Source organism: Phyllostomus discolor, chromosome 11, assembly GCF_004126475.2.
Source record: "Phyllostomus discolor isolate MPI-MPIP mPhyDis1 chromosome 11, mPhyDis1.pri.v3, whole genome shotgun sequence".
Lineage (NCBI taxonomy): Eukaryota > Metazoa > Chordata > Mammalia > Chiroptera > Phyllostomidae > Phyllostomus > Phyllostomus discolor.
Window position 1 is genome coordinate 71,379,840 of NC_040913.2, and position 288,358 is coordinate 71,668,197.

At 36.6% G+C, this 288,358-nt stretch overlaps 4 protein-coding genes and 2 pseudogenes across 5 annotated transcripts; 3 read left to right on the forward strand and 3 right to left on the reverse strand.

Moving 5' to 3' along the window:
• Nucleotides 1–16,390: 16,390 nt before the first annotated feature.
• On the reverse strand, nt 16,391–65,899 carry IDO2 (indoleamine 2,3-dioxygenase 2). 2 transcript variants are annotated; one of them, XM_036011577.1, is made up of 11 exons: nt 65,635–65,724; nt 54,321–54,411; nt 48,605–48,700; nt 41,175–41,294; nt 38,067–38,185; nt 35,187–35,201; nt 33,835–33,934; nt 32,193–32,310; nt 26,486–26,537; nt 18,758–18,906; nt 16,391–17,515 (listed from the first exon to the last, which is right to left on the reverse strand). In XM_036011577.1, the coding sequence occupies exons 3-11, from the start codon at nt 48,668–48,670 to the stop codon at nt 17,160–17,162; spliced, it is 1,095 nt and encodes a 364-aa protein (XP_035867470.1). In that variant the 5' UTR covers nt 48,671–48,700; nt 54,321–54,411; nt 65,635–65,724; the 3' UTR covers nt 16,391–17,159. The 2 variants fall into 2 exon arrangements, with proteins under 2 accessions (XP_035867470.1, XP_028382547.1); XM_028526746.2 differs by lacking the exon at nt 54,321–54,411 and having other exon boundaries at nt 65,635–65,899.
• LOC114508788 lies at nt 31,142–31,812 on the forward strand (annotated as a pseudogene).
• Nucleotides 39,236–41,121, reverse strand: LOC118497444 (annotated as a pseudogene).
• A 13,900-nt stretch (nt 65,900–79,799) lies between the features above and the next one.
• Nucleotides 79,800–96,219, reverse strand: IDO1 (indoleamine 2,3-dioxygenase 1). The gene is made up of 10 exons (XM_028526319.2): nt 96,064–96,219; nt 92,496–92,591; nt 92,258–92,377; nt 89,205–89,323; nt 88,109–88,123; nt 86,365–86,464; nt 85,694–85,811; nt 84,570–84,621; nt 83,959–84,107; nt 79,800–82,928 (listed from the first exon to the last, which is right to left on the reverse strand). Exons 1-10 carry the CDS (start codon nt 96,136–96,138, stop codon nt 82,573–82,575), a joined length of 1,200 nt encoding a protein of 399 aa, XP_028382120.2. The 5' UTR covers nt 96,139–96,219; the 3' UTR covers nt 79,800–82,572.
• A 10,583-nt stretch (nt 96,220–106,802) lies between these two features.
• ADAM2 (ADAM metallopeptidase domain 2) lies at nt 106,803–214,838 on the forward strand. Its single transcript, XM_036011101.1, has 18 exons — nt 106,803–106,822; nt 127,523–127,601; nt 134,643–134,719; nt 135,116–135,281; nt 141,724–141,780; nt 149,264–149,335; nt 150,067–150,233; nt 151,235–151,316; nt 158,937–159,073; nt 166,073–166,253; nt 167,969–168,067; nt 168,176–168,371; nt 183,087–183,192; nt 190,762–190,945; nt 203,977–204,051; nt 204,268–204,400; nt 209,765–209,924; nt 214,805–214,838. Exons 1-18 carry the CDS (start codon nt 106,803–106,805, stop codon nt 214,836–214,838), a joined length of 2,025 nt encoding a protein of 674 aa, XP_035866994.1.
• Nucleotides 214,839–220,480: 5,642 nt separating this feature from the next.
• Nucleotides 220,481–233,722, forward strand: LOC114508923 (disintegrin and metalloproteinase domain-containing protein 18-like). Its single transcript, XM_028527012.2, has 6 exons — nt 220,481–220,574; nt 221,116–221,192; nt 228,146–228,201; nt 230,517–230,595; nt 230,976–231,052; nt 233,518–233,722. The coding sequence occupies exons 1-6, from the start codon at nt 220,520–220,522 to the stop codon at nt 233,720–233,722; spliced, it is 549 nt and encodes a 182-aa protein (XP_028382813.1). The 5' UTR covers nt 220,481–220,519.
• The last annotated feature ends 54,636 nt before the right edge of the window (nt 233,723–288,358 follow it).

The following is a 288,358-nucleotide window of genomic DNA, read 5'->3' on the forward strand; positions in this document are numbered from 1 at the left end:
AGATATTATACTATAATTATATAAGATGTCACTATGGAGGGAAACAGGCTGAAGATTATGTGGAACTTCTCATCACTATCTTTGCAACTTTTTATGAGTCTATAAGCATATAAAAACAGTTTTGAAATAACTGATAATGTATAGTAGCCTTCCTGCAGTTTCATAAATTGTTAATATCTTATCAATAAATCACTATTTTACTTAATATTACCATGTCTTGCTGTTATCCAAATTATCCTGATATGCAATATTTATGTAAATGATTCATCTCATACTTAGAAGAGTAAGAAAAAAGCTTCTCAAAAATATGCATCAGAAAAAGGGATCAAAACTAGAATTATCTTCTCCTTCTTTGCTTATGTCTAAGTCAAGTTATGTTAAATTTACTTGGGTTCTCCTTTTTGTTGAACACAGTTACATATTTCACACACACCCTCATCCCCACCTCCACCCCTGCCTTAATCTGTTGGGACAACCAGAGCCATCCTTATATTTGGTGAAGAAAGCGCTACATTTTTACATCATTTATTAGACTTTTACAGTTGGTTGCAGGGGGCAGAGAGTCACCTAGTTAGGTAAGTGCCAGGAGCACAGTTGAGGAATATTAATTTCTTTCATGTACAGTGGTTTGGGAAATGAGTTTTATGTGGATATTCTAAATCACGATCTGCAGGCTGTATTTTTTGAGTCAAGGTGTTGATTCATGGACTTTCTTTGAAGTCTTAGCCTGTTCCTCCTTCAGTATGAGTCAACTATTCAATAGGTGTTTCTCTCTGCCTTTCCCACTTTCATCTGCTTGACTCTGGGTCCCAGGAAGACTGGGCGACATAGGACAAAACGTGGCCTATGAGGTAGCCTGGGCTGCAGACCGGGCAGACTTCCTTAGAAGGGAATGTGAGCAGAGCAGGAAATGATCGGTATCACTGAGTGTGGCTCTGCTCAGAAAATGCTGGGAAAGCCTCAGACCCTACTGACCTGTGGTAGCACTGCTTGAAATCTCATCTGCATTCCTTTGTAGTGAGCGTGTCACTGGTCTCCAAATGCAGAGCGCTAATATGGACATGCTCCTGCCATTCAGCTGTTTCCTTCTCAAGAACTACCTGGTAATCTGAACGGGAATGCAATCTCAGTTGTGTAAACTGTCAGTAGAGTTTTTGTGTGTTTTCAGATCAAGTGAGAATAGCAAAGAAGACGGAGAGGGGGGTGAGACAGGACACAGCCAGTGTGGTGGTCTTGAGTGGGCTGTGGTAGCTGGCAGATCCAAGTGTGACTAAAACTTAATTATACAGTGAAAGCCGAGCCAGGGGCATGGCCAGTGTGAGAAATCTGCTTAGCACTCGGGAGAATGTAACACCTTGTCTGGAAAGGTTTGAGTGTGAAACTCTGTCAATAACTTTGAGGTCACACTTGGCAGTGTTAAACTGGGCAGCCAGGAACAGATTCCGGGGCAGGTGAACAGTGAACAGTGAGGACAAACAGCTGTAGACAGCGGTTCATTGTGTCTAGTGTTGTTGCTGTTGTTGTTGTTGTTTTAGTTTAATATAACGTGCCAGCTTAGGTAACTGGGAAGTCCACGAGCAGACCTGGCTTCTGTTACAGTGGCTTGGAACACGTCTTCTAAGCTCGCTCTCTCTTTCTCTCTTCCCTCCACCCTCTCTCTACCATTCTTTCCCTCGCCCTTCCTCCCTGCCTGCTTTCCCCTCGTGTGGGTTTTGTACTCAGACAGGCTCATTCTCTCTCAGCCCCAAACCTACATTTACATGAACTTCTCTCTGTACCCAGATTGTCAAAGTTAGAGAAGAGCCTGATTGGCCCCATTTATGGCCCAGGTAATAGCGTACTCAGTTCAAATGTGATCAAGTCACCTACCCACTTCTGTGGACAACAGAATTGGAACGGCCCCACTGGTAACACGTGAAATGGAAAAAAAGTCGTTCTCACCTTGATCCTAAAGTACTAATGAGAGTGGAAGGCTGTTCTTGCAGGTGAGGTAGAGCCAGGCAAGTGGGAAGTTAGGAGGCGGGTACAAAGGCAACAAGAATGTTTGAGAGGATTGCAGAACAGGAAAACGGAGGAGGGCCCTGCAGACAAAACAATTTACTTCAGTATTTTTTTCAGGAAAGACATGTATGGGAGGAGGCCACCCACGGGATGATTCTGATGTTGATACAACCTTAGGTCCAAGGAGGAAAACTAGGAGGTCTGAATTCCCCTGTGACCACACTGGGGTGTCTCTGGACACAACATTAACCCTAGGGGCTGCCAGCGTGGCAGAAAAGAGCTTCCAGCTCAGGAGGAAGTGAAAACCTGATTGTGATAGGACAGCCTGTATATCTTTCTGAGTATTGTCGGAATGAAGCTGAAAAGCTGGGTGTAGGCTGAGCTCGCAGCTACCCTTAAAACCAGGAGCAGGCCAGGAATGTCGTCCACGGAGCACATCCTTTTAAAGTGCTGCTGTGCGTGAAGTCACAGATGTTTTGAGGCATTTTACCTGGTAGCAACACCAAATGTTAATGCATCATTTCATGCCTGAGTCTCACAGTGTCTAAGTACCAAACAAGGCACAGAGTGAGCTCTGGTGTTCTGTAAGGTAGTGGCACCTGTGCTGCATTCTGGGGAGACTGACAGCTAGCTCAAGGACCTGTGTTGAGACGACATACAGGGTGGGGCAACAGTAGGTTTACAGTTGTTCGTGTGGAAAACAATAAGACAATAATACCTTATAATACAAGGATGAACTCTGTGTTTTATGGACTCACTAATCTACTTTTGCCCCGCCCTGTATACATAAAAGTCGGTCTAGAAACGAATGCTGTGAGGATCTGGTATCTGAAGTGTGTCCTTGGTTTGGAAGCATAAAAGCAAGTCTTCGTTGTTTTTACTGTTTTTATCCTTTTCTACAATCTTAATTATTCTACACATGTAAAAGCACATTAGGCTGACAATGTTTCAGCCCCTTAGCTGTAAGCAACCCACGCCAGAGAGCTCTTTGACAGTGTTGCTGACAATTTCAGTCTAGGGTCGCCTGTGTGTGGGACTGTCAAGACTTCCCTGCCTCTTCCAACAGAACCATCTTCGTGTGTAGCTCTGTGATATCATTAGGGGTTCGGAGATGAGCTCTACAGAAGCACCAAACCAAATCCTCTTCTACTTTCTCAGCCCAGGCCCTGCTAAGCTGGAGAGGAGACTTCAAAGCCACACCCATACAACTCCTTCACATTGCTGCAATAAAGGGCGATTCATGGTATCAGGGTCTCTGGGTGACTCCCAGAGCTAAGGGCAGGTTGCAAATGCACTTTATATTACTTCTTCTTTCATCCTGAGGAGCCCTGGAGGTGACCCCAAGGATGGGAATAGGGGAGGAGGTACTATATAATTGTGATTTCTACTGAGAACAAAAAGGGGCACCTGCTTTTCCAGTCTCTCTACACTCTGCGAGGGAGGGGACTTCTTGAATTGCTGCTGCCATTGCCCCTGGCTTTTAAATTAAAGACTTCTGAAGTCAATGGAACTGTTTATGAAGTATGAATTAAAGATTAGAGTTAAGTAGCCTGACTCACTGGTGATTGAAGGGTGATTCACTGCAGAGGAAATCTCTGCCCAAAGCCATTAACATAGATCTGCCAATTAGGGCCATTGCTGTGGGATCCTGTGTGTCTGGGTCTCCTGCCGGAGTGGCACAGAAGCTCAGAGACGAACACTGGGACAGGAGGGAACACTAGATACTGAGACTAAAGTACTCAATTCTCTGGTAAATGACCGAGGAGGAACTAAGACAGACTGGCTTTCAACAAACTCCTCCCTTTCCCCACCAGACAACATGCATGCAGGGTTTTGTTTTGTTTTTACTTTATTGATTCTTACAGAGAGAGACAGAGACAGAGAGAGCGACGGACACTGGCTCACTGTTCCACCCATTTGTGCACTCCCTGGTTGACCCTGGTATGTGTCCTGAGCAGGGATCAAACGCACAGCCATGGTGCATGAGGACGATGCCCCACCCAACGGAGCTGCTCAGCCAGGGCATGCGTGCAGCGTTTGAAATCATCTCTCCATTGACATTTGGCAACTGCATTGTGAAATAACAATACAGAGGCCATTGCATCAGGAGCCAAACAACCCGGGTTTGCATTTTAGTTTCACCACTTACAGTGCTCTTGAGCTTGGGCGAGTCACCTAACTCCTTTGTGTAGCATTTTCTTTACTAAACAAATGGGGTAAAAATTTGCTATCAACAATACATGGAATAATGTTTGTGGAAGCCTTTCATAAGTTATACACATCATCGTTATTGCTGTGATGCTTACAGCTGTGCTTGGTACCAACTTAAACAATATTGCACTAGTATGTTGAGGAAGGACTCACGGAGTACCTTGTCCTAGGCTGCAGATTCTAGAGAGACTAGGAGACTCCTGTTCCCTGATAAGGAGTTTTCTCCCCTGTAACACAAATTCAGACTGTGCTCGCATCCATCTCAGATGGGCTCTCTTCACACGCCCTCTGAGCTTGTTTATTCCTTTATTCAAAGAAGGTTTACTGAGCACTACCTATGTGTGGCATAGGGAATACAGAGGTGACTTCATGAAACACATAGTTAAGGGTAGGAAGCATTTATAGAACAGATAATTACAACTGCACCATGAGACAAATCCAGCCATGGCGGCAAGACCAAGCTGTTAGGCAGTGTACTGTTGGCAGTGGTGGAGGGGGCGGGCACAGTGGCATAGGAAGGGCCTTCTGGAATGGACACCTAAATGGACTCTTTAGGAATGTGTAGGAAAAAGACAGAAGGGGAAGGTGCTAAGGTAATTCCAGGCTTTCTGGCTATGTTGAAATGAAATAGATTGGCTTACTTAACTATCATAAATTACGAAGAGATAAGATAACATGATTTAAAACAGCAATGATTACCCAGTGTTCTGTGCTACTGTGTGGGAAGAGCAGATGGCCATGGTAATGTGATGACTTGTTCACTGGGACTGTAGTAGTTGTGGGCTGGGTGTTTCAGGTAAGAGAGGAGGTGGGTTTCTCTGGGAAATTTCATTGTTAAAATGTGATTAGTTGGTTTATTCACTATCACTTTTTTTGTCATAAACATTGCCTGTGCTTAATGCAAGCAGGCAGAGTCCAACCTAAATGGTAATGAGCCAGCTAGAAGTTAGAATAATTCCCGATTGATACTACAGATAGAACTAATTCCCTGTGCACTCAGCACAGAACCAGCTCCGGCACACCCATTCGAGAGTCACTGAATGCTAGAAAAGAGGGAGACCTCAGAGAGCATCCAGTCCAGCGCGCTGACGTCACCGCCGAAGACAAGGAGGCTCAGTGAGACGAGGCAGTGTGCCTAGGACGGGCAGGCAGAGGGGACTCATACAATCACTTAGCGGCACAGAGTGCATTTATTTGCAGAAGTACCCTGATATGCATTAAATATTTTCCAGCTCTACCTATTCCTACTAACTTTTGAAAGAGTATTTTGTCCATTCATTTCAGCATCACTTAAGAAACATACCACACTAGTTTCAATTCAAGTCCCAGAGCCAGTGTCCCCTCTGATAAGATCATGGTTAGTCAGCAGCTGATATGGGGTTTTGCCATTTTGAGGAAACTGTCCATCAACTTTCCTGTCTCTTTTGGCCCAAGCTGTCTGGAATTTTTGCTTATGTCCTTTGTTTGACAATAGCATTTCTTTGTTCCTGAAACTTGAATTTGTTTTCTATTTCTGTTGAAACTGAATGGTGCAAGAGACTGATCAAAAGAAATAGTCCCTTTAAAACACATGCAAATACTTTTCCACCTGTTTTGGGGGAAAGCAATGGATTATGTGGGTCATCGAAACAACTTGGGTGTTTTATGCTTCATATTCAGATGCTTATAAAGAACTCAAGATATCCCTCTTTGAAAAGCAAAATTCTCTTTCATTAACTGTGAGATTGATTCCAGGCAGTGGTTGGCAGTGCCCGTAATAACATGAGTAAGAAGGAAACACAATACACTGATGGTTCTCAAACTTTAGCTTATGACGCCATCACCTGGGAACTTGTTAGAAAAGCAAACTCTCAGGGCAAACCCTAAACCTACTGTGTTTCATCAGGTCATAGGCAATTCTGATGCAGGGCTAAAGTTTCAGAGATAGACTGCTGTAAATGTATGGAATCCAATTCATTTAAAGAATTTACTCCTCACTACGACAACAGGCAGAATGTCTTCTAATTTGAGAGCAGGGGTTTTTACCAAGCCAGGACCTGCCCCCTATGAGCATAGCTGCAAGTTGAAGGTCACATGGCCACCTCTAGCGCAGGCAGACCACCTAGGGTGAGGTGTGGGCTGCCCGTGTGCTGAGACTCCATGCTCTGCTCTACCAGTCGCTGCCTCTGCTCCTTCTACTCCCCTCTCCCTCCCTGGACACTTTGCTAGACTGTTTGATAACTACGCTCAAAGCTTTCACGAGGTTACAGTCCCAAGTCCTTAGGTGGAGTTAGTACTCCCATCCTTTATCAACCTCGTACACAAATGGAGGGCACTTTAGATTCCTTTCTGAGAAAAAGTTTTGAGAAACATATGGGGCACTGAGGAAATCAGACTTTTAAGAAAGGTGTCATATAAATGGGTTGTATTGCCTGCCTCAATATGCATTCAGCCCCTTCTCGTTTGGTAGAACCCCCTTTTTTTACTAAGTAAATGACTATTCTATTAAAGGACTACATTTGCCTGTCTCCACTATAACTAGGAAGGCTATGGGAGTAAGATATAGTCAATAGAAAGCAAAAGATACATAGGGGACTTCCTGAAAGTCCCCTCAAGAAGGAGAAAATTCTCCTTTCCCCTCTTTCCTCCCATGAGCTGAAAGGCAGCCCTGAAGGCTGGAGCCCCAGCAGCTGACTTAAACCATGAGGTGAAAGAACTCTCCAGAGGATACCAGGGCAGAGGGAGAGAGAAACTTGATTTATTAATGACCTTATGGAGCAACCATTTCATCCCTAAGAGAGAGGAAAACTTCTATCCTTAGGATTTTTCCTCATTAAAGAAACTAGAACCTTGTTCTGATAGAAGAGAGGTCACCGAGTGGGAGCTGGCAGCACAGAAAGGGGGAGTTAGTGGTGTGGAGGCTAAACCTCAGATTTTGCATGGCTTACCCAGTCCTGTCAGGCTGTAGCACGTCACACTCCTTCTCCTAGAAAAGTAGCACCCACTGCCGGTCTGCACAGGAGTCTTCAGCTCTACAAATCCCACTCCTGATTTGTTTCAAAATCTATAGTACCTCCCCTTTTCTCAAAGAATGTTGTAAGGTGTCAAAACAACATTAACGTGACTTTAATTTAACTTTATAACAAGATAGTTTATATCATTTAGAATTTAGGGGTGGGACTGGAGAAGTTCTTGTATGGTTAACATGACAATAAGCAAACAATATCAGAAAAATATTTTCCAATAAGGAAAAGTATGCTGTACCATAGAAATTTCTCAGCTTTTCCAAAGGCCTTCTTATGGGGTTCTTAGACCATAAACTTTCTCTCCCAGAGGAGGCCCAAGAGAACAGGAATGAGGGGGACTCTGCCATGGCTGTTCCTTGGATTTAAAGGAAGCAAGCTTTCCCTCCACACTGCACACCAGTGTGTCTAATGGTCCCTGACAGTTAATTAATAATAATAGCTGCAAACCATTACATAATGTTTGCCATAAGTAGACACTTGCCTAAATGCTTTATGTATGTTAACTTGTACGATGATCATTCCCTACAATGTAAGTTTTCTGATTAGCCTCAAATTGACACACATAGATGTCACAACTATGTTGAATGGAGGAACTGAACTTTGTACCCAGGCAAGTGACTAAAAGGGAAAGTGTCATGAATAGGAGATATATGTGGTTTTCATACTCCAATCGAAATCTCTGTTTGCTATGTGGCTAAAGGAGATTGAATAATGTATAGTTTAGATTTGTGTTTTCATTAGTTTCACATTAGAATTTTAAATTCTCTGTCTTTATTAATCATTGGAAATTAATGGACTAGGGGGAGAATAAGTAAGGACTATTTAAGTTTGTTTTTTTTTATGCTGGTTTTGTATTTTAAAATAGGGGTGAAGTTGCTGACCATGGGCAGATTAGCTAGATGTCACACTTCCTGTGCGATCTTGTGCCTCAGGCCACCCATGCTTTTTCCCCCAGGGACTGAAAATAACTTCAGTGACTGTCACAAGAGGCCATTTTGAAGTGAACTGTCTGTTTGCATCGCAACCTACGTCCGCACACTCTCACGACAGGTGTTCCGCAGGAGTCACGCACGGCTGAGTACAATGGAGGGGGCGAGTGAGAGGGGGCAACGAGGCAGGACATTTCATCAGCGAGGACACTTGTCTCCTCTGGTAGACAAAATCCCAACTAACCTCTTTCTGAGCCCAGGGCAAATTTTTGGCTTTTCCTGTTTGTGGTATTTATGTGACCTTTCTTTGCAGTGCTGAGTCCTGTTACTCATCTTTTCACCATTTGGCAACAGTTAGGATTCTCTGAGAACCCTGGTCACTGAAGTAGGATGAAGAATTCCTCTACAACTCTTAAAAACATACATATTAGTATTTTGCTTTTTAATAAGAAATATAAAAAGAGGGGTACAAATCACATACCATTCTACCCCCTAGAATATCCCTGATAAAATTTACAAGTAAATGAAATGAGACTTGCTTTTGGACAAAGAGAAATCTGTTTCACGCCAATTGTTTTGGCGTGGTGCTGTCAGGAGGTGGAGCTCTTGGTGTTAATCTTTCAAGATTGTTCCCAGTCCCACTGTGCAGAAAGATTTTTTTTTTTTTAATAGGAAAATATTTGGGTCTGTGAGGTTGGTGGGAATCCACACCTTGCTTTAAATTCAGTGGATTATATTGCAGGTTGCTATTGCCCTCTGGTGGTAACCGGCCAGACTTACAAGCAAAGTTGATACTTGTCTACTTTAAGACTGGAGATAGGTGATCCCCACTGCTGACGTTCACCAGGGCCTAAGGTAAAGCACAAATGAACATCAACCAGCTATTTATACACTTATCTGAAAGTTATAAATCAAGCTGGAAAGTATTAAATAAAAGGTGTTCTACCAACTTACCTAGAAAAAGATACTTTCATTAGTACCCAAGAGTCCATATTTAAGTTGAAGTTTTCAGACTCCTTAGAATTCCATGCAGACACAAAGAAAGTTTCAGATCTAACCTTGCTTTTCCCAGCCTGCTCTGAAGCACACTTCCAGGGAACGCTCCATCATTCCTGTGGACGCCCCAGCCACCGGGCTAAACTTCATGCACGTACCTGCAAAGAACCCCTCCTCCATACATCCTCACTGCGGACCCAGGCGAATCCATACCACTGGCACGGTGACAAGTAAACTCAGGAGAGAGTACCCTGCAGGTTCTAGCAGCAGTGCTGAGACCATCTGGGCAAGGTGTTCTGGAGTTCGGGTACCCAGAGTGTGGTGTAGAAAGTGGTGGTGGAGGTGGCAGTGGTGTGAATTAAGAGAGGGCAAACAGGGTGGACGCACCGGTGCGCCTAAGTCTGTCCTGCAAGTCTGCGACCCGAGAAACCCTCCATCGGGATGTCACAAGTTCCATTTTCTGATCTTGCACCAAGCGAGTAAAGGAAAAGTACAAAATGTATATGGCAGCCCCCAAGTAGGGGCTGAAATGAACGCTCTCATTAGTGTCAAATGTGGTGTAGATTACCCATCTTCCACAGTCCCTGCCAGGAATTTCCCCTGATGGCTGATGTTTGCAACTGTGATTTGTGGTTTTCAATAACGGATGTGACTCCAGCGTGCAATTTAAGTCACAACGTTTGTAGTCCTAAATATTAACAGTCTGTCTGTGACTTTAAGGATTAGCATTGTGCTTCGTAATGAGATAGCACGAGTTTGATTTTTTCGCATGGTATTTTGATCATGTTTTCTCAACTCATTCCTAACTGCCACGGTAAAGTAGGTAGCTGTTTTGTTTAAATAATAACACTTATGTATCAAAAAGGTAAGTAATGTTGACTGGAATATGATTTCAAGTAGATGGATATTGTTCACATTTTAATAAATGAATAGCACCTGTGAATCATTATTATTACATCGTCGTTGCTGCTGCTGTTATTTTGTCTGGTATGGCTGTGTCCCTGATTGGCTTTCTAAAAAGTTAGTCATTTTAAAGGCCAGTCCCCTGGGCCCAGCACTCCCTGCTCAGTGAGGAGGGAAATGGCCTGGTGAGGGTCAGGGTGGGGTTTACAGGCTCCCAACGTAGGGCTCAGGTCAAATCTCTGATTGAAAACTCTAGGAGGGCAAAAAAAAAAACTGTTTATGAACAATTGAAGGCAGATATATAATTGAGTTTGGTCTGAAATCTATAAAAGCTGCCACCAAACCATGTGGGCCAAAAGATTTGTGAGTTTACAAAGAAAATTACTTTGCAAAAGAAAAAATCATTTGTTTTTGATGACGCTTACATTCAAGAACTCAGTTTTTCAGTATCACTGGAAGCAGATGTTAAACTGCAAAAATTAACTAGAGATTGCACTTCAGAAAGCAATGATATCCGACTTCTTTATTAAGTTTACTGTTAAGTGAACAAAGAAAGAGAAGAACATGTCTTCCATTAGCCAAGCAAACAGGACATCTGCGCCCAAGAAAATGCGAGACAAAACTTGGTGGGTGAAATTTGCTGTTGGGGAAGGAATAATTGTCTTGCAGGTACCAAAACTGTTATACCCCACATCTTAAATTGGATTGCAACATACGGATTTTGTTTCTCTGTTTATCTTTATTTTAACCCTGCGTAGGCTGCATTCCAACAACAAAAAAGAAGTTCAGACTAACAGCAAGGGAAGGAGAACTCGGAGCCTCACTAGTCCTGACTCGACCCTCTGGAAAGTGAGACATCTTTGTGTCCAGGTTTGAGGGCGTCCAACCTCCCGCTGGTAACCCCCAAATCACGATGGGGCCTGTGAGCCCACAGAGTGAGCATGACAGGAGGTAGCCATGGCATCTCACTGGTGTTTCTGTTATGGATTTTTGTTTGTTTGCTTTTAAAATCATCCCTGAGTCTTTAATAAAGGTTCCCCAAATTATCAAGTTAATCCTAGCTGGACTGGATGTGACCACAAGGTGAACGGAAATCAGCGCTCCCTTGTTACAAGCAGTGGTAGGTGCTGGGGGCGGCCAAAGTGAAGGTCAGTCTTGTGTACCGGGTTTTAGAATTCAAGACCCGGTCCTCCCTCTCCAGGGGAAGATTTGCCTTATATTCTCTACCTGAGAGAAGTGAGCTGTTGTTTTTATTAAGAGAGACAATGGTTTCATCCCATATGGATTGCTTGGTATAGAGCTCTTTCTAATGTTTTTATTTTTCACTTACAGTTTATGTTCAATATGATTTTGTGTCAGTTTCAGGTGTACAGCATAGTGGTTAGACAATGATATCCTTCACAACATGTCGCCCCCATACTTCCATACTTCTGTGGCACCAGACGTAGTCATTGCACTGTCTTTGACTATGTTCCCTTCGCTACCATTTACATCCCCATGACTCTTTCATAACAACTAATGGGTACTTCTTAAGCTTTTCACCTTTTCCCCCAGTTCCCCAACCCCTCTTCCTCTGGCAACTGTCAGTCTGGTCTGTTTCTCTTTTGTTTCCTTGATTATATTGTTCGTTAGATTTCACATACGAGTTATAAACTAAGTCAAGTTTTTGTTTATGGTATTCTCACTTCTCTCTGGTGGCTTCTAGACACAACACTACTGCCTCCTGTTCGGGCACCTTATAAACAATAGCTCTGCTCTGCACCATTACGGCCTCCTCTCCATCTTTGCAAAGGAGGATTCTTCTTCTCTAACAGAGAGTGTGTGTCAGACACCATAGCTCACCCTAATTCAGGCCCTTCTCAAGGAGGCCTGTGATAGCTGATTTTATACGTCACCTTGGCTGGACCACGATGCCCAGATATTTGGTCAAACAATATTCTGAATGTTTCTGTGAGGGTATTTTGTAGGAGACCGGTCTGCATGGCATGGGCCCAGCTCCCACTCAGAGATTCACAGGGCCCACGCCTACGAATAGGTGCTCCCATGGGGAATCAGGCCTGCAATGTACCTAGGCCGCTTTGAGTCTTGCTTTTTGCTAAAAACTCCCTCATCCTGACTTGAGGACATTTACTGCAAAGTTAACTTTCTAAAATCCATGCTAAACCTTCCAAGGATGAGTGTAACCAGTTCAACCACTTTTGCCTTTTCATTTGCAAATATCCCTCTTCTGTGATGTGATTAGCAGTATTGGCTCCTTTGTTTTCTGTAAAAGGTAACCACCTAAATTGAACCTGTGCATAGTAACTGAGGATCATCATGTAATGGGTGGAGAAACTCAAAAATGCCTGTCATGGCGGAGGCCACTGCTTTTGCTCCCCTTGAGAGAAAAGCCATACCATCCCCTTTCCTCCACCAGACTCGGTAGTCCGTGTGAATGTCTCATTTCATCCATAATGACACGGACACTGCATGCTGGTGTCGGCATCAGTATTTTCTTTTTGTTTGTTTGTTTATTTCTTTTGTTTTGGTGTTGTTTTTTCAGAGAAGATGAACATTTAAGTTAGTGGACTTTGAGTGAGGGGATTGTTTTCCATAATGTGAGTGGGGTTTGTCCAATCAGTTAGAGTTGACAGAACAAAGACTGAATTCCCCCAGGGCAGGAAGGCATTCCGCCAACAGTTGGCCTTTAGTCTTGAACTACAACATTGCTTCATCCCTGACTCTCCAGCCAGCTGGTCTACTTTCCAGATTTTGGAATTGCCAGTCTCCATAATCACAGGAGCCAATTCCTTAAAATAAATATCTCCCCCCTCTCTCTCCACCCACCCCTGAACACACACACACGCCCTATTACTGGTTCCATTTCTCTGGAGAATCCAAAATAATACAAGTCTCTGGTTAACAAACCTCAAATACTTATAAGGCATTGACAAGGAATGTTAAGCTCAGCATAAAGTTGGTGAAACTTGAACATTTAAGTGGTACATGCCCCATCTATTTGTAGGACTGGCCCTCTACAATAACTGAAGGTGCAACCTTCCTAAGCTCGGAAGAAAGCACAGGTTTTCCTCCACTTCCACTTGGTCCAGCAGTAAGGCTGAGTATTGTGAAGGCAACTATTTTCTGAAGGCAAGAATTTGCAGACCTTCTTACTGTTTCACTCAGTCTGAGTATTGGTTTATTCTACAATTATTATGAAACTACTATGTGTTAAATACTATAATTGGTTCTGATTATATCCAGATACATTTCAAATACAGTGTCCAGCACAAATAATGCCCCGTTTTTTACTGCAAAATCATAAGCATGTAATTATGTAACATAACAGTATCACACTCAAGTTCACCATATGACATTCATTGTAGGTGAAATGTTTAAATTAAAGCTATAAATTATTACACCCATATTATTACCCTACCAACCACACTCAAGCAGGCATTACTTCTGCTGGCCCCTGTACAATCGCGTGACAGCATCTCTCTTGGTTCTGATCCGTATGAACAGAGATGACAAATCCTAGAGCATGGTGAACCTGTCCTGGAGTCTGACTCCAGGCTGATTTGGCCACCTCTTTGTTCTCCGTCGTAATTTTGCATCTTACACCGATAGACACACACACACTCCTCCACACCTGCCCCAAGAAAATGGTGTCTGCTGTAATTCTTGGTTCCGTGTCTGTTGGGTTTCCTCCCCATTCCCCTCGAAACTTACAGAGTGTGAGAGAGCAAGCTTCATGCTCTTCTTACTGTTTCCTTTGTCTACAGTTGTTTCTTATCCAGATCAAGGGGGTAGCCTGGGAACATACAACATCGTCATAGTAATACCATTTACTCAAAGCCTGCTAGCTAGCAAATATATATTAGCTTTACTTCTCACAAAAACACTGCAAGGTTGCCACTACCCCCTCATTTATACATGTGATTACTGTGAAGCAGAGGTGTGAAGCAAGGTGAATGGCTCATGTTGTAAGTGACAGCAGAGTGAGAATTCCAACCTGCATCTGTCTAGTGTCTATGCTTGCTCTTTTGAAGTTCCTTCAAACTTGCAGTAATATCCTCACGTAGTAATACTAATACAATTATGTCTACCATAAGGAAGTCATTTTTTTTTACTGATGGGGATACCTGTTATCCCTAGAAATCTTGAGAAAAATGTGTTCTCTTCTGTACTGGTATCTCTACTTACAACACTGTACCATAAAACCAAAAAATGGAACTCCCTGTCCCAAGAAATCAAACCTTGCCAAGAGAATTAAAATTTAGTTCATTAGGATATAAAACAGTTGTTCATGTTTATATCATCCTTGTGTAATGACAACAAACAAACTATACATATCCAAAAGCTTTGAAAGACAAAACATTTCACGTGTCTCTTTCCACCCCATTAATTCTATCTGGTTTTCCACTTACTCAGCCTTTATAAAAAGTCTGCTCTGAGCCAGGCTCTGTGGTTTCTTTGAGTGGACTTGCATTCATTGAAGGTGTACCGTTAAGATGACTCTTTCTGATCCTGTCCTCAGAGGGACAAATCGGAGCCTGGTTTGGTACTAATCTAGAGTTAAAACCGAAAGTGACCGTCATCCTTTCTTAAGTTCTCAGTCAAAGGTCTGATCATTATTACTCCCCACATGTGCCTACAAAATTTTAAGAAAATTCCAGGTCCTAGCTTGCTTTGCTTGCTTGCTTGTTTTAAGGCCATGTTTTCTCTCTCTCTCTCCCAAGTACAGGGAGACAGGAAGACAACTAATTCTAGCATCCCTTCTGGTTTTCAGGAACTCCTAGACATGGTTCCTTTTAGTTCTAGGCTATATATATAAATATATATGCTAATAAAAGCATCATAACCACTGTTTTATTACTGACTCCAGACATTCTCGCCCCATGCAATATTACCATGTTCCTTCTTTTACAACTGAGTAAACTGTGGCTCTGAACAATTAGACAACTTGTCATTATAAAATGTGACAGAGCTGGAATACAAATCCAGATTTTTCAGCTCTTTAAGCTCACACTTTGTCATTTTCTACTTTCCAGAATCCCCAAAGGATAAATGATAAGTGGTTGTTTATTACTATGCAGACTCTGTGAGTCTGAGAAGCATGAGAAAGTGTCCTTTGTTTTATGCTCTGAGCTGCACCTCATGGCCAAATAAACATTTGTTGACTTTACCCTTCTTGCCAAGAACTACCCCTTCTATTACTTATATCTACCATAAGACCAGTCTGATTATCTTGATTTTGTGATGAATAGGAAGCTGAGGACTCATGATTTTCTGAAGTTGGTCAAAAGCCACATTGTTTTAAAAAATGAAGACATCAAAATTCAAACACAGTTCTTATTTTAAAGGCCTCATTATTTTTCCCTGAGAATGATATCGAGAAGGGACGATGTTTTGAATCATTGGCCAATAGGCTTCTATCTTACTCCCCAACATTGTGCACTTGGCCTAGCTCCTCGGACCATCGCATATACCCAACCCCGACAGTTAAGATGGTCTGGGTTTACTGATACCAAGCTAGGGCAGTTAGAAAAGCAAACCCAAGAGAAGCAAGCACATCCATGCTCATTTTCTGAGTTTCATAACAGACTTTAACACAAAACAGAGAGAACATATGGAGAGAAAGGCTTTTTGAGTTATGACAGGCTAGGTCTTTGAGCTGAGATCTTGACCTAAACAGAAGCAGAGAGGACATTGTCAGATCCATGGTTTTCCTTTGGCCCATCCAGACTAGAAAGTCTCACCTCTGTCACGGTCTACGTTCCCCATTTTGGCCAGACCAAGCCCTCAAAGGGTACAAGGAAATGCAAGCCCTCCTGGGACCCCTAGTAGACGACACTGGTTCATGACTTCTTACCAAGGGCCCTGAGAGTTGACACGAGTCCAGAAGTCCTGCCTCCACACACATCACGACACTACAGAGTGAGGACAGTTAAGTGAGTGCTGGGCAGACTCTCCGAGTCAATCCTGTCATCTCCCAGTACTCCCTGTGAGGGGGTGTGGGGCGTAGTCCAATGGTTTTCTAAGTGGCAGGATAGGACCTTGAAGGCTGAGAAATCTGAAGGTCGCTTACACAAGATAAGCCATACTGCAAGCTCCATTTGACCAGTATCTACAATATATGGAGAAGGGGACTGTTTGTTAGACACTAATTTGGGGAGAAGCTGCTCATGATCAGGCACCTCTTCGTGATGCTGCAATGCTAGATCAGTGCTGTGGAATTTAGATACTATCCCAGATATGCATGTGCGTGCATAGTGGGAAGCAAGCCTACGTTAGCGGAGTTTATCCTCAACAGAACAGATTCAAGTTTTCTAGCTCTGTACTGTCAGATGGAATGAGGCCTTGTAAACATGTGGAGTTACTGTTTATTCCCACTTCACCCATTTACTTCCAAAGGGTCAATTAATTCATTTTACAAATGCAAACCTTCAGTGAAAGGAGAAAGGATTGTTCTTCTAAAAATAAAAAAGGAAACTGAAGTAGAACTGAAAATGTATGAACCATGTGGAAGAGTCTCATCCGTTCCCATGTCATTAGCCAGTCATTTCCGTACTGGCGACTTCCGAGTCTTGTTGTTAGCCTCCCGTTTTCTCCACGTCTCCACTGGGGCATTCCAACTGCCTGCTGCCAGGTGACACTCACAGGGAGACAAGGGCTGCCCTGGGGCCACAAAAACCGCTGTTCAGGTTCCTAAGCCAGGGCTCAGTAGGAACTTAATACATTTTAAGTGAATGAATGCATGAATATTTAAGGTTTTTTTTTCAAGAAATCGTCAAGGTGATCTGTCCATGGGCAGTATTATTTGGTTTCTGAAATTTGGATTGGTTTTCCCTCACTTTGCAAACAGAACAGGGATCCTCTTGCTCCTCTGTGGGGTTCTTACTGAGGGAGTGTCCAAAGCTGTTTGTGATTAACCAGTGATCAGGTAGAGAAAGGAGAATTTCTGGCCATGAAAAATCTCTGTGAAGACCAAAGGAAGGAGAAGCCAATGTTCCAAGGACTGAGATCGATTTTGTGTTATTCCAGCAAAACACGAACCATCACCATTCTTCAGGCCCATCTGCCCTCCAGTGGGACATTGGCTGGTTTTGCACCACTGGAGAGGAGCCGTCTCTCACCCGCGTTGTGGGAGGATGGACTCTAGGGTCTTGTTCCTGACACTCTTCAGGAAGTTCAGGACGGCAGTTCCTCCTGTGCCCCTCTCTTCTAAGGCCTGAGGCGCCTCTGGGAGATGGCTTGGCTTCCTGCTCTTTGCTTTGGCTGCAGCTGTGACAAGGTATTTGGTCACCACGGTTATGTGGTAGCTGCGCAGCTCTGCCAGGGCCTCCACACACTGGTTATATGCAGTCAGAAGCTGGCCGTTTCCCGAGGACAGGACATGATGCCTCAGTGAAGGAGCTGCCTGCACCTCTTCTATGAAGGCCTTGTGAGAAGGAGGCATGTAGTCCCTCATTCTGAGCAGAAAGTCACCTGAAAGAAACAATCCAGAATGATGCCATAGCTCCACATGGGAAGATAAGAGAGCCTGTCTGCTTTTCCAAACATGAGTGCTGCGAAGACTGTTGCTGTCACTCTAACTATCCGATCTGCTTTGCTGGACCTTTTGCTCATAGACTTCAAAGACTCAAGTGCACACTCATGACTAGTGACAGGAGATGGGGAAGGGAGAAAGAAGCAAGCGCATCTCAGAAAACTGAGTTGGAACTAGATCGATCAGCCAGTGTATCAATGTTCATCATTTACAAAATGTGGGCCAAGTATCTTGCTAGTCACTATGAAAGAATAAATTATGAATGTAAAACATAAACCCTTAAACTAAGTAGCTAGATAGTTGGCTGAATTTTGTTTAAGTGCTTTGTTTTGGAGGGAGTGCTAAGGAAGAAGAAAGGAATAAAATTTATAAGAGCAAGAGGATAAAGAATGAGCAACTCTTTTAAGAGTGGCCTTTTGAAGTCAAGCTGTTTAAAAACCTAATTAAGAGATATTTATAGAAAGGGGAGATAGATAAATCATGTTTAGGAAAGCCACTATGTGATTAATGTTACGCATGGCCAGTCAAACACTGACGTCACCAAGTCAAACTCCACTAGAAGTTTTCTCAGTTCTAGAGAAGTGGCTTTTGTGGATGAGGCTGGACCCTAGGACACCAAGTTGTAGTGGGTTTTTTTCTAATTCATCTTGAAAACTATGTCCTATGCAGTGCTTTTGGCTGCTGTTAAACATTTGGCTCATGGCTGGCAGGCTTCTAAAATGGTTGGCCCTTCCCTCTTCTGGTCTAAATAGAATTGGCTTGGGGTTGTGCCATTTGTATGGGGAGGGGCTTTCGTGAAGGAGCCTAGATCCATTGTCAGCGATACCCACACTTATCAACAACACGTCACACCCTTCAAACTCCATAACTCTATCTCATTTTAGAGAAGGGAAGCCATTGCCTAAAGATCCAAACAAAATTGCAGTGAACGGCAGGAAATACAGCAATATTTTAAGAATTGGAAATGACACTCAGTATCCCGCGGAGATCTGATATTAATTGACAACACAACGTACAAGTATGGCAGGCACACAGTGTCCTGGTTAATTTGGAAAAGTAAGACTTCATGACACTTTAAGTTACACTTGGTTCTTATCATTTTGTAAAAGCACCTCTGTTCTTCTTCCTTGTTAAGGGAAAAAAAAGAAAGAGAAAAAGAAAAAGAAAAATATCTGACTCACCACTTTCCTTGCTATGGCGAACACCCAGGAACTCATCAAAGGCGTGAAGCACTGTGCTCTGAGCCGCGCTGCCTCCAGAGTACTTCAGGGGCTCTGAGGAGACCCCTTCGTATATCAACCCCACAGGCATTGCTGGGTTATCTTGCCATCTAAGCAAGAGTAAAAGTTAGAAGTGGGAGCTCGGAGTTAAGAGTGTATTTTCTGATATAGAAGCAGAGAGTGAGCAACAAAGAGAACACGATTTCAACAATAATCAAAGGCTGCATATCTTTGTAGGATGTGTACCTAATCATCATCTTCACCCAATTTCATAATGGGACATAGAATGCAACCCTTCCCCTACCTCGTTTAAAGGGCTTTTACAGACAAGTAAAGAACATGTAGAGAAGGATCCTCAGCATTGGTTTCACAGTGCATCCCTTTGGAAAGTCTGTTCATAAAGATGACGGACATCAGTACTGATTCACAGGAACAAATTGGGGACTCTGGAACAATCTTCTCTACCCCCGATAAAATAGTTTTGATGATAGAATAATTCCACAAGTAGAGATTTAAAGATACACACACACGTAACACATACAAACACATACATCTTTGCCCTTCCCTGAAATAGTTGTAACACTTGTCACATTAAACTATCATTTCTAAATGCTACCTGACTTCATGGGAATGCTTTTATCAAATGCTTTGTTGATAACAGGTATTGATAATAACGGTAGTGACAAAAAGAGCACAATACAACCCTACAGGGACCAGACGCTAAGTTCAGGGACATGTTAGAGGGCTGGAATAAAGGCTCTTCTTGGTCATGCTCAGAGTAAGTAGGTTTTTCTCTCCTCTCCTCTCTTTTCTTCTTTCCTTTCCTCTCTTCAGTCTTACTGATTCCATTTCTTCATCTTCTTCACTCTGGGACCACATTTCTTATCTCCCACTATTTTACTCATTTCCCTGTCTGATTTTATAGAGTCTTAAACAATCACAGAGTGTGCGTGGGTGGCTCCATTATGAGACAAAAGCAAAAGCACCAAGAACACATGTATTTGTACTTACAAATGCTTTACAGTTTATGAAGCAGCTTCACATTCATTTTCTCATGTGACCTCTTTTGAGTAGATCAAGGCAGGCATTTTTAAACCCATTTTACAGTTAAAGAAACAAAGATTTGAAGCAGTTAAGTTTCCCGGGCCATATTGCTTGGGAACAGGAGAACCAGAACTTAAATCGGAAGCTTGTAATTTTCTATTTTCATGTTCACAAAACCTGTACACGTGGATTTCTCCTTTTTCTAAGGAATAGAATCTTTTTCTCCTATTATCAGGAACAAATTACCATGTTGGTTGTTAACAGTTTAAATAACAGGCTTTAGTGATGTATTACCTTCTTCCCACAAATCTAAAATTGTATTCAAGAGATGGGAAACACCCAGTTTTTACAAAAGCCACAGAAACACCATTTGGCTTCCTGTTTTATGACCTTTTTCAAATAATTTCTCAGAAGCAGTAAATACTGCAAGAAGGTGTTTTTTATTTTTATTTTTTGGACGTGTGGCTGTTTTTGGTTAGCTATTTGATGGTTTTCTCTATGTGGATATCCAAGGGGCCTTTGCAGGTGAGATAATATCACTCGAGAAAGAAATGAGACACAGGAAGCAGCCAGGGGGACAAGTAGATCGAACAAAGGGAAGATTCTGGTGGTAAGATGTTGCTGCTAGGAAAGAGGGCTCTATTTTAAGCTGATATGGAATTTAATTGCATGTTTATTTGCGACTGTGAGCCTCAGCTTAGTTAACCTCTCTGAACCCCAACTTCCTCATTCAAGTAATGTAAGTGTCTACCTTATTGGATTGTTGTGAGAAGTAATGAAAATAACATTTGTTCAGTGCTTGGAACATATTATTAAGCATTCAATAAGTATCAGCTATTTTATGATATTATTCAGAATGATTTGGAATCCCTGTTTTCCCTTTCATTATTTTGTAACTTTATACAAACCCGTCTTAGTTCTCCTAATTTGTACTTACTCCCGAAAGCTGCTGCAAGAATTAAATGAGCTTCAGAGAGGTTTCGTGACTTGTCAGAGTTCAGAACACTTATCCAATAAAATTTCTAAACTACATTTTATGGGGAAGCAATATTGAAAACCTGACTGATACTGTGTGGTAATTGGACTGGATACCACACTTGTTCAGATTTTCTTTGTAATCCCATTGATGGTCTTACATAGTCATTTTGGTCTCCTTCACTAGTTTCTAGTTGGAACTAGTGGTTCATTACAACCACTTCTAAGTTTTGGACTCTCCCAGGGCTCAGTCCTGGAACCTCTCACTACTTGTACTTTCCAAGTGATCTTATCTAGCCTCACAGATTTAAAAACCTATTCTGACTGTTTACAAATGTGCTCCTACACCTGAACCACTCCCCTGCATTCCAGACTTATATATGACTATCTGCTAGACACCTCCATAGGAATGAACACATCCCAAACTGACCTCCTGATTTCCCCACCCTTTTGCCAAACTTGTTAGGAATGAACACGTCCCAAACTGACCTCCTGATTTCCCCACCTTTTTGCCAAATTTGTTCTGCCTCAACAGAAAAACTGGCAGTTACATCTTTTCAACAGATTGGGCCAAGAACCTTAGAATCCTCTTTGATTTTTGATTGACCTTTTTCTCTTCCATTCCATGTGCAATCCAATAGCAGATCCTTTCAACTTGACTGTCAGTCTATATCCAGAACCGGCCATTTCTCAAAGCCTCTACTGCTACCACCCTAGTTAAAGCTGCCGCCCTGAATTGCAGTAAAAGCTTCTTAAATTCTGTCCCAGCTTCCATTCTTGTTCTGAAATAATCTATTTTCTACTTAGAAGATAGAGTGATGATTTGAAACTTAAGACAGATCATGTCCCTCCTTTCAGTCTTGCCAGTGGTGTCCACCTCATTTAGAAAAGAAGCCAATAGGCCCCTGCATGATCCAGTCTTCCACTATCACGTGTGTCTTGCTCATTCCACCCAATATTTACTCGGTTCGTGCACTGCTGGCCCCTCAGCAGCTCCTCCTTCACGACATGCTGTCATGTCAGGGCCATCATAATTTCCTTTTGCTTGGGACAAGTATATAGGTGACTTACTCTTTACTTTCTTCAGGTATCTGCTTAAACATCCCTTAGACGTATGGCATTCCCAGATCATAATAAATAAAAACTTTGGCTACTACCCCACCACTCCATGATGCCCTGTATCCTACTTCACATTTCCTCATAGTGTTCATTGTTGTAACATGTCTTGTATGATACTTGCTCTTGTTATGTTTATTCCTTCATCTGCCTCCCCTTATTAAAACTTATGTAAGCTCCATAGAAATGAAGGTCATGGTTTGTTTTATTCCTTCATTTTCAACACCTAGAACTGTGCCTGGCATATGGTAAGCACTCATTAAATAGCTGATGAATGAGTGAATACAATTATAGTGTTCTATAATTATATATTACATATCTAGAATATGTATACCCAAGTGTACTTCTTAAAAAGACCTGGCCAGCTTAAAAGAGCCATCAAAAGCTTAAATGGCCAAGATATCGATCAGTCTCATTTTAGTGTTCCAACCTGAGGAAGACACACTGAAGCCACATAGAAGGTGACAGAAGAAATAACAGCATGAAAATCAAAAAAGTAAGAGAAAGGTACCTACTTTCAAAACCCATATATTCTCCTCCTATGATGACAATAGTCTGAGGAAGGAAAATTAAGTTTCTCTGAAGAACCCAAGGGTTGCTCAAAGATTGCTCCCATGAATTCTCAGGCCCAGACTGCTGTTTATGAAGGAAAGGAATTCTTTTTCTTTCAAATCTCTGTAGGCAAGACTATTTTTAGCCTTTCTTGTAGCATATTTCTAGCAAGCCCAATAAAAGCAGACATTTAAAAGGAAAGACAAAAAAAAAAGAAATGGGATGTCTTTTTTTTCCCCCACAGGGGATATTAACTTTCCTGAGAGATTTAATGTGAGTGGGAAATAAAGGGAATGTTTCATTAGCATATGAAATCTCTAAAGTCTCCTAAGTAAAAATGTTTTAAAAAGTAAACAAAAATAATAAATCAAACATAAGACAAATAAAGAACACAGGAGTAAATTTAGATTTTTCAGGACAACCCTATTGGGATTTGTCAACAATCCGGATGTTTTTGGTCATCCGCACTTATCAATACACTTAGGGTTTGGTACTGGTCACTTAGTTTAGCTACATGGGAAATATTTTGAGGGTAAGAAACAGAGGGGAGACATTTATGTAGATGACAGATAAAATGTGTCACTGACCTGGAACTTATTTTAATGAAAACAAAGTCACTTTCTGGTGCCCACTAATCGTGATAGGTAGAATTCCAAAAACATTGCCCCAAGCTCCCATTCTAATTCCCAGAACTGATGACATTATGAGATGTCATATCTGTCCATAATGATATATTATATAACAAGATAAAAGGACTTTGTGGATGTAATTAGGGCTACTAATCAGTTGACCTTAATATAGAGGGTCATTCTAGATTATCTAGGTGAGTTGAATCTAATCAATGACCTTAAAAGCAGAGACTTTTCTCTGACTCAGGGCAGAAGAGGAAGTCGGAGAGATGTGAAATACGAGCAGTATAGTAAGTGTCATTGCTGAGTCAGAGGAGCCCAGGTGACAAAATGCACAAAGCTTCTAGAAGCTGAGAGCATATCCTGACAGTCAGCATAGAGACAAACACCACAGTTTCAAAGCCACAAAGAATTAGATTGTACCAAAGACCTGAGTGAATTCTTTCCCAGACCTCCAGATAAGAGCTCAGCCCAGCAGATACCTTGACTTGGTCTTTTGACACCTTAAGCAGAGAATCAAGCTAGACTCACCCTGACTACTCACTTACAGAAGTGTGAGCTAATTAATGTGTGTAGTTTTAGGCTGCTAAGTTTGTGGTAACTTGTTGTGTTACAAGAAAAATCCAACACAAACTTAGAGAACAAAGTAAAGCACAAAGAGATTTTTCAGAATTAGATGCTTCCTAAATCCCAGCCTATTTTGAACTATTATCATATGAACTGTTAAAGGAACTTGTTTAAGAAAAAGAAGATCAACACTGAAATAGGGGATAGTCTGACAGTGACCAGAGGGGAGAGAAGAGGGAATTTCATGGGGGAATGGGTAGGGTTTACAGGAACAAATTCGGAGGACACATGGACAAAAACAAGGGGTGGGGGGTAATGGGGGAGCAGGGCGGAGGGTTGGGTGGACGGGCTGCAATGGGAGTAGGGGGGAGAAAACTGTACTTGAACAATGATTAAAATAAAAAAAAATTAAAAAAAAAGAAGATCAAAACTAGGACCAATAAAATGGCAATAAATACATATCTATCAACAATTGAATCTAAATAAACAAACCAAGCAAACAAGAACAGAGACAGAATCATTGATACAGAGAGCATTTTCATGGTTGCTAGATGGGAGGGGTGTGTGTGGGAATGGGTGAAGAGGTGAGGGGATTAAGAAGTACGAATAGGTAGTTACAGAATAGACATGGGGATGTAGAGTACAGTATAGGAAATGAAGCAGCCAAAGAACTTATACACACAGCCCAAAGACATGAAAAATGGTGTGGGAATTGCCTGAGGGAGTGGGGGTTGCTGGGTGGAGGGCGGTAAGGGGGAAAAATTGGGAGAACTGTAATAGCATAATCAATAAAATATAACTTGAGAAACATTCTTAAATGACCCTTTTTTCTTTTGTTGAATCCTACTGAAGCATATCTGCATGTTCTGCTTAATATTTGTTGCTAGAATCATTCCCATATTCAGATTTTGTCTTGACCCTGACTACATGAAAAACATACAGAGAGCAAGAAGAGCTCTATAGGACAATCTCTTTGGGGAGCATTTCAGGAGTGAAAGTCCAAATTGTGAAACACACTCCCAACTCTGTATCTGTCACCTTCCCTCCCCCCTGACCCCCCCCACCCCGTAAGCCAGGTACCTATTACCTTCAAGCTAATTCCATAGAAACCTTCCTGTCTTTTATGCTCTGCACCCTACTGTGAGGAATCCCCACCCAGGCCAGCTTCCCTTAGAGAGGGAGGTCACTTCCTCATACTCTACACCTAAGCAATCTACAGAAAATAATTAGTACATGTTGTCATTTTATTTTTGCACCAATGGATTATACCACTAAATCAATACATTTATTTATGTTGGTTGTTTGGCATGTTTCTTGTTGCATTCAGACACAGCTTTATATGCTTTCTATCAATAACACTCCAGTCATCTCCTAGTTGTACATATGGCACTCTGGATAGTATCGATTGCACATTTTTATCTCATCCATCCACTACCTGCACCTTTCACTTTTCACCATTAAAAAACAAACAGGCAAACTCAATTTCTTACAGTGAATAGGAAAATGATCTCATTAAAGCATGCCAATGTATGATGACTGTAATATAAAAAACACATCTAGGAGTAGAGTTCTGTTTTTGGAGAAATTACAGGTCATGTTGTTGTAGGAAAAACTCACTACTTTTTGCGACACAGTAAAGAATTACTACAGATCAGCAAGTCGATTAGCATGCAAGCAAAATTTATCAGTGATACAGTCTCATGGAAGAGCATGGGCCTAGCCACGGTGGGGTTGAAAAGGCATAGGCTCGGGTGGCAAAAAGCACCAGGTCCTTTGTTCTGAGAACTTATATAGACGGCAGGATGAAGTGAAGGAGTTACGTATTGATTGGTGGGTTACGGTGTCATCAGCTTCCTGTGGGGGATGTGACTACTCAAATGTAGGTATGAGTGGGGGTCTTTTTCCCCCCAAATTCTTATCTTGCTCCAGACCATATTTGGTCATCTTGTTGTAAAACAGATGTGTGACAGGAGGCAGTTAATTAAAATTGAGGCACTTACCCAGAGTTATTTATGGGCTCTTTCTGTAAGCATTAGGAACCCCCTTGTAAAATAGATCATGACCAGAGGCAGGCAATTAACCAAAGCTGTTTTATGGGCCTTTCCTTTGGGCACTGTGAACCCCTTCTTCATCCCCTTTCTAGACCTTGGGATGAACACACAGTTTCAAAGGCTCTCTCCAGATGGTGGAAACGGAACACACAGAATTTCAAGGACTGCCCTCCTCCTGGGTCAGCGTGGTGTTTCCCATGATGTTTGAACACCACAACATTGTGACACCAGGCTCAGGACGGCTGAGTCAGTGGGTGAGACATGCCTCCCTTCTCCTCCCGGCCTTGGTTTACTCCCTATCCTACCTAACAATGTGACAAGAGAGCACACAGGAATATGAGAAAATGGTTTGGGGTAGCTGTTTTAGGAATGTTGTAAGAAAGCTTTCAAGCTCCTGTCTATGCCTCTGTCTGTCTCGGTAACAAGGGAATATAAATGACCTTTGTGGGTGGCATATCTGTTTTTTTTCCTGTCTGTCATCTAGGTGGTGTTCTAAGAAAGGTAAATACAAATAACTCTAAAAGGATAACCTGAAGACAATTACTCTACACTTAAATATTCAACCTTTTAATGTCATTTGCCATGCAGATGGTAACCTTCCTGTTCTAGCCAAGAGTGGATCCAGGGGATTACTCTGCTAACAAGAGTTCCTTGGTGTGTTTCTTGCGCTAGGAAGCTTATGTCAGTTTCTACCCCCATAAATTTGGAAAACGTTACAGAGACCTCATGCAGGGAAACAGTTGAACTATACTTACCCAGAGAGAAAGATCCGGATGACTGCATAAAATATGTCTGGATCTACATAATCTGGAGGAACAATCAAAATTTGAACTTTACTACAGGCCAAAAAAGGCAATTGGTTACACGTGTATGGGCCCTGCTGTGCTCCTGGGGCTGCCTCTCTATCTGATCTGCTCGGAAACCTGGAATGAAGCAACAAGCCAGAGGTGGATGGAATGTAGTTGCCCTCGCTGGCGCTCGCAGAACTTTTAAACTATTCCAAATGCTGCCCTTTTCTATTTGCGGTACTTCCCCTTGCTGCACTTAACAACAAAAGACAGAGATCAAGGCCATCTTTTTTACAAAATAGTGATTTAAACAGATGATGTTCGAGAGACTATGGGAAGGGGAAATGAGAAGGTGGAGAGAAAGAATCACCTCTCACAAGGCTTTCCCCAGAGAGGAAACCAAAGCCGTCAGTGCTCAAGTGGAGTTCCGCGTGTCAACAAAGGACAGTGGAGTGGACAGTCTCTTACCCAGAGAGGGTCACACCAGGTCAAATACTGATCCATTTCGCTCCTTGTTTTGCTGCATTCATAAACTGTGCAGCTATGTTGGATCTAAGCTAATGCTTAGGGAAAACTGATTTCACTAGTTTCTGAAATGTATATAAGAAAGCAGGTTTTTCACAATTGTACTGAATTTGTTTTTACCAACTTTTGAAGGCTACTCCCTTCCTTCATATAATAGGGCCCCTCTGTGACCAAGCATATTTCTTTTATCCATTTTCCTTTCTGTCTCTTTGTTTCTAAGAGAAAAAAATAACGTATTTTTTATGATACCTAAATAATCACATCTCTACACCATCAGTTTTCCTTTTCTCTCGCCTCACCTACTCGCTCTCCATCTCTATCTCCATCTCCAGCCCTCGGACTCTGTCTTCTCTGAGGCCCCACGGCCTCAGCTGATGAATGTCTTCCTTGAGCCTCAGGGTGTCCCATTGCTCCCTAATGCTGTCACCTTCTCTCTGCTCTTCTGTGACAATGCTCTTCTGGGCTTTTTTCTGGGTGTTATTTCTGGGTCTTACCCATTTGGTGCTCTGTTCCCACAAAAATGCTAAGTATTATGTGCAGACTTTTCTGAAGCAGTAATGACTGGAAAGAATTCAAAATTTTACCCAATCTACCATATTTAATGAAGGAAAATCAAACAATCATTTCCATAGATGTAAAATGATTCCGATGTAAAAAATTTCAATATACATTTAAAAAATTCATTCCTGATACAGACAAATAAACAAAACATTTTAGCTAATTAGGATTTGGAGGGCTCATCCTTGAACTGATCGGAGGAATTCATAGAAAGTCTATAATACACATTATATTTAATGTTGAAATATTAAAAATAAGTCTTTTAAAACATGAAACAGAGCAAGGATCAGCACTTCCATTCAATACTGTGTTAGGAGTCCTAGCAAGAAGAATAAGAAACAGAAATTAAAAAAAAATAAAAGTTATAAGTAGCATAAATGAAGAAACGAAAGAACATTATTCTTAAGTTATATAATTTCTACATAGAAAACCCACATAACCTATACATCATTATTATTTATGTACACACAAATGTACAGTAATTATGCATACATAATTATTAGAATACTAAGAGTGCTTATCAAGGTTCTAAACTCAAGGTTAATATTCAAATATCAATTTTATCCTGTAAACAAGCAACAGTCAGTAGTTAAATCAAAGATATTGTATTCACTAAGAACAAAAATATAAAGTAACTATAAATAAAACTGAACCTATTTAAGTCTTTTGAAAGAAATTAAAGACAATTTTCAAAGTTGATGAAAAGTTTGTCCATTTCAAGAAAGTCAAGAAAATTCAGTATCTGTCTCTAAGAGAAGAAACGTACCTAAGGAAGATGCTTCTATCTGAGTAAACTTCAAGCTGGATGACAGAAGAATATGCGCTCGCGTGAAGACGCGGTGTGGGGCGGCTTGTCCAGGGACTTCCGTCAGTGCTAGGGTTTGTGCTAACCCTGCCTCTCCACCTGCCTTGACCATGAGACAGAAGGACTGGGTATAATATAAAAATCATGCATTTCTTTCCAAATTAATGTGTAGATGTCATGCAAATTGAGCAAAATTGCTAACAAAGATTTTGAAGTAAAATTTGACAAGCTGATTCTAATAGTTTATGAGAAAGGCAAAGGCTCAGGATAAGATAAAGAAGAACAAAGTGAGGGGGTTTTCTATACTTGGAAATGAGAAATACTATGAAGCTATAGTTCTTAAGACAAATGATATTGGTTAAGGAAAAATAAATAGGCAATGAAACAGAATAGAGGGCCTGGAAACAGGTCTAGTCATTTAAGAAAATCTGGTATAAGAATTAGCTAATACTGCACATAAGTGATTATTCACAGAAGGGAAATTGAATTTATTTCCTACGTTATACTACACACAAATAATAATATGTGAACTAAGGGCTGAGACATGAAAGACAAAACAGCAATTTCAAAGAAAATACAGGAAAACATATTTATGACCTATGATTTTAAAGTATCTCACACAAGACCTCCTATAAAACCAGACTTTTCTGAAAGAGATAACAGAAACTTTGACTATATTTAGATTAAAAATTTCTGCTTTCAAAAGTCATAATAAGGTGAGCCACAACAATTATACCACATATAACTAACAAAAATTATGCTCAAGAGTATACAAAAGCTCATAAAAATCCACAGGTAAAAGATAAAAAGACCAGCCCTGGCTGGTGTAGCTCAGTGGATTGAGCGCGGGCTGCAAACCAAAGTGTTGCAGGTTCGATTCCCAGTCAGGGTACATGCCTGGGTTGCAGGCCATGACCCCTAGCAACCACACATTGATGTTTCTCTCTCTCTCTCTTTCTCCCTCCCTTCCCTCTCTAAAAAAATACATAAATAAAATCTTAAAAAATACATAAAAAGACCATTAGAGAAATAAGGAAAGATGTGCATTTAACAAAAAAGGGACAAATGGTGAGTGCACACCACTCATAGAAAGAGAAAGACAGGTAACGCATGAAAATCAGGGACATGCAGGACATTATTACCATTGTGGAATAAGAGTTTCTACTGTCTTCCCCCCACGAATGCTGATTTAGATAGTCACCCGTGGACAAGAGAGCCTTTGTGCAAGTCCAAGACACCAGCAAAGAAGCTCCAGCACACCACTGGAGTAAAAACTGTCCAAGACTGAGTGCCCCGAAGAGGGTGAGAAGAACATTTCACTTTACCTACCTCACCTGTCCCACAAGGAGACACGTCTCAGGGTCAAAGGAGACCTCACTGGTCTGTGTGATTTGTCCCACAAGGAAAAGTGAGAGCATGTGAATGAGTGCCCGGCTTCCCCAGCTGCATGGAATGCTTCCAGAGACCCGCTTCTCTCTCACCCCATCCAGAACACTGCAGTGAGCCATGTGACTGAAAGCACTGGTGGGTAGAAAGTGGCTGTGAGAGTGTCAGGGCTCCTGGAGGACAGTAAAGGAATGCAGGTCCTACTGACCACCGCATGGGTTCCATCAAGACACCCACCCACAAGCTACTGGAGATGCCACACCTGCAGATCCCCCCAACTGGCCCATGGGCACCCCAAGTGTTCAGAGTGTTTCACCCACACACCCACTCTGTGGCTATTTCTTTGTGTACATAATGAGGACAGCAAGAATGAACAGAAGTTCACTACACTGAGGACAGTGTAGAGAAGGTAGAACAAGGTTGGAAGCGATGTGCTCTGTGGTTTCAAACTACCCTACAAATCCACAGAAATGAAAACAATATGATGTCAGCAGAAGGACAGACACACAGATCGACAGAACAGAAGTGAGAGCCCAGAAGTACACCTCCCCTCCACATCCACACTCATATGGATAACTGATGTATGGCCAAGAAGTCAAGGATGTACAATAGAGAAAAAACCATTTGTTTCTTCAATGAACGGTGCTGGAAAAACTGGACAGCCACAGGGGTCAAAAAATGAGACTAAACCACTATCTTACACCATACTAAAAAATTAATTGAAAATGCATTAAGGGTTTGAATGCAAGACCTGAAGCCATGAAATTTATAGAAAATAAAACAGGCCGTAAGCTCTCTGACAGGTCTTAGCAATATTTTAGCCAATCTGACTTCAAAAGCAAGGGAAACAAAAGCAACAATTTAACGAAGGAAATCAGCATCAAAACAAAAAGGCAACCTACTGAATGGGAGAAGATATCTGCAAATCATGTAGCTGCTAAGGAGTTAGTATTCAAATATATAAAAAGCTCATACAACGCAGCAACAACAAAAAATTATCCCACTTTAAAAAGGGCAGAAGATCTGAATAGGCATTTTTACAAAGACACACATGGCCAACAGGTATATGAAAAGAGGTTCAACATCACTAATGATTAGAGGAAGGCAAATGAAAACCATGAGATATCACCTCACACTGTGAGCATAGCCATTATCAAAAAGACAAGAAGTAACAAGTGTTAGAAAGATGTGCAGAAAGGGAACCCTGGTATTCTGCCGGTGGGGACGTAAATTGGTGCAGCCACTAGGGAAAACAGAATGGAGATCCCTCAAAAAATTAAGAATAGAACTACCATATGATCCAACTATTCCACTTATGCGTATTTATCTGAAGAATACAACGTGACTAATTTGAAAAGATCACTCTGTTCATTGCAGCATTATTTACAATAGCCAAGATACGGAAACTACCTAAGTGCCCCAAGGAGCCCCTCTGTGAGGGTGGCTCTGTTGCAGCCAGATTTCGGCACATGAGGGAGAAATTTGATGACATTGGAACAAGGAGGACTGTGAAAGGGGATCTGATTGTACATGAGCACCGGCTACCCCATGTGTTACTGCTACAGCTGGGAAGGACTTTCTTCAAACCACATGGTGGTGAATTTAACTCAGGAGAAGATGAAGGACTAAAATGTTCAAAGACAGAGATAAGATGGAGTCCCGCAAGACTGGGTCACAGATGTAGGCATTGGTGACTGGTGGGGACCAAGTTTTGAATCTCCAAGTATCCATATATTCCTGCATGTATTATAAAACTGAAAGAAAATAAGTTACTTTTAGTTCAACTTCAAAAGAAAGCCTTGTTTGCAGTCCCTGAAAGTGACAAGCTGGCAGCCACACCATTGTTTGAATTGTCTGACAATGTACCAAGATTGGGACCTATCATCTCGAGTCTCCCTCAGCTTTTGAGCAGCTCTCTATATAACTGAATTCCCGCACAGCGGAGAAGTAAAAGAAGCTATCTCTGTGGGCACAGCTGGGTACAGTGTAGAATAAACATGATAGAAACATTTGTTTTTGTCTTATCTCTTCCCCAACCACTAAGCTGTCATCTGCTTTCTATTGTTTGAGTAGTAAAGTTGATAGGAACTAAATAGCGGTGTAAACATGTGTGATAATGTTTAATTTGCTTTTGTGTCTATGCATACATTTTGTACATTAAAGAAAGTGGACTATTTTCTATTTATATTTTTTAATTTCTCATCAAACTTGAAAAATTCTTACAAAAAAAGGAACAGGACCACAAAAACATTTGTGCAAACTGACAGGTCATTCCCCAATAGTATGGCAGCAATCAGTTACCATAAAACGAAGCGAATACACCAGCACCATCTGAGATATTGGCCAGCCTCCAGGCCCTTTGCCCCCACAGATAGCCCTCAACCTGGGTAGCCCCCTCACCGTGCATTTGTCCTAAGGTTCTGGTGATATCCTGAATGGAGAGTCTCAGTTGCTCCAGGGCTTGGAGCAGGGAGTCCTGGCTGGCCTGCAGGATGGCATTCACTCCTTGAACAAGTGCCTGGGGAGAAGATTCATTAACGCAATTCATTAGCATTCAGTATGGTCCAATGAGGTGGAGTGAGTGGGGCATCAGCGGTATGGGAATCGGGGAAAGGGCACCCCTGTCACTGCTGGACAGTTTTGCAGGGCTCCCCTAAACTACATTTGCCATGAGGTCTGCCTGAAAGGAAAATCTCTCCAGGCATCTCCCAGATAGACCTTTGGTATGTTTTCTGGGTCTTTCCTCTGATTGCTACTTCTTATAACTCTCGGGGGCATAACTCTATCATTTTTCTCCTTCCTTCTGTATTTATCACACCTTATAATCCTATCTATGTCTGTATCTTGAATCAGGGCATCCTCATGTTTGAGCTTTGTCTTTCATAAAACCAGACAGATGCTGTAGAGCTCATAGAGCCCCCAGCTCCAGGGCCCCCTCCATCATGAAGCCTATTTAGCAGTCTCTGCCTTATCTAAGGGACTAATCACACCCACCAATGAGAAGTGACCATATAGTTCCACTTTTTTTTAAGATTTTATTTATTTATTTATTTTTAGAGAGGGAAGGCAGGGAGAAAGAGAGAGAGAGACATCAATGTGCCATTGCTGGGGGCCGTGGCCTGCAACCCAGGCATGTGCCCTGACGCTTTGGTTCGCAGCCCGTGCTCAATCCACTGAGCTATGCCAGCCAGGATATATATAGTTCCATTTTTGAGAGTGACAGAGGGTTCTAGAATTCTTATGCCACAACCAGTGTCCCTCCTTTGGACACAGTAAGGATTCAGAATAGGTTTATCAGGGAAGGTGGTGAAGAAAGACATGCATCTAACAATTACCTCTAGGCAAGGCATGGCTTCTCTGGCTCCAGCACCTGCTGCTCCGCTGTCTTTTGTCTTACTAAACCTGGCCTTTCTGAGACTGCCTGACCCCTGCAGGAGTTTACATTTGCCACCCCCCCCCCGGGGCTAGGTGAGCTCCCTGATGCTTCCTTTTCCTCTGAGCCTCTGCCAGGCAGCTCTCTCTGCCATGAATATGTCTGTCTGTGTGTTTTTCTGTCTGTCATTTTCTTTCTCTCTCTGCCTAATTCCTATATATCACTCAGGTTTTGCCTTTAGCTGTCCTTTCCCCGGGGCAAGCTTTGCCTGACACTTCAGTTCTGAGTTAGGTTTTAGATGTCTTTTCATGAAACACTGCATGAGTGTATAAAACCCATCAGTGGGTATATCAACCCATCTTTCTCCATTAGATCACAAGCTCCAGTGGGGGCCACGACAATGTCTGTCTTGTTCCCCCAGATATTGCGTTGTCTAGAACAGTGCTTGTTTGTTGAATGGACAAATGGTCAGTTACAAGTTTTACAGGAGTGGGGAGAAGGGAACAGCTCTGTGGGCTAGAACGCAAACCCCTTTCCTCAGGTATAAGCCAACAGGACAAGGCCTATGCTTATCTATATAATTCACAGAAGGGAAAGGGACTGAATGGGAAGTAAAACTCAGACTAATTTCTCATTTAAAAAAAAAAGGTGCTGTAGGTGAAAAGATACCTTAATCCCAGGTACTGCTGCTTTCTCCACCAAAACAGTCACCAGTATAAAACCACGCAGGCTTTCTCCCCCAGGAAATGAGAAAAGGATGTCCAAGTTCCTTGGGAAGGAGATGACCGTATGGTTAAAGAGGCTTGGACACCATGAGTACGCATGGCCCATAGGTCCCCTCAGAGTTAGACCAGTTCACCTGATCCAAGGACTCTCAAAGTCCAGCACAGCCCTACTGGTCCCAGACCATCCCCCTAGTGGAGCAGCTGAAGCGTGAGTGGGCAGGTATTTCTGATTTTTCACAGGACCAGCCTGTGGCCCACGACACCATTCCTGTCAGGAGCACAGACGCTTAGAGTCACAGGGACCATGGGTGGGCGACAGTTGGCTCCTTGCTCCTTTTATGCAGCTTGCCCAAGGACACAGAGCTGGTTAGTCACAGGACCAGGTGGGGAACAGTGCTCTTTCTAATCAGTATTCTTTGTTTTGTACAGAGTGAGAGCTAGAAGACTGTACAGAGGAATCACTTTTAAATGGTCTGTGATCATATGAATTCAAATATCCTGCATACACAGCCAGCCTACAAAGCTTAAAAACATTACTTTGTAAATCACTCTTGCTTCTAACATTTTAAACATGAGAAGAAAGGAAAAAATGAACATAAAATAAAACTAAGCCAAGAATGCCGTTGTTCCAGCAGTTATATTATTGTGGGAAAAGGTGCCTTCACCCTTTCGTCCCTCATTTCCTGAGCTACAGCTTTTACACTGAACCCCTTCCTCATGCTGAGATTTGGTAATGGGAGAGGCAATGCCAATTTATAGGGTAACTTTACTCTCTGGAGAAAGAGGAGCCTAAGGAGGTCAGGGCCAGACCTGCCTCAGGAGCTGGAGTCCATGTACCACATTATTTCAAAGGAATTCCTTTGTAGCGTGGCAGCATCTGCCTGCAGTGCAGCCTTTCACAGAGCCGGGGTGGGGAACAGTGCTCTTCCCCATTATTACAAGTTTGGTGAGATGAGAGATGTTTTGCAGATCATTAAAGAATTGATGAAGTTTGTAGTAGTTTTTTTGTTTTGTTTTGTTTTTGTGTTGCAATGTACTTCACCTGTTTTATTATGTATAGACTAGAATTATATAATAAAGAAAATTAATCCCCTAATCCCTACAAAGCAGAGGCAACCACTGTTTAATTTTGGATGGTTAATTCTGGCACCTCTCCTTCTAACCTTATTTTTGTATTCACTTGTATATAGCTTGCATACTGTCCATACAATTGGATACGCTTTCGTTCTGGGTTTGTTGCAATCGTGTAAAGTTAGCATGGATTCTCCAGTGCGTGAAAGGTTTCTGAGAACTCACCCGATGTCCAGGAGCCTAGTCAAATTTCAGTTATCGACAACCACAAATGAAAAAAAGAAAAGAAAAGAACAAATCAGTTTGTTAACTAGGGTCACATGTGCACAGGCGCACACTCACGTGCAGATGCACATACACTCACATTCATGTGCACACAGGCTGTGCCGAGACTACAGGCCACCGTGTGACAGAGAGTGAGCCAAGCCTCAGCCCATACGTCAGCCCCAGAGCATTTAACCAGCAGCATCATGATAAATCATGCTGCTCATTTTATATTTTTGCAACTACCACAAATCCATATTTTTGTTGTAGGTACTCTACTCCAACTCCCATTTTAACATCTACTTTAGATCAAGTTCAACCCTCTCACCAAGATTTTTTCTAATTTCAAAGCCTACACTGATGTAATTTCTTAGGAGTGCTGAAGGATCTATTGTCTCTGTCACTCTGCCATTTGTCATGAATTGCTTTGTTATTTAACCACTCCGGGTGTACTTCGCTTTCACTTCTCTATTTCACTTACCTCTGTGCCAGGCATATTAAGAGACTCCAAAAAATGATAGTCAAGAAGAAGAATAACTACTGAACCCCAGGACTGCATCTGCATCTCTGGGGCTAAACTAGCTCTGCGTTCTCACCCACTGAGAAACTAGCTTTTTGTTGCTGTGTTTTTTACTTTAACATCCTAGTCCGGTCATTTTCCCCTTCAGCCCTCCCCATCCTCTCCTTCTCTTTGAATTAGAGATTCAGTTTATTAAATATTCGATGTCTTGATCAGGATCATTTCTCTGCATCTATTTCTTTTGTTTTTTCTTTCTGTCCGAAGTCTGAGCCAGATTCAGCACCTTTCCATGGGAATATTAGTCACCAATTTTGTTATTAAAGCAGAATTTGTCAAACATCATAATCCATCATTACAGAACCCAAAATCCCAGGGCTCAGAAGTCCTTAGACAGATGAGATGGTCCAATCTCACTCCAAGGAGCACACGAATTAGTCTTAAAAGCTATGTTCTTTATGAAACACTTAATTCTTTAAAGAATATCCCCATCATCTGTGGCATTCCTCTATTTACCCACAATACTTATGCTAAAGAAGTTCTTCCTCACAAATAAGTTAAATGTCCCTTTAGCTATTTTAGTAAATAACAGAAGTGCTATCTCTTGCATCTATAACCTGAAACAAATTTGGTTGTGAACATGAAAAATGAAGTTCAAAGGGAAATTTAATACTTTGCCACTTCCTACTCTATTCTATTTATTGGATTTTCTTGTTTTTAAAAACTCATGCTATTTTTCCTTTAGACAGATGCCAATATCCCCAATCCAGCTGTCAAAGGAATTATGCCAGCTAGGTAGAGTGGATAGCATTATTAATCAAATGTTTAATCTGACACACCTAGAACTAATCTAATCTCAACTCATACATAATCATTCATTTCCAATCACTATATAATGATCACTTATGGAAGTTCCTGGTCCTAACTTGACTTGAATGGAGGGCATGTTAGGGGATGACTGAGGCCTGATTATACAGGAGCCTGATTATAAGGTCCAGTTGAGAAATTAAAATTTGATATGGCAGCAAACAAATAAAACTGGTCTGCACCAATGCATTCAGTGTGCGTTGAGAGGAAATTTCTGGGACCTGTGATTTTTGAATTTGTATTCACATTTGTTGGGAGCCGACCAACAGCTGACCTTTGACACAGTCGGGTCAGATGAGATGCATCTGCACAGCAGATGTGGCAACTGTGGCTGGATCTCCTTTCTGTCTCTTCCTGTATGCCTGTCCCCGCTAGCAATAGGTGGTGGTATTTTTAGATACCTGTGTGTTATAACAAAAAATCTGCATGATGCCTCTGATTCTGCGTGAAATGACTTGCTGACGGCAAAATAGAGACCCCTAGCCACCCTAGTGCTGCCTACTTCCCCCACCTGGGAAGTTAAGGACAAAATTAAACTATGGGCAGACCAACTGCCAGAACACTGGAGGAAGCTGTTGCTAGGAATGTTTCTTAGGGAGTCACCACCTGAAAGCTTAAGATTTATTAGAGCCACTACCCCTCCCATACCCTGGACAGGAGTATAAAGAAGGAAGGAGTTCTAGATGAAAATAATAATCTCAGTACATGGAAGTGAACACAAAACATGCCCCCCCAAGATGTATAAATCAAAAAATATAGGCAAAAAATCAGTTATCTAATTGAGATAAATTTAATTTTAATGGATAATAGTTGATTTCTATATACCTGTAAATCACCCCTTGCACCCTTTTAATTTAGACCAATTCCTAGAATTTTAATAGATACCTAGTTACTACTTGGCACCTGGAAGTTTGTGCCCATATAGTTTCGTTGGCTAACTGATTAATGACCCTCTTGGTCAGAATAACCTTTGTTTAATATGGTTGATCTGCGGGACTTCCTGTACTTTTCGGTTATTTCTTTGTTTAACATGATTGATCTGTAAAACTTTCTGTTTTTAGAAATTTTTTCTGTGGTAACCATTTCTGTTTTAACAATCACACTACGCATTGAATGTTGTAAAACCTCCCCTATGAAAATAAAGATTGATTTTTCTCAATGAGTTAGTCAGGCCCAGAGAGCCTGGCTGCCCTCCGGCACCCCACCCGGTGTCTCGCTTTAGTCTCTTGGCCTGAGCTGTGCATCCTTCGGGGACCCTGAGACCCCGCCGAGGCTGGATCCCAGCACACATTCATCTCTTCTTTGCGACCATAAAACAGACAATAAGTATGGACATCTTTATTCACAAAATAACTGAAAATAGCTGGGCCTTTCTGGCAGGGAGTATATGAGTCACAAGATTGTCTCTTACTCAGTTTCCATTTGTTCAAATCCGAAGCACTCTCTCCTTTTCTTACCTTTCAGGGTCCTTTGTGGTCCAGTTCGTCAACACCAAGTCTGTGTGGACCAGGATAGGAGGGAGTCCCAACTTCCTGGAGACTTCCACAAAGGGAAGGGCAAGATTCCTTGGCAGAACCTTTTAGATGTAAATCGTGACAATTAGCATATTCTAGAAAGAATGCAGCAGGGGAGGTAATTGTGGCTGTCTGTCATTCCAGCAATCCTGTGGTAGAGAAGCAATCTGGGGATAAACTGGGATTATCTGAGTATCTATCTGTATGCACACAGTTTACTCTCATGTTTTGTTCTGTTAACTGCCTAGTGGATACATTGCTTGTGAGTGCAATCTGAAATGTATGTGGAAAACTGTAAGGTTGGAACACACATATACATCTAGTATAGAATGGTACCCAGATATTAACTATACAAAGAAGGGCATTATGAAATGTTTAAGCATAAATTAGGGGCTGAAGTAATGAACAATAGGAAAAATCTATGTAAATCTATCTGCCTACCTACATACCTACCTACCTACCTATCTATATGCATAGATGTGTAGATATATGTGTATAAAACTAAGAGCATATATGTGTATGTGTATTTACATGTACACATGTATTTGTGTGTGTGTTTAGGTGTCAGTGAGAGAGAGAAGTGGGGAGGGGAGAAAAGCTCATCCTGTGTGCGCACTGACTCCATCAGGCACCTCATAAGTCAAACCCAATAACAACTTCAAATGAGTCACCTCAAGGCAGTCCCCATTCAACCTGAGTTATCTGAGAAACACTCTGAAGAGCCTTACCTGCCCATAAATCCAGGAAAGCAACTCAGATTCATGGAAGGATCTCTATTTGCAGACAAGGCTAGTCTAGATCCCAAAAAATACCCTTAGATTTCCTTTTTCCCACTTCCATTTTATTTACCCTTAAGATAGCAATATCTATTTAGAAGCCTTGCTTCTGCCTTTTTTATTTCTTACAATATTTTTAAATCGACTTGGGACAACTGTTTCTTAGGTAAAAACAATAAAGAGCTTTAAAGAGTTTTATTTTTAATGTGTTTTATTTCTTTATTTTTAGAGAGAGGGGAAAGGAGGGAGAAACAGAGGGAGAGAAACTTGCTGTGCATGTGCGAGAGAAACAGCGATCGGTTGCCTCTCTCAAACCCCCAGCTGGGGACCTGGCCGGCAGCCCAGCCAGGTGCCCTGACTGGGAATCGAACTGGGCCACAGGCTGTAGCTCAGTCCACTGAGCCACACCACCCAGGGCAAGAGCTGTAAAGAGCTTTAAAATTCAACCTTAAGTCAGCTTCCCTCAGGAGGCACGGTATGAGGAGGACAGTGCAGAAGAGAGGTGTCTACATAGATACAAAGAAAGTAAGATCGGATCCGAGGCCGAGGGCAGGGGCTCACTGGGCCTGGAAGCACAGGAACACACCTCGAAGAGGGTGGCGCCATCTTCTGCCACTTTTCCCTACCCTTCCCTGAGGTGGTGGTATGGCTTGGTATGGTTGGAAACCCGGCTGGATGTTCTACTGTGGGCCTAGATATCAAACTTTCCAACCCTAGAAACATGATTTTTTAAAATTATATATATTGACTTTTTAAAATTTTTATTAGCAGTTATTTTATGTTAAATTTACTTCTGGGCCATAGGTTTTGGTTTCTTCTATTTCTTCTGAGATACCTTTTTCTTCCATGCAGCCTCCTCTTCTGGTTTAGGAACAATCTGCTCTTTTTCAGTGAGGATCATCGCAATGTGGCAGGGAGAGCTCCTGTGTGGGTTACTCCACCCACAAGCTCTGCAAGTGCTGCACTGCCTCTTGGGAGCTTTGTTCACCTGCATGTGCTCAATGACCAGAGAATCTACATTTAAACCCTTAAGTTCAGCATTGCTGTCTGCAGTTTTAAGCAAGGGCAGCAAACATTCAGCAGTCTTTTTGGACCACTGACCCTGCATCTAGAGCCATACTTGTTTGGCCTGGGCATACCTCCCAACTCCACCATTGTAACACGGAATGGCACACACTGCTTCTGTGAAGTGACATCCTTCAGATACTTGGTGGCTTTCAGATCTGCATACCTTTGATGGCCTGGGCAGTTTCACAAGTGTTCTTAAAGTGAACATGAACATTTGAACCTCCACTTATATTACTTTCTGGGGTTTTCTGGGCCAAGTAGATAATGAACTATTTTCAGAGGTCACCTCAGACTGCTGCTTAGAGGAAGTGTTACACTGATACTTTTAAAGTCCAAATGAGTTCTGTACTTTCTGTTTTTTTCTCACAGGGAGTCTCAAGTAGTCACTTGAGAGATAAGAGGTGAAATCAACCAGGCAAACAAAACGGGCTCAGGCCACTCCCTTGACCGGAGTGCGCCAGAACAGGAGAAGCTCCCTGATTTCTGGGAAAAGTATATTTGTCTCACATCAAAGGCAGTCCTCTTTTATCCAACAGTTAGTGGAACTTGGGGACTTCACGTCTCAAGGTTCAGGCTGAAACTGTAAAATGTTATGCAAAGATTCAGAAGAGATGTAAAGGCATTATTAGGAAACAAATCGGTAATTGGTAGTGAGCAAGCAGTGGTGTTGTGAATGGCAATGCACGCCTCTGGAAGAAGGAGTTCACATTAGTGAAATTAGGAGGTTTAGGGTCTGGCCTTGGATTTCCCACAAACTTGCTATCTGACTTGGACTTCTTGTAGTCCTCAGCTGTCTGTAAAATGGGCACAGTTTAGCTCTGCTTACCTTATGGGACTATGAAAATTGACTGAGATAATACATGTACTAGGAGTATAAAATGCTGTAAAGTGTGAACTATTGTTAAGTTTTTTAGGAGATCTCAAAACTTGCTTTCAAATGCAACCCTTCAAACATTCTGGGAAGTGGGTATAAGAAAAAAATAGATTCGAAAAGTAATAAAGGATTACCAGTTCTAAAGAAAATTCACTTCCTAGTCAGGGAGAAAAAACTCTCATTTAAATGGGCCCTTTGCCCTTCTTTCAGCTGACACCCAAGAAAAGAAGAAAGGACCCATTTTCCAGGCAATCACCGTTTGCCTGGAAATCACCCGCATTTCCAGGCAAGCAGACAGACCTGCCTGATGACAAGATATCTGTTATGCTTTACCTGTTCAGGCTGTGTCTCTCCTTCCTGCCAGATGTACCCCATGGTAATAAAGCTCAGGACCACGTGGGCCAGGCGCTGTTCCCGATGACTCTTGAGGAACTCACAGTTCAGAAGGGGCATCTGTCCAAGAGAATCCCCAAAGATTGTCAGTTGGGCACTGTGACTAGAAGGAACAGTTCTGTTTCAGTGCAGGAACCAGGCTCACCCATGTCTCCCCTGATCCTAGGATGGTGCTGCAGGTATTCCAAGCTACATTGTTGTGGAAGCAGCTAACCACCCCACCCAAGCTCCCCAGTTATCCCCGTGGTTGTGCTGGACACTGGTCTCCATCACTGAGGTGACCACTTGGTTAGAGTGTTCCACAATACTCCACTCAAGATCACTTATTTCGTGGGAGTCCCCAGTGGCACCTTTTACCATCCCGTCCTTTCAGAGCACCTCTGCTTATTTGGCATCTTAGACCCTAACAACAGCCCTGTGCTGTGGGCAGCAATGTCTTCATGTAATTAATGAGTACAACTGTCACCCCACAGAGGGTTCTTTGAGGTGCTGCGGGAAAGAATTCAGGGACACACACACAGGAGAAGTTCAAGTGGCAGTGGCAGGATTTAGTAAAGTGAATGTATACTCTCAGAGGGAGAGGGAGCGGGGCAGGCTCCAGGAGTGACTCTCGGGAGATCTTCGTGTGAGTTTTCTTACGTTCTCTTGGGCTGGGGAAAGAGCGGGTTACTTTTGAACTACACAACCCCTGAAAAGAGTGGACTTATTTTTCAACTATTCAACCCTATTTTCTGATTTTCTTTGGGTGGTGTCCTGCCATTTTGGCTCTTACCCATTATTTTCCAGATTTACCCACAAAGTGGGTGGAAAACCACAATGCTGATTTATTATAATCAGGGTACAACTGAGGAGAAGAATTTGCTTCTGCTCCCAGTTCCCCCTCCCCAGGATGTCTTCGGTTCTCCCCAAGCCTGCTGACCTGGTGGAACGTTGTCATTTCCTCCTTGGGGTAATAGCAAACGACTGACCTGATGAGCCAGGTGCTTTGCCCCTGTTCACTCTCTCTTCCTTCATTAATATCTAACCAGCTGCCTACTCTCTAACAGAACAAGGGCCCATAGCATTAGGAGTTCGATGAAACCCTTAGAGGGAGGCAGCTGAACTGGACCAACTGGTTGTCCAGCCCTCGGTTAAACACTCCCAGTGACCCTGACTGGGTCTCTTCACCTCTCCACACCTGTTTCCTCCCTGCAAAATGTGTCATCTGGAAGTTTGCAGGTGGTGTCCTCATTAAAGGCAACACCCTGTACAGAAGTTAGTTATCACTGATAGCAATGCCCCTGCCAAACCACCAGTTTCTCAGTTTTGCCTGGGTCAGCCCTGCCTGTCTTCGCTGACACCAAACTCCCCTGAGCTCCTGCTTCCAGGCACAGAGCCCTCAGCTTGCCTCCTTCCTCCATCCCCTCTGCAGCCCTAGAAACAGCCTGATCTGGATCATCCCTGGTGTTCCTCTCTAGGTCAGAAACCCCTGCAGGAGTGGCTGTGGCCTTCTTGTGTTTCTCTTTAAGCTACAGGCACCATCAAGTGAGCCGGAACCCACCCCCTCCTCCTGCCCTGGCTCCTCCAGCCAGGCACAGGGCAGCTGACACTGAGCCTCTCGGAAGGAATCCTTCCTCCTCTATCCACTGTGGGGCAGCCTTTCTTAATCTGAATGCATGTTCCGTTCTCTTACAAACTGGCTCAGAAAAAATCTTCTACTTAATGTGCCCTAGGCCTGTGGGCCGGGGGCAGCAGGGAACTGCTGAGATGTTGCATTTAACAGAAACCAGCCCGAGAATTGTAACAGCAGTTATTAAGTACTTATTGTAAGACTCTTACTAAAGAGCGTCCAAGGCACAATGCTAAACACTTCCTGTGCAGGATGGTTTTTTGTCCTCCGCCAAACCCACAGGACAAAACTGGAAGTCAGAGAGGGCGAGGCGAGTGAGCAGGGTCACAGAGCCTGCGGGGGCTGAGGCAGGGGGCCGTTTCCATTGCGCTGACAGCTCTGCTCCCTCCTGTCAGTGCTGTCCGGTGGACACAGGGAGGCCACGGGTAAAATTTTAAATTTCCTGGAGGCCACATTTTAGAAAATAGTGAAAAGATCCATGCATACTGTCGCAAAGGGTAAAGTTTTCTTCTTTTTTTTGCTAAGTAAAATAAGCCACTCAGAGAATGACAAATACCATACGATTTCACGCATATGTGGAATCTAATGAACAAACCGAACTAACAGGGAAGATGGGGACAGACTCATAGGTGGAGAGCAGAATGACAGCTAGTGAAGGGTGGGGAAGAGGGATTAAACCAAAAGGAAAAAGGATTCATGGACAAGAACAATGGTGTGGTGATCGCTGGGGGAAGGGGGAAATAGGGGACTAAAAAGTAATGGAAGAAATATAATAAAGATTAAACAAAATACAAAAAAAATTAAAATAGTAAAAATAGTGAAATTTTATTAAAATATTTTTTACCTAGGTCAATGTATCTACAATATTATCAAGCCAACATCAATATAAAATACTGAGATGTTTTGTAGTCTCTTTTTATAGTAAGTCTTCAAAATTCAGTGAATATATTACATCTCAATTTGTTTTAGCCACATTTCAAGTGCTCAGTAGCCATAAGGAGCTATTGGTTACCTATAGTGCCATCTTAAAGTCAAGGAGTGAGGTCCAAGTTGAGGATGTTCCTCTTGGTTAGAGGTTTCTCTGAAACATATACTTATAAATTAGTTTCAGAAATGTTAGCCTGTATCCATGTTAACCTGTATCCATGATAAACAAATTTACCAACTAGAGTTCAGTGATTCAGCCTTACAGATTTAATTACTCATATAGATTCCAAGCACATCACTTACCATAGTGATTTACGTCAGCTCCTTTCCCGCCCCCCCCCCCCCCTCTTTCCTGAAGTTGTCCTGCATCTGTAACACAGTCAAATTCGTCATCGTCTACATTCTGTCCCAGGATCCCTCAACATTCTGTTTAATTGTTGCATACAATTTACTCTTTGTAATGTACAGTTTTGGAGTTTAAAAAATGCACAAGAGTCAGGCACTCACCAGCTGAGTACAATACAGAAGTTTTATCACCCACGAGTCCCATTAGTAGTATATATTTTATTAGTTATACATATTTTAGTAGTAGAATATATTTTGGTGGTATATATTTTATTGATTCTGTTTCTTGAAAGAACCCTGACTAACCCCACCTCCTTGTACAATCACATTGGAAGTTGGGATTTCAACATACGAATTTGGGATCTACACAAACATTTAGTCCATTATACTCAGTTTAACTCTTCCCCTGTTGAGGGGACATGTTGGTTACCTTCAGTTTGGGTGCGTATGATTGCAACTGTTACAAACATTTACGCACAAGCTTTTCCACCAACATACATTTTCAGTTTACTTGGGTAAACACTTAGGAATGTGCTTGCTGGGTCAGATGGTAAGTCTACCATTTAACTTTATAACAATCTGTCACCTGTGTTCCAAAGTAGCTGTATCATTTTGTATGCCCACCAGAAAAACGAACAAGAGTCTCTTTCGGCACAAATCCTTAACAGTTAGTTATTGATATGGCCAGATTTTTTAAAATGTTTTAGCCATTCAGATAGATGTTCAATTGTCTTTTAATACTATTATAAACAGTCTCGTGTTATTCTGCAAGTAATCTAGTTTTATTTTTATTGTTTCATGATTAAAATTTGCAAATTTTTCTTTGTGTTCTAGAAAATTGGAAATGTCACCCATCCCACTCCCCATTGTCTTTCTAATGGAATTAAATCGGATCTAAAAAATGGCATTTGTATGAGGTTGAAGATTTGCTTTGCCTCTCCCTGCACTACTCTGCTTCTGAGAGTTCTGTTTTCTGGGTTCGAATCATCGGTTTCCTTTTCTCACACATCCTTTCTGATAACTGGCATTTCTTTCACTTTTGCTTTATGCTTCATGAAAACTTTTTACAGAATGTCCTAAATTACCACTTTTTCTCCAGTGGATTTGGGCTTTTATTACTATTTCTGTTTGTTGTTTTTTTCTTGCTTTTCTAATAGTTCCTTTTATAGAATATTCTGTTATGTTTAAGAAGTAAATATAATTAATTAGACATCAATTATTTTTAATTAAGAATTTGCATTAATTAAGATGTTAAAATTTTTTTAAGAACTGTTTATATTTTGTTTTGTATTGGAGGTCATTGGCTGTAAATGTCTAGCCCCTTTACAGCTCTTTAACAATATCTCTCATCTTGGGACTGCACTTAGCAGGCATTCAGTAAGTCTTTTGAAGTGAATTTTTAATTATATACATTAGATATGTATTAGTGAAGGAGAATTTTGGAGAGTGGAAAACATTTTTTTGTATCTTTAAAATCACATGGCACTTCAGATTGTGAGACTGAGGCAGATGCCAAGAGACTAATGGGAAGTATAAATATGAACTGAACGCTACTATTATGTGACAGGAAATAGGAAAGCCTACTTCAAAAGTCATCTAGTCTTCACAACAATTCTATGAGACCAGAATTTCTCTGATTTTATGAATAAGGTAGCAGAATTATAGAGGTTATTCTCGTGTTATTCTGCAAGTAATCTAGTTTTATTTTTATTATTTCATGATTAAAATTTGCACAAGCAACTTGTTCAAAGTTATACAGCTACTACCTGAAAAAACCAGGACTCATACTCAGGTCTTCTAGAATCAGACTCTATATTCTTCCTATCATATCTTCTTAGTATTCATGCAGGTTTATATCAGTTCTCCTGGGACCAAAAAATTTCACTGTTCCTTACATACTCTCAGAAAACGTTTATCTTATCCGAGACTTCCAGCAAGGTGGAGGCAGAGGTGGATGCACCGTACCTCCACATACAACCAAGATTAGAACAACAACAATTTAGAGGTAGAATAACACCCAGAACTGACAGAGAATTTATCTGAATGGAAGTCGGACAGCCAAGAAGTTGAAGTAGACCCGTTCATCCAGACTGGTAGGAGGGGCGGAGAGGAGCAGCCGGGAGCGGGTCACGGCACGGAGAGAATGGGAAGAACTGGGTGCATAAGGCGACCGGGAGCACATAAAACACCTGGAGCACGAAAGATCAAAGCGGGTGGACCCTGAGTACGCAAGCGGTAACTGGCGGACCCAGTGAGGCGGCGATTGTGGACCAGGGCAGAGCATGCAACCAAGGATCCCAGAGAAGGGACTGAAGTTCCAGGAGATCGGAGCTACCACCATGGTTCCCTCCCACTCCCGCCTCCGCCCCCACATACAACATCACAATCTAGCAACTGGGGTGCCCAGCCCCAGTGAACACCTGAGGCTCCGCCCCTCACCGTAATGGGAACGACCAGACCAAAAAAAAAAAAGAGAGAGAGAGAGAGAGAGAGAGAGAGATGTCTCAAACAGAAGAACAGATCAATGCCCCAGTACTCATCATTTTAAGCGACCGAGAGATAGCCAATCTATCAGATGCACAGTTCAAAACACTGGTGATCAGGAAGCTCACAGAATTGGTTGATTTTGGGCACAAATTAGATAAAAAAAATGCAGGTTACCATAAAAGAGATGAAGGAAAATTCATGGAGAACCAATAGTGATGGAAAGGAAACTGGGACTCAAAACAATAGAGTGGACAAGAAGGAAGAAAAAAAAACAACCAAACAGGAAAGAATGGAGAAATAAGAATTCAAAAAATGAGGAGAAGCTTAGGAACCTCCAGGACATCTTTAAATGTTCCAACATCTGAATTATAGGGGTACCAGAAGGGGAAGAGGAAGAGCAACAGATTGAACACACATTTGAACAAATAATAAAGAACTTCCCCATTCTGGCAAAGGAAATAGACTTTCAGGAAATCCAGGAAGCTCAGAGAGCCCCAAAGAAGTTGGGCCCAAGAAGGAACACACCAAGGCACATCATAATTACATTAGCCAAGGTAAAAATGAAGGAGAGAATCCTAGAAGCAGCAAGAGATAAGGGGACAATAACCTACAAAGGAGTTCCCATAAGACTGTCAGCTGATTTCTCAAAAGAGACCTTACAGGCAAGAAGGGGCTGGAAAGAAGTATTCCAAGTCATGAAAGACAAGGACCTATATCCCAGATTACTCTATCCAGCAAAGCTTTCATGTAGAATAGAAGGGCAGATAAAGTGCTTCTCAGATAAGGTCAAGTTAAAAGAGTTCATCACCACCAAGCCCTTATTTTATGAAATGTTAAAGGGACTTATCTAAGAAAAGAAGATAAAAAAAAAGCATGTATAGTAAAAGGATAACAAACTCACAATTATTAACAACCACACCTAAAGCAAAACTGAAAGAAACTAAGCAAACAACTAGAACAGGAACAGAACCACAGAAATGGAGATCACATGGAGGGTTAGCAACAGGGGAGTGGGAGGAGCAGAGAGGGGAAAAATGTACAGAGAATAAGTAGCATAGATTGCAGATTGAAAGTAGATAGGGGGAGGGTAAGAATAGTATGGGAAATCTAGAAGCTAAAGAACTTATAAGTATGACACATGGGCATGACTAAGGGGGGGGATATGGGTGGAAGAGGGTGTACAGGGTGGATGGGAATGAAGAGGGAAATGGGACAACTGTAATAGCATAATGAATAAAATATATTTAAAAAAACATTTATCATCTTATCCCATATGTACCTTATTTTTGGACCATAAGACACATCTAGGTTTTAGAGGAAAATAAGAAAAAAATTTTAAGCAAAAAATGTGGTAAAATATTTTAAAACATAAATAACATAATATTTCACCAATGTAAATGTAAACAGAACTCAACAGCAGCATTAACAACCATTATTCCTCCCAAATTTGCGGGCAGGAGAAGTGCATCTTACAGTCCAAAAAATATGTTATTTACAGACTTATCAATTATTCCTGCAGAACCTGACAACCCTGACCTTATAAACACAGAAAGTCTCTTGACTCTACTGTTCTGTGAGGTTCCTACAGTACAATCGAGGCAAATTCACTCAGAGGCAGGGGAGCACTGACCACGTGACGTGAAGTGAGGATGCTGAGAATTTCTATGCTTGTCCTTTCTCAGAGATCTTACCCATCAGCTCGCCTGCAAGTTACAACCAAATTGTCTTTTTAAACAAGTTCTTGTTGAACACCTTGGAATATGTTCCAGGAATTATTTTGTGCAGGCTGTGGAAATGGTAAGGAAACACATGTCAAATCAGGAATAAGACACTTGACTCTTCAGGAAAGGTGAGACCATTTTGTCTATAAGCTCAATGAAAATGACCGCTGTCCTTCTGTCAGTAGACCCAGTTCCTCAATGCTGAGAAAGAACAGTGGCATGAGGATTTCAATAGAGTGGGGAAAAGGGGTCAAAGAGTAAAATATAAAAAAAATACATACCTTGTTCACGTGAGCTCGAAGCTGGTGACTCTCAATCAAGTGGGGAAGTTTGTTGGCAATTTCCATCCAAGGTCTATAATGATCTGGAAGCTTTTTCTGCATTCAAAACAGAAACATCTCTGTATTTTTAGGCCTCTCTGAGAAGCACTTCAGGGAGCAGCTGCTCTCAGGTTCCACTATATGCCACCGGCCCTGAGCTCAGCAATGTGGATGCAGAGATGAGTAAAATCTTTGTGTTCAAGGAACATAGGGCTTACAAAGGGAGAAAAAAAATGTATTGAGATGTATCTCAGAATAATGTGTTCAATTACTGATGTGTGTATAAGTTTAAGAACTTGGAAAGAGGAAAAAGTGGTTAATTTATCAACTGTTGCAGGGAATTAAAGGGAAATGTATGCAGAAATATGACAGCTGGGGCCAGCTATAGAATCTGAAAGGGACTTTTCCAGGTGGAAATTTGAAGATGGCAAGGCAGTAAAAACAGAGGAGACAGTCGATAAATAGAGATAATTGTGCTTCTTGGGATTATAAATGATTCCTTGTTACTAGAATATAAAGCTCAAGAGAAAGGGTGATGGAAGATGGGACTACAAAATGAGATCAAATGTGCTTTTTATAACATACATAAGAATTTTTTTATGTAAGATGATCCCATTATTTGATTTGAACTTTAGGAAGTCAATTTGATTTGTAGAATTTTAAGATATGTAGTCAGATCAGGAAGCCTTTGAAATACTGTTGAAGGACTAAACGTAAGCAGTGGCACTGGATTTGGAAAGGAGAAGACATGCATTCAGAAAATACTCTGAAAGTAAAACTGAAACGACATGATGATTAAATTTAGAGGCGGGGGTGCTAAAGGCAAGGTGGTTCCTCGCCCAACAGTGCCATATATGTGCCCATTCTGGGCCCATGTTATAGCTAAGTAGAACATAGGCTGGGTTTCAGCAACCCTGACTCAATCCTAGGAAATGACAAACTACGCCTACTGCTGTAAACAAACTTTTATTGGAACAAAAACACACTCATCTGTTTACGCGTCGTCTATGGCTACCTTTCATTACAGCAGTAGAAATGTGCAGTTGCAACAGAAACTGTACTGTGTCACAGCTTAAAGTATTTACTATTTGGCTCTTTACAAAAAAAGCTTGCCAACTCTGATCTACCCCATAGTCTGGGTCTCCTTTTTGTTTTTGTTGGTTTCATTTTTTCCTTTGAATCCTCACTCAAGGACATTTTTTCATTTCTTTGAAAGAGAGAGAGACATCACTTTGTTACCTTCTTGTGCACGCCCTGACCTGGGATCAAACCCACAACATGGATGTGTTCGCTGACCAAGAATCAAACCTGCCATCTTTTGCTCTACTGGGCGACGCTCCAACCATCTCAGCCACACCAGCCAGGGCTGGGCCTTCTTTTTGGGAATATAATATTCCCAAAAAGGGAACAACATTTGCACAACTAAATGTTGTTTCTCTGGGTTAAGAAGGAAAGGAGGTGAGGATGATTTCCATGTTTGTGAATTAGGTGACTGAACGAATTGATGGGAACACAAAGTGAAACAGAATTGCAAGTTAAAATCAAAGAGAGGGCTTAAAGATAGTGAATTTCCTTTTAGATAGATACAGCCTAAAATATCTGTGGAAAGTCAAAATATTCTTGTATGCTGGGGAGTTGGATATACAGTTTGAAGGAGAGAATTAATATTAGAAATATACAACTGGCAGACCCAACTATAGAAATGACACATTGCGGTAAAACCCACAAGAATAGAAAAGGTCATTGGGGGAAGTTGCCAAGTAAAAGGAGAAGAGGCCTCAGAGCAGCACTCTAGGAGATATTTACAAGGCAGACAGAGGAAATGAATCCAGCAATACAGATCAAAAAGACATTTATGGGAGGTCAGTGAAGGAAATTACCCTGCAGTTATGAGATTAGGGGATTTTACAGAACTAGGCAATTCAGAAAGTCAAATGCATCATTAGAAATTTAAAATAAGTTTGTCCCCTTTGGGAGGAAAATACCCCCAAACTAGGAAGTCTTTCAATATACATGGCATAGAAATTTAGGTCAGGGTCATGGAAGCTGGGTTTAAATTTTAATGTGCTAAGGAATAAGACAAGAAAGACCAAAAGTGTAAAGTACGTTTTTAGGGTAGCCATAGGCATTGGCAAAGGGGAAATTTGTGTTTGAGAGCTGTTGCCATTTAAGAATGAGAAACTTAAACCCTGGCTGGTGTGGCTCAGTGGTTGAGTTTGGACATGCAAATCAAAGGGTTATCAGTTCAATTCCCAGTCAGGGCACATGCCTGGGTTTCAGGGCAGGTCCCCAGTGGGGGGCGTGCAAGAGGCAACCACACATTTATGTTTCAGTCCCTCTCTTTCTCCCTCTCTTCCCCATCTCTCTAAAATAAATAAATACAGTCTTTAAAAAAAAAGAAACCTAAGCCATTTATACTCTGTGACTGTAAGAGGGAGTGATTGAAGAGAAGAGTTAAGACTGTTGGTAAGAAAGAAGACAGAGATAGTGAACTCTGAACTGACAACTTGTTTTTTTTTGTCTCAATTATATGATGCATATGTTTTATGAACAAAGTTGAATATAGTTACAGAAACAATAAAATATAGTCTTCATGAAGGAAAATCAAAGATGCAGAGTTATAATATTCAGGTCTTTTGAAGTGGGTTTTAAGAAAAGAAGTTGTAACTAAATCATCACCTGTGTGCTTGCCTCTTTGATGCCTAGATACGGAATCCTGTCCTGAGAATTGCATGAAGCAACTGATTTCTGCTTCCTGACTTGCATGGAAATTCTTAAATACTACATTTTGCCTCAGTCTAGGCAACACTGTAGTCCTCAGGTGGCAAACACAAGGCCCGCAGGCTGAATCTGGCCTTCCACCTTGCTTTATCCGGCCCAGCACCTTGTTTCTACCCAGCAGCAATGCTGAGCTCCTTGCCCCTAGTTAAGGAGTAGTTACATTTATACAGTCCTAAAATTACATTTGGCCCTTTGAAGGCAACTGTGAGGCTGTTGTGGCCCCCAGTGGAAATGAGTTTGACACCTGTGCTCTAATCGTTAATATTTACTTTTTCTTTCCCTTTGGACTGTGAGAGGAGTCTTTCCTTTCCTTCTTTTTTTTCATCTTCTCCCATCTTTAAAAAGCTCTAATTTTCGGACTTTTATATTATCCCCAAAACACAAGAAAATTGTGAGTTTTCAGAGCTTCTGACCTCTCCAGGTATGGTCCACAGTTCAACAATTGGGCACCGCTTGGGAACTTGGTAGCAATGCAAACTCTGGGACCCCTACCCCAGACCCACTCTGGAGGGGTCCCAGCAGTATGTGTTTTAGCAAACTTTGTAGGTGAGCTGATGTACTAAGGGCTTGAAAAGCACTGCTGTGGGGACCTCAAAAATGATCAGAAAGGGTTTAAAGATATTGTTACAGAACAGACCTGGGTGGGGAATGATATACTAGTATTGAATGGACCCACACTTGTGCTGCGGGGGTCCCCCACCCCATGCTAGGTTTGCCTTGTCTGCCACCAGGGAAAAATGTCTCTCAATGCCAGAGACTGGTGAAAAGGAAAGGGGTTATACGGACCTAAGAGTAATGACTTAATGTCTTCATTGAGATCCCAAAGTCCCTTAGAATATCCACAAATGCACAGTCCTTCCTTCCCCCTCTGCCCAACTGGGGTACCATGTCTCAGAAAAAGAAATAGAAGTCCGTAGTTCTTCTCTGCCCAAGCTGCATGGTCCCAAAAAGACCCCTCTGCCACACCATTTCTGACTCCTCCCACAATTGGCCACAGCTGCCAGCATCCCCATATTTTTCCAGCTTTACAGGGCTGCCGTAGTAAGTCCGGGCAGGTGTGGCCCTGTGCTGTGGAGTCAATCATCCCCAGGCTCTTATGCAGGCTCTATAACCAGGGGGAGTTGCCTCCCAGTTACAACATGGGTTGAAGTCACTCCCATCCCCCTGGCTCAAAGCCTGGCCACAGCTGTTTAACATATTTGTGAAATGAGTTAAAGGTTATAGATATGTAAAATGACCATTCTAGAGGTTATCAGCAAAACCGTTGCTATGCAAAACAGCTCTCAATGGCCCTGCACCTCGTGTCCCATTCCCCAGCTCAGACCTGTGGGGGTGAGGACATCATTCATATATATACATATTTTTTTGAAGATTTTATTTATTTCTTTTTAGAGAGGGAATGGAGGGAGAAAGAGAGAGAGAGAAACATCAATGTGTGGTTGCTGGGGGCCGTGGCCTGCAACCCATGCATGTGCCCTGACTGGGAATCGAAACTGCGATGCTTTGGTTCGCAGCCTGCGCTCAATCCACGGAGCTACACCAGCCAGGGCATATATATGTATTTTTTAATATTTCCCGGGCACCCTGAGTTCTGGACCCCATTACAAATTACTACTTTGGGTCCCCCTTGGTTGCATCCTGTTACAATATTTCACAATCCATTAAACATGCACTCTTTCTTTTGGCTTTTCATCTAGATACTTTAGAAAGTATTGAATTCTGCAAATTACTTTTTGATTGACAGACTTTTTTTTTAAAGTTACAGTGTGGGAGACAGTTTCAGCTGATGAGTTTTTCATTAAATAGCATATCTTTTAGTGTTGGTTACTGCATATATATCACATTTATTTTAAAACCTGTATACTATTGTAATATTCTGTTAATAATTATTAGCAATTGCTTATAATTTTTTCAAATCTGAAACAGTCTCCTTCATCTGTGTGTTTTTAGATGTTTTCTCATTATTAGGACAAATTTCAAAAAATAGATTTGCTACATTAAAGATCGTGCACATGAAAATGTTAAAATCTACTTCTTGATTTTCTTACTAAAAAAATCACATGAATTTATAATTGTATTTATAATGTGTTTTATGTATAAAGGAAGTGCCAGTTTATCTATGATTCTAGCAACATTGAACATTACCAAACATTTTTGTTTTGTCATTTTATAAGGTGTGATATGTGTTACATTATTTGCATGAAAATTCTGTAATTATTTTATTTATTTTTTTGATATTCATGATTCAGTCTTTGTAAAATTTAATCATTTTTAAAATAATTTTTTAAAAGATTTTATTTATTTATTTTTAGAGAGAGGGGAAGAGAGAAAGAAAGAGGGAGAGAAGCATCACTGTGTGGTTGCCTCTCACTCATCCACTACTGGGGACCTGGCCAGCAATCCCGGCATGTGCCCTGACTGGGAATCAAACCACCTACCCTTTGGTTCATAAGATGGTGCTCAATCCACTGAGCCACACCAGCCAGGGCAAATATAATCATTTCAATACTTAATAAACTTATGGTATCATTCTATTATTTAAATTTGCATTTCTATGATTATTGATAAACTTGAATGTGCTTTCATATGCTTTGGTCATTTTCATTTTGTGTGCATGTGTGTAAAACACCCAATTATAACAGGGCAGTCAAATGAACCAATGCTTTTCTTTATGCATCTGCATAAAGATATATGCAGATGCTTTTTAAATTATGCTTAGAAAGTTATTCCAATCCCAACATTATTTCTTTTAGAGTACTTCCAGTTTTATTGTTGATGTGTATATCTTTAATGGATCTACACTTGTGCTGTACATGTTATAAGTTAGGACAAATTATCTTATCATTTCCCTTTTGAAATAGAGGAAGTTAAAGCCCAGAGCAGTTGAATAACTTTCCAAGGTTAGAGATTTGATCAGTGGCCAGGTCAAAATTCTTCTGATGCAGAATTCTTCTGATTCAAATTTGAGGGTACTTTCAATTACCTCTCTGAAAAAACACATGGGGAATGGTGGGGATGTGGGGAGAGGGGTGGAAGGGTGGAGCAGGGGATAGGAAATTAAAGATACTTTACATGTTTTTCTTTCCCTTAATCCAATAATCAGGAGACCAAGAGTGGAATGGACAAGAATAATATAAAATATTTGGCTTTCCTTTAAAACTATTTTTTTTATTTTATGTTATTCTTTTCCTAGATTTTTACATCTGCCAAGATATAATTTTCAAAAAAAATTTTTTTAAATGACTAAAGCCAACATAAAACATGGGTCCAAAATAATGCACACTTTTTGCCCAGATTTTTGAGGGGAAAATAAGGATTCACATTACACATGGGTATAATGATTACTTAGCATAGGTATAATAACCCCATGTATAACACACACAAAAATGTTGGTGCACATTATACAGGGCAAAATACAGTAGTTCAATCATTAATGAGGAAATCAGCTGGATGGCACAGTTGTTTTGAAAGGACTTGATAAATTGAATGTTTGCAGAGTTAAAAAAACAATGTTGAAATCAAATTGTTAGGTTAAAGATTCACAGCAGCATGGATGGAACTGGAGAATCTTCATTTTTGGATTCTTTTTTCTTCTTGGTCTGATTGGAGAGCATTATGCTAAGCGAAATAGGTGGTGAAAGACAAATACCTTATTATATCACCTATAAGCAGAACCTAGTCAACAAAACAAACAAGTGAGCAAAATAAAATGAAAGACATGGAAATAAAGAACAAACTGACAGTGACCAGAGGGCAGGGGGGAGGAAGATAACAAGGGAAAGAAGCAGAAGGTTCAAGCCAAGGAACATGTATAGATGACCCATGGTCAAGGACAATAGGAGGGAGGACTGAATGTGGGAGGTTTGGGGTGGGTTAGGCAAGGAAGAGTAATGGGGGGGTAATGGGGACAACTGTAACTGAACAACAATAATAATTGTTTGTAAATAAACTCAGATTTGCAGAGTAAAAAAATGATATAATTTATTAGTGTCCTAGAGGGTCATACAATCATAAGTTTTAGAATTATATTTTCTACTCAACAGAAATCACTTTCAGCTCTTTCACATAGAAATCTACAAGTTAATTTGTAACTTCAGAGATTGGGCCATAACCAACTGTAAGCAGCATGTAAGATATATGCTTTAAATAACCAGAGAGTGAGACTATTAGTGCTCCAGGCTAGTATTGAATGAACACACAGTCATCCTTTTGCTTTATTTTGGATAATTTTTCTCAACAGACTTATAACCTAAAACAGAATAGACTTTTTACAATAAAGTATTTATATAAATAATAAACTCTTTGTCAAATCAATACAGGTTAACTAAAACTTCTGGTTAAAAAAAATAACACATATAAATGATGCATTTCAGAACTGAACACCTGAAGCCTACATAATTTTATTAACCAATGTCATTCCAATAAATTCAATAAAAATTTTTAAAAGCAGAAAATAGCACATAAAGGGTAAAAGTTTGAGTAAAAATAAACCAGACAAATATCAACAAAGGGAAGTTAGGTGACAATCTTAATATCATAAAAATTAGAAATTAAAGTCTCAGAGAGATTAGAATTTGAAGCAGATGGTTTTAAAAGAAATAAAAGACAAGTTTCAATAGAAAGAGGCCAATGTGACATTACAGCATATTAATGTGAGGAGAAAGAGATATTAGATGACTTTGGAGAGAAAGATAAGTAGCATGGGGGGCTTGTAGACTATAGTAAAACATTTGATTTTGTTCTAAAGAGCAATTGGAGAGGTTTTTTAAAATTATGTTTTATTGATTATGCTATTACAGTTGTCCTGATTTTTTCCCCTTTGCCCCCCCCCAACCCAGCCTCCACTCCCTCAGGCAATCTCGCCACCATTGTTCATGTCCACGGGTCATGCATGTAAGTTCTTTGGCTACTCCATTTCCTATACTGTACTTTACATGCCCATGGCTATTCCATTAACTACCTGTTTGTATTTCTTAACCCCCTCACCTCTTCACTCATTCTCCCACAACCCCCCTCCCGTCTCTTTAACTTTTAGCATTTTAGTTATGATGTGTCTTTGTGTGCTCCTCTTGCATCCATCTTGTTTGGGGCCCTCTGCACTCCCTGGACTTGCATGTCTACTTCCTTCACCAAATTAGGGAAGATTTCTTTCACAATTTTTTTCTTTTTTTTTTTAGAGCTTAACAACTTTCATTTTATGTTTATTGACATTAAGAGTCCATACAAAAGAGAATTTACCACTTAAACACATACAGTGACAGTAGTTTTTTTATATCATTTTGGACTTAGATATTCAATAAGTCAGGACTTCAATTAGAATTTAAACTATTTGCAAGGAGAAGAGCTAGGAGATCAAATAAAACAAAAGTTAAATTAAGTGAAAGGTTGACATAAACGGTTTGAGAAATCCAGGGGATGGACAGATGACATTAGATGGTTTCAGACAACAACCATATTTGAAAAAATTTGGCAGAGGTCAACATTCTAAAATGATAAAGTGAAACAATTCCAAAATAGTAAAATTTCTTCCTTTCTTTAGAGAAAGGTTTTTCTCCATTTTTTATCTCAAGCAAGACAGCTAACATTCTCCCAGATATTTCATCTTTAAGTTTACTTTGCATAACAAATAGATCAATCAATAATAAATCATGACATAATTACACCAAAAAAGAAACATGAAATCATCATGCCTTAAAATATAAACCATGACACCATTAAAGTCCTAGAAGAGAACATGATATTTCACGCAGAAACTTTTTTACTGACATGGCCCTAGAGCAAGGGACATAAAGGAAAGAATAAACAAATGGGACCTCATCAAAATAAAAAGCTTTTGCACAGCTAAAGAAAACAGTATCAAAATAAAAAGAGAACCAACAGTATGGGAAAACATATTTGCCAATGATACCTCAGACAAGGGTTTAATCTTCCAAAATATATAAAGAACTTACACGACTCCACTCTAAGAAGACAAGCAACCCAATTAAATAAATTTTTCAAATTGATTTCTGATTTCTTGTTCTTTCTCTTCTCCTGGCATCCCTATGAATTGCTTAAAGTTGTCCCACAGGGCTTACACTGTCCTCATTTTTGGATTCTTTTTTCTTCTTGTTGTTCTGATTGGATGTTTTTTGGTTCCTTATGTTCTAAATCATTGATTTGATTCTCAGCTTCATCCACTATACTGTTGTTTCCTTGTAAATTGTTCTTTATTTCAATTAGTGTATCCTTTGTTTCTGACTGGATCTTTTTCATGTGGCTAAGGTCCTCACTAAGTTCCTTGAGCATCCTTATAACCAGTGTCTTGAACTCTGCATCCAATAGACTGCTTATCTCCATTTCATTTAGTTCCTTTTCTGGAGTTTTGATCTGTTCTTTTATTTGGGCCATGTTCTATGTCTCCTTATTTTGGCAGCTTCTATGTATTAGGTAGAACTGTTTTGACTCCCTGTCTTGGTAGTGTGGCCTCATGTAGTTGGTGTCTTCTAGGGTCCAATGGCACAGCTTCTTCTCCTATTACCCAAGCTGGGTATTCAAGGTGCTCCCTTCATGTGTACTGAGTACACCCTCCTCTTGTAGTTGAAACTTGGTTTCTGTTGGCAGATCAATGGGAGGGATTTTCCCAGGCCAGTCAGCTTCAAGGATTGGCTGTGACCACTTAGCACCAGCCTCTGCCCTCCGTGGAGGATCAGCTCTGCAGGTATAGGGTGGTGATGCTCTGACGTGGTCTGTAGCTGCCCACTGGGTGTGCTGGCCCTGGGGTTTCCCAGGAATTGCAGGCCAAGTTCAGCCCTCACTTGTGTTTTGCCCGGGACACCCTGCCTGAGTTATAAAGCAATCTGAGATGGCCTCCTCATGTGCTGGGGTTGGAGATTTCCAGGCAAAGTCAAGCTGTGATTCTAGGTGGTTAGTTCTAGGCCTGGGGCTCAGTGAGGCCAACTGCTGCTTGTTTGAGAGGCTTTAGGAAGTTGTGAAGCAGGAGCCAAGACCGCCATTCATATGGAAAAGCAGCTTGAACGAGCCCATGATTTGGGTGGGACAGAGTCTCTGGGGGTCTCCAAGGTGGGGTCTAACAGTGTTAGCCAGTCTGATGGAGTCCCTGATAGGTCTTCTGCCAGCTCTGTGGTGGGAAGGCCCAGAAAAGGTACCATAGCTTCTGCTAGCCTTGATGCCATACACTTCAGCTTCTTTCTGCATACCACTGGTGCCCCTCAAGTCGCCACCCTGTCACTGGAGCACAGAGGAAGTAAATCTGCGTAGGTGAGTCGGTATGTGGGTTCTTGAAGAAGAACTGCTTAGGGCTCCAGAAGTTTCTTCCACTGACTTAATCTCCACTAGATTTTGCAGCCAGAAGTTGCAGGGACTTACCTTCTTGGCGCTGGAACCCTGGGCTGGGGGCCTGGTGTGGGACTGGGATTCCTTGTTCCTGAGATATCCCTTTTGAATTTTTAACCACCACACATGGATGTGGGACCAGCCAGTTCTGCATCTGTGCCCCTCCTACCAGTCTGGATGGATGTGGCTTATTTAATTCTATAGTTGTCAGACTTCCATTCGACTTGATTTCTGATGGTTTGGAGTGACAGTTGTTCTCTATTCTAGTTGTAGTTTTGTTGTGGTTGTGTGAAGAGGTGAGCCATGTCTGCCTATGCCACCATCCTGACAAGAAGTCACAACTGGAGAGTTTTAAAGAGCAAAGTGTCATGGTTTAATTTTTATTTTTGAAGAGTCACTGCTCTGCAGAGAGTATTTTACAGCTGGGCAAGCATGGAAATAAAGAGGCTAGGTGGGTGGGGGGCAATAATCCAGAGGAGAAACGATGCTGGGCTGAACTACGATGGAAGTAGAGAAAGGTGAACAGCTAGCATGTATATTTCAGAGAAAAGGCTGAATTCATTATCAAACGAATCATCTGTGAATAATGAAGATTATTGAGAGGTGCAGAATGAAAAAGTATAGTTAAGGTTAATACAAAGTCTAGGACAAAGTGAGCACAAACTAAATAGTAATTGCTACTTTTATATTATTATATATTACAAAGGGTCTATAACAGGAAATTAAAAACTCAATTCTTAATAAAATAGAAAAAAACAGTATAAATAAGTTTTGCTAGTGTATTTGAAAATCTGAATTGAATCCACATTTCAATTGTAAAATATCTTTTTGTGTGTGTGTCTAGAAATAGGAAACCTAAATAGACCAATGAGCATGGAGAAAATGGAAAATGCAATTAAAAACTTACCACCTAAAATTTCTCTGGCCTCAAGAATTATAATATATTATCTACCACAGAGAGTAGTTCACTTTCTCTGACCTCTCTCTCCACCTAGAAGGAGAGCTCAATCTTTTGTCATAATAAACACTGGACAAATGTTAAAGACTATAACTTTTCATTGGTACCAAATTAATTAGTCCACCTAGGATGCCCAATATTTTTGTTCTCATCTCGTACTCTTTGTCAACATTTCTTCAGTCTGGGAGTACAGAGCTCGCATTGGTCTTATTCACACCTGTGTCATAAGCACTACCTAAGTGCCCTTAGACACAGCAAGTAGTGAAAAATACTCACTACATTGAAATAATGAATAAAAAGCCAAAAACACTGAGAGAAGAGTAAACTGGGGGAGGGTAATTGGACTCTAGAGAAACAGAGCAAATGGTTGCAAGTTAGAATGAAAGGTGGGGAAGGGTTTTAAATAATTGTTCTGAGAATTAGTGATTACAAGTTATTTTTAGGACAAGATACAGAAATTTTGTGGTTTAAATTGAAACATTGAGGGTAGAACAAACACAAAGTTTTGCATATCTGTTTTATTTATAAAGAGAGTAAATTAAAATTCACCAAATATCTAATCCATGTAAATTTCAGTGTTTTATCATATAAATGGAATGTGATGCAACCATTAAAGTTATACTTAGACTGATTGATTTCAGGCAAAGTGTTTTATAGCTTGGATTTAAAAGTGCAGAATAGATTTGGATGTGCAATAAGGTTACGACTTCATAATTTTGTAAACACACACACACAGACATATACACTCTTACATGAATTATATATCTCCAAACATCAAAGGTATTTTGATTTTGAGGTGGAGCTATGAAAAATTAGTTTTATATTTTTAAACATTTCCAATTTTTACTTAATATAGTTCCATTAATGTAGTAATAAAATTGCCATGGTTAGAATATTTTTTCATAAGAATATTGTGGTGTATGATAAGCCACCACACCCACCATGTCAGCAGTCTTCAAACTTCTAAAGATTAATAATAACATAAATTATCAGTAAAGAGAAATGTGAAGCAAGATTTCATACAGTGGATTTTTAATTTATGGGACTCATTAACCTGAGTTTATAACCAGAGTGTAAGAATTATATGGGGCTTTTAGGTATTAGTAATATCTAACTTGTATTTATTTCTTACCTCCTTATCAAAAGCATGTCCATGAAGTTTTATTCTCACAAAAGAAAAATAAGGTTCAAAGAGATTAACTATCACTTGCTAATTTTAAAAGAGATCGGAGATCTAGCTGGAATTCAACCCGGAACTGGCAATGACTGTAATGGACTCTGGCTTTGCTCTTAATCAGAATCTGTCATGCTGACTATCTACTATTTCTCCACTAGAGTAATATATAAAATTGTCCTAAAGGAAAAATGCTCATAATTCCCAGAGAATAACTTCCCAAGGATTCAAAGACCTCAGATGAAAAAAAAATGAAGAAGCTAAAATCATATGAAAGAGTCTGTCAGTTGCAAGTTATCACTGCAACATTTTGTTTTTATATCAGAGCATAAATATACTGAATTCCTTTGTGCTCATGCACTCTCAAGAACGTCTTTGCCCCTCTTTTCTCTTCTGCATTCCACAGGCCACCGTCTCAGAAACACGCTTCTAGTTTATCCATTTCAATTTGTACAAGAGAGAAGGCTCTTTCCTTTCCCACTGAACTAAGACAAGGCTGGACTTGAGCTTACGTGGGCTAACTTACTTGCCCCTTTGCCTACACCATGTCTCATATTCTATCTTTCCTCTCACCTTAAAGCTATAATTTGCCAGCATAAGATATTAATTATCTTCAGCACATCAACATCATACTGGTGAACATGGGTTAACGTTATACGGCAAAACCAATCAATGACATTGGCGTGTGTCACATGCCTCCTTAATCACTGTACATCGACTCTGACTCTTCATCATCTTCCACCCTCTCATGCCTACAGGGTCAGGTTTGGGGAATCTCAGGGCAAAACAAAGTTTCTGTTTGCATTGCCCAGGTCCCTCTAACTCTTTACTTTTTACCTGGCTCCCTGGAATCAGTTGAGTGCTACACCTCCCCCATCCCCAAAATATGTCCACATGGAAACTAAATGTAACCTTATTTGTAAAATGGGCCTTTGCTGATGTAACTTAGGTCATGAGCACAAGAGATCACCTGCGTTAGTGTGTATCCAAAGACAAGTGTCCCTGTAAGAGAAGGCGTAGACAGGAGGGGGAAGGCATAGACACAGAGAAGACCATGTGAAGAGGAAGGCAGAGAGTGAAGTCATGCTACCACAGAGCCACGAGAAGATGGAAGAGGCAGGAAGGATCCTCTCCTACAGCCTTTGGAGAGAGAATGGGTCTGTGGACAGCCCCCTTTCAGACCTCTGATCTCTACACCTCTGAGAAAACAAATGTCTGCTGTTGCAGGCCACCCAAATTGTGGTAATTTCCTACAACAACTGGAGGAAACTAGTATAATTCCTGAGCCGCATTTTGACTAAGGGTAGCAGGTGTGCATTTTCCTACACCTTCATCCTTTCTTAGGATCTGTCAGCTCACCTCTCTCCACGTTGTCTCAAAATATCCCGAGTAAGGAGACTCTAAGTTGCTTCATTGTTTAAAAGTCTGGTTTCCAGAGAACTACCTTGGCTGTCCCTCCTCCCTCCTCTCCTCATGCCCGTCTGGCCATTTCCCCTTTGGTTCTACTCATCTTTCTTGGTTCTTAGTTTTTGGAACGGAAATCCCTACACCTCCAACATCCTTAACACTAGTTGATATGAAGTCTGATCTCTAGGTCTCTGTCTCTCCTATAGTACCCTCATTGCCTCAGATTCCCAATCAACGTGATGAGGCAGGCTCCAGATCCTAGCAGAGATAACAGTTTTTCAGGAAAATACCTGAGTTTTTTCTACCTATAACTTCTATCCAAAACTATAGCCTCCTGTGGCAATTATTTTGCTACTCTTCCTTCTAAGCAGCTGGAATCCACTGCTTCTGTTAAGCGTTTTGAATTTCTACAGGAGAGTATGTATGTATTTATTTTTCCTAAATGGTTGCTTGATGGCTGTAAGGAACAGAGTTTCCCACATGCCCGTGACTATTTGCACTAGTCCTTTCCTTCTGCTCCATGGCACGTTTAAAAGTCCCCCTTCACCTTGTTTTTGTGCTTGCACTACTTCCAAGACCCTTCTCAGTGTTTCTTATGACCATGGCTCCTTTCTTTCCACACCCAGCCTTTTAAGTGGAGCCCTCATTTCTCATCTGGACCTGCACCGTCCTCTAAGTATTCCATGCTTATCAAATCCTGAGCTGCTTAGGCTAGAGATTCATAATGAACAGTTCTGGGAGGGGCTGTAGCATCAATATTTTCTAAAGCTGCCCTGCCCCGAAACAATTGTGGGGTACAGTCCAGGAACCACTGCTCTAACCCACCCTGCACTTAACATTCTGCTAATAAGTTTTTCAGATGCCAGTTGCATTGTGTCATGTGTGCAAGCCCAGTTCCTAAGGCTAACTTTCAAGGTCTCAATTCTACTCCAATCTAATCTCCTGCCATAACCAACTTGGTTCCTCCTTTCCTGCAAAGTTAATTTCCTCACATTCTTCATGTCTAAAGAAAATGTACTCCTCCCCAGAATCCCACCCCCGCCACACACACACCCACTCACGATCTTCCAAAAGACTTTTGTGGCATATATACGGACATGAGCTTGAAACGTATACATCATCCACACTGAAACATTGGACCCTGGAAATGTCTGAGGTCTACTACAAACAGTGGAGTAGACTGAGTCATTCCTCTCTCCCCAAAGTCAGAAAGTTTGCTCATTCTGGTTTTTGGTTATTTTTCTGAGAGACATTGAAGTCAATATTTATAGTACACAACTAAGCTTGCTGAAAAAACATCTTGGGGCCAGCTGACATGAAGAACAGCCCTCCCATCACCAGCTTTAAACTAAAGGAAAGCAAAGCCCACTCATGCTCTTAGCAAAGTCAGTGACTGATACTTTCCCTTCTGACCAGCTGCATCCGTTCTGCTGCCTGACGATCAATGACAGAGCCTCTCCTGATGGGTGGAGTAACCAGGGATGGATTCCTACTGCTCCACCTTTTCCCAGAAAGGGAGGTATTTAAACTTCTCACACAAATGACAGAAAACTAAAACTGAAACAAATGACTACATTTTTTTTTAGAAATCTGGCATGCAATTACAGTAAAATAAACCCTTTTTTATGGCCTCAGGAGTGGGAATTTCTAGTAGATAATATCCACCTGAACCACAGAACGAACCTGCTCTGCCTCAGTACATCCCAACCTGATGTTGTTGTTGTTGTTGTTGTTTCTCTCTCTTTTTAATTTATAAGAAAAAGAAACAGCAAAGAGGGGAACTCAGTAACTGTGGCTCTCCACAATGTCTGCATACTGTATAATAATTTTGCTTCCGCTCAGGGTACATATGTAGTGCAATAAGAACTTCTTGGCTTATGGGCCTTTTCCTCCTTGTGAGCTGGTGATGATGGGAATATTCCTGAGTCAAATTACATGCACAGAATGGAGTTTTTAACAAGCAATGGACTGAGGGGGAGGAGAACTGGTTTCCTAGTCCTTACACTCCATTTATCAAAGTGCTTTCATGCTCCATAGCAATCCAGTGAGTGGGGTGGCACTAGATCTCCGCTGAGTAGGTGTGAAAATGGAGGGCCAGGCACTACTCGTGATTCACTGAAGGAGCCATGAGTCTGTGAGTGCAAGTGAGGATGACTGATGCGTGGTTTCACATGAAAGTCCCACATCATGGGGATCTCTTCAGTTCCTAATAAATGGAGACTCTGCGGTCATCATGACCCTAGCAGCACTGTCAGAGAACATAATCCAATACTAAGGGCTACAATCCTACTCTGTGCAACACACTGAAGTTATTACTTCTATTATTTTTAATGCTCAAATTACTTGCAGGTGTGTTACTTGGCTTCACAACTAATAGCTCTGCAAGAGAGTTTTTAGCTCTCTTAAAACCAGTGAATGGATCCTATCTCTCTTCATCTGTATTTTTCTAATAACACTCCGAAGTAAATAAGCATCAGAGTAGGTATTCAATAAAAGCTCATTGAATTCCAGACCATTCTCTAATCACAGTTAAATGACAATTTATGCTTATGGGAGGAAAAATTTTGATATAATATTATCGAAATGACAGTAACATTGGATCCTTAGATTTAAACTGAACGGTCTTGCCCCTTATTTATGATGCAGTATTTAAAAAAGAATGTCAAGAGTCCTGAGTACTTGTTCTGCTTTTGTCACTAATATGACATAGGAAAAGTCACTTCCTCTGGACTTTAGCTAGCCCAAAGGTAAAAGGGAGTAGTTGTGCATTCGGTGAATTTTTACGCTTACCACATTGTAGGCCTCAGACCACATTCAAACAGGAAACAGTGCTGACAAAAGTTAACTGATGAAAAATGACATGGTAGATTGAACCTCAAGTAGAATTAAGAAATAGGTACATTCTTTCTCAACAGTTTCTTCCACTTTTCTGTAAATATCTAGTTCCTCCTACCAGCCCCGAAAGCACCCGAGGTCCTTCATGATTTCTTTTCTGTCCCACTAACTCACCGAGATAAACTGATTTGCCTATATAACTGATCTCTAAGTTTTGTCCTTTTATATATAACTACTAGATTTTCTGATAAGTTTACTAAGCTGACAATCTATTACAAAAAGAAAACCCTGACATTAAACCACTCCGATTGGACTCTCCTCTGCAGTAGCTATTGCTTCTCTTTTGTTGATAAGTATGCATTGCATTATTTGTAGCATTGTTCCTACATCAACAACTTGCTTTTTGTGTTGCATTCTCTTTATCAGTACATCAAACAAACAAACAAACAAACCACCATCTCAGTAAACTTATTCTGACCTGATCAAAGGCTCCATGCTTACCAGAGGATTTGGAAGAAGAAACCCATAATCTTCAGAAATGTGAAATCTTCCTAAAGATAATGACAGTGTTGTCTTTAAATTCTGACTTTGATGTTCCATAATTTTGTTTTGAAGTATCTGCACTGGAGCTGCTACTGAAGACACCACTGCTCTCTGCTGCAGGTATGTGGCAGACCCAGGTGAAGGGACCTTCAGAATAGCGTTTTTGCATCTCAGTTGGTTGAGCCGTGTTGCAGCAGCAGGGGGAACCTTGGCCAAAGGCTGAATTCCAGACTGCCGTGAACTTTCTTTGACACCAGGCTGAGTAAACAACTGAAGACTGTTTATTAAATTGGTTATGGCTCATCGCAAATCCCCTCATAGGATTGACAATTGGGTCTTCATCCAAAAGGAAAAAACTATTTAAACCAGAAGTTGGTGACACATGGATAGATATTTCAGTGACTGGTGGTGAGCAGGGTAGGAAGGGGGACTCGATGCGTATTAGAACATCTGGAGTGTTTTATTTAAGTGAATTGCTTTCACTTACTTTAATTTACAATATTTTATAATTTTAAGAATCTTTGAGCACATTAAAGGAGGATATATGTGTTGTTAAGCTTCACAAGACAAGTAGTAGATACTAACAAACTTGAGAAGAGCTTGAACAGATTATTTGATTTAACCCTCGACTTTTATCAAACATCTTTTGAGAATCTGTCAATAAGATGAGTGATTTTACTTATGAAGTAGGTTCTTCCAGGTCACTTTTACAGGCTAGAAAACCAAGGCACACCCATGTGAAAACCCCTGTCCATTTTCATGCCACTAATTAATAACAGAGTGAGGACCAGAGTTGAGGTATCCTGATTTCCAAGCCACTGCTCTGTTCACTAAATCAGGCTGCTGGGTTGTCTGTCAGAGGACCCATCACGGTTTGAGTTCACTTGAATATGGAGTGGCAAACTCTAGGCCATGGATCTGCCCTGTGAGAATCCTGAACACTCCACCTTTTGTCCAATGGACCCTAAACCTAACTTGTCACAAGCTGGTAAACAAATTTATGTGGAAACTAATTTATCTACCCACTTCCTCTTGCTTCCCATTCTGTAAATTGAATATAAAAACTAAGAGGAGGAAGTGCTCTGATAATTCATTTGACAGTTCCCATGGAGGGTTGAGTTTTGCAGGTTGCATGTCAAATGTAGCCTAATTGGTTCATGGTTCATCGAAAACCCCCCTCACAGCCATCCTCAATCATCCACTTCCGTTCAGCCCAATATCCAACCAGTCTCCAAGTTCAGTTTCTTATGCCTACTAAATGCGATTTCTCAAACTTCATGTATTTAATCATCTTCTTTCCTGCAATATCGGATTGAAAGATGACTTAGTTTTGTTTATGCTAGTCATTATTTTTCACCTACTTTTCTGCACTCTCTCAAGAAATTACTTTAACATTGTAAAAGCATGGAATCATAAGTTATCAGAAGTGAAGGGAGCATGATAGAATAAATGACCTAGCTCAACACCCTCATTAAATATACGAAAAATTTGAGATTTATAAGAGTGAAATGATTTAGCAACTGCCACCCAGGGATTTCACATCAGAATTGAACTAGAATTTCAATTTGCAGCCTCTGAGCTCAGAACTTCCTCACTGTACGTCAGCCAGGCCGACTTACGTTAAGACTCTGTCACCTGTTAGCTACTTGACTTTTCAACAAGTGGGAAACAAAAGTGAGAATTTTAATACTAAACCTCTCTTTCTACTTCTGTAGGAAATAAAAGTGTTTATCCAAGATATTTTGTGGTGTTCTTTCCCCCCATTCTATAAATCCTTTTTTAATAACATGTTTTTCTGGTTTTCTCTCTTACCATTCTGACTTTATCTTTTCTGTTTCAGTTATACACCTATTTTTCTATTTCAGCCCCGAACATATAAATATATGCAGTATTGTTATAAGTGTTTCTCTGCCTCAATGGTCTTATGTGTTTTTGTCTGATCATAACCATCATTTCTGTGCCCAGGTCCCCAAGTCTTCATGTTCAGTCTTGATCGTCATTGTTCCCCAGATTTATGTCCATGGTACTTGTGGGTCAGTTGTATATCTCGGGTTCTGCCTTAAAACCTTTGAAGAACTCCTCAGTGTAAATTAAATAAAGTTCAAATTTCCTTGGCCTGGCACTTAAGGATGTCTATCACCTGGCCCCCAAGCACCTTTCTAGCTCTGCAAAATTCTACAATCACCTTGGACTTCCTTCATGTCAGATTTCAAGTTCTACCCAGTTTGATTGTTACTAATATATTTCTCTCATTTTGTCTGCTATTGTAAGCTCCTTGTAGAACCCACATCCACTGAGTTTTGTATCTCCCAGTATCTGGAGCTCAGTAAATGCTTGTTAAATGAATAATTGGTCACAGTCGCATTGTGAACCCTACATTTTTACAACTGGGGTCTTAATGCCAGATAGAGATTTGTGCTAGTCTCTGTGGTCCACTTTAAGCACAGCCCCTGCAACAAAGACCACAGCGGCCATACCCTCTATGAAGCTCTGCTTTGCATCCTATTTTCCAAGAGGAAGTAGGTGAAACATAATTCTGTCCATGAACTTCCTCTCAGTGGTAACACTTGGAGTTCCATAGTCTCGTGTTCTATCTTAGCTTTCCCATGAGTCACCCTAGTATCAGTATGTGACAAGGCTTCCGTTTCTCTTAAACTAGGTACTAGGGCTTTTTGGAAATGGACCAAGAAGTATTCAGAAAAGGATGAAATAAGATATCGCACCAGATATACATAGTTTCAGTTTCAAATTGATGAAGTCCAAAGTCTGAATATCAAAAACAATCAGCCCAAAGAGTACTGATCCCCTCCAGCTGTTAATTGCTTCTTTGTTCACAAATTCAATAGGGCTTTCTAGTCCTTTCCTTGATTAACTATTCAGGCATTTGGATTTTGGCCTACTTGTCCTTTTCAAAAAAACCCCCCAAAACCCACAAAACACTCTTCTCTTTTCAAGTTCTCCCATGACATGTATTCCTTCTTGTTATATTGTGCTTAAAAATAGTAAGAAAAAACTAATAGCTAATATTCACTGATTTTTCTTCTGTTCTAAATCCTATGATAAGCATCTCCTATGGAATGTCTCATTTAACTCCCACAGTAGCCCCACGAGTTAGGCACTATTACTATTCCCATAATTGATTTGAGGGAACTGCAGCTTGGAAAAGTTAAATAAAAGCCTAAAGTCGTACATTTGTGAGTGACAGAGTCAGGACCAGAGCACAGACAATTTAAGGTCATCACTCTTAACCACTCGAGGCATGCCTTTCTTTGGATGATCTCATCTATTCCAAGACATCAGCCATGGTTTCTAGGCTAATGACTCCCAACATTGTTTCTAGTTGAATCTACCCTGTCATCTTCATCTTATAATGCTTTATAAAGCAATTATAAATGCTCCATCTGAAATGTTTCAGCACATCAAACATATACTAGATACCTTGCACTGAAGCAGAGGCAAAGGCTTATGAAACCTCCAGCAACTATCTTAAGGTCTTGAACAGAGAGCACATAGTCTAAAGACAGATCAAAGCTGTTCTTGTCACTTATTTTCTCATAATGAGAACAAAGCTCATTTTCCTCATCTAGTCCATGCTTTGATAAATAGTATCTCTCAGAACTGGCAATATAATTTGAGGGCTCCAGTGAAGAACGAAAATAAGCACTCTTGCTAAAAATTACTAAGGATTTCAAGACACTGACACTAGAACATTAAGCCTAGTAGGGAGTCCTTCTGCATGCAAGACTCCACGTGACCGCACAGTTTGAATATCTGTGAAGCTGGCCCTAGCACCTCTGTTGCCATAGTTACCTGGTTAGAGACCTAGAAATCACCTCTCCATCACATCCAACAGAACACCAATCTTGCCAATCTTACTGCCTTAATATTTTTCATTTTCCTTTTTATTTCCAACCCAAGTACCATTATTTTCAATCCCTTGCCATTTAATATTGAAATATTATAATAATAAATCCCCAACTTATCTGTCTGACTCAAATCTAATCCCATAATATTTGCCAATTATTTTAGAAATGAATTACTTTTACAACCTTTAAATTTATTGCCCTGCCATTACTATTATTCCCCATTTTATTCCACCCCTGTTATTTCTTTTACTACTGCCAGAGTCATTTGAATATTTATTTATTTAGAGTGGGCAGTCCTTCATTTAAATATGATTCAAGTAGGCAAATATAATAAAGTTACTTCTGTGCTTAAAACCTTTCTCTTTTCTATGCGAGATGTCTGAAATTACTGCTTATATTTTATTTTAGGACTTTATTTTTTCACAAGTCACATATAGTCCGTTACCCATTTGAGTTTATTCTTGTCTATGGTGTAAGTTGGTAGTCTAGTTTCATTTTCTTTTTTGCATGTACCTGTCCAATTTTCCCAACACCTTTTATTGAAGAGATAGTTTTTACTCCCTTGTATGTTCATGCTTCCTTTATCAAATATCAATTGACCATAAAGGCAAAAATATATTCACCAATGACACATCTGATAAGGAGTTAATGTCCAAAATATATTTAAAAAGTTACACAACTCAATATCAGGAAGCCAAACAATCCAATTTAAAAAAATGGGCAAAGGTCCTGAATAGACACTTCTCCAAAGACAAGATATGAATGTCCAATAGACATATGACCATATGAAAAAATCCTCAATGTCACTAATCAGAGAGATGCAAATTAAAACTACAATAAGGCATCACCTCACACCTGTCAGAATGGCTACCATCAATAAATCAACTAATAACAAGTGCTGGCAAGGATGTGGAGAAAAAGGAACCCTCGTGCACTGCTAGTGGGAATGCAGACTGGTGCAGCCACTGTGGAAAACAGTATGGAGTTCCCTCAAAAAATTGAAAATGGAACTTCTGTATGACCCAGCAATTCCACCACTGGGAATATATAGTAAGGATACTAAAACACCAATCAGAAAGAATATATGAACCCCTATGTTCATGGCAATATTATTTACAATAGCTAAGATCTGGAAACAGCTCAAGTGTCCATCAGTAAATGAGTAGACAAAAAAAAGCTGTCATCCATTTATACAAGGGAATACTACACGGTTATTCAAAAGAAGGAATTCCTACCCTTTGGGACAGTATAGATAGAGCTGGAGATTATTATGCTAAGTGAAATAAGCCAGAGAAAGACAGACACCATACGATCTCACTTACATGTGGAATCTAGTGAACAAAATAAACTGATGAACAAAATAGGACCAGAGGCATGGATACATGGAACAGACAGACAGATCTCAGAGGAGAGGAGGTGGGTGGGGGGTGACTGGAAGGCATTTGCCAAAGAACATGCATACATATATGCATAGCTACGAACACAGACAATGAAGTGGTGAAGGTCAGGGTCGGAGGGGTGAAGGCTGGGTAATGAGGGGCAAAATGGGGGATATCTGTGATGGTGTCAACAATTAAAAAAACTTCCCTTTGTTTTCAGAATAATTTGAAACTATTTCAGTGCATGGCTCTTGAAACCAATTATGGTTTAATTTCACCTACCAATCAATGTTAGTTCTTTCATGCTTCAGTTGTACCAAACTATGTGTACTTCCTCAAATAGCGAATGTTTATGCTGCATTCTTACACATCTTTTTCTTTCTGGAATTCTCCAATGTTTTTTTTTTCACTTGCATATATACTAATCATCTCTTAAAACTTATCTCATGTATCACCTCACCTGACAAAGTCTGGTACTGCCACAACCCTTTCTAGTGCCGGCTTTTCCTCCCCTGTTCTGTCCGTGGGAAGCCCGTTACCCTTCTTCAGCCTTCTCACCGGGTTTAGGGGCTACAGCTCTTTGGTCCAGTGCTCCCTGTTTATATTCATATAATCCTTATTCCATTGTGTTCAAATAATTAATCCCCCCAGTTGTCCACTAGTGAGCTCCTTGAAGGTAGGATTGGTGCCATTAATGTTTTTAACTCTGTTATCTAAGGAGCTTTCTAAGGAGCATAGTATGTTTGCCTACTAGATGGTTACTGAACAGAAAGTAATTAGAGTAGAGATTCTGATGCTTATAGAGTTAAGTATAACCCCATTAATGAAACAGTACTCCAACTCAACACTGCATTTGTTCATTCTTTTAACAGCTGGCATCCAAATACATTGCTAAGTGCTATGATGTAAAAATTCAAAGGCTATGGATCTTACCTACAGGGAACTACACATTAGCAAGTGAAGTAAGACACAGACACACACAGAGCCATAGTTACTACAGAAGAGCTAAAGAAAAGTATAACTAAAAGAGAATAAAATAAATCTATGAGAACAGAGTAGAGAGAGAATCCCCTACAAGTTAACTCTGCTGTTGGGTGGGTTTGGACAAATGGATAGGTGGGAGGCGGGTGTATCGGCATGATCACTGGAGTTCTTCCTGCGATCCCTGAGGCTGGGACTGTCTCTGGAGAATTAGATGGTTCTGTATGTTCATTCTTCTAAAGACGCTCTCCTTAAAAAAAAAAAAAAAACAGGTTATTCTGGCATTGTCCTGTCCTCATCTACCCTGTTTCCAATGTTCTGAGAGTCACCACAAAGTAGGAAAATAGTTTCTGTTTTGACTTACTGGCAAGGTCCTAGATAGGAAGCAATGCCCTTTCCTGAAAAACACTTGTAAACTTCTAAAACATATAAATATGTAAAAATAGTTGTTACATCAAAATCACCATCTTTATAATCTAAAAGTAATATGGGTCATCCCACTTTTAAACACATGTTGCTATTTTGTTGTTTAAAATTTTTATTAGATTAACCTAGTTTATTAATTGATGTTTTATGGATTAATTTACAGATAATATATGTGATTGACTCATAGATTTGGAAGGCATTTAAAAATGATCTATTCATTTATCCCTGATCATTTTAGGTGTGCAAAAACAGACAGGAGAGATTAAGTGAATTACCTAAGGTCACATAACTCTTTTCTTCTTAACAGAGTTGATTTTTTGCAGCAGTTTTAGTTGCATTGCACAAGGTACAGTGTTCCCATAATCCTACCCCCACAGGCACGGCTTCAAGTGCCAGAGTGGTGCACTTGTTACAACTGATGAACCTATAATGACGGATCATTACACAAAGTCCATAATTTACATTGCAGTTCACTCATTGGTGGTGTTCCTACTAAGGGTTCTGAAAAGTAAGTAGTAACACGTATCCACCATTATAGTGTCACAGAGAATCGTTTAACTGCCCTTAAAATCCTCTGTGTCTTACCATTCCCTTTCCCATACCCCCTGGCAATCTGATCCTTTTACTGTATCCATCGTTTTGCCTTTTTCAGAATATCACACAGTTGGAGTCATGTAGTAAACAGCCTTTTCAGACTGACTTCTTTTACTTAGCAAAATGTGTCAGTGTCTCCATGTCTTTTCATGGCCAAATCACTCATTTCTTTTTAGTGTTGAATATTATTCCATTGTCAGGATGTGCTTACATTTAGTCATCCATCTACCGCAGGGCTTCTTGGTTGGTTCCCAGTTTTGACAATTATGAATAAAGTTGCAATAAACACCTGACACAGGTTTTTGTGTGGACATAAGTTTTATTTTCCTCTCAAATTATGTATTCCAGTGCTAAACAAATGCAATAACTCTTGTTAGCATGGATCAGGCGTATATTTATGTCCTCTTTTAAGTCATTAACTTTACTTTCTCCTATCAAGGTGTAAGATTTCTGTTTTTTCAGCTATCAGACTTAAATAGTCTTTTAGGGCCATTTTTGCCCCATCATAAAACCAAACTTTAGGCCCTGGCTGGTGTAGCTCAGTGGATTGAGCACAGGCTGGGAACCAAAGTGTCCCAGGTTCGATTCCCAGCCAGGGTACATTCCTGGGTTGCAGGCCATAACCCCCAGCAACCGCACATTGATGCTTCTCTCTCTCTCTCTCTCTCCCCGCCCTTCCCTCTCTAAAAATAAATAAATAAAACCTTTAAAAAAACAAAAACAAAAACAAACCAAACTTTAAAACCAACACCAGGGTACTTTTCTACCCAGATGCATTTACAGTACCTTGTAAAATTAGGTAATGTTTTAGAGACTTAGCTCTCACCAGCTGAACAAATATGCAGACACGTTTCTACTTCCCCCAGTACTCTTCCGATAACTTGTATTGATGTTGCCAGTAGATGAGCATTGCCTATAGACAAGGTAAAACCTTTTCCATCATTTGGATAAGAAGTAGGAATTACATTTCAATCACTACATGTAGAAACAACCCCTTTAGGCAGTTTGCACACGCCTCCTCTGAATGAAGTATGTTCACCACTGTCCTTTGGGCTGTCAGTCTGACTGATTTTAATCTGTGAACAAGTTAAAGGACATGTAATAGTTCACACTGGTAACACCAGCAGTGTTGACAGCTCACACTTTTTGGAAAAAAAATATAGTTAGCATGTCATAATCTGCAAATACCACTTCAGTTATGTATTTTTGACTGTGTCAGTGTTAAAAGGTGGCCTCCTAGTGAGTAATGCATAAAGCATGCAGCTCGTAGACAAAACCATGTCCAAGTCCACAGTGTACTTAGAGTTGCTATTTCTGGGTAACATGTTATCTAGGAATTCCACATAAAGTATAATGCTTTTCTATGTAGCATTTTCAATTGAGTTGCTAGCCCCAGGTTGGCAATCTTGATATTTACATTATATATAAGTAGGAGGTGAAATCCTAGGGTAATATACATCATGAAAATAAAGATACAACATTTTGTGATTATCTGGTGCATGAAGTTTTAAGCCTTGCTTTTGAAAAAGGCTTTCATTCTATTCTTTAAATATCTGTTCCTTTTCCTATTATGGTACATTTCTAACACTAGCTATGCATAATTGCTATCTTCAAAATAGTCCTAAAGCTCCAAAGTAGAAGGATGTTCTGATTGGCAATGTGTTTTCACCTCATGTTTGACATTCTGTACCATTCCAACTTTCTTATCTATTATTTTGCTGCAAATCCTAAACCAGGGTGAGTAGACTCAGCTCTGTAAATACCAGCAAATGATCTTTTACTGAGCAGATTTCTAACTTTCCAAACTCCATCCTTCTCTCCCATGCAAGTCATCATATTCTAGGCACCAGCTGAGTCCCCAGCAGGCTCAGCTCCCAGAGCTGCGGCTCTTCTGGCAAAGGCACAGCCACCAAAAGGGCTTCAGGGCATCTTCCAGGTCAGGGTTATGTCTCTGTGCCCCTGTTTTGAAAAGTTTGGGCTTGTTGCTGCACACAACAGTAATGGGGACAAATATAGGTCTTTTTACCACCCTACCTCTGCCAGGGTCCAGCCTCGGCAGGTCTCAGGGTCCCCGAAGGAGGAATGGCTCAGGCGAAATGAGACAGACACCAGATGAGATGCCGGAGGACAGCCAGGCTCTCTGGGCCTGACTGACTCACTGAGAAAAGTCAATCTTTATTTTTATAGGGGAGGTTTTACAACATTCAATACATAGTGTGATTATTGAAACAGAAACGATTACCACAGAAATAATTTCTAAAAACACAGAAGGTTTTACCAATCAATCATGTTAAACAAAGAAATAACTGAAAAGTACAGGAAGTCCCACAGATCAACCATATTAAACAAAGGTTGTTTTGACCAAGAGGGTCATTAATAAGATAGCCAATGAAGCTATACAAGCACAAACTTTCAGGTGCTGATTATGATTAAATATCTACTAAGTTTCTATAGATTGGTCTAAATCAAAGGGATACAAGGAGTGATTTAAAAATTAGTTATTGTTTATAGAAATTAGATTATCTAAATTAGATAAATGATTTTTTGCCTAGGTCTATTAACTACGTATCTGGGAGGGCTATATTATGTTTCCATATACTGAGATTATTATTATTTTTTTAATATAATTTTTTAAAGATTTTATTTATTTATTTTTAGAGAGGGAAGGGGGGAGAGAGAGAGAGAGAGAGAGAGAGAGAGAGAGAGCAACAGGGAAACATCAATGTACGGTTGCTGGGGGTTATGGCCTGCAAACCAGGCATGTACCCTGGCTGGGAATTGAACCCGGGACACTTTGGTTCCCAGCCCACGCTCAATCCACTGAGCTACGCCAGCCAGGGCTTAGATTATTATATGTTAATTAAAACTCCTTCCTCTTCTATTTACCTGGTCCCATCAATAACCGCTCCTGCCCAGGGCATGGGAAAGGCAGTGGTTCTAATAAATCTTGAGCTTTTGAATGGTGACTGGCAGCTAGCCTGCCCATACTTTAAATCTATTCTTAACTTTCCAGGTGGAGGGAGTGGGCAGCATTAGGGTTATTAGGGGCTTCTAGTTAGCGGTCAGCAAGTCATTTCACGCAGAATCAGAGGCACTGTGCAAGGTATTTTGTTATAAAGCACAAGTGTCCAAAAATCTGACCACCTGATGCTAATAGGGACAGGCATATAGGAAGAGATAGACAGGAGACCTGGCCACAGCCGCTTCTGCCGTGCCTATCCCGACTGTGTCAAGGGTCAGTTGTTGGATGGCCTCCACCCCACCTCCACTACTCTTTTATTACTACAACATAAGAAAAAGTCACACAGGAGTTGGGAATTTGGGAGCGAGCCCGTTCAATCAGATGTTCAACACTTTGATTGTTAAAGTCAAAAGGAGCAGGGTTCACTTGTTCACTTGTAAGGAAAGTCTTTCCTCAAAGGAAGGTTGTGCTGTGCTGTGGCTTCAAGGCAACGTAATAAAAAGCTAAGAAAATTCCTTGGCAAGTGGAATAAGGAAACTGAGACAGATAGCTGGGGCGGGGGGGGGGGGGGGGGGGGCAGAAACTGGCCAAACAATTTACAGCCAGATCCAGATGGTCACCAGGGTTGAAGTTCCCATGTCTGGCAGGGGGCAAAACTGGGAAAACAAGAGCCTCACCCACAGGGTAACCCCTCCTCCCCTGACCTCTCCTCGCTGGAGAGAACATCTGGACCTCAGCTGTGTTTTAGCTTCAGACTCAGAACAGTGGCAAAACCAGATGAGCAGCACCACAGCTGACTTCGGGACCTGCTGCATTGAATGATGACCCCCTGCCCTGGTACCAACCAACCAGTCAGTGGAAGCCACTATCCAGAGGTCATTTCTTTCCTATTGTTACCAAACAGCAAGTGGAGTCCTGCTGCCCACCACCAGCCACTAGGCAAAATTCTGGAGGCAAAAGCTCAGTGGTAAAGGAAATGAGTGTTTATTCAAAAGCTTCACAATTTTGGAATAAAAGCTTTCCACTAGCATTAGTCACTTGTCTATCAATCAAAGCTAAACTCTTCAACTCTAGTTATAGCTTTATCACTGAAGCCTATCTTTTAAGACTAAAATCTAACTCCTGAGTTCCCTTGCTAGTTTTTAATTATCTTCTTTCTATAGGATTAGTTTACAAACTAAAGCAACATAAGATACAAAGGCTACTTGGTTTTGGAAGAACGGCAGGTTTCTGCCTCACAGCTCCTCCCCTCTAGAACCTCCAAAGAAGAATAACCCTGCCACCCTCTGCCAGGCCAGCCCAGTCCTAGACTGCGCCGGGAGTTTCCCCTCCCATCCAAAATACCGTCATTTGGGAAAAGCGGGCAGCTGCAGCATAATCATCCAGGCGTCCTTGAGGAAGAGAGCCAGAGAGCCAGTGTGTGCCCTCCTTTTATTTTAAATCTTCTGGCCTATAATTCCCTGTGCTCAGGAGGCATTCAGCTTCTCAGCCAATCCTCTCCTAGACTGTTTACCAGGGCCTCGGGCAACCACCTCCTACAGCCCCTCCTTTCTCCTCCCCAGTGATCCCGTCAGACCTCTTGTATCGCTATGACATTTTCAGAGAGCCAAGGCAGTACCACTTAGGCTTTCCTGTTGCTTCTTCTGTGTTAAGCCCTTCCTTGTTTCACTGTCCCCGGCATTAACAAATGTACCCTCATAGTCGCTTGGACTCCTGTTGTGACATCTTTCCTGCATGAAGCCAAGAGCCCACACAACAGGCTTGCCCTAGGCAGACCTACTAAGGGCCAGGTCCCCTTTGCAGTAGCAGCCTGATGTATTTGTCCAGAGTCAGATTACTTGGACAAATAATCTCTTTTTTCTTTTCTTTTTTTTTTGCCATATAATAACTGTGTAGCTTTTGAAAGCTATTGAACTCCATCAGGTCTCAATATCCTTAAAATTAGCTAGTACTTATCTCATAGGCTCATTGACAAGACTAAGTGACTTGATATATATGACACTTTAAAAATAGTAAGAGGTACATAGCAAAACTAAATATATTAATTATCTTATTAATTTATAGATTCAAGAGTTGCTATATGATGATATTCTATGTATTAGATAATTCTCATGTTCATTTGCAGAATTCATATTGTTTATATTTAATTTTTGAATTGTATAAGGCTGGGTTGATAAGCAAAGTTATATTTTTTGCTTGTTATTTTAATGCTGGGAATTTGGGAGGGATTTTTTTTTCAGTTACATTGTAACAATTAATTAAATTTTAAAGGGAACCATCAAATATCACCTCCTGTAAGAAACATCCCTCAACTCTTCTAATTAGAATAAATCTCCTACTCTGTGCCTATATTATTAGTCTAACAATTAGAAAAGTAACAACCAATGGAAATATCACAAAATGTTTTGTCTGTTAGACTATAAACTCACTGGGAGTAGTGAATGCGTCCTATTAATTTTGAACTCCCAAGTGTCTCCGAGAGCACCTGTGTGAAAGCGAATGGAGCTTCTGTGTCGTTAATGACTTCCTCTTCTCCGTAAGTGTTGTCAAGTGAGGACTGGGCTCTCCCACTGGATCACAAGGAGAGCGTTCCAGGGACCCTCACGTGAGAGGCTGCGGTGTGGTAGGGTTTATTTGTGTGGAAATAGAAGCTGCCGCTGGGTTTCCACTGTCCCATCTCCCTCTGTCCCTCCATGGGAAAGGTTCAAGCTTGTCCTCAGTAGGGCCAACACAAAAGCCAGTGTCCAGTTTCTGCTTGGAGCCCGCAGGTAGCTCAGTCTGGATCCAGGTAGCTTAACTCGTTCCCAGCTGCTCCAGTAGCAGAGTTTGTATGGTTGTTGGCCATGTGGCTGCTAAGGCCACATAGCTATGGAGAGGGAATATGTGAGCACACTGGGTGGACACATTACCAGGTGGGGAGGAGAGAGAGAGAAAGAGAAAGGGAGAGAGCTTCTTTGTTCTCCTGGGATTATATTAGCTTGGGTTTTTGACAGACCAGGTGCCTTTTCAAAAGAACCAATCAACTTCTCTGACTTTTGTGGGCTTTGGAAGGGTTAACACCTCCTAGTTAGGCCTACAGGCCCTTATGGTTCAGCACCTCCTCCTGGCCCCCCAACAATCCAGTACTAGGTACTAGAGTGGGGTGGCGGGAACATTAATCCCCTTGGCAACGCAATGCTGTGATCTCCTGGGGAGTGAAACTGTAGCTTCCTGGCTAAGCAAACAGGCTTGTGCTCCCTAGTTTATTAAGTTCAATGTCTAGTTCCCTTGTGCTCCCCTTCTCTAGTTAAATACTGAAGGTAAAAGAAGTATTTCCTCAGAAACTGGGTGAATTTCCTCCTATGGTGGTTAAGAGCTCACTCTTTTGGTCCAGATACCTGAGTTTATACCTGGCTTTGCCTTTTACTTGCATTTTAAAAACATATTTCTTGACTTCTTTGCGTCTCAGTTTCCTTACCTGTAAAATGGGGAGGATAATACTACTTATTTCAGAGAGTTGCTTTGAAGATTAACGAGTTGATGTACAAAGACCAGTTGGAGCAGTAATTAGAAGAGTGAGCTCTAAATAGGCATTTGCTGTGTTGCCAGAAGTGTTGGGGAGGGAGTCTTGTCATTGTGTCCCAGATGCCAAGAAACTCAGAGAACCTCAAGTGCACATTTATGTGCCAAATTTTAAGCATTTCTGAACTTCGAACTTTTCCATTGTTTATTGTCACCTAAAACAATTGTGTGAAAATGAGTAAATTTCCATCTTTAACTGACCAACTCTAACTCTTGGCACCAGCTCTTAGACAAGGGTAAAAGAAGTTCAGGGTGATCCAGAGAAGTTCAGAAGTTCAGAACTGAGTATTGTATTTAATATATTAGAGTGAGGGAAAAAAGATATAGCTTATGTATAAGGAACTTCAATTATTTATTGTCTAAATTAATTATAGAAAATAGGAGATCAAGAGTACTTAATTTTCTGAACTCTTTGTATGAAAAAGATACATATTTTAAGCCAAATTCTCCTCACTTATAGAAAACAACAGGTAGAAGAATATACCATTACAAACTTCTGATTTTACTAGGACACAGACAGGGATGGAATTGTCATTAACTCTATTTAAACAGGATCCATGTTACTAAGAATTCATTACATCTAGCTAAAACCTTTCCTTACAATAGGATGTTAACTTTACCCTCTGGCAACCCTTCCCAGTTGACCACTCACTGTGATGAGCCCATGTGGGATGGGGAGAAGAAATAGTAGAATTTCTTTAGAAAGTTATCCAGTATTTTGTTGTACCTCTCCCATTCCAGAGACAACTTAAAGGGAAATCAGGAATCTTGTTTTCAAAAATCACAGTGATTTGTTTTTTTAATTTTCCATTATAGTTAACATTCAACATATTAGTGTCAGGTGTACAGCATAGTGGTAAGACATTTATGTAACTTACAAAATGTTCCCCCGATGAGTCTAGTACCTACCAGACACCATACATTAATATTACAATATTAGTGACTATATTCCCTATGCTGTACCTTACATCCCTGGGACTGTTTTGTAACTGACAATTTGTACCTCTTAATCCCTCCACCTTTTCCACCAGCCCCCCAACCATATGGCAACCCTCAGTTTATTTTCTGGATCTATGAGTGTGTTTGGAATCTCAGCCTCCATTATTTGGACAGATAGAAGAGAATCGACTCTGAGGAACAAATGTATACACTCTCTGTGGAGAACGCCAAGCTAAGACTTAGTCTGGCCATCACCTACCCAATAGCAGTGCAGTGTCAGTGCCAATGCCCCTGGCTCTCCCCTCCCACTACCCACCTCTCCGCCCCATGTCAGGTGGGTGTGTTGCTCTAAAGGAGAGGATATAATGTGGGGCCTTGCAGAGGAGACCAAAGATATTCTTCGTGTCAAAGTGATTCAATGCTAATTAGGTAAAACCATCTCTGAAGGAGAAACTCCTGATGTGTAGCCCTGTGAGGTGTAGCTGTGAAGCCAGAGTGACCAGTGTACCAGAAAGAACAGAAAAAACCTTGACCTAGAGCCAATAAATGGTCCTGAAAACTTATGTACATATATCCTAGTACTACTTTATATTTTCCAGTACTTTGGCACTGTATTTTATTCCGTCCTCACAGTTACCATGTGAATGAGACAGAGCAAGTATTTTCACACTCATTTTACAGAAATATGAAACATTTGCCTAAGGTCACAGACCGAGTAGGTGTCCAAAATAAACCCCAGTTCTTGGTCTCCTGACTTTCAGTTTAGTGCTTTTGAAAAGCATCAAACTCTACGACATGGTGATCTTTCTGGTGATCACTTAAAAATTACACTCATGTACATACACATATGTATTTGGTATACATGTACACATGCATGCATATTTTTGTTATAAACTTATATACACCTATTGCAGAAATATTGACTGGAGAATAAAGGAGAAAAATGTGTACCATGCACTAGTAATATGTGTGAATTTTGCTGTAAGCAGAGATTCTGCTTGATTTCCTTGGGTTAGTTTGGGTGTGTCTGAGAAATGATGCTAAAATTGTTTTTGAATGTTTCACTTTAGAAATATGTGACTACATTTCCTTCTTCAAATGTCCTTGGGTATATCCAACTCATCTCCTCAGAGCTAAGCCTTTTCTAAATTGAAAGTGCTTGCTAATCCTCTACCCATACAACCTTTGTGCCTTTTTTCTCTTCTCGTCTTTAATAGAATACCCATTTTCTGGCTGACCATTTGCTACCTCGTGAGATCCTATCAAGTCATCCATTTCCTCCCCAAATTCCCTTCCTTTCTAACCCACTTGCTCAAAGTGAAGTGAAAAAGATGGAAGTTGTCAAAAAAGCTCTCCTCCCATTTTAACCTAATCATGTGACCCTAAGTAAGCCACCTCACTCGTCTGAGCCTTTATAATGAGTTTGGTCATCTTTATAGTGAGTTTGACTCATATGATTCTTAAGTTCCTCTTCAGCCCTAAATTTCTTAGATTCCATTGGTAAATAAATTCATGCCAGAGAGTGAATGCCTGATAACTCTGACCTTCTAGGAAAAATTATACTTCAAATGTGACTTCATGGTAGCACGTATTGACTTATTCATAAACTCACTCAACCTTTTTTAATATTTACCTAATATATTTATTACATATGTATTAACAACTGGGCATGCATGGGTATGGTAAACGATAGTGTCCCCGGTATCATGAAGCTCATATTGTAATGAGAATATAGACAAATGAACAGGTAACTGTGAGAAAGTGTGATATTACTGAGTTGGAAGTCCAGGAATCTGTTCGCCCTGCATGAAGGGTAGCAGTGTGGAGTAGGTCTCATTTGGAGCAGTGTTTAATTATAGTTATGAATAAAGCAACTTTTAGGTATTTTCTTATATCATTTCAACTTTTATTGTTACATTCTGATTATATAGAATAGGTCATACCACCTCTAACATAATTGCTTTTTATTGTTTTCATGCAAGGAATTCACAGATCAGAAAAAACATTTTGAAATCTTTTATCATGCACTATTCAGAAATTGTTACATAATAATTTGTGAGTCTAATATAATGAGTAGCATATTAATTTGTGAGTCTAATATAATGAGCATACACACACACACACACACACACACATACACACACATATAATCTCTGTCCTGACAAAATGTACCCTTGCTTGGGTTACATTAATCTACCTTCAAAAGGGCCCCCTCAGTTGTACCTCTCACATTCTTTAGAAAATTCATGACATTGGTTCCTCCAGTTCCTTTAGTTTCCATTTCTGGTGTCTCTTTGGAAGGTGCAGTTTTTTTGGACTGCCTGCTTGCAGGATTCAGAATGTATGAAGTTACTATTTCCAAATGGTAGTTTCTCAGAGAGACCATAGCTTGCACACAATCATTATAAGCTTTGGTTAGGCTATCATCCTTTTCTGAAAGGACAAAGTCTCGCACTGAGGGGCCTGACTCTAAGGACTGAAGAAATTTCTGGTGAGCTGGTGGCATGTATGTTCGCATTTCCTGGAGGAATGCAGCGGCTGATGCTGAAAGAACAAGAGAAGGATAAGTTAGTAGAGAGACAGAAGATTCCGCAATCCATGAGGAAGGGCAGAGTGGGGTCAAAGTGGCTGCAAGATCACAGACCAGTAGTACAGCATAGGACAATGAGTTTTTAACCATCCTATTAGAAAGCTGTTATTCTTACTAGTAATGGCAATTATTGTAAATGTTTTTAAGTTTGAAAAACAGGTGAGCTAAACTCAGTTTTTCATAATAAAGATTTTTGTTTGTGCATCCTTTCTCACTGTCCTACTGTATTTGATCATCTGGAAGAATCAATGACGTAGGCAGGGTATATACATACATATATATATATGTACATATATATATGTACTTTGTACTGGACAGATTGTGACATCAAGACTAAGAGTGTTCTAAGGATCATTTAAAAATAAGTGAATGGACTAAGAAAAAACCATATTTTTCCTTAGCTCGAATAAATAGAAGTTTAGGGGAAAAGAGAATAGTAGAAAGAAGTCCTTCATTTAAGACCTTAAAAGGAGCGTAATGAATGTGGCTCATCTTCACCCTTCAGTCCAGGCATTGCCCATGGGTTGCCACAACAGCGTGGAAGGTGGGACAAGAGCAGTGTGGATCCTCTTGTCCTTGAAGTTTCCACCTCCCCAATTCTTACTCATAGTCCTGTCTCATTTGCAGGTGACATTTTCTTTCTAAATCTGATTGTACATTTTTAGAACATGGAATGTAGGTTTCACCACAGTCAATCAAGCTTTATAAATATATGTTTCAATGCCAAGATTGAGAGGATGATGAACTTGGGTTTGAGTTTTGCCTTCAGTGCTTTCTAGCTGGTTAACAGGCAACAGGTCACTTATCCTCTTTAGCTTTCTGCTTCTTCATCTGTGAAATGGGATGATGGCAATACAATCTCTACTATGCTGATTCTCCTAAAAGCACTACATAAGCTCAGATAAGATACAGATAAGAAGGTATTTTTTAGGTATTAAAAAACTATTGCATTAACATAGATGTTTATTATCATTTTCTACTCACGTTCGCCAGCACTCTGCTTAATGCCCAGCAGAACATCAAAGCACTGGAAGATGCTGCTTTGGGCTGCACTACCCCCAGCAAACATTTCTGGCTTGTCTGAGACTCCTTCGTACTGAAGACCATCTGGCAGTTGGGAGTTGCCTTTCCAGCTGGGTCAGGAGGAAAGAAAATCATTATTTGGATTAATTGCCAAATTTTCAGACATAAAATCTTGCAATAGAGGATGAATGGAAGGTGATAGGTGATGTGAGATACATTTCATTATTCTCCTTCCATATTCTCCTTTGCATTCATGTGCATGCATAAAAATAACACACAGCACGGTTCTGAACAAATTTGGTCTACGTATTCTATGGCTAGAGCTTACCTTTGCATTAGCAAAGATCATCCTCCCTCTTTAAAATGACTAGCTTTTCTGTCCATACACAAGCACGGGCCTCACCAAGTAATAACAGATATAATAGTCTATTCTTTTTCTACAACATGTATTTTACCTATTTAAAAAAAAAGTATTTTCTAAGCACAATGGATAGTGGGGACCATTAGTGGGAACTTGGTGGATTCCTTATGTTAATTGTGGAAGAGAAAAATTCAAACATAAGGCTACATACCCAGCCAAGTATATGCGAAGAACATTGAAAAACTGGTCTGGGTCCAAACGGCCTGTGAAAACATTGGATGTGTTTAGTTAGGGTGTGAAAGGAAATCAAGCTAATGTAAACAGCTGATAGCTGACTGCAGCAGAGGCTACAGGAAAGGCAACCGGTTTGTCTGCAGTCTGTGCAGAGAAAGCCCCTGAAGACAAGCTCACATTCACTTGCACGCTCCCTGGTGAGCCCTGCTCATCTCTTGTGCCTCCTGAACAGGTTCTACCATAGGACTGTCCAAGAGCCTGAACCCACCGGCCACCCTTGCTCGCGCATTAATTACACTGTCAACATTTCTTTAAGGTTACTTCCTGTGCTTTCTGACATAACAGATCATTTCCTTTCACGAAGAAAGAAAGAAATCTCAAAAAATGAACAAACAAACAAAAATCCAGAAACGAGAACCCCAGCAGTCCTATGGACTACATTCCTAGGTTCCCCAACACCCGCAAAGCTTGCTAATGTCTTTGATTTCAAGGTCAGTCTTCTCACCAAGCACCACTCAGCAGTAACTCAAATACCAGTGATATAAGCACATATTTGTTAAGGCCATCTAGTAGCGCAAATTTCTTCTTGCAAATCTTGCTTATGTAATTTTTTTTGGTTATTATTGTTAGCTGTCAATTTTGCAATACTTTTGAGTTCAATGGTTTTCTTTGTTATTTCTTAGTTAACTTGTGAAAAAGCAGAATTTGTATAGAGCTCCTATCAAGCAGAAGTTAAGTCCTTCAGAACTTAAACCAGCCTGTACCTTTGGCGAGATTCTCCACGGTTCTTAGTGAGAGGCAAGGATTTTTTTTTTTTTTTTAGTTAAATATATGCAGCTGGAAATTCTGGCTTCACTGTTTTCTACCTCTGTAATCTGAGGTCATTTATCTTATCTCTCTGAATTTAGATTCCCTTCTCTATAAAATGAACATGATAAAAGCTACCACCTAGAAAGCACAGATTTAGTAAGATAAAATAGAGTGAAAACACACCCACTAAGTAAGAGTGTTTTTGATTCCATTTTGTCAGCAACTCTATATCTCAGATAATCAGAAACATTTGTTTGAGGCCTACAATGTCCTATGACATGCAATACTTGCCACGAATTTTTTCAAACTCTTCCTTGGCATTGTGCAGACAAGAAATTATATGAAGGAGTGCCTTCTGCAAAGCATCTTGGTCCTGATGGTCCAGTGCTTTGAATATGGAGGGAATGTTCTAAAAAAAATAAAAGGAAGAAAGAAAAGAGACACACTTAAGATTTACTAAACAGTGGCACAGAATAAATCCTCCTAAATCTTAATCCCTAAATTAAATTTGGGATTTTTGCTTCTTTCTTGAGCTGAGTTTCTCCAATCATTTAACTAGTTTTCTTACGTATTCTTAAGCTTGGATTTGTCTTTCTTCATTTATCATTTAGAGATAAGTTTATAGAGTTTATATATATATTTCTCTTTCTACTTCTGATGGGCAAAGCCATTAGATTTATGTCATTATGTTCCAATGCCAGTTTGCACTGAAAATATTCCTCTTATTGAGGTTTCAAATTTGATTAAATAAATGGCTCCTCCATTTTATATTTTAAACAATACATACAAATAAATTCAGTACTTGTTTCTTCCAGATGATCCTTCACCTTCAATTAAATAATCAAAGGCTGTTTTTATTTAGCCAGGATAAAGTCACTTTATGCGTTACACAGTTCAGTTACTAGGTGATTGCTGTGCTTATATGAATTAAGATACACATTTTGTAAGGTAAACAGACATACGTTTATCGCTTTAGCAGCTTCTATTTCCACCAAGAGAGAAGTGAGAAAGAATGCTTTAGTGCAGTCCCCACCAGGAAATGAAAACAGGACGTCCATGTTCCTAAGAAAATGAATCAAGAAAGTCAAGAATACAGCAAGGATATTGGGATAGTTGTTGACTACTTCATAGTTTTTAAGCATTTTTACTTCTTCTATTTTATTTTCAAAATAATCTTGTGAGATAAATATTACAGGTTTTACTATCCCCATTATATAGAAACATTCACTTTAAATTCATTGCCTAAGATCATATAATTAATAAAAAATTAAGCTGGGCCCTAAAGATAAGTAAGTAGAAACTTAAAAAAAAAATAAGATTAAGCTGAGACTTGAAATGCCATTCTAGAACTAGAAATTCCAAGACCATTTCTGTTACTCCATTAATTTTTCACATGCATATATAGGAGCATACACACACACATATTCATACCTACATATATGCATAGCATTTACAGAGCTATCTGTGAGGTCTGATTTTACGAAGTGGTCTTTTTGCTTTTTGCAAACTGTATTCATATCCACATTTTTATCTGTGAATCTAATTCAGTTTCTCAGTGGTTAATCTGCTACAGAAAGGAATTGATGGGCAAATTCAAAATATGATTGTTGATTGGCAAATTCAAATAATTGATTAGACCCTATTTTCTTTCTTACTGAAGTTTTGCATTGTTGTGAATGGGTCTCAGTATCTGTATATTTGTGAGTTTCATAATAGTTAAGCTCATGGTCTCTGAAGCTGGACTACTTCTGTAACCTAATTCCTGTGTTAATTTGAGCTTGATATTCCTTCTGCTTCTGCCTCAGTGTTTCCACCTATGAAATGAGACTGATGATAGTCTCTCACTTAAAAACATTCCATAGCTTCCCATTTACTTTAAGATACTGTTTAAAGCCCTTATCATAGATGAAATTCCTATGTAATCTTTTTTAAAAAGTTTATTTCTTCACTCCTTTCCCATACTGTTACTTTTGTCATTCATTTATCAGCAATACTAGCCTTCCTTTAGTTCTGATAAGGCACCAAGCTTTTTGTCAGTGGCTTTATTTTCACTCTTGCTTTATCCTCCTCTATAAACACTCATTATTTCTCGTTCCTCTAACTAATTTCTGCTTATTCTTGAGAACTCTGCTTAAATAACTCATTACAATGGATTTCTCCTTCATCCCTTTCATTTGGCTAGAGTTTCCAGTACTTTATCTTCTTACCCCTTCTCGTAATCATATTGCAATTTACATAATTTTCATATACCTCCTTTCTTCCCCATTGGTCCAGCTTCATCAGGGCAGGCTGATACCTATGACATTCACCTTTATTTCCCTACCTCTTAGCCTCTGTTTGGTACATAAATCAAAAATAGCAAGGACTGAGTCAAAAAGAACAGCTGTATGTTTCTGGCCACTGAGGTCATTAAGTCATAGATACACAGAGGTATGTGCATTTTTTACTTATATCTATTAATTGTATTTTTATATAGGCAAGTATTACTTTCATATGTATCTATAGCGATAATATTAGACAGTCACACAACAGTCACAGATATAATTAAGGATACAGATTGTTTGCTCTTTAAACAATTATTTGAATTACTATTTTTGCCTGAATTCAATTGGCCTTTTAAAAAATGCATTTGATGCATATTGATAAGCCTATATTTACTTTGAATAACAAATAATCCTTAGGCTAAAATAAGAATCAAATACTTACTCATAACTCATGGGCCTTATGAAAGCAGCAATGAAGCAATGGACCAGTTGGAAGAGAGAAAGAAAACCAATGGAAAAAAATAAAATGGTTTCAAGTTATTGTTATTAGATTTAATGTCACTATTATTAAATGTAATACCTCCTATAAACTATTTTTATTAGACTTAATACTACTGTTAGAGGTAAGATGTAGTCAGATAAAAAATATACATGTTTTTTATATTTCTCAAGTAGTCATGGTAAGCCCTTAACTTAGGACTTCATAAGGGAAATAAAAAGTCAATATGCAGGGAACACATATGAATGGTCAGACTGGTTGGACACAACAAAAAACTCCTAGACTAAATCCTTTCATTTTGGGCCATCTCCATGTCTAGAATATTCTCCTGCAGTTTCACAGCCAGACCCAGAAGGTACCACAATTCTCTTATTTCTTCATTGTAGCAGATCCCATAACTAAATGGTTAGAAATGGCCTAAATTCTGAGCATGCTGCTCCAAAAACCCAGACATTGCCATCCCTCCTGCTGAAGATGATAACTCCTAAAGTCACTTGGATAGTTAAAAACCCATAGGTCTCAGAAACATGTTAATTGAAAATCCAGACATAAAACAATTCATATTCTATGACCTCATCACTATGAAATGAAATAACAGGAAAAACTAACTTTTGATGACAAATCAGAAAAACCTGGGGTTAGAGAATGGAATTGAACAGAAAGAGGCACAAAGAAATTTTCTCAGGTGATAGAAATATTCTGTGTCAGACTCATCAAACTGAACACTTAAGATTTATGCAATTCATTGTACATTAATTATATACTCCTGTCTCATATATGTAGAATACATTTGTGGTTATAGATACACCAAAGAAACCTCACCCCCAAAACACTGAAGAAAACTGTGTAGCTAAAAGTTAAACCAATGACTAACTCCCTTTTGATTTTAAATTTTTTTTTAATTTTAAAATAATTTTTTGTTGTCATTCAAATACAATTATCTCCATTTTCCCCCATACCTGCCCGACCCATCCCTGCTCCCTTTTGATTTAAAAAGCATGCACTTCTTTCATTTTTGTTATAATTACTGCTTACATACCCCTCAGGATCTATTTTCTTCCAGTTTGCCAAGACACAGTCTGCATAAAGCAAAATGGGAGGCAGCCCCAGCTTCTCAGAGAGTTCACAGTAAGGGATAGCAATATTGCTGGGCAGGACCTAATTAAAGCACAATATTTAGTATAAACGTTGAAGTATGTTACCTTATCTTCTGCTTCTTGGGTATCAAAACATTAGCTGTCATATAGAATGGCATTTGAAAACAAACATGTAATTTTCTCTTGTTCATTTCACAATTTTGTCCCAGTAATTGTTAAATGTTTGGGTTTTGGATTTGCATTGACATGTACATACTGCAATCATCGAGAAAAGCCAGATGTAGAAGGCAAGAAGAACAAAGGTTATATCCTTGACCATCTAGTGACCCCGCGAGTAAATTATGTTCATTCATTTATCCTTCCCATGAGCATTGGTCTGGCAACTCCTCTTTACAAGATACTCTTGATCCACCCACAAAGCAAAGATGAAATTAATTGCCTCAAAGAAGCTCAAAGGCATTTGTAATTAAGGCTTTTGGGAAAGATACATACTACAAGCATAAAAAAGATGGCTGCTTTTAGAACACAGTACTGACAGAAACTCTCTACTGAAAGATTTTTTTAGAAAACTTCACTATAGAGTGACATTAATGCTTGGTTTTGATGGCTTACCTTGTTGGCAGAAGGAATTATCCTCATTTTGTATTCCCATGCAAAATACATAAATTGGAGTGACACTTGGTTTATCTCAGCTCATTCACTCACCCTTCCTCAAAAGCCTGTTTAATGACTGAGTTTGAGAGTGGAACTACAGCTCCTCCCCCTTCCCCCCTCAACACTTCTTTTCCTGAGCTTGTTCCTCATAGAATTCTGTCCTGTTTTGGACCACATAATAACAGACTCCTATCCCCACGGGGACAATCCTGATGAGCAGGTACACTCAGCAGATCCATGTTTGCCACATCTTCAAGCCACATTCTCCTACTGCTCCATTACTCATAAAGCTGACATTTCATTTTCCAACTGCCTGACTTCAACTACCTATATTTAGTTTATAATGAGAGGGTCCCGTGTAATAATTACAGTCATGCTTATCATCAGCATCCTATGGTCGGAATATGCATATCTAACCACACAAAGGACAGGCATCTGTGGCCCATCTGGGGCAGTGGGTGGTGGGCCTTCAGTGATAGAGATGGTGTGACCACTCCACAGTTCAGTGAAAAGTCACGGGGCTCTAATCCAAGTGGCTTCAGATTAGCGTGACATACCTGGAGATGATGATTTAACTCAAATACCAAAAGTATTAGAATAGAATTATTGACTCTTAAAGTGCCATTTGGACATCTGCTTCCCTTTGCAGATCTGGTGCCACTGGGAATCGAAACATTTTGTTTGGCAAACGATTTCCCCATATTCCAAAAGGAAATGAACTGTGTCTCTCTCTGAATTAGAGAAAATGGTTAATTTCAAATGGTTTGGGACAAAGAAAGGAAGTGTTCTAACACATCCTAATCTATTATAGACACTTGTGCAGCTGCAAAGAAACTCAGTTGCTATTTTTTTACCCATTCTCGAGGAAAGTGTGCCTTATAGTGATGTAGCTTATTTTTATCTATTTATTTTCTCTTTTGTATGATTTCACTTACATTTTTTAAATCTTTATATATATTGTTTTCACTGCCAGCTTCTATAATTTTTTCGAAGTGATATGGCCATACAAAAACTGGATAAATTAGAAAATACATTCCTATGTTTTATTTTATAATTCTGATCTCCAGCCTGGTAAATTTATTATCTTTTGATTCTGCCATGCGCATTCTGGTCTCCCCATTTTTTTGCTAGTCTTCTCTCTCTTTATTTTCTGCTCCCCTCCCCTTTGGATAAGCTTTACCAATCTTCCAAGAACTAATTGAAATTTCACTTCTTTCTGGAAGTATTTCATGACCATATCAACTACTGGTTAGCTCCTCTGGACTGTCATACTTCTCTATCTAGAATATGCTGCCCTGTATTACTGATGCTGCATATGGGTGTTCTTTTTATACACAATACCTATGCATTTAGCAAGACTCAGATTCCAGCAACTCTAGTGAGACTGTGTGCTCAGCTAGGTTGTAAAACTAAAGCAGGTCTTAAACTTTTTGTGTTATCACAAAACTAGCTGCAGCAGTTCCATGATTTTAAGGAAGTGTAAGATGTTCCATGATTATGCAGAACAACTTTTTCCTCTTCTCTGCTTATCAGGGGATGGCTCATCACATAGGTGGACTATATCAGCTATTCTACCTTTAAATAGGAGGTGAAAAGAAAAAAACGAAGCTGGACTACCCATTACCTTTGTCAACAACGGGAAAACTCACTAAATGGAAGAAGGTGCTTCTGGAATCTATCATATTTCTTTGTGATTTAAAGGTTAGATATTACCGTCTGTGTAGGTTTCATGTGATTAGTGATGCTGATAAAATACAAGATAATATTATTTTAAATCTAAAGTTACTGTTGATGAGAGTAGAGTAAAACTAATATATAATATATTCTTCTATCTTGCCAGATGTAAGCTAGCATTTTAGCATTAACTAAGAATAGCTATATAATGTTTATATCTCCCCAAAGTCATAGTTTTCATATTCAAATATGTTGATAGTAGTATTATTTTATACTAGTAAAACACTTAAAACAAGTAAAGTATTTTTTAACACCAGATTGAATAAAGTTCTGAAACTCAATGAAAAATTATAAAGTGATTTCACATGATGAGTAGGATGATTATACAGTAACTAAAAAAATGCTTACAATATAATTTAAGTGAAAACACCAGGATGTGTATGTACTTGCACAGAATGGAACAACTGTGTTATGTTAGTGAAAGACTAAGCATTCAATAATGATCACAGTTGACATTGTAAAGTCAGTGAATGATTTTCTCTTTTTTTCCTATTTTCAAGCTTCACAAAATACAGTTACAATAATAGTTTCAGAATGTTTTTATGTTAAATGTAAACTGGATGTAAATCTATCGTGTAGCATAAGAAATATTCGAAAATCTCCAGACCTTACGGACATCTTCATCACCTTTGTACCACACATATGCCATGGTGATATACCCCAGGACCAGACGTGCGAGGCGCTGTTGCCTGTGTCCTGAGAGGCCATCAATGCTGATCATTGGTAACTGAGAATAAATGGAGAGGTTGGCTCACATCAATAGGAGCAACATTATAGCCTCAAAACCAAATTAAAATTGTTAAGAAGTTAAAATAGAAGAAGACCAATGTAATAGCTATTCAAACCTTCTCTACTTCTGCACGAAGTTCACCATTCTCAATCAGGTCAGGAATGTTTTTAGCAATGGAAATCCAGGGATCATATCGGAGAGGTAGTTCCTCCTTAAAAAAAAAAAGATTTTTTTTTACCAGTGGACGTTATTGTAAAATAGTTTTGTCTCCCACTGATAGCCTATCTGCAATGCAGCCCCAACACACACTTACCTGTCTAGCTCTATCAACACCTGTTGTCAATTGCCATCTGCACACTCAGGGCTAACACCTTCTCTGCATTCCTCCTCTTCTCTCGAGTACTCTCATCTGCCTCTTTTTCAAAGGTCACCTTCGAAGTTCCACTAACATTCCCCTAACTACTGCAGTTTACACCTGTGTCCCCAGTTATGAAGCCTACGTATTATATACCTTTTCCTGTTGTTAAGTAATGTATTTGTTAACTGCTATTTTTTTTCTTCTCAGATGGATTTTAAGTCTTTTTGAAGGAAAGAATAAAGAGATTTATTAAATGTCAGTAGTACACGAGGCACTCCACTCAATAATTTCCCATTTAATTATTGTAGTGACCAAAAAACGTTGATTGTTGTTTCTATGTCATAAATCTGGAAAGCAAGGCTTGGACAGTTTACTAACTTGTTTTGTATAAATAATTTATTATGATTCAAACATGTTTCCAACTTTCAACAACCCATGCTCTTTTTTACATCTTACTACTCAACGGTAAGGATTTCATCATGCTGTTAATTCTAGTTTCCTTACAACGCTGGGCACAGCACTGGACAAGCAAGAAATTCTGTATGTACACATGTTGATTTCTTGCTTTGGTTTCGCTATAGGTTTATTTTTGCCAATAAGATTAAATGAAATCCAAATAAAAGTATCTCCCTGGATGTTAGCATATTTATAACCTCATTTGAAGGGAATATATACAAGCAAAAGACCTAGAAAACACTCTAAAATAAGGTTCAGATACCTGGACAACTCCCCACCTGCCCTGATTCTATTCCTCCTTCATTAAGCTACTTCCAGACATGCCCTTGATGCCTGTGGGGATGGAGTGTAAGTCAAGCGATTAAGTGAAACCAACATGAGTGAACTTCATAATATAAGCACCTTATGAAACAAGAAGATAAATGTACTATAAAATTCAAACATTTTCAGGCGTTGCAGTTAATTGGCCAGTCTTAATCTGCTAGAGCAGACTTTTAGTAACAAAATATCTAGGTAATATATTTACTAGAGTGCCACCTTTTTTGTCTGCTCTGAGTTCTTCTCCCTCACCATACAAATACTGTGCTCTAGTGTTTTCAGTTTTCATATTTATCTTTTGTCATGTGTTTCATTGTGTAGCACACCAAATTATTGGTTGTTGTTATTTTCCCCCAAACAACAGAAATTCATTTTCTGTTAAGTATCATGATTAGTGTCCTTTTAGACAGAAATTTCAGCAAATGTAAAATTCAATCAATAGTATACTTCTGATTCAGGGGATGCCTAAATGGTACAATCTTAATTAACGAAGAATAGCAAGAGAACTAACTATTCAACCTCTGCTAGATTAGAAAATGCATTTTGTCCCTACATGGAATTAGAAGACATACTAATTTCCTCTGAAATAGGAAACAGATAGATGATAAGGAATGGGATGATTTTTTGAACTTATAATGTGCAGGAAAGACCTTCAGTGAAGACCATCACATATCCCTTAATTTGTCTGTGTGTGTATCACAGCACTGAATCTAACTTCCTAAGCATCTCAAGTAGCGGCACTGTTTTTCAAGTAGCTCCAGAAGAGGTTTTTTATTTCACCTTTTTTTTATTGTTGTCACTATTACAGATGTCCCCTATCTCCCGGTCCCCTTTGTCCACCTCCACCCAGCCTCCTGTCCCCACTCCCCTGGCTTTCACCACACTATTGTCTGTATTTGCCCTTGGAGTTTTGCTTTAACCCTTGGAATCTGTTTTAGAGGTCTCCATAGTTACTGTGATTGTTTCATTTTTTAAGAAAACTGACTCTTTGGCGGAAAAAACTAAATATGGGTTTTGCAATTTCTGAAGAAGTATTTATTTAAATTGTACCATTGATAAGTATATCCTTCAAACAAGCCAATCCTGGTAATTGTGCATGCTTGTATGAAGAGGGAGCAAATATAAAGTAAACTAGGTGCTTTTAACAACAAAATTAAATCCTATACTTCATATCCTTGAATTAACTTAATAATTTGAAAAATTGAATTGGGAGGAAGAATTTGCTATAGATGTGCCAGTATTACAAGATATTTACAGTATGTTCTTTCTCTTTCCCTTTTCTTCTTTTCTCTCTTTCAACCTCTCTTCCTTTCTTCTTTCTTTTTTCCTTCCTTCCTCCCTTCTTTTCATTCTTTCTTTCATCTTCACCTGATGATATATTCATTGAATTTAGAGAGGAAGAAAGAGCAAAAGAGAGACAGAGAGATGTTGATATGAGAGAGAAACACTAAATGTTGTTCCTAAGTACAGTCAGATTGGAATCTCTGACTAAAAATGTATTTGCTGCATTTAAAGGTACTTTCTATAGTGTGGAGTTTGGTTGTGACTCAAGTCACAACCAAATGGAGTTATATTGTTATAAACTATTGTTCCAACATGTAATTTGTTCCTGGAAACAATCTCCTGGAATTTCACTGTCTTGTTAATCCCCAGAGTAGGGATGGGGTGAGGAAGCATGCCCTGTGATCTTTCCTTCTTTGAAGAGAGGCAGCACAGTGTAAGTGTTTTAAGATCATGGATTATGGAGTCAGACTGATTAGGCTTCATATCCTATTTCTGTTGCTGCTGGCTTTGTGAGTTAGGAGAGTCACTTAAATGCTGCACAGCTTACATTTCTCATCAGAAAAAATGAGGTTAGTAACATACATACTTTTTAGGGCAATTGTCAAGATGGAAAAGTAAATATTTGTAATTTGCTCCAAAATGCTCTATAAATGCTAGATAATTACATTATTGATGATACTAAGATAGCTTTAATGGCATTCTTTAGAAGATAAATCAGGGAAATGAAGTTGTTAAGGCAAACAGTACCTGCATTTCACTTTGTAGAGAAAACTATGAAAAAAATTCAGACTCCCTTGAATATTATGCTTAGTAACCACAATCAATATTAATACAACACACTTGCTAAATACGCCATCTCAAAAACCTAACCAAAGTTCAGACATATACTTTGTATAGTTTAAGGTATACCGGGTCAAGAAAAGGAATTCCTTTGACTCACAGATCTGTTATTCCTGTTTTTCCCCCCTCAAAAATGCCCTCAGAAAACACAACTGTATTAAACCAAAATACTTGTATTGTCTCCTTATCTCATCACTGTCTATATCTGTGAAAATAGGTAGTACATCTCAGACTAAATGTCTAGGTAGAAAATTGTAAGCTTGTTAAGTGAGACCCATTTGTTAAAACTCTGCCTTCAGTTTGGCCCACTTCCCCCTTTGTTCAGTAGGAATTTCTAAACCACATTTCTTTTTTCAATAGAAATTAGCTTGTCCAGGTAAGTAAAAATGAGAACACATTTTAACCATAATTCAGTACCCTCTCTTACCAGTGGATTGGGCAGAGCAAAGCCCACATGTTCATCTACATGGTATTTTTTGCTGATTTCCTCCAAGCTTTTCATAGTGGATGCGTGATGTTCCGTTCTTGCAGCCCACTCCTCTGGCCCTCCTCTCTGAGCATCTATTTATTCTGAGGGTTGCCACAGCTGATGACCACAACTTATCACGTAAGCAGTAAGAATTACTTCCACTTTCTGAAGTGCAGTTTCATTTTTCAATTTCTTTATTTGTAATTTGATAAATAATAAAACCACTGTTCATCACAGAAAGAAACTAAAAGTTTGCATTTCATAGCAAGTCTTATCACTGGAAACATCATTTGTTTAGAGGGCAGGTCAGAAAAAACATAATTGGACTAACACATGATAATAGGTAACCAGAAAAGAAGGTTTTTATTTTATGGGAACTTTTAAAACTAGTTTAAAATGATAAATTTGACCAAGGCTGAAGTCCTAAACTATCATTTAGTTATTACTGCCATTGGCTTTCTTTTAACCTAGTGAGGTTCTTTGAACATATTAGTGTCTTGTTTTAGCAGCCAATAAATATAACCCATGATACACTGAACTCTTAGTCAATGACCCTGAAGTAGAAAAAAAAATTAACACATGAAAAATTTTAAAAGATAGTACCTTTTCACCTCCCCATTTTTCTTATACATTCTTTCCTCTATGTTTACAATGATAGAGATTTTCCTTCTCCATATTTCTAATAAGTAATTTTAATGAAGACTTTCCTACATCTGTACTATTTCTAATTTCTAGGGACTGATGAGGCCACGGTCCTTCACATTTAAGAACTTTTAATATGTTAAAAGTTGATCCCTGGCTGTTGTGTCTCAGTGGATTGAGCACTGACCTGCAAACCAAAGATTGCTGATTGGATTCCCTGGCAGGGCACATGCCTGGGTTGTAAGCCAGATTCCCAGTTGGGGGCATGCAAGAGTCAGCTGACTGATGTATCTCTCACACATCGATATTTCCCTTTCTCCTTCCCTTCCTATCTCTAAAAATAAATAAAGAAAATCTTTTTAAAAAGTTGAATGGAAGGATAAACTACCTTGAAAATGTTTTTTCAAAATGCAGATTAAGACTGAATTGGGTAAATGTTTTCATGGTATTTACAGGTCTATGGACACAGCACAAACAATAAAAATGGCCATATTGTTCCACTTGATGATCAAAACAGGAAGAGGAGTTATTATTCAGTACACTCAGAGACAATGCAGTTTAACTTCTTGGTACTTGAATTATATTTTAATAGTACTTGACTGGGACAACATTCAAGAATAGTTCTCACAATGTTCTTATTACATTATGGCTTTTATTGGAAAGAGGTAATCATACAAGAATATGTTCCTTTTATAATGAAGGTAAGAGAAAATGAAAGAAAAATTATACAGAAAAGGAACACTATGACTCAACTTCCATAAAATGAGTGATTCATGAGGATGATATTATTGAAACCATTTCCAATAAAAATGAACAAAAAATGTTGATTTACCACAGGTAATCAAAAATCAACAAAATGCTGAGAACTGGAAAATGTGTGCTTATTCCTCTGTTGTTGTTTTTTTTATTCCTTGTGCCTGAATCTTTTCATGGGTGAGTCAAATAGAAGCATGTAAATAGCTTTTATATAATTACCTTGAAAAAATGTCTGATGAGTGATTTTTTAAAATAAACATAGCTGAAAAAATTTTTCTTGATTCATCCAACTACTTACTAAATCTGTTCTACATTTGACTGAAGAGACAATAATACTTTTTCTACTTTTATCTCAACATTTTTAACTTCTTCACACTTCAAGATCTTTTGTATTTCTGAAATACATTTTCAACCGATGCTCATTCCTCATTCGCCTTAATCTTTATTCAGCAATAACCAAATCCAATCATACAAAATTGTACAACAGTACAGCAAGCTAAAACTCTGAATTAACACCATCTTTATGAACAATGAAACAGGAAAGAAAACATGCCTCAGCTTTCAAGAATCAAGAATGTGAGAGAAATTACAAAGAAAAGAGAAAGAAAAAATGGTATTCCCTATTTCTTTTATGAGTTGACATAAGTTCTGGACTCTACAGTGAGCTATGCACACACAGAACAAATCAAAAAAAGTATAGTAAACTCTTTAAGAACTGAACCACAATATAAATGACTGCCCAAATCCCTGATAAAACTTGGGTGGCATATGCACCCAGCAGATGTACAAGGCATAGAACAGCCTTTGAACTGACTTTGAAAGTACACAGTTGATGAGACAGAACTGGTGGTCAGAATCTAACCAGCATAACTGCATGCTAAAATAAACAAACAAACAAAAATAATCAGCATTCTTCAGAGGATTCTAGAGAATCTAGAGCTTCACATCATTGTATTATACCCCAAAGTTGCACGACACTCAAAATGCCAGGAAAATCTGACCAAAGTTTAAGGGAAAAGAAAATCAACAGATGCTAGTCTTGATAGGATGCATATGATAAATATCTGTGAGGTAAATGTAAACATCCTTTAAATAAATGAAAAGATGTACCATTTCAGTTGAGAAACTAAAAATGTGAATCAAATGCAAAATTACAATGTGTAATACAAAACAAATACACACTGTTTAAGAACTAATGGGTCAAAGAAAGAAACAAAAAGAGAGATATAAAGAAGTACCATGAGGCAAACAAAAAATGGAAATACAAGATACAGAAGTTTACGAGATGCAGTAAAAGTAGTTCTCAGAAGGAAGTTCATAGTGATAAATGTCTATACCAAGAAACAAGAGAAATCTCAAATAACTATACATCTTTAACAGCTAGAAAAAGAAGAACAAATGAAGCCCGAAGTTAGTAGAAGTAAGGAAATAACAAAAATCAGAGCAGAAATAAATGAAATAGAGAATAGAAAGATAATAGAGAAATCAGTGAAAGAGCTAGTTCTTTGAAAAGATAAATAAAATTGACAAACTTTATCTAGATTCACTAAAAACAGAAATGAATTAAAATTAATAAAAGCATAAATAAAAAAGAAGATGCTACAACTGATACCACTGACAAACTAAGAATCATAAGAGAGTACTATGAATAATTATACACCAATGAATTTGACAACCTAGAAGAAATGAAAGAAGCTTCAGCCTAGAAGTTGCACACCTAGAAAGTGTTTCATTTGGGGTTAAAATCCAATCCTGTCAATTTCTTAGTTAAAAATTTTGGTTGGAAGTAAAAGAAACAAGAAGAGGGGAGATATTTTCACAGAGGTATTTTGTGGAACCTGAGAGGAGAACCACAAGGAACTGGAACAGGAATCGGGTGGTACAAGGAACTAAAGCCACTTTTTCTTCCAACCTTCTGTGGTCATGTGGTCTCTTACATGTACTTCTTTCTATGTTGCACCCTTGTAGCTACATCACTTTCATTTAAGTGGTCAGCAGGGTCTGACTATCAGTTATGAATCTTAAATTTCAAATTTCTAGGAGAGAGGGATTTGATTGGCTAGCTGGAGTTAGGACCACAGAGGTACAAGACCTTTACTGTGGGTGAGTTCTAGATCTCACCCCTTCACATACTCAGGATCTTTATTCTATCGATTACTCCTTCTCACTCCTACATGTTCACTTCACCCTCTTTGCTGGTTTCATTATATCAGTGTTCAAATATGACCATATGTCTCCCAAGCCACAGAGACGTAATATACAGCACAAACAATATAACCAATAAAACTATAATTTTGTACAGTGACAGATGGTTACTAGACCTATTGTGGTAATCACATTGTAAGGTACATAATTATTGAATCACTATATTGCACATCTGAAGCTAACATGGTATTATTGTATGTCAACTATACTTTAATTAAAAATAAAATCACTCATCCAGGCTGGTGTAGCTCAGTGGATTCAGTGTGGACTGTTAACCAAAGGGTTGCCGGTTTGATTCCCAGTCAGGGCACATGCCTAGGTTGTGGGCCAGGTCCCCAGGACAGGGCTCATGATAGGCAACCACACATTGATATTTCTTTCTCTCTCTAAAAATGAATAAATAAAATCTTAAAAAAAAAAAAAAAAAAAGCCCAGGCAGTCCCACATTCACATGCAGATAAACCAGGCGAAACTGGGCAGCGAGACATACCTCGCAACCCAGGGTCCCAGGACAGGGAAATAAAGCCTCAAACCACTGATTGAAAACACCTTTGGGGGTTGAGATGCCAGGAGGAACCCCCAGCATCATAGGAGAATTTGTTGGAGAGACCCACAGGGTCCCAGGACATACACAAACTCACCCACCTGGGAATCAGCACCAGAAGGGCCCAGTTTGCTTGTGGGAAGCGGGGAAAGTGACTGAAATCCACCAGAGAGCAGAACAAGCACCATTGTTCCCTCTCAGACCCCTCTCCCACATACAGTGTCACAGCCCAGCAACTGGGTTGCCCCGCCCTGGAGAGCACATAAGGCTCTGCCCCTCACTACATAGCAGGTGTCTCAAGACAAAAAAAAAAAAAAAATGACCCAAATGAAAGAACAGATCAAGGCTTCAGGAAAAATACAACCAAGTGACAATGAGATAGCCAACTTATGAGATGCACAGTTCAAAACACTGGTAATCAGGATGTTCACCAAATTGGTTGAATATGGTCTCAAATCAGATGAAAAAATGAAGGCTATGCTAAGTGAAATAAAGGGAAATGCACAGGGAACCAATAGGGATGGGAATGAAACTGGGACTCAATTCAATGGAGTGGACCAGAAGGAAGAAAGAAATATTCAATCAGAAAAGAATGAAGAAACAACAATTTAAAAAAAATGAGGAGAGCTTAGGAACATCCAGGACATCTTTAAATGTTCCAACATTCGAATTATAGGGGTACCAGAAGGGGAAGAGGAAGAGCAACAAGTGGAAAAGTTATTTGAACAAATAATAAAGGAAAAACTTCCCCATTCTGGCTAAGGAAATAGACTTCCAGGAAGTCCAGGAAGCTCAGGGAGTCCCAAAGAAGTTGGACCCAAGGAGGAACTCACCAAGGCACATCATAATTACATTATCCCAGATTAAAGATAAGGAGAGAATCCTAGAAGCAGCAAGAGATAAGGAGACAGTTACCTACAAAGGAGTGCCCATCAGACTGTCAGCTGATTTCTCAAAAGGGACCTTGCAGGCAATAAGGGGCTGGAAAGAAGCATTCCAAGTCATGAAAGGCAAGGACCTACATCCAAGATTGCTCTATCCAGCAAAGTTTTCATTTAGAGTGGAAGGACAGATAAAGTGCTTCCCAGATAAGGTCAAGTTTAAGGAGTTCGTAATCACCAAGCCCTTGTATGAAATGTTAAAGGGACTTATCTAGGAAAAAGAAGATAAAAAACATGTACAGTAAAATGACAGCAAACTCACAATAATTAACAAACACACCTAAAACTAAAACAAACTAAGCAAACAACTAGAGCAAGAACAGAACCACAGAAATGGAGAACACAGGGAGGGTTATCAACAGGGCTATGGGGGGAGCAGAGAGGGGAAAAAGGTACAGAGAATAAGTAGCATAGGTGGTAGGTAGAAAATAGCCTGGGAGGGTAAGAAGAATATGGGAAGTGTAGAAGCCAAAGAACTTATAATTATGACACACAGACATGAACTAAAGGTGGGGGAGTGTGGGTAGGAGGGAGTGTACAGGGTGGAGGGGAGTGAAGGGGGGAATTGGGACAACTGTAATTGCACAATCAATAAAATATATTAACAAAATTGAAAAAAATCTCTCCCTCAAAAAATAAAATAAAATACTAGGAACATAAAACTGCCAAGACTGAATCATAAAGAAACAGAAAATCTAAAAAGATCAATTACTAATAAGGAGGTTGAATCAGTAATCATAAACTTTTCAACAAACAAAAGTCTAGGACTAGACAACGTCACTGGTGAATCTTGTTAATCAATTTCTGGCTCTTACGTAGTTCCTTTGTACGCTGCTTCCTCTTGTCTGGTCTTTCATCATCATATGGTTATTTTTTATAGTGTGTTTTGATTCTTCTTTATCTTTTCTATCTACTAGACATTTTTTGCTTTGTGGTTACCATGAGGCTTCCACAAGACGTCTTATATTGCTAATGATCTATTTTAACTCGATAATTTCAATTACATACAAAAGAATCTACCCCCACTTTATGTTTCTGAGGTCACAATTTATATATTTCTATTATGCATATATTAACAAACTATCTTTTCACCTTTATCCTAGAATTAACTGATTTATGAACCACCATTAGAGTAATTCAGTATTCTGAATGTGACTCTAAACTGGTCCTCACCAATGAATTTTTTTTTAGTGTCATATATTTTCCTGTTACTTACTAAAAACATGTTACTGAAACCAGCATGAACAGGTCTAGTGGTAATGAAGTCCTTCAGAGTTTGTTATTCTGTGAAAATTTCTATTGCTTCTTCATTTCTAAAGGACAGCTTTGCCAAGTATTAGTTAGCAGGGTTTGGGTTTTTGGGGGTTTTTTTTTGTTTGTTTTTTCCCCCTTTCATGCTTTGGAGACATTATCCAACTCTCCCCTGTCCTGCAAAGTTTCTGCTAAGAAAACTGCGGATAGCTTTATGGGGAGTCCCTTGGATGTGATGAGATTGTCTTCTCTTGCTGCTGTCAAATTCTCTTTGTCTTTGATTTTCAATGTTTTCATTTCAGTGTGTCTTGATGAAGTCCTCTTTGGGTAGAACATGTTTGGAGTTCTATGAGCTTCAGGAAGCTGGATGTCCATCTCTCACCCAAGATTTGGGAAGTTTTTCACCCATCACTTCTTTAAGTTTTCTGTACCTTTCTGCACTCTCTTCTCATTCTGGGACTCTTATAATGCGTTAGTTTTTAAATTAATGCTATTCTATTAATTCACGTAGGCTTCCTTTAACATTCCTTTCCCCCTGTCCTTTGACAGGATGATGTTGAATGACTTGTTTTTGAGTTCACAGATTTTTTTTTTTTTGCCTGCCTGGTAAAGTCTGTGATTGATACTCTCTATGGTTTGAAAATTTCATTTATGGTAACTTTCAGCTCCAGAATTTCAGTTTCATACTCTTTTATAATATCTATCTCACTGTTGGACTTTTTATTTATTCATATAATTTTTACTAGATTTCATGGGGTTCTACCTGTATTCTCCTATATTTCTCTGAGCTTTCTTAAAATCCTTGGACAATAGTGTGTGATTGCTGAGGGAAGGAAACTAACTGGCAAAGGAAAAATGTTCCTTGCCCATGCTCCCAGGAGCATTTTCAAAAGCCAGCTCTGGTAGGAGAAAGCCCAAACTTTAGCTGTACTGCCACCTCCTGGAAGTCAGAAGATTGTTTCTAATTTCCAACCTGTTGAATTTTAAGAACCAAAGTAAACTTACATTCTTAAACAAGAAAGGTGTCTGCTACTGCACATTCGAAATCAGATGCGCATATGAAAAATCAAGGAGATATCACCACAATAAAATAATAATTCTCTAGGTCTGAATTCAAAGACATGGAATATTGCATGGAATTATCTAACTGATAAAAAATTCAAAATAGCTATTATGAAGAAATTCAATAAGCTATAAGAATATTCAGAAAAGTAATTTATAAACTAAGAAAAATTAATGAAAAGATAGAGGTCTTTACCAAAGACATTGAAATTATAAAAAAAAAAACAAACAGAAATTCTGGAACTGAAGAATTCAAAGAATGTGATGAATAATGCAATAGAGAGTGTAGGTAACAAGGCAGACCAGATGGACATTAGGATTATGGAAATAACTTAGTAATAAGATGGTAGAGAACTTAAATTTTTAAAAAATGAAGAAACCTATAAGAGCTACTGGATTCAATTAAAAAGGCAAATATAAGAACAGTTGGTGTAAAAGAAAAAAAAAGAAAGGGAGAAGGTAGATAGTTTATTTAAAGAAATAATAACTGTACTTTCTTGAGGGTGGTTGCCTTAGAGGGTTCTGTAAAAGAGGACTACTTCAGGTATCTTAAAGGTGTCTTTACTTCGATGCACAAGAACAATGGAAAGGGCTTGCTTAAAACTTTTTCTCTACAGTTTTAGGTCTGAGCCTTGACTAACCACCCAGTTAGGAATTTATGATCAGATCACCCTGTGAATTTATTTTTGCTTAGATTTATTACAGCACCCCCTTTTCATCCCCAAAGTACACAACCCTCTGCTAAATGTAAAAAAATAAATAGTCATATTTAGGAAACTGTAACTCTATTAGGAAGATATATTAATCACTTGACTGTAAGGGTCAAAGATAGAAGAGTTCAAGAAAAAGTATTAAAATAACTATAGCTACTATAATTTGTTAACAAATTCACAACATAAGATGAATTGTGACATTAAAAGTATTCTAAAAAAGGAATAAAAGGGTGTGGAATTTTAGATATTCAAAGATAAGTTGTTATCAAAATAAAATGGACTGTCATATTTACAAAATATTTTATGTAAGCCTCATGGTAAACAAAAAGAAAAATCTACAGTATATTTAGAAAACATTAAAAAAGAGGAAACCAAGCATATAACCATAAAAAAATCAACTTACAAGTATAAGCAGAAACAGAGAATTAAAATCTCATTGGTGATATAAAACAGCCAGAGGAAAAAATTAAAATGCCAGTAGTAAGTCCTTACATATCAATAATCACTCTATTAGAATACATCATTTGTATATTGTATTGGGTGTTCGCTACCCCAAATCAAGTGTCCTTCCATCACCATTGGTCCCCCTTTACCTCTTCTGCCTCCCCTCATCCACTTTTTCCTCTGGTAATCACCATATGTTGTCTGCATCTATGAAGCTTTCTTTTTGCTTAATCCCTTCAGCTTTTTCAACCAGCCCCTCAGCCCCACTGATAGCTATCAGACTGTTCTCTGTATCTATGAGTCTGTTTCTATTTTGCTTATTAGTTTATTTTCATTAGACTCCACATATAAGTAAACTCATATGGTACATATTTTCTCTGACTGGCATATTTCACTTAGCATAATATTCTATACATCCATCCATGCTATTGCAAAAGGTAAGATTTTCTTTTTTATGGCCAAATAGTATTCCACTGTACAAATGTAACACTACTTTTTTACCAACTCATGTACTGGTAGGGACTTAGGCTGCTTCCAAATCTTTGCTACTATAAAAAATGCTGCAATGAACATAGGGGTGTATATATTCTTTCAATTTAGTGTTTTGTGTGGTTTCTTCGGATATATTCCCAAAAGTGAAATCACTGCCCCTATATCATTTTTTTAAAAACTTTTAATTGCTGTTCAAGTACAAGTTTTCTGCCTTTTACTCCCAGCCCACCCCCCTCAGCCTTCCCCACCTCCCTCCCATTTACATGCCCCCCATGAACTCTTCAAATTTTAAAGTTAATCAACATAAAAGACATCTCTAGGCACATCATCAAATACTGATAACCAAAAATTAAGAGAAGAAAGTCTTTTAAAGAATTAAAAACTATATTCTGGGGAACAACATTAAAAATAATGTTAGAAGTAATGGAACCCAGAAACCATTTTTCATTAAAAACAATGGAAAGAAAAGTCACTGGGATGAAAATTTTAAGATATTGAATAAATAAAATATAAAATAACAGTCAGTATAGAATTATTTATTCAATAGGAATACACTTTTTAAAATTAAGGCAAAATTATGAGGATTTTTATAAAAACAAAAAGCTGAAAAGAATTTACCTGTATAAAATAAAATTTAAAATTTATATTAAATTATTTAAATAAATACAATATTAAAATTACATATGTTTAAAAAATGAAAAGATATGGAAGAACTCTAAATGTATATTGCTAAGTGAAAGAAGCTTACCTAAAAAGGCTACTTACTATATGATTCCAACTATATGACATTCTGGAAAAGGAAAAATAATAATAAAATCAGTAAGAAAAAAATCAGTGGTTGCCAGAGGTTAAAAGGAGGAACAAAGCCATAAATGGTGGGGGCCTATCCTGTATACTGTAATATAGGTACCTGTCATTACACACCTATAAAATCCCATAGAATATACAACACTGAGTTAACCCCAGTGTAAACTATGGATTTGGTTGACAATAACATAGCAATGTAAGTTCATTGATGGTCATAAATGTATCCTACCAATGCCAAATGATGATGTGGGGGAAATTGGGGGGGGGGGGCGTATGTAGGTAGAAACTATATTTTTCACCTGATTTTTCCATTAAACTAGAATTGCTCTGTGTGTGTGTGTAAAATGTATGACAATAAGTTGAAAAAGCTAAATAAAATTATTTTATTGCCATGTTCTTACATTGTGCATGATATAATACATGGAATGCAATATGTTGAATATATAATATATAATCTTCAGTCACTAAAGAAAAGAAGAATATGTGATATATTTAAAATCAAAGAGGATCTAATGGATTATTAAAATGGCTTCCATTAAGAAGATCAAGAACTGAAAAAATACATGTAAGAAAAAATAGAAGACTACTAGCAAAATGAAAGAAGAAAACTTAATATCTTTGTAATTTACAGCAAACAACATGGACCTATTGCTTCAATTACAACCAGATATTGTCAAACTAGATTTTAAAAAACCTATATGCTATTTACAAGCACACACATTCACACATATTTTAAATATAAGGACATTCTTTTAAAATACAAGAATTAAAAAATATCCCATGCAAATTCTCATTATAAAAAAGCAAATCTGGCTATGGAATTGTGAGACAAAATAGACGATGACAGAGTATTACAACAGGTAAAGAGTGATATTCATAATGATAAACATCAATTCACTAAGAAAACAAACCATCCCTAAACATGAAACAGAACCACTCTGGGTTCTATTGCCCACCACCAAAAATACCCATGAATCCCAACGACAAAGTCTTAGGAAAAGGAAAGGAATTATTTACTCAAAAGTCATACAAGATTAAAACAATGGCAGAATTTTTTCATTAAATCCCACTCCCTTAAAAATAAAAGAAATGCATGCAAACACACACAATCCTGCCTCCCCTTGCCAAAGCAGGCCATTGAGAAGTACAGTCTCTCAGGAAAAGAAACAGAAGTCTGTAGCTTTAGCTAGGCAGATTTCCACTTGGCTTCTCCCAGTTGTCCATGCTGAGCTAGGCTCTTGCTCTTAATCCAAAACTGTATGGCCCCTCCTCTTGTGGGCCAAAGGGGGTCCTTCTGCATCCTTTCAAACCATGTGGCCAAGACCCCACACAGCTACTACATCCTGCTTTTCTGCTTATTTCTAAGCTGCATGTCAAGGACCCCCATATGGCTAAGAGAGCATGCCTTCCCAGTGCTTGGGTTTAAATCCCGGCACAGATCTTCTCCCACAACCCCATTTCCAACTCCTCCCACAAAGGGTTACACTTGCCAGTACTTTGGTTTCTTCTGCTTTTCTTGGCTGCCATTCTTAGTCGGGGGAAGCTTGGGCACATAACATAAGGGAACTGCCTTCCTGCTCTTATGCAGGTGTTACAGCCAGGGGACAGCCTCCCTACTGCATCATGGGTTAGAATCATGCCCATCTCCCTGGCTCTGAGCCTGGCAGGCACAGCCATTAGCATTACCAAAACACTGATCAACTTCTTTAGACATGCAAAGTAACTCTCAATAGCCCTGCTCTGCTGCTCCCTTCCCCCAGCCATGTTAGTGGGGGGTTGGGGACTTCTCAGCCTACACCCTGTCCTGAACCTTGTTCCATACCTATTACAAATGGGTATATACAAAATAAATATATATATATAAATACAAGAATCACAAGATGATAGAACACAAAAGAATAGTTGAAAAATGTACTCTCTTAATTGACAATATTAAAAGAACAAAGAAGCAAAAGAATTGGCAAAGATATAAAATATTTAAAATTGTATTATTTAATTTGATCTAATTGACATTTGTAGAATAATACAACTCATAACTGACACTAATCCACATTATTTTAAAGTTTATATGGAATCATATGTCTACAATGGATCATCTAATGAAAAATGAATTTTGTCTCAATGAATTGCAATGTCTGAAACTCATTTAAACTTTTATTATAACCACAATGGAATTAAATTTGGTATCAATGAGAAAAATGTAAGTAAAATACCCTCAAATGTATAGAATTTAAATAACATATGGGGCAAAGAAGAAATCATGATGAAAATTAGAAAATATTTTTAACTAAGTGTTCATTGAAGTAAAAAATTCAAAATATGATACAGTAAAAATAAATATAAATTTGGTGATAAATTAGATTAAATTTATAGTTTTAAGTTTATATATTATAAAGAAAAAATGTTTACAATGAATAAGAAAAAAGTTGCATTTTTAGAAGCTGGCAAGAAAAAGAAAAAATTATACCCAAATTAGAAAAAAACAAATGAACAGAAAAGCGAAAAAAAATTAATTAATAGACAGTATACATATAACAGAAAAAAATTTTAAATCCAAAACTTTGGTCTTTTAAAAGTAAATAAAAATAACTCCAAGGGAAACTGGTTGTGAATCTATAGAAAATTCACAAAATTATTAACACTGAGAATTTAAAAAAGGGCTATCCCGAGAGATGCCACAGAAAAAAGGGATGATAGAGAAGGGAGGGGTATTATGAACAACTTTGTCCAAGATATCTAACCAGTCAGAATAAATGTACAAATTTATCACAAATTAGATTTTCTCTAACAGAAGAAAAAGAATATCTGAATATTTTTTTAAAAATTAGATTCATGAGTAAAACAACCAACTCTCCCACAAAGAAAATTCTAAGTCAGTTGTTCCATTTCTACATTCTAAGAAACATTACAGGAAGAAAGTATTTACAAAATCACACTAACTCTTTTAAAGAAAAAGAAAGGGATAATATTTCCCAGTTTCTTTTATGAGGCCATCATGTCTCTGATACAAAAATTGACAATAAATTACAGTAAAAGAAAATTACAGACAAATATTTCTTATGAATATAGATACAAAAATCCTAAACAAAATGCTGGTAAGTCAATCCAGCCAACTATAAAAGGGATAACAAATCATGACCAAATAGAGTATATTCCAGGAATACAAGCTTGTTTCAATACTGGAAAACAACAATTTGAATTCACATTAGTGGAAAATGGAGAAACTTATATAATCACCTCAACTTATAAAATTCAATATCCATGGTAGATACATATCATAAAAATTCCAGCAAGTTGAGAAAAAAAGTAAATTTATAAATATAAATGTGTATCTACAAAAATCCATAGAATATAGTCCCTGGTATAGAAGATATTTGCAATTATTATATTCAACAAAGGAATCATATCTAGAATACATAACAAATTTTACATATAATAAGAAATAAGGCCACTCAGTTGGAAAATAGACCAAAGCCTCAAACAGGCATTTACAAAAAAACCTATATAAATGGCCAGTAAACATATAAAACTGTGCTAATTGTTAACTTAATAATCAACAAAGATGAAATGAAAATTAAAACCAAAATGCAGGACATCTACAGGTCCACCAAAATGATTTAAATTAGATAAAAAATTCTAGGCATTGATGTAAAGTATAATTTTTATCTTGTAAAACTGTGGAAGCTATCTACTAAAGCATACTCCATTAGTCAGCTTCACTCTAATATACCCAATGAAAATTCATATGTTCATCAAATGACATGCACAAGAAATAAAATAGCCAAATAAGGTTTTTAATAGCTTCAAATACAAATTTTAACAATAAAATGGAAAAACAGATGGTAGTATATTCATTCAATGGGTAATATTGCCAGTGAGAACAAAAAAAACTATTGCTACTTACAACATGTTTGGAAATTATAATCAGTATAATAAAAGAACTCAAACCTTAAAGAGTACATGTCAATTGGTTCCATTCATACAGAGTTCACAAACAGACAAAACTAATCTATGCTTTAAGAAGTAATGATTGTCAGAGGGCAGTCTGGGGCATTGGTGGCTCTACATTTTATTTGTTGATCTGGACCTAGGTACTAATTACACTTGTTTGTTTACTTGAATATTAGTTGAGCTGTGCGCCTGTGGTTTGTAGGAAAAAATATGTGTATATAACTTAAATTAGAAGTTCACGTAAGGTGTATATATGAATCTTCCTGTTTACAAGCTGTTTCTTCAACCCTGCCATTTGGAAGTGATTCTGTTCTTTGTTAGCCACAAAGCAGCGTGAAACTGAGTCGAAGCCTCCAACCGCATAGATTTATCGACCAGCGCAGCCCAAGCCCAGGTGCAACAGCTCACAAGGCCTACTGTCCCCACCCACCTTTGCTCCCAGAGCCACCTGCCTCTGCAGGGGTCTCCTCGCGCTTCCAACTGCCTTCTTAGCCAAGCTAACTGCCAATATTCTGGCTGGGGTCCAGGACGGCGAGCCATGCTGTGCTTTCCATTTCTGTTCATTGGGCTCATCGGGCTCCAGACGACCGGTAGGAAGCGCACTATTTATCCCACCCTTCTTCGTCCTGTTAGCAATGTGACCTCTGAGTTTCCCGCTGAGAGACTAGATACCTCTGGGAAACTGCTTTCTTGTGGGAGCGTTCTTGTCTGTAAACCGGAGCACACTCCCACATTGCCACCTTCCACCACCAATACCCACACTGGACACCAGGAGGCTTTCTCACTAGTCTTGGGACCATGTAAAAAAGGGGAGATACTATGCATGCTTTGAATGGATGCCTCAGGATTGATGTTTCATAGATTGCACTGCATTTTTACCCCTGGACAATGTAGGTGGAAGGTCAAAAGGACCTGAGTTTGTATGTACTGAGAGTGCTTGGTCTTGTTGCTTCAGGATTACTGCTAACCACACACAGGTCAATATTTCTAAAGCAATATACCTGTTTCTCTTTACAAAGTCTTGTAATTCCAGGAAGACTGTGGATTGAGGGTATTTGAAAAGATAGTAAAACTAAGCGGTGGCATATAAACTATTATGAATTTAGGTGAGGAAATAATGAAGGAAGACATGAGGTGATGGGTATGGCTCTAACAAAACATTTTGCATCTTACAGATTCTGAAGTACTACGTGTGCAAATTACAATTCCAGAGAAAGTACAGCCAGTATCAAGAGAAGGAGTTCAGTCAAATGTAATTAAACAGTTTTTCATAGTCTAAAAACCATGTGACTATTTTGCTCCTAAGAAGTAAACATGGCATTTTTCATCCATGCACCCTTGCTGAACTGTATAGTTAAACCCATTTTTTTCTTGAGTAAAAAAGCCATTTTGAAAATGGACTAAGATTAATAATGTTTCATAGACATATTGTGCAGTGATGCTTATTATCAAAGTCCTAGATCCCATCTTCTAAATTTGTTTCCCTATTGAGTGTTTGAATAATCACTGACTTGATCCATTTAGATATTTTCACTCATTCACCAGGCTGTATTTGGTGGAATTTGTTGTTAAGTAAGCTTCTGGCTTCCTTATGTGGGATAACAATCATTTTATTTAATGAAGTGTTATGTGATGATTTTTTCATCTTTATTGCAAGTACATTAGTCATTAAAACTATTCATTCTATCTTAGTTCATCTTGGTTGAGTGTCTTTTTCTTTATTTTTGTATTATCATTTTATTGTAATTTTTCTATTACCATTTACCCGCTTATACCCTCTTCCACTTCCAGCCACCCCCCTCCCCACCACAATCACCAATCACCACATGGTTCTCCATGTTCATTTTTTGCTTGCCTCCCTCCACCCCCTAATTCTCCAGTCTTTTCAATTGAATTAATTAGAAAGATTTGTGTCTGAATATTTGTATCTATTTAAATCTTAGAAAGATTAAATTATTTTGTGAATGACTTTATCCCCAGTGTTTAGAGCAGTGCTTAATACATAGTAAGGGATTAACATATTTTTTGAACCAATAAGGCTTCCTGACCCAACAAATGCTATAAACAATATGAAACAGAGCATGTATATAATTATTATAATTAATAAATAACAAAGGTCATAAAAGAGTATATTCAACTCAAAAAGACTAGGAGATTTTTAAAATAAAAATAACTGAATGGAGCTTCTAGTTGTATAAAATATAATATGAAAGTAAAAAACTCTAATATGAAAGTAGACCAGATCACTAAAGAGACAAAGTAGAGGCAACATATAAATGACTAAGAGGAAAATTAAGATAGAATTAGAGGTTCAAGTATATTGTAATTGGAATTCCTGAAAAAGAGAAATGTATGTCACAATCTAGTAGGGAATCAAAAATTGTTAAATAAAAATTAATTGACTAAATTTATCAGAAAATACACATATTTCAGATTGGATTTAACAATATATAAAACACCTAAATTACAAGGAAATACAGGTTTAACATAAAAATAAAAAATTATACAAAGCAAATTATAAGTAACAATAAGCTGGTGGAATGATATTTTTATACAGCTAAATAGTCTTTAAGTCTTCAACACAGAAAAAAGTATAAAAAGACTATTAATAGGGTTGGAAAAGTAGAGATAGTAATATATAGAAAGGAATTTTAAAAAATAAATAAGACAATAAATAAATGTGTCAACAAATTTGGAAACCTTGAGGAGATAAACAATTTGTAGAAAAATAAATTCATGGGAAAAGGGTAAACAGGAAATGACCAAGACTTAAAATATTTGAATTTGTGTATAAAAGTCTCTTTCTAATAGTATAACTAATAGTAAATTATAAGTAGAATTGAATTGAAGAAGGATGGCTAGTAATACCTTTTCTATTCAACATTATATTTGACATTATAACCTAGGAGTACAATAAGGAAAACAAAAGACTCAAATATGAACATAAGGAGAAATTTAGAATGATAAAGAGAGAAAACACATGCAAGCATATGTATTTACATACATAATAAATAATAGTTATTGGTAAATGACATTTTTATAAAGCATGCTTATTGTAAAAATACACATATACATATACACACATATGCACAATACACATGCTTTTGCTAAAAATATGAGTTACTTATCAATAAATATTATTTACAAAGTAAAGACTTTCTTAGGCTATCGTAAAATTTTGTTGACCCACTGATAAAAGTGGAGAGATAGATCATGTTGGCAGTAGAGAATACTCAGTATATTCTAAACTTAATTTTCACCAAATCTGTAGATTGACTACAGTTCCAATAAGGAATTTCATGGAGAATTGCAGGTTGATTTTAAAATTCTTATGTAATGCTAACAGGTCAAAAGTTGTTTACTTTGAAGAGTAAAGGGGTGACTTACATCAAAGTATATTTTAAAGTTTTAGCAATTAAAGTAATATGGTATTATTTAAGGGCAGAGAAATTAGTGGAACAGAATAGAGTGCCTCCAAAATACCCATACACATGAGAAACTTTTCAATGCAGTGTTAGCATTAAACTCATTGGATAATGGACTGGGTAAAAAATGGTGAAGGCACAGCTGGATGACACCATAGAATAATAATAATAAACTGTATACCATATTAATGTCACATTAACACCAAAAACATTTAAGATAATTTAGATGCATTCATTTGAGAGTAAAGTACTAAAAATTTAAAAGACAAAACAAAAGGTTATTTTTAGGACTTTATAATGGAAGGGCTTCAACCAGAGGGGGGGGGACAAATTTTTAAGTAAAACATTGAGGAATATCTAGATTTAAATATATAAATACATAGCTACCATTAACAAAGTGAGAAATGTTCCAGTCTCACAGAAGAAGTTTGAAATCCTTATAATACACAGAGTATTCAGACCATATCAATAACTCATACAAATCAATAAGAATGGGTAACAAAAAAATCAAATTTACAATTTGAGACATTTACAGGGAATTGCCAAATAAACACAATAGTGTAGGTAGTGTTCTACATCAGCAACAGCAAAAATTAAATCTATCAAAACAAAATGGGATTAGAACATATGAACAGAAGGCTAATATTTACTATGAATTAAATGTCTACATTTGCACAATGAGTTTAGAAATTTTATATTTCAAGGGAAATTGCATTACTACTTAACTTTTATTAAAAAAAATGTCCACTCATAGGTTTTGTTTGACATATACCTAGCAAACATGCATAACACAATATGTCCAAGATTATTGGAGCATTGCTTAAAATAGTGAAAAATAGAACTAAACACAATCAACAAGATAGATACATAAACTGTGCTGTATTCAGTTATACCACAATGAAAATAAATGATACAGCTAGATGTTTTAATAATGATGATGACAGCAAATGTTTGTATGTGTTGTGCTTACTATGTCTGAGGCAGGGTTTTAAGCACCAGGGGTAGTCCAGCAATGAAATATATAAATTGAAGAAGGATTACATTTATTTAAAGTTAAAATTTATGTAAAACAAAACTATTACGTAAATAAACATTGTAATTAGTATAAATATAAAAATATGTATAGGAAAATACACAGGAAATCTAGGATATTTGAAACACATAGCTAATGTGTAAGAAAGGGAAGTAACTAGGAGTATTTAAAATTATTTACAAATACTTGTAATGTTTTTATTTTTCAATATAGTAGCTGGTGACAAGGAATTTTATGTAGTTTTCTTTAATATTTATTTGCCCCAAAACATGGAATAATTTAAAATAACAGTTAATTGAGGATTATAAAGAAGTTCAAATGCCCTTTTAGAAAACATCCATAAAGTTGAAATATTGAAAACCTTCCTCCTGAAATCAAGATAGAAACCAAGATATACTCTATTACATTTTCTATTTATCATTGTTCTGGTCCAATGCAATAAGGAGAGAAAACAACAAAAATTTAAAAAGCCATGATAATTGGAAAGAAAGAAATAACACCATTATTATTTGTAGCTAAAATGATTGTAAACAAGATAAAATCAAAAATAATCTAGAGAAAATTAGAAATAATATAATATTTAGTAAATTATATGGAAACAAGATCAAAATATAAAAATTAATTGTATTTCTATTCTACAAAGCAAAAATATGAAGTGAAATTTTTAAAAAGTTACAGCTTACACTGCACAAAAATTCAAATCTAAATAAATCTCACAAAGATAAACAAAATCTCCTCATGGAAGACAGTCAAACAAGATGAGAAGAGGTAAAGACCTAAATAAGCTGAATGCACCCCATGCCCATGCACTGGAAGACCTACACTGTAAAGATGTAAAGGCTCTGAAAATAGGCGTATAAAGATTAAATTGTCCATTTGTTAGATATCATTCCCTAACCCTCATATTAACAAAATAGATCAATAAGTATTGCATCTATACTTGAAACAGACCATATAAAACCTATAAATATTATACATTATGCAGTGCTAATTCCTTGCTTTACTATATAAATTTTTATTGAGTAATTTAGTTATACTCTTCCAGGTTAAGCATAAATTTTATAATGGTGTCAATCTTTATTTAGATACAGCTACTGGATAAAAATAATCACTTTTTGAGATTTTATTTTATTGGGTTAATGTAAAAGTCAACAGATAAGAAATTACACAAATCATTTTATTCTACAACTTCTATTATGAAAGTGATTATTTGACTATCAAATTCCATTGAAATGCATCAGTATTAAATTATAAATTATTCTTTTTGTTGTATTAATGTGCATTAGAATGTAATTATTGTCAGTATAAAATGACGGTATTCCTTCCTAATATTTTTCTCATTTTTCTTTGCCTTTTTAATATACTCTCTGCTAGGTGTCTTACAACATTGTAATTGATGGGCAAACATACACTATGAACCTGATGCAAAAGTAGGTGATCTATATTACTTCATCATCTGTCTTTGTTCTACTTATAATTATCATTTATAATAATCTACAATGTCATTATTTTGCATTAAGTGTTTCTAGTTACTGGTTTTTCATTGTCTTTTATTTTATCCTTTAACAAACTGAGAAGTCTGTATAAATAAATCTTGAATCTATATACTAACTAACTGAATTCATAGTGTAAGCTCCCATCTTCCTCCTTCATGTAAAACCAGATTTCTTTTTTAGTTATCCATGTGTTTCATGGGGGATGAATTTGGGTAATTTTCTATTTTTACAAAACATAAATAGGACTTTTTTTAAGTTTCCATCCATTCAACCCTATTTAAAAGAACATAAATGATTTTCAGGTGGAAAGAATAATAATAATTTTTTTTAAAGTTTACATACCATGTCAGAATGTCTTAAGGATTCAGTATAATTGTAATTAATCAAAGTCAATTCCATGCCAGCTGACAGGTAGTTTGGGGAAAATAAGCACAGTGTGCTAAGGAATAAAGAAACATCAAAATTGTAATGGTCCTTTCTAAAATAAGAATAGACATACAAATGTAATGACAGGCAGAAGTCTGCAAGTGAGGTTACCAAATCAATACACAAATAAGGAATATATCTGCATGATTTCTAGAAATCATAGTTGCAGTCCTTTCCTACATTGCAAAGCTTGGGAAATGCTTTCTGAATGTAAGATGGATAATACTAGTTTGGAGGATAATATTGAAAACTGACTGAAAATTACTTCTTCCTGAAGAAAAAAAAATGCTGCATTTTATTTAGTTTATTATTTTAGTATTTTCTTTTTTAATTGAATTTATTGGGGTCACATTGGTCAGTAAGATTATATAGTTACATTTTAACACAAAATATATGGGAAAGAGCCAGATAGAATCCCACAGTCAGCAGTTATTTGGGAATGCCAAGTGATGGGCAGGAGAGTTAGCCAATGGCCAGGCCTAAGGCATCCTATGAATAACTGTCAGTATCACAGACACAATATGTATTGAATATTTAAAATATTTGTAAATATGTAAAGTATAATTGCCTAGAAATATAAGAAGACCTGAATTAAAATGCAATATAGCTGTTGATTTTTAAGCTCCTTTTTATATTCGGAAAAAAGGCATACAATATAAAATATAAGTAATGATGACGTAGTAATCATGAATCACATATTACACTCACTACAATTAAAGCTCTTCTTTATTTGCACACAAGCAATCAAAGCACATTTCAACAAAAAGCAATCACATACTAGAACACAGTTTTGAAGAAGACCCACATTCTCAATGTTGAGCACAATAGAATTAGAGCACAATTTCCAATGTTTAATCAAAAAGCACCAGCTCTTTAGAAATTAATTAGCAGTCACTGAATAATGCTTGGCTTTGAAAAATTCAAAACATTGATACCAAGTATCAATAAAGTAACTGCAAATAGACTATTAAATACAAGTTTTTAGAAATTACCAAACCTATAATCATAGTAAATACAAAGTTTTTTCTGTTTTCACTTTTTTATACGCAACAGATGAGAGTAAAAAGAGTAACACTGGGGTAAGGAGGAGCCAATAAAGTGTTGCCAGGTAGCCCCTGTGGTAGGGTCAGGAAGCCTTCAGTGACCATGATTACTGGTTTGCCTCAAGCCCTGGCAGTCCCCACTCAGGGTATTTTGGTAGCTAGTTAGTTTCAGGCTTAGCCAACAGTTGACACATGAACAGGGTGATACCATTATGCTCTCAACAGAGTATGAGGCTCGGGCTGTGTGCAGAACTAGCATCAATCTGTCCCTTGTCACAGCAATTTGGCAATCCCCTAGGGCCTGTAAACATGAAATTAGAACAACAGGGATCTATTTTATCACATTGCTCAACGGTGTTCTTGCCAAACTCAGGAATAGTTCTAGATTAGTGTATTGAGAGTAATACTCATTCCAATGAGTACTCTGATCATCTTGTAAGATGCTATAGTTTGTGATACGCTAGTCATGCTTTCTTTTGTTGTTATATCTCTAAAATTCTGTGATTTTTCAATTTGAGCATTAATATCCTCAATTCAATTCTGGAAACTTTCTGTCAATTTTTAAATTTAATATTCCTTTTCCCCTATCCTATTAGGAATACTAATAGAATTGGTATTTCTGGATAGAATTAGTATTAGTAATAGAATTAGTATTAGTATGTTTCTGAAATGCTGCAGAACACAGATTGGGGCTTCTTATTGATGTAAACTTGGGTGAATGATCCTTTTGTTCTTACAAGTAAGCAATTCCTGACTTACTTATTCTACCACGTGTGTTTCTAATATACTCTTTTACATTCCCCGTCATTCTTTTAAAAATGTCTGATCTTATTTATTTCTTATTTCATTTTTTACTGGACTCAGACTTAGAGGTAGAAGCTGTCAGAGAGGACAAGCTATGTCTCTCGGTCATCCATTCCTGGCATTTTTTCTTTGGTCTTCATTCTCTTGGCCAAAAGTTTTGCACATTCTGCAATCTCTTCCTTATTTTTCTTAGCCTATCATTTCTTTACAGCAATATGCTGACATTTGTACTGCAAAATGCATGGAGTAACAAAATGCTGAATCTTTGGTCCTTTGGTCCTAGATTTCTTACCTTCTTTGCTTAGGGGTTTTCTCACAATATATTGGTGGACCTCATCACCTTTGGAGAGACTGAAAAGTTTGTGGATTCTGTTAGCTCTTTTGGACCCTTGGTGATGAGTCATAGTAGTATCAGTGAGCCCAAAAATGTATTTCCCCTTTCTTTTTACAATGACCAAGTTGAGAACACTGAGATTGGTATCCACAATGCAACCCCTGAACAGATTTGTGCTTTCTTTCTCCAGTCATCCCCACTCTAATGACAGGAATGTCCCTTATTCAGGAGAAAGGAGATATGGCCATAGGTCAGGACACCCTGCTTCATGGGAAAGATTTGTTTGTTGTTTCCACCACTGATTTGAGCCCCATAACCCTTCCATTCTTCCCCCCAGAGTGTCAGCAGCAACTTCTGTGGCCATAGGCTTCTCATGAAAGGTATGAAGTTTGTGTTCGTTGTCACTTCAATGGCTGGTAACCAGTGGCTGGGAAAGAAATGTTCAGGTTCATTCTGAAGCAGCTGACCACCTCTCAGGTGCTACAAAAAAGTGGCTCTTATTATTCTTATTATTCTTGATTTGTTCTTTATTATGGGTAATTTTCTCAGATTTTAATTTACACTTTATGAAAATATGTCTGGTTTACTTTTAAGAATTTTTTCAATCACTACTTTTTATGTATCTCCTGTGTAAAGACACATATTTATGCTCTGAAAATCTTTTTTATGACTTCTGTCCTTTTTTTTTCTTTTGAATGTGAAATCTATTCTAAATTAGAGTTTCATTGTTACTTAATTATTGTTATTTCTCTCCATCAGACTTCTCCCCATTTTCAAGATTTTTGTACATGTTTTTAACTATTGTTGACAAACTCCTACTGGACGTTATCTTCCATGATCTTTCCTGACCTTACTTGGATTGTGGAAGCTTCTCTTTGAGGGTGGTTTTACGGATAATTTTGCTTGATCTCTGCTGGGTTAATTTGCTAAGTCCAGTTTGCTCATCCTCCCAAGGTTTCAGCAATGATGAGGGTTTAGGTAATTTATTCCCCATCTGCATGGGATGTAGCTGAGAGTTTTCATTTCTGAGTGTGATGTTTCTACTGTGGTCAGTACTGGGTGGGTAGCTACCTTTTACCTGTGGCCTGTGGACAGCAGGTATCCATTTTTCTCCTTCCTGGTCATGACTTATAGAGAATATTTCTAGCTCTATGCTCTTTCTTGAAAGGCTCACAACATGATCTCATACTAGGGACACTTGTTTCAAAAAATGTGTTCTATGTTGGGGACCAGAGGGATTGAAGCACCATGGGTGGCGCCATTCTGAAGGCACAATTCTGGTCCAGTTTCTGTCTCAGTTTGCTGTGTCACCTGATCACAACTCTGTTAGCAGTGGCACAGGTCTTTGTTTGATCTACTTCTTTGATCATTATCTTTGAAGCAAGAGTCAGTACATTTGTTGACAAAAGGCCAGATAGTAAATATTTTAGAATTGAAGAGTACTCCATCTTTTTCTGGTCTCTGAAATGTTGAATGTTTAGTAATGCTCATCTGTGAAACTAACTTCACCTGAAATTCTAGTTTAGAAACGTTTTTACTATTGATTTAATTTCTCTAAAGGTTTTATGATCATGTAGTTTTTCTTTTTGAGTCTACTTTTATACATTATATTTTCTAAGTATTCCTTCATTTCAATTTAACACTTCGAATTTTGGTTCATAGTATTGTCTTAGTTTTTCAAAAACTGCTATTTCTAATAATAGTTACTTCATCCCTGTTTTATTTTTCCTTTGCCAAATCACACCATAATTTTTTGAAATTAACAACTGTTCCATGAACTAGTTTTTGTTTTGTTGACCATCTATATTGAATGGTTTTTATATTATTTCTTGCTTTGTTAAATTTCTTGGTGTTATTTTGATCTTTGTTTTCAACTTCAAATGAATTCTAACTACTCATCAACCATTTTTATTTTCTAGTTACATAAAAAGCTAGTTTAATTTAAAGCTATTTTTCCCCTAAATACTATTTAGCTGTCCATCACATCTTCGGATACGTAGAATTTTCTCCAGTTTAACATTAGCAAGTATATTCTGGTTTATTTCTTAATTATATTTTATTGATTATGCTATTACAGTTGTCCCAATTTTTCCCCTTTATACCCTCCATCCTGCATGCCCCATTCCCTCAGGCAATCCCCACACCATTGTCCATGTCCATGGGTCATGCATATAAGTGCTTTGGCTGCTCTATTTCCTATACTGTGCTTTACATCCTCATGGCTATTCTGTAACTACCTATTCGTACTTCTTAATCTCCTCACCTCTTCACCCATTCCCCCACACCCTGCCCAATCTGAAAATCATCAAAATGATGTCTGTAACCATGATTCTGTCTCTGTTCTTCTTGTTTGCTTAGTTTGTTTTTTGTTGATAAATATGTATTTATTGCTTTTTTATTGTTCATGTTCCTTTTGTTTTAATCTTTTTCTTAAATAATTCTCTTTAATGTTTCATGTAATAATGGTTTGGTAATAATGAACTCCTTTATTTTTTTCTCGTCTGGGAAGCTCTTTATCTGCCCTTTGATTCTAAATGATACTTTTGCTGGGTGGAGCAATCTTGGCTATAGGTCCCTGCTGTTCATGACTTTGACTATTTCTTGCTAATCCCTGCTAGCTTGCAAAGTCTATTTTGAGAAATCAACTGACAGTCTTATGGGAACTCCCCTGTAGGTAACTGGTTTTCCCTTGCTGCTTTTAAGATTCTCTCTTTATCTTTGAACTTTGGCATTTTCATTATGATGTTTCTTGGAATGGGCCTCTTTGCATCCATCTTGTTTGGGCCTCTGTGCTTTCCTGGACTTGCATGTCTATTTCCTTCACCAAATTAGGGAAGTTTTCCTTCATTATTTTTCCAAATAGGTTTCTAATTTTTTGCTCTTTCTCTTCTCCTTCTGGTACCACTATGATGTTGGATCTCTTGAAGTTGTCCCAGAGGCTACTTATACTATCTTCATTTTTTTAATTCTGTTTTCTTCTTGTTATGATTTCTTCCTCTTCTTCTTCTTCTTCTTCTTCTTCTTCTTCTTCTTCTTCTTCTTCTTCTTCCTCCTCCTCCTCCTCCTCTTTCTCTTCCTCCATCTTTTCCTTCTTCTCTTTTTTGCTTCTTTATGTTCCAAATCATTGACTTGATTCTTGGCCTCACCCACTGTGCTATTTGTGTTCCCATAAACTATTATTTATTTTAATTAGTGAATCCTTTGTTTCTGACTGGATTTTTTTTTATGCTGTTGAGGTCCTCACTAAGTCCCTTGAGCATTGTTATCCAAGGGTGTCCAACCTTTTGGCATCTCTGGGACACACTGGAAGAAGAGTTGCCTTAGGACACATATTAAATATATTGCAACATGTGATCACAAAAAATATCATAATGTTTTAAGTAAACTTATGATTTTGTGTTGGTTCACATTCATAGCCATCTTGGGCCATTTGCAGCCCCAGAGCCAAAGGTTGGACACCATAACAGTGTTTTAAACTCTGCATCTGATAGATTGCTTATCTCCTTTTTGTTTAGTTCTTTTCCTGGAGTTTTGAGCTATTCTTTCATTTGGGCCATGTTACTTTGTCTTCTTATTTTGGCAGCCTCCCTGTGTTCGTTTCTATGTATTAGATAGAGCTGTTAGGACTCCCTGCCTTGGTGGAGTGGCCTAATGTAGTAAGTATTCTGTAGGATCTAGTGGCACAGCCTTTCCTACCATCCAACCTGGGTACTCGAGGTGCACCTTCCATGTGGGCTAAGTACACCCTTCTTTCGTAGTTGAGCTTTGATTGCTGTTGGCAAGTCAATGAGAGGGATTTACCCAGGCTTATCAGTTGCAAGGACTGGCTGTGATGACTGACCACCAACCTCCACCCTCCATGGAGGGTCAGTTGTGCAGAGTCCAGGTGGTGGTGCTCTGATATGGTCTGTAGCTGTCCACTGGGTGCACAGGCCCTGGGATTTCCTAGATGGTACAGGCCAAGGGCAGCCCGCACCTGTGTTCTGCCCAGGGCCACCCCTCCTGGGCTATAAAGCAATCTGAGATAGCTGTCACTTGTGCTGGGCTTGGAGATTCCCGGGTAAAGCTAAGCTATGAATCAAAGCTGGCTGCTGCTAGTGCTGGGTCTGGGGACACTTAGAAAGAAGTATGGAGACTGTGGACTCACTGAGACCTGCTGTTGTTTGTTTGAGAAGATTTAGGAAGTTGTAAAGCATGAGCCAAGACCAGCCATTCATATGGAAAAGTCTCTGTTAATGGCTTGCATAAGTTGGAGGATCTCCAGGGTGGGGCAAACAGTGTTACCCTGGTAGATGGATTCTCTATGTGGCACCCATCTGGCAGCTCTGTTGCTCTTCAGCAGGTGGGTTCAGAAAAGGGACAATTGCCTCTGCCCATCTTTCTGTCTGAGAGAAAGCTATTCTCCAGCTCTCACACTGATGCCAGACTCTCCAGTTCCTCACTATATGCCACTGGTGCCTTTCAAACTGCTACTCCACTGCTGGAGCTCAGATGGAGTGAGTCTGATTAATTTGTGTGTGGGGTTTTAAGAGGAGGTGTTTGGGACTCCAGAAGTTACTTTCATTGACTCAGCCCTGCTTGTTTTTGCAGCCAGAAGTTTTGGGAGCTTATCTTCTTGGTTCTGGAAACCTGGGCTCAGGGGCCTCTCGTAGGGCTGGGACTCCTCACTTCTAAGATATTCCTCCCAAATTTTTATCCACCATACATGGATGTGGGAGCAGCCCATTTCAGTCCCTCCTACCAGATTGAGTAGATGCTGTTTCTTTAATATCTTAGTTGTCAGGCTTCCATTCAACTCGATTTCTGATGGTTCTGAGTGATGGCTGTTCTATAATTTAGTCGTAATTTTTTTTAAAGATTCTATTTATTTATTTTTAGAGAGGGAAGAGAGGGAGGGGGAGAGAGAGAGAGAGAGAGAGAGAGAGAGAGAGAGAGAGAAAGATCAATGTGTGGTTGCTGGGGGTTATGGCCTGCAACCCAGGAATGTACCCTGGCTGGGAATCGAACCTGGGACATTTTGGTTCCCAGCCCACGCTTAATCCACTGAGCTACGCCAGCCAGGGATTTAGTCGTAATTTTGATGTGGTTGTGTGAGGATGCAAGCCGTGTTTACCTCTGTCACCCATCTTCACTGTAAGTCCTCCCATTTTCTACTTTTTATAACATTTCTTCTTTGGCCCATAAATTATTTCATTTCATCTTGGTGTCAATACATGTGGCAATTTCTAATTATTATCTCTAATAATTTTTATCACAGAATATTCTCGGATTTTAATCCCTTAAGAGTGTTGAGGCTTTTTTGAAATGTAATATATATTCACTTTTTATAAATGTTCTGTATATACTAAAAAATGGTATATATTCTGCAATTGTTCTTACAATGCTTTTTAAATCATAAAATTCTTCCATATCCACACTGATTTTTCTGTTTATTTTGTTCCTTTGTAATATATATGTGTTATGATCTTCTGTAATAATTTTCAAATTAACCAGTTTCCTTGTATTCTCTAAATTTTGAATTATACAGAGTAGGGCAAAAGTAGGTTTAAAGTTGTTTGTATGGGAAATAATACAATAATTAATAACTATACTTCAAGAATAAATTGCTAGTATTCACAACTGTAAATCTACTTTTGCCTATCCTGTATATTTTTGAGATTGTAAGCATTTTAAATAAAAATTTTAACATTATGTAGCGATTTTCTCATAATTAGTATCTTAAATTTTATATATTTTATAGGTATATAATTACATTGGCTTTCTTTGTTTAGTATTTGTTAACCATGTATTTACTACTTTCCCCTTTTAATTTTTATTTAGTCTAGAATTTTTAAATCAAGCTTTAAATTCTATTTTTAATACAGTTTAAGTTAACATGTTTACTTTGTAGTTACATATTTCATATTTTAAAATAAATTATTGTTTACATACAGTCATGAATTTAAGCTACATTTTTCTTCTAATGGTTTTTTATTGTTTTCACTTTCATATTTAGTGCTAGGATTCATTCAAAGTTGATGTTTGTGCATTTTGTGAGCATAGGAGTCAAGATTTCATTATTTTTTCTTATTAGCATTTAATGGATCCAGCACATGCTATTAAAAAAAAAAAAACACCTTTTCTTCACTGTACTGTAATGTAAACCTTGTCATAAATCAAATGGCTGTTTCTGAGGGGTGTCTTTCTATATTTTTTTTCTCTTCTTTTAGTTTACGGTTATTCTTGAGCCCTATTTATCAATACAAATACCACACAGAATTAATTACTACAACTCTCTAATACGTATTGATACCTTGTCTTGTTCTACATTTCTAAGATATTCTTACTTTTCTTCATCCTTTGATTTCCATATATTTTTCAAGTCAGTTTATTATTTCTCCTTTTGTACTTTTTATTTTATACTTATTTGCTTTCATTGTGTTTAATGAATCTATTATTTTATATTGCACCATTTTCTCTCTATTAAGTTTTTATACATCCTTTTACTCTTCTTTTTGTGGTTTCTGTAGATTAATATATTAATTCCTGAGTTATTGAATCTAATACACACTTTTGCTTTTACCAATTACCCTATATTATTAGAACATTTAAACTTTAATTCCACTTGTCTTTATCTACCTTTTCACTATTTTTTTTATGTGTCATAGTCCTGCATACATTTAAAACCCAAGGAGAGATTACTATTATTTTTAGTAAACTCAATATTCCTCTATATGTAACCATAAATTTACCCACTCTGGTGCTCTTCACTTCTTGCATTTCTGTTTTTATCTGTAGTTGACATCCCTGTATTAGGAATTCTTTGTATTTCTATCACACATCTGCTTCTTTTTTTAATTATGTTTGTTTGTATTCATTGTTAAATCTTTAATTAATCTTATTCTTAGAAATGCTTTTGCTGGAATAAATTTTAGGATGACTTTTAAAAGTGACTTTAGTTCTTTTAAATTATTATTTCATTGTCTTCCAGTTTTATTTCTATTGACATGGTGGCTTTCTGTCTTATTGCTGTTTCTTTGAAGGTAACATTTTTTCTTTATCCTTTGACACTGGTTTATTTTAATTTTCATCAGTCTTTTAAAAATATTTGGATGTAACTTTTCTTTCTTTTACTATGCTTGAATTACATAGAGCATGTTGATTCTGTATTATCAATTTTGAAAAAATATTTGCTTTTATTTTCAAAGATTTTAAATGTTTTTAACATCTTGGACATCTGCATCACTTCCAAAATTTGGCAAATGTTTTACAGGAAAGGGAGTTATGTATTTGATACATTTCAAATGTTCAATATTTTTATTTCAGCCTACATAAACCCCTAAATATCTGCTTGTGTCTAGGCCTCCAAATAATTAGTGACTTTCTCCTTGGGACAAACATGGACAAGCATTGATATTTGGGTTCTTCCTTTCTCTGCCAAAAAACAGTGCCTGCATATCACCAGCTAAATTTCTTTATAGGGCTTTCAGTTTAGAATTTATGTGTTCCCTGGAGTCCCACCTCACTGTGGGTCATTTTCTTTTTTGTCATGACAAGGGGACAAAAATTTTTGTTCTGATTGTCGGTGGCTTGGTTTTTAAAAGGACCAGTTGCTTCAACAAATCCAGACTGCCATGCCAGTCTCCATCTTTATATTATACTTGCTCGGGAAAATGAAAATGGGATACTTACACCTACCTTTCTCTTTATAGAGCGTTATAAGCATATTTTCCTTATATTTAAAAAGATTGTATTTACTTATTCAGAGAGAGGGGAAGAGAAGGAGAGAAACCTCAATGTGAGAGAGAAACGTTGATCTGTTGCTTCTCATATGGGCCTCAACCAAAGCCCGATCAGCAACCCAGGTACATGCTCTAATCAGGGATACCCATGACCTCTCATTTTGTAGGACAATATCCAACAAACTGAGCCACACTGGTCAGGTCTCTTCTCACATTTACAAATACTATATTTTAATGTGAGCTGGCCATCTAATCTATTGAATTTTTGTTTTATTAGTTCAATATTTATTGACCATTTGCTATTTCCTAAGTACTTGAGATACATTAGTAAACAAAGTGGATATGAATCTCTCAGTTTATATTGTTAGCAGATGACTAATAATGATATAATAAATAAATACAGGATCTGGCAAAATAATGCCTCTTTGTTATTAAAAATTCTTTTATTATGGCCTTGGCTGGTGTAGCTCAGTGGATTGAGCACAGGCCTGCAAACCAAAGCATCACCAGTTTGATTCCCAGTCAGGACATATGCCTGGGTTGCAGGCCACATCCCCAGTATGGGGTGTGCGAGAGGCAACCACACATTGATGTTTTAGTCCCTCTCTTTCTCCCTCTCTTCCCCATCTCTCTAAAATAAATAAATAAAATCTTTAAAAAAATTCTTTTATTAAAAAATCATAAGTATGTAATTCTGTAACATAACAATATCACACTCAAGCATACCATATGACATTTTAGATGAAATGTTCACATTAAAACTGTAAGTTATTACACCCATATCATTATCCTACCAACCACACTCAAGCAGGTGTTACTTTTCCTGGTCCCTGTAAATTAGGAAGAGTGTTAAAATGCTTGAGCAAATATATAGAAGAAAGTAAAAAATATCTTTGGAAATCCAATGCTTGTTGATAGAGAAAGTTACATTTTTTATAAATTTATCAAGATGAGCTTCACTGTGAAGTTGATATGTAAGAAAGACTGGAAGTATATGAGCCAATGAGCCATCCCAGGAAGAACATCCCAGGAAGGGGCAACATCTTGTGCAAATGCCCTGAGGCAATAGATTGCCTGTTATATTGAAAAAAAAAAAACAAAACAACAACAGAAAGATGGTACAACAGCAGAGTGAGTGAGGGGAGGACTGGAAACTCAGAACTTGAGTAAAGCAAGAACAAAATCAGAGACTAAATCTCTTTGTTTTCCCCTCACCTTCTCCCTCTGCTTATCTACCTATTTATAAGAAATATAACAAAATAAATATCTTTTCAAAATAAGCTTAGGAAACAAATTTTCCATTAAATACTTTTCATCTATTTTACAGAGCTTTTTTACCTCATAATTTTAGAGTTTATGGTTATAATGGCACAGGACATATGAAACCTTTTGAACAAGAGATTCAGGTATGGTTTTTATTGTCTGTTCTCCTTTGTTATGTAAGTTTCTGTGATCGCCTCACTTAGGGTCCACTTGTTGCTGGAATACAAGGGGTTAAAGTTATGTTTTGTTTTGGCATAAATTTAACCATTTCTTTTTGATGATGTGTCCTGAGTAAGCCTTATTACACAGACAATTATCCAAATCAAAAATGGTTGTGCTGTTTTTAAGCTATTATTTCATGTTGATGTACATGTACATACTTATATGGCCAAAGGGTTGACTATATTGAGACATACTTGAAATGAAAAAGCATGACTTAGGTTAGGAAAGCTAAATCTGGAAAGAAGAGGAGAATCCAAAGACTTTTCTGAAGTATTTTTAGGGACTAAGTAAAGAAACATGGAATTTTTATGTATATTTAAGTATACGAGGTCTGTCGGGAAACAGTCCAGCTATTGTTAATATAACAAGAACTATTTGCACAACATTGATGTAACCTGGCAGCCAAGGAGAGTAGACTGGAATGTGCATGTGTGAACAAAGATGACTTCACTGTACTACTCAGTGGGGGTGGTAGATGCCATTGAATGAGCATGTGTACAGTGTGGCCATTGTATTCAAAAGGACTGAGCGAGTAGAAAACAAATCTGCATCCAATTTTGTGTTAAGCTTAAACATTCCTCCATGGAAACTATTCCTATGATTCAGAAGGCTTTCAGGGATGATGCAATGAGTGCAGCACAAATAAAATTGTGATACAAATGCTTCAAAGGTGGTTGAGAATTTATTAAAAGTGATCCATGTTCTGGAAGGCCTGCAACAAGCAGAACACCTGAGAATGTTGAACGTGTATGGGCTGTAATCCACAAAGATTGGCGACTGACAGTGTGAGAACTAGAAGCTGATCTGGGGATTCCAAAAACTACTGTGTCTGAGATTTTGACATAGAATTGGGATTAAATGTGTCTTTGAAGAGACTGAGGCATCATTGTCCTGTGTACAATGTTTCTTGTATCTTGTGTCTTCTTCAATAAACGTTTCTATTTTTCATATTACATGGCTGAATACTTTCTGGACAGACCTTGTCATATATTGAATTTTCATATATTGGGAGAACTTGTAGCTTCATTTTCTAATGTCTGTAATTTATTGGAAAAAATAATAGAGGAGAGTTCATACAATTGCATGAGTTTCCCATGCCTGAAATACCATTTTCCTTTTTACCTTTGTCCTACCCTGCAAACTTCTATTGTTTTTTTTTCTGTTTGCATTATTGATTTCTATGTTGGGACTCTACCGGTACTTTGAAATTAAAGAATTTTTATAGAGACTAAGCTTTTAACAGAATAAATAATAGAGATGGTGAATAATTGCTTTAAATTTTCTGAATAGACTAGGCAAATATATGAGTTATCTATGGAGTAGTCTCTAGAGCTATATAAATAATACATAGTCAAACCATGTTATTGTTAGGGTGGTCAGTGACACAGACTATGAAATAATTCACAAAGAGAAGAAAAGGCAGACAGCAAAGTTTTATTCACTTTCCCAGGGGGAAAAGGGGCATGCTCTGGAGAGATACATCCAGCAGCAAAATGTAGGGGTATTGAACTTTTATTACATTATTGGGGTAGTTGTAGAGCAAGATGTTTCCGTTGGTTTGTTCAGACTACATCTTGCTCTGATGTTATCTTTGGGTGAAGGTTTGGGTTTTGCAGTCTAGCACGTCTGGTTTTGTAAGACGTGACCTCTGCACCTTCAGGGTGCTTCAGTAATTTTCTAGTCCTGAGGGTAGAGGCTCATAAAACAAAAGTCAGACAAGCTATCTCTGGCAAACAGGGCCAGTAAAAGGAGTTTTGTCTTATTATTTATGACATACATACACAAATGTGTGTGTGTGTGTGTGTATAAGAGGGAAGAGAATTAGAATCAGAGAGACAAAGAGATACATAAGCACAATATCCTATACCTGAATTTTATATAATTTTGCTATACCTAAAACCTAATTCTACTTCCTGTCTCTCAGGAGATAACCAGGAAAGACAAGTGTATAATTAAAATGACAAAGCAAAGAATGCTTTATTAGTAACCTGAATGAAATGAGTTGTTGAATATTGGCCTCAAATGTAATAGTGCAGTCATGTGCCAAATAACGATGTTCCAGTCAATGATGGACCACCTGTGCTATGGTGGTCCCGTAAGATTATAATGGAGAAAAAATCCTAATACCTAGTGATACTATAGCCATTGTGATGTTGTAGAGCAACACATTACTCACATATTTGTGGTGATGCTAGTGTAAATAGACCTACTGCACTGCCAGTTATACAAAAGTGTAGCATATACAATTATGCACAATACATAATACTGAAACCAGAAAAGTTGGTATTTGTGCTATCTGTCACCACTGGGACCAATAAGTAGAGACAGGGATTGAATCTTTATTGGTGCTTTACTCAGATGGCCAGAAATCTGAGGAAATGATGCACTATGTACCCTAAAAGATTGTCTTACATTCCATTTCAAGCCAATGTTTTTTATAAGAAAGAAAAAAAGTGTAGGTAAGAGGTTTGGAATTCAGGAAAAAGGTTAATTAGATAAAAGCTGCAATCTGTCAATTTCTCTAACATCCTTTCATCTGCTGACAGTCTTTAGCTGTTTATTCATTTTTCCTTAGGATAGATTGTCTTTTCGACCATTTCCAGAGAACTTAAGTGGTTGTTTACTCATAATTTTTACTTGTTTTGCTAGGGAGAAGATTTGTGGAGCTCCTCATTCTGTCACACCAGAAGTCAATTCTCCATATCTTCTTTATTAAAGAATAATTTTTCTTAATACATAATTCTGTGTGCCAGAGCTCTTTCTCCTTAGCATTTTATTCTTTCATTGTATCCTGGCTCTATGTCTACGTCTGTCTATACATATATCTGTATCTATCTATCACTCTATCTCTATCTATCTAGAGAGAGAGAGAGAGAAATATTATTGTTTGTATTATTATTTCTCTGAAAGTTATGTGCTACATTTCTTTGGTTTATTTAAAGATTTTTCTCTTTATTTTTGGTTTCCATCAGTTTGTTATGAGGCACTCAGTTTCTTATAGCTTGTGGAAGCGAAAACAAGAAAAAGCTATTTATTCAGAGTTGGCCATTGCCAGGGAGCCAGCCACTGTCACTTGCGTTTTGGCAGACACTGTTACTGGGAGCCAACAATTTCCCATGAGTCCACCTGTCTGTGTGCACTAGCCCACAATCAGGAGTTTGCAGTATAGAAAGAAAAACAGTAGTTCAGTATTATATTAGCTAATTTGGAAATGGGGAACTTATACTTCTAAAAACCCAACTCATAAGTTAGATGTTATCTTTAGCCAGCCAAAGGTCTGGACCATGTGCCCATTAGGTCCCTACTACTATCTTCTGCTGCTTTGGGGGCTACTTATTATCTGGGGGAAAGGCTAGGTCTCTGAGGAGTCTATCTATCTATTTATCATCTATCTATCTATCATCTATCTATCATCTATCTATCTATCTATCTATGTGAGAGGGAAGGGTATGATTTCTAGAGCTAGGATTTAAAACTAAATTTAATAAAATCATAAGGATCATTGATTTTAATACTCTAAAACAGTCAGAGGGTGAGAAAGCTTCATAGAGTAAGGAAAGAAAGAAAACTTCAGGTATGCCCCATTTGGAAGTGGGTAGGCTTGAAACTGAAAAAGGTACTGGAGCTTGCGCTGCTTGTCATCTGCCAAACCCAATAAGCAGAGACAGAAATTGAATCTTTATGGGCATATTCAGATGGCCAGTGATCTGAGAAGGCAGCAGGTTCACACCCTAAAAAAAAACGTTTTACATTCTCTTTCCAGGTCAAAGTTTTTATAACAGGGAATAAACAAGGTGTGGTGAGGTGTTTTGAAATGCAGGGAGAATTAGGTGAAAGAAACCACAGCATTCTCTTCCTGGGCGGTTAGCTGTTCCCAGGGGCAGGCAGTCATCTATCTCTCTCTGAACACAATGGCCTGGGTACCTCCACTTGTCCCCAGGTGGGAATCTTTAGCAGTGCCCCAGGAGGTCGGCTGTTTCTCCCAGGAGCCAGGATGTGCCTTATCTGTAGTTTCTGAAACAAAAGCTTTAACATATGCATTACTTACTAGGCTTATAACTATTTACCTTAAACTAAAATTTTCTAATTCTTGAGTCCCCTGTCAGGCTGAGAAAGCTATAGGTAGGCTAACAAGAAACAAAGCATCCTGTGTATTTGTTTAGGGGTATGTACTCAGCTTTCTCTGGTTGGTCTCAGGTTGGAAGCACAGACAAAATTTAAGTAAACTAAAAATTTTTAATTAAGTCTTATTTACTTCATATGTTATTGCTTAACTTCCTGTATTGTTACTAGAGACAGTAATATGGCTTCCTACAATGTCTGACTGTAACAAGCTGTCTTCCTGGGCTTACTATTGCCTGTAAGGGTGTTGATGATTTCCTGGGCAGGTTGCAGTGGATTTTGTGTCAGAATTCTATTTTTATATATGATCTAGCCATTGTCTATTTGTATATTCAGTGTCTCAACCTATAAATTGTTCTATCTCAATATATTTGGGGAAATTTTGGTCATTATTAAAAATATTTTTGTACCTCTTTTCTCTTTTTCTCCCTCTGGGAGTTCAATTAAACATGTTAGATAACAGTGTCCCACATATTGCAGCAGCTATGTTCAATTTTTAAAGGTTCTTTTCTCTTTCTTTTAAATTTGATGATTTCTATAAGTCTATATGTTATTTTGTTCTTTTACTTTTTTGCCTTCTCCAGTGTACAGTGAAACCTATTCAGTGTGTTACATTTTAAAATTATTTTTTTTCTAGAATTCAAGGTTTAGAATTTTATAAACTTTATTTCTCTGCTGAATTTCCTAATTGCTTTCTTATTATGCCAAAGTTTACCTTTTGTTTTAGATCACACTTTTATATTTGCTTTAAACCTTTTTTTTTTACTAAGGCAAAATCTTGAGTTATTTCAGAATCAGTTCTTTTTTTTTTTTTCGTTTTTCTCTGGACTATGAGCCTCATGCATATATTTAATATCTTAAAATCATACTGGCCATATTCAATGATACATTCTAGAGTAATGAACTTTAGGTTTCATTACTCTAGAATGTATCATTCTTATTCCACCAGACAATTAACTTTGCTGGAGCAACTTTCAAAACTCTACCTTTCTGTGTCCAGAAACAGCCAAAATGTCTTCTCAATTTTTCTAGCTTTTCTGGCCTTAGTTTCTGCTACACTACTTGCGATCTCTTTCACATATTCTCAGTTTAGATGTAAAATAAGAACTACATCTAAGGTCATAGACCACATTTTGGGACCTTGCTCTGTTCTTCCTTCTTTTCTTGGCTATTGTACCTCAATTTCTAGGAACCTGATAATGTAATCACTAAGATTGTTTTCTTGTTGTTGTTGTTGTTGTTTGTTTTTGTTAATTGATTTGAGAGAGACAGACAGAGAGACAGAAAGAGAAACATATATTTGTTGTTTCACTTACTTATGAATTCATTGGTTGATTCGTGTATGTGTCCTGATGGTGATTGAATCTGCAACCTTGGTGTATTGAAATGATAATATAACCAACTGAGCAGCCCAGCCTAAGCAAATGTTGGTTTTTTCTTTATTTTTGTACTTGAACAACAATTAAAATTTTATTTAATTTTATTTTAATTGTTGTTCAAGTACAGTTTTCTGACTTTTACTCCCATCCCATCACACCCCCCAGCCCTCCCCACCTCCCTCCCATTTCCACCCCCTCCCTAGTTTTTGCCCATGTGTCCTTTATATTTGTTCCTGCAAACCCTTCCCCTTTTCACCTGAAATTCCCTCCCATCTCCCCTGTGGTCACTATCAGCCTGTTCTCTATTTCAGTGTCTCTGGTTATATTTTGCTTGTTTCTTTGTTTTGTTGTTTAGGTTCCTGTTAAAAGGTGAGATCATATGGTATATGCCTTTTACTGTCTGGCTTATTTCACTTAGCATAATGCTTTCCAGTTCCATCCATGCTGTTGCAAAGGGTGGGAGCTCCTTCTTTCTTTCTCCTGCATAGAATTCCATTGTGTAAATGTACCATAGTTTTTTGATCCATTTATTTACTGATGGGTACCTAGGTTGCTTCCAGCACTTGGCTATTGTAAATTGTGCTGCTATGAATATTGGGGTGCATAGGTTCTTTTGGATTGGTGTTTCAGTGTTCTTAGGATATAATTTTAGCAGTGGAACTGCTGGGTCAAATGGCAGTTCCATTTTTAGTTTTCTGAGAAAATTCCATACTGTTTTCCACAGTGGTTGTAACGGTCTGCAATCCCACCAACAGTGCACTAGGGTTCCATTTTCACCACAACCTCTCCAATACTTGTTGTTTGTTGCTTTGTTTATGATGGCCATTCTGACGGGTGTGAAGTGGTATCTCATTGCGGTTTTTGCCTTAGAGCATTAGCTACCTTGTGCTGTACTGCCTTGGGAGTGCCCTCAGGTGAAAACTAATGCAAATCTCCATCAATACCATGTTTTTCTTTCTAGTGTTGATTGCTTTCTCTCATTTTTTCCTACCAGCTTTCATAGTTGGAGCTCAAAATTATTTTTCAGAGTTTATATTTCTTGCAATTGGTAGGAGGGTTAATCCAATGCAAGCTGTGATGCTGTTACACTCAAATAGTTTTAGAAATAAAAGTTTCTCTTTTTGAATTTGTTTGGTTTTGTTTTTGTAAAAGTAAGCCTGAAGAGTATGAAAGAAATTGCTTTTTTATGATGTTTTCCTTGATCCTAAAGACCCAGAATCACATATTTAATTTATAACAGGAAAATAATATGAAAATGTATTAATTCTTTGTGAACCCGGGGGGAAATTTATTGGATAATTGAGTCAAATGCTCATCTAATAATCCTATAAATTTGTTTTGGAAACAATGAGTATTTGAAGTATATGCACCAACTAGCATTTGTTTTAAATATTTGGGAATAGTACCTTTAACATGAGTTAGTCTAATAGAGATAAGTGTACTTTATCTTTTATTTTTCAGAATTTTTGCTACTACCAAGGGTATATTGAAGGTTATCCAGATTCCATGGTGATCCTCAGCACATGTACTGGACTCAGGTTGTGCTATATAATTTTATAACTACAAAGTGGAATATTATTTTAGAAATAATTTTTTAATTTATAAATTATATTTAGAAGTTCTAATGTGAGGCATGCCTTATTGTGGAAAACAATCTTTGGAAAAACATGGTATGGAAATTCTTGTAATGTCCTACCCTTATTCTGAATTAAGACTTTTGCTATGTTTGGAGGCCATGAAATATTGATACCTAGGCAAATCCCAATAGCACTACTATTTCATGCCACTCAGTAAGTTTATGGTGAGGAATTCTTTCCTAATTTACTGCCTAAGATTAAGATTGAAAATTATCTGCATACTATTAAACAAAAACCTGACTAAATGGCATATTATATATATTATATATATATTTAAATGTATTCTGAAATCTGTAGGGGCTTACTACAGTTTGAAAATGTAAGCTATGGAATTGAGCCCTTGGAGCCTTCCTTTGGTTTTGAGCATGTGATTTATCAAGTACAACATAAGAATGAAGGTGCTTCTTTATACGCTGAGGATATTAAGCCAAGAGAAATGCCCTATAAAATACAAAGTATAGAGGTAGGTGATGGAGCAAGTATATGATTATTACTATTCATCAATATAAATAATGTATTTTATATGACAAACAAAATATTTACATGAATGCACATGATGGATAGATAGATGTGCAAGATGTACCAGAAATTTTGTGGCTTTTATTGTAAGCCTTAAAACTTTTCATTCAAATTTCTAGGACTACAAGCTGGCATTTTTCACTGTTAGGGGCATATTTTCCCCCTGTTCCTAGACCATTATTGTCTTCTGATTAACTCCTTTCTCCATATCTGTTATATCAAAATTATGACATAATAAATACAAGTACCACCACATAAATATGGAAGATATTTCCTGAGGACGATCACCAGGGTCTTTTAAGGCAGCTGCCTTAGGCACAGCCATTATATTTCCCTCAAGATGCACAGTTAATTTTCTTATACAGGGACAGAGAAGCTACTTACGCTGGCAAAGAAGACTCCAAAATGTAGGGTTTTAGTGACCCCAGATTCATCAGAGTTTTCACATATGTCCCCATTCCATTTTCAGTATCTCATTTTTTCCCAATTAATACCCTCACTTGAACAGTAGACACTCTGTGTTGTTGAAAATTTAATATATATTGTATGATTCATCTACTCATAGAATGAGATTCTGGGTTTGGTTTTCAATCAGCTCTGATCTGCATCTACAGTAGTGGAGTTTTTATTTTTTAAAGGTATATATTTCTTGAGAGAATCAGAACCAACAGGATATATGTAAACATATGTGTATGTGAATATATGTATGTATGTATGTGTGTATATACACATATACCCACACTCATACACATGCATTAATATATATCTGTTTACAAGAATTGTGATCCAGTCAAGTTGATAGATAAAATTAACCATCTCACCAGGGCTACAAAATTTATTTCTATATTTCTGTCATAAGTTTCATGGTTTAATCTCTTTCATTTTGATATATGATTCAACTGAAGTTAATTTTTATATGGGGTGATTCAAGATTCTAAATTCGTTGTTCTTCACATGGATATCTAATGTTCCCAACACCACTTGTTAAAAAGACTATTTTTTGTTTCACTGAATTGTCATTGCCTTTTTTTCAAAGGTCAGTTGATCATAAATGTTAGTAACTATTTCCACAATTGCAATTACATCCTATTGATCTTTATGCTTACTCTTATGCCAGAACCATACTTTTTGGTTTTTTTTACTACTATACCTTTGAAGTAAGTTTTGAAATTAGTAAGTGTGCATTCTTCTTTTTTCAGCATTGTTCTAGCTATTCTTATTAATATGAGTATCCAAATTAATTTAAACATTTATGTCATTTTTTTTAATTATGTCAATTTCCTAAAAAAGCCATCTGATTGTGTTGATTCTGTAGATGTATTTGGGAAATGTTGCCAATTAACAATATTAACTCTTCCTATCTGTGGACATTGGATAGCTCTTTGGTTTTAGATTTTCTTTAATATTTTTCTGTATTGTTTTGCCTAGTTCAGTTTTCAAGTCATCCAGTAAACTTATTTTGTTAAAATTATTTCTACAAGTTTTATTATTTATTATTATATATTGCACACATAATTTTTATTTAAAACTTGCATTTCTCATTATTAGTGTTTGGAAATTATCAGCCTTTGTATACTGATTTTATGTTCTGCAGACTTTTTGAAATTGTTTATTAGTTTTTTATTGGACTCTGATTTTCTGTGTAGAAGGTCATGTCACTTTGAATAAAGACAGTTTATATTCTTCCTTTTCAATTAGGATAACTTGCCATTTTTTTTTTGTTGCCTAATTGTCCTGGTTAGCACCTCCAGTATACTTTTTGAAAAGGTGAGAAGAGATATCCCTGTCTTGCCCCAATCTTAGGAGGAAAGGGTTCAGTCTATTAAGTATAATGTTAATGGTGAAATAAAATTAAACCTCCCTAGAATTTTCAACTCACTTTACTCTCCAATAAAACTCTTCTTCTCATCCCAACTCACTTTTTTTTTTACTTTTCCTTATACACTTACATCTAGATATTGATATTCTGTTTTTAATATATTTTATTGATTATGCTATTATAGTTGTCCCATTTTTCCTCCCTTTATTCCCCTCTGCCCTGCATTACCCCTTCCACATGCATTATCCCCCTTAGTCCATGTCCATGGGTTGTGTTATATTCAGCAAACGCAAGGACAAATGTCGGAGACTTTTAGGATACTAAAGATGTCGCTTTATTGGCGAAGTTTAACCTGCGCAGGGGCGAACTTTTAAAGTGTCCGGAGACACAGTACCCATAGGGGCTGCAGATAAAAGAGTCGCGCCGAGCGCTCACAGCTAGGTTCTTATATAGGGGTTTTAGCGCAAGCAAGCAAGCAAGCGTTTTACAGAAGCTGATGTGGCAGTTAGCTATTTGCTTACAGAGACCGTGCGCGGGAACAGGGTAAAATTTAAATTTTTAAAACTAAACAAAGCATTGCTTATTTAGCAGCCCCAGGGGAGAATATTTGCATGACACAAGCCGTTTGCTTAACTATATCCTACACTCTGTCTCCCTTGTTAGTTCCTTTAAGCTACAATTCGGTTCCTGTTTACTAAGGTCACATTTAGTTCTTAATTTTCTTGTTCCCAACACATTGTACATGTAAGTCCTTTGGCTTCTCCATTTCCTATACTATTCTTAACCTCCCCCTATCTATTTTTTACCAACCATTTATACTTCTTATTCCCTATACCTTTTCCCCCATTACCCTCCTCCCCCTCGCCGCTGATAACCCTCCATGTTATCTCTATTTCTATGATTCTGTTCCTGTTCTAATTGTTTGTTTAATTCATTTTTGTTTTTGTTTTTTTAGGTTCAGTTGTTGATAGTTGTAAGTTTGTTGTCATTTTACTGTTCATATTTTTGATCATCTTTTTCTTAGATAGAACCCTTTAACATGTCGTATAATAAGGACTTGGTGATGATCAACTCCTTTAACTTGACGTTATCTGGGAAGTGCTTTATCTGCCCTTCCATTCTAAATGATAGCTTTGCTGGATAGAGTAATCTTGGATGTAGGTCCTTGCCTTTCATGACTTTGAATACTTCTTTCTTGCCTCTTCTTCTCTGAAAATTTTCTTTTGAGAAATAAGCTGATAGTCTTACAGCAACTCCTTTGTAGATAACTGTCTCCTTTTCTCTTGCTGCTCTTAAGATTCCTTACCTTTAATCTTGGGTAATGTAATTATGATGTGCCTTGGTGTGTGCTTCCTTGGGTCCAACTTCTTTGGGACTCTGAGCTTCCTGGACTTCCTGGAAGTCTATTTCCTTCGCCAGATTGCAGAAGTTCTCCATTATTTGTTCAAATAAATTTTCCATTTCTTGCTCTCCCTTTTCTCCTTCTAGCACCTTTATGATTTGGATGTTGGGAGATTTAAAGTTGTTCTGGAGGTTCCTAAGCCTCTCTTTGTTTTTTTTTTTTGTATTCGTGTTTCTTCATTTTGTGCTGGTTGAATATTTATTTCTTCCTTCCGGTCCAAATCACTGATTTGAGTCTTGGTTTCCTTCCCTTCACAGTTGGTTCCCTGTACATTTTCCTTTATTTCATTTTGCATAGCCTTCACTTTTTCCTCTATTTTGCAACCATACTCAACCATTTCTGTAAGTATCCTGAATATCAGTGTTTTCAACTCTGCATCTGATAGGTTGGCTCTCTTCATTGCTTAGTTCTATTTTTGGAACTTTGATCTGTTCTTTCATTAGTGATATATATATATATATATATATATATATATATATATATATATATATAGTTTTGTATCTGCACAGCTGTTATGTAGTAAGGGGCAGAGCCTTAGGTATTTGCCAGGGTGGGGCAACCCACATCACCGCATATGTGGGGAAGGGGTCCAAGAGGGAACAATGCTGCTTGCTCAACTCTCAGCTGGCTTTCAGTCACTTCCTCACTTCCTCTGTTACCCATAAGCAAACTGGTCCCTTCTGGTGCTGATTCCCTAGTGGGTGGGCTTGTGTAGGTTCTAGGACCCTGTGGGACTCTCACGTGACCTCTCCTGTGAGGCTGGGAGTTTCTCCCTCCACCTTAACCCTCATAGGTTTTTTCAATCACAGGTTTTGAGGTCCTGCTGCCCCGAGTTGGAACCCTGGATTGCAAGGTCTGTCTCACTCTCCAGTTGTTCCTCCCAGTTGTTCTGCACATGAATGTGGGACTGCCAGGTCCACCAGCCATCGCCTCGCCCACCCCTGTTTTCCAGCCTCTACCTTGCCATGGGTCCTCCCCACCCTGGTTGCCTGTTTCCACCCCTTCTACCAGTCTGGATGAATGTTTCTTCTTTAACTCCTTGCATGTTGGACTTCCATACAGTTTGTATTTCTGACAGTTCTGGTTGTCTTTTGTTTTTAAATTTGTTGTTGTCTTTCTTTTGATTGTGCAAAGAGGCAAAGTACATCCATCTATGCCTCCATCTTGGCTAGAAGTCCCCTCCAATTCTTTAATATTTATTAGACCAAAGCAAACTTTATGCAGTCAAAGTTATATTTATTTATATAATACATATCTAAGCATTTTATCTTCTTCTATAGCCATATTCTGTTACTCCATAAGATGGCTTTTGAGGTCGTGTGAAATATACCATCTGCTCATCTTCCAACAGCTTTCCTGCAATGCATCCTTGTCATAAATTTATTTGGCTAATATAAATAGTTTATTTTTTCCCATAAAAGTTTACTATTCATTAAATGAATGAATAAACAAGGACAAACAAGGATTACTTCAGTGAATGTTAGACAACTAACACATGTGGGTTAAAACAAAGAAATAACTTTGAACTCTTCATCCATTAATACATTGTTTATCTCAACTGATTTAACTGATTATGTTTATCCTCCTGTAGTGTTATTTCCTTATTTACGGACTTTAATGAAAGGATGGAGTCCTATAACTAAACTATCATGAAACATTTGGTGTTTAATTTTGAATAGAAATGATAAAAAATAACAGACCATAGAAGGATTTCATCCGTATTTTTTTAACAAAACCTTGAAATTTCCAAGGCTTGGGCCAAGAAACAGAATATTAAAGTGGGGAAGAACGAGTGATCAATCAGCCCTAAACTTGTTTAACTGACCTTTCTCAACTTTTTCTTTTAAATTCATATAACTGTCACTTTTCTGATCTCTACCTCTACTAAATCCCATATTTCTTATTCTCTCTTTAATGTTCCACTTACTATATTAAGGATGATGGTTTTAAGAAATCAATATAGTTATTTTTTAAGGATTGATTGATTGATCTATATGAGGTAGAAATAGAGGGAGAAAGAAGAGAGAGACACTAATGTGAAAGAGAAACATCCAATGGCTGCCTCTCATATGCACTCTGACTGGGAACTGACTCTGTAACCCAGGCATGTACCTTGACTGGGAATTGAACCGGTGGTCTTTTGCTTTGTGGCACAATGCCTAACCAACTGAGCTACACCAGTCAGGGTTAAAATGGTATAGTTTTAAACTTTAATGTAAAAAATAAAATAATGCAGACATTGAAGTAAACACAATGTTATAAAAGTTTCCTCAATTTCTTACATTTTATCCTCTTTTTCTGCTTCTAAATATTTATCCATTTTTTGTAGATAGTATGCTATTTTAGTAACACAATATTTTGAGTTATCTATACTACAGTCTTAAAGAGTTTGCAAAGTCTGTCTTACAAGTTTTCCCTAGTGCATTCCTCTTAGATAATCTTCATATAAAAATAACTATGAAAATAAACTAATATTGCCTTATAGTAAATACAATAATTCTTTCTTTATCCCAGTTTTTGGCAGAATTAAAGTCTCATAAATGATATACCAAAGTTTAAATCCCATCTGGGCTCATATTTTTGCCTAACCTAACCACTATAATTTAGGTGGATGACATCATGCCCAGAATTTATACTTTGAGATATCTATTGCACAGTTTAAGAAAGTCAGTCATTTTGATTCTCTGTTGCTCACCTTTTTCTGAGGTGATTTATACAAGGATAAACTTTATTCTTCAGATGAAATATCACCCCTCTAAACACAGAGATGGGTTCTTACACATTCAGGGTCATAGATAAAACCATACCATACATAAGATATAATCACAGCATTAAGCAAACAAAAATTCACACCTTTTGTAATGGGAATCAATGGAAAAGCTTTATTCAGAAAAGTGAATAATATAAATAGCTTAAACCCAATGAGAATATGGAGAATGGACGGTAAAGGAAAGTTGTTTTCTGAGTAAATTAAATGGTTGATCGGCTGTGAAAGAGGTGACAAAGGAAATACTCAGCAAATGATTCTTTGGTACCTAGTTTTGCTTATATTATCTGATTCTATTTTTATGTGTCAAATTGAATCTTTCACCATTGAATTAAGGAAGTAGTGATAAGCACTAAATATTTAAGTAATTCTTTAATTTTCATGTGGATTTTTTTCAGCCACTTACAGAGTTCTCTCAGTATATAGAAATGCATGTTGTAGTTGAAAAAAATTTGGTAAGTATATTCTGATTTATTTGCTTTATATTATTTGTACTAGTAATTATTTGTTTCTTCAAATAATCTCCTTTTCTGGGACTCCAATAATTTATATATTGCTTCTGCATAATGATATTTTACAAATCCCTTTTTTCCCTTTCTGGTCCTTAGACTCCATAACTTAAACTGTCTACTCCTCGAGTTTGCTGATTCTTTACCCTGCCTGTTCAAATCTGTTGTTGAATCTTTCTAGTGAATTTTCAATTCAATTATTGCATTTTATAGCTCCAGAATTTATTTAATTACTTTTTATTTCTGTATTTGTATAGATATTCTCATTTTGTTTATATGTAATTTTCCTGATTTCCCTTAGCGTTTTCCTTTAGCTCTTTGAGCATACTCTAGACATGCTTTAAAGACTGTCTGGTACCCTGCATTTCTGCAAGGGTGGTTTCTCCCTGTTTATCTTGTTCCTTTAGGACATGTTTGTTTATTTGTTTGTTCACCTTGTGTTGACTCAGTGTCTCTGTTTCTCCTGCAAAACTCACATCAACACCTACTATTACGTGATGGTATTTGGAGGGTGGGACTTTTGGGAATGGCTTAAGTCATTGAAGTGGAGCCGTTATCAAGGACATTAGAGACCTTACAAAAGAGATCCAGAAAGTTCCCTCACCCTTCTGCTATCTGAGGACACAAGAAGAAGCTAACAAGATGACCATTTATGAGCCAGGATGAGGGTTTTCAGCAGACATTAAATCTGCTAGAGCCTCTGTCTTAGACTTTACAGTTTCCTGAACTGAGAGATAAATGTTCATTGTTTAGCCTTTTATATTATTATAATATTTTTGCTATAACACCTCAAACAGAGGAATCTGGTGCTTTTTGTTGAAAATTCAGCATTTGAAAAAAAAATAAACACCTCTCGCAGTTTTTGCAGATTGGCCCTGCGCAGGGCAGTCCTTAATTGATGAGTTGGCCTTGCTCACAATTTAGGGGTCAGCTGAGGGGAAGCTTAGGATGTCCTCAGGTCTTTTCTAAGCATGTGTCCTGATGAGCTTTCTTAACTTCGCCATCTACAAGGCTGCTTTTGAATATCTTGATTTTCCAAAGAGTCTCACCCCAGGTTCTCCTCAGGGCTTTAAATGATCTGTTGTCTGTCTTCACCTGCAACCTTCTGCCCCAGACATCTGACTGTCTGTCATCCCCGTGAAGCTTTCACAAGTAATGGCTTTTCCTTTATGACACCTGAAATCTGACTTAAGTAAGTTAGATCCCAGCCCTTCATGCAACCTTTAGACAGGTTAGAACATTCAAAGTAAGACATGCTCTGCAATCCCTGATTTGATGGAAGAAACTGGGAATGGGTTGCAGTCTCCTCCAGAGTAAACCATGTGACACTGAAGAAGGAAGTAGGGTGAGGGGAAGTTCAAATATCACAAAGTTTCCTGCCATCTTGCTTGGAGTTGGCTGGTCCACAGGGTGTCTCACCTGTCATGTCTCATCTCTACTCCATGTGGCAGAAAGCAGCTCTGTACATGTTTTTACATGCTGGTGGTGTTAGGGCTCTCCAAACCACTGAGCGGTGAGTGAAAGTGAAGGCCTAGGATAGTACTGTAGATTACTACAGACCTTATAAATGCTGCACACTTAGGCTACACTAAATTTACAAAGCAATGCAAGGTTATGGCAAACCAAGAGAAAATGATCCAATCAAGGGACTCTATAAATATGAGATGTCCAAGGCTGCTGCTGCTGGCAGAACATGACACACCATTTTATAGCAAACTTTTTACAAGCAGAAAGAATATATCCTACAATAATGATAAAAATATATAATAAATACATAGACCAGTAACATATTTATTATCATTATCAAGTATTATGTACTACATATATAATTGTATTTGCTATACTTTTACACAACTGGCAGTACAGTAAGTTTACAGAAGCATCGTTACAAACATGTGAGTAGTGCATGGCTACAACATCACTAGGCAATTATAACCTAATGCAACTACCATCATATATGTGGTCTGTCATTGACCGAAACATTGATATGCAGTGCCTGCTAAATGAAAACAATATATTGATGTGTTAGCTAAGAGAAAGAAGCTTGTTTGTTCATTGTTTCACTTTATTTTTTAGTGTGGGGGAATGCTTATTTGCCGATGAAAAAGCCCAAGTACTAATGAAAAGTGATGATGTGGGCTTGAATTTTTAGTTGTGTCTTTGAATAGGTGACTTTTAATGTGTACAATTAAAATACAAATGTTAGACTGGACCACTGTTTTATACATAGTAGCAACAAGGAAAGCACAGTATATGATTGGATATCCAAGTTCAGTGTTTGATAAAGTGACACAAGTTTGTGGGCTTTCTCTTCTGTTTATTGATTTGTGAAAAGGCTATAACTTCTTACAACTTCAAGTTAAAACTGAAAGTACTATCTTCCTCATATTTCTTTTTAATTTTTCCATTTAATGAGTATAAAATTATACCACATTGGCATTTTCATTTCCTTAAATGATAATGAATTTATGCATAATTTAATGTTTATTGGCCACTGGTATTTGCTTTTCTCTGAATTGACAACTTACACCTTTTGCTCATTTTCTTAATGTTTTTTTTGCCTTCTTGTCAACTTTTAACAAATATTTAGATGTTAAAATATCCATACTTGGTTTATTACCTGCAATAAAATATCAAAGCATTACCTTTGGTAACTGATTTTATTGTATTTGTGGGGTTTATTGTATGTACAAAATTTTAATTTTCTTATGTTCAAATATACTTTCATATTTTTCAATAGTTTTTGAGTTCACAGCTTTAATTAGGAACATGTTCCTAACTCCTGTATTGTACATGTAGTCCTCTAGGTTTGTCTGCATTTAACTCTGACACACCTGGAGTGCACTTTTATATATGGCATAGGATAAACTCTAGCTTAGGGGGGGTGTCTATTTTTACTTTCTTTTAGATAAATAGCTTGTTGTGCCAGCACTACTGATTAGATATTAAAGTCTCAGATGTAATTGGATTCTCTATTTGATGTCCCATTAACCTATGTGTCTATTTATAAACTGGCTTCATACTGACTAGATTACAGTGGCTTTATGGTTTAATGATGTCTAGCAGACAAATCTCCACTCTGTTCTTACTCATACTTCTCTTGCACATTTTCTCCCAGGATCTTTTTCTTAGATATGAAAATTATTTTCTCAATCCTCCCACCCAAATTAGGACTCTAATTAACATGGTATTTTTTTTCAAATTATTTTATTGTTGTTCAATTACAGTTGTCTGCATTTTCCCTTCACCATAATCCCCATCCCAGCCAAACCCACCCTCCTCCCTTGCTTCCACCCTCCCCCTTGGTTTTGTCCATGTGTCCTTTATAGTAGTTCCTGATAACATGGCTTTTAAACAATACTAATTTAGGGTAATAAGCAAGTTTGTGATAAAAGTCTTCTTATCCAAGAAAAACATGTATGTGTGGTTTAGATTGATTCTACATCTTTCAATAAGACTACTCTAGTTTTTTTAAAACAAAGATTTATAGCTGTTGGGAGCCAAGCAACAGCTGACCCTTGACACAGTCGGGATGGATGAGACGCGTATGCACAGCAGAGGCGACTGTGGCTGGATCTCCTGCCTATCTCCTCCTGTATGCCTGTCCCTGCTAGCAATAGGTGGTGGCATTTTTAGATACCTGTGTGTTATAACAAAAAATCTGCATGATGCCTCTGATTCTGTGAGAAATGACTTGCTGACCACAGAACAGAGACCCCTAGCAACCCTAATGCTGCCTGCTTCCCTCACCTGGGAAGTTATGGACAAAATTAAACTATGGGCAGACCAACTGCCAGAACACTGGAGGAAGCTGTTGCTAGGAATGTTTCTTAAGGAGTCAGCACTTAAAAGCTTAAGATTTATTTGAGCCACTGCCCCTCCCATACCCTGGACAGGAGTGTAAAGAAGCAAGGAGTTCCAGTTGGAAATAATAATCTCAATACATGGAAACAAACACAAAACATGCCCCCCCCCCCAAGATGTATAAATCAAAAGACCTAGGCAGGAAACCAGTTACCTAACCTAGACAAATTTAACCTCAATGGACAATAGTTAATTTCTATATACCTATAAATCACAGCTTGCACCCTTTTAACTTAGACCAGTCCCTAGAATCTTAATAGCCATCTAGTTACTAACTGGCACCTGAAAGTTTGTGCCCATATAGCTTCATTGGCTAACTGATTAATGACCCTCTTGGTCAAAATAACCTTCGTTTAGTATGGTTGATCTGTGGGACCTCCTGTACTTTTCGGTTATTTCTTTGTTTAATACGATTGACCTGTAAACCTTCTATACTTTTTGAAGTTATTTCTGTAGTAACGGTTTCTGTTTTAATAATCACACTATGCATTGAATGTTGTATAACCTCCCCTGTGAAAATAAAGATTGATTTTTCTCAGTGAGTCAGTCAGGCCCAGAGAGCCTGGCTGTCCCCCGGCATCTCACCCGGTGTCTCACTTCATTCACTTGGCCGGAGCCGTGCATCCTTCAGGGACCCTGAGACCCTGCTGAGGCTGGACCGCGGCATATAGCCTTTCTTGTTTTATTTACTCCTAAGTACTTTAGACTTTTCAGTATTATAAATACATTTTTCATATTGATTGAGAAAAACATTAATTTTTGTAGATAGCTTCCATATCCAGCCACCTTACATTTGCTCTTAATAATGACAGTTTTACTAGGACCTCATGTGTGTTCTAGTATAAAATATAAGTTCAAAGATATAGTTCTATTTCTTCTTTCTAGTGTTTATAGCAGTTTTTAAAATTTTTTCTTGTGTTCTTGCATTCACTAAAACTTCCCTTACCACATTAAATAATGGAGGGAAGAGCTGTATACTTCCTGATTTTAATTTAAATGATTTTTTTCATTTTGAGTAATGTTTACTCAATGTTTCAGTTTGAGTAATGTTTCATGTTGAGTAATGTTGAGTTAATGTTTTTTAGTTGTTTATATTGCCATTATCATTGTGTTCAGTCTTTAAGTAATTTTACTCAATTTGTTTCTGAGTTGTTATTAGAAATTGCTGCTGAATTTTATCAAATGCTTTCTCAACACTTATTTTCATGACTATGCAAATTTTCTCTTTCAGTTTCTTGATATGGATAATGATAATGTTACATAGTTCACTGATGGTGAAATTTGTATACTGGAAAATAAATTTGCCTCATCATCACATTATTGTTTTGATACGTCACTGAAATTTATTGACTAATATTTAGAATGTTTGCATTTGTATTCATGAATATAGTTTGTTTTATAGTTTTATCAAATATATCAATTACTGTAGAAGAAACTTAAAAGATAATTAAAGAACTACCATTTAAATCTCATCAGGATACTCTGGTTTCTCTTCAGATCATATAAATCTTTTGCCTTTTAAAACTCACCAGGAACTTTGAGCTTATAGTTGCATTTTATCTCACTTCTCAATAGCAGATAATTACTCTGTATTCTAATCTAGTAATTTTCATTCATTGGTATAAATAAATATAACCTAGAAAATTTGGTTAAAAAAATAAACAGACACCAAGATCCTGCAACTTCAATAAATCCAAGTTTCTAAAATGTATTCTCCAGATAAGTCTGACACAAACAAAAATCCAAGAATCACTGTCCTAAACTGTTCAGAAAGCTCCCAATTCATTTTATAAGGACAAAACACTTTAATTCCATCTCATAAAGCTAAGACATTTATATATTTTTAATATATAAATCAGATTGTATCAATCTCCTGATTAAAGCTTTGAATAGCTTTCTCTCTCTCTTTTATTGAGGATGATTGACATACAACATTATTATATTAGTTTCATATGTACAACATAATGATTCAGTATTTGTATATATTGCAACATACTCGCCATAAGTCTACTTAACATTTGTCACCATCCATAATTAGAGAATTTTATTTTCCAGTGAAAACTTTTAAGATCTCCCTTCTTAGCAACTTGCAAGTATGCAAAACGGCATTGTTAACTATAGTTTCCATTATAGTTTATCACATCCTCGTGGCTTATTTCATAACTGAAAGTTTGTACCTTTGGATTCCCCTCACCTATTTTGCCAAACCCTCTCACCTAGCTCTGACAACAATTTATTCTCTGGGTCTATGAGTGTGACTTTCAAAAATTTCACATATAACTGAGATCAAACACTTTTCCAATGAAGGTGATTTACTCTCGAATCTCTCAGACTATCTGGTTATTTCACCCAGTACTGAAGGTTCAATGACTTCGCTCTTTCGTAGTTGACATTAGAATTTTGGTAGGAGTTGCATCAAATCTGTAGATTGCTTTGTATAGTATACACATTTTAACAATATTAATTCTTGAGCACTGAATATATTTGCATTCATTTGTGGGGTTTGTTTCAATTTTTTCTTTAATATCACGTAGTTTTAAGTGTACAGGTCCTTCTTCTCCATGGTTAAGTTTATTCCTAGGTATTTTTGATGTCATTGTAAATGGGGTTGTTTTCTGAATTTCTCTTTCCGGTAGTTTGCTATTAGTTCATAAAAATGAAATAGGTTTTTACATATTTATTGTTTATCTTGCAACTTTATCATCTTTGTTTATTAGTTCTAACAGTTTTTTTGTGGAGACTCCGAGTTTTCTACATAACATATGGCACCTTCAAACAGTGACAGTTTTACTTCTCCCTTTTCAGTTTGAATGCATATTTTTCTAGCATAATTTCTCTGGCTACGACTTTCAAATCTATGCTAAATGAAAGTGGTTAGACTGAGCATCCTTGTATTGCTCCTGATTGTAGGGGGAAACTCTAACTTCTCATCATTGATTATGATTATAATGTTGGTTGTAGGCCTGTTATATATGATTTTCATTGTGTTAAGGTATGTTCCTTATATATGTATTTCATTGAGAGTGTTTATTATGAGAAAATGTTGGAATTTTGTCAAATGATTTTTTATATATCAATTGAAATAATTCAATGATTTTTCCCTTCATTTCATAGTGTATCACATTAACTCATTTGTGAATGTTTAACCATTTTTGCATCCATGGAATACATCCCACTTGACCATGTTGCATGATCCTTTTAATGTGCTCTTGATTTCAGCATGCCAACATTCTGTTGAGGATTTTGTATCTATGTTCATCAGAGATGTTGGCCTGTAATTTTCTTTTTATGCTGTGTATTTGTCTGGTTTGGGGATCAGGGTAATGCTGACCTTGTAAAATGAGTTTGGAAGTGTTCCTCCTCTTCTGTTTTGGGGATTTTATCGTGTCTTTTTGTGCCTTTTCTCACATATAGCCCGTTTCTCACATTGAATATATATATTTTTATAATATTTAATATTAGACAACTAATAATGAGCAGTTTAAACACTACATTAAAATTTAAACATTCATTAAATATTAAGCAATATATGTTTAGATCTAAAATGTATGATCATCTTTTTCAGTATCATCATATGGGCTCTGATACAGCTATTGTCACTCAAAAAATTTTCCAGTTAATTAGTTTGACTAATGCTGTAAGTATTTGCTTTTTAGTACTTTTACATTTGCTTGTATACTTAAAAAATTCCAAGTTTCTATTATGACACTGCCTCAAATACATTTTATGTGAATAGGGAAAATTATGTAGCCATTTTAATTTTTAGTTTTCTGACTGTTCAATAGAAATAATAATAATTGTATAAACCAGCTATTTCCAACCTTTTTCATTTTATAACACACAAAGTAATCATTAAAGTTATGGTGGCACACCAAAAAAAAATCTATTTTTGCCAGTTCGACAAAAAAATGGTATACTCATAATTTTTATTTATTCACACCAGACAGCTGTTGTTGTGTTGGCTGTTGTCATTTTTTGTTGGACAATCTAAGGGAAAAGAAGTCAGTGCACCTGACTAAATAGTCAAATGTTGTATGTTTTAAAAATTCTTGCGGCACACCAATGGGCCTCTTACAGCACACCAGTGTGCCGTGGAGCACTGGTTAAAAATCACTGGTGTATACCAAAACAGGTTATTGTGAGGATCAAATTAAATAAAGCACTTGACATAGGACGTGCCTAAGTATGAGCTTGTCAGATGTTAATGATAACTTGTTCCGTAGTAGCATGTATTATAAGATTTAAAACAGACTTAAAGTTGAATTGTTTAACATTTGTAACCAGTATAGTGTTTATTTTCACACTTAATTTTGAAATCTACTTAGACCATGATATTTGAATTTATTTCATTTATGTGTTCTATTTTAGATTTTTACTTCATTTAATATTACAATAATTCTGTCTTCATTGGAACTTTGGATAGATGAAAATAAAATCCCAGTAACTGGAGATGCTAATCAATTACTACACAGATTTTTAAGATGGAAAAGATCTTATCTTGTTTTGCGTCCACATGATATGGCATTTTTACTTGTGTAAGCATGTATTAGCATTACTGAATCCTGTACAAAGAAAACATATCCATATTTGAACTAATTTCTGACAGTTGACAGGTCTTTAGGGAAAAATATTCTTGTGACATTTTCTTACCTACAGCATTATGTGAATATTATTTTTCACCATAGGGATTTTCTAGAATTATTTGAATCACTCTATTTATTTGTATTACAAATTTATTTCTTCAATCTTATTACTATATGATTTTTGCCTTACAGCATAATGTCCCTAACTATACAAGAAATATTAAAACTATCTGTTTGAAGAAATGGAACAGAATTCTATGAATATAGTAATTTGGGTTTCTTTTTATGCTTTATTTCCATAAAATAAAACAAAAATAATAAGGAAATAGAAACCCTATTATATATTTAAACATCTCCAACATACCACATTCACATTGTGCTGCTTTTAAAACTATGACTCCCTTTCTGTTTAATAAGCTTACTTTTTAAATCAATGTCCAGAGTCTATATATTATTATATTAAATAAAATAATATGCATAATTAAAAATAATAATCCTTTATGTCATTTTCTGCCCCACCTATATGCCATAACTTTTCATCACTCTGGCAAGTGAATTCTATCTAAGTGGAAATTTTAATCCATAAGGTGACTCTGCTTATTTGTCAACTGTATTGCCTCATTTTTTCTAATTTTAAGAAATTCGATTTAATTTTCTTATTTTGATTATTTAAAAAATATTTTAATTTTTAATGAATACTACAAAAAACAGAATCTTCATTTAAGAAATTCCATTTGGAAATACACTTTATAATCAATATTTATTTTAAAATCTATTTTAGTGCTTTCAAAAGAAGCAGACATATTGTCCCTTCCTATACTTTATTACCTTAATGTTAGATGAAAATATCTATGCATATATTATATAAATATAAAATACATATATTAAGCAAATTAAATGTTAACTGTGATTAGTTTTACAAAATTATATGATTATGATTTTTTAAACTTAAGTTACAGAGAAAAAGCAAATTATATTGGTGCAACCTTTCAAGGGAAGATGTGCGATAGACAATATGGAGGAAGTGTTGCCCTGGTTGGTATCATCTGCTTGGCTAACACATATAAGTAGAATGCTGTTTAGATCATATATAGTTAAATATTTTCTTTCTGAATTATTTCTAAGTATGTTGATATTTGCATAATGAATCTAATGATCTCTGTCTCTGTTGTCCACTGAGACAAATGTTTGAACTATAGCAAGTCTGTACTGAACTTAATACACATAAAACTTTTCCTGTTTTTCTTCTCAGGAGTTCAAAATACCCTTTTAGAAAGTTAATGTAGTGATCTATGTTAGTTTTATAAGATGGTCATGAATTTTCCTGTGCTTAACATTTATTTATTAATTCATTGCTTTTAATTTCAAGCTTAGATTTTGTATGTTTTCTTAATTATTGTAGGTAACATAATTATGACCCAGATTGAAATAAAACTTTCGAAACTATTTATCAATTACCTTAAAATGCTTTGTGGAGCACAGGTGAAAAATAACAGAATGGAATGTTCTCCCTATTTTTCTTAGAGAAAATCTTGGTGTATTTAAAATTGGTATTATTTATCATAGTAGAAAATCTTGGTATATTTAAACCTGATATGTTTTTGCCCCTCTTTCACAATGCTGTGGTTTTTCTGACACAGAGAGCTTGCCTTTTTTTATTTGTGTGTGTGTGTTTGTACAGTGTGTGTTGGAGTTTGAGGGAGGCAATGCATAGTACTCTTATTTCATTGAACAGGTAAAGCTAAGTGAAGACATAAAAAGATGACTCAATCAAATGAAGAGAACTTTAATATTCACATATCATAGTTTGGAAAATGTGGCTTATGATTATGTGCAAGCTATGACCTTGTCTCAAAAGCTGGCATTTGTCTGATTTACCCAGTCACAAGCAACACAGAAATATAAAAGTCTCATGTGAAGAAGGACCTTCATCCATTATCAAAAAGCAGAGCAGAACTCATTCTCTCTATAGGCAAGTTAGCTACCAAGTGGAAGGAAATACCATCATATACTGGAAAAGTGTGTGGTTCATGGGGAGGACAGTGTCTCTGTAGAGAGAGGAGCAGTCAGAGAAGAGCTCTCTAGTATTCATTTTTTTTTATTCCCCACATTTCTTTGGGATAATCATTGCCTGACCTTTTCACTGCAAAAATCAGCAGTGGCCAATACTCACTAGAATGAGATGTTGAAGCCAACAGTTGAAACTCTGCCTTCTGATGTTAAGGACCCACCGCCCTCCCTACTGTACGTACCCTAGTGGTGCCTCTGTTATTAAATCAGAGCATCATATTTCTAGTGTCTTTCTGGATTATTTTTTGTTGTTGTTGTTAAAAAAAGACTTGATTTTTAATTATTTATTTATTTTTCTCTTTTTGTTGTCTAGTACAGTTGTCTCCATTTTCACCCCACCACACTCCCCGCCCCACTTATCCCCATCTTTCTGGATTTTTTTATCATCATTTTTTTCTGTTCTTCTAACAATAACACATTGTCTTAATAACTAGTTTTATAACAAATCATCAAAAATGTTAGAATAAAGCCTACTGCTACTACTTCAGGCTAATTTAGGTATTCTGAGTTATCTGCATTTCCATTTTAATACCAGTTTGTCAATTTCAACAAAAACTGCTTGGATTTTGATTGATTTTGAAGTATATATTTAGTCAAATTTGAGGGACGTTGATATCTTTAACAATACTGAGCCCTCCTATCCATGAAATGGATAAACAAGTGTAGTATATTCACATAATGCAAGCAAAACCAAAAACCTACTATTATGCACTCAACATTGATAGATCTCAAAAACTGTATATTGAGAAAAATAAATCAGAAACAAAAGAATATTGACTTTATTATGCCATTTTAATGTGTAGGTAAAATACACCATTTTATTCAAAGTTAGGATAGAAGTCACAAATTACAGGGAGGTAATGCCTGGAAGGTTGCTGAAGAGAAGTTCTTGGGTAATAAAAATATGCTATGTTTTGCCCAGTGTAGTAGTTGCACAAATATGTATCATACACACTTCACAAATATGTGTATATATGTATGCACATACAATACTGTAAATACATTATATATATGAATGTGTGTATACATGTAAATATTCTATATATGTATATATATTAAACCACATCAAGGCATTTGAGATTTGTGCATTTTTTAAGTATATTTTATTGATTATGCTATTACAGTTTTCCCAATTTTTTCCCCTCTATCCCCCCTCCACCCTACATCCCCCAACCCTCCAGCATTACCCACCCCTTCGTTCATGTCCATGGGTTGTACATATAAGTTCTTTGAGTTCTCTGTTTCCTATACCATATTTTACCTCTCGCTGTCTATTTAATGCCTACCAACTATGCTTCTTCCCTGTACCTTTTCCTCCCTATTTCTCCCTTCCCCCTCCACTGAAAACCCTCCATGTGATGTCCATTTCTCTGATTCTGTTCCTGTTCCAGCTGTTTGCTTGGTTTTGGTTTTTGTTGTTTTTCTTCCTTTATTTTAGGTTCATTTGTTGATAGTTGTGTTTGTTGTCATTTTACTGTTCATATTTTTTATCTTCTTTTTCTTAAAGAAGTCCCTTTATAGTTCATATAATAAGGGCATGGTGATGATGAACTCCTTTAACTTGACCTTATCTGGGAAGCACTTTATCTGCCCTTCAATTCTAAGTGATAGCTTCGCTGGATAGAGTAATCTTGGATGTAGGTCCTTGCCTTTCATGACTTGGAATACTTCTTTCTAGCCCCTTCTTGCCTGCAAGGTTTCTTTTTAGAAATCAGCTGATAGCCTTATGGGTACTCCTTTTAGGTAACTCTCTCCTTTCCCCTTGCTTCTTTCAGGATTTTCTCTTTGTCTTTAATCTTGGATAACTTAATGATGATGTGCCTTGGTGTGTTCTTCTTTGGGTCCAACTTCTTTGGGATTCTCTGGGCTTCCTGGACTTCCTGGAAGTCTATTTCCTTCAGCAGATTGGGGAAGTTTTCCTTCATTATTCATTCAAATAAGTTTTCAATTTCTTGCTGTTGTTCTTCTCTTTCTGACACCCCTATAATTCAGATATTGGAATGTTTCAAGTTGTCCCAGAGGTTCCTAAGCCTCTCTTCATTGTTTTGAATTCTTGTTTCTTCATTCTGTGCTGGTTGAATGTTTATTTCTTCCTTTTGTTACGAATTGTTCACTTGAGTCCTGGTTTCCTTCCTGTCACTGTTGGCTCCCTGAATATTTTGCTTTATTTCATTTTGGGTATCTTTCATTTGTTCTTTCATTTTTCAACCAAGCTCAGTAAGTTCTGTGAACATTTTGATTACTGGGGCTTTAAATTCTCCATCAGATAGTTTGGCTATCTCCTCATCACTTAAGCTCTCTTTCTGAAGTTTTGCTCTGTTCTTTCAGTTGGGCCATATTTCTCTCTTTGGGGCACCTGTTAAGTTGTAAGTGGGTGGGGCCTTAGCTATTTACCCTCCTTGCTGCACTGCCTGTGGGGGAGGGGCCAGAGAGGGAACAATGCAGCTTCTCTGCTCATCTCTAGCCCACTTTCCGATGAACTCTCATGTAAGACCGGGGGCTTCTCCCTCTGAGGCAACTGCCATATCCACAGTCCACTCTGAGTCTCAGTTTCCCCTTACGCCAACCCCACCCACACAGTCTGCTGCCCCGCTGCAGGTTCTCCCTGTTGGCCACCTTACTAGTCTGGTTGGTCTGTTTGACTGTGTAATTCTGCAGTTGTTGGAGTTCTATGCAGTTTGATTTTCTGGCACTTCTGGCTGTTTACTGATTTTAAATTGGTTGTTCTCCTCCTTTGGTTGTGTGAGGAAGTGAAGGGTTTCTACCTATGCCTAGTTCCATCTTGACTGGAACTAGAATGGTGCATTTTATATAAAACACAATAATTTTAAAGGCATGAAAACATCACATATATAAAATGTTATTAATAATTTCAAAAGACAATAATCAAAACAAAAATATTTGTTTCAAATACTAAAAATAAAATTTATCAAATTGTTTTTTCCTCAAAAATTCTAAACAAATATGTAATGCCACAGAAATTTTATCCATAAGGAGCAAGAAAAAGAACTGAATATATTAGCAAAGGAATTTTGATGTATCAATGGTATAAAGTAGCCAAATGCTCTTCCTGTAAAATAGATACAAATTTTAAGTGATTCTTCAGTTGGAATGAAACAACATTTACTAACTGGAACTTATATATACCTAAGACTCACAAATCAAACACTTAAAGGTCTACTAGAAGGAATAATCATACTTAGATAACTATTTCTCAGACCAAAATTTAGCAAGTCGGAATGGTATTAACAAGCTTTATCTAAAAGGTGTACATAGAATTTTGATTTCTAATATTAGAGACTAGAAGAAGTTTTTACAAAGCAAACATGGCAGGCATATATATAGTAAGTCATCATATGCTGTACAATAAAGGACTTATCAATAATTATTTGCCTGCAATTTCTCAGTCTAGTGATTGGCACATAAGAAACCTTAGTAAAAGCCAGCTGCTATTATTATTTGACAAGTATTGCCCCAAGCAACTATTATTCATGAAAAGAAAGTTATTTGCTTAGTTATAAACTTTTATATAAAATATTTAAATATTCCAATGCTAAATATAATTTTAGCTTTTCTATTATTTTTCTTTTTTTGTTATTGTTCAACTACAGTTGTCCCCATTTCCCCACCACCACTTCCCCCCACTCCGCCCTTCCCTGACTTTAACCAGAGACATCAAAATAAAAAACAAATTGGCAGTAATCAGAGGGGAGGGAGGAGAGGGATAATGTGGGAAAATAGGGGAAGGGCCGTCAAGGAACATGTATAAAGGACACATGGACCAAACTTTTCTATCATTTTCAAAACAGGAGTAATCATAACAGTATCCTGTAAGAAATTCTCACACTCCAGTTTGTATCTTTTTCAAGTTTTTCATACTAGCCTGTTATGGCCTAAATTATATACTCCTAAAATTGATTCATACATTGAAGCCCTAACCCAATGTGACGGTATATTGGAGATCAGGCCTTTATGGAAGTGATTAAGATTCAAGTGGGTTGTAAGAGTGGGCCTCTGATCCGAGAGCACTGGAGTCCTTATGAAAGGAGGAAAAGACACCAGAGACAACTATCTCTGTGCATAAACAAAAGAAGGCCATGTGAGGACACTGTGACAAGGCAGCCTCCTACAAGCCAGGAGGAAAGACCTTACCAGAAAGCAAACCTTTTGACAACTTGATCTTGGACTTCTAGTCTCCAGAACTGTGAGAAAATCAATTTTTGTTATTTAAGCCATCCCAGTCTGTGGTATTTTGTAATGACAGCCCTAGCTGACTGATGGAAGGAAGCCTAATGTGAGATTGCCACAAAAAGAACATAAAGGAATGTAATCTCTAACACAAACTGCATCTTTTGACCATACCACATAAATGAAAGGAAAAACCAGAATAAATATGCTAGTATGAAGACAGGGAATAAAAGGGCAATTGCACATGGGAGTACAAGGGACTGCTTTTTTTTTTTTAAGATTTTACTTATTTGCCCTGGCTGGCGTAGCTCAGTGGATTGAGCGCGGGCTGGGAACCAAAGTGTCCCAGGTTCGATTCCCAGCCAGGGTACATTCCTGGGTTGCAGGCCATAACCCCCAGCAACCGCACATTGATGTTTCTCTCTCTTTCTCTCTCTATCTCCCTCCCTTCCCTCTCTAAAAATAAATAAATAAATAAATACATAAATAAAATCTTTAAAAAAAAGACAGAAGCAGTAAGATTTAAAAAAAAAAAGATTAAAAAAAAAAAGATTTTACTTATTTATTTTCAGAGAGGGAAGGGAGGGAGAAAGAGAGAGGGAGAGAAACATCAATGTGTGGTTGCTGGGGGCCATGGCCAGCAACCCAGGCATGTGCCCTGACTGGGAATCAAACCTGCAATGCTTTGGTTCCCAGCCCGTGCTCAATCCACTGAGCTATGCCAGCCAGGGCGGGACTGCTTTTATACAAATGAATAAAGTGAAACTTTTTGGATGCTGCTATTTTCATTTTACCAAGCTATGTAAGATAAGAGGGAACAGGAGTAATAGAGAAAGAGTAACAATTATAAAGTGGCCTTGAATCATTGCCCAGCCTTTTCTACAACATCCTGAAAACAAAAGTAACTATACTAGTAATATACCACCTTACTATTTGTTATATCACTATTTATAATATCCTATTACGTTACTGACATTTAGCAGAATCTTTCTTTTTATTTTCCACGGAATCAAACATTTTTCCTCCCCTCCCCCTTTCACTCTCCCTCATCTTCAACCTCCCCCTTTCTCCTCCTCTCCCTTTATTTCCTTTTCCTCCTCCTTCTTCATCTTATGTTTCTTTTCTTCTCTCTCCCTCTCTTTGAAAATGGATGGTACATTCAACTGTGGTAATTGGATAAAGTGACTGTTATCAATGCGTATGCAAAATGTAAGGACTATCTCAGGGCTATAATACAGATATTTAATTTGTCAGTCAGGCTTGAAGGAAAGGACAGAGTTATTCCATTAGGGTCACAGACAAACTGTAGAGACCTCCACTCAAGGATTCCGACAGTTCCTGACAATGACAGTAATAAACAACTTGCTCTTCTCTCACCCTCTCATCTCTGTTGGACCAAAGTAAAGCAGGGGGCAAAAGATACTTTTGACATAATCCACTGGTGTCATTCTGAGTTAGAGAGCAGGGTGGAAAATGATGGGGAGTTGAATTAAAGAAGCAAACAGAAGGTATCAAAATGCATTCCTAGAAATCTGTCTTGAAGTGTATTTATATAAGTGTTATTAGATACATTTGAAGAGCTAGCATGATTTGTGGATTTTTTTAAATGTATGTTTTAGTATGGTCAAAATTTGCTATAATGAGCATCATATGTTTATAAAGAAAAATGATAAAGGCATTTTGGCTTTGAAAATAAAGTTTAAATATCTGGAAAGTGGCATTCTCATTGTTGGTCATTATTACCATAATATAAATTAATTCTATATGTTAATTTATGGCTTTTAAAAAATGTATGAAACATTTATGTAAAATGTCATCTCTAACCAAATTATAAATGAGCATGATCTGTTAATAATTTGTTAATACAAACATGACTGTAATTATTATTAGGTATAATTATATTACTGGGGCAATTTTTATCCTGCTCTGATGTCACCAAATGAGCCCTATATTTACATTTTGGTAAAATTTCAAATTTCACTATTTCTATTTTTCTTATATTGATAATGGTGCCTATAACAAATTAGTCTAACATGGATGGCACTTCTTTTTTTTATCTTTTTAATTTAATTTATTTAGTTTTAGAAAGAGGGGAAGGAGGGAGAAAGGAGAGAAATATCAATGTGTGGTTGCTTCTCACTGGTCCCCCTACTGGGGAACTGGCCCACAACTCAGGCATGTGCCCTGACTGGGAATAGAACCAGGGAACCTCTGATTCCCAGGCTGACACTCAATCCATGAGCTGCCCCAGCCAGGGCTTGGATGGCACTTCTGTGGTTAATATATTAGAAGCCTCTATTCCATTTTGTCATGTGACTATTTCTAATAATTAACACTATTTTCCCAGTAAATGAATTATCTCCTAAAATGTGACTGTACATGTATGGTTTTTTCCAGCACCCTAAAATCATTAGTATGGAATCATTTTCAGTTATTATAGCTCAATTACTGAGCCTGAGTATGGGGATAGCTTATGATGACCTTGACAAATGCCAGTGCCCAGGAGCTGTCTGCATAATGAACCCAGAAGCAATGTAAGTTGCTTTAATTTTAAATGCTTCATACATAGAATTTATGCAAAAATAAATTTGGTGTCTTCAAAATCTAAGCTCTTAAAATAATTAAAAATGGTCAAATATAAGCTGTGACCTGTGATCCTCAGGTCAAAATACATAATCTAAGTGCTAAATATCTATCTCAATATTTCCTAATCTAATGTCACACTTGCTTTGTCATATGTGATCTACCCCTACATTTATCACTAAGTTTACTTGCATGATTTTAATAATTTAAGGCCTGAGAAGATAAGCAAAACACTGGTTTGTAATTACTACACTAGAATGATTTATTGATGTGGTTTTGTCTCCATGTTAATCTCTTCCATCCTACCCTGGCTGAGCCTGAGGTCTTGGCATCTATCGGTTTTATTAGATGCTGTTATTCAGTCTTTTCTTTGTCATTAGAGTAGGTGTTTTGCCATATCCTTATCATGCCTCAAAACCTAGTGCATTTGCTGTTTTCATTATTATTTTTAGAATACACTCTGAGATTTTATAAAATGAGGACCAAATAGTCAGGGATTACGAAATCCATTATCCAGTCAGTGACTGTAGTCAGCCTCTTATCTTCCCATTGGACAATTTTTGGAAGATGTCTTAGAAAATCAAGCCCAACTGTCTACAGCAGCAAACTTGATAACATCTCACTCTCTCCATTTCCTTGTCTTGCTTCCACAATCATTTCTGAAAACTACTTGCATTCAAATTTTTCTCTAAGGCTCTGATTTGGAAGGAACACATATCAAAATAGTTATCCCAAAAGTGGCATCAGTAATCTTTTATGAAATGGTTGTTGAATTCATTCAATGAGTGATCTGATGACAACAAGGATGTCATAGGCAGGAGATGCTGTACATGGAGGGTACTGTGGCAGGTGCAGGATGTGATGCAAGATGCCTTGTTCTTTGGCACTTACGATCATTAAAATACAATAAAACTAAAGATATTCTTGGTAGAGTAGGTTTCATGTGGAATCTCTGACAAATATCAAAGATTTGTATTGCAGACCCCCTAGAGATCTGTTTCAGCTCCTAGTGGGCTACTGGATGCTTGCAGAGTTGAGCATGCATCTGGAAAACACTAAGTTACAATGTTACTGATTGAATATTTGTTCATAATTTGCATATGTTTAGATCCACAACATTATAAGATCAAGTGGGCATATTAATTTATCTGATGACCCAAATACTATATCTGGGAACAAGCTAAGAAAAGATCCAGATAGTTCAAGTCAATAACACAAACAGAGATCCCAGATCCCCATGGCACCTACACCTATTGCACCAATATTTCTCAATCACTTCACACAAATGGCCAAATGGAGGTTCCCTAAAACTGGCTGCTAGAGGAAGAAAAGCTCTCTTGTTTCAAGAACAGTTCCTCTCAATACCTTAGTTGGAATAAAAGAAATGTACTGTTCCACAGTATTCTCCAATTAGATTAAGACCTAAATAGAGTGGGAAATGGTAAATGTCCCAGTGAGCATATTTGCAAACAATTCATTTCCATCTTGTATGAGAGACATGCCAGAGATCGGGACCTACATAGCCTGAGCCGTGGCAAATTATTTGGGTATCCGTTCAAGGATCTGGATGCTGCAAGATTGGATATTTAGAGACAAAGAACTATGGAAAGAGGAATGTGAATTACTTTAGAATGAGCACAAGTATGTAGATTTCTATATCCTAAGTTCACATTCCACCAAAAATGTATTTCCTTCACAGGTAGAATTCAATGCCCTGGTCAACATTTTGAAATCTGTAAATGTTAACCAGCTTCTTCCTTAAGCTATCCATAAAATGACCTTTAAAATGAAGGTAGTTACCCCCTTTACAAGATCAAACTTCAACCATTTTTTTGGAATTCAGCTTCCTGACCATCCAAGGACAATTTGATTAAGTATTCTGTAGACAAATTTGTGGTCACAGCAGAATGAAGCCATTATAGCCATCTCAATGAAACATACTTAGATGGACTTTTCCTCATTCTCTCCTTTTCTAATCTTGCTCTCTTAACTTTGCTTCCTAAGATCACATTCCCAAAGCCAATGCCTTTTCTTCTGGTTAATCTAAATAAAGACAAATGGCATCTTATGTAGCTCATTAATAATATTGAGCACTGATTATTCAATTTTTATTTATCTTTGATTATAGCTTTTTTTTACAATGATGATGATATGTTGCTTATGATACTAAATATAATAAGGATAAGTTATAATGGTGAAGAAATGATAGGAAGGATTAGAGTATCTCGAATGTTCTAAACTGCTTCCTAAATATTGCCATTATTCTTTGTTAAATTTTGAAAGTAGTTTATTTTCTGGGGATGCTCGAATTAGTCCCATTATCATTAGAACCCTCCAAAATGCAGTTTCCTCACTATTTTTTGGAGACATTATTAAATGTAAAATATTGACCTATATTATTTTTTCTAATTGTGCCTATTTATGTGACTATGAAATTTCTAGTTGTTTGTGGAAAATATACAGAAATTTTATTGATTATTTTATACTGAAGTTATAGTCTACAGCTTTGCTAACCTAACTTATTAGTTCTAGGACTTTAAAACTAGCTTTATTAGAATCTTATACATGTATAATTATATAATGTACATACAGTTTTACATTACCTTTTTTAATCTTTACATTTTTTCAATTTCTATTTTTGGCCTTCTACTGTGGCTAAGATCTCCAGTATAGTGTAAAAAGAAAGTGGAATGTGTGGGTGTCTTTGCTGTACTTCTGATCTAGGGACAAAATCTTTCCCCATCAAATGTTATAGGTAAATGTTTCTCAAGGAGGCTTTTAAAATCAGATTGAGGAAGTTCTTTTTTACTTCTTGTTTCCAAAGTTTTCATAATGAATAGGTTCTTCAAGTGTTGTGATGCTCATTTTTTTCTACTTATTCTGTCAATATGTTAAAAATACATTTTTTTTTATTTTCAATTATTTAAATAACTTTGTTTTCTGAGGATAAACCACACTTGGGCGTAATACATTATCCTTTTTTAAAAAGATTTTATTTATTTATTTTTAGAGAGAAGGGAAAGGAGGGATAAAAAAAAAGAGAGAGACACATCAACGTGCAAAGGAAAAATCCATCAGTTGCCTCTTGCATGCCCCCAACTGGGGCCCTGGTGCACAACCCAGGCATGTGCCCTGACCAAGAATTAAACCAGTGACCCTTTGCCTTGCAGGAGGATGGCCAACCCACTGAGCCACACCGGTCAGGGCACATTATGCTTTTTTTTTTTTGGTATTTATCTTATTTGTTCTTATATTTTTTCCTATCATTTGACTCCATCGCTCTTTAGATATTTTCTCTTGTGATTTCTGATATAGAAAATTTGTGTTTTCTCTTTTTTCTCAATTACTCTAATGAGTTTCATCAAATTAACTGAATTTTTAAAAGACCATATTTTAATTTTGTTCACTTTTTCCTATTGCTTGTCCACTTTGTTTTGTTGTTGTTGTTGTTGTTGTTGTTGATGATGCATAGTTGGAGGTCATCTTGTTTATTTCCCCTATATTTTTATATAAAAACACAACTAATTAATTTTAAACTTCCTTTTTGTGTAAGCCCTTTAAAGTTATATTTTTCCCTCTAACCACAGTTCCAATTACATACCACAATTTTTTATATTTTTTAGTTTGTTTTTCATTTATTTGAAATATTTGCAAACTTTAAAAAAGTTTCTTCTTTGACCAGTGGATTATTTTAGAAGTATGTTAGTTGGTTTTCAAATATTAATGAATAATCTCAGTATCTTTGTGTTATTGATTTTGGAATTGATGTCAGTGTGGTCAAAAATATACTTTTTAGCTATATAGCAGTTGAAATTTATTGAGACATTTAATAATTGTCTTTTATTTTTGCTTGGTTCTTTTCATGCTGTACAAATGTCTCAGTAAAAGTAAGGGTGTTGAGGTGCTGGTTTTGTTTTTAGTTGGTAATGGAGATGCTTCTAATAAAATCTTTGAAGTTATATTTGAAAACATTGGTTTTATTTACTTTATGGCTAATAGTGTTGCTTCTGAAAAATGCAAAATATTAAAAAACATATTTTGCTTGTAAATAAGAAAAAAGATATTCTATTTTATTCTTCTTCCACATTGTAATGAGAGCACTGTACTCTGTCATCAATACTTTGCAGTTTTGTGGTGAGGAAATTAATGTTTGAAATGTGATTTAAACAGTAATAACCTGATTGAGATCTATATTTACTAAGACACATTTTGCAGCTAGATTTTGCTGCAAGTCACAGAAAATCCAAAGTAATGATGGCTTAAACAAAAGAGTTTATTTTAATTTTGGAATATTCTATTAATTATGTGGCATTTCACAGTATAATTTTATATTGATTTCTGTGGAGGGGCTCCACCCACAGGGCCCTCCCCACCCCCATTCACCACAGATGAGAATAAGTCTACCAAGACATGATCTGCTTGGGGAGGAAAGGTGGCCGATCTCTCAAAAGAGAAGGTCAAAGACCCTTTTCCTCAATAAGCTTTTATTAGGGTCAGTTTGCACAAGAACACAGGTAAATCTCATTAATCATTGCCAGGCAGTAAGGATCAAACAATAAATAACATACAAAGAACTATGAGGGCTTATTCTGAGTCAGGGTCTGTTAGCTAAAGGAAAACAAACTCATTTCCTGCTTGGACCTTTATCAGAAAACTGAGAGCATTCTTAGTAAAGCGGGTTTCACAGGATTTTTGTATTCTTTCTTAGGCCTGATTGCCCCAGGGAACCCGCCCTTTCCTGCACAGGGCTGCACCACCCTCTCTCATTGTTTCAGAATTAAGTCAGACAGCGGAAGTAAGGCAGCCAAGAGATTAGGAGACTTCTCTCAGACAGAATTGAGGACTCAGGCTATATCAAAACAGAGGGGCAAGGTTCTACCACCCCCTTTTGCTATAGTCCCCCAAGTCCTTCCCTGGTGGCCCCCATGATCGTGCCTGTCTTAAGTTGTCCCTCCCTTGAGGAATCTTACCCGTCATTGGCTAACTGATCATGCACTGGGGGCCAGTCAGGGTGAAGTAAGAGGAGCAGAGGTGGCACCCCTACCAGGGAAATAAGCTTTGTCTCCTTAGTGGCTCACTCAGCCTTAGCCATGTGGGGGTTACAGCTTCTGAAACCAGGCAGGGCAGTTCCCAACAGATTCCTACATAGTGGCTTCCATTTCCAAGGTAATCTCATAGCTTCTGATGGGAGCTTTAATTACAATGAACCAAATTTAAATCAACAATAAAATAAAGCAGGACACGAAAGCATGTCAACATTACTTCCTAGAACTAAAATTTATGACATCATTTTAAGCCAATTATCTGATGTTTTTATCTGCCCAGTCTTAACTTCATAAAAAGCTAAAAAATGTAGGCATTTATACAGGAAGTTATGTACTGAACTGAAAATCAGAGGTTCTATTATCAAGAAAAAAATGAGAGAATGAGGAATGGGAATATCCAGAAAATCTGTGCAAAGATTCACATTGCAAATAAATTCTCCAGTTGGATATAATTATATTTTCTTTTTAATGAAAACATTAATTTCATTCCCAGAAAGTATGTCCCCTGTGAACCAGTTCACACATAACAAACATACCTTGCATTGCTGAGGGTCAGTAATAATTAAACTTCTGTTGCTCTTTCTACTTTGGTTTCTGGTGTTTAGATTGATAGAAATCATCTGAACTGTTGGTAATGTAATAATAAATTCATTCATTAAGGTTAATATAACTGAAGGGTATGTTTACCCAGGATGTGAAAGCAAAAAAAATATCAAAATTTGTAGTTTGTTCAAAACTCCCTAATTTATTTATAGTCCTCATGTGAGAAACATTTTCCTGTAATAATCTAAATGACTAAGGTTTGAGTCTATGGCTTTAAAATTCAATTAATTTCATATCTGCTATATGTTAATACTATTCAGAATAATAAAAATTATAGTTAAAGGGCAACCAAAGAATCTACAACAGTTTTAACCATGTACTCATTCATTTTTTAAGAAACTAATCATTGCCCTGGTTGGTGTGGCTCAGTTGGTTAGACATTGTCTTGCAAAACAAAGTATCACAAGTTTGATTCCTGGTTGGGCATGTGCCTGGATTGCAAGTTTTGTCCTCAGTTAGGGGTGTGTGCAAGAAACAACTGATCAATGTTTCTCTTTCCCATTGATGTTCCTCTTCCTCTTTTTCTCCTTCCTTTCCCCCTCTCTAGAATCAACAAAAGAAAAAAAATCATTGATCTCTTAGCTTTGTGATAGTGAACAAAACAATCAAAACGTTTTTTCTCCTAGAGCCAAAAAAAACTAGTATGAGAAGATAATCAATAAATAGTTAAATAAATAATATTCCAGTTTTTGATAAATATTTTCAAGAAAAAATCAATATCACTAAGTGAATAAAGGGGAGTAAAGGAATGTTATGCTAGACTTGTGTTTGGAAATGTTCTCTCTGTGCAAACACTGAGTAAAGATTGGATACTGATCTCAAGTTTAAGTGATTAGTTTGTGTTTGAAAGTCAGATATCTGAGTTGTCCGGTATTGGTGTTATTTAAAAGGTAGAACTGAAAAATATTACCTATGAGTAGTAGAGAAAAATGAAAAAGCCCAATCTTTTTTCTCAATACAAGGGTATGAAAATTTTTACCAGTCATGAAAAGAAGAGGAAGCTGAAAATGATGCAGAGATAGACCACTGTGTGAGTTAGGAGCTATGAAAAAAAAAAAAAAGCAGTGTCAGAGATAACTATAACTAAGATCTAATAAAATTGTATTGATTATTTATTCCTACTAAAATATTTAATACAAATTTGTGCACAGCTGACTCACCATGCACAGATAAGGAAAGTTTGATGCTAACCTGATTGAGCATTTTGTTTGTTGTGAAATGCTATGGAGTGGCTTATTCCTAGGTTAGACAGCTTATGGATGCAATGCTTACATACAAATTTGAAGTTTAATGTATTTTTAGTCATTCCAGTGGTGTGAAGTTCTTTAGTAACTGCAGCATGGAGGATTTTGCACACTTTATTTCAAAGCCAAAAGCCCACTGTCTTCAAAATCATCCACGTTTGGACCCAACATACAAAGCTGCAATCTGTGGTAACCGCGTAGTGGAAGAAGGAGAAGCATGTGACTGTGGAACTACAGATGTTAGTACTAATTTAAAAGAATACATACCAGAATTACATAAAAAAATAATTAAGTGTTATAGTGTTACACTGTTATGTTCCATAATTTATCAAATTTACTTTTCTACAAAAACCTTAAGAAGGCATGTAGTGATTTTAATAAACTAATGAGTATACTTATATATTAATGTATAAATTTAGTGGTTTATAGATTATTTTGTAGATTATTGGTACAAGTGATTTTCAATCATTAATTCTACCACTGAGTTTACCTAGGTTTAAACTGCCCTTCTTGTGTATTTTCTTTGTATTTATTCTTAACATAAAATCCTCTGCCATTCAGAAAAATATAAAGCTTTTACAATTAAGAAAACATAGGAGGCACATTCTCGCTTTGAGTATTTTGATCTAGGTCAATATTTAAGTCAAAGAGATTTAGGTAATACACAATCCATAAAAGTTGGTTTTTGAACCCCCAGAAATCTTAGGAAACCTACTATATCAGAGGGAGGTGGCATGAGCCCAGATAAATGGAATGCAATCAGGGAGACAGAGACTGTGAGACTCAGTGAGTTGTATGAACTTGAGAGAATCAAAAAGACATGAACAAAGCTCAGTGTTCCCTAGTGCCAAAGTGAAGGTCATTTACATGTACCCCCTCCAGTATGAAAAGTGTGTGTTTAGATAGCTAGTTGGGTGATATACTTTTAAGAAATTATTCCTCAGTACCTAACTATTTTTGCTAGTTTGATCTAAATGGACACACCTTGAAAATTTCTAATAAAAATTGACAGGAGTGTCTCTTGGCCCAATTAAATATCATATAATTGAGTCCTAAATTCCTGTTATATAACTTAACCCTCTTATCCCATATATAGATAGCACTAGTAATGACATAGATTAAGCAGAAGAGTCATGAAAAATACTATAAATTTAGTGTGCCCTACTAAGCTATGACTCATAGAAGATCACTGAAATACATGATTTATTTTCGTGTAACTCATTGAAATTTTTGGCCCAATCAACCCCATTTAAAATCCCTGGGGATTTGAAAAATGTCTGCATGTCAGTGTGTGATTCATCATCTCTCCAGCTTTCAGCTTTCTTACATGTTGATTTTATTAAGCCTAATAATAGAATTTAAAAGAAACAGAATCAGGGGGCACAGATGAATTATAGCATAAAACAAGGTATCATGAAATACTAGATGAGTGATACAAAAGTAATAATTTTAGTCATATGAAACATTTTTTATCTTTTCATCTTTAGAGAATTAAAAGCAAAATAAACTTTGACTATCTCATAAAAGTTATTGACTTATTAAAATACAGTAGATGCATAAAGAATGAGTAAGAACTGGTCACTCTAATGAAATTGTTAAGTCATAACTTGCATCTCATGTCTTGTATTTTACTATCTCTGTCTACAAGAGCCAGAGAGTTTCTTGCAGATGGCTGTGGTGGCCACCAAGGTTTCAGAAAGCCCTACTACCAATATAGTCAAACTTATTCTAGGCATATAAAAAATACACAGTCTATCACATTGTAGGTAGTTAATAAATTTCTGTTAAATACATGAATAAGTGGGTTTAATTTTTCTGTTTGCCAATATGTAAGTTAAGCATCAACAATTAGTATATATGATGTATATACTATATTATGTTGACATCATTAAAATATGTACCCAATGTAAATAAAAGTTGGAAGACATTTAAGAGTATTTGGTTTGCCTTTCAGGAATGTGATGCAGATGTAAACTCATGCTGTGAGTCTACCGGCTGTACACTAAAATCCACCTCCCAGTGTAATACGGGACTATGCTGTGATAACTGTCAAGTAAGAGTCTTTTTAAATTTCTATATCACCTATGTAAGTTATCATTCCTTATAATATTTATATGTTCACATTCTGTTTTATTCACTCTCATTTACCTCACATCATCAGTTTAAACCAAAAGGAGAGCAATGCAGGTCTTCTGGTGATGAATGTGATCTCCCTGAATATTGCAATGGTACATCTGCATCATGTCAAGATAACTTTTATGTTCAGGATGGTCATCCATGTGGAAATTCACAATGGCTCTGTGTACATGGAAACTGTATGAGTATGGACAAACAATGCAGGGATTTATTTGGTGAAGGTATGTATTGTAATTTGATTTCCTGTATATGTATTTTTCTAGAAACTGAAAAGAAATAGATATTGATATATGATTGTGATTATATATTTTTTTAATTACATAATTTTTAAATAACATAATTTAAAATAACAATTTTATTATAAATATTTTAAAGGGTTACAGAAAGAGAAGAAAAAGACTATAAGAAAAAAACATTGTAAAAGTTGTCTGGCATTAAAATTCTGAACTTTTCCACAAAACAATAAAGGGAAGGATTCACAGTCTACGGGATCTGTATTCAAGAAGGAAGAATGCAGCCTGAACACAAGCCACACTTCCCTCATTCACTCCATATCCACAGTTTTCTCAGTAAATATAGAATACTTGCATATGCATATGGGCATTAAAAATCATAAATGTAAGTTAGTATATGAATATAATTTAAACTATACATGCAGACACACAGAGATAGATGGGCACACTTACACCAGGAAACTACAAGGATGACTCATGAAACTCCCAAGGAAAATTCCTGACAACTGAGGAATTGTGAAATCATAAAAAATGATATTCACTGAGGTTGAAAACAAAAAGGAAAACCATAGCAGAAAATACACATGGAATCATTTGCTAAAAAAGTTGGAAACAGTGGCAACAGCAAAATTATTTCCTGTCTGTATCACAGGAATCAATGGCAATTGACAGAGGAAATATTTAGATAAGCATCCAGGTTGGTCAACCTTCTCTCAATTCAAACAGGTGGTAATGCTCACTCTAATCTCTGTGTCAAAAAACAAAAGAATTTGCAAAGTGATTATCAACTCCCAAAATGAACACACAAGAATGACTATTAGTTTGAAGAAAGACAACACAAAGACACAAGAGAAGAAACATATACAGTGGAAAACTGCCCTCCCAACAAGGTATAGGTGATTTGGAACCATAGTGAGGAAATTTTGAAGATATATATCTATACATAGAGATATATAAATATATGGATATATACATATATAAAGAGATATATATCATATATAAGTATATGTCTATACATAGATATATGTTGGGGGAGAAGATAATGAGTTTAAAGGTATACAAGTTAAAGTTTAAAAATAAAAAATTGGTTAAATTGCTAAAAAGGTAGCACTTCTGTTTAAGCTAGCAGATATAAATGAGACATTTATTCCAATGCCAAAAGATAGATTAAAAAATGGGAAAGTATTTTAAGCATTTGAACTCATATAATTTACTTTCTAAATTCATCTCTATAGAACTGGTTGTGAATGACATTCAAAATAAGGAAGACTAAACCAGGAGAAAGAACAGTTAAGCAAGATGAAATAATAATCAAAGAAATTAGTAAAAGTTATTGTTGACTGATATACATATCTTTTAAAATATAAAAGATAAAGATATATAAATATATTTCAAAAGATAAAGAATGATATAAAATGAAGTTATTATGTCAAAAGTATATTACGCTCTAGAATAAAATAGAAAGTTTCAGCATAAAAAAACCTGAGATAGGCAGACACACTGTACCTCCATGCACAACCAAGATTAGAACAACAACAATTTACAGCTAGAAAAACACCCAGAACTGATAGAGGATTTATCTGAATGGAAGTCAGACAGCCAAGAAGTTGAAGTAGACCCGTACATCCAGACTGGTAGGAGGGGCCAAGAGGATGAACCGGGCAGGCGGGCATGGGTCAGCGGTGAGAGGAGGTTGGGGAACTCAGCGCATAAGCCATCCGGGGTGCCCAAGAATGCAGCGGTGGACCCTGAGTACACAAGCTGCATCTGGCGGACCCAGTGAGGCGGCGATTGAGGACCAGGGCAGAGCTCGCAGCCCAGGATCCCAGAGAAGGGACTGAGGTCCCAGGAGAATGGAACTACCGCCATTGTTCCCTCCCGTCCCCGCTCCCGCCCCTGCCCCCGCCCCCACATATAACATCACAATCTAGCAACTGGGGTACCCAGCCCCGGTGAACACCTAAGGCTCTGCCCCCCACCATAACAAGAGCGACCAGACTGGAAAAAAAAAAAGGAGAGACAGGGAGAGATATGTTTCCAACAGAAGAACAGATCAGTCCCCCAGGACTCATCCTTTTGAGCGACCAAGAAATTGCCAATCTATCAGATGCACAGTTCAAAACACTGGTGATCAGAAAGCTCATGGAACTGATTGATTTTGGGTGCAAATTAGATGAAAAGGTGCAGGTTACCATAAAAGAGATGAAGGAAGATACACGGAGGAGAGCCAATAGTGAAGGGAAGGAAACTGGTTCTCAAAACAATACAGTGGACCAGAAGGAAGATAGAATCAACCAAGCAGGAAAGAATGAAAAAATAAGAATTCAAAAAAATGAGGAGAAGCTTAAGAGCATCCAGGACATCTTTAAACGTTCCAACATCCAAATTATAGGAGTACCAGAAGGGGAAGGGGAAAAGCAACAGACTGAGCACGTATTTGAACAAATAATAAAGGAGAACTTCCCCAATTTGGCAATGGAAATAGTCTTCCAAGAAATCCAGGAAGCTCAGAGAGCCCCAAAGAAGTTGGACCCAAGAAGAAACACACCAAGGCACATCATCATTACATTAGCCAAGGTAAAAACAAAGGAGAGAATCCTAGAAGCAGCAAGAGATAAGGGGACAGTAACCTACAAAGGAGTTCCCATCAGACTGTCAGCTGATTTCTCAAAAGAGACCTTACAGGCAAGAAGGGGCTGGAAAGAAATATTCCAAGTCATGAAAGACAAGGACCTACATCCCAGATTGCTCTATCCAGCAAAGCTCTCATTTAGAATGGAAGGGCAGATAAAGTGCTTCTCAGATAAGATCAAGTTAAAGGAGTTCATCATCACCAAGCCCTCATTTTATGAAATGCTAAAGGGACTTATCTAAGAAAAGAAGATAATGAAAGAACATGTATAGTAAAAGGACAGCAAACTCACAATTATTAACAACCACACATAAAGCAAAACCAAAAAAAAAAAAAAAAAAACTAAGCAAACAACTAGAACAGGAACAGAACCACAGAAATGTAGGTCACATGGAGGATTAGCAACAGGGGGGTGGGAGGAGGAGAGAAGGGGAAAAGGTACAGAGAATAAGTAGCATAGAATGTAGGTTGAAAATAGATAGGGGGAGGGCAAGAATAGTACGGGAAATGTAAAAGCTAAAGAACTCATAAGTATGACACATGGACATGAACTAAAGGGGAGGGAATGTGGGTGGGAGAGAGTGTACAGGGTGGAGGGGAGTGAAGGGGGGAAATGGGACAACTGTAATAGCATAATTAATAAAATATATTTAAAAACCCTGAAAACTCAATCATTTCATAAAGATGCAGCACAAAAAGGAGTTAAAAATTAGCATTTAAGTCAAGCATTCATTTTATAATCTAAAATAATTACAAGAATAATAAAATAATGTGAAACTAAAAGGGACTAGAGGAGAAAAAACAAAATCAAATAAAACATTTAATTAACTCTCAGGCAAGAGTAAAAAAAAAGAGCATATAATAAAAAAAACAAATGCTATGATAGGTTTTTTTACACATAAACATTTTGCAATTATAGTAAGTATAAAACTTATATTAAATATTGTGTTTAGGAAAAGGATGTAGCAAATAGTGACAAAACTATGAGAAAATGACTAGAAAAATAAAAATGCATTGCATTGATATTTTTAATGCATTAAAGTAAAATAACCCCAAATACAAGCTAATGACTTAAATTTTCACAAGAGAGAAATTTTACATCTCTTAGTGGACAACTGTCAGCCATTTATGTTCCTAGAAACATCTGCAGATTCTGAAAGGTGAAGACCAGGTTTGGTTTAGGCAGCGATCTTTCACTGTAAAACAAAGATAAAATAGAAAAGTTTTAGCAGCTGGAATTGAAGGGAGATTGTCTAAATCACAGACTATTTTTATCCATGAGGCAATCTGGAGCTCTGAAGTTTCTCAGGAAATTGGTCACTTAGGTCAAAAATATTAAAAAGCCACTATGAACTTCCCTAAAGTCACAAGATGATCTAAGACCAAATGATGGAGTAATCTTGCCTCCAGAAAACCTTAGCCTTCTAAAAGCTTTTACTACATCTTGAAGCACCTGTGTTAGTAGACTAGAAAGCTGTTCCACAATTCTCTGAAGGGCATGTACTATGTCCGGAAAAAGTGCAGCCATTGCTAATATAATGAGAACGGTTTGCATGACATTGATGTAACCTGGCAGCCAAGGAGAGTGCACTGGAATGTACATGCATGAATGATGATGACTTCACTGTACTGGTCAGTGGGGGTGGTAGACACAGTTGAGTGATCATGTGTACTGTGTGGCCATTGCACTCAAAATGACTGAGAGTAGAGATTCAGCCACTCCACAGCCCAGATTTGGTGCTCTGGGACTTCTGGCTTTTCCCAAAACTAAAATCACCTTTGAAAGGGAAGAGATTTCAGACTGTCAGTGAGATTCAGGAAAATATGACAGGGCTGCTAATGGCAATTGGGAGATCTGTGAGGTCCCAAGGTGCATACATTGAAGGGGACTGAGGCTCATTGTCCTATGTGCAATGTTTCTTGTATCTTGTATCTTCTTCAATAATTATCTCTATTTGTTATATTACATGGCTGAATCCCTTCTGGACAGACCTCAAATTTATTTCTGGCAGACTTTCAGTGAAAAGAAAACACTCTATCAGTAATTTGCAAGAGCCATACCTAAGATAATGAGGTAAATTCAGATAAAACTGCACTTCAGTTTTGGCATAATTGACTGATTAGATTTAGGTGACCTCTGCCTCACCCATTCTGCCTAACTAAGGGAAGGGAGTCATTGAAAAGGTAAGGCAGAGAAAGGAAAGAAGCAACATTTAAAGAGACAGGAACCAATGATTTTCAAAATAAAACAGGTCAACTATAAATTCAAAATGCTCCAAAGCCTTAAGAAGGACATCTTTAAAGAAAAACACATAAAGACATCACAGCAAAACTGCCAAAAATAAAGAGAACAGAAGCATGGAGGATGGCAGTGGAAGCAGTTGAAGCATATATTTAAAGGAGCAAGAACGAGTTAAACTTCTCATTTCTCAACAATTATAGAAGCCAAAAGACATAGTAGACACGTTTTAAGGGCTAAAGGAAAATAAGTGTCCATCCAAAAGTCTCTAATAATCAAAAACACCTTTCAAGTCTTTCAAAGAAATGAGCTTGAACAATAGTATATTTACACTCAAAAGGATGAATTTGAACCCCTACCTCATACCAAAGATAAGAATTAACTTAAAATGTATCATAAACCTAAATGTAAGAGCAAAACATTTAAACTTTTGAAAGAAAACATAGACATAAATCTTAGTGACCTTGGATTAGGCAATGTTTTCTTAGGCATGACAACCAAAGCACAGGTGACAAAAATAATGCATGAAGTGAACTTCAAAATTTTAAAAAGCTTTTGGTTTTTGAAGTATATTATCAAGAAAGTGAAAAGACAACTCAAGGAATGGGAGAATATGCTTGCAAAGTATATTTCTGGTAATGTACTTCTGTACAGAATACATGAAGAATTCATTCAACTCAACAATAAAAAGACAAATTACCAAATTTAAAAATAAGCAATATTTTGAGTAGACATTTCTCAGAAAAAGACATAGAAATGTTCAATCACATGAAAGACACTAAACATCATTAGCCATCAAAACTATAAGATACCTCTTCACATACATGAAGATGGCTATGATTTAAAAAGACAGAAAATAGCAAGTGTTAGTGAGAATGTGGCAAAATCAGAAAAAAATCAAAAAATCATAAAATTTTTATGCATTGCTGGTGGGAATATAAAAATAGTGTAGCTGCATTAGAAAATAGTTTGGAAGTTCCTTAAATTGTTGAGCATAGTAATTTCATTCCTGGTATATACCTAAAAGAATTGAACACATATGTTCCCATTAAACTTTGTATATAAATGTTCATAACACCATTATTCATAATAGTCAAAATGTAGCAATAACCCAAATGTCCATTACCCAATGAATGAATAAATCAAATACAGAATATTATTAGGCAATAAAATATTAACAAAGTGCTGATATTTACTAAATGTAGATGAATTTTGAAAATATGCTAGGCTAAGGAAGGCAGTCACAATGGAGCAAATATTCTGATTTAATTTATATTAATATATAGAATAGGCAAATATATAGAGATGGAAGGTAAATTAATGGTTGCCTAAGGCTAGGGCAGGAACAAAGGGAGGAGGAAGGAATGTGTTTGTGTGTGTGTATTGTTTGTCACATATTCAATGTAATATTAACAGCATATTGGTAACTACATCTACTGTAACAACTTAATATTCTTTGAATGGTCTGCAATGCATACATACTGTATACAAAGAGGTTAGTTGGTTGTTTTTAAAACTAAATGTGTGAATGTTTCTCAACTTTCTCTTTTTGGTTCTCTTGGTCATTTTTCTCTATCTAGGCCAATTCTACTCTGTTTAATTTCTCTTCATTTACAATTACTTTACTGTCTCAAAGACAAGCCAACTTAGCTTTTTTGTTTTTTGTATGTCTTGACTTGGCTTTCTGATCTTGAATATAAATTTAAGAACCAGATTAATAAATTAATTTTAGTTGAATTGATATCTTTGAATATTGAGTTATTCTGTGGATGACTTAATGGTTGTGAAGTGGAATCTTGTTATGGTTTTGATTTGAGTTTAGCTAATAATGATGAACATCTTTCCAAGTGCTTATCGACCATCTGTACATCTTTGAAAAATGTCTTTAAATCTTTGCCTACTTTTTAGTTGGGGTTTGTTGTTATTATTAAGTTGTAACAGCTCTTAATATGTTCTAGATTCAAGTTTATTGTCAAATTCATATTTGAAAGTATTTTTTCTCATTTCATAGATTATCTCATCACTTTCCCAATAGCTTTCTTTGAAGCACAATTTTAATCTTAATGTAGTTCAATTTACCTATCTTTTTTTCTTTTGTGCTTGGGTTTTGGTGTAAGAAAGCATGACCTAACCCAAGGTCCTGACTTAATCCTTTATTCTTTTGGGAATAGCATAGCTCTCACTCTTAAATGTCAGTGTGTTATTCATTTTGAATTAGTTTGTTTATATGGTGTGAGAAGTCATTCCAACTTAAATCTTTAGAATGTGGATATTTCTTTAAATTATATTTTATTGATTATGTTATTACAGTTATCCTGATTTTGCCTCCTTACCCGCTCTACCTGGCACCCCCTACTCCCTCAAGCAATCTCCCCACCATTGTTCATGTCCATGAGTCACAGGTATGCATTCTTTGGCTACTCTACTTGCTATACTGTACTTTACATCCCCATGGCTATTCTTTAACTACCTATTTGTACTTCTTAACCCCTGCACCTATTTACCCATTCGCCCTTCCTCCCTCCCATCTGGCAACATCTGGTAACTAACTTTTTTTTTCTCTTGCTTTTAAGAGTCTGTCTTTACCTTTAACCTTTGGCCTTTTAATAATGATGTATCTTGGAGTGGGCCTCTTTGCATCCATCATAATTGGGATTCTCTGTGTTTTCTGGACTTGCATGTCTATTTCCCTCACCAAATTAGGGAAGTTTTCCTTCACTATTTTCTCAGATAGATTTCCAATTTCTTGCTCTTTCTCTTCACCTTTGGGCACCCCTATGAAGTGAATGCTGTACCTCTTGAAGTTGTCCCAGAGGTTATTTATACTATGTTCATTTTTTTGGATTCTTTTTTCTTCTTCTTCTTCTGTGTGGCTGTTTTTTGCTTCCTTATGTTCCAAATCATTGATTTGATTCTCAGCTTCATCCACTCTACTGTTCTTTCCGTGTAAATTGTTCTTTTTTCAATTAGCATATACTTCCTTTCTGCCTGTCTTTTTTATGTTACTGAGGTCCTCACTAAGTTCCTTGAGCATCCTTACAAACATTGTTTTGAACTCTGCATTTGATAGATTGTTTATTTCCATTTCATTTAGCTCTTTTTCTGGAATTTTGATCTGTTCTTTCATTTGGGCCAGATTTCTTTGTCTCCTCATTTTGGCAGCCTCCTTGTGTTTGTTTCTGTGTAATAGGTAGAAGCTGCTTTGACTCTGTGTCTTGGTAGTGTGGCCTATTGTATTAGGTGTCTTGTAGGTCCAGTGACACAGCCTCCACTATCATCGAAGCGGTGTATTTGATGTGTGCCCTTCATGTGGGCTGAGTACACTCTCCTCTTGTAGTTGAGCCTTGGTTGCTGTTGGCAGATCAATGGGAGGGATTTACCCAGGCCAGTCATTTGCCAGGACTAGCTGTGACCACTGACCACCCACCCCCTCCCTTGTGGAAGGTCAACTGTGCAGGGGCAGGTGATGGGACTCTGATGTGGTATTTAGCTGTCTGCAGGGTGCACAAGCCCTGGGGTGTCCTGGGTGATGCAGGCCAAGGTCAGCTCCCACCTGTGTTTTTTCTGGGGCACCCTGCCTGAACTGTAAAGCAATCTGAGATGGCTGCTACTGTGCTGGGTTTGGAGACTCTCAGGTGAAGCCAAGCTGAGACCCTTATCTGGCTGCCACTAGGCTCAGTGAAGCCAGCTATTGCTCGTTTAATAGGATTTAGGAACCAAGACCATCCATTCTCATGGAAAAGCAGTTTGGGTGGGCTTGTAACTTGGGTGGGGTAGCCTCTGTGGATCTCCAAGGTGGGTTACACAGTGTTAGCCAGGTTGACAGAGTCTCAGATTTGGCACCAGCCTACTAGCTCTGTGGGGGGAGGGCTCAGCAAAGGGACAATGGCCTCTGCTTGCCCAGATGCCAGACACTTCAGTCTCTTCCTATATACCACTGGTGCCCTTCAAGTTGCCACTCCAGTGCTGGAGCTCAGAGGGAATGAGTCTGAGTAGATGAGTCCATATGTGGGTTCCCCAAGAGGAATTGCTTAGGGCTACAGCCGTTTCTTCCACCAACTCAATCTCCACTAGTTTTAGCAGCCATAAGTTGTAGGTACTTATCTTTCTGGCACTGGAAACCTGGACTGGGAGCCTGTTGTGGGCTGGTACTCCTTCTTCTGAGATATCCCTCCCCAATTTTTATCCCCATGGGCGCGGGCCCAGCCCATTCCATATTCACACCCCTCCTACCAGTCTGGATGGTTGTGGTTTCTTCAATTTTGTAGTTGTTGGAGTTCCATTCAACTAGATTTCTGACATTCCTGAGTGATGGTTGCTCTATATTTTAGTTGTAATTTTGATATGGTTGTGGGAAGAGGTGACTCATGTTTGCCTATGTAGCTATCTCGACTGGAAGCTAGAATGTGGATATTAAGTTGTGTCGGCATCACTATTGAAAAGACGATTATCCCCTCATTCTACTGACTTGGCATCTCTGCTCAAAAAGCATCACTTGACTGTGAAACTCAGGGTTTATTTCTAGACTCTTAATTCTGTTCCATTGATCTGTATGTTCATATGCTTAAAACAGGAGCCCCCTGTCTTGATTATTGTGGCTTCATAGTTTGTTTTGAAATCAGGAAATGTAAATAATCCAAAATTTTTCTTCTCTTAAAAGATTATTTGAATATTCTGGGTCTGTTAAACTGCTTGAATTTTAGAATCAACTTGTTAATTTTTGCAAAAAAATGAAGTTGGAATTTTGAAAGTGACTGTGTTGAATCAGCATATTGATTTGAGGTGTAATGTTATATTAACTATATTAAGGCATCTAATACAGGAAAATGGGATGTCTTTCCAATATTTGGATTTTATTTAATTTATTTTAATTCAAGATTTTATAATTTTGTAATTATCAGTGTACTTGTTTAAAATATATTTCTTTACATTTTATTTTTTAATGCTATTATAATAGTATTTTTCTTAAATAGTATTTTTCTTAATCTCATACCTTAATAGGTATGAGATTATATCTCATTGTGGTTTTGATTTTAATTTTCCTAATGATTAATAACATTGAGCATCTTCTCATGTGCTTATTGGCTATTTGTACATCTTTGGAGAAATGTCTATTTAAGTTCTATGCCAATTTTTAATTGGGTTGCTTTTTGTTATTGCTAAGTTGTACAAGTTCTTTGTATATTTCAGATATTAACCCTGTATTAGATACATGCATTTAAAATATTTTTTCCATTCCATGAATTGACTTTACTCTGTTGATTTTCATGCACAAAAGTTCGATAAAATTTTTATCTATATTTTCTTTTCATGCCTATGCTTTTTGGCATCATATTCAAGAAATGAATGTCAAATCCAGTGTCAAAAAGTTTTCCCCCTATATCTTATTCTAAGAGTTTATAGTTTTAGCTCTTAATTTTAGATATCTGACCATTTGAGTTACTTTTTATATGTCATATAAAGGTTCAACTTCATTTTTTTGCATGTAGATATCTACTTTTCTCAACACCAGTATTTAAAAGACTTTCCTTCCCCCATTAAATGGTTTTGGCACCCTTCTCAAAAATTATTAGGCCATATAAGCAATGGTTCATTTCAGGATCTCTGCATATCTGTGTTTATGCCAGTACCACATTGTTTTGAATACTACAGCTTTTGCAGTAAGTTTCAAAATCAGGAAACATAAGACCTCCATATTCAGCCTCTATTTTCAAGATTGTTTTCACTATTTGAGGTCCCTTGAGATTCCATATAAATTTTAGGATTGATTTTCCATTTCTGCAAAAACACATTGTTGGTATTTTGATAGGTTTACATTAAAACTTTAGGTCACTCTGGGTAATATTGACATCTTAATATTTAGTCTTTTAAGCCAGAATCATGGGATGTGTTCCATTTATTTGTCTTCTTTAATTTCAGCAACATTTCGTGGGTTTTATTGCACAGGTTCCTTACCTCTTTAATCCATTTTAAACTTAATTTTTTTAATATTATGGAAAATGGAATTGATTACTTAATTTCCTTTTGAGGCTTTTCATTGCAACTGATTTTATATGTTAATTTTGTGCCTTAAAACGCAGCTGAATTTATTAGTTCTAACAGATTTGTGTGTGTTTGTGTTACTTTAGGGTGTTTTTATGTATAAAAGTTCGTGGCTACTGTGCATACAGATAGTTTCACTTGTATTATTTCAGTTTAGATGTATATTATCTCTTTTACTTGCCTACTGCTCTGACAATGAAGACTTTCAATACTGTGTTGAATAGAAGGAATGAAAGCTGGCATCCCTGTCTTGTTCCTTATCATAGAGAAAAAGCTTTCACTCATTTACCATTGAGTGTTACTTCAATTGTGTGTTTCCTACAGACGGTCTTTATTACATTCAGTACTTTCCTTCTACTCCTAGTAAGTTGAGTGTTTTTATCACTAAAAGCTGTTGAATTTTTGTGACATGCTTTTTCTGGGTCAGTTAACAGGATTATGTGGTGAGGTTTTTTTCCCTTTCATTCTGCTATTTTGGTGTAAGACATTGAGAGACAGAGAGAGAGAGTGTTTTGAACCATCCTTGCATTTCAGGATTAAATCCCACTTGGTAATGGTGAATAATGCTCTTTATATACTTTAGAATTCAGTTTATTAGTATTTTATTTGTTTTTAAAGAATTTATGTTCATAAGGGATATTTGTCTGTAGATTTCTTGAGGATTTTTACATCTACATTTGTGAGGGATAGTCTCAAATTTTTCTTTATTGAAATGTCTTTGGGTTGTTTTAGTATCAAGTCTCATTGAGTGATCCAGGAAGTATTTCCTACTCATATTTTTTGGGAGAATCCATGATGCACATAATTAAATGTTTGAAATTTTTGTGGAAATCATCAGTGAAGACATTTGCACTCAGGCTTCTAGTGTGGGGTATTTTTTTCTGCTTAATAATGAAAATTTACCAATTTTGTTGATGTTTTCAAAGAAACAAATTTTATTTTTATTGATATTCTTTATCATTTGTCTATTCTCTGTGTTATTATTTCTGCTATAATCCCTTTTATTTTTTTTCCTTCTGTTTGCCTTCTGTTTAGAATTCTTTTTTCAGTATCTTCAGGTAGAATGACAGGTTATCAATTTTAAATCTTTCCTAATTTAAATATTTACAGTTATAACTTTGTAAGTACTGTTTTCAAAGTTTCTTACAAATTTTCGTAAGCCATGTTTTTATTTTCATTCATCTCAAAGTATTTTCTAGTTTCGCATTAGATTTGTTTTGATGCTTTTGTTATTTAGGTGTGTGTTCTTTAACTTACACATTTTTTCATTTTCCTTACATATTTTATTATTGATATTTAAATTCAATTTCATTGTATTCAGAGAACATAATTTGTATGGCTTTAATTCTTTTTAATTTATTCAGATTTTCTTGGCTTCACATATGATCTATCTTGGAGAATATCCAAATACATAGAGAACAATAGGTATTCTGATGTGGTTGGTTAGAGTGTTCTGTAGATATCTATTATGTCTGGTTTATTTGTAATGTTGCTCTAATTTTGTATTTCCTTACTGATCTCCTGTTCTATTTGTCCTAGCCATTGCTGAAATGTTGGCAAAAATCAACTATGTGCCCTGGGTATGGTGCTTTTACAAAAGTTCAAAATAGGTTATACCATTTCATTAGCTGTAAGCCTACTGGCTTTTGGCTACCATGACAATAAGGAAGAATAAGAATATTCCCAATTAAAACATCACAGGTCTCTTTGTCCTACTAACTATATTAGCCAGGATTTCCCTGGAGAAACAAAATCTGTAGGAAATACAATTATTGTATTTTCTTCTCTTGTATATGTTTATGTAACAATATATGAATATGTATCTGTATAGCTATCTATCATCTATCTACCTATCAAAATTAAGGAATTAGCTTATGTGATTCTGAGGGTAATTCACTTTTCTGGGAGACACTGGATAGCTGAGACAAAAAAGAGGGAGAGCTCGAAGATCATGTCCACCATCCTCCCTCAATTCAGAGAACATTGGTAGGCCCCTGGATGTATGCCAAACCAGATTCTTTACCAAAAGCCCAATCTCCAGGACAAGCAAAGAGGTCTCTTATACAGAGAGACCTAGCATGTTTTTCAGTCTGCTGTCTTGTCTAGTTAGTGCCATTGGGGTGGTAGCCAGCCTGAAACTATCTTTCTGATAATTACTATCCTGTGGCACCCAGCAATGCAAGTCCTCCTAGTCACTACAGCCAGATGATTTAGGGGTGTCTCCTGGGCAGCATCCCCCCAAACTGGAACACCCTCTGAAAACCAGATCATCATCTGAAAGATACTGCTACTCTGGAGCTAGGCACAGTGAGAGCATGAAGTTAGCACCCCACCCTCTGAGGTCTTGAAAGGATTATAATAAGCCTTTAAGATGTGTGTTTTAGTATATGTACCATGGTCCCTTTACTTAATTATTTTAAAATGATAGATACTTTTATTTTATATTCTTGCTTGGTGGTTTTTTAGATATAAAGACACATTTCTGGTCAAAATTTTTTTACTGTCTCCATCTTTAATTTTTGCCTTTGAGAAGACCTGTCTTCAGTCTAGATGCTTCTCTCATATAGATATTACTATCATGCATCTTTTTCTTTTGTTAGGTACATGAACTGAGAGGCTAATTAATTAAATCAGAAGCTGATCTTTGTTAAGGTTAGAGCTCACATAAGGCTCAGTGTATATCCAGTACACTCTTGTTTCTAGAGCATAACTCTCCAGGGTTTTTAATTGAGAGGTGGTGTACTTACTAAGACTCCTCTCCCTGGCACGCATGCAGAAACTGCAGAAAAATCTGCACTGCTTTATGGAGGTCATCTCTTTATATTTTAATTCTGCTTTTAATATATTATATATAATATATTTATATTTAATATATTTATATTCTGCTATTTAATATATTTATATTCTGCTTTTTATATGTTTGGAAGCAGGAACAAGCCTTGAGGAGGGACTAACCTATATGTGGAGGCCGCTTGACTATCTAATTTTGTTACTCTAGCTATGAAAGATCTTCAACTTTGGTTTATTTTATGTCCACCAGCAATTGCTCACTTCTCTTCTTAAGCTTACAATTTTGACTTCTCACCCATGCCACATTTTCAGATGTCCTCCGGACAAAATCAACTGCATATTTTCAGTTCACTACCACCACTAGGAGTTTCAGCTGAGATCCTGATGTGTCTATTGGGGCTCTTTTCTGATGTGTCATTTTTTTTTCAGCATGACAATCCAGTGGTTAAAATTTTCTAAGAGTTTTAACTCAATCCTTCAACTAGATTAGAACTAATAATGGGGGTTATGATAAGTAAATTACTCTTTAAGTAGGTTAGATTTTATAAGAATTACACATATTCTGTTCATGGATTGGATAGTGAATGTGAAGATAAATCAATGTTGGCTTCAAGATTTTTTGATCTGAGGAAATTATGGTGAAAAAAGCAAAATATTAGCTAAGTGGCTGGACTTGAAAAGATATTTATGCAAACACAGATAATTGACCAAGAAGTCAATTATTTCTTAAATACTTATATATTCTAGACTTACTGAAAATTAGAAGATAAACTGCATACCATATTTATATCTAAGGTATTTGGTTAGTAACAAGAGTGCTTTCACCTAAATATTTTATTGAAGTGGTTTTGTGTGATCTTAAATCTAGTTTTTATATTCAATTTATGTTATAATCTTATTTTGTGCAATAAGTTTTAATGTATTTTAAAATGTTAACTGTATTTGTTAATTACTTTAAATTAATATAGTTCAATATTACTAACCACACTTTTTTTTTCAGATATAAGTGGGGCTCCTCAAGAGTGTTTTGAATACCTTAATTCTATGGCTGATGAATCTGGGAACTGTGGTACAAGTGGTTCAGGATACAAGAAGTGTGAATCTAAGTATGTTTTACAAAATATATATGAGGAAGTCTATTGCCTTAAATTTGAAAATACCACCAGATGACTTTATGTGTAATAAAAATACCACCTGGCCATGAAGTTAAAACTATATTTAATCAAATTATAAATGTCTGACATACAGAATACCTGTAATTCTTTTTTCTCATATATCCAAATTACCCCTTGTATCTTTCCACAGACTGTTTAACATACACATAAGTAAATTAATTATCCATTAGTTATAAGGACTGATTTTATTTTGCTTGCTGTCTCTTTAATTTCATAAAGGATGACCATTCTTATAGTGGTGAAATGAAAACACGTGAATTTTTACTATCTAGGTAGTAAAGCACTGTGTTCAAGAATATGTACTCTGCAGCCAGACATCATGCTTTCAAATCCTAACTACATTGCTTTGCACTGGATATATCTTTTACTTTTCTCATATATACAATATGAATATCAATTTTACTAACATCATTAGTCTGGTGCCAGTGTGGAATTTCGATTGTCTATGAAAAGTACTTAGAATGGGACTGACACATAGTATGCACACCAGAAAGTACATCTTAATACATCTGTAAGTTGCTTTTTCATACACTCAAACCCAGAATACACATAAGTTTGTTTCCAATTGCTACAGCATGTACTGGCCAAAGGAAACCATCTAACTATTGTGATTATATGCTCCTTTAAACCACTGGCAATTTTCATATTAGCTGCTAAAAATTCTCTGATAATTGCAATATCCAGATCGTTTTGATATTGATATGTCATGGTTTATTTGCTCTTTGCCTATGCCTAGCAATTTTTTACTTTATATTAGATACTACGAATAATAGACAAGGGAACATTGCATTCATTTATGCATTTCAGAAGTCTACATATCTTGATATGGAAGGGACTTAACATAACCACAGCTGAAAACAGTGTTCATTTATTTGTCTCCTCAGATGCATTTTATGAATTTCCTGGAGTCCTCACTGTGCATGCTTAGTTCAGTGGTGAGCCAGGATTAAGGGTGAAGTTTATATGCACATTTTATGGCTCAGTGCCTCTTAATTTCCAGTCACAAAATTGACATTTGGGTCCACTTCTAATCCTGTCCTTTGATTTTTCAAGATAAGAAGACTGAATGTGTTCTCAGAATATTTTTAAAAGCCACAATACACAATATCTCATATGCAGTTTCCATTCTTAAGGCTCAATTATCATATAATTCTTTCCTTTTTGTTTACGTTCCAAAGCCTTCAGTGTGTGTGTGTGTGTGTGTGTGTGTGTGTGTGTTAGATTAGAATTCTAACCTAATTGGAAACCACTTCAACCCACTTCTTAACTGTAGAAATCATTTTTAGGTCAAGTTCTGTGTCCGTGTCTTCTAGCCAAAGACCATCAGAAATGAAACTGTAGTTGAACAAGTTGGGTTTCTTACATCTTGTGGACGGTGAGACTTCACATTTTGAGATTCTGTGAAACATCTTAGTTCCAGAGTTTTAGAGACTTGTTATAGGACTTGAGCTTGTGTTAAGTGATTTTCAGTAGGGATTTTGGAAGCGCATCTTTTCTCTGAGCTGGATAGCTTCAGAAAGTGAAGGTGATACTGTGATCAGGTATCCTTAATAAATCTTATCTATGAAGAAGGAAAACTAGAGTGAAGGTGAAGTTGTAATTGGTAACAAAACAACAATCACTCATATAAGCTGGATGAGAGGGATGTTTGATAATTTTATTGCTTGGACAATGTGTATTTCTTGTCTCCCTATATTCAGACATGATCCACCATGGTCATAGAAGGACTTTACCTTAGGTTAATCTTGTAATTTCCTATGTTCAACAGGTAAGCACCATGGTTTGGCACTGAATACAAGTCAGCTTGTATAACTTCAAGGCCTTGCTGTTAGTTCAGGTAGATAGATATGTAGGATTATTATTGCTGAGTCATATAAGTTCACATGAACCATTTTTGATAAACTGACAAGTTGTTTTCCAAAGCAACTGTGCAGTTTTATGTTCACACTAGCAGAATCCAAGAGTCCTTGTTTCTCCACAATGTGGCACTACTTGGTATTGTCAGTCTGTTTTATTTTAGCCATTATAATTATGTTATTTTTGTTTTAATTTGCATTTGTCTAATTAATAATTATTTTGAGCACTTTCCAAGTTTTCTTGGAAATGTTGTCAATGTGTGTATCCTCCTGTGTGATGAATCTGTTCCAATTTTTCCATTATATTTGGAATAGTTTAGTCTTCATTTCATCTTTGTATCTTTTTATTCTGAACTATAGATTCACCAAAAGTTGCAAAAATAATATATAAAGAATACAGAGGACCCCTGTACCCTTTAGTTGGTTTCCCCAAATGGTAACATCTTATTATATTTATCTGTAGTACAATATCAAAACCATGAAATTGGAACTGGTAAATTCATAGACCTTACTCAGTAGATTTCATCCCTTGTACTTGCGTTGGAGTGGTCTCTGTGTGTATGTGCTGAGTTGTCATCTTAACAATACTGAGTGTTCAATTGATAAATGTATTGGGTTAACCAAAAAGTTCATTTGTTTTTTTTTTCTTCAGATGGCTCTCGTGGCACTTAATTTTCTTGAAATTCACTAGAAACAATTGTGTTAGATTGTATTGTAACAGCTGTCATATCAGCATGCGTTTAAAAAAACATCAAAATTGATGAATTTTTGTGGAGCCATTTTAATATTGACAATAGAAGAAAATAAGCAACATTTTTGGCATATTATGCTTTTTATTTCAAGAAAGGTAAAAACACAACTGAAACACACAAAAAAGAGTGCAGTAGATGGAGAAAGTGCTGTGGCTGATCAAATGTATCAACAGTGGTTTGCGAAGTTTCATGCTGGAGACCTCTCACTGGATGATGCTTCACTTTCTTTTAAGAAATCAGCTGACAGTACTTCCCTGTAGGAACTAACTTCTTTTCTCTTGCTGCTTTTAAGATTGTCTCTTTATCTTTAACCTTTGTCATGTTAATTACGATATATCTTGGAATGGGCTTCTTTGCTTCCATCTTATTTGGGATTCTCTGTGCTTCCTGAACTTGTATGTCTATTTCCTTCACCAAATTAGTGAAGTTTTCTTTCATTATTTTTTCAAATAGATTTCTAACTTCTTGCTCTTTCTCTTCACCTTCTGGCACCTCTATGATGTGAATATTGAAACAGTGAGGGTGTCCCAGAGGTTGTTTATATTATCCTCATATTTTTAATTCTTTTTTCTTCTTGTTGCTCTGAATGGTTGTTTTTTGCTTCCTTATGTTCCAAATTATGATTCGACTCTTGGCTTCATTCAGTCTACTGTTGTTTCCCTGTAAATTGTTCTTTTTTCAATTAGTATATCTTTCATTTCTAATTGGATCTTTTCTTATGCTGTTTAGGGCCTCACTAAGTTTCTTGAGCATTTTTATAACCAGTGTTTTGCACTCTGCATCTGATAGACTGCTTATCTCCATTTTGTTTAGTTCATTTTCTGGAATTATGATCTGTTCTTTCATTTGGGCCGTGTTTCTTTGTCTCCTCATTTTGACAGCCTCCCTGTGTTTGTTTTTATGTATTAGGTAGATCTGCTATGACTACCTGTCTTGCTAGCTGTCCTAATATAGTAGGTGTCCTGTAGGGTCCAGTGGCACTGCCTCCCCTTTCACCCAAGCTGGGTAGTTGAGGTGTGCCCTTTGTGTGGGGTGAATATACCCTCCTCTTATGGTTTAGCCTTGGTTACTGTTGCCATGAAAATGGGAGGGATTTACTCAGGACAGTCAGTTGCAAGGAGTGGCTGTGACCACTGACCACCAACCTCCTCCCTCTGTGGAGGATCAGCTGTGCAGTGGCAGGGTGGTAGTGCTCTGATGTGGTCTGAAACTGTCCCCTGGGTGAACAGGCCCTGGGCCTTCTTGATTGGTGCAGGCCAAGGTCAGTCCCAACCTGTGTTTTGTTTGGGGCCATCCTGTCTGAGCTACAGAGCAGTCCAAGATGGCCGCTACTTATGCTGGGTTTGAAGATTCCCAGGCAAAACCATGCTTGAATCTAGGCTGGCTTCTTCTAGTGCCATGCCTGGGGCCGCTTAGCAAGAGGTACAGGGGCTGGGGGCTCACTGAGGCGGGCTATTGCTTGCTTGAAAGGATTTAGGAAGTTGTGAAATGAGAGCCAAGACCAGCCACTCATATGGAAAGCCACTGGTCACCACTGTAAGTTAGGTGGAGTGGAGCCTCAAGATGTCTTCAGGGTATAGCAAATAGTGTTAGCCAGGTTGATGGACTCTCAGATATGCCACCTGGATGCCAGTTCTGCAGGTCTGTTTACCTTTCTGTCTAGGAGAAAGTTGTCCCCCAGCTCTCACCTTGATGCCAGACACTTTGGTTCCTCCCTGTATGCCACTGGTGGTGCCCTTCCAGCTGCTACCCTGGTGTTGGAGCTCAAAGGGAATTAGTCAGAGTAAGTTTGTATGTGGGTTCTTTAAGAGGAACTGCTTGGGACTCGAGAAGTTTCTTCCACTAACTCAGTCCCTGATGGTTTTTGCAGCCATAAGTTATGGGTACTTATCTTCCTGGCACTGGAACCCTGTGCTTGGGGGCTTGGTATGGGGCTGGGTCTGCTCACTCCTGAGATATCCTTCCTGAATTTTTATTCATCACACATGGATATAAGGCCAGTCTGTTCTACATTTCCACCCCTTCTACCAGTCTAGATGGACACAGTTTCTCTAATTCTGTAGTTGTCAGACTTCCATTCAACTTCATATCTTCTGATTATGAGTGATAGTTGGTCTATAATTTAGTTGTAATTTTGATATGGTTGTGCAAAGAGGCAAGCCTTGTTTACATATGCTGCCATCTTGTCCAGAAGTCTACCACATACATTTTTTTTAATTTCACTTGGATGTATACTTAGAAGTGGAATTTCTGGGTCATTTGGCAAGTATATGTTTTTACTGCCCAAATATAATATTGTCCAGAATGACTATACCACTTTACATTTCCATTAATAATACATGAGAGTTCCAGCTTTTCTACATTTCAATTTTTTTTCTTGCTTGCTTTTTGCTTTTTTTGTGTGTGCCATGATAAAGACGTATGCAGTTCTGGTTTTAATTTGCATTTACCTTGATTTATGCAATGACTACTCTTTCATGTGATTATTAAGTACTTGCATATCTTCTTTGGTGAAATATCTTGGGAAATCTGTAGTCCATTTTTTAATTAGATTCTGTTGTTTTTATTGAATTGTAAAAGTAGTTTATGTATTTTGAATATAATCTTTGTCAATATATGAATTATAAATATTTTCTTTTGACTGTCCTTTCTTCTTTCCCTGATGACTTCTTTTGGAGAGAAAAATATTTTAATTTAGATAAAGTCCAATTTATTCATTTATGTTTTTACAGATCATGGCTTTGATACGATACCTAAGAAATCTTTGTCCCATTGCATAAAAGTGAGAAAACAGAAATGTTTGTCTTGAGTCTGATTAAAGGGTGATATTCAGTCTTTCAACTTGAACCATGGTAATACTAGTGAGTTACACATACAGGTCTATCAGACTGAGGAGCTTCCTTTCTATTTCTGGTTCGATGAGAATGTGTACCATGGATCATTACCAGATTTTATGGAATGCTTTTTCTGTGAATATACATTTTTTTCTTTATATTCTACAAATTAGAATCTTTTAGATATTAACCTTAATCCTGCATTCCTGGTTAATTCCCACTTAGTAATAGCATGTAATCACTTTTCTATAATTCTAGATTTGGTTTGTTAATATTTGTTAAATTTTTATGCATCTATGTTTATTAATGATGTGATGACTTTGCTTGTATTTGATATCAGAATAATACATGCCTCACAGAATGAGTTGGAAAGTGTTTTACCCTTAGTATTTCCTAAAAAGTTTGTGTAGAATTCGTATAGAATTTATGACTGAAGCCATTTGACATTGTGTGTTGTGTGTGTGTATTTGAGAGAGAGAGAGTGACAGAGAGAGAGATGGCTCTGTTTGTGAATTGGGGAGCACATTTAGATGGAGGCAGATTTTAAGTTTCATTTGGTGTTACTTCCAAATCTATCTTTTGCAAGTCTCCTCAGCATATAGCCTTCCAGTCAACTAGGAATGTGATGTGAAGAAAGTTTACCATCACCCTTTTTGGAGCTCTCATTTCCAGGATTACACTTAAATTCTGATTGGTCTATCACTGACCCCTATTGAAACCTCAACCTCAGGCTAAAAGTGATGCTGTTTTTACCTTGATTCCCTACCAAGTTTTCTATTTTTACTCAAAATGCTACTGGGTGAGCTCTTTTTTTCCTGTCCTCTGCACCAAATCAAGAACAACCACTCTGATATTAAACATATTGGTTTTCATGGCCAAAGAGTGCCCTGGTCAAATGACAGCATCCATGGAGCTAGGAGAGACGATGCAAGCAGACAGGCAAGAAGACCACAGCCTCTCGCTCTTCTTACCTGATTTTATAGCAGCTTTTAATAAATGCTTCTCAATTTGTTGTTTGCTTTTAACCGGTTTTCATAGCCCTGAAATGGTTGTTTGGACAACTTTGCCCAATTTTATACTTGTTTGAGGGGGAGATGACTTAACCTATATCTTTTTCTCCCCCACAGTCCCTTAATTTAGATTTATCTACATAATTTTCTTTATTTTGTGTCTGGTTTATCAAAAAATGTAGCAATGACCCATGATAAACACTCTCATATAACTAAGAATGGAAAGAGACCTTTTTAATCATATTAAAACTATATATTTATATATATTAAAGCCATCTCTCTATATATATATATTTATAAAAGTTACATATAGGATCAACTCCACAATGGGAAGAACTCAGTTTACATTTTACACCAGTACTACGATGAAAGTTTTTCTTAATTATTATTTGAAAATGCCACATTTCATTTTGAAATACATTTTCTCTGCATATAGAATGGGAAGAGAGTAGACAGCTTGTTTCAGCTTTGAATCTGCCATTCAATAATCTTCTGGTTTCCATTATTTCTCTTGGAAAATCCAACATAAGTTGTATTATTGTTTGTTTCTTATTAATGCTTTTTAAATTTTCCAGTTACTTTTATGACTCTTGGGGGTTTACAATGTTATTGTGATATAGTTTTATATTAATGTTTATTACATATAATATTTCTGGAGTGTGGTTCTTAAAAGTCTTGACTCATAATGCTGAGAGTAGTATTATGTTTAGAAAAAACTGAAAAGGAAATCAAGTAAAACTGATAATTAGATAAGCTTTACTAATTTTTTAAGATAGTGTAAACTGGAAATTGATTATGTCTAAAAATCAAAAACAGTGAAGTAATCACTATGAAAAAAGTTTTCAGGCTAACGAGGAAGTAGTTCATAATTATTAAAAATGTTAAGTTATTAACAATACAGGCAAGGCTGGTTTTTTTGGTGTTTCATAATTAATTGCATACATCTTTTTCAAAACTTGAATGCTTTATTTAAGTCTTTGCTTTAGATGCTATTCTAATATTTCTCTGTATTTTAAACTAATGATTTTCATGTATTGGTAAATTATAGAGATACACGGTGTGGAAAAGTAATATGTAACTATGAACGAGAAAATGTACTTTTTATTCCAAGTGCCACTACAACTTATACTAATGTAAATGGAAAAATCTGCCTCTCAGTGGAGTACCCAACAGGTAATGCAAACATCGAAAACATGTGGGTAAAAGATGGAACTGTTTGTGGTCAAGATCAGGTATGTTGTCTTTCATTCCCAATGACTTTCTAATTTATGCTCTAATTTTAATTGCTTGTTTTGTATCTGCCTCATAATTTAAGTGCACATTCAATTTCAAAAATAAGAAAGTAGAAAATTTTTAAAAGAAAAATCTTGAAAAGAAAAATTAATCTGCATTCATGCATAGATGATATCACCAGGAATATTTTATTGGCTTTTTTTCATAGAAATGATGTATATTCACTGATTTGAAAATCAGTGTTTATTCCTGTGTTTTGTTAAATTATATTACATAGTACTTTTAATGTCATGAATTATTTTTATATAATTTCTTTAAAATAGCTGTTACATAATGTATGTCCATTTTAGTGATGAATAAAGAATACATACAGTTAAGAGAAAATTAATTGAAGGCACATATCTGAGGTGTAAGTACTCTATTTTTAGAACCTTCAGTCTCTCTCTCTGCCCCATGCATATACTTATCTGGATATTCTTACTACATATTCTTACAAGAACATCCCATTCTATTATCTGATTTTATTTTATTATTCCACATACATATTAATATGCATCAACATTTCTGTCTTCCTAGATATTTCCCCTGTGAAATTCATGTCACTGATGTATATATATATAAATACACAACAAAACTGAAGTTTAAATTATACTCATGTCTCAATTTTTAGGTACAAAGTCTCTTTAGTCTAATAAAACATAATATATTAAATTACTTAATGAAGAACAGAGGGAAAGGCAAAATATAATTGACTTGGGAGCACAAGATTTTTTTTGTAGTAATTTTTATAAAATGGGTTTTTTTTGTAAAAATTTTATGTTTTGGTTGTAACTAGGTATAAATGAAATCTCATATTTTTTCACATTTTAGTTTAAATCACTATGCATGTATACATGTTTAAAATAGATTATTTTTACCTGATAATTATTGAAATATTTGTCATACTAAAATTTTATCAAAACCTAACTTTACTAATCTTCATTTAAAAATTAGGAAGTAAAAAAAAGTAAAAGAAAAGTTGTCATCCCTAGCTCTTACACAAAACTGAATCACTTAAAACACTTTGTAATAAGCTTCTTTTTATGAAATTTACTGTACAAGTATTTCAACCATGGAAACCAAGCATATTCATTCAAATTGTATATTCCTCATGTACTAAAGAATTTAATACATAATTTTTCAGAATCCCCTTGTCTGATGGGGATAATAATATGTACAGTAGGTCTTCAAACAACACAGGTTTGAATTTATACATATGCAGAGTTTTAAAATAAATACAGTCAGCTCTCCATTTCCATGGGTTTCCCACCTATGGATTCAACTAATGGGCGATTGAAAACAGTATTTTTGAACAGCTGGAAAAGTGCAAATGTGGAGGGCTGAAGGTATGCATTGTTCTATACTATTTTACATAAGGAACTTGAGCATCTATTGATTTTGGTATCCACAGAGATTTTAGAACCAATATTCTTTAGGTACCAAGGGCTGACTATAGTTAATTTTGAGGGAGTCAAAAGATAGAACCTAATTTTCTTTTTTTTTAAATTGTTGTTCAAGTATAGCTGTCTCCATTTTCCTGCCACCACTTTTGCCCACCCCACCCACCCCCGCTCCCACCCTCAATCCTTCCTCCCTTAGGTTTTGTCCATGGGTCCTTGATACATGTTCCTTGGTGACCCTTTCCCTTGTTTCACCATTATCCCTTTCCACCTCCCTTCTGGTTACTGTCAATTTGTTCTTTATTTCAATGTGTGTGACTATATTTTGCTTGCTTGGTTGCTTTGTTGATTAGGTTCCACTTATAGGTGAGATAATCTGGTATTTGTCTTTCACTGCCTGGGTTATTTCACTTAGCATTATGCTTTCCAGATCCATCTAAGCTATCCCAAAGGGTAGGAGGTCCTTCTTTCTTTCTGCTGTGTAGTATTCCATTGTGTAAATGTACCACAGTTTTTTGATCCACTCATTTACTGATGGGCATCTAGATCGTTTCCAGCATTTGGCTACTGTAAATTGTGCTGCAGTGAATACTGGAGTGCATAGGTTCTTTTTAATTCATGTGTCAGGATTCTTATGGTATAATCACAGCAGTGGAATTGCTGGTTCAAATAGCAGTTCCTTTTTCAGTTTTTTGAGGAAATTCCATACTGTTTTCTATAGTAGCTGCACTAGTCTGCACTCCCCTCAACAATGCACTAGGGTTCCCTTTTCTCCACAGCCTTACCAGCACTTATTGTTTGTTGATTTGTTTATGATAGCCACTCTGACAGGTGTGAAGTGAAATATCATTGAGTTTTTAATTTGCCATCTCTCTGATGACTACTGATGCTCAGCAATTTTTCATATGTCTCTGGGTCCTCTGTATGTCCTCTTTGGAGAAATATCTGTTCAGGTCCTTTGCCCATTTTTTAATTGGACTGTTTGTCTTCTTGGAATGGACTTGTGTGAGTTCTTTATATATTTTGGAGTTCACACTCTTGTCTGAGATATCATTGGCAAATATGTTTTTCCATACAGTTGGTTCTCTTTTCATTTTGCTAGTGTTTTCTTTAGCCATGTAGAAGGTTTTTATTATGATGAAGTCCTATTTGTTTATTCTTTCCTTTATGTCCCTTGCTCTAGGGGACATATCAGTGAAAATATTTCTGTGTGGAATATCTGAAATTTTCCTGCCTATGTTCTCCTCTAGACTTTTATGTTATCTTGACTTATATTTAAGTCTTTTATCTATCTTAAGTTTATTTTTGTGTATGGTGTAAGTTGGTGGTCGTGTTTCATTTTGTTGCATGTATCTGTCCAGGTCTCCCAACACCATTTGTTGAAGAGGCTATTTTTACACCAATTTATGCTTCCACTCCCTTTGTCAAATATTAATTGACCATATAGACATGGGTTTATTTCTGGGCTCTCTATTCTGTTCCATTGATCTTTGTGTCTGTTTTTATACCAGTACCACTCTTTTGATTACCATGGCCTTGTAATATAGTTTGATGTCAGGTATGGTGATCCCTCCTCCTTTGTTCATCTTTCTCAAAATTTATGTGCTATTCAGGATCATTTATGATTCCATATAAATTTTTGAAGTGTTCTCTATCTGTGATATATGTCATTAGTATTTTAATAGAGATTGCATTGAATCTAGAGATTACTTTTGTTAGTATGGACATTTTGATGACATTAATTCTTCCAATTCGTGAACATGGTATATGCTTCCATGTATTTGTGTGGTCCTTAATTTCTTTCTTCAGTGTTGTGTAGTGTCCTGAGTACAGATCTTTTATCTCCTTGGCTGAGGTACTTTATGTTTCTTGTTGCTATAGCAAATGGGATTTTTTTCTGATTTCTGTTTCTCTCATTTTGTTGTTAGTATACAAAAATGCCTTCAATTTCTGAATATTGACTTTGCATCCTGCTGCTTTGCCAAATTCACTTATTAGAGCAAGTAGCTTTTTGGTGGAATCTACAGGGATTCCTACCCTATCATACACTATAGTACACTATCATGTCATCTGCAAACAGTGACAGTTTTACTTCTTTCTCTCCACTTTGAATGCCTTTTATTGCTTTTTCTTGTCTGATTGCTGTGGCTAGGACTTCTAATACTATGTTGAATAAAGGTGGTGAAAGCAAACATTCTTGTCTTGTTCCTGATCTTACTAGGAAAGCTTTTTCTTTTTGCCTGTTGAGTATGATGTTGGTTATAGGTTTTTCATATATGGCCTTTATTGTGTTCAGGTATGGTCCCTCTACTCCCACTTTGCTGAGTGTTTATATTATAAATGGGTTCTGTACCTTATCAAATGCTTTTTCTGCATGTATGGATATGATCATGTGATTTTTCTTTCCTTTTGTTTACATGATATATTATGTTTATTGATTTGTGAATATTTACGATCCTTGCATCTCTGGGATGAATTCCACTTGATCATGGTGTATGGTCTTTTTGATGTATTGCTGGATGTGTTTTGCCAATATTTTGTTGAGGATTTCAGCATATATGTTGATCAGTGATATTGGCCTGTAGTTTTCTTTGTTTGTTGTGTCTTTGTCTGGTTTTGAGATTAGGATGATGCTGGTTTCATAAAAAGAGTAGGGTAGTCTTCCCTCTTCTTGGATTTTTCAGAATAGTCTGAGAAGGATAGGGGTTAGCTCTTCCTTAAATGTTTTGTAAAATTCTCCTAGAAACCATCTGGTCCAGGGCTTTTGTGTGTTGGGAGTTTTTTGATTACTGCTTCAATTTCACCAGCTGTTATTGGTCTGTTCAGGCTTTCTGCTTCTTCTTGATTCAGTTTTGGAATATTACATTTTTCTATAAATTTGTCCATTTCACCCAGGCTTTCAAATTTCTTGGCATATAATTGTTTGCAGTAATTTCTTATGATCCTTTGTATTTCTGTGGTATGAATTGTAATCTCTCCTCTTTCATTTCTGATTGTGTTTATTTGGGTCCTCTCTCTTTTTTTCTTGATGAGTCTGGTTAAAGGCTTGTCAATCTTGTTTATCTTTTCAAAGAACCAGCTCCTGGATTTACTGATCTTTTGAATTGTTCTTTTAGTCTCTATGTCATTTAATTCTCTGATCTTCATTATTTCCTTCCTTCTACTCACTCTGGGCTTTGTTTGTTCTTGTTCCTCCAGTTCTTGCAGATGTAGGGTTAGGATGTTTATTTGAAATGTTTCTTTTTTAGGTAAGCCTGTATTGCTATAAATTTCACTCTCAATCTGCCTTCACTGTGTCACATAGGTTTGGGACTATTGTGTATTAATTTTCAATTGTTTCCAGAAACTTTTTTATTTCTTCCTTGATCTCATTATTAACCCATTCATTGTTTAATAACACACTATTCAGTCTCCATGAGTTTGAGTGTTTTTGAGCTTTTTCCTTGAGGTTGGTTTCTAATTTCAAACCCTTGTGATCTGAGAAAATGCTTGATATGATTTAAATTTTCTTGAATTTGTTGAGGCCTGTTTTGTATCTTTTCATGTGGTCAGTCTTTGAAAATATTCCACGTGCATTTGCAAACAATGTGTATTTTGCTTCTTTGGGATGAAAGCGTTTATTTATATTAGTTAAGTCCATTTCATCTAATGTGCCTTTCTGTTCCACAATATCCTTGTTGACATTTTGTTTGGAGGATCTATCCTTTGTTGACAGCGGGGTGTTAAAATCCCCTACTATAACTATGTTGCCGTCTATGTGTTTCTTGAAGTCTTCCAAGGTTTTTCTTATATATCTGAGTGTTCCTGTGTTGGGTGTATATATGTTTACAATATTTATGCCTTCTTGATGGATTCTTCCCTTGAGTATTATGAAGTTACCTTCTGGATCTTTTTTTATGTCCTTTGTTTTGAAGTCCATTTTGTCTGGTGGAAGTATTGCTACCAAGGGGTTTTTCCTGTTTGTTTGCTTGGAATATTTTTTCCAACCCTTCACTTTTAGTCTGTGTAGGTCTTTCATTCTGAGGTAGGTCTCTTGTAGACAGCATATGTGCAGGTTATGTTTTCTTATCCTTTCAACTACCCTATGTCTTTTAATTGGAGCATTTAATCCATTTACACTTATGGTTGATTATTGTAAACCCTAATTTTCAACTGCAAGAGAGTCAGTGCCTCTAGCTCTGAGTTGTTCAAGAATGAACTGTATTGCTCCTACAGCATGAGTTTGTTGATGTTACCTCTTATCCTCATGTATAAAGCACTGAATATAAAATACTGTTTTTATGTTAAAACATGTATAACATAAAATTTACCACTCTAACCATTTTTAAGTGTACAATTCAGGAACACAAGTATGTCCACATTTTTGTGCAACTATCTTTACTGTATTTCTCCAGAACATTTTTATCATTCCAAACAGAAACTCTGTATACATCAGACTATAACTTCCCAGTGACCCCTTCCCATAGCCCCTGGTAATCACTATTTTACTTTCTGCTTCTATAAATTTCAATATCTAAGATACCTCATAAAATTAGAATCATGCAATATTTGTCCTTTTGAGTCTGACTTATTTCGTTTGCTATAATGTTTTCAAATTAATCTATGTTGTTGCTTGTATCAAAATATCTTTCCTCCTTAAGGCTGAATAGTATTCCATTTGCTGTTTATATCATATGTTATATATCTATTATTTGTCAGTGGACATTTGATTTATTTCTACATTTTAGCTGTTATAAATATTGTTGCTGTTTTCATTGATGTACAAATTTATGTTCAGGTCCTTGTTTCAAATGTTTTGATTATATACCTTGAGGTAAAATTGCTGGATCATACAGCAATTCTGTTTAGTTCTTGAGAAATTCTTATACTGTTTTTCACTTCTTTTCATTTGCACCATCAGTGCCCAAGAATTACAATTTCTCCATATCCTCACCAATATTTATTTGTTGTATTTATTTCTAATAGCTCTTCTAATGGGTTAAAGTGGTATCTCAATATCAACTTTTATTTTTATTTCTCTAAGGACTAGTGACACTGCTCATATCTCCATATGCTTATTAGACATTTACATTTCTTCTTTGAAAAAAATGTTTAAGCACATCCTGTGCCCATTGTTTAAAAAAAATTGAGTTGTTGAGATATAGGAGTTCTTCATTTATACTAGATATTAATCCTTAACTAGATATATGATTTTCAAATATTTTCTCTCATTCTATGGGATGCCTTTAACTTCATTGAGTTCTTTGATGCATGAAAGTTTTTTATTTAGATGAAATAGTTTATCTATTTTTGTCTTTCTTCCTATGTCTTTTGTGTTATATCTGTGAAATTATTGCCAAATTCCATGTCAATTACCCTGTTTTTTCCTAGGAGTTTTATAGTTTAAGATCTTATGTTTAGGTCTAGGATCCATTTTGCATTAATTTTCATATATGCTATAAATTAAAGGTCCAAGTTCATTCTTTCGTATGTGAATATTTAGTATGAATTTTTGTGACAACCTTATTAAAAATCATTTGATCATATCTTAAAGGCTTTACATCTGAGTTCTTTGTTCTTCTCCACTGATTCATATGTCTATCTTTATGTAAGTACCACACTGCTTTGAATACTATAGCTTTTTTAGTAAGTTTGAAATCAATAATTGGATGTCCATTTTTTAAAAAAGTTGTTTTGCAACCTATTTCTATTTCTGTAAAAAAAGCTTTGATATTTTATAGGGTTGTGCTGAATCTGCAGGCTTCTTTGGGTTATACTGACCATTTGACAATATTAAATCTTCAGTGCATGAACATGGGATATCTTTCTATTTGTGTCTTCTTTAACATCTTTCAGGAATGTTTTATAGTTTTCAGTGTACAACTTGTTTAATTCCTTGATAAAGTTTATTCATAAGTATTTTATTCTTCTTGATGCTGTCATAAAGAGAACTGTTTACTTAATTTAGTTTTCAAAATGTACACTATTAGTATTTAGAAATACAACTGATTATGTTGCATAATAAAAAATTCTCATATGTTAACTAAAAGTATTTTATTACTAAAAAATGCTAACCATCACCTGAGTCTTCAGCAAGTCATAATCTTTTTGACAGTAAAGGGTCTTGTCTTGATGTTGATGGCTGCTGACTAAAATGATAATTTTGCATGTTGGGGTGGCTGTGACAATTTCCTAAAACAAGACAATGAAGATAGCTTCATCAGTTGACTCTTCCTTTCATGAACAATTTCTTTGCATCATGTCATCCTATTAGGTAGCATTTTACCAACAAAACTTTGAAAATTGGAGTCAGTCCTCTCAAACTGTGCTGCTGTATCAGCTAAGTTGATGTAATATTCTAAATCTTTTGTTGTCACTTCAACAATCTTCATAGCATCTTCACCTGGAGTACATTTCATTGCAACAAGCCACTTCCTTTCTTTGTTCATTCATAAGAAGCAATATTTCATCCTTTAAAATTTTATCATGATTGCAACAAATCAGTCACATCTTCAGGCTCCACTTCTAATTCCAGTTCTCTTGCTATTTCTACCACATCTGCAGTTGCTTCCTCCACTGAAGCCTTGAACCTCTCAGTCATCCCTGAGGGTTGGGATCAACTTCTTTCAAAATCCTCTTAATGTTGATATTTTGACCTCTTTCCATGAATCACAAGTGTTCTCAATGGCATCTACAATGGTAAACCCTTTCCAGAAGGATTTTCAATTTACTTTGCCTAGGTCCACCAGAGGAATCACTATTATAACATCTATAGCTTTTCAAAATGTATTTCTTAAATAATAAGACTTGATCTGTGTGCTGTAAATGGATATCACAAGCATGGAAAAACATTAATCTCATTGTACATCTTCATCAGAGTTCTTGGGTGACCAGATGCATTGTCATTGAGCAGTAATGTTTTTAAAGAATTTTTTTTTTCTGAGCACTAAGTCTCAACAGTGGGCTTAAAATATTTAGTATACCATATTGTAAACAGATGTGCTGTTGTCAGGCTTTGTTGTTCCATTTATAGAGCAAAGATATAGTATCTTTAACATGATTCTTTAATGTCCTAGGATTTTTGGAATGGTGATTGAGCACTGGTTTCAAATTAGTCACCAACTGCTTTATTAGCCCATAATAAGAGAGCCAACTGTGCTTTGAAGTTTTGAAGCCAGGCATTGACTATGAAAGTCCCAGGTGACTTCTTCTTTCAATTTAAGGTTGCATCATTTACACTGAAAATCTGTTGTTTAGTTTAGCCACCTTCATTAATTATTTTAGCTAGTTCTTCTGGCTAACTTGCTGCAGCTTCTGTATCAGCACTTGCTGTTTTACCATGTACTTTGATGTTATGGAGAATGCTTATTTCTTTAACCCTCATTAACCAACCTTTTCTAGCTTCACACTTCTTTTCTGTTGCTTCCTTACCTCTCTCAGCCTTCACAGAATTGAAGAGAGTTAGGTCCTTGCTCTAAATTATGCTTTGGCTTAAGGGAATGTGGTGGCTTGTTTGACCTTCTATCCATACCACTAAAACTTTTTCCACATTAGTAAGACTTTATTGCTTTCTCATCATTCATGTGTTCACTGGAATAGTACTTATAACTGCCTTCCAGAACTTTTCTTTTGCATTCACAGCTTCACTAACTCTGGTACAAGAGGCCTAGTCTTTGCCCTATATCAGCTTTTGATATGGCTTCTTCACTATGCTTGATTATTTTTAGCTTTTGATTTAAAGTGAGAGATGTGAGACTCTTCCTTTCACTTTAACACACAGAGGCCATTATAGGGTTATTCATTTGCCAAATATAAATATATTTTGTTGTGTCTCAGAATATAGGGGTGCTTGAGGAGAAGGAGTGAGGGGGGGAAACAGTAGACTAGAGCAGTTAGAACACACACAACATTTATTGATTACATTCACCATCTTATATAAGCATGGCTTCTGGCACTCCAAAACAATTGCAATGGTAACATCAAAAGCCACTGATCACAGATCACCATAACAAATATAATCATGAAAAAGTATGAAATATTGTGAAAATTACTGAAATGTGACACAGAGACACAAAATGAGCAAATGCTATTGGAAAAAATGTGCGAACAGATTTGGTCAACACAAGGTTGCCACAGACCTTCAATTTGTAAAAAAAAAAAACCCATGGATTCTGTAAAGTGCAATAAATGAGCACAATAAAACGAGGTATGCCTGCATCGTATTTTTTAGCATATTAATTTGCTTTGATTGCTATATATCTTTGTTGATATTGTCATTTTTCTGATTTCCTTTCATCCTTTATCCATGTTTTCATTTAGCTTCTTTAGCACTAGTACAGTCACTTTAAAAAAAAAAAATCTGTCACTTTATTTTCATCCTTTAAATGAGATGTATTTAAAGGATGCAATAGTCACTTCTCCCAGTGTTTCAGACTGGCTCTGTGCAGGGGCAGTTCTTTATTAATTTGCTGGGGACCTCTGAGCCTTGCAATCAGCCTGAGAGAAAACTCACAGTCTTCTGGTATCTTTTGTGATGTGTCTCTTTCCAGGGCCTCCGTGAGGCTTTTTTGATTTCCCACATTCAATGATGTTTTTAAATGTCTTATTCTTTCCAAACAGTCTCATGCCAGCATTTCTTTGGGGCTTAGATGGTCTATTGTACATCTCCACCCATAATATCTTGCCCCAGATATCTGTAGTCTTAGTTTCTGTTTGGCTTTCTTGAGCAGTGTCCATTGCCTCTTTCCATCTAAGATTTAAGTTAAGTAAATTAAGGCAAGTCCTTCAGGAACTTCTCAGTCAAGTTGCAATGTTGAAAATGCAGTCTCTCTGCTCCCATGAGTTTAAGGGGCCAGGGGAGAATTGGGAATTGCTGCTGTCTTCAGACCAAGACTGTACCATACCAGGGAAGGAATGAGGCAAAGGTGAGCATAAAGCCACAAACTTGTCTAGCATTTTGGCTTTCTCTTCATGGGGATTTGCTTGGGTTGCCTTAGACTATAGACTGCTTCCAGAGCTCCTATGAGTTGCTTTTGTTCCTTTTTCCTCCCTTATTTCTTCCTTCCTTCCCTCTTTCCTTCCTCTCTCCCCTCCCTCTTTCCCTCTCTCCTTCCCTCCCTTCCTTCCTTTCTTTCTTTTAAAAAATATTTCCAAGGAAGAACAGAACTTGGGGCTTCCTAGTAAACTATTTTACTAATTTCACTCTTCAGATTATCTTTTTCCAGGATTAGGTAAAACCTGCTTATAAGTATCACTGTTGTAGGGTGCACATGATCATTTAAATCCTATGTGTTTGGTCACTGGTGGCCACTGGAGTAATGCTGGCTTCAGCCTTTCATTCTATGGAGAGATCACATTGCCTCACTTTTTCTGAGCTTAAAATAACTTTTACTTTATCTCTAGTAACAACCACATATTTTTTTATAAAATAATATATACACCTTTTTTGTTGTTTTATTCACTATTTTAGGTTCTCCACATAAGAAGGTTTCTACAGAAACCTATTCTAGCCAAGTGACAGGAATAACAAGATGCACTATCTTTCTTACCTCATAGCAAATAAAAAAAAAAAATCTGTAGCAAAGAGCTTGGTGAAGAACCGTATTTTTCTATAATATTCTTAGTGGAGATAAATAATTTATGTGGTTTTGTAGCTAGATTCCTACTTTGGATGGTGTTTCTCCTTAGCCTTCCTGCATGGAGCAACAAAAGTAAGCATGTTAAATGAGAAAAAAGTAATTTCATTGCACAGAAACAATACCAACAATAACAATAATCCCTTCTCAACTTCTTTCTAGCCTGGCTCAAAGGATTTATTTAACAGTTCTGAGAATTAGGTTTATTTTCTTCTGAACAACAGTTCTGCAAATTATATATCTAACTCCTCTGCCCAAGTTCTAGTTAGGTGTTACAGGATCATTCTGAAAGAATAGATATATTTCTTTTTTTCTTAAGATCTTATTTACTTGTTTTTAGAGAGAGGAGAAGGGAGACAGAAAGAGAGGGAGAAAAATATCAATGTGTGGTTGCCTCTTGCGCAACCCCCACCAGGGACTTGGCATGCAACCCAGGCAATGTGCCCTGACTGGGAATCAAACTGGCGACCCTTTGGTTTGCAGGCCGGTGCTCAATCTACTGAGCTACACCAGCCAGGATGGACAGATATATTTCTAACTGTAGCAGCACTAGTCTGTATCTAGAGCTAGAACTTTTAGACTATTACCACAATCACACAAAATAACCTAACTATATAAACAGAGGTATATATTGCCATAATTTCAGACAATATCAATAATGTATTTTCCCATACTCAGTAATGTTTAGCAAAACCTATGTGAACAGATTCACTCTGTGACCTTAAAAATTAGTATATTACAGTCATGTATATTTCAAGAGTTAAGAATCCCAAAGAAGTATTACCAATATTACTTAGAAACTTTTTCAAAAAGTTATTTTGCCTATTATAAGTTACTCTAAGGGTTTCTACAAGTACAATAAACATTTTTAAAATTTTTGAAGCATTGTATTATTTCATATTACCAGTTGACAGAAGTCTTAAAAATAATATTCTAAACATTTGAGCTTTATGCTTAGCTTTCTCTATGTCAGTTAATTGTGCTACAACCAACAGAGTTAGACAAGCCAGAAACTGTTGTCATTGACCCATCTATGTTTTCCTCCTCCATGTACTATCTGTCACTACACTTAGATGGATTAAACTTTTTATCTATATTTCAAATACAACTACAGGTTTCTATCTAAACTACTACTGCTCACTTTCACTCTATGATTATCATTTTCCTGGAATGGCATTCTAATTTATCTCTCTACTTTTTCTTTTGCCTTTCCATCCTCCTTTCTGAAATCTACTCTTATGAACTTCTTATCTTTCAATTAAATCTCTTAATAAAACCAATTGCTTATAGATTATAGGACATCTTTCTGATTAAAATCAAAAGGTCCTACACAATCCTGCCATAACAACTTCTCTCAAATCACTTAGGTTTTTTTGTTTGTGTGTGTGTTTCTATATCTTTTACCACAATATGAACAATATGAATTTTTTGTGTTCTTAGGGCAAAGCACAATATAGAACTCAAAGATTTAGTTAGTTAGTGATCTAATGATTGTTTTCTGCATAACAGTTACATTGCCCTTAACACTTTTCAAAAGTTCCATGCCATTTCCAATGTAGGGTCATTTAAAATATTTTTTCTTTCCCTTTAAGTACCTATCTTTCATTGCTATGCTTTATTAAGTTGTGTTCAATGTGAAGGTTCAATAAGAAGATTTTACTGTTCTTGAATATTAGATAAATTCCTTGTATTTTATTTTTTCATACAACTATTTTTTATTATACTAATTATCACATGTTAATCTTTGATTTTATTTATTTTATGCCTGTACTTTCCATTCCAATGAAGCAGGGAAGTAGCTTTTATTGTTTTGTTTACTCTCAAATAATCAGAGTCATATCTAGTGCTAAAGATAGTAGCACTATAAATTAACCACATATTATTAGTATATTAGTATTTATTGTTAAATCAGTACCTCTTAATTAGATGCCAAATACAGATGACATTTCAGTTCACTTAGGCTTTTTCTCTTTTTAGGTGTGCAAGAATAAGGAGTGTGGAAGTAATTACTTGGGTTATGACTGTACTCCACAAAAATGCAGCTCTAACGGTGTAAGTACCAGTACTGTGATGCAAGAACAGAAATCATTGAGAGCAATCCTAGGGAAGCACACACGCAACTAAACACACACACAAGACTCACGTATGCTCATAGGCCACATTAAGAAACTCAGCCTTATCTGACTTCAGTATAATTCTAAAATTCTACTTGAACCCCCCAAATTTTGGGCTATTTATGTTATAAGGTGACATTTCTCCCATTTTCAGGTATGCAACAATGCAAAAAACTGTCACTGTAGCCCGGGCTATTTACCTCCAAATTGCAACACTCATAAAGATTCATGGCCTGGAGGCAGTATTAATAGTGGCAATTTTCCACCTGCAGAATCCCGCAATCCTGGTAAGTGTTAGTAACAAATTGGAAACATAATTAAAACAATGTTTTCATTTATTAAATTAAAAAAATACTATTTTGTCTACCAATTTATATTTAGGTCATGTTTGGACATCAAATAATAAATCATATATAGCTATTTAATATATGTTTCTATTACAAAGAGTAATGTAATAGAACATATTTAACTTATATTGTAGATGAGACAGGTCAGCGGGGGCCAGGCAGAAAGATAAAAATCACTTTAGTCTTTTACAAAGAAGAAATTTAATATAAAGCATCAGGTAAGATATAATGGCAGAGATAAGAACCAATTAGAGAATCGTGAAGCAAACCAGAGATTAGCAACAGCAGGAATTCATTATCACTTCTTGGGTCTGGTGGGACAATGAAAAGAGGTGGTATTTCTGAGATCAGAGTCTGAGCCATGTACCTAGACCACAGGGATAGGTACTGTTCAGCATGGGATGTAGAGGTAATGAGCATTGAACAGAAGGACAAATTCCATGAATATCTTACTATTCTGACGCTCCGAATTTCATCCAGTGCCTCCCATTGGCTAAATCTAACTGGAAGACAGAAAGTCAAGGAGCTTGGGAGATGTAGTTTCCTACAGTTTTTTGTTCATGGTTAGGGCCTGACTTCTTTTTAATAAAAATGTGAATTTGCATATAATTAAAGCAGGTTTTTCCAGATTTTGAGCCAGAGGTAGTTCTTAAGATTTCCACATTCATTCCCTTGTTTAAGGTCATATGGCAATAGATTACTAAATTATAACATATTTAAGCATTATCAAGCTGTTTCCATTTTAGGAGTAACAATTAACTTGTAGTAGCTTATGTTCAAATCAGCTGTTATCAATTGCTTCTGTTCATGCACACACATGCCATTTCCCCTAAGAACTCAGAAGATTACTCCTTTCATAGAATCCAGACTGACCTTAGTGATATGATTAGTCAATAAAAATTACAGAAGTGAGATTATGGGACTTCCATGGCCTTTCTGCAGATTATGACTGGGTCTTTTAGATTAGTAATTCTTGGAACTCTCCATACCAGAACACTTATTGTATTGAAACTCATCTGCTCTGTATGAAATTTGACTACAGTGAAACACAAGAACATAATTATACAACTAAGCCCTCCCCAAACTGATGACCCACAAAATTATCAATTTTAAATTATTATTGTAAGTTACTAAATTTGTGGGTAGTTTCTTACCCAGCATGCTCTCTCTCATATATATATATATATATATATATATATATATATATATATATATATGTATATATGTACATATATATGTGTGTGAGTGTCCAATTCCATCCTTGGAATTGGATGCTGTATGGTAGAAAGATCTCTAGGAAACTGTTGAAGACTATTGGTATACAATAACATTGTCTTGAGAAGACAGTTGGTGAGCAATTCAAAGGCATGTTATTAGAAGTTGGAAAAGTGAGTTTTATTATGAAGTGGTGAGTTACTTGGCATCATCACTTCCTGTGATAATGTGGAAAGTAGAGTCCATGATTCTTGATGGCAAGATTTTCAGGTAGATTATAAAGATTTCCAGGTAGGTGACTTAAATTATTGACATCTATGATTAAATAGAAGAAGGTGGTAAAAATTAATAAAGAAATAGTTCAGTTTAAGTAAAATGTAGAGTAAATGTAAAAGACCTAATTTTTTTTGGCTTGAAAATGAAAGTAGTTATTATTCCCAGTCTGTTCCAGAAAAAATTTCTTGAAGTGATAAATGTCTAACAGCCAAATTTAAGATATTAAACAATAGAATTTGATCTCAGAAAAACATTAAATCAAGCATGTGACTCTAAAGCCCTCTATGAAAACCTCAAAAAACTTAAAAAGTGATGTATCTTAGATATCTTCATCTAAACAAAATCCCTTCTAGCAATAAGTATTGCGTTGGAATATCTTATAAAAACTCTCAAACAAAAAGGCTACTAAGAATCTTAAATATGTTGTTCCAGGGCAACCTCATCAGCCCAATATAGAAAAAGGCTTATCTCAAAGAGAGTGTGAGTATGGCCTTTATTTAATGGGGTTTATATCATCATCATCATTGTCTTAAATTTTTATAAAATTTTTTATAAGTGTTTATTTGAGCCAAACTGACAACATATGCTGGAGAGCAAGATCTCAAACTGCTCCCTGGAGTGTACTTTTATTTTATATACAAGAAACTCACACATTTTTAAAGAAACTACCTCAGCTCATAATTGAAAGTGATCTCAATAGCACATATGCTCTTTGAGTTCCAATTTTGGGAAAGAAGCTACTCGGATATAAGAAGGGTTATTCTTGTCCTGGCTGGTGTGGCTCAGTGGATTGAGTGCAGGCCTGCAAACCAAAAGGTCACCAGTTCAATTCCCACTCAGGGCACATGCCTGGGTTGTGGGCCAGGTCCCCAGTAGGGGGCACATGAGAGAAACACTGATGTTTCTCTCCCAACCTCCCCTCTCTCTAAAAATAAATAAAATATTTTGAAAAAAAAAGGGGGGCTACTTTTAATGAAAAAGGAATTATAAATTAAAGGGTATTATCAAAAAACTAGAAGTCAAAACTGCTTCGATCTATAGATTTATATTTTTTAAAAAATCACCACCAGCAAATATAAACAAAATTATAAGTCTAGATGGTAAAAATACATATTAACCCCATTAATGTTTTTCACAAAAGACATACCATTTTATGAAACAGTGGCAAAGGACTCTTGTCACCTCATTGCAGGAGGAAAACATGACCTGGTGCCAAATCCAGACAAGGAAGTTTAAAAAATTACAGAATAATTTCTTTTATGAATGTAGATGTAAATGTTCTAAAAAATATTACCCATATTTTTCAGACCATAAGACACACCTAGGTTTTGGAGAAGGAAAATAGGAAAAAAATTTGAAGTAAAAATGTGGTAAAATATTTAATAACATAAATAACATAATATTTCACCAATGTAAATGCAAACAGAACTCAACAGCAGCATTAACAACCATTATTCCTCCAAAATTTGGCAGGGGGGATGTGCATCTTACCAAAAAATATGGTACTTCATGTATGTAGCTATATATATCTTTAAAGGATAATAGTGCAGACTTTGTAAGGTTATCATAAAGCAAAACTTATCATTTGAAAGTCAATCAAGAACAATTCACTAAATTGACAAACTTTTTAAAGTACATAATTTTTTCATTTGATGCAGAAAAATAATTTGACAAAATTCACCACCTATTCATCAATTTCTTTGCGGGGTGCATGGGCACACGAACATTCAAACCATAACATGTTTCTGTTCCAACTTCTTATTGCTTCCAGAAGATACTGACATCTGTAGTTACTAATTTAATTCCTGGGGGAAAAGTATGGCTTAGAATGGGTGTCAATTCTGGCCCAATAACCAGTGGTCACAGGGCAGGGTCTCACATTACAGAAATCACTGCTTTTGCCCAACTCTGCCTGAAGCGGGAAGTTCTCTGGAAAGGGGCATGCACTAAGCACTCACACCAAAGCACATCTTCTACATGCCATTGAACCCTACCCAGGCAGCTCTCCTACAGCCTGAAGGACTTCTTGCCACATTGTTTTAAAAAACATAGCTTTCTAATGTACTGTAATTGGTTTTGAAGGCATAGGCTATGACTGATTCATATTTTTATATCCCCCGTGCCTGGAATAGCACCTAACACAAAAGGGTGTTCAGTAATGTTCATTTTAAAGTTTTATTTATTATATTTTTCCATTACCATTTATCTTCTGTGGACTCTCTTTCATCTTTCTCCACCCCCGCAATTACTACAGTTGACCATGTCCATGAATCCTTTTTATTTTGGGCTTGATCCCTCCACCTACTAACCAGTAAACTACTAACCTAGGTAAACTTCATCAATCTGGTAAAAAGCATCAACAAAAAAACATAGTTAATGTATTTTATAATGAAGTACATTGTTTTTTCCAAAATATTTATAAGGGAATAAAGCCTACTCTTATGAGGTATAGTCAACATTTTACCAAAAGTCCTAGACAGTGCAATAAATAACAACAACAAAAAGTAAACACAACAAATCAGGTATATAAAAATTGGAAAGAATTAAGTGAGTTTGTAGATGATAAGGTTAATTACATAGAAAGTCCTACAAATCTATAAACACACTTGCACAAGAAATAAATATTTTTGAAAGTTCAAAGGAAAAATATTAAAAAATCAATAGCATTATTATATAATAGCAGCAGTAAATGGAAATCAATATCAGTATCATTTATAATACTGTAAAAATATAAAATATTAAGAATATATCTAACAAAAGGTGTGTAGGACCTTTACACTGAAGCTAAAACAAAATGGAGGTAAATGTTAAACATATAAGTAAATGGAGAAATATACCATATTTGCCTACTGGAAGGCTTATTATTGCTAAAATTTCAATTATCACCAAATTAAATCTACGGATTTAAGAAATTATAAAAGCATGCAACTTTTTAGATATTAACAATTTGATTCTAAAAAACAAAGAGAGACTAGAAGAGCCAAACAACCCTGAAAAAGAATGACAAAGAAGACAACTCAGGCTATTTGCCTTGTTGTCTTATATTGAATTTAATATAGTGTAGATTGTATATATAGTTACATAAATCAAAACAGTGTGGCATTTGTAAAGGATATACAAGTAGATCAACAGAATAGGGGACCAAGAAATTTACCCATAATATGAATAAGGTTAATCAATTTTTCAAGAAAAGTACAAAGATAGTTTAATGGGGAAGGAAAGACAGTTCAAGGCATTGTACTGTAACAATTGGATACCCACATAAGGCCAAAGAACCTCAAAAATCACAACTTATGTAATAATTCATAGGATAGATCATAGATCTAAAGGAAGATGCTAATACTATAAATCTTGAAAGAAACACAGGGAAATTTTTACGTGATCTTCAGATTAGCAATAATTTCTTGGATAAAATATGAAAATATATATCAATGCAAAAAGAAAAGATAATTTTGACTTTACTAAAATTTTATTAAATGTACCATATTTGTTATTAAATATAGAAATTGAGAAAAGCTCAGCTTTTACAAGGATCACACATTAATTTTTTTATCTATATTATCAGAGAGTTCTGAAAAGAGACTACATGAAATAGAAGGTTCTCAATCAAAAGTAAGGGATATAACTATTATTATGAGTTAGAAGAGTGTCTTTGGGCACTTACGCTGTCAACTTATCTATTTTATTAAAATGTTAATTATAAAATTATTAAATAGTTAATATTTTTTACTCTAGTAGTTATATTAAAATACAGAAATATCTTTGCTATGTTCCTTGTAATTACTTTTAAATCACTGATGTTTTCTTTCCTAGAAAGACATTATATTAAGAATGCTTACCCTTCCAGACCTACAAGATGGCCATTTTTCCTACTCATTCCTTTTGCCATTATTCTCTCTGTAATGATCGTAACCCTGGTAAAAGTTTATTTGCAAAGGAAAAAGTGGAAAACTGAGGAGTATACAAGCGATGAGTACATTGATTTTATATTTAAGATTCATTAATTTTATAGCTGTTGATGCCCATAGAAATTTATTATTAAGTAACACTGTGATAATGTTACCAGTAATAATTCATATTTAATTTTATCTTTATATTGAAATTCAGTACTTAATATGCTAAACTGTCAGCAATTTTAATCTTATAACATCTTGGACTCTGTTAAGGGTAAAATTAAGTGAAAATGATTTCTAGTTAATGTTTACCTCTTTTTATTATTTAATCTTATTACTGAATGTATATTAAGCATTACTACTTTATTTTTAATATTTATATATTTCAAAATGTTTTTCATGCACTGTTTTATTAAAAAATACCAGAGAAGCCCTGGCTGGCGTAGCTCAGTGGGTTGAGCGCGGGCTGGGAACCAAAGTGTCCCAGGTTCGATTCCCAGCCAGGGTACATTCCTAGGTTGCAGGCCATAACCCCCAGCAACCACACATTGATGTTTCTCTCTCTCTCTCTCTCTCTCTCTCTCCCTCCCTCCCTCCCTCTCTCTCTCTCTAAAAATAAATGAATAAAATCTTTAAAAAAAATACCAGGGAAATCCATGAGAATAGGTAGCCTTATATGTAGTTCAATAAACTGAAAAATAAGCCACCAGAAGTGGAAGTGGAAACAATTAAAAATTAATATAAAATAATAGTAAGACTAAAAAATCTAGATCATAGCCATGGCTAACCTACAGAAAAAACAAAACAAATAACTTTTCAATAAAAAGTTTAGAAATATCTGAAAGCATGCTTCAAAAATAAAAATAAATATTAAAATCAGTTTAAATCTTTTCAGGAAAATTGATATAAAATAATTTCTATTTGGCCATGTATGAGAAACCTACAGCCAACATCATACTCAATGGGCAAAAACTAAAAGCTTTCTCACCAAGATAAGGAACAAGAGAAGGTTGTCCACTTGCCCCACTCCTATTCAACACAGTATTGGAAGTCCTAGCCACAGCAATCAGACAAGAAAAAGAAATGAAAGGCATTCAAATTGGAAAGAAGAAAGTAAAATTGTCACTGTTTTCAGATGCCATGATAGTGTACATAGAAAACCCTATAGTCTCCACTAAAAAACTATTCAACCTAATAAGTGAATTTGGCAAAGTAGCAGGATACAAAGTCAGTATTCAGAAATCAAAGGCATTTTTGTATACCAACAATGAAATATCAAAAACAGAACTATGAAAAAACATCCCATTTACTATAGCAACAAGAAAAATAAAGTATATAGTAATAAACTTAACCAAGAAGGTAAAAGACCTGTACTCAGAAAACTACAGAACACTGAAGAAAGAGATTAAGGAAGATACAAATGAAAGGAAACTTATAGCATGTTCATTTACAGGAAGAATTAACATCACCAAAATGTCTATACTACCCAAAGTACTCTATAGATTCTATGCCATCCCAATAGAAATACCACTGACATATTTCACAGATATAGAACAAATACTTCAAAAATTTACATGGAACCATGAATGACCCCAGATAGCCTCAGCAATCTGGAGTAAGAAGGCAAAGTAGAAGGGATCACAATACTGCTATCAAACTATACTATAAATCCACTGTAATCAAAATAATCTGGTACTGGCATGAGAACAGACACATAAATCAATGGAATAGAATAGAGAGCCCAGAAATAAACCCAAGTCTCTACGGTCAATTAATATTTGACAAAGGGGACAGAAGCATAAAATGGAATAAAAATAGTCTCTTCAACAAATGGTATTGGGAGATCTGGACAAGTACATGCAAAAATATGAAACTAGACCACCAACTTACACCATACACCAAAATAAACTTAAGATGGATAAAAGACTTAAATATAAGATGTGACATCATAAACGTCCTAGAGAAGAACATAAGCAGGAAAATTTCAGATACCCATGTGGCAATATTTTCACAAATACCTCCCCTAGGGCAAGGAATATAAAGAAAAGAATAAACAAATGGGACAGAATGCAGACTGTGGAAAACAGTATGGAATTTCCTCAAAAAATTAAAAATTGACTCAGCAATTCCACTGCTGGGATTATACTCTAAGAATCCTGAAACATCAATTCAAAAGAACCTATGTACTCACTATGTTCATAGCAGCATTATTTATAATAGCCAAGTGCTGGAAACAGCCTAAGTGCCCATCAGTAAATGAGTGGATCAAAAAACTGTGGTACATTTACAAAATGGAATACTATACAGCAGAAAGAAAGAAGAAACTCCTGTTTTTCACAACAGCATAGATGGAACTGGAGAATATTATGCTAAGTGTAATAAGCCAGGTGATGAAAGACTAATACCATATGATCTCACCTATAAGAGGAACTTAATAAATAAAATAAACAAGTGAGAAAAATAGAATCAGAGACATGGAAATAAAGAAAAAACTGACAGTGACCAGAAGGGGTTGGAAAGGAGGATAATGCAAGAAATTAGAGGAAGGTTCAAGTCAAGGACCATATATATAAAGTACCCATGGACAAGAACAACAGGGTGGGGACTGACTGTGGGAGCAGGGGGTGGGCTGGGTGGAGGAGAGCAAAGGGAGAAAATTTAAATAACTGTAAATAAACAACAATAAAGTGTTTAATTAAAAAATCCTAATTTCTGCCTTTGCATTTTATATCTGGGTCCTCCATTTCACCTAAATTGAATTGAAGTTTATTATAACATTTAAAGTTGAGAAAATAATATAAATTAAAAGTAAATATAGTTCACAGAAATATTCTGAATAGTTTATGTAAAATTGCTTAAGTAATATGCAGCTTGTATAACAGTTAACTGTGTCAACATACAGTTAATACTGAAAACATAGTAAAGGAATTTTTTATATTGAATGACTTAATTGTGGAAAATTGATATCATATATCTGATGGAAAATATAGTAAAATAGTAGAAATAAGTTGGGCAAGATTAAAAACTTAAATGTAAGACCTGAAACCATAAAAGTTATAGAAGAAATCGTAGGCAGTAAAATCTCTAGCATTTCTTTTGGCAATATTTTTTTTTTGAGATATCTCCCTGGTCAAGGGAAACAAAAGAAAAAATAAACAAATGGCACTACATTAAACTAACAAGATTTTGTAAACCAAAGGAAATCATTAACAAACTAAAAAGACAATCTACTGAATGAAGTAAGATATTTGCCAATGATACATCTGATAATATCCAAAGTTTATAAAAAACTTGGACAACTCAACACAAGAGAAACAAACAATTCAATTTAAAAATGGGCAGGGGACTTAAATAGATACTTCTCCAAAAAGGACATACCAATGACCAATTATCAGAGAAAGGCAAATTAAAACCACCATAAATATTACATCACACCTGTCAGAATGGCTATCATCAATACATCAACAAACAAGTATTGGTGAGAATGTGGAGAAAAAAGAACCCTCATGCATTGTTGATGGAAATGCAGATTGGTGCAGCCACTATGGAAAACATTATGGAGCTTCCTCAAAAAATTAAAAATGAAACTACCTTATGACCCAGCAATTCCACTTCTGGGTATATATCTAAGGAAACCCAAATCACTAATTTGAAAGAATATATGCACCTCTATGTTCATTACAGCAGTATCTATTCAATACAATAGCCAAGATATAGAAGCAACCCAAGTGCCCATCAATCCATCAATAGATGGGTGGATAAAAAAGCAGTGGTATGTGTGCATATATATATATATATATTCTATTTTATATATAGTATATTACTATAGTAATATAGCATATTAATATTAATAATATACTATATATGGCTATATATAGTAATATATTACTATACATAGTATTACTTAATATCTATTACTATATGTAGTAATATGTATTACTATATAGTAACACAGTATACATTACTATATAGTATATCATATATAAGTATATAGTATATAGTATATATAGTGATATATTATGTACTATACATATTACTGCAATGTATATAATATATATATTACTGTAGTATATTACTATTAGTATATAATATATATTAGTATATTACTATTAGTATAGTATATATTGCTATAATTATACATTATATATATTACTATATAGTACATATAGTTTACATTATATAGTATATAGTATAATATAATAGACTATTGTTTGCCATAAAAATGAATGAAATTTTACCATTTGCAATAGCATGGATGAACATAGAGGGTATTATGCTCAGTGAAATAAGTCAGCCAAAGAAAGACAACTACCATATGATTTCACGTACATGTGGAACCTAAAGAACAAAATAAATAAACAAAATTGAAACAGACTCATAGATAAAGCGAACAGACTAATAGCTGCAAAAAGGTGAAGGGATGAAGAAGTACAAATTGGTCATTACAAAATAGTCATGGGGATGTCAAGTACAGCATAGGGAACACACCCAAAAATATTGTAATAAGTATGTACAGTGCCAGGTGGGCACTGGAAATATCAGGATAAAATATATGATTGTCTAACCACTATGTCGGTACATCTGAAGCTAATATAAAATAATATTGAATGTACCCTATAATTGAAAAAAGTTTTACGAAAATAAATAAAAGAAATAAATGGCGCAGAAGATGAGTGCCGAAAAAAGTTTAAAGTTATTTAGTTAATTATGTTTTAAATATGAAAGTGACCTGAGATCATTTTCAGGTAAACTTACATTACTGTGCTACTTTCTCATGTTAATCTTATTTAACAGCTGAAAGAGAATTTCAGTGGTAAGGTAGTCTCAGGTAGTGGCTGTTTCCAGATCTCAGATGGGAATTCAAAACTGTTTCAGTACCAATAGGTGGTACAGAATTTTGTACAGCAATCTTTGAAGAAAATATAATTTTAAGTGATTATATTTGTTTTTAAATGTACAGGGAAATTGAAAGTGAGACTGAAACCAATGAATAACCTACAAAACAGAGAATTGATGAGATCATAGTGAGTATCAAATATTTCATGGATGAGATGGAGAGACAGAAAATTTAATGTATTGGATAAATATAAATAACATAAGTGTGTATTAAATGGTAGTAGTCATACAGATGCATATAATGAAAATTAAATTGGATAATATTTTTCAATAATGTAAGCTACAGTATACATTAGTAAACTATAAATGACATTCAATTTGTCATTTAAAATTTCTTGCAGTGTTATCTTTTTTTAAAATTAACTTTTTTTTAAGATTTTTATTTATTTGTTTTTAGAGAGGGAAGGGAGGGAGAAAGAGAGAGAGGGAGAGAAACACCAATGTGCGGTTGCTGGGGGGCCATGGCCTGCAACCCAGGCATGTGCCCTGACTGGGGATCGAACCTGGGACACTTTGGTTCCCAGCCCGCACCCAATCCACTGAGCTACACCAGCCAGGGCGCAGTGTTATCTTTTAAATATTTTTCCTAATGTTGAATTCTTTAGCATTTGTGTATTCAAATGTTGGTTTAGAGTAAATCACATTATAGAACTCTATAATAAGGTTCCCCTCATGCTATTTGTTGAATTAACCACCATTTTTAACTTGATTGGGCATATAGGTGACTTTTTTCCCTTTATTCTTCCACAGTAATTATCTTCAATGGACAGGAAAAATGGAAAAGGAAAAATACATGTTTTGCCTGATTGCCTGGGATTCAAAACCTGCAAATTATTGTTCTGACCTGACAATAAAAAAATTAGAAGTTTCCATATATAATTTAGGTTATATCATACTATTAAAAAATTACATAACATACATGTATATTTATTTAATTCCAGATACTTACTTGTTTATGAGTATTTATATTACATATTTTTTAAGTTATCTTGTACTAATTCTGCTAGTCAGTAGAAACAACCTGATAATCAGCAGACATGAGATGAGAAAATGTTATAATAAATGCAATGCCACGATTAAAAGCCACTGTTACATTTTAAACTGCAAAATGATGTAGTTATGTTATTATCTGATGGTCCACAATCACTCAAAAGAGAGCTTAATAGGCTTTAATATTGAAAGCATTGGTAGAGATAAAGAATATATCATGATATAAATTGTCAGTTTAACAGAATGCTACAATAATACATATGCATTAGTGAGAGTTCTCCAGAGAAACAGAACCAATAGGTGAAGATAGATCAATAGATTAAATAGACTGATAGATGATAGATAGATAGATAGATAGATAGATAGACAGATAGATAGACAGATGACATACAGCCGAAGAGATTTATTATAGAAATTGGCTTACATGGTTATAGAGGCCAAAAATCCCATAATCTCCCATCTACAAGCTGGAGAACAAGAAAAGTTGGTGGTGTAATCAGTATGAATTTGAAGGCCTGACAACTGGGGATCCTATGGTGTAAGTCCCAGTCGGAGTCCAAAAACCCAAGAACCAGGAGTGCCAATGGATATCCAGGGCAGGAAAAAGATGGATGCCTCAGCTCGAGCACAGAGCAAATTCACCCTTTCTCCACTTTCGTTCTACTTAGGCCCTCATGGCATTGGATGATACCTCTTTGCACTGATGATGATAATCTTCATTCAGTCTAATGATCCAAATACTCATCTCTTCCAAAGACATACTCATAGGCACACTCAGACATAATTTTTATCAGATATCTGGGCACCTCTAAGTTAACACACAAAATTAATCATCACAAGTGTACTCCTTGTCAACTTGGCCCCTACGTGCATCTCCTGAAACCATATTAATCTCTAAATAGAGATATAACTCTGCCTAACATGACATGACTATCCTGCATGCAACCAGAAATGCACTAATTCCTTCCCCAGAAGAGAAAATACAGTCCTTGAATGCTTACTCTTCTCCAGATATCTCTTAACTACTATGATGTAATGTTAACAATACTTAAATACTGATATAAAGTCCATGCATCTTCTGTTACATGACAGGGGAATACGAGAGGAAGGAAAACAAAGGTGTTTCTTCAGTATACGTATATACACACACAAGTATATTCATAACAAAACAAGGAGGAAATATGACATTACGCAGCCTTTTTGTAACTGGTCATGTCATTGTAGCTGGTATTTATTCTACTGCCTAATTCTACTACCCATTCTGCATTCCCTTTGACTTCAGCATGCCCCTGAGCTGGTTTGGTGAGTCAAACCTTCACTTCTAAAGGCTCTGGGCCATTATCAGTCCTGTCTTGATTGAATTGTTATAGTTTTCCATTGACTTTAACGACAGGGTATGGTAATACAAAGAAACATCCTAAAAGATCTCCTATATTCCAGCCATACTCTTTCTTACCTCATACTACTTACCACTGCAGAGTAGTAGTCCAGTTTCCTCTTGGTAGTTAAAATCAATCACCTTAACTGTCTTCTTTGCCTGTTGAATCAGAGGGCTGAGGACCCCAAAGTGGGTTCTTAACCAGGTGGCAGTCTTAACTTTCAGTTCAGGGAATCATTGTGTCTCCTGACAGAAACATTTCTCCTTCTGAAACTAAGACCTCTTGGCCAGCAGAGCATAAAGTCATGAAAACAGGATGCAAAAATTTTGCTATTTTGTCATTCAGGGTAACAGTGAGTGGTGCTACTTCTATTCTCACCCTCTGATTCCTGAATCCATGAATCACATCTGTGGGAGGAGAACAATACATTGGACACTAATTCAGAGCATATACAGTCCTCTGGAGAACCTTTCCTCAGTCCTGGAAGCTATTGTTACCTAGTGGGCACCACGATTGGGTGTCTGAAAGGCCATTCTACCATTATTTCAAGACAGCTGCTTCTGACGGGTGAGGAACTTCTGAGGTGGGGCATCGCCACACTTCTTTTGCTGTATAGTTAGTTTCTTGATTAGAAGCAATGCTGAGCAGAATACCATGATGATGGATACGGCATATGATAAGTCCATGAATGGTAGTTTGGACAGAAGCTTTGTATGTAAGGAAGGCAGATCTGAATCCAGAGTAAGCTTGTATTCCGATAAGGAAAAAACACTGCCCAGGCCATGATGGAAATGGTCCAACATAATCAACTTGCCACCAGTTTAGCTTACTGATCATCAAAGTGAATGATGTTATATCTGGAGCTCAGTGATGACAGATTAGGAACTCAGCAGTGACTGTAGCCAGGTTAGGCTTGGTGGGTAAAATTTCATGTTGCTGAGTCCATCTGTAAACTCCACCCTTGCCATCATGACTGCAGTGAGCTCACTGGGTGATAACAGGTATTGCTAGGTATAGAGGCTGACTAGTCCCCACAGAATGGGTCTTCCTTTCCACGTGATTATTGAAATCCTCCTCTGATGAGGTCACCCTTTAGTGAGCATCCACATGGGACCTAACAGAGCTAGGTAGGTCTAGAAGGAATAGAAAATCACCACACAGGAAAACTGTACCATGGGAAACTGTAGCCTGGGAAAATGCCTGCCTATCCTACCCAGGACAAACAGAAGCCTGGCTAACACTGGGGTCTGAGGTCAGCCTACCCAGCATAACAGGATGCAGCTTTAACTTGAGCCTGACAAGATGTATCGAGAACAATGGTCAGCAGAAATGGCACCCAGCAACCAACTCTAGCCAATCAGACTCTGACACCCCAACCAGTTACCCTTCGTGGGGTTTTGCGCTTAAAAACCCTGCCCTAAGAACAGCCAAGTGAGCCTTAACCTCCCTTGGTTGGCTCCACTTTTCCTTCTTATTCCCCACTAATAAACCTCAGTTCCTTAGCTCACTGCATCCATCTGGTTTCTTGAGCAACTCCGACCTAACAGGACCCAAAGATCTTTAAGATCTTTGCCAATTCAGATATGTTTATTCACATGTTATTCTCATATTTTTGCCCATCCATAAGGATCTACCCACATACTTCCCCACCCCCCCAAATTCCTTTGTCACTTCATGTTTTTTACCAAGTTCCTGACCATCCAGGCAAACTACACTGACATATAATCACATATCTGGCTATTTCTCTTATCAAGCAAGGTGCACAGCCATGTACACCACCCAAAGTTCTTCCCTCTTGTGGTAAGGATTTCCTTTCACCACTGTCCTTCAGGAATGTCATGGTGTGGAGGAGCTATCGTGCTGCAGCTGTCCACTTTCAGGTGATACCCGCATATCGTACAGAATCACCTGTAAACTAAGCTCAAGTCTTCCTTTGTCAGTTAAACATAGGAAACTCCCTATGAAGCCATAAATGCAAGCTGGGAGAATTTTGATTCATTCATACCAGATGGCTATTACTGAGTTCACTGCTGCCATTCTTTTATTTGACAGTTTAAGGAAAACGAGGTCAGTGGCCTGACTAAATAGGCAGGTGTTATGTGTTTTAAAAGTTCTTGTGGCACACCAGTTGAAAATTGCTGGTTTAAAACTTTCAATTGTACAAACCAAAATAAATCATGTAGGCTTGTGTCTGTTGATTCTTCCACCTGCTTGGAAGGATCACTTCAGTAGAAAATAAGTGCTTTAGCCTCTTTTGAACTTGGGAGGCTTTAACTTTCAACATGAAAACATTTTATTGTCCACCGTGCTGCCCACCTTCAGGTGCCTGTGGCCATGTTAACTGCTTCCATCTGAAGAGAGGACACCTAGAGTCCACACTTCTCAGATAGTAGCTCACGATTCACCTGCCTATTCATTCCAGACTTTGTATTTTAAAGTGCTGCTAGGTGAGGCCAGTCTCAAGCCCCTAGATAGTCTCTAGCATCCATTCCATCTTTAATGAACTGCTCAAACAGAGTTCCTGGTCATTGATAACTTTTCTGTCTCCAGGCGATACTTCTGTGGTCTCATGTGGTTTGAGATCTAGGATATATCTTTGCTCTTCAGGCGCACCCAGACTTGCTACTCTTTCTTTACTTAAAGCTGACTTTTTCCAGCTAAGATTATTTGCTTTACTGTCCCCTCCCCGTTTTGCTCTTACTAAGCTAGCTGCACTTCTGCACACCTCAACCATTATACATGGATTGGAAAACCATCAGCCTACCTCAAGGTAACTAGGATCTGAAGATTCTTCATCAATACACAAAGATGTTCCTGGGTCAGCAGTGAGAGTACCTCACCACAGAGGCCAAGAGTTTCCTTTTCTAAATGTCCATCAACTAATGGATAGATTTAAAAATGTGTTTTATCCACACAATGGAATATTTTTCAGCCATAAAATGGATACAAATGGATGAAACTTGAAACCATTATGCTATGCTAAGTGAATAAAGCCAATCACCAAAACAAACAAACAAAAATGTCCATATATTATTCACTTGTATGAAATATCTTAAACAGGAACATTTATAGAGAAAAAGATCAGTGTTTGTTTAGGGGTAGAACGGGGGCCTGGTGATGAAGAGCTGGGACGTGGGGTGGCACAGGGTTTAAATAATGTGACTTTACTGGAACAAACCAACTGTAAACAAAAGCGTATGCTCCTAACTGGGGTTTCCTTTCCAGGCCCTGTGGCAGGGGCCCAACCAATTAGGATCCCGAAGGGTGGGCCAGCTAGGGCAGAAAGCAACTGCAGTGCTCACCCAGGGCCCTAGTGCTGCGCACTGTTGTGCTGAGTACTCCTGCCCGCGAGCCGCAGAGTTGCCCAACGGCTTTCAGTCTGGGCGGTGACCTGGCGCTCTGGCCCAGCCATGCTGCTTCTCCTGGCACTGCTTGCTGAGCTTGGAAAGCTGCACGCCAACATGGGTAAGACCACGGGAGCCTGGACTACTTCTTTTGCCTCTGAGCCGCCTAAGCTCTTTCTGGAGAACAATTTCCTGTAGCTCTGGGACCCCTGTCACACCCCCTTCCTGGATCCCCGCTGATGCCCTCTTCCATGTCTCCCCAGGGGACTGCAGCCAAGGAGAATGTTCTGCATCAGGGGTCCAGGGTCTCAGCTGAGACTCAGCTGGTCTTCCTGGCTCACTTACTCTGGGGCTGTTGGATTTAAGGGCATGTGTACTGCCCAGTTTATTCCTCCGAGTACCGAGGGAAATAATCTCAACACAGTTCTGTAAGGAACAGGATGGTCCTGTAGAACTACGGCGTCCCATTTTTGTTTGTTTCTGTCTTAGCAATTTTCAGTGTGTCCTTGAAAAGGCCGTGAAAGCTTTGGACCAAGAAGGAGGGAGGACAACTATAAATAAACTTTATGACAGCTTTAGTCCCCACCACGGTGCACTCAGTGAAGAGCCCGTTTATGACTGAGATGATCATTGCTGCAAACAACCCCATTTTCCTACTGCAGGTTCTGAAGGAATATTCCTGCACCTCACAGTCCCACAGAAAATGAGGTCAAATGAGAGTGAAGGCGCAAAGAAGAAGGTAAATATTTGTATTACATTTTAAAATTTTAAGACTATTTGAATCTACCTCTGTATCAAGCCAGATCATACTGATTTGTACTCATTTGCAAAACAAAATGTTTTCAAGCCACTATTTTGTCTCAGTATACTTTGATCCTATACCTCTGCACTAATTCCTGTGCCTTCCCTGCGTCTTTTCATCTCACAGACATGCTCTGCCATAATTTTCAAGAAAATGCTGGTACAACTATTACAAGAAAAATACTGGCAGAAAAAAAATCAATGTGAAATAAACTTGACAGTGTTCCAGCGACAGAGAGATGGGTCTTGAGCAAAATTTAGACCAACAAAATTTTGACACAGAAACATCAGACTTAGTGGAAATATGGCCACAGGAAGAAAAAAGAAAAGGAAAAATGTCACATTTTCCCTATTATGATAATTTTACAATAAATAAATACTAACCGGAAAACCAAGTTGAAAGAAATGCTTACTTGCCATATAAAAAAGAAATTACATTGAAGGCATTTAGTCTTGGATATTTCAAATCGGTGTAGTTATGTTTTATATTAGAAACCAAGAGTCATAATGCAGGAGTGTAGATTTTCATGTGGTTAAATTGGTGTGGTCAATATATGGTAACTGTGAAAAAAAATCATGTTGGAACAATTTCTGTAGTAAGAATAAGTAAAAAGGAAGAATTCATAACTATTTTGTCATACAGTAATGGAACCTATATGATTTTGTTCTATTACTGAACAGTAATAATAAAAGTAAAATGTATATGAAATTATAATTGAAAATAACAATAAAATAATTTTCTTTGGAGAAATAGTATTTGTATATACTAATCTTATTTAATTCTCAGATTAACCTTCTAAACAAGGATATGGATATATACATGACATAAATGATACATATTTCACATATGTATTTAATAAAGAGGATTAACAATATTTAAGTTAAGAGCATGAAAGCTACAACATTTAGGACACGGAATTTAATTTTGAATTTATGACTTCCAATTCCATTACAAGTACTACCTTCAGTTGAAAAATTATTTACAGAAAGATTTTTTCTGATTTACTGCTAAGAATCTGTACATTGTCATTGCATGGTCACTTTAAACTTTAAATTATTTCCTTCAAAATGCCTTTCACAGAGGATATAGCAACTAAGCAGGGCATAAAATGCTTTTACTATGAAATGTTTAATAACTCTTTATGTTTTCTGAATTGTCTTTATGCAATTCCAGAAGCCATTTTCCTGTGACGAATATATCATTAATGCTCTCCTTTCTTTTCGTACAGTAGGCCTCCCTTTACCTGCCTTGTTTCTTCCTTTGACTCCAGATTACCCCGTCCTTTTTGTGTTGTTAAACATACAAAAGATTCTTTTTTCATGGACTTTCAGTTTATCACGATAACCACATATTCTGCTAAAGCAGTGGCTTTTATTTTGGGATAGTGCAGGACTTAACGCAGGTGTCCAAATTTATAAGGTTTATCTAAATATATTTGTGGAAGCTGTTAGTGCTGCTGTTGGTATAACACTGGGGAGAAACTCCTCAGCTGAGGAGAGATGGCTGCCTTTCAATGCCTCCCTGCCAAAGGCCATTGGGAGCACACCTGTAGTTACACAAGTTAGGTTTACTAATCGTGGCAGTGAGGGACAGCACACGCCATGGAGAACCATGGGACATCTCAGTGAGAGTGTGTTAGAAAGCCTTTAAAAGACTCCAGCTTCTGTTAAAGGATTTGTGCAATGTTTTGTTACACAACACAAGGGCCCAAGGGGGGCAAGGGCGATATACTGTTACCTGAAAGGAACCCCCCCCCTCCGGTTCATTATGTCCACCACCTTATTGAAAAGACATCTCTCAATGCCAGAGATTTGTGAAAAGGAAAGGAAATGTTTATTTAATGCTTTACAGACTTAAAGTAGTGACCTAATGGCTTCATCAAAATCCCAAAGTCCCTTAAAACACCCACAAACACACACAGCCCTTCCTTCCTCCCTTTGCCCAGTCCGGGGTACCGTATCTCAGGAAAAGAAATAGAAGTCCGTGGCTCAGGCAGCCCCCAGTTCTTCCCAGTAATCCATCTCAGCTGGTAGGCCTCCCTCGGTTCCCGGCACCATCAGCTGTGTTGCCGGGATCTCTGCTAAAGCTGGGTGGTGGTTCCCCCTACTAAAGTTACGGGGGTCCCCACTCTGGCAAAGCCACATGGCTCTCCTTTCTATTGTCATAGCTGTGTGGCCCTCTCCACACAATGGCCACAGGAGTCTCTACTCTGCCAAAACCACCTGGTTCCCCCTCCTCAATGGCTGCTGAGTCTGGGTTTAAATCCCCATACCAATCTTCCTCTGCAGCCCCATTTCTGACTCCTCCCATAATTGGCTACACTTGCCAACATTCCCATATCCTTCCAGCTTTACTGGACGGCCATTGTGAGTCTGGGCAGGCGTGGCCCCATCTCATGGAGCCAATCTTCTCCAAGCTCCCACGCAGGTGCTGTAACTTGGTGGACCTGCCCCCCAGTTATGTCTTGGTGAGGAAGTTACTTCTATCCCCACAGCTCAGAGCATGGCCACAGCTATTTAATATATCTATGTAACCAGTTAAAGGTTATAGATATGTTAAATGACCACACCAGAGGTTAGCTGCAAAGCTGTTGCTATGCAAAACAGCTCTCAATGGCCCTGCTCCATTTGTCCCTTCCCCCAACCCACACCTGTGGGGTGGGGGGATGAGGACATCCTAATGTTTCCTGGACACCTTGAGTTCTGGACCCCATTTCAAATCCCTACTTGGGCCCCCCTCTCCTGGCTGCACCCTGTAACAGTCTGAGGAAGCAGGCCTTTGCTCTGGTTTGGACGTGGTCAGTCAGGAAGTAGAGCTAATTCTATAATTGTGTATCTTAGTAAATCTTATCTAAGAAAAGACTAGAAGAATCCTACAGCTGTAATTGGTTAAAAAGAAACAACCACTCATGTTAGTCCAACAAGGGCATAATTGCTCTTTCTTTCTGACTTAGAAAATGTTTGCACTTGCTTTGTAGTCAGACATGACTATGAAGTGATCTTGTGTCTGTCTCAATGCCCAGTTTCTCACAACGGCCGTGTGTGATGTGGATGTTCTGTGAAAAAGTTCACACTCATCAGCAGAGCCCCAAGGCTGGTACCAAGGCAGCTCTTCGGTGTCAGAGGCTGCTTTTCTACTTCTCACCCTTTGTATATTCCTCATACATAATATAATAATATGATTGTATGTATGTCAAAATTTATCTAAATACATTTATGTTAGGTCATATTAAGCACTAATCAAGCATTTAAGGAGGTACTGAAATCAAATGAGAGCAGAAGACAAGCGAGATGTGTATGTGTAGATTAAGGTTAAGTTATCGCAGAAGAGTTTGAGAATGACCCTCTAAACAAACTAGTTTTTCAGCCGATAGCTGATTTACTGTAATACATTTTGTATCTATACACTGTTAGAGTAGCTAAATAAGGAGGCCATTAGACCTAGGTGGCTCTAGTGCCTGCAGTCACCTGGTAAGCAAACCCCACTTTAGAAACTTGACCTGATCTTATCTCTTCTACCACCTTTATGATGCAAAATCCTTAGCCTCTTGGGAAAAGCCTAAAGAGGTTTTTGGCCTGAGGGCTCTGGTGAAACCCACACAACTGAGAAAGGCACCTGGAGAAAGGTCTAATTCTGAAAGAAGAGTAAGGAATATTTGCTAGGGCCGATATTATATTTTCAGTTCTGGGTTATTAGGTGTCTTAGTCTCTGCGTCCTGTACTTCCTGGGTGTTTCCAGACATAAGCAGCACTAGGCTCTCACAGGCTCGTAGACTGTCTTCTCTCAAAATCAGGGATCTTTCTTAAAGTTGGTTTTTCTTGAGAAGAAATTGTGGGTTTGCTCACATAGATGTCTGTCTGCCTTTGTGAAGACAGTCCTCTGACCCAGCTATTCCCAGACGTCCCCACATTAGGATGAGGACCACTGCTATTGTAACTGAACCCGGGTCTGGCTACCTGCTGCAACGAAAGCCAAACTTGTGAGACAGGTGCTGGTGGAAAACAAAAGTTTTACTCAAGTTGCCTGCAATTGAAGAAGATGGGGAACTCTTGTCCTCAGAAAAGCCCATTTTAAAATTTCGGTGCAGGTGGAACTTTTTATAAGGATGTAGAGGGAAAGCAGAACAAAGAGATCTGGGGAGGGAAAGCGCTGCTTTCCCCTCCAAAGGGAGGGGCTTCTTCCCACCATTTAGGTACTATCTCTCTTCACACAGGCATGTGTGGATTTACTTCAGAAACCTGTGAATTTTCATGGCTGGCACCAAGCATCTCTTCTCCTCCAAAGCTGACTCCTCTAAGCTGTAATAAAGCCTACATAGGGAGCAAACACACAGGGTTTTCTTTGTACATTCTAAGAAAACAAAGGATGGGCTATAGCCTTGAGAAAATGCAGTTTAATGGAAATGTTAAATTATGGTTGCATCATAAATAAGTCTGTGTTGTATTAAAGCCCTTATTCCTGGAGCTGCAGCAGTTCTCATCAGCTTCAGTCTCTCAAGTCTTTAGTCCTCATGGTTTTATACCGAGAAGACTGTGAAGGGGCTGCAGGTATACTTGGTAGTATGTATATAAGTGTTGACGGGAGAAACCTGGTTCTTCTTGCTGACGCATGTAAAGAATTACATATCAGCAAATCTAGTAGTATGTAATCAGTTTATTAGTGGCTCGCTTCCATGGAAGAGAACAGGACTGGGTAGAGTAGGGGGTGAAAGGCAAAGTTTCAGAGCAAAGCAGGGTGAGAAAAGCAAGAGAGGTTGAAGACCAGGGTGGCAAGCCCCTGGGGCAGCCTGAGGCTGGTGGCCAGAGGCCCCGTGGCCCGAGAGCCAAGAGCCCCTTGAGCCCCCAAGAGCAAGAGCATCCTGAGCCCCCAAGAGAGAGCGAGTCCTTTGTTCTCCAGACTTATATAGTTGGTGGGATAGGAGGAAAAAAATTACATATTGATTAATGGGTAAATGTGGTGCCAGCTTTCCTGGGAGGATGTGACTACCCAAACTTAGGTATGTGTAGGGGTCTGTTAGCCAAAATTCTATCTTGCTCCAGACTCCATTTGGTCATCTTGTTGTAAAACAAATACCTGACAGTTAATTAAAATTGAGGCACTTTCCAAAGTTATTTATGGGCTCTTTCTGTGAGCACCAGGGACCCTCTCCCACATTCAGGCCTTGGGATGAAAGCACAGCTTCAAGGCTTCATTTCCGAGGTAGTGTAAATGTTACATAGAATTTCAAGGACTTTCTTTATTACTAATATAGTGTTTCTTGTGATATTGAAACACCTGGCGATATTATCAGAACAGGCTTAGGACTGCTGAGTTAGCATGTGAGACTTGTCTCCTTCCTCCTCCCTGCCTCAGTTTACTATTTATTCTACCTAACTGGTGAAAGGTGTCTCCTGGCAACCAGGGAACTAAATGCTGGCCAGTGACAGTATTGCAGTCTCAGAGTTCTTCCTATGCTGTCTCCTGCTTCATAAGTATCAGTAAATTTGTCTTATGTGTTTAGCATAGAATTTTAGCCTGCAGCATGGCTCATTCCTCTTGACTAGAAAATATATATATTTTTCAAATAGAAAGGACTAATTTATGGTATTAATAATGCTAAAATTATCTTCCCAAAATATGACCTTCAGTTTTTTTCAAAAAGCCATGCCTACATATCAAATTCATCACCCTAATCCTGAACTCATAATAATATAATATATTTCTTCTATTTTGAATCATAAATTCTGAAGAATATGTTAATTTTTAAAATGGACTGAGTCTTTTTTGACATAGGTGAAAATAGTTTCAGTAGGCATATATATATTTTAAAGATTTTATTTATTTATTTTTAGAGAGAAAGGAAGGGAGGGAGGAAGAGAGGGAGAGAAACATTACAGTGATGGGTTGCCTCTCATATACACCCCAACTGGGGACTGAACTCACAACCCTGGCACATGCCCTGGCTGAGAATCAAACCAGCAACCTTTTTAAAAAAATATTTTTTATTTTAATTGTTGTTGCAGTACAATTTTCTATCTTTTACTCCCATCCCAATCCACCCACCCAGCCCTCCCCACCTCCCTCCCATTTCCACCCACCCCTAATTTTTGTCCATGTGTCCTTTATACTTCTTCCTGTAAACCCTTCTCCTTTTCCTCTGAAATTCCCCTGAAATTCCCTCTCCTCTCCCCTCTGAACACTGTCAGACTGTTCTCTATTTCAGTGTCTTTGGCTATATTTTGCTTGTTTCTTTGTTTTGTTGCTTAGGTTCCTGTTAAAGGTGAGATCATATGGTATTTGTCTTTCACTGTCAAACTGATAGGGGACTCAAAACTTGGAAAAATTTAGCTTAAGGTAAATAGCCATAAATCTAACAAGTAATGTGTATGTCAAGCTTTTCGTTTCAGAAACTACAGATAAGGCCCATCCTGGCCCCTGAGAAAAAGCAGCTGACCTCCTGGGGCATTGGCTAAAGATTACCATTTGGAGACATCCCTACCAGGAAGAAGCAGGGACTACCCACTCCCACCTGGAGATAGCTATTGCCTAGAAAAAAAAGTGCTGCAGCTTGAAACTTCAAAGACTCTAACTCCTGTTTGCCCTCCCCCAACCCCCTTATAAAAAATCTGTTCAGGAAAGAAAGACGAAGATGGTTTGTTAGGGTATGAACCCACCATCTTCTCAGATTGCTGGCCATCTAAATAAAGCGCCTATAAAAGATTCAATTACTGTCATTGCTTATTGGATTTGGTAGTGACAGGCAGCCCGATTGCCAGTGTCTTTTCTGGTTACAAAACCAGCAACCTTTTGCTTTGTGAGACAATGCCTAACAAACTGAGCCATACCAGTCAAGGCTACTTTGTATATTTTTGATGTATTAAATCATCTTTATTAATTTTTTGTTGTTTTAGGTGGTTTATATTATTACAATTGATGAAAAACCATACACTCTGCATCTCACAAAACAGTAAGATATGATTTTCCCTTAAAACTTAAATTTTACTTGTTACTATTTAAATATAATAATGAAGAAAAATGCACACTGATCAATCCATTTTCAATGTAGGCTTCATTAGGTCTTGAATCTTAGATCTATGAGAATGTTGCATTTAATTATTCAGGTTTTTATTTTCCAATTTAGAAGTGAGCTAAATACATATTTATGTGTCTTTACATATTTATAAATCTTTATACATATTTATAAATCTTTAATGGAGTTGTAAAGATACTGAACCCAAGAACTGATAGATATTAAGTATGTCTGATGGAAACTCAAACATAATGAACATATCAAGTGGCTATTGGTGGGAAATTCAACTGGTACCATACATCTGATGAATGTTTAATTATATATGTATTTATTTTTTACTTTATAGGGCACACTGTATATATTATAAAACTTAGTCAAGTGTATAGTCAAGTAACCCGTAGTAATTTTATGTAGTATTGTAACCATCAACCACAAATCATTTTTAGAACATTTCATTCCCTGCTTAAGATCCCTCACACCATTTCACACTTAATCTCTGTTTCCTATCACCACTCCAGATAGCAACCTGTATACTTTCTGTCTCCTATTTTGTATTTTCTCAACCTTTTATATAAACAGAATCAAACTGACTCCTCTATCTGTCTCTTTGAAAATAAATTTTTGTAACAACTTCATTTTATCCACTTACATCTTTATGGTTGAACAAGTCTAGAGAAAATTATCCTCAGTTAATTTACCACTGTTCTCACCTAATTCATAATCATTAAATTCATGTTGGTCTTGAATGTCTCTACAACTCCATTAAAACTATTTTTAATAAGATCATCAATTATCATGTTTCTGAATGGCAGATAATTTTTAGTCTTCATTTTTCTTGACCAAATGACAGCATTTATATAGCTAATTAATGTCTCCTACACAAAATACTTTCTTCATTCAGCTTCTAGAATACCAGAGATTCCTTTTTTAACTCTTACCATTGTTCTTACTCTTTCCCAGTATAAGTTTGTTTTTTCAGATTATTTTTTATCTCTCCAATCTCAGAGAACTCCATGGTGCTATTATTGAATCTTGCTTTTTTCTTAGTTATGTTCAATCACCTTGTTATGTGATCCAATCCCAGGGCTTTAAATACAATTTATGTATTGATTATTCCTGAATGTATATCTATCTATACTTTATTCCTTTCCACTGAATACCATATTCACTTATTTGACTACTTATTTGATAACTAAGTGTTCAACAGAGTTTTAATACTTAACATATTTAAACTGTCCTTCTGATTCTCCCAAAATGTATCCTTTTCACAATCATCTCAGTAAATGGCAATTCTGTCCTTCCAGTTTCTCAGAAGAAAAACCTTGGAGTCACCCTTGACATCTTTTTTTGTTCGTTTGCTTTTCCCCACATTCAATAGCTTATTAAATCCCATGTGTCCTGTCTTCAAAATAATCTCAGGTTTAGACCCCCATCACTGCTACTGTTCTAGTTCAAGCCACTAAAACATCTTGTTTGGATGACTGGATCAGCCAAACTGGTATCTCTCTTTCTGCAGATCCTCAGCTAGCATTCAGTCAGATTCTATTAAAATGTCGGTCTGATCTGATCACTTACTGCTCAAAATCTCCCAGGGGCTTCTCCTCTTTGTGACATCTGTCCCTTACTACTATTGCTTGTCTTCAACCCACAGTGCACTCTAGGCACATTGCCCTCTAGGTGTTCTTTGTACACACAAAGCATATTTATTCCTCAGGGTCTTTGCATTTTTTCCTAACTCTGTAATATCATTTCAGTGCAAATCCATGGGCTTGTTTTCAAGTTTTTAGTCATCTAATATCTCATAGTATCTGTGAGCCTCCTATGACATCTGATCCACATTTTGCAACATACCTCCCTAGCCCCCGCTTTATTTATCATCAGCTCACACATTAGCAGTGTGTGTCCCTCGCTGTCACAAAGACCAGTGGTTTTGTCTTTTGTTTACCGTTATATCCCAGTGCCTGAAAGAGGATCTGTCAGATAGGAGGCACTCAGTAAATATTTGTTGAATGAAGACTTACACAGGCACACACACAGATATTTGATACAGAGGATTCAGAGTTTATTTCAGTGTTAAGGAAGCCTGATACAGCAGTTCTGTGAATTTAAACTGTTATTTCACATTAAATTTCTCTAACTGAAGCATATTATTATATGATTCTTATAAATTTCACATTTATTTTTATTAGTGTAATGTTTATATTCATATTAAATTCATGACTCAACCACTTTTAATTTTTGTTTTTACTTAGCTCATTCCTATCCAAGAATTTTTTGGTTTATACATTTAATGAAACTGGGTCTTTGCATACTGATTCTTCATATTCTAAGGTAAGACTCAGATGTCTGAGACATTTATTACCATATAGTCTTTACTGAAGTGTACATATCAGTACCATTGAGATATGTTCTATGTTTAAAATTTAATATATAGATTTTATATCATATACTTATGGCATATCATGTGGTTGATTGTTGTACACAGAAATAAGATGAAATGTTGAGACAATATTCATGGGTATTATGTGGTATCGTACAAAGTAAGGAGAGTTGTCAAAAACTTTTTTCTTTTAAAATCTACATTAATAAATATGCATAATACACAATTTTATTTTGAACTCTTTTAAGATTTTAAGACATCTGTAATGTTTAACCATCCATATTTTATTCATAAAGAATTTATTTGTTTGCTTTTCTATACTATTTTTCAGATTCATTGCTATTACCAAGGATATATTGCAGATTTTCCAAATTCATTTGCAACACTCAGCATATGTTCTGGGCTCAGGTAATAACATCTTAGAGGATGTTTACACATGAAAAACTTAGGACATACTTTAATAGGAAACTTAGTGCTAGCAGACACAAATCTAGAATGGTTTGTGGAGAATTGAAATTTTTTAAAAATTAATACTATAGCTGGACCTAAGTACCTAGTCAAATTAAATCACTCCAGAGACATCTGATTGGAGATATTTTCAATCTACTGTGCAGAAAAGAGTACTTTCAGTAAAGGAGAGCTTAAAATATTTTCTTAACTGAATTATTTCCAGTTATTTTAAATACTCATGGAAAAATGCTTTAATTAGTATTTTAACAGACACATATTGTATGCTCACAGTTAAAGTGCACTCAGTATCAGACATAAAACTAATTAAGAAGGTACCTTAGAGGACTTGACAGACATTTGTCCAAAGACGACTTCCACATGGCCAACAGGCACATGAAAAGATGCTCAGCATTACCAATCATCATGGGAATGCAAATCAAAACCACAGTGAGATATCACTTTACAACTGTCAGACAGGCTAGCATAAAAAAATCAACAAATAACAAGTACTGGCAAGGATGTGGAGGAAGGGAACCATCACAAACTATTGGTGGGATGATAAACTGGTGCGCCAACTATGGGAAACAATATGGACGTGCCTTTGAGAATAAATGCTTAAAAAATTAAGCATTTATTCTCAAACATATATGCACCCATATGTTCACTGCAGCATTATTCACAGTGGCCAAGACATGGAAATAATGGAAATGTCTTTTGATAGATGATTAGATAAAGAAGATATAGTAAAGCTCTGGCTGGTGTGGCTCTATCTGTTGGTTGGAGCATCATCTGGAGGGCCAAAAGGTCACAGGTTCAATACCCAGGTTGTGTGTTCAGTTCCCATTTGGAGCATATGCAAGAAGGCAACCAATAGATGTTTCTCTTTCACATTGATGTTTCTCTCTCTCTGTCTCTCTCTCTGTCTCTCCCTCTCCCCCTCCCCACCTCTGGAAGCAATAAAAAAATGTCTTCAGGTAAGGACTTAAAAAAATGTGATACACATATACAATAGAATATTAGTCATAAGAAAAGGTAAAATATGGCCATTTGCAATAACATAGATATATCTTGAGAATATCATGCCAAGAGAAATAAGTCACATGGAAAAAGTTAAGAACCATATCATTTCACTCATATGTGGGATATAAAACTGAAAGCAACAAATGAACAAGCAAGAAAAGCAAAAAACTCATAGACATGGACAACAGTACAGTTATCAGAGGGAAGGTTGTGGGAACACAGTAAAGGGGATCAAATATGTGGTGATAGAAAAGATTTGGCTTTGGGAGCCAGGCTCACAATGCAATATGCAGATGATGTATCATAGAAATGTATACTTGAGACCTATATAATCTTATTAACTAATGTCACCCCAATAAATTCAATTTAAATAATAAACATAGAGCTGCCATATGACCCAGAAATTTCACTTATGGGTATTTATCCAAAGGAAACAAAAGGCACCAATTTGAAAAGATACCTGTCTCCATGTTTATTTCAGCATTACTTTTAATAGCCAAACTATGGAAGCAACCTAAGTGCCCATCAATAAATGGATAAAGAAGATGCGCTACATGTACAATGGAACATTGCTCAGCAATTAAAAAAAAAGAATGAAATCTTGGTATCTGTGACAATATGGATGGATCTAGAGGGCATTATGCTAAGTGAAATAAGGCAGAAAGAGAAAGACGAATACCTTGTGATTTCACTTATATGTGGAATCCCAAAAAAAAAAAAAAACAAATGAATAAACAAAGCAAAACAAACAAACCCATCGATATAGAGAACAAGCTGATGGTTGCCAAAAAAGAAGGAGGTGGGGGGAAGAATGAAACAAGTATTCCTCAGAGGTAAAGGGCAGAGAAAAGTGATTTTCATCATTAAAGATGTCAAGAGGAAGGTGGTAGGTTTATCAGAGGAAGATGAGTCCAGAACAGATAAGACACTCTCTAACTTACTTTTGGTTCTTGTTTGCCTGACTTCCAAAATTTACTCATGTCAACTCAGAAAACTGGAATTCTCTGAATATGGTTTTTATTTATATCAACCTCTTTAGATATGTCCTCTATATTTCTGCTTTTCCTTATCTCAACCTCTGTAAGAACAGAAACTTTATTCTTGACATTTTCAACAAACATCTTGTTTCCCAGCAACTACTTGGCCTTACATAATATATTTTGAATAAATGCTATTACTATACAGAAAATACAAAATACTTTTTAATATATGTAGTTCCTTAGTATGTGAGAAAAACTATGGCAGATGTGATAACAGTTATTAATTGTAGACCCAGGAAATGGGGAAAGGTAGGTTTAAAATATGTTCCTTACTATACTTCATCACTTCATATAACGTGTTAGATTATAGCTTTGGTGGGATCATTAACAGTATTTTGATATCATTACTTTCTAAATATTCAGGGGATTCCTTCAGTTTGAGAATATCAGCTATGGAATTGAACCATTGGAATCTTCAGCAAGATATGAGCACATAATTTATCAAGTGAAAAATGGCAATCCAGATATACCAATGTTAGCAGAAAATTACAGCAATATTTGGCAGAAAGACCAGACCTATAAAGTTTATTTAAGCTCACAGGTAACTGCAGTAATTATGATCTTATGACATACCATGAAATTACTTCTGTAGAATTCTTTTAATTGCAAAAAGGAACTGCTTAGCAGTTGAGTAGGAAAAACACATTTGGTATCTTTTTTTTCTACACATCTATAGATAATCATTTGTCTATATTAAAATCTTTTAACTTGCCTATAGGCTACACATATAATTTTTGTTGGCTGGAGACAGATTTTGTTGACAGGTTTTTTTCTTTCATCACTTTGACTATTTCAACTCACTCTCTGTGGCCTCCACAGTCTCCGATGGAAATCAGATATTATTAAACTTATTAAGGTTCCTTGTATATAATGAGTCCCTTCTCTGTTGCTTCTTTCAAGATTTCTCTTTGTCTTTGCCTTGTAACAGTTTTCTTACTATGTGACTTTGAGTGCATCTATCTGAGTTGATCCTACTTAGAATTCATAGAGTTTCCTAGATGTTTTAATTAATGTTTTTCACCAAATTTGGGAAGTTTTGCCGATGCACTTTCTGCCTTTTATCTATCTTCTTACTTTCTGATACTCCCATTATGAATCTGTTGGTGTGTTTGATAATGCTCATAGTTCTATTACTTTCTGATCATTTTTCTTCATTTTTTTTCTTTTGCTTTCTCAGAATATCTAATCTCAATTGATCTAGATTCTCTCTGCTCAAATTTTATGATTCTGGTAGAAGAGCTTCTTTCAACATTTCTTATAATACAGGTCTTCTAGGGGTGAATTCTCTCAACTTCTTTTTGTGTAGGGGGTCTGGAAAAGCACTTATTTCTCTTTCATATCTAAAGGACGATTTTACTAGACACATTATTTTTAGTTGGTTGTTTCTTTCAAACTTTCAAATATTTTTGTCCACTCTATCCTAGCTTGTGAGGTTTCTACTGAAAAAAATCAGATGATAGTCCAATGGGATAGTCTTATTTTTGTAGATTACAGTCTTTTAACACCTAGATGCCTTAAGAATTCTTTCTTGTCATTAACTTTTGACAGCTTTAATATAACATGTCTTGGAGAAGGTCTTTTTGCCTTGAGGTAATTAGGTATCCTGTTAGCTTCTGTATTCGAATCTCCATGGTTTTGGGAAGTGCTTATCAATTATTTCCTTGAACATGTTCTCTGTTCCCTTCTCCCTCTCTTTTCTTTCTGCTGTACTCATTATCCGTATGCTGTTCTTTCTATGTCAGGTAGTTTGTGTAGAGCTTTCTTATTTTTTCTTGTTCTCTATCTTTTTTCTCCTAAAACATTTATAAGTTTCTATGATCAAGGTCAATAATTTTCTCTTTCTGGTGGTCTGCTCCTTTCCAATGCTCTCATGCATTATTCATCTCACTTATTGAGTTCTTTAGTCCCAGAATTCATTTGTGTTTTACATAGTTTCAATTTCTTTGGTAAAGTGTTTCTTTTGTTTATTAATTTTGTTCAGAGACCGTTGAACTGCCTTTCTGAGTTTTCTTGTATCTCATTGAGTTTTTCATAACTGCTATCTTGAATTCTGTCATTTGAATTCAGTGTTCCGTGTCTTTGAGTTTGGTTTCTGGATATTTTATTTTCGTTCTTTGCTAACTTGTTACCTTGGGTATTCATGCTATATGATGGATTGTTTCTGTGCCTGTACATTTGACATTGTGAACTCTTTTTCTTCTGTAGTTACTCTTTGCTTTTAACAATTCAGCAGGTTTCTGAACAGAAGTTGGGTTTTTTTTTTCAGTAGATATAGACAAGTTTTTGTTTCATCTTTCCTGCAAGGCTGGCATCTGTAGAATCGGTGGGGTCATGTGACCTCAGTCATGGAAAATGCCCTATATTTCCCAGGGTGTTGGGTGTCCCCTCTGTTTCTGGGTTGCTGTCATCTTGGGTCACCATCCTCATGGTGGTATGTGAGGGGTAGTGGGGCTGTGGGCCTGGGAGCTTCTGGCACTGCCTCCTTGTTACCAATGTGCATCTCTGATTCTTCAACTAGACTCCCTCTCTACTGGGTTCTGCTGCAATGGGTGGGCAAGGGGAGGCAGATATGTGGGTTTGAGGTTTTGCCTCTAAGTTAGTAATGGCTATGACAAGACCACAGCTTTGCCTCTTTGTCAGCAATGACCACCACAGGTTCTCCATTATTGCCACCAGGCTCACCTCCATGCTTTTTCAGGCAGGGGTGTTGCTTCCCCCAATTTACCTCCCTTATTCCAGTGGGCCCACCTCCAGATGCACTGATGTGTGGATCTCTCAAATATCTCCGTGCATTGAACAGAGAATCCTGTGTTAAATTATAGTTGTTCAACTTGCTGTAAATTTAAGGGGTTATTAAGAGGGGCCCTCTCACTCCACCATGATATTGATGCCCAGGTAGTTATGTTATTTTTAATCAAAGAGCACATTTAAAAAGTTTTGACTTTGTTTAATCAGATGTATATGTCATTTGTCAGAATATATATATATATATTGATTATATGCCAATTGATATATGTCATTGATTAAAACTAACATCTAGTTTTGGAAGTAACTTTCAAGCAGAAGTATTTTTTGGTCTACCTAATAAAATTGAACTAAACATCCCCCTTAACGATTACATAATTTAAAGTATTTTAGTGCCCCTGTCCCCACTGCACATTATTTTGTTTTAAAAAATAAACCCGACCTGGCTGGTGTAGCTCAGTGGATTGAGCGCGGGCTGGGAACCAAAGTGTCCCAGGTTCGATTGCCAGCCAGGGTACATTCCTGGGTTGCAGGCCAGAACCCCCAGCAACCGCACATTGATGTTTCTCTCTATTTCCCTCCCTTCCCTCTCTAAAAATAAATAAATAAAATCTTAAAAAATACAAAATAAAAAAAATAAACCCTATGATCACCATTGTTATAAGAGTAGTAAGTGTTGAGTAAGAGTGAAGAGCACATCCTTTCCTACAAACTGCATATTTGCATTTGGTCAGACAGACAGAGAGACAATGACAACAGTACCTACAGGGTTAATCAAGAGTAAGTTCACAATTGTGAGTATGCAAGACACAGACTTTATTCTTGTGTTATTATTTATTACTTACTATATCATTTTCCAAATGAACTTTTCCACACCCTGTATGTAGAACACAAACACACTTTAATTTCCTATGGAAGCATAAGCAAGCCTATATAAACCTAGGCTCTACCCACTGAGTCTATTTGCTTGTTTCTTTTAACCTAAGCTATTTTAGGATTGACCCAATCTTTGTACCCTTCTTACTCATACTAAGTGATCAGCATACTTGGATAATTATGAACTTTTGGTTACTTTGAAATATGTGAACAGCATTTTAATATGTTTAAGATATAGCTCATATAAAAATGACCATTGAAGTGCCAAATGATGATATAATAAATTGGTGACTTATAGCTGACTTCCGGCACCATCAAGGATTATAACATCATACCCAAAGGGATGTGCAGCCTGTGCCCCGGAGCTACAGAATTATTTCTGATGTTTTGCATCCTGTCCTTTCCCGTGTACCTATATGGCTAACAGTGCCAGTCACTCTGTTTATGAATTTCTGTGAGGACTGTGATTTCTTACATTTTTCCTATATTTTTCTGATGAATGAATGGAAAATTTCCATTGTGGCACACTTGCAGTCTTCAGGGAGACAGCCCAGGAAGAATTCTCAAGTGTTTTTGAATAATGTGGGTTTCTCATGAGATGAAGACAATAGAATATGTGTATTTATATTCACTCTCTTTCTCATTCAGTATTAATACAGAGTACCTAGACTCCCACGTTCCTCTCACAGATTCTTTCAAACCCAGAGTGTGTTTTTAAGTGAAATTTTTATTTGTAATTAATTTTATATTTAAGTCCTCATGAAGGCTGTCTAGGATTCTTTTTGCCTTCGTCACATGTTACTCTTTGCGTTTAACAAATTCAATACATGTAATCATTTGATCAATCCTCTTTTTTCCCCAGAAAAAAACTCTTTCAAAACAGTTACCCCAATACCTGGAAATGCATATAATAGTGGAAAAAGCTTTGGTGAGTCAAACTATCTCCTCCTTCCCTCCCCTCCTCTCTCCATCCTCATTCTCTGTCTCTCTCTCTCTATTTTGCTCTCACTCTTGCTTCCACTCTCCCTCTTTCTTCCTTTAAACTTAATGAGACTTTTTAAAATTTCAAAGCCACAATAAAATTTTGTTATCATTTCTAAATAAAGGTACTTCATTTTAAATGTTAATTATGACTAAAAGCCGTATCTAGCCTAGAACGCCTTGGACTGTCTGCCCCATGCCTCATCCCCAGCTTCGCCCAGGATCTCGGACCCCATTTTCTGGAAGCCTTGCCTTCACCCATCCCTTGGCCTGCTGTAGTCTCCCTGGTCATGTGCTTTCTTTGACCATACTGGGTGCTTACCATCTTACAAATTCACTTAGTAGTTTTTTCAACATTATTGAGGAATAATTGTCAAGTGTAATTTTATATATTTATTTATTTTTTATTGTTCAATTACAGTTGCCCCCAATTTCCCCCATTACTCTCCCCTGCCCTACCCCTCACCTCCCACATTTCATCCTCCCCCACCTGTTGTCTTTGCAATTGCGTATATTTAAAGAGAACAGTGTGATGATTTGGATTGATTACCAAGATCAAGATAATAAATACATCCCTCACCTCACATAGTTAACTCTCTTCTTTCATTTGTGTGTGTGTGTGTGTGTGTGTGGTGAGAACACTTAAGATCTACTTTCAGCTACAACATGATGCCATGTAATTAGATTAGTCACTATGTTACACATTATATCCTCAGAACTTATTCTTCTTCTTCTTTTTTTAATTTTTACGTTTTTTTTAAGGATTTTATTTATTTATTTTAGACAGAGAGGAAGGGAGGGAGAGAGGGAGAGAAATATCAATGTGTGGTTGCCTCTCATGCATCCCGTACTGGGGACCTGGCCTGACCTGCAACCTAGGCATGTGCGCCAACTGGGAATCGAACCGACAACCATTTGGTTCACAGGCCAGCGCTCAATCTACTGAGCTACACCAGCTGGGGCCAGAATTTATTCTTCTTATAACTGAAAATTGGTATCCTTTCATCTATATATTCTTTCTTTTCCCTTCACTCTAACCACTGGCAACTGCCATTCTATTCTTTGTTTATATGGAAGCATGAATTTTATCAACTACTTTTTCTCTGCACCCTATCGAGATGAATATATATATATACTTTTAAGATTTTATTTATTTATTTTTAGAGAGGAGGAAGAGAGGGGAAAATAGAGGAAGAGAAACATCAATATGTGATTGTCTCTCACATGCCCCCAGCTGGGGGACCTGGCCCACAACCCAGGCATGTACCCTGATTGGGAGTTGAACTGGTGACCCTCTGGTTCACAGGTCAGCATTCAACCCACTGATCCACACCAGCCAGGGCTGTGTCTTACAGCTCTGTAAATTTTTTAAAAATTTACATTATTTTGTTAATATTTAGTGGGTTCATTACTGCTATTTTAAATGTTTTTAAAATTCTTAGTTTTTCTTAAAGACATAATATTTTTTTAGAGTGGTTTTAGGTTCATAACAAAATTGAGAGAAGGTCTTCTGGCTGGTGTGGCTCAGTGGATTGAGTGCTGGCCCACAAACCAGAGGGTCACCAGTTCAATTCCCAGTCAGGGCACATGCCTGTGTTGCAGGCCAGGTACCCAGTAGAGGGTACACAAGAAGCAATCATACATTGATGCTTCTCTCCCTCTCTTTCTCCCTCCCATCCCCTCTGTCTAAAAGTAAATAAATAAAATCTTTAAAATAACTTTTTTAAAAGGACTTGGTAAGATTCTTTATTTTCTATTTGTCAAATTGATAACTTTTAAGGAGGTATTAAGCATTTTCCAAATATGACTCCAAAGTGCAGAAGTATTCACTAAGCCCCCAGAAAGGAATTTATAACTTCTCAGAAATTAGCAGTTATAGAGAACAATTTCTTCCCTCTCTTTTTTTACATTATTTCATCTTACTCTTTATCAAACATTTTTGAATAATTTAATCACATAATTTTTACTTTACATCATTATGATTTTTTTAAATTTTAATTATTGTTCAAGTACAGTTTTCTGTCTTTTACTCCCATCCTAATTATTTATTTTTCCCATAAGTATATTTGAGCATTTTGATTACTTTTAGTGTTTCTTTACTTATTTGCTCTTTTTTATTTATTAAGCATGCAACCAGAAATACTATGATGCCCTCTGTGCAAATAGAAAATTTCTAGCTCAAGAAATCACTTTATAATAAGGAAGATGTAAAGTTACTTTAAATCCTTCTTGAGAATTTTAAATATTTCTGTTCAAAAATGTCTTTCAAATATGTAACAAGTGAGATTCTTCTTTTTTATTGTTGTTCAAGTAGAACTGTCTCCATTTTCCCCCAACACTCCCGCTGCCCCATCCATTCCCACTGCTGACCCTCAATCCTACCCCCTTTGGCTTTGCCCATGGGTCCTTTATACATGTTCCTCGATGACCCTGCCCCTATTTTCCTCCATTATCCTAAATCCTCTCTGGTTACTCTCAGTTTGTTCTTTATTTCAATGTCTCTGGTGATACAACCAGAGACTCTTTTGAATGCCCAAATACAATTTTTAGTTGTTGTTTGTTTTCTTTTATTATAAATGTTATTATCTTTATGTTAGTATGCTTTACATTGTTTGACAAATCCTATGTTTTTCCTTCTGATATCACCAAAATATATTCATCATTCAAAAAAATCACATTTTAAAGAAACCGTAAAATATTTGTTTTTCAGTTTGATTATATGGGATCAGAAATGATGGCTGTAACACAAAAAATTATCCAAAGTATTGGTCTTGTGAACACTGTAAGTTTTAACTTTCTTATATTTATAATTTTATGAAAAGTCATTGAAAATTATTTCCATTCTATTATAACAAGTTAATGTCTTAATGACCATTAATTAGTGTAATATCCAAAATAGTCAACTAAATTTTTTCTTTATTTTTATTAGTTTTGATGTAATAATTTGTTACTTCAGTAAATATAACATAAATTTTACTTCTAGATGTTTGCTCAGTTCAAACTGACTGTGATCCTGTCCTCCCTGGAACTCTGGTCAGATGAAAACCAAATTTCTACCAATGGGGATGCTGATGATTTGTTAAAAAGATTTTTGGGATGGAAAAGAGACTATCTTATCCTACAGCCCCATGACATAACATTCTTATTTGTGTGAGCATAATGTTCTATGTTAACAGAATATATATATATATGAATAATACTATCAATTTGATAACGTAATTTTTATTGTGTTTTTTTCAACTTTCTGCAGGCCCTTTTGCAAACATTAAATATAACACAGCTATTGCCATGGTGGTAATAGTGTAGTTAGGAAATGATTTAAAACTTTCTGTAAATGCATCAGTTATGTAATAATATGTTTTGGAGTTCATTTTATGTGAAAAGACTGGTCTTTTGTGAATTTTTATGATATGAACTTCACTACAAAATAAATACATGAAAGACTTATCTTATTAATGATGTAAAAATTGACACCATTTGGGTAACATTACCTACAATGTGTTCATACACTTTGTATGCACTGTTTGACTAAGAGGAATTTTTTTTGGTAATATTTATTTTTTTAAAAATGTTTATCCTTAGCAGAAGCAAGATGTTTTTCTTCCACAAATTAAAAATCCTTTTTGCTTTAACTTTTAGTGATCAAAACAGTGAAGACATAATAAGGAAAACTGAGGATAATTTGAGATAATAAAATTATATCAAGTCTAGGAGTTAGGTGAGGAAAGATATTTGGTATTGAAGTAAACTGTAATTTTCAGTGATTTGATCATTTTGTACAATAGATATTGTCCAGATCAAAATGTTGTATGTTTGATAAACCATTTCAAATTTTATGGAAGGTTTAATTTAATAAATGAGTAAATTGTTCTGAATAACTATGCTAATAAAAATCTATAATAATATAGTTACAGGAAAGATCCCAAATACATGGGAGCAACATTTGCTGGCTCAATCTGCAATAAAAGCTATGACACCAATATTGCTGTGGTATGTAATATTTGTCCTTTTTTATATTTTATAAGTATTATATATAGTTAAGTAATATATAATAACTTGATTTTTTCTCTATATGCATATTATTATTTTGTTGACACATTATTTTAGTCTCTGAAACTTTATTTAATTATAGATTTTAAGCTTAAGAAAAATGTTATTATTGTTAATACACTCATTCACCAAGTAGGCAAAATGGATACTAATATTTGCATCAGATTTTCTAAAGACAAAACATTAAAGCAAATTTGTATTCTCTTGCATGTCCCCTTCAAATTCAAGAAATAGCAAAAATCATTAATTTATGTTTGTCATTTTTTAAATATTCTATACAATATATCGCTGTAGTTATGTCTATCCATTAACTATATGTTGTCTGTATTGCTTTTATTTTATGTAGCATTTCAGAACTATTTTGAGTAGCTTTCAAAAGATAGATACATGTTAAAACACATAACTCTACTACAATTACTATTACTTTAAAAGTGTTTTTTATCAAGTAATACACATATACTTATTATAAACACAAATAGTTTACAAGATTGAATAAAACGAAATCAATTTCTTGCAAAATCTATACTCTTTGAATCCTTTTTCCCATTTTTAAAATTTTTTTAAAATTTCCGCCTAGCACATAACTTTATGTTCATTTCTTTATAAATAAAGAAATGTCGAAGTACATTATATAGAGAGAACATTGCACAAGTCATAAGTTATAGCACAGTTCATTTGGGCCAAGTCAATACATAGGCATAAATATCACAGAGATCAAGAAATAGAATACTGTCAGCAAGTCTGAAGACTCCGATGAGTCATGCCTCCTCCCATAGACCACCTATGCTGAGAAAACCATGGTTCTGACACCTCTCATGATTGGCTATTTTGACCTCATTTTGAGCTTTATGCAAATGATAGAATACATGTGTGTATTCTTACATCTGCCATTTATTTGCTCAAAATTCTGTCTTCAATGAAAGTTATGTTTGTATGTGTAGGAATAGTTTATTCATTCTTTTTCCCTATATGTTTTTTATTTTTTATTATTTGTTTATTCTGTTACAGTTGTCCCAGTTTTTCCCTTTTGCCCTCTATGTCCATAAATTTTCTTGAATTTTCAAATTTAGACACTACCTATTGACTTCCTATTATTGAAGTAAGAATTTGACATCATCATAGCTCATTATATCTACATTCTGCCTCTTCCATTCTTCCTCTATAATTATATAGCTTATTAGAATTATGTTCTAACCTCTGACAAGCCAAATAATGAACTAAGAGTATCCATTTGTATGTATTCCTTGGGAAAATGTTCATTCAGGTTCTTTGCCCACATTTCAATCAAGTTATTTATTTATTCATTCATTCATTCATTCATTCATTGTTCATTCATTCACTTATATTGAGATCTAAGCATACTTATATATTTTTTATCTAATCACTTATCAGATATTTAGTTGGCAAATATTTTCCTTCATTCCATCAGTTGGGTTTTCATTTTGTTGATTGTTTTCTTTGCTATGTAGAAACATTTTAGTTTGATGTAGTCCCACTTGTTTGTTTTTGCTTTTATTGCTCATTTTTGGGGGGTAAAATTAAAATTAAGCGCTGCGAAGATGAATGTCAAGAAACTTTTCCCTATGTTTTCTTCTAAAAATTTTATACTTTAATTTTTTTAAGATTATTTATTTCTAGATAGAGGGGGAGGGAGGGAGAAAGAAAAGGAGAGAAACATTGACATGCAAGAGATACATAGATCAGTTGCCTCTTGCACCCCCCCCCCCCACCCTCACGCTAGGAACCTGTCCCACAACCCAGTCAATGTGCCTTGGCTGGGAATTGAACTGGTGATCTGTTGATTCACAAGCCAACACTCAACCATTGAGCCACACCACCGAGGGCACAGTTTAAATTTTTAATCCATTTCGAGCTAATTTTTTTGAGTCATGTAAGGTGGGAGTGAAACTTCATTATTTTTGCACATCATAGCTGTTTTTAACCTGCAAGCCCTGCAGTGACGTCCTCTTTTTCTTATTCTTGTGATTAATTTCTTTTACAGCCTGTCCTCTCTTTTACTGCAGTGTAACTAGGGGATATTTTATTCTGTTGCAAAAGATTTTATACAGGGGATTTATTTTCTAGCTGTATAATTATGGAGTTACAAGACTGTGTCTCCTTTCTCTCACTGGCATTAAGAGTCTAGCTTCTGGTTTCTGCGCCATGGCCTAAAATCCAGCAGTCAATGAGACATCCTGGCTTCAACCTCCTTTTGCATTCTGATACTGGGGTTTTTCCTTTCTTTCAAGCCTCTTTCCTTTCTTTCTTACCTCTTTTAGGATAACAGGAGACAGTACCTATTCACTCATTTTTCTGTGTTCCTAGATGACAGTCCATATTTTCATTCACATACATGCACACATATACACACAATCTTTTTTTTCTTTTTGGCATGAATTAAATTTTACTCACTATAAATTTCAATTTATGTGGAAAAAATAGGAAAGTTCTAAGAATGTTGCCTATAATCACTAATGGGGGTAGGGGGTGCAAGAGGCAAAGGATGAGAAAAGTATCACAGTTTGTTTATCAGAGTAAAATAATATGAAATGCCACTCTGCATTGCCAGCAACCTTTTAAAATAACTTCTTATTCCTTATTTGTTTACCATGGCTTTACCTATATCTCTGACTTCTGTTATTTCTTCACTTCTCTCACTATGCAATAACCTTTGATTAGACTCCCGCATAAGCAGCCTGCCCCTGTTCACATTACCAGGTCATTTCCCAACTTTGTGTGTCAGCCTAAATATCAACCCCACATAAATGTTTTTCTAATTCTGTTAACTAAGTAATTATACCCCTTAAAATTCTCTGTGGGAACACTTCCATTTCTTCAGAGCACTTTTCACTATCTTCTTGTGTTTTGAAAGTTTATTTTGAATTTCCTGTTTATTTTTTTCTTCTCTTCTATAATGTAAGCTCCAAGTGTGGGCACAGTCCGTTTCTTGCATGCCACTATATTTCCACCTTCTGTCACAGTACCTGGTGCATGTGTATACTGAATTAGTATTTGTTCACTAGATGAATTGTTTTAATGAGAAAATTAAGTAAGTGGGTTATGTATTGATTGCATTGGAATTCCAAGTGTATTTAAGGCTACAAAATTTGAATGCTACAGAATTTAGGTATGTCAGATTTTATTTAATATTTTTATTTTATTATCTTTTTCATCACCATTTAGTCCCCTTCTGCCCCCTTCCCACCCCTGTAATCACCACACTGTCATCCATGTCCGAGTGCTTTTTCCTTTTAAAATATTTTTTTAAAGATTTTTATTTATTCATTTTGTTTAGAGAGGGAGAAAGAGAGAGAGAGAAACATCAATGTGCGGTTGCTGGGGGGCGTGGCCTGCAACCCAGGCATGTGCCCGGACTGGGAATCAAACCTGCGATGCTTTGGTTCACAGCCCGCGCTCGATCCACTGAGCTACGCCAGCCAGGGCTGCTTTTTCCTTTTTGCTCAGTCCCTCCACCCTGCCCTCTCCCACTTACCCGTCATCTGTTCTCTATGAACAAACTGAACTATTAAGCAAAAGAGACACATAGGGCATGTCAAATTTTAAACCAGAGAGTATTGGTAGTTTACTTTTTACATAATTATATGTTTCTTTATAAATAAACTTATACAGATATTCATAGCAATGACATATCAAGATAAAGTGTAGTCAAGGATGCTGAGGATAACAAGTATTTAAATAGAATTATTTTAAAAAATAGAAATATATTACTTTATTACGTGCTTTTGCTTTCTTCTTAAAAATTGTTTTCTCTTCAACATTCTTTGTTTCAGTACACAGATGCAATAACTTTGGAGGGATTTTCAGTTATTATAGCTCAGCTACTTGGCCTTAAAATAGGACTAACATATGATAACATCAGTGAATGTTCTTGTCCAAGAGCTACGTGCATAATGAATCACGAAGCAGTGTAAGGCATTTTTCCTTCTTAATTAATTTCACATATGTATTTGTGAGGTTGTTTACAGATGTGATGTGTTTTTATTTTTTTAAGAAGTATTTTATTGTTTCAATTCCCCATCAAAATGTTGTACCTGATGTGCTATCTCAGTGACAAAATTTTTTAAGTGATACAAGACTTTAGAAAGTGGGGATTCTCATGATTAAGATATATCCATTCAAAGGAATCAGAGGGAGTTTTTAAAAGAAATATGAAGACTATGAAATATTCTATAAGCACATAATATTATGTTGCTTTGGTTGTAGTACTCGATGTTCATTGGCACAGATGTGTAAAATCACACTTGACAATATAACACGGTACTGTCAGTTTTGGCTAGTATTTTTAGGGAAAAAGAAAAGAGGAAGGATTTGAACAGGGAAAATATTGTCATTATTTGCAGATATTATGATTAACTACTTATTTAATTCAACAGAATTAGATTACAGTTAGAACAACAAAAGCATCGAAAATTTATTAGGATGCTCAATCTGGAAAAAAGCTTTAGTGTGTGTATACCATCATTATGAAAATAGATAAGCTTTTATAATATTGATTTTTTTCCAGAGGGGGTTTTTAAATTTATTACAGTTCCAGTCAGCATTTTAGAGTTTTTAAGGAAATTGATAAATTCTGTGAGTGCTTATAAAGTGGAAATGGTAAATATCAACAACTTTTTAAGGAATATGAAGTGATATTTCTGATCACAGAGGGGTTTTATTGAAGGGAAACTTTACATATTATCTGTAGACTGATAGAAGTAAAGAGAAGAGGGACAAAAGATGATGATGTTGAATACAATGATGATTTAAAAGCAAATTCATTTAGTAAATCAGAGAGGACAGGATCTAGAGCATAAGTCGAGGGGCTGGCTTTTATTAGAGCTGGGTAGATGGAATTATTGCACTAGAACGTGAGAGTAGGTATGTAAAGATGCATGCAGTTTAGTAAGTAGATGTGGTACAGATGAGGACAGTTTCTTCTGATAGGAGGCTGAGACTCAGGAGTGTGCAATGCTTGTCTTGGAGACTGGAAATCAGAAATGACTTAGGAAATGTCATAAGATTATAGATCTTTTGGTAGACTTACTTAGAATTTATAGTTACAAATTTCATAGGAACTAAAATAGCAGGCTTGTTTATTTTGGTCCATTTAATTTCAGCCACCAAAGTGCATGTGTAAAGGAAGTGGAGGAATACTTGAGGTTTTGCCAAGTTAGTGTCCGTGGAATTCAGAATTAGGGCTGGAAGGGAAGCCGTGTTCTCTTTAAATAATTATTTGCATTCTTCCTACCCTACACTTAGAGCTTTGGATAAGAAATTAAAATACTTTGAGACAGCTGTCTTAACTCACTTCATTATATAGTTGTCTTTAAGCCTGATTGTAACCTTCTTCACAGAACCCCAGTCTTGTAATATTTACATCGAAATGTCTTATGTGTATTAAAATTATATACACTATATTATATATTATATAATGTAATTATAGTATATAATGTGATATATAATTAAAATATAAATTACTTTATACTCACCTTAAACAAAAGTTCCAAGTTCTGATTAATACTTTTAATTTTCACTCATAAACCATGTGGCCCAAATAGAAAATAATCTGTTTCTGTCTATCTTTAAACTAATTTTGTGTAAAAAGATACCAGTGCTCAAAGTTTGTAGTTTTTTACATAAACTTGCTCTGCAATATCAGAGCAGCCCTGATGCCTGTTAAAGTAGTTAAAAGTAATAGAGGAGTTTGCTTTAATAATTTAATTCCTCATGATATTTCTTTTACTTTCTTTTATTTATCCCATTACCAGTGACTATGTCAGTGAAAACTAAAGCATCTGTCTTTTTGCTCACACTCTCCCAGCTCTGAAACCTTAGCAGTTATACATTCATTTCTTTAGAGGCTCAGGAGACAACCCGGGACCCCTATCATCTTAAGTATAACTATTCGGGTGATACTATTTCAGACATAATTGCTTAGAGTGGCATTGTGCAGTGGAAATAAAATGTGAGCCACGTATGTAATTTTAAATTTTCTAATAGCTGCATTAAAATATTAAAAGACCCAGATAAAATTAATTGCAGTAATATATTTTATAATGTATTTTATTTAATGCAGTATATTCAAAATACAATCATTTCAACATGTAAACAACACAAAATTTGTTAATGGGAAATGTTATTTGTGTGTGTGTTTATTGGTACAGAGTATGAGAGAGAGAAAAGAGCCCAAGATCACTCTCAGGTTAGTCTGAGAAACCATAGGAATGGAGTTGCCAGAAACTGAGTGCAGTGGATGAAGCAGGTTTTGTTGAGAAGTTCAATAGTTCAATATCGTACATAGGATATTTGAAATGACTATTGGACATCTATTAGTCATACCTATTAGATACTCCACTGGAAATATAGCTTTGAACATGAAAGTAAAAATTAAGGTCAAATAAAAATAAATTTAAAAAATACTAATAAAGTACTATGTAGAATATTGAAAATGAAAGTAGAATGTGTGAGGGGACATAATCTCAGATAATGTCATCAAGAAAAACTTCTTCAAAAGGTAACATTTGAGCAGGCATCTGACTGAAGGAAGGAAAGGAAGACTTGGATATATAAGAGAAGAGCATATTTGGTAGAGAGATAGGTGATGGATGAATGGATGGATGGATGATGGATGGATGGATGGATGGATGGAGGATAGATAGACTTAACAGTTACACATTATTGCTTTCCTGGAAAGATACACTTTCAATGTATTTTAAAATATTAAAGATAAATTAAAATTTAATCTTGATGGACTTTATTTCTGCTAAGGCACACATTTTTCATTTGCAACATCTCACAATGTATATCACAGTTTGGAGCATTGTTTAGATGTGGTTTTATTAACCAGGTTTATTTACCTGAGGAATTTTATTTCGTTTTAGGGGTTCCAGTGGTGTAAAGGTTTTTAGCAACTGTAGCATGCATGAATATAGATATCTTGTTTCAAAATTGGATGCTAAATGCCTTCAAAACTTCCCAAATTTGCAACCATTGTATAAAACTCAATCTGTGTGCGGTAATGGGATTTTGGAACTTAATGAAGAATGTGACTGTGGCCGTGAAGAGGTGAGTAATGAAGATTGAAATTTGAGCACAATTCATTGTGTTTATAATAAGTGATTGTCATGGTATAATATATATGGGATAGTATTATCAATGATGTCTTCAATATAGAACCAAGATATGAAAATGGGAATAAGATACACAAATTACTTTCCCATACGTCTTCAACTGAGAAGACAAGTAAGTCATGAAAACTTGGTTTGCACATACTGTTCCTAATTATCCTAGCAGAGAGATTTGGAAATTTAGGTTAAATAAATTCCTTTTTACCCACAACTTATTTCCTAACTCATATGACAGTTTCTATTTTCCCTATAAACTCTTCCTGAATTTGGTTCAAATTTTTCTGTCTCTCATGGTTGCAAGAATGTCAAAACATAATGTTTTTTTTCCCTCAATCATTCTCAAATATTCCTGCATTTCCAAGTTTCAGTAGGACCAAAATCTGTTTTATTTGCTCACTTTTAAATGTAGGTGTGCAGTCTACTATGGTTCCACCAACTGCATATTCACAGCACACTATTTTCAACAGACAGGACCACATATTTTGTCTACTATTGTGTCTATGACACTGTGTCTATAATACTGTGAATTTATAATATTTAACAGTCCTCCGTACTTAAAGTTTTTCATGACTCCCCAAGTTACTTCGATTTTGTATCTACTTACAAAAATAACTGACCACCACTGTTTACATAACTTTAAATTTCTACTTAAATTCTCTTCATCATCCACCACTTTCCAAAATAACAATGGAATGTAGACACAGCTTAGGAAAAATAGTCAGTAATACCGTAATAACTATATTGTGGCAGAAGTTTGCTAGACTTATTGTGATTATAATAGTAAGGTATGTACATGTCAAATCACTGTGTTGTGCAACTGAAAGTAATATTATAGTGCATGTTGACTATAATAAAAATTATTTTAAAAAATTTTGATGGTTTTAAGTTAAAAAAGATAAAATGTCCTGAGCTCTGGTACTTAATGATGAAATAAATAAAGTCACATAAAATATGTTATCAACATATTAATATTCCAACAAATAGTAAATTAGAAAAAAAAGTGTTAAGAATATAAAAATATTAAAGAATTTTAGCCTTGGCCAGTGTGGCTCAGTTGGTTGCACTGTTGTCCCATGAACCAAAAGGCTGCAAGTTCTATTCCTGGTTACACTGAGGACTACCTTACAGGATTGGTCCCCTGTTGGGTTACAAGAAGCAACCAATCCATGTTTCTCACAACAATGTTTCTCTCCCTTTTTCTCCCTCCCCCCTTCTCTAAAATCAGTATGTCCTTGGGTGAGGACAAAAGATATATATACTAATGATTTTTATAAATGCAATATATTTAGATGGAAATAATATTTATTTTATTAACATTATTAAAATTAGCTCTGGCTGGCATAGCCCAGTGGATTGAGTGTGGGCTGCGAACCAAAGTGTCGCAGGTTCGACTCCCAGTCAAGCCACATACCTGGGTTGCAGGCCACGGCCCCCAGCAACTGCACATTGATGTTTCTCTCTCTCTTTCTATCTCCCTCCTTTCCCTCTCTAAAAATAAATAAATAAAATCTTTAAAAAAATTTTTAAAAACATTATTAAATTATCTAATTAAATAAAATTATTTTATCTTGTAAAATATATATGTATCAATATATCCTTTTTACTTCCATTATAGTAAAACATGACACATGATTAATATACTAAATGTATTTTTATTACATATATTGCCTAACTCTACTAACTTTATTCACAGATGGAAATTTGAGTAAACAAATCACTAAAAAGACTATTGGGGAAAGTTTTCTTTTGGACTCACACATTTTTCCCCAAAGATATATACATTTACATATCTGTAAATATTTATGTCTTTATATTTATGTGGTGTCAATTAATGAATTATTAGCCATTTCATTATTTGCCAATATTTTAGGTAGTATTGCTGATCAACTGCTATTTTAGATGTTATTTATTTCGTTCTTACAGTTGGATATGCCTCTGGGTACTCTAGAAGCTTCCTTGATGGTAGCTATAGCATATAATTGAAAAATTGAACAAAGAAAACTATTAAATATAAGTTGAGATTAAGAAATAAGAGCTGTTTAATGATTGAACTAGAATAATATTTCTTCCCATTAAATTTTAGGACTGTCAGTTTAAGAAGTGTTGTGATTATAACACGTGTAAACTGAAAGGCTCAGTAAAATGTGGTTCTGGACCTTGTTGTACGCCGGAATGTGAGGTAATTTTCCAATATTTATGGAAAGGAAATTGAATGTGATCATGGAAAGCTGTGTTGATTGAATTGATGTAGAATTGATGAAAGAATGTGGAAGTAATTCAGTGGAACAAAATAGAGTGCATAAACAACCACAAGCATGTAAAGAAAACTGCTGTGAAATAAAGAAGTCATCTCAGATTGGTACTGATTATCCAATTGTGTTGAAAATAGAGTTTACTGTCTTCTAAATGATCAAATAAGGAGTAGAATAATCATATTCATTACTATATCAAAAAATCAACTCTCAAGGACACTGTAGTCAAATAAATAGTAAATTATTAATTGTGAAAAATTGTAACATGAATAACAGACAACTGTATATCTGTGTGAACGCTCACATATTGATAAGTAAAAGGCAAATCTCATACACACACACACACACACACACACATAGACAAAGAGAGGGCCCAGGTAATTTACAACAATAAAAATACAATTGTTCAGTGTGTACATTGTTCTTCTGCAGTAATTAAGGGGAACATAAATAAAAATAATTATGCAGTATCATAGAACAGTCATCCAATTAGCAATCTGAAAAACAGCAATGTCAGATATTGACTAAGGAGTTGGGACAGAGACTTTTTTTTGGATAGTGTTTGTAGAATTTTGAATAGCTATAATTCCTTTGGTGAACAATATTTGCATATTTTTGAGTAGAATATAAGTTATCAAATTAATTGATCATCCTCATTATCTTGTTTATGTATATATCCTAGAATAATGCACATATGTGGAAAGCCCAGGAAAGAATATTAATTACAGAATTGTTTGCCATAGCAAGTCATAAAGGCAAATTTAATATTTATTAGCATTGGAATGGTTACATAAATTACTGTATATTGTACAAGACTTAATAAGTTCAGGCTAAATATACATGTACAGATGTGATATTATCTTCATGATATATGCTTGAATAAATATTTTATGATTCCAATTCTAATAAATTACATCACAACTACTTCATATATTTTAACCCAATTTTTAAATTCTGATACAATGTCTTATAATAAAATTCTTTCAGTGAATACTTTTGAGTATTATTGCAAATATATTTGGTCTTATAACTAGCACCACAATTAAGGGATGGGTGATTTCATCATCTCCCCCAAAATCCCTGTGCCCTTTTGAAGTCAGTCCACACCTTCACTCTCAGCCCCTGGTAACTACAGATCTGCTTTCCACATTCCTAATTTTGATTTTTTAAAAAATATAACATAAATTGAATCATCGGATATGTGTAAACATTGTCTTTAGGCATCTTTGTATAATGCATTTGAGATTCAGTTGTGTTACAGTGTTTACAGGTAGTGCCTTTCTCTTTTGTTGCTGAGTACTCCCGCAAGTGTGGTGAGCATGTAGAACAGTTTGTTAAGACATTCTCCAGTTGAGGGACATTTGGGTTTTCAGTTTTTTGTGATGAAAATAAAGCTACTGTATGTGATTTTCATAAGCAGATTTTGTATGAACGTAGAGCTTTATTTCACCAAGATACCTGAAAGTGAGATGGTTGAGTCATACGGGAAACATACACAGAACTTTACAGGAAACTGGAAACTGGTTTTTCAAAGTCACTATACTATTTTGAATTTCCACCAACCGTTTATGAGACTTACAGTTGCTCTGCAAACTGAATGTAAACTCTAAACCCATGCAATATATGGTTTCATTTTATCTTTGCTATTGGTTTATTATTTAAACTGTGGGTTTATTATTTATGCTTTAAAAAAATCATTTCACTGGTTGTCCCAGAGTTTGCAAAGCTTTGATTAATCAGTCTGATTTCATACAATATACCACTTCATGTGCAGTAAATGGATCTGATTATATAATACTTGCATATACTACAAACACAAAATACATTGTTACTGCTTTTGCTTTATATGGTCTTACATTTTAAGGCAAGTAAATAAGGAAAAGGGGAATTTTATAATTAACATCATTTAGTCCCTTTTCAGCTCTCTCTACTTCCTGTTTTAGATTGCTGTTTGGTATTCTCTTTCTCATGCCTAAAGACCTCTCTTTACTTTTTTTTTTTAATTTAGGTCTGTTGAAAATAAATTTCTCAATTATTATTTGCATAAAAAAGTCATTATTTCTCACTCATTTTAGAAATATTTACTTGCCGGGTATAAACTCCTAGATTGAAAGGGTTTTTTAAATTACTTTGAAGATGCCATTTTCTTCATTCATTAATCTTATTTGTCCCAATCTATTAAATATTAATTAAACTGGATTGTAGTGTGTGTGTGTCTTCAACATACATAGTGGGTCAGCCTTTGGACTTGGTGAATTTCATTATGGAAGGCACTGAATGACCAATTAAGACAGTGGGCAATAAAAATTCGACAATAATTGTACTATGTTTCTGAGATATGCAAGGAGGCCTTTCAACTCTTAGATAATAATAAATATAATAATTATGATGATGATAGCTATTATACACATTTATCATATGTTGTTCTAAGTACATTTTTTTCTGAAGAGCCATTCTTTTTCTCTTTTACTCATGTAACTGCCTTGTTATTATATGTTTTAAATTCACAAGAATGATTTAGCATTTGTTCTTTTTTGTTTTACCTGTTTTCTTTTATTTTTTTAATTATTTTGTTGTTGTTCAAGTACAGTTGTCTGCATTTATCCCCCACCACTCCCCCCATCCCAGCCATCCTCACCTCCTTCCCCTGCTCCCACACCCCCCTTGGTTTTGTCCATGTGTCCTTTATAGTTGTTTCTGAAAACGCTTCCCTCCAGTTATCCCCTCCTACCTCCCCTTTGGTTACTGTCAGATTGTTCTTAATTTCGGTTTCTCTGGTTGTATTTTGCTTGCTTGTTTGTTTTGTTGATTAGCTTCCACTTAAAGGTGAGATTATATGGTATCTGTCTTTCACCACCTGGTGTATTTTATTTAGCATAATGCTCTCCAGGCCCATCCATACTATTGCAAAGGGTAGGAGCTCCTTCTTTCTTCTGCTGTGGTACATTTACATGATAGTATTCCATAATGTAAACGTACCATAGATTTTTTATTCATTCATTTACTGATGAGCACTTAGGTTGCTTCCAGCACTTGGCTATTGTAAATTGTGCTGCTATGAACATTGGGGTGCATAGGTTCTTCTGGATTGATGTTTCAGGACTTTTAGGATATAATCCCAGCAGTGGAATTGCCAGGTCAAAAGGCCGTTCCATTTTTAGTTTTCTGAGGAAATTCCATACTATTTTCCACAATGGCTGCACCAGTCTGCATTCCCACCAACAGTGCTAAGTACATTTTACATTCAGTTTAATACTAACAAGAACCTTATGAGAGGATGATTATTACCCTAAATTTACAAATGAGCAACACAGGGAGATTGTGTCTCACCCACACAAATAAGCTAGTAAAGTCTGACCAAGTGATTGAAACCAGGCAATTTATCTCCTGTGCCTCTCCAAGACAAAAAAGGTAGAGGCAATGTTCCTCCACTTTTGAGGAACTGGTATGTTTAAACTAATCTCTTTAGTCTTTCTCCAAGTTCTGAGTGAGTCACCTTGCCTTCTGATAAAAATGAACTAGAAAGAGACATGACTTGGGGTGGTGAACACATAATATAACATACAGATGATATATTATAGAACTGTACACATTAAACCATATAATTTTACTTACCAAGGTGACCCCAGTAAATTCAGTTAAAAAAAAAAAAGACTAACTGGAACTTTAAAAAACACAATCATTCAGCAGTGTTTATGGGAGGACCTAGGGCTTATGGAAGTCTCCAATGCAATCGCAAACCTACATGAGATGTCTAGAGGGAGAACTCTATGTTCATAATAAAGCCCGAGGGTTCTAACTTTCCCTCCCCTTAACTTTCTCTTCCTTTGGATAAATACCACTCCATCCTATCTCCGTGGACAGAGTATGCACATGGCTTGTCACATCTGCATGTACTGGATTGAAACCCTTCCCTTTCCCAAATAAACCCTTGTCAGTGAAAATAACACGTAGTTGATATTAATTTTCTGTCAGCACCACCTAAAGGACCTTGCATTTCCTTCAGTGAACTCTCTGCCTCGGTAAGTCTGTGACTCCCTCCAATGCCAATGATCAGGCATATTTAATTTGACAAAACTCTTCACTAAATAATTGAAGATAGCCATTCGCAGAACATGATTTTCTTTTTCTTTTTCTTTCTAGATGTCAGTAGTAGGCACTCCATGTAGAAAGAGTATTGATCAAGAGTGTGATTTTACCGAGTATTGCAATGGAACTTCTAGTAATTGTGTTCCTGACACTTACGCATTGAATGGCCACTTATGCAGGTTGGGAACTGCCTATTGCTACAATGGACGATGCCAAACTATGGATAACCAGTGTGTGAACATATTTGGAATAGGTATCGCTCTTCCTTGTATATTTATTTTACTTCTACTTTGGATCCCTCTAGAGGATATAATACATGTCACACAACTTGAGAAGTGGAAAAACATGAATCACAAGCTAGTAAACATTAAGTTTAAATGAAAGAAGATTAGTTTTTGTAGGACTGTTTGAGGTTTTCTAGGATATTCTTGTACATTTTTTCCTCCCAGTTTGATGTTTTGTTTGGGGTAATTAGCTATCTGGGTAAAAATTGGTGTTTTCAGCTCATAATTTATATGGATCTTCGAATGGTAAGTTGGAAATTTTTTTAGGGCAGCTGTCTTTTATTTATTTATTTGTTTGTTGTTGTTCAAGCACAGTTGTCTGCCTTTTCCCCCCATTTCTGCCCCAAACCCCAGCCATCCCCAACTCCCTCCCCTGTTGCAAGTTGGTAAATTCTGAAATTTTACTTAATCTTCTTTTAACTCACATGTTTGTGATTCAGTTTTAATGGCATGAACCTTAAAAATTCACAGTAAATTTCATGCAAATATATATATGTATATATATATGCTAAAGGACTGCTAGGACAACAGTAATCATAGGCCACTGAAGAAAGTTCATTTTTATATTTTGATTTTTAGGCTATTTTTGAGACTTCAGTAAGACACATGTTTGATTTTTAGGCAGTAATTATTCAAAATACCCAATATGATTTTATATTTTAGAATAACTAAATTAAATTTGAATATATTAAAATTACTGAGTACAATTCATATATAGCAAATATAATTACTTACTAATTGAGTAAAGGTATCAAGAACATAATGTCGGTTATTTGCCCTGCGGTAATACAGAGAACACAATTTGTAACAAATGTCATGCTATGTTGTACAAGTTGTCTTTTTAATTATTTGAAAGTTGTCTGTAGTAACAAGTTTCAGATTAGGTGTGACTTACCCTAAAGTTGACCAGACTGAGGAGCTATGACCTAAATCACAGGTCAGTGCTATTTTCTGTATGTTATATTTTCAGGATGCTATTTTATTTGTTTTTGTTTTCCTTTTTCAATGTTTATTTATTTTGGAAAATACTATTTGCCATAGCCACAGAAACTTTTGATCGAGGTTTGATACATCTCTTTAAAATAAAATTAAATAACACTCTGTAAGATTCATTAAGGAGAATCTAGAACATATTCCTTACTTTAATATATAAATCTTTGAGCCAGAATTGAGTTACTTGACATTTGACATATAAGTTCTAATTAAAGGTGTTTCAGTAAGATTTAATCATTCAAGTGTGTTTCCTCCTCAATTATATGCTTTAGTATCTCCACAAAATGTATCCAAGTGGGTTAAAAATTCAATCTTTTGATGAAATCCATTCATTCATTCTTCTTTTATTCATTTATTTAGCTTCTATTTGGAACAGAATTTTTTGTTTTCTTTTTTTAACTGAATCTATTGGGGTGACATTGGTTAATAAAACCATACGGGTTTCCAGTATAAAACTCAATAAAACATCGTCTACATACTGCATTGAGTGCTTACCAACCAAAGTCAAGTCTCTTTCCATCCCCATTTGCCACACTTTGTCCCCTTCTGCCTACCACATGCTTTTTTCTCTCTGGCTCTCATTTTTTCTTGTCCCCATTTTACCAAAAACTATGTAGCAAAAGGCTATTCTAAAGTAATCTAATATATGAGATATACGAATTAAATAGTTTTAAATTTTTTCATTATTTAAAGTAAATTTAAACTTTTCAAGGAACTGCAGAAGTTTAATCAGAGTAATCATATTTGTCTGTTAAAATATATATACTAAGTGCGCATGTGCACAGAGCTGGGTTATTCAGCAAGATGAATGTTAGTCACATGGTTAATGTGTTGTGGAGCTTATGATGAAGAGGCAAACATAGTAAACAGATAAAAACCAAATATAAAATCTATACTTTTGTTCAATGCAGTTTAAAGTAAAAAGAAATAGCACGCTGAAAGAAAAAAGGGGTGTAGTGGACAAGATAAATATTGCCAATTGCCTTTATTCTCAAGCTGTCAGCTCGATCCTTCAGGATTTGTCTCAGCTTCACAGACACACTTCACCCAAGGGCACACCCTTTCCAGGGCAACACATACCCAAGCCTGGACATTTGGGCCCAATCAGGCACAAACCAGGCACAGTTTGTACTCTGGCAGGTGATTTATGCTCCTCAGCTGCTCATGGGGCTGGTTGCCTTTGCTGGGCCTGCATCTCAGTTTGACTTCTCCTCTGCTCTGTCCTGCCTCCTTCTCATTTCCAGACGTCCTGATCTTTAATAAATAGCTTGCATATCATGTTTCATCTACATGTTGTGTTTAGGAAGTTCCAACCATGAACAGTTGGTACTCAGAATAGTCTGGGAAAATAGCCTACAAGATAAATTTTCAAAACTACATCACCCGCTGTCAGTGAGCATTCCATCACTGGTGGAAGTTGGCAATATGTTCACCCAGTGAGCTGGGATAGTACACTAGTGAAAGAGAATACATCAGCTGTCACAGTTGAATGGCAGAAATAGTAAGTACAGGCACAATGGAAGTAATTGGCTATTAATAGCTAGCACAATTAAAATCCAGGAAAAGGTAACAAAAAAGTATGTTTTTGAAATGAAAGTGTAAGCTGGACACTTTCCCCTGTTAACATATAATGAGGCTTCCCTCTCTTAATAGAGGAGGTTAGAGACAGGTGAAAACTTAATTATTATATTGAAGGAACTCCAGAGAAGGCTACATTCTCAGTCAAGTCTGTTTTTCCAGGGTTCAGGTTCTGTGGAGAAAAGAATGGGACTTGCCTTGGGGTGGGAACCTTGAAAATGCTTCCCTCATAATTTTGAGTCTCCAGATGTCTCTGAAACATAATTTATAGGATGATACAGCCCTTTCCCCTCACACTACCACCAACTTTCACTTAAGAATGGTGTGTGTTACCCTTGTCTGAAGATGATACAGAAGCTTATCATTCATAACACTAATTTTATACTTGTTATCTTTTCCTTACTCCTCCTGGCCACTAGCTGAAAATGGAGTTGTGGCACAGCAGAATAGAGCCCAGATGTGCTGGTACTTAAGAGAGCAAAAGAACTGTCCTGTATGGTGTTGCTCAGTATATTGAGCACTGGACTGCAAAGCAAAGGGTCACCAGTTCGATTCCTAGTCAGGGTACATGCCTCGGTTGCAGGCCAGGTCCCCAATGGGGGGCACACAAAAGGCACCCACATATTAATGTTTCTCTCCCTCTCCTCCTTCCCCCTCCCTTCCCCTCTCTCTAAAAATAAATAAATAAAATATTTAAAAGAAGAAAGAGAGAGAGTAGTGGAATCTATACCCCAATGGAGCTATAGGTCCTAGTTAACAGTTACTACCAGAATCAATGGGATACACATGGACCTGGATGTGAGAGTGCTTGATCGTGAAACTGGATGAGGGAATGTAAGATTGGATAAAAGAGAGCTTATTGTTTTGGGAGAACTCTCCCAGGATACAGGAGTTAACATCCTGGCAAGAATCCTAGAAGATAGTATAGGTTTCCACCAAGATCGTTTCCAGAAACATGGAATAAAACCCATAATGGCCCACTCTAAGCGAAGTTTAAATGGTGGAATTACCATACAGATAATGGAAGATAGGAAGAAAAAGCTGAGGGGATTGGATATACTGTAATGTGTATAGCATATGTGCTGGGCTAAATAATTAGACCCAGCAGGGAGTGTGCTGGTGAGAAGAGTATCCGAATCACCATATGTTCCATGATGACCTTCTCTGTAGGTCAGGGGTGAATGGTAGGAGAGGGTATTATAGAAGTAGGATCACTGATAGCAATGTGCATTACAAGATCTTGGGGGGAAAAAAAAACAAGTCCACATAGTAGTGCTTGACTGCCAGAAACAAGATGGATAATATTATTGTAGTAAAGAGGGACAGAGGAGAAGACATGGATACCTGATCTATAAAAGAGGAAGACACTTTATAGAGTACGATTTCTATTCTATGTGTTCTATGGGCAACAAACAATGATATTATCTAGTGTGTACCATTAAAGGAAATAAAAAAGAGATAACTAGGAGCCTAAAGAGAATTACCCTGGTGAATTTCATAATCCCGTGTCCAAATTCTGAATCTAAGACAATTTTTAGTACCAAAACTAATTGACTTAAGGGGAGGTTAAAGGCCCAAAAGGAAAACTCCACAAAACCTTAGAAAATATTTGTGATAACAATGTCCCTAGCGATTCCCCAAATTACCTACACCTATTTAACCAGGTATCTGGACACTGGGGAAAGGGAAATGCCCAAGCACTTTGGAAACTGGTGGACAAAGAGTCTGCATTGATGTGGATACCCAGAACCCCAGTGTCCTCATGGTCTCCCTGGGAGAGTGAGGGCTTTCAGGGCTTAGGGAATAAACAGCGTTCTTACCAAGCTTCAGTTTCCCATGGGGCCACTAGATCCACAAATTCATTTGATAATTACTTCTCAGTCCTAGAATTTTGTAGGAGAAAGTCTCTGTCCTCTTCCAGAAATTAGTGCTGCTTTCAAAAATCTAAAGGATTCATAGGTGGTTTACTGTATATCTACATTTAATTACTCATTCTGATCCCTGCATAAACCAGATGGTCCCTGGAAGATAATAGTAATCTACTGCAAATGCACTCAAGTGTTAGATTAAGTAATTGTGTCCACTGTGCCAGATGTGATGTCTAGACAAGGGCAGGTTAGCATGACCTCAGATATTTGATACAACTGTAGTCATTGACTTGGCAAATATATTATTTTCTAGTCCTATTTGAAAAGAGAATGAGAAAAAGTTTGCCTGCAATAGATGATGGCATTAACTTTGAGTTTTGCTCCAGGGTAATATTTACTCTCCTGCCCTCAGTCATAATGTAGTTGAAGACATTTGGACATCCCAGAAAATATGACATTGATCTACTCCAGCAAGAGTTTTATACTAATCTAGCTAAATAAGCAAAGTATAACTAATATTTTGAAAGGCTAAGTAAAAGACACATGCTACACAGGGTAGTAGATAGATCCTGGGAGTATTCAGGAATGGTCACATCAGCAAAATTTTTAGGATTCCAGTGGTCAGAGGCATGATTTGGCATCCCTGCAAAATAAAAGACAAACAGTACCTTGCATATACTATGACAAAGAAAGAAGTACAACACCTGGTAGACCTCTTTGGGTTCTGGAGGCAGTATATTCCAAGTGGGGAAGTACTTCTTGATTCCATTTTACTGAATGACACGCCACGTTGCTAATGATGAATGAGGAGAAATACAGGAAAGGGTTCTGCAGCATGTCCAGAATGAAATGCAACCAGCCTCATTCTGAATCCTAGAACATAGCAGGCCCAGTAATATTAGAATGGTAGATTGTGAGAAAAAAAATTGCCATGTAGGGCACGTACCAAGCCTCTTTGGGAGATTAACAGTGCAGCTCCCTGGGGTCCTACAGCAAGGCTGTGCCATTGAAACTGGAGAATTATACCACTTTGACAAAGCAACTCCGGGCACACTACTGGCCCTCATAGAGATGGAAAAATCTGACATTTGGATGCCAAGTGACCATGTGTTCAGAACTCTGCATCATACCCTGTTATGTCAAAACCACTAAGTTAGTCAGTTAGATGGATGGCATTCATTCATCTTGGTTCAAGCACATGCAAAAAGAGAAGGCAGAAGAAAAATCCATGAATAGTAAATTCATAACAATATGTCTTTCCCCCCTTGTACCTGCGCTTCTCCATCAGCTCATGCTTATGGCTACGTGGCTTGTTTTTTTTTTTTAATGTCCACCAGCTGATATAAAAAGAACAAGCCTATACTTCTTTTATAGTAACAGTTACAGCTCAGTAATGGTCTATAAACTGAAAAAGGACATTAGCCATACTCTGACCCCACTTAGGAGGATGCCTTGAATGATACTGACCACCTGGTCATTCATTTTATGTGCAAGAAGAGATGTGCAGGAGTTAGAGTATAGATGTACTAATGGGCAGTAAGAAAGGGCCCAGTTTGTTGATGGGGAGCTGGATATAGAAAGACTGGAAAATTAGAGATGAAAGTTCTGAAATATGGGTAGATGGGCATATGGGAAAGAACAAGAAATGTGAAGATCTTTGTATTAATCAACTGAGTCAACACTCACCAGAAAGCACTCACTGTGAAAGAGACACAAAACAACTGAACAGACCAGATGACTCAGCCAATTTACATAAACCAGCCTCTGTCACCACCACCACAGCGCCTGCAGTGTGGACACATTTCTGAACTTTTTCTGTTTTTCTTATTACTGCTTCTAAAATAGCTGGGTCTTTCCTGAGTTTAAATTACATTTCCCATCTCTTTGCCTCAGAAAACAAATTCATTAAGGCTATTATCTCCCATTAAATTCCTAAAAAAATAGTTTTCCCAAATATTTCAACATCTCATATCATGCATTACTCTCCCTGGAACCCCTGGTAATCCTTTGTTTGCTCGGTTGTTTGTTTTTTACCACCTACTGCCAGGCTCCAATTACAAAGCCACAATATTTTAGGCATATTTTTAATAGAACTACACTTCTAGGTAGCAATTCCTATGTTTAATAAATGAAAATAACCCTCAAATCTCTGAGATTTACATATCTAATACAACCATTCTGCTACTCCATATTGTCTTTATAATGACATAACACTGCCAAATGAGCCTCTATTTAAAAAATTACTTATCTATCAAATTACTATCAACAAAGAGTATTTATCTATCAAATACTATCAAAAAAAGAATATGACACTCTAGGTACCAGCTCCACAAGTTTTTTCTCATAAGTGACATGTTTTAAAATCTCTCATTTCATTAAACAGAGCAATTCACAGAGGCAAGCCCGATAGCCCTTGGATTAGGAAGTGTGCATTACCACAGGGAGAGGAAGCAAATTGTTTTTAACAATAATATATTTCACTACAATAGATATGATCTTTTTCTGTTTTCTGTTAGGTAAAACAATTGACAAGGTACACACAGAAAAGTAGTATGATCAAGATCATGATATTTTGATTATTCAATGAGTGATTTATTAGCTTTTTTTACTAACAAAATATTTAATTTGGATTAAAAATAATTATTTAACAGATGTGTTTGCCTTTTAAGGTGCTCAAGGTGCTCCATTTGCCTGTTTTGAAGAAATTAATTCTCTTCGTGATAGATTTGGAAACTGTAGCTTTAAAACTTCACAAACATTACCTTGTGAACCAAAGTATGTATATTAAAATGATTGTTTCATTGAATTCTATATTGCTTGTCAAGAGACAATAACTAATAGTGGACAGTAAATCATATGCCAGAAGAATATTTGAAATAACATTATATGTACTTTTTCTATACAATTCAGTTTTCTTTTTCCCCGATAACTGTTCTAATAATGAGACTAGAATAAAAAAAGTCTGGTACTTATTACCAGAGGTAGGAAGTGGATGCAAACTGCAGAAGGAAGGAAGGAAGGAAGGAAGGAAGGAAGGAAGGAAGGACGGAAGGAAGGAAGGAAGGAAATCAGAAATTCAAGCTCTATTTTGAGAATTAAAATGGAATTGTTATGAAGTCAATGAATGATAATGATCATAAAGCAAGTGCTTTGACTTAAGGTGGATTTTGCAAAGAACTGTTTTTTGTTTGTTGCTTGTTTTCACATTACTGATATGTAAAGTATGACAGTACCTATTAACAGCTGACTATGTAGTTCTGGAATATAGTGTCACTATAAGCTGTAGAATAAAGGGATTTATGAAATCTAGAAAAGAAAGTGCCTCCCCATAACACACACTTCCTGAATTTCATAGAAGTATTGAAAATAAAAGAATCACAAAAGTAGTAACAGAAGGTTGACCATGATGGCGATATAGGAAACTCCTGAATTCTCCTCTTTTCAAAGGTACCCTGAATGTCCAGGTAAGCATGGAGTGGTTGCCCTTGAAAGAAATCCAGAAACCAGCTGAGTGACTCCTATATAGCCATGTTGAAACAGGTAGAGACATACTCTCACCATAAATCCGACTCCTGGCACAACACCGTCACGAGTGAATGTTTTGTGATACAGACCTTCCTATAAGTCAGTCCTGGGTCCCCATTCTGGGCCTGAAGAACTGAAAGAGCTGGGCCACATGTACAGCCACCAGCCCTACAGGTTGCACTGTCACTAAGGAATAACAGTGAGTCAACACAAGTGACTATGCTGTTCACTCAGCTTTATTAATGCAGATTCAATCCAACCTATAATAACCTAATACAAATAATAATCACTCAGAAACAATCATCAATAACATCCCACAAAAGGATTAGGGGATATAACAAACCCAAGTCCCAAAAGTCCAAATCAGGTCCAGGTCCAGGAGGCAACCGGGCCAGGTGGTCGATGTCTGGCAAAGCAGAGTCGGAGGGCTGAGATCCTGGGGAGCACTTTCTCCAGAGGCAAAATGTACAGGACATCTCAAGGTGACTCATTCTCTCAATGTGTCGTCCATGGTCTGAAGTCCTCTGCTTTTATGCTTCTTTGGGTTGTGAACTCATGTTATTTTTGCACAGTCTCTTGTATGTTTTCTAAATTTTGATAAATACATGTTGTTTTCCAGTCCCAGTAGGCTGTTTACATCAGCTCTGATAGGCACATGCCGCTCTCTTCCAGGGGGCGCTACCCTTCAGATAAGCACATGTTGTCTACCATGCTGTACTGTGCATGCTGAGGGGCTGCACCTTCCCCCTGAATCATTGCTCTCCTTCACAAGCTCTAAACATGGCCTCACAGCCTGTTCTCCACAGAACCATACAACTGAAATGGAACTTGCCATTTCCCAATTTTACCTCAGGAGCAAATGATTTGGACCCTGCATTTAGAGTCCCAAAATTTAAGACTCTTATCTGAAGAGCAGAATCATAAAACATCTATTTCTGAGAGCCAAAGAAGTTTGTATACAGGAGACACACAATACCACAGCAAACAGAAGAGTTGGTGTTAACAGGAGTGCAAGCACAATACTTGCCATGTACCAGTTCTGTCTGGAAGGTATCCAGCCATGTAATATGAAAAATAGAGACATTTTTTGAAAAAAAAACATACAAGAAATGCTGTACATAGGACAATGATGCCTCAGTCCCCTTTAAAGCAGGCATCTTGGGACCTCACACAGTTTTCCCAATAACCATCAGGTGTCCCATTGTATTTTCCTGAATCTCAAGATGGTCTGAAATCTCTTCCCTTTCAAAGGTGATTTTAGTTGGGGAAAAACCAGAAGTTACAGAGCACCAAATCTGGGCTATATTAGAGCTGAGTCACCTAGGTGATTGATATTGCACCAAAAAACTCTGCACGAGATGCAATACATGAATGGTCACATTGTCATGATGAAGCTGCCAACCACCAGTTGCCCATAGCTGTGGCCTTATGGATTATCTGAATAGTTTCCACAAAGTTCAAGCTTAACACAAAATTTGATGCTGATTCATTGCTGTACTTCCTCAATCATTTTGAATGCAATGGCCTGAATGCAACATACACATGCTCACTCAATGGTGTCTACGACCCCCACTGACTAACTACTACAGTGAAGTCATCATTATTCACACACACACATCCCAGGCCACCCTCCTTGGCTGCCAGGTTACATTGATGTCATGCCAACCACTCTCGTTATATTAACAATGACTGGACTCTTTCTGGACCTCATTTCATTCAGCTTGTCAAAAGAGGGAAATCATGGTTTTTGTAGCAACATGGATGACCCTGGGGAGCAGTATATTCAGTGAAATAGCCAGACAAATACTAGTTAGTATCACTTACATGTGGAATATTAAAAAAAATGTCAAATGCATAGAAACAGAGATAGAAAAGTGGTTGCCAATGGGAAATAGAAAGGGGTTGATAAAATGATAAAAATGTTTAGCTATAAGTGAATAAGGTCTGAGGATCTAATGTACAACATCGTAACTATAGTTGATAACACTGTATTATATATTAGGGATTTGATAAGAGAGTAGAACTTAAATGCTTTCACATACACATAAAAAAGGATAAATATGTAAACTGATGAATGTGTTAATTAACTAGATGAGTGGAATTCTTTCACGATGTATACCCATATCAAATCATCACTTTATACACTTTAAATATAATTTTGTCAATTACACCTCAATAAAACTGGAAACAATAGTAGCAGATGAGTTCTGGAGATCTACTATATGACATAGTTTTTATAGCTAAAAGCATGATATTGTATACTTAATATTTGTTGAAAGGGTGGATCTTATGTTGAGTATTCGTACCACTAAAATAATTGTTATAATACAAAGGGTGGGAGGAAACTTTGGGAAGTGATTGATGTGTTTCCTTTCTTGATGGTGCTGATGGCTTCATAGTGTGAACTTGACCCCAAACTCATCAAGTTGTATACATTACATATGGACAGCCTTTTAGATGTCAGTGGGTTCTAAATAGAAACAGCTGAATTCAAGAACTTAGAGAATGGGGACAGAATATAAAAACACTCAGAAAAGGTCAGGTGATTCGGGGAGAAATGGGACTTTCTTTTAACCTCCAAGACACAGAAAAATTGTTTAATTCTCAGGTAAGAACCACACTCAGCATGGTTAGAAAACAATGTGTTTCCTTTATGAAGATTTTTGATGAGTAAAAATGTTTCAACAAGGTGTCTAGTTGGGTGAGACTAAGACAGCATCCTCCACCACCTGTCACCATGTAATTTTACTATGACATGGATTACATATGGTATGGTAAGTAATGCAGAATATTCCTCATGCCTCAGTACAGGAACAATGGATTGAAAGAGGAGGTCTGGAATCACAAAGTGAATGCTGTATAATCTCTAAAGGACACGTTCTAATCAGCCACACTTTGTTACATACTGATACAGTGCACCAGTGATCAGGCAGACTGTGTTATACCACAGTGGATGCCAACAAAGACAACAGATGGTGGGAAACCAACCACATTTTATCTCTCTCCTAGATGACCAGAGGCATACCTAGTGCTCTTGGTCTAAGATTATCCATGAAAGAAGGAAAAAGAAAGGTGGAAGATAAAATTTAGCAAGCATGACTTATCTGGACTTCATCTGAGCTAAGTAGTATACAAATTTTCCTGAAAAAAAATTCTTAGATGAGACTGGAATTCAACAGCACAATTCATCTGTTCGAAGTGGATCATGATCCTTTTTCAGGAAATAAAAGCCCGTACCAAGAATTCAACCACAAATGCAAAATTTGAGAGGATGGACTTTGGAGGAAGAGTTTGTCCTGCATAGCCAGACTAGAAAGAGACCTACCATGCAAAGCTGCTTTAAGATATATTTTATAGAAATGGAGTGGAGCTACAATCAAAATGAATATCTAGATCTGAGAAACTAGAAAAAAACATGCTTAGAGGAGAAAAGCTTGAAAAGAGATTTAGGTTTTGGCCCCCAGCTTCATTTCTGTCTTCACTTAATGATGCCTTTAAGCTAATCCTTGTGATATTGAAGAATCCAAAATGGTGTTTTAGGACAAATGAATAAATTTCCAAATTGGTAAGTCTACTAAAGGGAGGCTTTTGGAAAAAATAACCATGGCATGCTCAACAGACACATATTGATAGCTAAGAATGGTTGCTTCCATTGAGGATGAGAGTTTATAGAGTTAAGTAATTTTGAGAACAAGAAATATAATAATATAGATTATTCTTACGACATAGACTAGGAATTTTGAAAGCATCTTAGAGAAACCAGTATTCTACCCGATGATACATTATAAATAGCTAAATAAACTGTTTATGGGTTAGCCTTTGGTATGCTTGTGGCATTAAGGGAATCTAAACATTTCTTAATTCTCAAGAGAGGAGTGCAAAACTACTGAAAGTATGAACATGTTGAAACAATATTGGTTCTTTATATATTTTGGAGACCAAACCCTTGTCTGAGGTATCATTGGCAAATATATTTTCCCATACAGTTGATTCCCTTTTTATTTTGCTGATATTTTCTTAGCCATGCCCTAAGAATCCTGAAACACCAATTCAAAAGAACCTATATACCCCAATGTTCATACCAGCACAATTTACCATAGCCAAGTACTGGAAGTAGCCTAAGTGCCCATCAGTAAATGAGTGAATCAAAAAAACTGTGGTACATTCACACAATGGAGTACTACGCAGCAGAAAGAAACAAGGCATTCCTACCCTTTGCAACAATGTGGATGGAACTGGAGAGCATTATGCTAAGTGAAAAAAGCCAGGTGGTGAAAAACAAATACCATATGATCTCACCTATAAGTGGAACCTAATCAACAATACAAATAAGAGAGCAAAAAAAGAACCAGAGACATGGAAATAAAGAACAAACTGACAGTGACCAGAGGGGAGAGGAGTGGGGGATAACAGGGGAAAGAAGGGGAAGGGTTGTCAAGGAATATGTATAAAGGACCCATAGACAAAGCCAACAGGGCAGGGGGAGGATTGAATGTCAGAGGTGGGGGTGGGTATGGCAGGGGAAAAATAATAGGGAGAAAATGAAGACAACTGTAATTGAACAACAATAAAAAAAGAGTTCGGTAAAAAAATGAAAGGAAAAGAAATAATAATGGGATAAAATAAAGAGCCTGTATACTACAGAGTCATACTGACTGAAGACCATGGCAAGGAGCATGGGCATAATCAGGATGGGCTCAAATGACAGACAAGGAATAAATAAATGCAGTCAGCCACTTTCAGCAAACGTTGAGTAACAGATGTCCAGACTGGCCAAGCTACACCAAAGTAGGCACAGGTAATGAATTCCCCCCCCACACAAAAATGTACTAAAATACAATGGTTGCCCTAATACAACTGGAGGATAGACAACAAAGTTGAGTTCTGAAATAGGAAATGATATTGCATATGCACATTGAGTTGTGAAAATTTTTGAATTCTGTTACAATGTTAACTAATCAAATTGCATTCAGTTGTACACCATGAGATAATTATTTTGTCATTTTTTCTGGTTTTATGCTGTCAATTAAATAACATTTCTGTTACTACCCACATAATATAAGACTTATTTGGAACTTGATATCATTAAAAAATGATAAGGAATTTTCTCTTTCCATTTCTAGGGATGTTCTCTGTGGAAAATTAGCTTGTGTTTGGTCACATAATAATACTTATAAAAGTAATGTTGAATCTGCAGTTTACTCATATACTCAAGGACATGAATGCTTATCTATAACCTCGGAGTTGTCAGTGAGATCAGATGGAAGAGATTATGCCTATGTGGCTGATGGCACTGCGTGTGGTACACAAATGGTAACAAAACATGTTTGTTGATATTTACCTGTAATAAATTATGTAGTTATCTAGTACTATATTCCATGAAGACTCTCGCAATTATCAGGAATGGATTTAAACCTGGTGTTGTCACTTAGCTTCCATAGGATAGTGGAAAGATAATTAAACTAAGCCTCAGTTACCCAATTCCAATTTTTCACTTAACCTATCATCAGTCTTTATGTGAGGAGGTATGCAGGTGTTTTAAGCACAAGATTCCATTGACACGTGATTTTTTAAAAAGACCTTTGAATTGTAGCAGCTTTAAATCATAAAATTCTAATTTTTTAAATGTACAGTTGGTTTGAATTTATTATTTTATTTATTTGTTTTTAATTTAATTTATTGGAGATACACTGGTCAACAAAATCATATGGGTTTCATGTGCACAACTCTACAACACACCGTCTGTACATTGTATTGAGTATTCACCACCCCAAGTCAGGTCTTCCATCACCATTTATGCCCCCTACACCTTCCTCCACCTCCCTCCAATCCCTCCTCCTGAAAATCACCACATTGTTGTCTGTGTCCGTGAGTTCTTTCTCTTTTGTTTTTGTTTTTGTTTTTGTTTTTTTGCTCAATCCCTGCACGGCCCTCCCCAGTCACCTCCCACCCTGACAGCTGTCAGCTATCTGAATCTGTTTCTATTTTCCTTGTTAGTTCATTTTATTCATTAAGTTCCACAGATGAGTAAAATCATATGGTATTTGTCTTTCTCTGACTGGCTTATTTCACTTAGCATAATGCTCTTCAGGTCCATCTTTGCCATCTCAAAGGGAAAAACTTTCTTCATTTTTATGACTGAGGAGTATTCCATTGTGTAAATGTACCACTGCTTTTTTATATGCTCTTCTGCTGATCAACACTTGGGCTACTTCCAAATCTTGACTATAGTAAATAATGCTGCAATAGACCTAGGGTACATATATTCTTTTGAATTGGTGTTTCGGGTTTCTTCAGATAAGCTCCAGAAATGGAATTGCTGGGTCATAAGGCATTTCCCTTTTTAACTTTTTGAGGAAACTCCATACTTCTTTCCCAAGTGGCTACACCAATCTGCATTCCCAGCAACAGTGTACTAGGATTCCCTCTTCTCCACATTCTAGACGATACATGTTTTGTTGATTTATTGATGATAGCCACTCTGACAGGTGTGAGATAAAATTCTAATTTTGAGTTTTCAATTTTGCCTGCTTCACAAAGAAACATAATTGAGCCTTTATATTTCTTCAGTCATCTACTAATATGTATGTCCAAAATGTATGTGTGAGAAGTTTGGAAAAAACAAATCAGAAGTCTGTTCAAAGAAAGTATTGTTACCGTGACTTACAAGCTTATGTACATATGCATATATACATATATATGAGCATTTACACTCCTATAGTCATAAAATAAAAGAACAAAAATGGTTCAGATGCTTATTAGCCTGAACATATGAGGGCACACATTCCAAAAATATAAGGCCTCAGAGATTTAAAGTAATTGTAGAGCAGTGTGTTGCATGTAAATGGTACTCAGCACTTGCTGAATTAAAAATAAAAATAAACCTTGAAATGGTGAGTCAATCAGCCAATTCTTATATCTGGGCTCAGCAGTCCTATTCCCTTGGGAAACTTGCTTACTGTGGCAGGTAGCTTCATTTCTTATTTTTTTATTGAGGTGACATTGGTTAATAAGTTTATATAGGTTTCAAGTATACATTGTGATGCATGATCTGTATATTGTTATTGTGTGCCTACTACCCAAAGTCAAGTCATCTTCGGTCACCATATATTTGACCCTCTTTATCCTTTACTATCCCTCTGCTCCCCTTTCCTCAGGTAACCACCATACTGTTGTTTGTCTCTATGAGTTTTTGTTTGTTTTTCTTATTTGTTCATTTGTTGCTTTCAGTTTTGTATCCTACATATGAGTGAAGTCATATGGTTTTTAACTCTTTATGACTGACTTCTTCCGGGAGGCAGCTTCTAACATGGCTCCAATGATCCCACTTCCTGGTATTCACTCCCTGAATATTTTTAAGAAAATCAAAAGAACATAAACTTGGAGGCCATTAACAAAAAAGATAAATGAGGTGAAGAGCACACATTCTGGTAACTTATTACCACTCTATTACCCACTTCGATATAACAAGGGTTTTACAATAAGTACAAACTAAGTTAAAATATTTATCTCACCAGATTATTCTTATCACTAATATAGCAAAGATTTATGATCATTTATAATCCAAAATATTAACTCATATTTAAATCCCAAACAAAATTAATGAATTGTCTTCCAGTTTTTGAGGGGCAAATCATTAACATTAATCTAACCAATTATTTATAACAGGATATTAATATTATATAGAAAACTTTTGTGATGGAGATTCTCTTTTTTAAAATATATTTTATTGATTATGCTATTACAGTTGTCCCACTTTCCCCTATATATTCCCCTGCACCCTTTATACCACCTCCCACCCACATTCCCCCACCCATTTTAGTTCATGTCCATGAGTCGTACATATAAGTTCTTTGGCTTCTACATTTCCTATACTATTCTTAACTTCCCCCTGTCTATTTTGTACCTACCATTTATGCTACCTATTTCCTGTACTTTTTCCCCCATTAACCTTCTCCCCCTCCCTGCTGATAGCCCTCCTTATGATCTGCATTTCTGTGATTCTGTTCCTGATCTACTTGTTTGCCTAGTTTCTTTTTATTTTTGTTTTCTTTTAGGTTCAATGGATGATAGTTTTGAGTTTGTTATCATTTTAATGTTCATATTTTTATCTTCTTTTTCTTAGATAAGTCCCTTTAACATTTCATATAACAAGGGCTTGGTGTTGATGAACTCCTTTAACTTGACCTTATCTGGGAAACACTTTACCCGCCCTTCCATTCTAAATGATAGCTTTGCTGGATAGTGTAATCTTGGATGTAGGTCCTTGCCTTTCATTACTTCAAATACTTCTTTTATCTCGGCATGATTGTTATACATAGGAAGAGGCAGAGCCTTAGGTGCTCACCAGGATGGGGCAACCCACGTGGCTGCAGCTGCTTTGTGGCACTGTATGTGGGGGATGGTCCAAGAGGGAACAGTGCTGCCTGCCAGGCTCTCTGCTGGCTCTCAGTCACACCCTCCATTAGCCACAAGCAAATTGGGTGAGTAGGTTTGTGTATGTTCTAGGGCCCTGTGAGTCTCTCCAATGAACTCTCCTGTGAGGCTGGCAGTTTCTCCCACCACTGCAACACCCACAGATGTTTTCAGCGAGAGATTTTGAGGCTTTATTTCCCCTCGCTGGAACCCTGGGTTGCACAGTCTGTCTTGCTCCACAGTTGTTCCTCCCAGTTTATACGCACACAAATGTGGGACCACCCTCTGCCAGCTGTCACCTCACCTGGTTCATCAGCCGCTGCCTTGCCATGAGTCCTCTCCACCTTGGCTCGCCATCTCCATCCCTCCTACCAGTCTGGATGAATATTTGTTTAACTTCTTGGTTGTCGGACTTCCATACAGTTCAATTTTCTGGCAGTTCTGGTTATTTTTTGTTTTTAAATTTGTTGTTGTCTTTCTTTTGGTTATGTGAGGAGGTACAATGTATCTACCTAAGCCTCCATCTTGGCCAGAAGTCAGATTCTCAATTTAATTCCCAATTGTAAGTATCAAAATCAAAATTATATGATATCATTACATAAACTTTGTTAAAGCAAAACCCCTCATATTTTTAAAATTTAATATTGTATAGAATTTTGTATTGATATGTCAGTATCTTTTTACTGGAATAAGAATAATGTAGAATAAAAATTCTCAACTTGAGCACCTACTATGCATAAGTAACAAATAATTTTTTCTCGTATCATATTTGTGAATGATTATAAAATACTATGTTAGATTTTTTTTGTTTTAGTATTGTGAAAATAAAACCTGCAAAGAAGTTCCTTTAAAGGGATATAACTGTAATGCCTCCACAAACTGTCAAGGGAATGGGGTAAGTAACTTTTCTTTTTATAGTTCTAAACTGTATGTTATTTTTGTGGCTAATTCAAAGTAAAAAATATACCCTGTTTGGGAGAACTGAGAGTCTAGGTTACTTTTAAACCAGCCTTGCCTACAGCTAGCTAACTGACATAAAGAAAATCAGCTAAACTAATTCAAACATTATTAAACCAATTGTACAATACTATATATGTATTGAATCTATTGTAAACACCCTCAACTTATGCATTAGAATGTGTTTAAATTAAAAACACATATTCTTTCCTAATGCTTATAAATGCATGTTTTATAACATGTTTTGTTCACACTCTTAATTAAAATTTATGACTATATAATATTTTACCAAGAGTATACTAAAAAAAAACATGTTACCATATTATAGAATTCTTTATAAAGTTCTTTATAGTTCTTTATAAAGAGGTTTCTAATGGAAATGTATTCTCATGTAAAAAAGCTTTTTATACTTCTGGAGCATTTTATCTATTTTAACCTGGTAATACAAATTTTCATTACTTTTAGATTTAATTTTCATTTCTTAGTATTTATCATTTGGTCCTTTATATGCAGTCAACATCATAGTATTGATTCCACATTCACCAAATTTATCAGTATTCAACTTTCTAATTTTAAAGTTGATTATCTTAGAAAATCTAAAATGTTACTACATTGTCTATAATTTTGTATGGACTGTTTAACCAAGAGCGTAGCTACATCTTTATGTTTTGCTTTTTTATAGTTATATAATTGTTGACATAATCTTTTGATTTCCTTTCTTCAGTGATCTATTATTAGCCGTCAGCCTTAATATTTTTTCATAAAATCTCAAAAACAAGTTATGTATTGTAGATTATGGATACTTTGATTTGTTGGATAAAAATGGTTCTTAATACAATACTATGTAAGTTCTATTTCTGTTATTTAGACTTTCTGAATGTAGTTTTTCTTTTGATAAAACTTTTTATTTCAAGTGACATAATAAAGATAAAACTTCTATATTTTTTATTTTTCTATGTATATTGTATTTCACAATTAAAATGTTTTAAAGAGTTAACTAAAAGTAATCAAAATGTCAAGTAAGATTTAACTGCAGCTAGAGGAAGCTGTGTGAACTTCCCAATGAATCTCAACAAATAGGCAAGTCTACCACATGGAATTGAGGGAGTTGATTTACAACCCCCTCATTTACAATTACAGCTCAATTTTATAAGCATGTAGCTGTTCAGAAATCTCAGTAATTGTGAAATTGCTAATACAGCATTATTCACTTTTCATTTATGATATACCTTTCTTAATCAGCAAAACTATATTTTTAGAGTAGTTTTAGGTTCACAGCAAAATTGAGAGGAAAACAACAGAGCTTTTCCATGTATCTCTTGCGCCCACACATGCATAGCCTACCCTATTATGAACATTCTACATTAAAGTGATACATTTGTTACAGTTGATTAACCTACATTTGCACCTCATAACCACCCAAAGTCCAAAGCTAACATTAGGGTTCACTTTTGGTGTTGTATATTCTATGAATTTGGACAAATGTATAATTACATGTGGCCAAGTTTATGGTATCATAAGAGCATTTTCACTGGCCTGAAAGTTCTCTGTGCTTCTCCTTTTTATCCCTCCCCCACCTTACCTATGGCAACCACTAATCTTTTCACTCCCTCCACAATTTTGCCCTTTCTAGAATGTCATATAGTTGGAAACATATGATGTGTAGCCTTCTCAGAGTAGTTTCTTTCAATTAGCGATGCTTCTAAGTTTTCTTTACATCTTTTCATGGCTTAATGGCTCTCATTTCTTTTTAGCACTAAATCATATTCCATTATCTAGATTTACCACAGTTTATTTATTTATTCACCTATTATTTATTTCTTTCATTTCTCCTTTATACATTTTCTTGCATTTTTAATGAATTATTATTCATTTTCTTCCCTTACCCTGACTTATCCAAATACAAAGGAAATTCTAGGGTATAACTGGTTCTTTCCTACTAGTTACCAGTAATTTTAACATTTTTCTAACATCTTTATTCATGTATCCTTACACAAAACTTGAACAAAAATATCTACCTCTGCACTCAGTTAAGTCTTGTCCATTTTTGTACTTTTCCGTACCTTTCACCTCTAACTTGTGTTTTGTGTAGCTACTTTAACTTTGAGATCCCTAATAGATTCTATGCATTGTTTTGTTTTTCTTTTTTTATTATTGTTGACACTATTACAGATGTCTCCATTCCCCTGCACCCTGCTTGCCTACCTCCACCCAGTCCCCAACCCCTCTTCCCTCTGGCCATCACCACACTGTTTACTGTGCCTATGGGTTATGCATATATGTTCTTTGACTAATTCCTTTTCACTCTTTTATCCAGTTCCCTCTCCCCCTTTGCTCTGACAACTGTCAGTCTGCTCCATGTGTCCATGCCTCTATTTCTATTTTGCCAGTTTGTTTTGTTGTTTAGATTCTGCATATAAGTGATATCATTAGGTATTTTGTCTTTTTCTAACTGGTTTGTTTCATTTAGCATAATGCTCTCCAGGTCCATCCATGATGTTGCAAATGGTAAGATTCCCTTCTTTTTTATGGCTGTGTTATAGTCCATTGTGTAAATATACCACAGCTTTTTTTTTATCTACTCATCTACTGATGGGCACTTGGGCTGTTTCCAGTACTTGGCTATTGTAAATAACACTGTTATGGACATAGGGGTACATCTATTATTTTAAATTGGTGTTTCAGGATCATTAAGATGTATTCCCAGAAGCAGGATCACTGGGTCAAAAGGCATTTTGATTTTTAATTTTTTGAGAAAACTCCATACTATATTCCACAGTGGCCACACCAACCTGCATTTTCACCAACAGTGCATGAGGATTCTGTTTTCTCCACATCCTCCCCAGCACTTGTTGTTTGTTGATTCATTGATGGTAGCCATTCTGGCAGGTGTGAGGAGATATCTCAATGCTATTTTTTCAAAAATTTATGTTAGAAAGGGAATTATAATTTATTTATATTCACTAATCTGGATAAAATATTCTTTCTAATACGATATTTTTTTCTATTTTAATGAGGGGTGGGTGCTGGAATACTACTTTTTTCAAAAAGTAAAGAGAAAGTGTATGAGATATATACATATAGAGTTGTTACATATCGGCAATGCAAAAATTTTACCATCCCACAAAAACTTCTCTTGCTGTATAAGATTATGACATTTCAGTTCCCTGCTCCCCAAACTTTGTAAATTCTGTTGTTCTCTTCTGTTGCTTTCAGTCTTGTCAGAGAGTGATGTGATGTTAGTTTAATTCTCCTTACTTTCTGCAGAATGTTTTAAGATTACTTTTTAAGCTTGAAAATAATACTGACAAGTGGCTAAGATTTGTAATTCTTGCTTCATTTTTCCTCTCACAATGTCAATTTTCGCATCCGGTTTGCTATATCAAGTCATTCTTCATTTAAGAAAATTTGAATAATACTATTTATTTGGTTATCACTTCTGCTCTAGCTGACCACCTTCTTCCATTAAATTAGTCAAAATACAATGAAAGTATCCTCCATTGTCTTATCTTGCTTAGGTAATTATAAATTAATTCAGGAAAAGGAAACAATTATGGATTATGTTTAAAAATGATAAATCAGCCCTGGCTGGCGTAGCTCAGTGGATTGAGCGCGGGCTGGGAACCAAAGTGTCCCAGGTTCGATTCCCAGCCAGGGTACATTCCTGGGTTGCAGGCCATGACCCCCAGCAACCGCACATTGATGTCTCTGTCTCTGTCTCTGTCTCTCTCTCTTTCACTCTCGCTCTCTCCCCCTCTCCTTCCCTCCTCCCTCCCTTCCCTCTCTTAAAATAAATAAATAAAATCTTTAAAAAAAATGATAAATCAATTATATTCCAGTCCTAATTTCAAAACTTTGTATTCAAATATTTATAACCACTGTACTAAACATCTATAGATATACAAAATACTTTGTGGAATTCAAGGCTATAATTCAAACTGATGTTATTGAAATCACTTTTGATATGCATGGAAAAATATTTAAAATATAAAAAAATTTAAAATATAAAACTTTAAGGCAAACAATTTAACAGTGTGACTATGAATGGATATAACACAATATCTATAGAATTATATGAAATATCTATACAATTTAATATTATGAGTTTATTTTTTAAACGTGCCAGTCCTATTTTCTGCACATACAAATATGAAAGTAAGTTCATGGTATAACATCAATGATTTTAATTTGGCAAAAACCCATTAGTGTGTGTTGATGTGTGTTTGTGGATGTGGGTGCCTGTGTTTACATATGAACACATGAATGAAATGCAGAAAATGTTGAGGGAGTTAGTGATTGAGAACTCTTTCAGTTCTATGTGTTTTAATTGTTTGAATTTCACAAAATTTCACTTACTTATTTTACTTTAATATAAAAAATAATACTAAACCATTCAAATGAAGAAGCACAAATAACATATAAAGTGTGCAGAATGTAAACTGCTAGCAATGCAAGCTTCTCATAAAGTTCTATTTCATATTTCATTTAAAATTTTTTCTGCATCTATGTTATTTGACTTTTGAGAATGGATTGACTTAAAAAGTAAATACACATAGTTTATCAATAGTGCCAAGCTTCTAAAAAGGGCTCAGATAGGAAATTGAAGTGGCCAAGTCCATTGATGTTAATTTTATCACAATATTTTATATGGAAATGAAAGTGCATCAGTAGGAAATGTGAAGTGGTAACAGCAAACATTTGAAAATAAATTGATATAATATTTGTATAAAATTCTAAATTCACCCAATAATGTGCTCTCTTCTGTGAATGTCATAGCCCTAATTTTATTGACTCAGATGATTACTAGAATTAGTGGGGTGGTTACACTGTAGGTTTAAAAATATCAATCAATATAATATACATCTGAAACTAATATAACCAATGTAAGATTATATAGCAACAATAGTTAAATAAAAAATAAATTTATAAATACGATTGGGGATGACAAAATTCTTATAAAAACTGTCAGAAAATATTGAGGCCAGAAATACGAAGTCACTCTGAAGAAAGTCCAACCATTGTTAATATAACAAGAATGGTTTATGCAACATCAATGTAACCTGACAGCCAAGGAGAGTGGACTGAAATGGTGCATGCCTGAACAATGACAACTTCACTGTACCGATCAGTGGGGGTGGTAGATGCCAATGAGTGAGCATGTGTACTGTGGTCATTGCATTCAAAATGACTGAGCAGTGACTAGAGTAACAAATCTGCTTCAAATTTTGTGTTAAGTTTGAGCATTCCTCCACAGAAACTATATGAGCAATTGGTGAGTGACAGCTTCATCATACAACACGCACATTCATGTATCACATCTCCTACGGAGTTTGTGATAGGCAAAATCACCTCTGGGTGATTTTGGCAAAACATCCAATCACCCAGGCGACTCAGCCCCACAACAGCCCAGATTTGGTGCTTATTTCTTGTTTCTTATATCTTCTTCAATAAATATATTTTTATATCAAATGGTTGGATAACTTCTGGACAGACCTCATATATTGTCATGTAGGTAGTGATTATATCATTGATTCTATGGTGTCAAAATTTTCACTACTTTTTCTAACATATTTCTCAGATTGCAGTCATGTACCACATAACAACATTTCTGTCAGTGACTACATATAGGACAGTGGTCCCATAAGATTAAGTGAAACTGAAAAATTCCTATCATTCATGACATCATAGCTGTCTTAGCCACTGTAGCTTCATTGCACCATGCATTACTCACATGTGGCGTTGCTGATGTAAAGAAACCTAATGTGCTACCAACTGTGTAAAAGTATAGCACAATTGTGTAAGGTACATAATACTTGATATCATAATGAACAACTACATTACTGGTATATCATTTATTACACTATACTATTTTTAAGTGCTCTCTTTGTACTTATAAAAAAAGTTTGCCTTAAAACAGTTTGTTGTGTTAACCTAGCAGCAGCCTCATACATTCCATGTTTACCACATCTCTTGATCACATCATTTCCTCTTGTGCTTGATTTAGTCTCCTGTTATTTTATACAGTAACATGCTTTACAGGCTTGTAGCCTGAGAGCAATACACTATACCATATAGACTAAACATGTAGTAGGCTATGTAACATCTTGGTTCATGTAAGTGCACTCTGTGATGTTCACACAATGACAAAATCATCTAACTATGCATTTTTCAGAATATATTCCCATTATTAAGTGAAACATGGCTGTATATATTCTTAACAAACTTTAAAAAATAGTGATTTTACTCTCTTGAACTTATGCATTTATACATACTATATAAAGACTAACATGATTTATAGTGACTATATGTTTTTCTGTTTTAGATATGTAATAATTTGGGCAATTGTCATTGCTTTCCTGGATATCAGCCCCCAGATTGTGAATTCCAGATTGGTTCACCAGGGGGAAGCATTGATGATGGAAATATTCAGAAATCTAGTGAGTAGAATTTAACCTTTTAAAACAAAGTAAAATTTTGTTTTATGAGATCAATAAATGTACTACCAAGTCCAATCCTTCATTATTTTCTGAGGAACTAAGAGTTATCATGTTCTGGTATATATAGAGTTGTAGGTAAACATGGCTCACCTCCTTGCACAACCACATCAAAGTTACAACTAAAAAGCTGTAGCTTTAAAAGTTACAGATTATTTATTATTTTGATTGTTGTGATGGTTTCATGGATGTGTATATACAACAAAATCTATCAAATTGTACATTTTATATAGGTAAATTTATTATGTGTCAAAATACTTCAATAAAGCTGTTAAAATAATACAATTTAAATAACATAGAAGAAAATAGTCATACTAGTAGTCAAATTTCAGGCACTAGTTAAATCCATTTTATTTATTCATCACATAAAAAAATGCAAGACTTCTATACTAAGTGGAGAAAACCCACAGATTTCAAAACAAAAACAAAAAAACTTTCAATTGTTTGCCTCATTGAATTGTGTGTTTGTCAAATCTTAATTATCTGTACAGTTAAAATGTTTGTATTTCATTGTACATAAAATAACTATAATAAAAAGAAGGGAAGTATCGAATATATGAAACAACCAAAATTTATTAACTACTAAAAATATAATTGTTACAATCACTTAGAAAAATCATTGGAATATTTACTAATGTTGAATATAGGAATATGTGATGAATAATCAAAGAATATAGTAAAAAGAAGGGAAATATCAAGTATATGCAATAACCAACACTTATTCACTAATGAAAATATAATTGCTACAACCACTTAGGAAAATCATTGGAATATTTGCTAAATTAAGTATAGGAATATGCTGTGAATAATCATTGCTACTCTCAAGGGTATATATCTGAAAGATATGTGTACATATGTTGACTAAAAGACATGTAGTAGAATATTCATAGCAGCAGTATTCATAAAACCAATAATTGCAAATTACCCAAATGCCTATAAGAAATAAAATGTATTAATGGCTGTTATATCTATTCACAGATATAGTATGTAGAGATGAGAATGTACATTTTATATCTCTAAGGGACCATATGGTTGAATCCCAAAATTAGATAATATTGAGAAAAAAACAGACATAAATACATACATAAAATATAACTCTATCTATATGAAGTTGAAAATCTGCCAAGAGTGATCTTTGCTGTTAAACACCATAATAGAGATTATCTTCAGGAAAAGTGGTGACTGGAAGAAAGCAGAATGGGGTTTCTGGGGTGATATTTCCTTGTGATATGTTTCCTGGATTTGAGCTGTTCACATACATATGTTCAACTTAGAAAATTCTTTGAGCTGGATAGTTATGGCATGCATGCATTTCTAACATATTATACTTCAGTAAAAGTTTAACATATTAATGATAATGAAATTGTATAATACTTCAACTTTTTAAGTGTAAGAAATAATAAAAGGTGTAACATGCTTTACAAACTGTTAATGAGGGGGAAATACACACATTACATATAATTTTATAGACATAAATATGGAAGTATAGGTATAAGTAAGGATTTTATTTATATACATAAAATATAAGTGCTAGATGGAGAAACACAAGCCCTTTAGAAGTGGTTTCCTCCAAAGAGAGAACCTCCAAGAGGGTGGGGTTCTGTACAGTACATTCCTCTTCAATATTTGACCTTGACCTCACCAACATATTCTCTTCTAAGACATCAGTGTCATGAATAAGCTAACAGTAGCAAGCAATACTCAAAACATGTCTGTAATACCAGAATCATTAAAGAAATATGCATAAAATACAAATAGGAAATTTATTTTTAAAGTACCATTGTAATTTTGACTTAAATGTTCTTTTATTTTCCCTATAAGAGATTGCAAGGTATTAAAATTTCAATTATGTTATATATGTGTATATAAATGTACATATGTATGTGTATATTATATATGTATGATTGAAGTGAAGGAAATATACATATATTTAAATATTTAGTGAATATACACTGGTCTGTATGTTTTGTTTCTACCTACAGTTTTTATTAAAAAAGATCACGATGCACATCAGTACAACTGGATTATTCTCAGTTTCTACATTGCTTTACCCTTTTTAATAATTTTCATCATGATAGTCAAGAAGTTAAGTGAAGTGAGAAAATCCTGCAACAGAGAGAATGCAAAATATGAGGGGTAAATATAATTATACAAATAATCTATCATAAATTGTACAAGTCATTGACCAGTGTCATAAATTTATATTTATAATATAAAACAATTACTATACTTATGCCTAAGTATATGTTATTTTAATCTAATACAAATGGCAGTTTTACAATTTTGCTTTCCAGTAGTTTGTTATTAGCACATACATATATCTTTTGATTATATATACATATATATGCACACACACACACACATATAGATATAAAAGGAGAGATGCAAATAACACAATATCTTGAATCAAGTGGGGAAACAACAGAACATTTCTGGTAGAAAGTGAATTGCACTTCTCAGAAATTTGTTTCAGTATAACGTATTTATTTATTTATATCGACCCACCTCTCTATCTGTTATCAAGTAACACTTTCTCAGTCTTGAGAACCGGATCATGACATAGTATTTTATTTTAAGCAAAATTGGGACACCAAATAATTTGCTAAGTTAAGTAACTATTTAAGAAAGAAATTACAAATTTCCAATTTTTTAATCAGGAATCACTAACACCTTCTTACATCTACATGTTTTGAGATAAAACTATAGACCCAGGTTACTAACCCAGGTTACTAAGTTTGTCTTGCAATGATTTTGCAAGTTTGTATATTTCAAAGAACTGACAGATCCCATAAAACATACTCACATAAGGTTCTATTCTAATACAATGCATTATTGATAAAACAGAAGTTTCAGATATTCAGTTCACTTTACATGAAAAATGTTCGGTTGGTTCTCCACAAGGATTCAAGAAGGTCATAGCTGCAAATGTTGTAAGTTGTAATTAGTTTTGTCTAAACAATTATCTTTTTAAAACAGCTTTATCAAAATATAATTTTATATATCATACAATTCACTCATTTAGTTGTATGATTCAATGATTTTACTTTATTCTCCTAGTTGTGCAATAATCACCACAATCAGTTTTAGAACATTTTTTAGAACATTTTCATCACCCTAAAAGAAAATGTTCTCATTGGAAGTTGCTCCCAGTGGTTTTCAGAGGCAGAGGATTGAAGGAAATGGTAAGATGTTGGCCTAAAGGTACAGACATCCAGTTACAATAACTTGCAAATATTTTCTCCAGTTTCTTAGGTTGTCTTTTTACTGTGTTAATATTTTGGTTCTACATTCAACATAATCGCAAACAGATTCTTGATATTTGTACACTGATGTTCATCACAGCTTTATTCACAATAGCAAAAACAAGGGAACAAATTAGCTATCAACAGATGTGTTCATCAATGGATAGCTGGATACACAAAATATGGATACACAATGGAATACTATTCAGCCTTGAAATGGAAGGCAATTCTGACACATGCTACAACATGAATGGACTTTGAGGACACTATGCTAGGTGAAAGAAGCCAATCACAAAAGAGAAATATTGTAGTTCCACTTGTAAGAGATATCTAGAGCAGTCAGATGCCTAAAGAGAGAAGGCAGAAAGTAGTTCCCAGAGTCTGGAGAAAGGAGAAATGGGAAGTTATTGTTTAATCTGTGAAATTTCAGTTTTGCAAGGAGAAAAGAAATCCAGATGGCTGGTGGTGATGTTTGCACAACCATGTGACTATACTAATAACAATGAACTGTACACTTGAACATGGCTTAAGATGGCAAATTTTATGTCTATTCTACCACAAAAAAATTATCATAAAATAAATTAAGAAGTCAACAACTTGTGTCATCAAACATGAAATATAAGTTCCCTAATAAATTAATTGTGTTGACTTTCAATGTGTGAACTTCATATTAATTGGGAAAAGTTACCATTTAGCCTTTCACTGTGTTTCCCTAAGCTGTAGATTTTTCTAAGAATCAAACATGTAGAAAACCAAACAATTAAATTAATTTTATTGTTTTTTAATATTTTTATTGTTATTCTATTACAGTTGTCCCAATTTTCCCCCATTGCTCTACTCCACCCAACCCACCCCCACCATGTTCCCACAGTCAATCCCCACATCATTGTCCATGTCCATGGGTCATTCATACATATTCTTTGACTAGTCCCTTCCCCTTCTTTCCCACATTATCCCCCTTCCCCATTCCATCTGGTTGCTCTATGTTCTATGTTTCCATGGCTCTGGTTCTACATGATTTGTTAGTTGATTTTGTTCATTAAATTCCTCATATGGGTGAGATCATACGGCATTTGTCTTTCAACAACTGGCTTATTTCACTTAGCATAATATTTTTCAGCTCCATCCATGCTGTCATGAAAGGTAGGAGTTCCTTCTTTCTTTCTGCCACATAGTACTCTATTGTATAAATGTACCACTGTTTTTTGATCCACTCACTTACTGAAGGGCACTTAGGCTGTTTCCAGCCCTTGGCTATTGGAAATAGTGCTGCCATGAACATTGGGGTGCATAGGTTCTTTTGAATTGGTGTCTCAGGATTCTAGAATATATTCCCAGCAGTGGAATCACTAGGTCAAAAGGCAGTTCCATTTTTAATTTTCTGAGGAGATTCCATACTGTTTTCCACAGTGGCTACACCAGTCTGCTTTCCCACAAACAGTGCACTTTTCTCCACATCGTTGCCAGCACTTGTTGTTTGTTGATTTATTAATGATGGCCATTCTAACCACTGTAAGGTGATATCTCACTGTGGTTTTAATTTGCATCTCTTTGATGATAGTGATGTTGAGCATCTTTTCATATGTATATGGGCCATTTGTATGCCTTCCTTAGGGAAGTGTCTATTCAGGTCTATTGCCCATTTTTAATTGGATTGTTTGTCTTCCTGGTAAGTCATATTAGTTCTTTATTTTGGAGATTAATCCCTGTCTGATGTATCATTGGCAAATAAGTTCTCACAGATGGTCCATTCCCTTTTAATTTTGATGATAATTTCCTTGGCCATGCAGAAGCTTTTTAATTTGATGTAGTCTCATTTGTTAATTTTTTCCTTTATTTCCCTTGCCATAGGAAATATATCGGCCAAAGTATTGCTATATGAAATATCTGAAAATTTCCTGCCTATGTTCTCCTCTAGGATTTTTATGGTGTCATTATTTATATTAATGTCTTTTATCCATTTTGAGTTTATTTTGGTGTATAGTGTAAGTTTGTGATTTAGTTTTATTTTTCTTGTAGGTACCAGTCCACTTCTTCCAACATCACTTATTGTAGAGGGTATTTTTACTCCATTGTATGCTCATGCTCCCTTTGTCAAATATTAATTGACCGTAGAGACATGATTTGTTATATGTAAAGTACATTTCATTGATTATGCTATTACAATTTTCCCTTTTTTTCTCCCCTTTATAACCCTCTGCTCTACGCTCACCATTCCTCCAACATTTCCACCTGCCCTTTTAGTTCATGCCCATGTATTGTACATATAAGTTCTTTGGCTTCTCCATTTCCTATACTATTCTTAACCTCCCTGTCCATTTTGTGTCTACTAATTATGCTTCTTATTCCCTGTACCTTACCTCCCATTCTTCTCCCTCCCCCTCCCCAGTGATAACCCTCTATGTGATCTCCATTTCTGTGATTCTCTTCCTGTTCTGGTTGTTTCCTTAGTTTTTGTTTTTGTTTTTTAGGTTCAGCTGTTGAAAGCTGCGAGTTTGTTGTCATTTTACTGTTCATAGTTTTTTATCTTTTTCTTTTTCTTAGATAGGTCCCTTTAACATTTCATATAAATAAGGGCTTGGTGATAATGAACTCCTTTAACTTTACTTTATCTGGGAAGCACTTTATCTGCCCTTGCATTCCAAATGATAGCTTTACAGGATAGAGTAATCTTGGATGTAGGTCCTTGCCTTTCATGTCTTCTTTCCAGCCCCTTCTTGCCAGTAAGATTTCTTTTGAGAAATCAGCTAATAGTGTTATAGGAACTCCTTTGTTCTAATTCTCTTTTTTCACTGCTTGTAAGATTCTCTCCTTATCTTTAATCATGAGTAACTTAAGTAGGATGTGTCTTGGTGTGTTTCTTCTTGGGTCCAACTTCTTTGGTACTCACTGGGCATCTTGGACTTGCAAGTCTGGTTCTTTCACCAGATTGGGGAATTTTCCTTCACTATTTGTTCAACTAAGTTTTCAAGTTCTTGCATTCCTCTTCTCCTTCTGGTACCCCTATGATTCAAATGTTGGAACATTTAAAGTTGTCCCAGAGGTTCCTCAGCTTCTCGTCATCTTTTTTTTTTTTTTTAAATAATGGGGCATCCTGAGCCTGGCCTCACTGATCTGCAAAGTCTGCAATCCTGCAGGTGGTGGTTGGGCACACCTGACTATTAGGGGACTTGCACGTCTACACCAAATTTCAGGCATAAAGCTCCTGGCTATCAAGTCCCCAGCCTGCTGCTCTCTCAAGAGACTCACGCCCAAAGTCTCCATTCTACGTAGCCCCCTGCTTGTCAGATGTGCTGGCTCAGGCCCCATAATACCTTTGCAGTGCCACTTTCTGTTTTTCCTGTGAAGCTGGACTCAGTGAGACTGAACTGCTCTTTCACTATGGTTCATTTGTTGGCAGAGTAGCTGTGTGCATGCATGTGTGCACGAGCATGGGGTCCCTGCCCAGGGTCATATTAGCTCCCCTTTTAAGAGAGTCTGTATGTGGCACACACACTGCAGCACCAAGCCCTGGGCCGGTTCTCTGCACTCTCCACCTCCCCAAAAAGCATAGTCTCTCTCAGTCAGAGTTGTCCACAGCTTGCCAGTGCCTCCAACAGTTTTAGTGTAGATAGTTTCTCTCTGGAACTCTCCCAGTTGGTGCTGCAGCTATGTACATGTTGCTCACTGTGTGTGTGTAGCCTAAGTCTCCACACTTTGTATATCATTCCAAGTCTCTCCTGATAAAGGTTAGTTGTTTCCTGTATAGGACCAGGGTCCCCTCTCTGGGAGGGGAGGGAGCCACTAAGCTGCATTTTCTCTCTGATCTCTCCTCTGCTGCAGGCATCTCCCACAGGGCATTTCCTGCTCAATTTATAAAATCTCTTACTGAACAATTCAAAGCATTCCATGCCCTCGGCTTCAAAATTCATATCAGCTGAGATTCCACTGATTGTTGAGGTCACTTTTCAGAAGATCAGCCGAAAATCTGTGCTGTGGGCACAAGCTAGTGGGCTGAGCTTCCACCTACGCAGCCACCATTTTACCCTCCAGAATTTCCTTGTGTTTCAGAAGCATTTTAGTTGTGATTTATTTCTGCTTCCTACTTCATCTATAAATCAGTACTTAAGTAATAAAACCCAAATACACATCTAATACTTGTAATAGTTATTAGGACCCTTTAGTTTTCTAAAAAGAAAAACTTATCTGTAATAACATTGATTTTTTTATTTTTTTAGTTTTATGTTTGTGTGTGTTTTGACTTAAGACTTAATTAGAAATCTAGCACTAGGTACGGTTAACACAACTGTCTGTTAACTAAACATATCATGAATTTCTATTTTCTTCTTCCTTCACTGCAGTAATTCAACCATTGTACCAGAAAAGCTATGACATGGACTCTTAATGTTGCCAAAAACTTCATCCTCAAAGGTCTGCTTCCAGAGGAGAAAGTGGCTTCATAACCTCACGTGACCCTGAAGGCCTGTTAAATGTCAGATTCAAGAAATAAAGCATGTTCTGGAAGGCAGGCTCTGGATTGGGGGAGCTGGATATGGTGGGTGGGGCCTCTGGTGTGGGCAGGACCTAGCAGCTAATCCTTCCACCCACCACCACCCTCTTGCTCCCATCCTCCCCTCTCTCCCCCTCACCCTGGCCTCCCAGCCCTTCAGATGTTGCGGTGCGGGTGCGCTACCCACCACAACATCCTCGCTGTGGGGAGGCCCACTTGCCCTGCAATGCCCTTTCTCTTGCTGATCCTCTCAGGCCTGGGCCACCTGACATCCTCAGGCCATCGTAAGTGGGAGAACCTGTGCCATAGGAAGGCCGCCAGGGTTGGGGGGCAGAGTGCCTGGGCGAGGCGAGGCACTCTGCCCCCCAACCTCCTTGCTCCAGAACCCAGACCAGGTGGCGGATCACCCAGGGTGGTGTCTCAGCCCGCCTAGTTTCAGGGTTCTGTGGTGCCCGAAGGTCAGAGGGCTCAGAGGAGGCCTGGGACAGTTGTCCCTCACTTAATTGACGCTGCCCTGGCAGGAGAGAGCGCCCTGTGTCAGGGCCGGTGGGGTCAGAGAGCCTGGATGGGGTCCAGGACCAGCACTTCCTCACGTAGGTGGCGTTGAGGTCAGAGTCCCAAGTTTCCTGTCACATGGAGAGGAGCCTCTTCCTGGAATCACACAAAGTGTATGTGTCTGTGTGTGTTAGGAGTGCTCACGCGTGTTTTCCCTACTGCAGACTCTGAAAAGTCACATTTGTAAATCACAGTGCCACTGAAGCTTGGACCAACACCAATGATGGCGATGCTTCAGAACTACTTCCAATTAAGAAATTACTTTATGGGTATTTTTAACTGGACTACATGACTCAAATCAAGTCATACATATCTATTTTTAAGTATGTTTGTGTTCAAATTTACTTTGTTAAAGAGCCATTTTGTATCACAGCAAGTGTTTTGATATTTATTTTCCAAGTACTATGCAATATAAACTATTTTTGATTTTCTAAAAATTATACTTTCAGGGAGGAAAACAACCGCTGACTTCTTAGATGTAAAATATTGGTAATTTAAATACTTGTTCTTATATAAGTGGGATTATACTAATACAATACATTTGATGCATGTGGTAGCTGTGGTAGCTGTGCCCAGTTAAGTCTCACAACACTGATTAGCAAATACTGAATTATTCTTCCCAGGGAGCACATGTTATATCTCATATGGATTATTATCTAAATCCAAAAAGTAGTTTATCCT

What these genes read in the sequence shown, in the direction of transcription:
- IDO2 (XM_028526746.2), bottom strand. Translation starts at nt 65,733, where the DNA reads ATGGAACATCAAAGTCAGAATTTAAAGACAACACTGTCATTATCTTTA. An exon ending in TTCGAGCTCACGTGAACAAG is followed by an intron (nt 41,295 to 48,604) that starts GTATGTATTTTT and finishes TCTCTTGGACAG; the next exon opens with ATGCCCCTTCTGAACTGTGA. An exon ending in GAGAGACACAGCCTGAACAG is followed by an intron (nt 38,186 to 41,174) that starts GTAAAGCATAAC and finishes TACATCTAAAAG; the next exon opens with GTTCTGCCAAGGAATCTTGC.
- IDO1 (XM_028526319.2), bottom strand. Translation starts at nt 96,138, where the DNA reads ATGAAAAGCTTGGAGGAAATCAGCAAAAAATACCATGTAGATGAACAT. An exon ending in TTGCTCTGCCCAATCCACTG is followed by an intron (nt 92,592 to 96,063) that starts GTAAGAGAGGGT and finishes TTTTTTTTTAAG; the next exon opens with GAGGAACTACCTCTCCGATA. An exon ending in AAGCTGCTAAAGCGATAAAC is followed by an intron (nt 85,812 to 86,364) that starts GTATGTCTGTTT and finishes TATTTTTTTTAG; the next exon opens with AACATTCCCTCCATATTCAA.
- LOC114508923 (XM_028527012.2), top strand. Translation starts at nt 220,520, where the DNA reads ATGCTGCTTCTCCTGGCACTGCTTGCTGAGCTTGGAAAGCTGCACGCC. An exon ending in GTGAAGGCGCAAAGAAGAAG is followed by an intron (nt 221,193 to 228,145) that starts GTAAATATTTGT and finishes TTGTTGTTTTAG; the next exon opens with GTGGTTTATATTATTACAAT. An exon ending in ACTCTGCATCTCACAAAACA is followed by an intron (nt 228,202 to 230,516) that starts GTAAGATATGAT and finishes GTTTTTACTTAG; the next exon opens with CTCATTCCTATCCAAGAATT.
- ADAM2 (XM_036011101.1), top strand. Translation starts at nt 106,803, where the DNA reads ATGACAGAGTATTACAACAG. An exon ending in CTTTTGAACAAGAGATTCAG is followed by an intron (nt 127,602 to 134,642) that starts GTATGGTTTTTA and finishes TTTATTTTTCAG; the next exon opens with AATTTTTGCTACTACCAAGG. An exon ending in GATATGGCATTTTTACTTGT is followed by an intron (nt 150,234 to 151,234) that starts GTAAGCATGTAT and finishes TTTAAACTTAAG; the next exon opens with TTACAGAGAAAAAGCAAATT.